At 39.9% G+C, this 288358-nt stretch overlaps 2 protein-coding genes and 1 long non-coding RNA gene across 9 annotated transcripts in view; 2 read left to right on the forward strand and 1 right to left on the reverse strand.

Annotated features, from left to right (window-relative positions):
* Positions 1-24513: 24513 nt before the first annotated feature.
* Positions 24514-134667, forward strand: LOC104675229 (probable C-mannosyltransferase DPY19L1). Of its 2 annotated transcripts, XM_030933080.1 has the most exons (22): positions 24514-25001; positions 43135-43159; positions 43761-43848; positions 47803-47940; positions 50369-50489; positions 51254-51347; positions 71958-72015; positions 86052-86143; positions 90065-90164; positions 92577-92654; positions 101852-101938; positions 104542-104601; positions 105130-105210; positions 110012-110113; positions 112220-112291; positions 114196-114245; positions 117257-117281; positions 117997-118116; positions 119575-119749; positions 120521-120620; positions 125355-125480; positions 131847-134667. In XM_030933080.1, the coding sequence occupies exons 1-22, from the start codon at positions 24704-24706 to the stop codon at positions 132001-132003; spliced, it is 2247 nt and encodes a 748-aa protein (XP_030788940.1). In that variant the 5' UTR covers positions 24514-24703; the 3' UTR covers positions 132004-134667. The 2 variants fall into 2 exon arrangements, with proteins under 2 accessions (XP_030788940.1, XP_030788941.1); XM_030933081.1 differs by lacking the exon at positions 101852-101938.
* A 41307-nt stretch (positions 134668-175974) lies between these two features.
* NPSR1 (neuropeptide S receptor 1) overlaps positions 175975-288358 on the reverse strand; it is a 234901-nt gene continuing 122517 nt past the window's right edge. Inside the window, exons 3-10 of one of the 6 annotated variants that reach the window (XM_030932650.1) lie at positions 271174-271277; positions 243131-243224; positions 227564-227765; positions 220757-220833; positions 210184-210270; positions 206473-206650; positions 205707-205809; positions 205139-205564 (exon numbers count right to left, since the gene is read on the reverse strand). In XM_030932650.1, coding sequence (XP_030788510.1) covers positions 205508-205564; positions 205707-205809; positions 206473-206650; positions 210184-210270; positions 220757-220833; positions 227564-227765; positions 243131-243224; positions 271174-271277 — 902 coding nt within the window. In that variant the 3' untranslated portion in view covers positions 205139-205507. Of the gene's footprint in view, positions 176232-205138; positions 205565-205706; positions 205810-206469; positions 206651-210183; positions 210271-220756; positions 220834-227563; positions 227766-243130; positions 243225-271173; positions 271278-288358 lie in introns of those variants that run through there. The other 5 variants (XM_030932653.1, XM_030932651.1, XM_030932652.1 and 2 more) reach the window with 5 other exon arrangements.
* The window catches only part of LOC115898285, a 137477-nt gene continuing 82098 nt past the window's right edge, over positions 232980-288358 (forward strand). Inside the window, exon 1 of the long non-coding RNA XR_004058006.1 lies at positions 232980-233068. This is a non-coding gene — a long non-coding RNA (uncharacterized LOC115898285). The remainder of the gene's footprint in view (positions 233069-288358) is intronic.

Consider the following 288358-nt stretch of genomic DNA (forward strand, 5'->3'; position numbering starts at 1 on the left):
GCAGGATTTGTCTTGGGAATGTAAGGCTGGTTCAACATTTGAAAGTCAATCAATATAATTAACTATATTAATAGGTTAAGAAGGAAAACCATGATTGCTTCAATAGATACAGAAAACACATTTGAAGTTTTCAATATCTATTCATGATACAAATTCTCAACAAACTAATAATAGAAGGAAATTTTTTTAAACTGATAAAGGACATGTAGAAAAAACTGTATAGTTAATTTCATGCTTAATGGAAAAAGACTGCATTCCCCTAAAATGGGAAACAAGACAAAGATTTTTGCTCTTACCACTTTTTTACAACATTGTTCTGGAAGGCCTAGCCAGTGTAATAAGGCAAGAAAAAGAAATAAAAGGCATACAGATTGGAAAGGAAGAAATAAAACTTTGTTTATGGACAACATGATTATGTAGAAAATTCCAAGGAATCTCTAAGAAAACTCTAGAGCTCATAATCATAATTGACTAAAAAGATCAATATATAAAAATTAATTTTGGCCAGGAATGGTGGCTCACACCTATAATCCCATCACTTTGGGAGGCTGAAGGAGGCGGATCACTTGAGGTCAGGAGTTCAAGACCAGCCTGGCTAACACTGTGAAACCCCATCTCTACTAAAAGTAGAAAAAAATTAGCCAGGCATGCTGGCACATGCCTGTAATCCCAGATACTCAGAGGGCTGAGGCATGAGAATCAGTTGAACCCAGGAGGCAGAGGTTGCAGTGAGTGAGCCAAGACAATGCCACTGCACTCCAGCCTAAGTAACAGAGTGAGACTCCATCTAAAAAAAAAAAAAATGTATTTCTATATATTACCAACAAATAATTTATATAGAAATTTTCCATTATGCCATTTATAATGGCACCATGAAATAAAATACTAAGTGTAAATGTAATATCTGCAGGATCTATATGCTATAAACCCTGATTTAAGAAAAAAATCCCAAAGAAGGGCCAAATAAATGGGAAGATATACTGTGTTTATGGGATATTCATAAGGTGTCAATTCTCCCCAAATTTATCCATAGGTTCAATGCAATTATAATCAAAATCTCCACAAAATTATGTATATATATTGGCAAGCTGATTCTAAAGTATATAGGGAAAAGCAAAAGAACGAGAATAGCAAAACAAATTTGAAAAAGAGCAAAGTTGGAATACTCATACCACTTTAATTCAAGTTAGAGTGATCAAATGTGATATTGGTAAAAGGATGAATACCTAAGTCAATCAAATAAAGTCCAGAAATAGACCTATATAAATATGGTCAACTGAATTTCTAAAAACATACAAAGGTAATTCAGTGGAGAAAGGATGGTCTTTTTAACAAAATTAACTCAAAATGAATCATAGAGCTAAGTATAAAATGTAAAACTATAAACTTTTAAAGAAAAATGTAGGAGAAAATTATTGCATCCCTAAATTAGGCAAAAATTCTTATATATATTAATAACATCAAAAACATAATACTTTCAAGGAAAAAAAATGGTAAATTAGAATTCATTAAAAATTAAGAATTTGCTTTGCAAATGGCATTGTCAAAATAATGCAAAGAAAAGCCACAGACTAGGAAAAAGCCATCTGTGAATTACATATATGACAAAAGACTTGGATCCAGAATATAAAAACAACTCTAAAATGCAACAATAAAAAAAACAAGGAAATTTTTACAAGAATCAAAATTTTGAACATATACTTCAACTAAAATACATACATATGGCAAGTAAGCACATGAAAAGACAGTCAACATCATTAGTCATTAGAGAAATACAAACTGAAACCACTACTTGCCAATTAGGAAGGCTAAAGTTTAAACACAATATGACAGTTCAATGTATTAGTGAGATTCAGGCCACTGGAGCATTTGAACAACAGCTTGGTGGTTTCTTATAAGAAACTTAAATATACCCTTACTCTCTGATCCAGCAATCTCATTTTAAGGTATTTATCCAAAAAAAAAAAATGAAAACTTATGTTCATATAAAACCATTATGCAAATGTAATATAGCAGCTTTATCCATAATCACCCAAAACTGGAAACAACTTAAATGTCCTTTAACTAATGAATGGATACACAATGAATAAGCAAATTCAGCCATAAAAAGGAACAAACTCTTGATACATGCAACATGGAAGATTCTCAAATTCATTATGCTAAATTTAAGAAGCTAGGCTCAAAAAGCTGCATATGGTAATCCATTTACACGCTGCCCTGGAAAAGGCAAAACTACAGGAATGAAGAACAAATCAGTGGTTGCCAAGAGTTTGGAGTGACAGAAGTTGCCCCAAATTGGGGAACAGTTAGAAGGAACACTTTGGGGTCATAAAACTTGATTGGGATCCAAAATCATACAACTATACACTAAAATCAGTGAATATTACCTTATGTAAATTAAAAATTAAGAGATCAAAAGAAAAGCATACATATCAAAAATAGTTTTTTCTAAGCATTTCACATTTGTAACGTGTTTTAAGGACGTTGTATGCTGTCGCATTCCATCCCCGTAACAAATCTATGAAAGAGGTACTTTTATTCCCATGTTAACATGAATAAACCCAGGTTTGGAAAAGTCGAGAAACATACTTACTGTCATACAGTTAACAAGTGACCAAAGAGGGATGTGAAGCCAGATTCCTCTGACTCCAAGGTCTGAGTTCTTCCTCCTGCATAGCAGTCAATTGGCTAGATCCACATAAACAGCATGAACAAACTCACCACTCACACATACATACCCACAGACACACACCACACAGATGGGATACAACTCACAATCACATATATGGAATGAGTGATATGCAAATATAACACTGCATTATTTTTATATTATTCTCATTTTATATAAATCCTACCACGAGGTACAGTCTGTCTCATTCATTCATTCATTCATCCGTCCCTTTATTTATTCCCTCATGTCCTCAGGAAATAGCTTCCTTTGTGGCAGGTGCTATTCCAGACTCTGGAGATATTGCAGTAAACAAAACAGAATAAACTAAAAAACTCTAAAATGCAACAATAAAAAACAAGGAAATTTTGAAAAGGATCAAAGTTTTGAACAGCCCTTTCAACTGAAATATATATGTAGTTAATACACAAAATCGAACAAGTAAATAACAAGTAGGATATTTGGTAGTGACAAGTGCTATAAAGAAACACTAAAGCAAAGTAAGAAGAGTAAGAGGAGGAACTGTTTTAAGAGACAGTGACCAGGGAGGCCTCTCTGCGAAGGGGAATTGAAGCAGAGTATGGATGGAAGTGAGGGAAGGAGCATTGGGAAGGTCTGGGAGAAGGTTTTTCCAAGACACAGGAATAACCAGGAGAAGCCCCTGAGGCAGGAGTCGCTTGGCATGTTTGAGGTCCAGCCAGTGTGCTGCTCAGCTGGGGTGAGCTCACAGGGCTGAGAGTGGGAGGATGCCAGGGAAGTCGTAGAACTTTCCTACTTAGGTGCCTACTTGTAACTGTTCTTCAGTTTTCCCATATAAGTGTATCTCCCTGGCTAATTGCAAATTATTTGCAGGACCACGCTTTCTATTTTTAAATGAATTTCAGTTTGCACCTGGTACCTCACTGGGCATGGAGCTAATGCCAAATAAAAATATGATGGTTGATGAGTGCTGTTCATACACATTTCCCAGTGGTTCCACCCCCAGAAGGCAGCTATGTGATCAATAAATAGAATGCTAGGAGAGTGGGAATTTCCAGCAGTGCTTCATATTGTCACCTTCGAGACCTATGGAGAGTTCTGCTGAGGGCAAGGTTTTGTGGTATAGGGGGTCATCCTGATGAGGTTTTTTGTTTTTTTGTTTTAATGGTGGCTTTTAGCGTAAATTGGCAGGGATTGATCAGGTGCTTCCTCTGGGCTAATGCTCCTTGGGGATCAGAGGATGTGGTGTGCACACTCATCTGAGAAGGTCCAGTAATGGCAAGGCAGTCACCAGGGGACCCATGTCCTCAGAGGACCTGCTCGGAGAAACTGCAGGTTCACTGGGGGAGATTACCAGGACTTTAGACCTCAGGATGAAGAGACACACTCCAGGAGGGGCTGTGGATAGTTACTATGGTGCCCCAGACAGGTGCCAGGGTAGTGCATGGGGAAAGCCCCCCAGGGTCCTGGCCAGCTTAGAGGTAATGGGGAGGAGCATGCTGGGCAGACTGTGTGGGGTCCAGTCATGATCAGCCTAGCTCCTGAGGGGCTTTGCGTGGCACAGGTGTGAGGATAAGAGCAGATTCCGGTAAGGAACAAAGAGACCGTGAGTCTCTAAGAAGCCTGGACTTTTGATTTAGCCAGACTTGGGTTTGAGGCCTCACTCCTGCCCAGGGTAGAGTAAGCTCCTGTCACCACCTCCGCCATTACAGGGGAATCCTAGCAAATCTATGAGAGCTAGAATCTAGACACAATACCTGGCACTTAGTGCTCAACATATACTTGTCCTTGGATAGCCAATGTCAAGTTAAATTTGCCAGAATTGTCACTCTGGGCCAGAAGGAGCTGTGTCCTGGCAATGGTGGCAGGGAGTCACCAGCAGGACCGGGTAGGACCCGTGGACGCCACAGTGGCTAGTGCTGTGAGGAGGATGGAGATGCGGGAGGGCTTACTCCCACAGGTCAGCACCATGGTGGGGCCACTGAGACTGAGACCAATACATGGGGGACTGGGCCTGGCGGTGGCCCCTTTGCACAGGCAGAAGAGCCTCCCGGAAGAGGACTCAATCTGGGCCCGCTATGGGGGCCGGCTGCTTGGAAGGAACGGAATAGACCACCAGAGGAGAACACTTCCCAGGTGGGGCAGTGCCAGGGCAAGACGCTGGACCTGACAACAAAGCCTTCAGTGGTGAAGACAGCAGAGACTCCAAGCTCCCTGTGAAGGAAGTGACTCACCCCGTCCCCAGCCCAGCTCCTTTCCTAAGGAGGAAAGAGGTGAGAATTCCAAAAAGAAAAACTCTGTCAGTAAATTCTAACATGGGAGGTCTCAAGGAGCCCTACTTGGCCCCCGTCCAACAGCCAGTAACTCAAAAAGCTGGCTGCTCAGAGTCCACAGCACAGTCTGTTCTTAGGACAGAAGTGCAGATGGGTGGCACACAGGCCATAACCACCAACATGGAATTGCTGTGCCAGGTGCAACTAGGGCCTCACTCCTGCACCCCATGGAGCTGTGACAGATGGTGGCGGGCATCAGGCTTGCGTGGCACAGAGAGCGGGCTTGTTCTTACATACCCATGAGACACCCTCTGGAAAGTCCCAGAAATACTGGCCTGGAGCTTACAGGTGGAGGAGGTGTGAAGGTCTGCAGGTGCAAATGAGGCCAAGCAGTCAGTGGGATTTAAATTGGTTCTGTTAGCCTGACCTCATTCGTCTCCTCAGTATGGAAGATAAGGCAAGAATAGTGATGATAGTAACGGCCATTTGTTGAGCACCTATTGCAGGCAGGCGCTCTGCTTAATACTCTAAACATATTTTTTTACTCTTTATCCCAATCCTGAAATAAGAACATTTGAGACAGGAGGAAACTGAGGAAACTGAGGCTGATCATTCATGTAAAGGTTGTGGCAACATCTGGGAGAGGTGTGGGAAAGCACAGTAATAGGACCCAAATGTTCACAGCAGAAGCAGTCCCTAGCTTCTGACTTGAAGGGGCCCTTCTCTGACCTGCTCGCTGCTCCCTCTGGACTCAGCAGGAGCCTCCAGCTCCAGGAAGGACATGGGCAAAGCTCTGCTTCTTGACTTGGGCATCTCCTTTTGAGGGAGTGGTGAGTTAGCCAAAGCGGGTATGGAAATGACTGTGAAAATGGAATGGCAGCTGGAAGAAGGTCGTGATCCAGGAAAGGGCATGAGGAGGGCAAACTGCAAAAGCCTGAGGCACTGCAGGGATGGGAATGTTGAATGGTATAATGGCACATCAGGGTTTCCATGACTTTGATGCAAGGGGAAAGTGATTTTCACCTCAGACACAAACTGGAAGTTTTTCTCCCTACCAAAAGGCAGGATGCCAGAGAAACAGACTTTTCCCGCCTGGGTAAGAGTTCGGTGTGTTTCCAGTGCTCCACTCTGACCTAGCAGGGAGCCAGCAGAGACCATCCCACAGTCACCTCATCCAGCAGAGGATTTTCCACGTGCTATGGGCTCTGTTCCTCAGTGACTTTAATAACAGAGGTCCAGCACCTGGGGGGTGCCAGGCTAAAGGAAGTCAGACAAGCTTTTTGTATTGTTTTCATTTTGCTTTTACCCTAGCATTTTCCAGAGCCTTTAACATGCTAAAACGAATTGTCACTCACCAGGAGTGGAGATGCTGCCGGTCCTGAATTTATCTGAAAAATGAAAATCTTTATTTGGAAAATGCTTATTAACATCTTAGCGAATTGGTGTTCTGGGGAAGATGATTTAGGAAAATCTGCTCTATGCATGTCACTGCCTGCTTCATAATTGCTTATTGCTTAATTTGATGCAACTTTTTTTTTAACCAAAAGTTAAATAATAACCCATTTGCAAAGCTTCTTCCTACTCCCAACACACACACCTTCCTCCTTCCTCCTCTTCTCCCTTTCCCTCTCCCTCTCCTTTTCCTACCCTTTACTGTACAAGAATGCCTTGAATAAAGAAAACCTATAAAACAGGAATGTAAATTTGGCAGTGATTATTTAATTGGCCTTTGATTTCATGACAGGCAAAAAAAAGTTGGCCCTCAATTTTTTTTTTGAAATAATGATAATTTAAATCCTAAAGGATTTAAAGGATACTTGGTAAATATTCGTTGGCTTAATTCATGAAACATGTGGAAGTTTTGTGAAAATACATTATCTGTATCCCAGGAATAATAAAAAAAAAATAACCTTTTTCTGGCCTAGAGCGTAATACTTCAGCCCTGGGGACACCACTCACCTAGGATTCTATGTACATGGCGCCCCCTGCAGCAGCCCTGGGCTCATTACAAGTAACACTGATTCTTAGGTGTTTTATGCCTTTTTTTTTTTTTTTTTTTTTTTTTTTTTTTTTTTTTTTTTTTACCAATCTCTTCAGAGGAAGCAGATGAAAATTTAGAATTTTAACAGGGAATGTTTACCTGAGGACAGAAGCTAGATGAAAAGATCAGCTGGCACCCAGAACACACATATTTTTCCTGATAATCCAGCCAAATGTGAATCCAGGGACTGGGTGTAATTCATCAGAACAAAGCAGCACTTGGCAGCAGGTTGTGTGGTACCCACTTGCCTTTGTAATACCGCCATGCTCAATTCCAAACACAGCCTGTCGACTCATCAGAGCAGGACTGGTGAGCAAGCCAAGGCTGGCAGCAGGTTTGGTGCCACCTTTTGGTGCCAGAGCCACCTGCAGACAACATGAAGCAGGGGAATAGCCAGGGTGCCCTGGAGCCAGTTCCTTCCAGAAGCCAGCAGCCCTAGGGCTCCTCTATCCTGCCCACTCCCAGCAAGAAGGAGCTGCCATGAATATGAAGGTGGAAAGAAGAAGCTCAGACCAGGGGAGGGCTTGGGCTGTGTCTTAATTCTTCTCCGGTCCCCAGGGTCCAATACAGTTGTCTGGTTAATACTGCATTAAATGCAGTGAATTGATTCTAGCCCCAGTTCCACTAAGAAATTCCTGAGTGATCTTAGAAAGTTACTTCTCTTGGAGCCTGCAGCATAACAAACCACTCAGAACTTAGGGCTATAAAACAACAACAAGCATTTGTTATTACAATCTTTCACTGCTTTAGGGGCTGATGGGGCTCGCTAGGCAGTTTTTGTTCCTCATGCAGGGTCAGTCAGACAATGACTGGGGCTAGATTTCTCTTGAAGGCCTTTCCATTCATACTCTCTGGTGCCTGGCTTGGGAAGACCTAAATAGCTGGTGGCTGGAAGAGCCGGGACTCCTTAGGCACCTGTCTATTACAGTGTGCTCCCTCCATGTGGACTCTCTGCCAGGGTAGCTGGCCTTCTTACATGAAGTCACCTGTCCCCAGAGACAGGCTGGTGGAAGTCAAGCACCCATTGTGATCCAGCTTCACAAGTCAAGCAACGGCACTTCCACCACATTATATGCATGGAGACAGTCAAAAGTGCTGTCCATGTTCCAGGGCAGGGGATAGGTCTCTCTTCTTGATGAGAATAATGTTAAAGAATTTACACACTTGCTTTGAAACAGAGCCTTGATTTCTCCATATCCTCTAAACGGGGATAATAATACCTCATGGGCCAAATTGTTTTTGGTAGGGGGGATGGAAGGATACTTGGGGCTAATGCAGAGGAACTCATGTGGTGAAAATTAAGGTGCAGTCCAAACATAAGAGATGGACAATTAGAGCTGTCTGGAGTTACAAATTCTTAAACTGGAATATATTATAATCTTTCAGAGGCTGGAAAAGTTTTCTTGTTGGCATTCTTCTCTTCAATAAATAAATCACCTGAGTTGCAAAAATATAACTTTCCCCATAAGATCAACAATAAAGTCATTTTGAATGAGAGAGAAATATAGCCTGTAAGTAATTTTTGCTTTTTCCTAATTTGCTCTTGATCAAAATAAGGTTGCCCACCATTGCTATGCATCTTGTTATACTCACTGCCACAGCCCAATGTCTTGCCAATGTTGCTGTGCATAAATGTTTTCAGTGGAAAGGATTTAAGAACAAAAATGAGTTGTCATTGACCTACTTAACATTAAGTACAATTGACATCTGTACTCTATTTGTATAAATAAGATAGGTTAAAATTTGTTCTGTACCCACTTCCATTGTCATATCAATAACAAGCTATTACACTCATTTATTCATTGGAACTCTCGGTTGCAAAGAATAAAAAATCAAGACTTAAACAACAAAAAAAGGAAATGCAGGGGGCCTCAAGCACTGGGGTGTTGGAATGTGGCTGGAGGGTCTACAACCAACAGCTGGTGGGAAGCAAGGCTCTCCAGGATTCATTCAGTCATCTAATTATTCATTCTTTCTCCCTCCCCCATCCTCGTTTCTCGCTGTGTCTGCTGCACTCTACTCTGCACACTGATTATTTCTATATTTCTACTTCTCAGCCAACATGACAAGCAGAAGTGGCTACTCCATAATCTTCAGTTTTGAGTCTGTCATTCACCAGGCTTGCCCAGGTTAAATTAAAACTCTTAGTTACAGGTCCAAATTCTTGGGAGAGACAATGTTGCCTGGTTGTACAGGGGCCAATATCCATTCAGGGCTACGTCACATAGCATAACTGTGCTGCAGGCTCCTGGGCATAGAAGGGAAAAGAGTGCTGCTGGGGAGGGCCTAAGGGATTCTTGGTGAAATGGAGAGCCACTCCAGAGGGTGGCTGCTACAATGTATTTACACACAAGCTTTCCTGCTCTACTAGACTTGTTTTGTTCATCTCTATCCTCAATGTCAAGTCCAATCCATAGTAGGTAGTCAATGCATGCTAAGCTTTATGAGTGGAAGTTTTTACAGCCACATTTCTTAAAAAGCAAAATCACCTAGAGCTCTGGTGTACTTTGAGAATCTTGTGATAATTAGCACACTAAACGGTGTTCTCTCTTTTAAGTCCATCTTGATAATTTGAAATGTAACCCAAAGGCACATGTTGATGGCTGGAAACAAACTTCTCTAATATAATTATTCCTCTCTAATGAAATATCACAAAATGCATTTTAGGTGGTAATGGAATAGGGAAAAAAGTACATAATGATCAGGGAAAGTATGCAGACACGGTACCTAGATATATAGATATGTCTTTGGCTTACAATTTAATAATGCTAATGTATGTCTTAGTGTCTGTGGACCAGAGATGCAGTAGGCCTCTATGAAAAGTCTATTCATTTGAAATAATAAAGATTTGGGGATAAATTACTGAGAGATGATTGAAAGCCAGAGGAAAATATGCAGTGAAAATCTAGCAATCAGAGCTAGACATTCTCAAAGGGAATCAGAATTTTGTACCAATCTCATTTTATTCAAAGTATCCCATATTTTTTGAGTCGGAAGGGATTTAGGGAAACATGTATTTCATCCCCTCATAGTAACAACCAGTGACTTGGCTAAAGTCACATCCATGTCTTGGAGGGTCAAGGGACCAAAATGCCTAATGGAGGTACACATGTCCTAGACGAGTTGGCTCATTCTTTCCCCTGTGCCTTGCCATTTATTCCTTTAAAGGGGGAAATTCTTAACTTGGAGTGATTTAATCTTATGCAACAAATGCTGTGGCTTCTGGGACTTATGTGGTCTTCACAGGCAGCGGAACGCCCCAGAACTTATCTCTGCAGGCTCACCCACAACACTGATGTGTCTGCTTTGTCACCATCTATTTTTCCTACCCATTTTCCAGGAAGGCTCTAAGCTGGAGCACCTGACACACACTGCCAATGTCTAGTTTCATGCACCTTCCAGCTACCTTCTTCAACTCAGTTACATAAATATCTTTCTGCCCAGGTCTATTTTCTCAGCCAATGGTGGTATCACAGCACACTGGGGTGTTGCAATGGGCTGGGGTGTAAGCCATTTGTTACTAACAACAGAGTTCCAAAGTCTGCTAATGACTTACTTTGTAATATATAAAGAGAATTCAAGTTAATCCCCATAATTTGCCACACTCAATTGCACTGAACTTACTTTCTTAGGATGGGCTGTGATTCTTAGGGTGGGCTCTTTGCATCTTTATTTTCAAGAAAGCAATTTTTAGCTTTTTTTTTTTTTTTTTTCGAGACGGAGTCTCGCTCTGCCACCCAGGCTGGAGTGCAGTGGCCGGATCTCAGCTCACTGCAAGCTCCGCCTCCTGGGTTTACGCCATTCTCCTGCCTCAGCCTCCCGAGTAGCTGGGACTACAGGCGCCCGCCACGTTGCCCGGCTAGTATTTTTTTGTGTTTTAGTAGAGACGGGGTTTCACCGTGTTAGCCAGGATGGTCTCGATCTTCTGACCTCGTGATCCGCCCATCTCGGCCTCCCAAAGTGCTGGGATTACAGGCTTGAGCCACGCGCCCGGCAAATTTTTAGCTTTTAAGGGAAAAAAACTCATGTTGTTGTCTTTTACGAATTGGCCACCTTACAAGACAGTGTAGTGTCAAGGGTTAGGAACAGTGGCCTTACAAGACAGTGTAGTGTCAAGGCTTAGGAACAGGGTTAGGAATTGGCCACCTTGCAAGACAGTGTAGTGTCAAGGGTTAGGAACGGGGTTGGGATTTGGCCACCTTACAAGACAGTGTAGTGTCAAGGGTTAGGAACAGTGGCCTGAGTTCATACCCCAGCTCCATGCCTAACTAGTGATATAACCTTGAGCAAGTTTCCTCAGCCTCTCTGAGTTCTTTCTCCTACAAATTGAGGATAATGAAAGGATGCATCTTGTAGGCTCCTGTGAGAATTAAACAAGGAAGTATATGTGATATCCTTAGACAGTCCCTAGAACTTGGTAAAGGCTAGTTTTGTAGGGCTCTTTTTATTTGCTATTTTAAGGTTTTTCCCTTTTCTGGGGGTTTTCCTTGATGGTGTATCAGTCCTCTTATTTGGGGGCATAAAGAGCAAATGTATCATTACTGCCTTGTATCATGCCCATACACAAATCCATAGGCTGGATAAGCCTGGATTGCTTTTGTTTTCTTGACTCTTAAAATTCCGTGGGCCTCTTTCTTGGCTGACTCCCGAAATGCATCTTGTGCTTGAGTAACTCCAGGAAAAAAGGGGATTTGAAGAGATTTTCTCCAAGACATTTCATGACTCTTCACCAGCTCTCAGTCTTGCACCTTGATTCACATCTCCCTTCCTCCATCCATCATCTTCACGCTTTTTCTGTTTCTCTTCCAGGGAGAAGGGAGATGGGGTGAGTCCTGCTCAGGTTGCCTGGGCTGCAGCCAAGCTGGGGTTGAGCAGAGGAGATAAGTGGGGGTCTGGGAGGCAAAGCTCTGGCATCCCAAGTTAAAGTTTCAAATCATCTTCCAGCCAATACTGTATATCTGCTGGGCCCGGTAGGATAAATTAGCATTCATGAGCTAATCTAACTGTTGTAGATGCTACAAAAGAGGAACTCAAATAGAGATCAGTGCCAGGAACGAAGTCCCACCTTTGATGTGTGAAACCCACTTCCACATTTTGACTTGTGATCAGAGAGACATTCTGCATTACTTGTTACCTCATTATCTTTTCCTTTCATTGTACAGACCCCGGGTAAAGATAAATATATGTTAAAAATCTATCATATCATAAGGAATGAGCAAAGAGGTCATTTCTCTTTTCCCTAAAGCTGTGAGTCTCAGGCTCCTCGCTTGGCAGAATCACCTGAGAAACTTCTAAGAGGTACAGATGCCATCCTTTTCTGATTGCATTCTCCTGGAGTGACATCTGGGCACCAGCATTTCTCAGAGCCTCCCAGGTAACTGTAATGTTGCCAGAGCTGCAGGGATGAGAGGCAGCGGCCTATGGGTATCCACTGAGCAGTGTCATTACTCCTTTTGTCCCCCACGTTCAGGTTCCAAGAAAAGGGTTAGATGGCACCAGCTCTAAATAGTCTAACTCCACAGATCCCAAAATAATAGATCTGTGTAACCTCTTAATAAAGTTTTATAAATAGCACATGTCCAATTGTTACCTATCTTATTCTCTTGGCAGCATTTTTAAGACTTGTTTCCAAGATTCATCTTAAACTACTAAAAAAGAATTATGATGGACCTTCAATAGCTATTCCTCCAAAATATGACTCTAAAAAATGGGGTGGGGGGTGGTGAGCGCTGGGCACAGTGGCTCACGCCTGTAATCCCAGCCCTTTGGGAGGCCGAGGTGGGCAGATCATGAGGTCAGGAGTTCAAGATCAGCCTGGTCAACATAGTGAAACCCTGTTTCTACTAAAAATACAAAAAAAGTTAGACAGGCATGGTGCTGGGCACCTGTAATCCCAGCTACTAGGAAGGCTGAGGCAGGAGAATCGCTTGAACCTGGGAGGCAGAGGTTGCAGTGAGCCGAGATCGCACCACCGCACTCTAGCCAGGGAAACAGAGTAAGACTCTGTCTTAAAAAAAAAAAAAAAAAAAAAAAAAAAAAAAAAAAAAAGAAAAGAAAAGAAAGAAAGATGAAGGATAAACTGTGGAAATATGACTCTTATGTTTTTCGCATGATTTCCACAAATTTGGTTTACTTTTTCTGAATGTGTCCTTCACAAGTGTATAGATTATTAAATATTCCTAAAAGAGGAATATAAGAAAATATTTGTCCTCAAAAAAAAAAAGAAATGGAAAATAGGAGCAAAAAGTTAAAAAAAAATTGAAAAACCTTTGCCAGGTGCAGTGGCTCATGCCTATAATCTCAGTACTCTGGGAGGCTGAGGCAGGAGGATTGCTTGAGCCCAGGATTTTGAGGCCAGCCTGGGCAACATAGTGAGACCCCATATCTATAAAAATACACATACAGGCCGGGCACAGTGGCTCAAGCCTGTAATCCCAGCACTTTGGGAGGCTGAGGCAGGCAGATCATGAGGTCAGGAGATCGAGACCATCCTGGCTAACATGGTGAAACCCCGTCTCCACTAAAAAATACCAAAAATTAGCCAGGCGTGGTGGCAGGTGCCTGTAGTCCCAGATACTTGGGAGGCTGAGGCAGGAGAATGGCATGAACCCGGGAGGCGGAGCTTGCAGTGAGCCGAGATCGAGCCACTGCACTCCAGCCTGGGAGACAGAGCGGGACTCTGTCTCAAAAAATAAATAAATAAGTAAATAAATAAAATAAAAATAAAAAGAACACATATAAAACAACAACAAAAAACAACCCTTAAGTTACTGGGAAATGTGACCTCCAAATACTCAGAACTGACTCCTTTGGAGTAATGACCCTTAAACCACCTTTCAGGCCAGCATTTTGCAAGGTGTGGTCAAGATCCATGTGCATCACAGTCCTCTGGCTAGAAATGAAGACAAAGACCTCACCTGATACTCATTCTCTAGGGACAGGAGCTGATAAAGTACATCTTACGCAAGCTTCCTAGATATTTTACTTGCCTTTATTTTTTATAGCAGCATTGTCATCTTTAAAATAAAATTGTGCCTGGAATCCCAGTAAATAAAGTAGGTGAAGGGATGATGCAGGCATGGAGTTCAACAGGCATGGCCTGTTCTGGGGCTCCAGAGAGGTTTCCCTGAGGCATGAGACCCAGCCATATGAGGGACGGCAAACTTCAGTGCCACCTCTGCCTCCAGCTTCCAATGAGCTGCCCCTCCCTTAGCTTTCCTACTCTCCCTCCATCATGTCTTCATTCCCTGGGCTGCCTTTGTTAAGGTCCTTGGTCCCCTGGCCTCACTATATTCTTTCTCCCTTAATCATTGTATTTGCTCAATGGTTTCTGGAATGCATCCATTTGTCCAAAATAGTCACAGAAGAAAAGAAACTCAGAATACATAAGGTTGGAATGAGGCAAACTAATTTTTTTAACGTTTGCATTTAACACACTGAGCAGTGGAAGTTCAGCGTCCCATCATTTCATTGTATACCCACTTTGGCTGGAGTGGGCTTCAAAGACAGCCAAGCATTTTCTAGCTGTCCAGGATTGCTATGGAGGGCTGAATCTTGTATTACATGGTTGTCTATGTTATGTAAAGTAACTAACATCCGATTCTCCATGCAAGTCTAATTCTCATGAAGAAAATAATATTGCAGATTAGAACTTTGAAGCTGACCCTGAAGGAACTGTGTGTCAGTTCTTACAGTCCTAGTTGTTTTTTTTTTTTTTTTTTCATCCTGAGAGAGGAGGAAAGGAGAACAAACACTAAACCTGCGTGTGAATTGCAGTGCTATGATAAGCATAGATTGTGCAGTTCCAACCAACTCTCAAGGCTGTTTAAGATCAAAGTGTGACTAAACGCTGATCACACAAAGTAAGACACATCATTTGAAACAATCACTGGGGGGTATAATTGTGGCATTCCTTTGGGGCAATCCAGAGGCCCAACTTAACCCTCTCTAACTTCCACACATTGAACAACTGAGTACTGAGAGAGGCTCGGGGTGAAGAAGAGCACTGGCCCTAAAATATCATTAACATCATTACCCTCCCCCGCAAGCCCAGTCACCCCCAACCAGAGGTGGAAACCCTCAAAATGTGGGTGGAAGTCCATGGACCAACCATGGAATTTTGGGCTGTGTGCTTAGTTGATGCCATTTCTTTCTCTGTGCTTAGCTGATGCCACTTCCTCTTTTGTCCACTGCATCCATAAAATAAGTCATTTTGGGTAAGGCCAGAAAGGATGGGAATAAGTTCTTTTTTTTTTTCTTCCATCCTCCAATTCTCTCATTAACTCGGGCCAATGGCAACTGGGAATCACTTACTATGATTCCTCCTGAGACTGCACAGAACACACATGGCATATTCCTCCCAAACCTGCTAGAAACGTAGTATGGTGTACACTGCTCCGCAAGCAAGATGCCAATGCTGGAGCACAATTTCACTGCACTTTATACTTCAGCTCTTGCCAGAGTAGCCTTGACTCCTCCAGACACAATGTTCATAGTGCAGGTGCAAAAATCAGTTGCCGGAATTCATGTCAGTTAGTTTTCTTTTAAGAGCCAAAGACTCCTTACCAGCGACTCCTCCCTAATCTGTTGCCTGCTACAAACTGGATACTGTAGCAACAGGGAGCTTCTTGGCAGGCAAAACTAGGGAGTTCACCCACTCCAGCATTGCTGAGCCGAGTGTGCTTCAGGTCATCTTGCCATGGCAATGAAATGTTTCCAGCTATTTCCTTAAGGTTCATTTCCTAAGAACAAACCATGATTCATGGCACTAGGGGAGGTGAATTGAATGAATGTCTGATTGGTAAGTGAAACAACTAAATCTCTTAGTTTCAAAACATATCTGCAAGATTACTCTAAAGTAACTATAGTTTAGAAATGTACAGTGAATACTTTGAAGGTCTAGACTTACACCAATCTGTTTCCTAATCTTTACGAATGTGTATTAGAGTTCTGTCAATCAAGATTTGATTCACTTACTTATTCAACAAATGTAGTATGCATGTAGTGTGTGCAGCTACTGTCCTAAGCACTGGGGATGCAGTATTACCTTCAAGGAACTTATATCTAATCTATACTTAATATATTCAAAATGGGTGAATCTTTGCTTGACACTATTAATGAGGTCAAGTACAAGCATACATATTTTCCAAAGAGTTAGTTTAACCTTTCAGTTGATCTCATATTTGTCCTGTCACGCTCTAAACATTGTGTTACAGGCGTGCCATACCTTATCCTTCCTGTTAAAGCAGCAGCCTCCCAGTCCCTAGGAGTTCTTCCCCTGTCCACATTCTTGCTGTCATCTCAGCCATCCCCACCACCCTCATGTCACAAATTTACTCCCTCCTATCTACTTGCACAATGTTCCTGAAACCCTGTTTAAAATCCATTAGTGTTTTGCTCAAGAACCTTCACTAGTTTTTTATTTCTAAATAAAACATTTGCCCTTCTTTAAGGCCCTGAATCTCAAGTCATTTAACTTAAACTTGTTTTCTGTGATTTAATTAATTCATTTAATCACATAATCACTAACCAACAAAGATTTAATAGGCACCTATTGTATATCTGGTGGCCCTGAGCCACCAAAGGTATTGGTAGCAGATGCTGCAGTGGTCACCCGGATTCTTCCTTCAGGTCTGAAGTCCTCCCCACTCAGCATGACAGGGGTGTTGGTGGCTGAGGGCTCCCAACTGAGTCCCTCTTTGGTAATTGCTCTTGGCTGAAGGAAGCTGCCTTCCCAAGGTTACTCCCGCTCATTGGAAGTGGTCAGCACTGATAACAGGTTGATGCAAATGTCAAAGGTTTGAGATCCTTACTGCAACTTGCAATGCGTTTGAAGGGGCATCCTGGCTCCAGAGTTCCCTGTTGGATTGGACTGAAGTTCAACTTCTCTCAGCCCAATTCCACTTTCCTCACCCCATTACAGGCTCAAGAAACTTACAGTCTAACAAAGAAATCAGACAAATAAGTGGACAAATAAAACAGTGTGGTAAGGCTCATGTCTGTAATCCCAGCACTTTGGGAGGCCAAGGTGGGTGGATCACCTGAGGTCTGGAGTTCGAGACCAGCCTGGCCAACATGGTGAAACCCTGTCTCTACTAAAAATACAAAAATTAGCTGGGTGTAGTGGCACACACCTGTAATCACAGCTACTTGGGAGGCTGAGGCAAGAGAATTGCTTGAACCCAGGAGGCGGAGGTCGCAGTAAGCCAAGATTGTGCCATCACACTCCAACCTGGGTGACAAGAGTGACACTTTGTCTCAAAACAAAACAAAACTAAAACAGTGTGCTAAGAGATATGACAGGGGAAGGTCTAGGTTACAGGGGGAGAGGAGAGTTCCTACAGGAACTGAGTTCTAAGTGAAATGTGAAGACTGAACCAGAGACATCCAGGAGAACTGGCAGGGCCTGGGCAGAACAGAAGGGTGGCCATCCAAGATAACAATATGTGTGCATGTCCAGGGAAGAGAGGGCATCGGGCACTGAGGAATGGTGAGAGGCACTGGAAAATGGTGAGGGGCACTGGGGAATGGTGAGGGGAACTGGGGAATGGTAAGGGGTACTGGGGAATGGTGAGGGGAACTGGGGAATAGTGAGGGGCACTGAGGAATGGTGAGGGGCACTGGAAAATGGTGAGGGGCACTGGGGAATAGTAAGGGGAACTGGGGAATGGTGAGGGGAACTGGTGAATGGTGAGAGGCACTGGGGAATGGTGAGGGGCACTGGGGAATGGTGAGGGGCACTGAGGAATGGTGAGGGGCAAGGCTGGAGAAGAAGGGGCAGGAAGAGGGTGTGTGGCATAGATCCTGAAGGCCTAGTTAGCCATGTGGACAGATTTGGAAGTGTTGAATGGTTTTCAAAACAAGGAGTGACAGGATTTGATTTGCATATTGGAAACAGCTCTCTGGAAGATTGATGGGCAGCAAGAGAAGAGGCAAAGAGGCCAGTTAGGAGCTGCTCCTGAAGAACATGGGAAAAATGACTGTGGATCATGGCATTGAGCATGGAAAGCAATGAATTGATTTGAGGACCATTAATGAGACAGAATCAGCAGGATGACTCCTGGATAAAGGAAAAGGGGGAATGGTAGTGCCACTTGCTGGAGTAAGGAGACTGGAGGAAAAGCAGGCTTGGGCTTTGGGGTTTGAGGTGACTAAAAGATACCTCATCACAAGGAGGAGTCCCTCTTCTGGACACAGCCAATCTCTCTTCCAGGGGATGGTGCTCCCTCTACTAACTAGCTGCTTGGTCATCTCTCCACTCTTCTGGCTGCCTTTCTACAGCCTTAACCATGCCCAAGTGACATGGCTGTTATCTTCATTAGAACTCCCCACTAAACCAGCATCTCCCCAAGGCAACCACCTGATCTCCCTCCTTCCTTATGCATAGACATCCTTGGCAGAGTCCCTTATACCTGCTATCTCTGCTTCCTCAGAGGCTTCTAGGAGTCCTTGTGCTTTCCTCAGAAGGATTTTCCAGTCACACTCAAGTTCACAGAAGTCTGGCATCTTCATCTAATATTGCACAGAACTGCTCTCACCAAGATGGCTAAAGACCTCCATGTTTCTGGTTCACAAGACACACGAGTCATTATCATGTCAGCTGACCACTTCCTTCCTTTGGTTTCTCTGACCCACATGCTCCTGGGTTTTGTGATCTCTCTGGCTGCTCTTTCCCAGTCTCCCTTAAAGACACCTCTTGTTCACAAACATCAATGTCCTCTAGAGTTCAAAAACTAGGCTCTTTTTACTTCACACACATCCCCTGGGCGATCTCATTACTATCTTTTTGTTGAAGATTTTCAAACCTGTGTCTGCAGGCCAGCTCTCCTCAGCCTCAGACCCATATGCCCACCTGCCCATTCAGTGCTTACACTGGGGTAAGAAGCAGAATCTTTGGTGAGTCTGAGGGTATGTGGGAGCTCCTTCTGATGGTGCCCCGTTTCTCCACCAAGTAGGACGCAAGGCCATGTTTAGGGGTGTGGGAGTTGGTGACAGGGTAGCAGGTTTAAGAGACTAGTAGACATTTGCTGTATCTTCTTGGGAGAATGGAACCAGGAGAATGTAGAAGGCAGTATGTAGGATCCAGTTGCTAATGGAAACTATGAATCCATAGGGTTCCTGCCTTCTAAGTTGTGGGATTTCTCCAGCACTCCAGTAAATAGCATGGGTATGGATCCAAAGTTGGATAGTAACATTCTGCCACGTGGATGAGACAGAAGGACCATGCAAGGAAAGATCCTGGCAGAGGGAGTTGCAGTGACAGGTCCTGGCATGAAGACAGAATACCAAACAGACTTGGAGGCAGTGGAGGATTGGATGTTTGAATTTTAAAATGCAGAGGCAAAGCCAGACTGGGGTGATGATATGGTGCAAGGTGAGACCGTAAGTGTTGGTCAGTGACATGAAGTGGGAGTGCAGGTCCTTGGAGACGAGGATGTCAAGGGGCTGAGAGGCTTAGTGTTGAAGTCATTCCTAGCCTTGGTAGGAGCTGGAAGGACTGGGGCCAATGCTAGTGAGGTTAAGTGGGAGCTGATGGGCAATCTGCACAAGACACCAGTGACAAAGAGGGGAGATAAAATGGAGTTCAGAGGAGCTTTCCAAGAGGGAGAAAGAAGGCTTGGGGAGGGACGGAGTGGAGCTGTGGAAGAATGAACCTGTCATAGGAGAAGGGTCTTCTGGGAAGGGGTGGAAGCTACAGAGAAGAGCTAAGTGTATTAGGAACAGATCACTGACCCCAGGAATCACAAGGCAAGGCTGAGTAGAGAGAACAGCTTAGGAGTGAGAGGATACATTGTGTGATACATCCAGGTGCCCACCCTAGATAATGGAGGTAGGAGACTGACCATATGGTGTCCAAATGAATTGGTCCCAAATCTTCCTGTGTCTGGGGGCAGGTGAGGAGAAGGTTCAGGTCTCTGGCAAGGAGTCAACAGAGACAAGCTGGAGGAAAGCAAGTTCTGGCCCAAAGAGGAGGCCAGAGGTAGAACTTTTGCCTCCCAGTATTCCTAAAGCCACCTTCATTGTAGGGGGAACTAAGTACCTTTGGAGGAGAAGCCTACTCTGGCCCAATTAGATTTGGGGAACTCTGAAAGCTGGGCTCCAGACTGGGGTACTCTAGGTATTTCATGTTCCACGTATTAGTTAACTCATTCATTCACTATTTAATCCATTCACTTATTCCTAAAACATACATTAGTTGTTTCTTCCCTTCCTTCTTCATCTGAAAAGGCTTAAAGTGTTCATTTTAGCACCGACAATGTGCCACGCACTGAGCAAGGGTTTTAGAAATACATAGCTCCCTGATGATAATTCCTTTGCCATGTCCCTTCTATTAAAACAAAATCTAGCCTTCCAGCATGGTCTAGACCAAATTTCACCTACTCCCTGAAAACTAAATCATGTGGCCCATCACCTCTTCTCTTTGGAATTCTTTTAGTACTTATTCTCCGAATCACATATTTTGCTATAAAACTACATTTTTTTCTAGCTTACCCTGCCTGTCCAATGAAACTTAAGCCCTTGGGGATGGGGACTTAGTATATGAATTTTAAGTGTCTCTAATATCTACTAAAGACATAGTAAGCCCTCAACAACAGGAATTACATTCTAAAGAGACATGCCTCTCTGCAAGAGAGGTTCTTGATGATGCACTATAACTAGACCTAATAATGAACTCTGAGTTTCTCAGGAACACTCATTGGAGCATGAACAGTTTAAATTACAAGGTCAGCTCCAGGAAAGACAGAAGATAAAATGTGAAGAGCAATAGAGTAGCAATTTACATTTGTTCTCACCAGACTAAAAGAATACATTATAATATAGTGTCAAGTTAATGCTGGAGCTTTGGAAAGTAGAATGTTACACAGACATATTTTGTTGCACCCATTTTAGGTTTCCAAGAAGTGTGCTGGAATTACGCAGGTTCCTCTCTTGGTATGAGCAACTGCTTAGCGAGACAAATGTCAGATTCTAGAACTTGACCCTAGGACACTTTTCTAATACAGTGATCAAGTGACCTAGTTCAAGGAAATGACAAATAAATGTCATGGATTTCTCATTCAGCTGTCACTCTATGGGTAGGAGAGCAAGTAGGAGGAAAAGGGGAATATTTAGAAGTTCTAAATGGGGCCTTTAAAATGCCAATGTGGAGACATAGGAAAACTGGTTCCCAACATGGTCTTCCTTTGACCAAATTACTTTTTTCATTGCCCATCTGACAATGTTTCCCTGATTCCTATACCTTATTATCACTAAGCTTTATTTCTCCACATCTTGTTTTCTTCTATGATTTTATGTTCTTGCTTTTTATTTTATGTTCATTTCCTCCTTATAATCTCCTCTGTCTCCATCCCCAAAATTTAAAAGATATGTCTTTTTAATTAAACTTTTATTTCAATGCCCGAAGTGTAGCTTGTAGTGAGAAAAGGACTCGGCTTGCACCCCAGGGGCCAGGGCAGCAATTCCTTATAAGTGGTTGCTCTTTCAGGTTCCTGTCCTTAAAAATCTGTCTGCCCTGACCCAGTATTTCTACAGCATCATGCAGGAAGTACCTTTCTGGTGCATCTGGACCTCCTGGAAAAATAAAAAGCACATTAAAGCTGGTAATTTTAATGCTTAATTTCATTATAATCTTAGATCCATTCGTAGGTCATCCATGTACAAAATTTTTTTTTAACATGCAGCTTTCAGTGCTTGCAGCTTTCAGTTTGCCAGAGGTTGTTTTTTAACATCCACCACTATGTGTGGCAGGCACTAGCCTACAGATACAGATAGAAATTAACTGCATTCTCATTCCCTGCTCTTGTGGATCTCGCCATACTAAGGGTAAAATGAAATCTGGCATATAATCTTCCATGACTTTTCTGGTTTCTATTCCTCCACCCTTTCTGTGTGAAATGCCTCCTTTTTGGAAGGGGGCACGAGGAGTTGCCTACTATTTCATCCAGGCCTAAGGACCCATGAGATGGGCAACATCTGTACAGCATCTGTGGAAAGCAGGGAACCATTCAGGCACATCAACTGCCCAGAGAGCTGAGAAGCTTGAAGCCCAGCAGACCTGGCTCAAAGATCACGTGGTTGTTCTTGCTCTCCTGCTCAGGGGGGCATTCTCCCCTTGCTATACCCCAACTTGGAATGTCAACCTTAGGATCTGGGAGGACAGAAGTTTGCCACTCTCCTTAAACGGCATCCACTACTTTGAACACTTATTGAGCAACTACCAACATCCAGACAATTTGAACATTCATTGAGCAACTACTTGAATATATGTAATTGTTAGATGCTTTACATACATTGTCTTTTTTTTTTTTTTTTTTTTTTTTTTTTTACAAACCTGTGAACTAGATGTTTTTGTTGCCTCCATTTTAAGAATGAAGAAATCCAGACTCAAAGAGGTTTAATACCGTGGTCAAGCCTATATGGGTCAATGTAGTGGCTGCAACCTGGATCTAAATTGACCGTGTTTAGAAACAAACAAACAAAACAAAACAAAACAAAAAAACCAAAAAACTAATACCCCACACTGCCCCTCACTGGGATTCTCTGCATGGTTGCCAAGCCAAGAAGAGGAACTGACAAGCACTTGCGGAACTGCATTCATTCACTCACTTATTCATTCAACAAGTGTTTTCCTGGTACAAGGGTACCAGCTTAAGGGAGGCAATTCCTGAATTCAGGGACGATCACATAAAGGAGACACACGACAATCAAATAGTTCAAATGTTGAACCTCTTTTTCCATGCGTCTTTCTAATAATTAAAAAAAAAAAAAGTTATTTGTATTATTATTATTTTCTTTTTTTTAGGTGGAGTCTTGCTCCGTCACCCAGGCTGGAGTGCAGTGGCTGATCTCGGCTCACTGCAACCTCGGCCTCCCCAGTTCAAGCGATTCTTCCGCCTCAGCCTCCCGAGTAGCTGGGACTACAGGCGCCTGCCACCACGCCTGGCTAATTTTTGTATTTTTAGTAGAAACAGAGTTTCACCATCTTGGCCAGGCTGGTCTTGAACTCCTGGCCTCGTGATCCACCCGCCTTGGCCTCCCAAAGTGTTGGGATTACAAGCGTGAGCCACGGCTCCTGGCCAGCTATTCGTATTATCCTTAATAGACATTGAATTAGCTTTCTTTTAACCGAATAAATTCAACATTAATCCCAAAGGTAACACTGGGTTCGGATGACACATTGTTTCAGAATCCAAGCCTTGTACATCCCACTTTCAACCATTTTTTTTAAACCAGTGTATAAAAATAGTTGTTTCTTGCTCCAATAAAGACATTGGAAAATCCAAATTCACAAACTAGACAGGGTATGAGGGAGTATTAATTAGCATGGCAAACACCTTCCCTTTACAAAATAATACACTGTCTCTTAAAAAGGCTAACAGTGAACGAATGCTGGTATTAATAAGGAAATCAAAGGGCAAAGAAACATAAAGAGCAAGAAAGTCACGTGAAGTCCCTGCAATTACAATAGAGATAAGCAGAACGAAGAGCCTTGATTTACAACACTGGGACTTAAAGACAACTTTTTGGAAAAAGCCCACTGGGCACGGAAAGGAAAGGAACCTCCCAGTTGTAATCCATGCAGTTGTAAGACTTTGTGCAAAGAATGCAGGGGTAGAAGGAGAACTGGGATCTACCTGATTTTCTCAATTTTCCCGGGTTTAATTTACTCGTGCATTCTGCTATGTAAAAGAAAGCATATTTTTCGACTAAAATCTCCTATCTTATCAACGCAAAGTTTTCCTGCTCTCTATTAAGTAACAAGGTTACAGCAAGCATAACAAACTCAACGTACTTATTGATGATCTTTCCTGCTCCAGCCAATCCATCCTATCACCTTCAGCCTGGCTCCTAGCCTGGTCTTCAGTTTACACTTGGGTCTCTGCCCTTATCAGCTCCCCATGAGATTCCTGGATGCTATTTTAATACTCTGTTACTATTTTAAATCGGGTCGCGCCCGTTCTTCGTGTCGGTGAGTGAGGGGCTGCGCTTCAAGTTGCGCGACCACACAGTGGGGAGAAAACGGAGACGGTGACTTGATTGCCTTCCGCCCGCTTCACAGCGGCGGGGCCGACCAGGCGCCCAGGGCGCACGCACAGCGCCCCTGAGTGGCCGCTCCGGGCGCCTTCTCCCTGCCCCGCCGCGTCTCGCCCGCGCGGGCTCCACGCGCAGCCTTAATAGGCTCCGAAACTTGGATCAGCGCACCGATCCCTGAGAGGGCTCTTCCTTCGGCCCCATCACTCCCACAATGGAAGGGCAGCCGCCTCCAGAAGGCTGTCCGCGTCCGCGTCCGCGTCTTCGCACCAGCCGAGCCCCGCGCTGGCCCCGAAGAGGTGCGGGTCGCCAGGCGGCAGCGGTGTCGGGCCCCGCCCGCGCCGGAAGTCCGCGCGTGCGCGCTGGCCGGCCTGGAGCGCGCGTCCGGCGCAGAGGGGCGGCGGGGGCGGGGCCGCGGCCGCTCGCAGGGTGTCCCCGCCCCCGCCCCCCGGCGTTCCACGGTCGCCGTGACAACCGGAGCGGCGGCAACGGCGGCGGGCTCGCGAGTCCGGCGCCGCCTCCCGGCGGTACTGCCAGGCAGGCAACAGCCGCCCGGCCTCCGCGATCTCCCCGCCTCCCGGCCCGCGGGGAGGGACGGGCCCGCCCTCCGCCCGCCCGCTGGAGAGTGAGCGGCGCCCAGCCGCCCAGCCAGCCCGCCGTTCTCCGGCCGCCGTCCGGGCGCGCGCAGCAAGCGGGCGCGACTATGCCAAGATGGTCCTGCAGGCGCGGAACAAGCACCGGGAGGCGGCTCCCAAGCCGCCCCAGCCGCCCCGCGTCTCGCAGTCGCCGCTGAAGGGGGCGCCGGACGTCGGCGCCGGGGAGCCCGGGCCCGAGCGCGCGCCGCCGTCCCCAGGGCGCAAGGGCGCCGCGGGCAGGAAGGGGCCCCGCGCCGAGACCGCCGCGCCGCCCGCGGGGGGCGGCCTTGGTGGGCGCCTGGCCGCCCGGCTGCGCTGGGCTCTGGGCCTGCGGCGCGCGGGGCGCGGCCGGACCTGGACCACGCTCCTGTTAGGTGAGCAGCCCGAGCGCGGGCGCCGCCGGGACGCGGAACTTTGAGACGCGGGCCCCCTCCCTTCCCCTTCCTTCCCCTCTCCTCCTGCTTCCGCCGCGCAGAGCCCCGCCGGCCGGACCAGCCAGTTTGCAGCCCTCTCCGACTTTTTCTGTGGGACGTTCTTACCTTCTCCTTCCCACAACTCCCCGGCTCAGCTCTCCTCGCACGCTTCCCACCCGCGCTCTGCCTGGGCTTTAAAAGAATGGCCGGGGGATCAACAGCTGCCCGGCCTGGCCGCGGGCGGCAGGTCTGCGCTAACGAGACTTGGGCGCTGCTGATTGGCACGACCGGCCGCCTTCCCCGTTATCTCGGCCTCTGACCGCCAGGATGGTTTGCTTTGGCTTGGAAACGATTCCGTGGAGCTCAAAGCAAACGCACGTTCCATGTCCTAGAGAGTTGCTTAAACTTATAATTAAATTTTAGCGTGCTTTTTTCTTCTTGGCCGCAAACGCCGCCGGTGGCACTTTATTTGTGATTCCCCTCAACACGTCACTTTCTAGGTTGCTTTGTGTTTGGGGCGCCCGAGCCTTAGCCCTCCCCGCTGGCCTGGGAACCTTTGGTGGGGAGGGCTCTCCTCCCCTCCCTCTGCCATGCACCAAATGGATGATGTGTAATGATGTGCTGAAAAAAATAAAGTTGAAGCATTCATATGTTTCGGACTGACTTCAGATTTCCTTTGTTTCCTGTTTGACATTTCGATAAGGCAAATTATAGCAGTTTGGATAACAGGCCTAATTTTTCTAAGTCAACTAGTGAAGTGATTTAACATGCTTTTTCTGTATGCCTAAGTGGGATTTTGGCTACTGAACTGTTTAATTACTGTTGATTTATCCCTTAGTGTATTTTCAAATTCCCTTAGTGACTCAAAGTTCCCTTAGCCAGGAGTTGGGGTACAGACGTATAAGTCAAGGAATAGGACACAGCAAATTGGCTTCCCCTGAGATCACAGCCACAGCTAAAAGCCACTCAGTCATAAAAAGCCAGTCATCTCTGTGTGTATGTTTTAATGGGTTCAAGAAGGTTGTTCTTAGGGTACTTTTTTTCCATTGCAGATTCAAGCCTGGAAAAACTAAGTTGTTTTTTTTTTTTTTTTTTTTTTTTTTTTCCTCAGTAGCGAGCTTGAAAAGCTGGCTAGTGTGCAGGTTAGAAAAGCTCACCTTGGGGAGGCAGCATGATACAGTGGATGAGGCAGAGTCTTCAGATCTAGTACACAGCGGTTCAGTTTGGTTTAAGTTTTAGGTTCCTTTGTGAGTCTTTCCTTCTCTGCTAGTGGGGGGTTATCACATGGCGAATTTACTCCACAAGGATTTGCCAAGGATTATAACTAAAAGGGGTGGGTGATACATGGGAAGATACTTTGTGTTTAGAGCACTTGACACATTGTAGTTGTTGTAATAAAAGCAAATGTGTGATGCTGATTTGAGATCTGATGACAGAATGGAGTTGCATTTTTGTTGAATGACTAATATAAACATTAACCACTTTGTAGTAAAATATAGAATGGCATTGCTTCTTCAGGGATGTTACAATAACAAATCTTAGAATAATGATATTTATTGCTATTTTCTGCATATTTTCTTTTTTGATTGCATTTCCTTTGAATCTTCTTTGGATGGATGCATGACTTATATTTGAATGACTTATCTTTGAATTTAATAATGCCCATACCTAAATACAGTTTTGTATTAATGTAACAGTATAGCACGTTGCTTGACTGGCCCCTTTGAGCATTGAAAGGAGGTACAGTGAATGTGGTAGACCGTATTCTTGAGTGTACCCTGGACCATGGCCATCAGATGTATGGAAGTTGGATGAACAGATCTAGGTCTAGAGACTTACTGTCCTTGTTAACCCTCTGCATGAGGCCCCAGGGCCCCTTGAGAGATGATTCTGCTGGATGATTGGGCCTGGGTTGCTTCTTTCTCTGGCTCTGTACCCTCATAGACTGATGTCAGACCTGTTTCTTCCCCACGATTATGCCCTGCCACAGCATCAAAAAACCACTCAGATCCTGCAGAGAGGAGCAGAGTTTAGACATTTTGAAAGCTGCCTTATTTCCTGTTTCCTTCCCGCCTCCCAGAATGAGTGAGAGTTGAGCTGACATTATACAGTATTTCAGTATGGGACTTTAAAATAGCTGTTTGGTTTTCCACATTGCATTGCATATTCTTTTGTTGATCAAGACTTCATTTGTAACTGATCAGAAAAAGAACAATTATGACAACTAAATATTAAGCTAGACAGAAATGGATTCGTTTCTATTTAGAAAGTAATTTTGTAACTTGAAGCTCCATGATAGAAACACACATTTTTAAGAGTTAGAAACTGACTGGGGCTTTCCTCCATAGGTTCTAATCACCGATGAGAAACTCACTGCCTACCAACATGGTCTTTCCACTGTTGGGCAGTGTTAAGCATTGTTGAAAAGTCTGTTTTAATAACTATATGTTTTTCTTATTTGAGGGCATTATTTGCTACTTATTTAGTGGTAACATTTGTAAAGAGGGGTTCTTGGCATGTTTATTTTTAGAAGTTTCAACCGGATAGCTTCCTCATGCAGAGGCGGCTGTGACCTAGTAAAACCCTGACAATGTTTCCCAAACTTTTTTGACCACAGCCCACATTGTAACAATACATTTTATATTAAACCTGTTCACACTTCCAAAATGCAACTCAGTACATATATGCATAAGTCTGTATGTCTGTTTATCTATTTATGTATGCCAGTGCTCCGTCAGGAAACAATTGTGCTAGTAAAAGATACACCCATTAGACATGCAAACAAAGCGTGTCTGTGGTGAAAGACTAATGTGAGATATGATTTGCAAAACAGTAAAAAAAGAACCTGAGTATGGAAAAAGTGGATGATAAAAACTATCTTTTCCTCGCTTTGCACCAGTCCTGTTTGACTCATTCCCATTACCTACCTGGTTCCTGTGGTCAATGGCAAGGGTACCCCTGCTATAACCTGGTTCTTTATTGGCAAGGCTTTTCAACCTTAGCATTGTGGCATTTTGGGTGGGATAATTTTTTTGTTGTGGGGGCTGTCCTGTGCACTGCAGGATTTTAGCAGCATCCTTGGCCTCCACCTACTAGATGCCACTAGTACCTCCCCAGTAGTGACAATGAAAATGTCTCCAGATATTGGCCATTATACCCTGGGGGGCAAAATTGCTTCATTTAGGACCACTGCTTTTATTCTCCACAGCTTACGAGAGCCTTGAAGCGCATATGATAGGAAACACTTGTGACTTCTTAGAGGCAGAAGTGGTCAGAAACTGGGTGGACGCAGAGAGTTGAATCTAGCTATTGGGGACTAGATGGGGGGAGCAATGTGGTGTGGTGGAAGCAGCATAGCCATTTCAACACTGGCCTGCATTTGAATCCTGTCTCTACATTCAAGCTGTTCTATACTCCCTTAATATTTCTCACCCTTAGTTGGCTTGTCCTTTAAAATGGGGATAATAAATGCTTTGTCTGATTGTGGTAAAGAATAAATGAGATAATACATGTAAAATAGCACAGTAAGTTCGTTCATAGTCAATCATACCATATCATCGAGTGTCTGCTAAGCCAGATGCTAGTTGGTGGGGCTAAAATGTAGAATGAGACTCTGTCACCCCTACCTTCATGGAACATATATTCTAGAAGGGGGGATGGTAAGTAAATGAAAATAATTGCACATAGTGAGTGCAATGCAGGAAAGAAACAAGCTGAGACAGAAAAAAAAAAGGAAATACCCACTTTAAGTAGGGTCAGGAAAGGCCTCTGGGGAGGTAGCCTTAAAGCTGAGACTGATGGAAAGAAAAGATGTCAGCTGAACAGAAGAAGAGAGAGTATTGTGAATAGCGTGTGCTAAAGGTAGGACAGAGCTTAGCATGTTGAAAGAAGAGAGGGTGGAGGTGCTTCAAAGTGAGATGGGCATGGGCCAGATCTTGAAAAGGAGCTTGGGTTTTATTCTCAGTGCAACAGGAAGCCATTGAGGAATGCTGAACAGGAGGAGAGTGACATGATTAAATTTTTACTTTGAGAAATCTGCTCTTGGGGAAATGTGTGGTTGCATTACAAGGACAAAAGCAGAGAGACCCATGAGGAGGCTGTTCAGGGACCTTGCAAGAGGGTTGCTGGCCTGGATGAAGGCAGTGGCTGTGGAGATGGAGAGAAGTTGGTCAATTTGAGATGTATTTTGGAGGTGAAAATGATAGGACTTATGAATTGGGCTTGGATTGAGGGAAAGGTAAGAGTTATGAATACTTTGTACATTTTTGGCTTCTCTAATTGGGTAAATATGCTGACATTCACCAAGATAGTGAAGACTGAAGACTAGGGGTATGGATGAGGGAATGGGTTTGAAGGAAAAGGTCAAGAATTTCATCTTGGACATGTTACTTTTGGGACATTTGTGAGATGTCCAAGTAGAAATGCCAATCAGTGGTGGGATATGAGAGAAAAGGTCTGAGTGGAGACATACTGTAAGGAGTCATCGCAAATAGGTGGTTTTCACATTCATGGGAATCGAATTCGTATTCCCATTGAACTTCTATTTCCATGCTCATGGGAACAATAGCATCTTATACTGATAGGGAGCTTACTCTTTGCCAGGCTTTGTTCGAAGTGCTTTAGATGAACTCATTTAACTGTTAACTCAGTCCTCACCGTGACTGTATGATTACTGTACTTATTTTACCACATTGGGAGAATCTGAGGCACACAGATATTAAGTAACTTGTCCAAGGTCACCCCTAGAATGTAGAATGGCCGGGACTTGACCCAGGCAATGTGTTTCCTAAGTTCATGCTATATTTCATCTCCTCTAGGGGGACAGTACAGCAAAAGCAATGAAGCCCTAGAGTCCACTTCTGAGAAACCCTAACATTTTGTGCTCAATAAATGTTAGTTTTCTTGTTTCTTCCTTCTCCAGGTAAAAGAAGGAAAAGAGGGTCATACTTAGAGATACAGGAACAAGAAGTAGAAAGAGCATATTAGGGGTGGCATAAGGGCCAAGAAAAGCCAAGGAAGTATGAGGCCCAGGGACACAGGCCATCTTGGTGTGCTTGCTGTCAAACAGACACATAGACCCACTGAGCACCAACTGTGAGAGTGTGTTTATGTTAATTCACAGAGGTCATGCCAGTGGGAATTTGGGATGTTAAAGAATTTCTTTAATGTTTCTAGCCATTTTTTTTCTTTCTAAAATAGACTTCTGGCTAACTCCAAAGAATGTTTATAATCACGTAAACATATTTTATTATTAAACCATACAGTTAGAAGGTTTCTGAATACGTGATGCTCATTAGCATCCAAATAACAAATTTGGTGAGTTTAGTTTATATAAATATAAGCATATGTTATCTATTTGTGATTGATTTTTGGCCAATATGGCATCAATACTGAGAGCACATACAATTTTATGTACATATGGGTATTTGGATGTTGCTAATATATGAACAGTGGCTGCTTTGCATTGTAAATACTTATCCTATTAGGCTGTATTAATTTCTCTTAGTGAGTGTATTAGGTATATTAATGTTTCTTAAAGTTCATGCTAATGAGGCACAGTTGTTCCTTAGTATCCCCGCGGGATTGGTTCAAGGACCTCCCTCTGATACCAAAATCTGCAGATGCTCAAGTCCCTGGTATAAAATGGCATAGTATTTGCCTATAATGTACACACATATTCCTGGATACTTTAAATCATCTCTACATTACTTGGAATACCTAATAGAATGTAAATGTTACGTATATATTTGTTATACTGTATTGTTTAGGGAATAATATCTGTATGTGTTCAGTACAGATGGATGTTTGCCCCCTACTATTTTCAATCTGAGGTTGGTTGAATCCACGGATGTGGAACTGACAGATATGGAGGACTGACTAAATCTACATTGTCATAGAGACCATAAACCTGTGTACATACTTCCAAATGGGGTAGCTTTAGGCTTTATTATTCATATGTTTAATCCTAAATTCCTCTTTTGCTAGTTCTTTTGCCATCAGCTTGTACTTTAGCCAAACCATTGGGACATTACTATTCTAGGGGAAGAGGCTGCTAGTTTTATTTAGTTACTGTTAGAACCATTTAGTTCTATTGGCTACTAGTCATCAAAGCTAGTAAAAATTACATCTAGGTCCAGATGTTGTTTAACTTATAAAGGGCAGTCTTGTTTCACAGGGAAGATCAGTTCTCCATGGAGGACCTTTCGTAGTTCAATCAAGAATCGTTGAATATAAATACACTTAACAAGCGGAATAATTTATTTTCAGAATACATAAATCTACAACTATTGTAGCATGTTTTTGTGCTTTAATACTGCTTTCTATTTTCTCAGCATTCTCACTGTTATTTTTGTCCTGAGGGCTCTTAAATGAATAACTGTTTCTGTTTTTCTGGCATGTTTCTCTATATTTGTAGCTGATTGTCAGGTGTGTTTTTCAGCACGATCACTATCACTTAAAGAATGTTTGGATGGCATTTTGTAATTTTAACTTTATTATAGCAGCAAGTGTTAACATAATAGCGTAGCTGTCACCAAGACCACTTACAGAAGTTCTAGCGTGGTTTATTGTACTGATCATGAACGCGTGTGATTTTATCTACTAGTTTACAGTAGCACTAATTGTAAACACAGTTTCTAAGTCACTTGACCAGTTACTTTTGAAAACTTGTTATTTAGACAAATTATTAGTTTAGGGAGATTATTGTAATTGAGAAGAGTGAGACTTTATCCATAATTTTAATACTAAAATCTGCCCAAAGTGCTACTACTATGGCCTTCGGGCAAATACGTTTCCTATTTCCTAACAGTAATTACTACTTTGTATAATATAGCTTTTCAGTCCTGGAGTTGTCAACAGCAGAATCTTTTTCTGTGGGTTTTCATATTAATCATAAAGTTCTTATGTAATTGTTTTCCACTAAGTTTAAAAAGTTGTTGTTTTTTGAAAATGAGACCTTATTTCTCACTCTTTTCTCATCTTTCATATCCATGGGAATGTTATAAAAATGTAGAACTTAAAGGTTACCTCTTAGAACTTTCCTGGTGAGAAAACTAAAGTAGGGTCAGGTGAATGGCCCAGTATCGTTACTGAGTTCAGCAGGTGAAGTTTGGGATTGAAGTTGAGTTCTCTTGGCTTTGTTAATTACATCTGTGTAAATTGTAGGTTTCAAATCTAAAGTCTAAGGCATCTGTCAAAGGCACATTAGTGGGAGGTTGACCTCATGTGTCCCAAGACCTTATAGCTCTTGGCAAGAGCACTGCTTTGGCTTCTGGTTATTTGGGGGAATCACTCTTTTATATCTTTATGGTCAACCTGTCAGTCTCCAGAGTTTTTTTTACATGATTATTTTTGAATACTATTTAATCTGAATTTTTTTATTGCATTGGTTGGTTTGGCAATGATATAACAAACACAGTAAAATAGTGAAAACTGTCACAGTTTTCTTAGTCACTTAAATTAAAAGATAAACAAGATTTGTGATACCCAAGGGAAGCTTGCAATTTGAGGGGAATGCATGTCTTACCATTGGAATGGGTTATCAGTTAATGAACTTGTTAAATCTCTTGCTGAATATGATGGGCCTGGATGTGTGTTGTTCGTGTGTGTGGTTCTCTTTTTACTCTAGTGGAGAGATGCAGCTTCTACACTTTTTCCATTAGGTTTACTAAAGTTTTACAGCTTCTCTGTGCATGCTCAGAAGCAGATCATATTATGTTGGTTGTGTATCTTATTTAGCTATTTGTTCTTAAAACAATAAAATGCATTTTTTAAATAAGGATAAAGTTACTTTATGAAAATTACTAGTGTAGGTTACTGTTTGATTTTGAAATGTTTGTGTCAGTGTCATTTGAATCAGAGCAACTCCATTTCCAACGGAGGATGGGTAAAATAAGGCTGAGACCCACCAGGCTGCAATACCAGGAGGTTAGGCATCCTGAGTCACAGGATAAGATGGGAGGTCAGCAAAAGGTACAGGTCACAAAGACCCTGCTGATAAAACAGCATGCGGTAAAGAAGCCAGCCAAAACCCACCGAAACCAAGAAGGCCACGAAAGTGACCTCTTGTCCTCACTACTCATTATATGCTAACTATACTACATTAGCATGCTAAAAGACACTCCCACCAGTGCCATGACAGTTTACAAATGCCATGGCAATGTCAGGAAGTTAGGCTATATGATCTAAAAAGGGGAGGAACCCTCAGTTCCAGGAATTGTCCACCCCTTTTCCAGAAAACTCATGAATAATTCACCCCTTGTTTAGCATATAATCAAAAACTATAAGTATAAGGATACTATAAGTATCCTTGGTCCAGTAGCCCAAACTGCTGTTCAGCCTAGGGAGTAGTCATTCTTTATTCCTTTACTGAATGAACTTGCTTTGGACTCCCCCAGAATTCTTTCTTGAGCAAGATCTAAGAACCCTATCTTGGAGTCTGGATCACGACCCTTTTCTGCTAACATCTGTATTCATATTATGTGAGAATAAGACTTTTAAGGGAAATTAGAATTTATTGTCTTCAAAACACTTATGTTGAGCAGTTGTTGTATTAAGTATTGCCTACTTTAATATCTGTACATATATAAATATTTAAAATATGTGAATGTTTACTTAGTGTATTTCTCTGTTTAGAAGCCTAATTATATTCTGCTTTGGGATGGTGATGTATATAATTATATTCTGCTTTGGGATGGTGATATATATATACTTTCCATGCTCTCCTGTTTTCATATACTGTATTCACTTTAAAATAAACGGTTTTGTCCTTGATGCTTTTGTGATTTCTAAGGCATTTCCTCCTGTGTGCAAGTGCATCCTCTTTGTTGAATGTGCTTAACGTTTTCAAGCCTGAACTTGGAGTCAGAGAAACCCAGTTCTCCTCCAGGCCTTGCTGCATCCCAGTCATGTGCCCCTGAGCCTCATGGGAAAATGTGACCCGTATCTGCCTCAAAGGCACCCCCGGATCATTTTTGCTTAATATGTGAAAGGGCTCTCTCAACTGCAACTGACAAACAGATGTTAGACATTTTCATTGTAATTAAGTTTTCTAATTTTTTCTTAACTGTTGGAAAGCACAGTTTTGCTTAATGCAAAATACATGGAGGAGATTCTGATTAACTAAAGTTGTCCTTAAAATGATCATCATGTAGAGCACTGATTTCTAGATCTTACTAGGAGCAGTAGTTTTTTCAAATCATGACTGAATTGTATTTTTATTTATTTTTTGAGATGGAGTTTTGCTCTTGTTGCCCAGGCTGGAGTGCAATGGTGCGATTTTGGCTCACTGCAACCTCTGCCTCCCAAGTTCAAGCGATTCTCTTGCGTCAGCCTCCCAAGTGGCTGGGATTACAGACATGTGCCACCATGCCTGACTAATTTTTTTTTTTTTTTTTTTTTTTTTTTTTTTAAGTAGAGACAGGGTTTCACCATGTTGGCCAGGATGGTTTCGAACCCCTGACATCAGGTGATCCACCCGCCTCGGCCTCCCAAAGTGCTGGGATTACAGGCGTGAGCCATGGAGCCTGGCCTTCATGACTGAATTTTAAAAACAATCTTTCTTCTCACTTTGAAACTCAATATCTATATTAATAGAGTACATTCTTTCTTTTCCTATTCAAAATAGATTTCTTTCCCTATTCAAAATAGAAAACAAATTGAAACTGCCTAACCTACCAAGACTTTGTAGTTTGGGGAGCAGGAAAATAAAAATGAAAACAGAAAATAGCTGTGCAGTCCACCTGAGAGAGTACAGAGTCCAGTGTGTTAGTGATAATAGCTGTAGGTAGCTACTCAAGGTAGCTACTCAAGGTCGTTAAGTGCTAGGGATGGAGACAACCAAAGAGAAACCCCTCTTTTTTTTTTTTTTTTTTTTTTTGAGACAGAGTTTTACTCTTGTTGCCCAGGCTGGAGTGCAATGGTGCAATCTCGGCTCACTGCAACCTCCGCCTCCTGAATTCAAGCTATTCTCCTGCCTCAGCTTCCTGAGTATTGAGTAGCTGGGATTACAGGTGCCCACTACCATGCCCAGCTAAATTTTTTGTATTTTTAGTAGAGACGGGGTTTCATCTTGTTGGCCAGGCGGTCTTGAACTCCTGACCTCAGGTATCCACCTGCCTTGGACTCCCAAAATGCTGGGATTACAGGCATGAGCCACCGTGCCCGACTAACCCCTTACTTTCATACTTGGTGAAAATGAGACTCTGAGAGGCTGAATAACTTGAAAGTCATCTAAAACTTAAGGAGTAGTTCTTCTTAAGAATGACATTCTTACCAGGAAAGTAAAGGAATTTGAATTCTTTCCCTTTCTTAATCAGTATTTTCAGCTATCACGTTTTGCCAACTTCTCCCTCAGCGTATCTTTTGAATTTACTAATATATTTCCCTTTTCCTCATAAAGCCCATTTCATCACTAGTCTCCAGGTCATTTTACTCCTGGATTGTTACTATATTCTTCTCATTGGACCTTCTGACATAATGACACTGCTTCTCAAAATTTGGACTGTATAACATCACCTAAGGATTTGTTAAAAATGTAGATGTCCAAGCCCCAAGTGAGATCTGTTGAATCAGGATCTCTGAGAGTGGGGGCCCAGAAATGCAGGCTTAACATGCTCCTCCTAGGTGGGTGTTCTCTACCTTGGCTGCACAATCACCACCCCCCCACGCCAGACATAGTAATGTGGAAAGCTCCCGGGTGATTCCAGTGTGTTGTCAGTGTTGACACTGCTCTTTAAACTGTCTGTGAATCACCTCAGGCATCTTATTAAAATGTGGATTGGGAGCCTTGTTAAAATGTGGATTGGGAGTCAGGAGGTTTGGAATGGGACCTGAGACTCTGCATTTCCAGCTACTCCCAGGTGATACAATTGCTACTGGTTTCCAGGACACTGGGAGTAGCAAGAAGCTGATTCTCACATTACATTTTGTGAGAAACTACCTAGATTGTGCCCCAGTCATTCTCTGTACCAATGATAATCAACCTTGACTGTATGTGAGAATCACTTGTGACTATAAAAACAAAAAAAATCCTGGAGTGCAGATTTAGGGGCCCTGGATTTTTACTCAGACACCTCTTATCTTTAGTGCCACTGATGATTCTAATGCAATACCAGGGTTTGGACCACTGTGGCTCTCTATTGCTGCATTACGATGTTGTCCCTGAAACTTGCTTGGTTTCTCTGTTGACCAAGGTCAGTGCTTGTCAACCTTCCACATAATAGCATGCAAAGAAAATGGTAATATTTGTGTGGCACAGTGGGGTAAATAGATGGTATCTTCAAAGCCAGGAGGTTACTGGCCCCAGGGACTCTCTGGCTTTCTTATTCTTGGCACTTCCAGGCCTACTAGTTGGGAAAGTCTGGCTCCTGCTGTTCATGGAGTGCTGAAAGCCTGATGGACTGTGTATATAATAAGTGGACCCTTAGTAAATATTAGCACATTATTGTCATCATTATTCATATTCTATATCATCATTATTAGTGACGGGAATTCTTTTATCCAAGTCCAATATCTGACTGTATTGTATTTGTCTTTTCTGGCTGTTTGCCATAAATTCACACCTAAGTTACATCCATGTCTTGAGGCTGCCACCCCCACCCCACCCTATCTTCTTAACCGTCTTAATAAACCATGCCCTAAGGTCATTACTGACCTGCCTTCTCAGGTTTCTTATAGTTCTTAGACTTTGTGCCTTCTGCTTGAGTGCTTAATATGTTCTCTCATTATTTTATGTACCTAAATCTTATCTCTTAAAGATTTTATATTTAAGGGCAAAGATACTGGCTAATGTTTCTTCAATGTTCTTGGTTCTTAGGAAAATGTGTTGTGCATCTAATAGGCATTTAGATAGTTGTTGGCTTTGAAGCTACACAAAGTAGTCCACACAAAAATCTAGGCACTAGAAAGAAGAAGAAACTGAGCTTGTGGGATCTGTGACTGCTTTCTCTTTCTCAAGCTGGATCCTAAAGAATGTCTTTTCATTTGTTCGTTATACAGAAACTGGGCTTTGATTCCAGGTACTATAATTGTGTTGTATATATAAAAATAGATATTTACCTTCATGTAATGGGAATGCTTCAAATAATTTGGATTGTTGAGAAAGTATCTTTGTGTGTTAAATTTCTCTTATATGGTTGTAGGTAATAGTAATTTAACCGTTTAACTCAGCGAGGTGCCAGGCGTGATACTAAGTAGTGTAAAGATAATTACACACACACTCAGCCTTGAGGCCATTGCATTCTAGCAGAGGAAACTGGTGTGTGTGTAACTAGCTATTCAGGTACTGTAATAGTGGTATTATAGCTAGGATAGCTGGACAGGCAGTACAAAATGCCACATTTGAATTCTTTTGATTCTGAAGGACAAATTACAGATTTTTAAGGCAGGAACAAAGGCACAGAATCATTAAAGCACTTGGGGTTTTAGGGGATTGTTGCCCAGTGCATCTGGAATGAAGGGTGTGTGGTGGGATTGACTGGGAATAGGCCAGTGTAGGCTACATGTTGTGTGTAATGGGAAGTCATGGGGCTTTTCAAGCAAGGGGATGTGATGCTTAGAGCTGTATGTTTCGAAATTGACTTCAGCCCCTAGGATGGATTGTACTTGTGGGGCAGGGAAACCAACACTGATGACTTCAGGTTCTGGAAAAAAACTTTGAAACTCAAAACGAACCCTTATAACAGTGAGAAATGGCTAGTAATGTTAGGAAGGGATTGGAAATAGAACTTGTCAAGCTTGATTTGAAAACTTTATCCAGATAGATTTAAGGACTGTCCTTAACTTCTTTTTATGCTATTTTTCACTTGAGGGTTAGTAATGCCAAAAGTCTTTAGCATGCTTTAGGTACAGATGAACCTCAATTTAGGAATAGGTTGAATTTTTAAGTTTTCACTTATTCAACAGGATAATGCATATCATTTTAGACTTAGAATACATTTCTTCAGCCCGGCGCGGTGGCTCACACCTGTAATTCTAGCACCTTGGGAGGCCGAGGCAGGTGGATCACAAGGTCAGGAGATCGAGACCATCCTGTCTAACACCGTGAAACCCCATCTCTACTAAAAAATACAAAAAATTAGCCAGGCATGGTGGCGAGCACCTGTAGTCCCAGCTACTCAGGAGGCTGAGGCAGGAGAATGGTGTGAACCTGGGAGGTGGAGCTTGCAGTGAGCCGAGATCGCGCCACTGCTCTCCAGCCTGGGAGACAGAGCGAGACTCCATCTCAAAAAAAAAAAAAAAAAAAAAAGAATACATTTATTCATATAAATAATTGTTACAAGACAAGGTCATTAAATGCCTAGCATAGGGAAGGAGGCAGCTCTGTCATGGTGGAAGGAGCTCAGGCTGGGAATTAGGACACCCGGGTTCAACCATCTCTAGCCACTTACCAGCTATGTGCTTTGCAGGGAATAGCCTCTTAGAAGCCCACTCTTTCATTTGTAAAATGCTAAAAATACTCACAAAGTTATTGTGAAAATCAAGTATTTTTTTTGTGAAGGTGCTTTGTGAATTTTAAGGCAAATACTATTTATGAAGTACACGTGTAAGAGGAGAAAAAGTAATTTATTTTTTAACTTCTGGATGGGAACGTTGATTTGTGGTCAGGAACACACCTTGGTTGCTGCGGTTGTGGGAGAGCAGACTGCAAGTTACAGAGCAGCACACGGAGAAGCCCACCCTGGCCTCATGGCACCCTCAAACCTTGGGGAGGAGAGAGAGAAAGGACAGTGAGTCTCAAACTTTAGCTTGCCTTAGACTCAACTGGGGAATCTTAAAATTACAGATCCCAGCATTGCTACTTCCCGGTGACCCTCACGACAGTGTCTAGGAAGGGCCCCAGCTTGGGATAATTGGAAGAGGGAGGAGGTAAGAGCAGGCGGGGGCCCGGGTGCTGGTGGGAGATGGAATGAGGTTTGGGGACTTGGAGGATTGTCTGTTCAGTGTCTTCATCCTTTCCTCCCGCTGTGAGAGGGCAGGGAGCTGGCTGCCTATAGACCAGGTATCTAATCTGCACAAAATAAATGGGTGCTCCATTGGTGAAAAAGGATGACACACGTATGTGTGTTTCTATCAAAATATATTCAATTGAGGTTATTAGGACATGATTTTGGATTATTTCATTCCTCCCCTTAATTATATCAAGCTTTATGCATTAATTCAGCAAACACTTGAGCGTGCTCAGCTTTGTGCGAATAAGTACTGTAGTAAAGTTTGGTAAACATTGTTTCTGCCCTCAGGGAGTTACAATCTGTTTTGTTTAAACAAGAGTGTAATTAACAGAAGACGAATAATCTTCAGTAGAGTCCTCTCAAATCCCATAAGACTGAAAATTGATATAATGTGTCATATAGTCTGGTGAAAATTTTCTTTAATCAGAAAGAGTTAATGTAGCATCCTGGAGAGTCTAATTTAACTTTAGATTGTAGGTAATTTCTGTGCTTCCAGCAAAATTATGAACCTTACAAAATTCTCAGCCATACGGATTGCGATTTTTTGAATTAGATTACATAGCAAACCTTCTTTCCTTGAGCACCTTTTTCTTACAGAATAGGTTTGGATTTTTAAAAAATATATTTTATGTTCTGATTTTTTAAAATGCTGTATTTGTCTCGGTTCCTTAGAATGCCAAAAAATGGCATACGTGTTTAAGTGGAAAAAAAGTGGGTTCTCAGTTTTGTTACACTCTCAAAAACGTCGATAATCACTGGAATAAACTTAGATAAAATAATTTAAAATATTATTTTCTGTAGGCAAGAAGGCAAGAAAAGCTCTTAAGGGGTGCCTTCAGAAGTTTTTGTCATTTTCCGTTTTTATTCTTAAATTATATGCTCACAACTCAGTATTTGCTTTACTGGGACTTTCATGTTCAAATGACATATATATGTATAATGTATTTCAATTTTTAAGTAAAATATATCTCCAAATTTTATATAAAATTAATAGCCTCTATAAAATATACTTCCTATGTTAACAGATGAATTGCAGCATTTTTTTCTTTTATATTTAAGATTAAAAAAAAAAAAAAGAAGGAGGGGAGAGTAGGAATACTTTAGGGTAAGTAGACCTAGGCTTTTGTTTTATCTGTTCCATCTTCTTTCTACAACAGCCATGCAGTGCAGGTCAGAGTTCCTGAGTCCAGCCTCCTTTTCTGGGTTTACTTGGTGTGCATTCTTATGCAAGTTACTCAACTACTCTGTGCCTCAACTAGTCTGTATACTGTGGAAATATTTGTACATATGACATAAGGTAGTTGTGAGGATTTATTTGGCTAGTACAAGTAAAGTACTTATAAAGTGTTGGGTGTGTAATAAGCATTCAAGTGTTAGCTCCGTTGTTTTCATCATTATTATTACTAAGTTGAAATGAAAAAAGGAATTCAAAACAATGGGCAGATGATGAATGGACCCTGGAGACTGTGAAAGAATGTCAGGAACTCCAAGTGTTGTCCTTGTGTATTGTCTAAAAGTCACCAGAGACCTCTCTCACCTCCATCCTTATTCTGAGAAAACGAGGTATTTTAAGGACATAGAGGGATGATGACCTTGACAGATCCTAGTTGGCACTCCAGAATTGTGAAGGTCAAAGGCCAACTTAATGGCATAATAGGAAATGCATTACTGTTAAAGTCAGCAGAAGTCAAGAATGCCTCCTTTGGAAGGCAGCTATGCTCACCACTCTACCACCAACACCAAGAGTGCCCCCATTTACCAGAATTGTTTAGTAATATTCTAAAAGTTTTTTGTTTTTGTCAAATAGGAAGAAGAAACTAATAGTAAAATTATAAAACAGGAACAAAATTATTATATTTAAATAGTATTGTTTAAAATGAAGAATTAGGGCCAGGTGTGGTGGCTCACACCTATAATCCCAGCACTTTGGGAGGCCGAGGCAGGCGGATCACCTGTGAGACAAGCCTGGCCAACATGGCGAAACCCTATCTCTGCTGAAAATACAAAAATTAGCCAGACGTGGTGGCATGTACCTGTAATCCTAGCTACTCGGGAGGCTGAGACGGGAGAATCGCTTGAAACCAGGAGGAGGAGGTTGCAGTGAGCCAAGATCACACCGCTGCACTCCAGCCTGGGTGACAGAGCAAGACTCCTCAAAAATAAAATACAATAAAATGGAGAATTGAAGATAAGTTTTAAAAACTATATGAATTAACAGTTTAGTAAATGAACCAAAAATAAATACATTGCAAAATAAATACTCTTCAAAAATAAATACCTTAACAATATCCAGTAATGTATAATAAAAAATATTTTATGAATATTAGCAGAAAAAAATGTTAAACTCACAGGAGAAACTTCATAAGAAATGAATATGTTAACAATACCTGTAGAATTTTTCTCAAGTACTATTGAAAAGCAATTTGAACAATTGAAGGTATATGTTGTATATATATACACATACCTATATATCCAACATATATATACCCACACCACATTTATGGATCTGAAGGCTGTATATTGTAAACATGTAAAATTAATTATTAATTAATTTTGTAAGTGAAAATCCAGTTATAACCTCAGAGGGTTTACCAAAGTATAAGCGTGGCAAGTCTTCAGTATGATAAAGGTTGCATTTACATTCAGTAGGAGAAAAATAATTTATTCAGAAAATGGTAGTTGAATCATTGTGAAAATAAAGACCAAATTTTATTATGTTAGGATGATTTTTTTTTTTCCTTGGAGACAGGGTCTTGTTGTGTCATCCAGGCTAGCGTGCAACCTCAACCTCTTGGGCTCAAGTGATCCTCCCAGCTCAGCCTTCCTGAGTAGCTGGGACGATAGTTGCGTGCTTTGTAAAGACCGGCTCTTGCTGTGTTACCCAGCCTTGATTTAAACTCCTGTCCTCAGCTATTCCCCCTACTTCCTCCAGCCGAGTTGCTGGGATTATAGTCATGAGCCTGGCAGATGAAATTTTTAAAGACAGAAACTAAAAGGAGCAAATGGTAGATTCATTAATAAGAAAAAAATTTAAAATTTAAAAAGATGAATATATCTTATTTTAAAAAGTCAAATGGCAAACTAAGTTAGATATTTGTAACTTCAGTTATCTAGAAGTAACTGCGTTTCCAAGGCAAAATGGATTTTTAAATGAAAAAATATAACTAACTTTAAGAATAAAGCAATAAGATCTGATCTATTTGGTTTTCATTTTTCTTTCCTTCTCTTCCTCCGTCTTCTTCCTCCTACTTCTTCTTTTTCTCTTTCTTTTTTTTTTTGAGAAACAGAGTCTCACTATGTTGCCCAGGCTAGAGCGCGGTGGCTGTTAACAGTCACAGTCATAGCACACTGCCGCGGCCTTGAATTCCGGGGCTCAAGAAATGATGCTGCCTCTGTTTCCCCAGTAATGGATACGACAGGCATGTGCCACTGTACCTGGCTTGGGTTTCATTTCTAAGAGTATTTTCATAGTTTGATTCCTTAGTTAAGAGTTATTGAATCAGAAGCCTGCCATCAGCTGTATCTTGTGATGTAAGAAAATTGAATGGTGTCTTCCAGGTTCATCTTAGTATGTTCTTTCTACTTGGACAGATAGCAAGGTATTGATTCTCATATGAGACTGATTTTATTACTAGCTTGTTATCTCTCTCTTGCCTTTTCTTCTTTTTTTTTCCTTTACTCATTTCATTTTAAATTTGTTTAAAAACACAGGTAAGATTTGTCATAAAATTTCAGGCCTTGCAGCAGTATATCAGAAGTGGTAGTTCCCTTTTTTCTCCCACCCCCAATCCTGTACCCCTAAGCCACCATATTTCTTTATTCTGAGTTATCTTTACCTGTTGATTCCATTCCTCTCTCAGTTCCGTTAGCGATAGGTTCCATCTAATGATTTCTGTCTATTAGCGGATATTAGGCCCTCATATATTTTGTTGAATGAGTGAGTGAATGAAAATGGTGGCTGTATGCTTAATTTCCTTATGAGCCAGTCAATCACAATTTTAAATGTAGCCCTGGGGCTTTTGTTGAAAAGCCAGTATTCTTTTTTACACATTTCAATATTTGAAATGCTTATCTTTGAAATGGCTTTTCTGTAAGATGAACATGTTTATGCTAAAATTCTAATTTAAATTTCTTTTTTCTTACAGCTGCTTTTGCAGCAGTGTTGCACTGGTAAGATTTTTTTCTCCTATGGTATTTTATGCAGATGTTTATAACTTACTAAAGCTATTTCCCATACATTTAAAGGAATAATTTCAGCATGATCAGTATGAATATATATTACATGTAACACAATAGTCTGAAAAACTACTTTAATTGATAAATCAAGGTCAGAATAATATAATTGTTTAATAAAAAAGAGATTCATTATTGAAGAGGCTGTATTTGAGACTCCACTCAATATTAATATGTTCATGGTGAGAGAAAGATTAATTTTTTAATCTTCTAGATAGAAATATGAATTTCATTAGATGTTTCTAAAATGGTAACCCAATGACATTTACAGTTTAATCTATACTTTTATTGTACTTGACTTAAAATATTCTGGTTCATTTTAATTTTAAAATCTAATTTGATTTTTTTATAGAGGGAAATTTTAGTATAAATGCAATACATACTGAGTGGAAAACAAATATAGATACTATTGTATTTGAGTCTTATTACAAAATTATCTGCAAGTTAGTTGATACTTTTATTTTTGCTTTTAGCTTACTTTAAAAAGTAATACTTACAGAGTAAGTTTTAACACTGTTGCTTTGTTTTGTTTTTCCAGGAGCCATATAACACACCTCTTTGAAAATGACCGTCATTTTTCTCACCTCTCAACATTGGAAAGGGAGATGGCTTTTCGCACTGAAATGGTTAGTTTGTTATTTGGCATTTCATCATAGTACTTTAGGAATTTAAAAACATTTCAGATTTTTTATTATGGAAAATTTCAAGATGTTCCAAAGTAGAAAGAGCGGATGCTCCAGCTTCTATAGCTGACCACCACAGCCAGTTTTCCTTCATCTATACCCCCACTCACTATGTCTTTTTTAATTTTAATTTTTATTAAATTTAAAATTAATAAAATTAATTTTTTTTTGAGACAGAGGCTCATTCTGTCGCCTAGGCTGGAGTACAGTGGCGCCATCTCAGCTCACGGCAAGCTGCACCTCCCAGCTTCACGCCATTCTCTCGCCTTAACCTCCCTAGTAGCTGGGACTACAGGCACCTGCCACTGCACCCCACTAATTTTGTTTTTGTATTTTTAGTAGAGATGGGGTTTCATCATGTTAGCCAGGATGGTCTCGATCTCCTGACCTTGTGATCTGCCTGCCTCGGCCTCCCAAAGTGCTGGTATTACAGACGTGAGCCACCGTGGCTGGCCAACTATCTCTTTTTAAAGGAAATCCCAGACATTGTATCATTTCATGCTTTCATACTTTCATAAGTGCATAAGTGTCTCTAAAGATAAGACTTTGTTTTAACTATGGCACAAAACCATGTCACAAGACATAACTGGAAAACATTTAACAATATCCTTAATATCATCACATAGAAATCAGAATTTAAATGCCCTGTTTGGCACTTAAAAAGAAAAAAAAAAGAAAGAAAAACAGTGGATGTATTTGAATAGGATCCAAACAGTGCCTACAGATTGCATGTAGTTGATGTGTATCTTAAGTCTTTTCATATGTGAATTCCTTTACGTGTTTTTGTTTTGTGTTCCTGCCATTTGTTTGTTGAGAAATCCAGGCAATTTGTCCTATACCCACAGTAATCCACATTCTTCAATTATGTTCCTGTATCCCAAGTTTCCCGAGCATTTATGGATCAGAAGATCTGACTTATTTTCTGGTAGGAATACTTCCTAGGTGATGCTGTATACTTCTGTTGTGTCCGGCCAAGAGGCACATCATATCTGGTTGTCTCACTTTCTGTGATGTTGAGATTGATCACTGGCTTCAGGTATTGTGATGCTGACTCCTCCTATAGCCTAGCCATCGGCCTAGGTTGGTTATTTCATTATCCTTCTCAAACTGTGATACCTAGCCTATCATTTTTTTCCCTGCACTTATTAGCTATAATTCTTCTATTAAGAACTTTCACCTTTTGATTTCTCTCTAAGGTATATTTCATAGAGGAAAGACAGGAAAATGCTTTATTCTTTCTTTTCATTTACCAGTTTTCAGAAAAATGAGGAACTTCCCTAGCATCTTCTAGTAGTGATCAATGGAGTACCTTCTTTTGGAGTATCATTATGACATGATGGATTTTAACATATTTTGTAAACTTTCTTGTCTTTAGCTAGTAAAGCCCTTTCAACTCTCCCTGTTTGCCCTTGATGTGACCTCACTAGTATCCATAGGTTCCTTACTTTCAGGTACTATAAGACATTTTCTTCTCAGACCTGGCATCAACCAGTTTTCCAATGAGCCACCATTCCTGTCAGTGGCAGATGCTCATTGCTACTAGATTGGCCATTGTATTTTGGCCTTTTTACTGAACAGAATTAGTCTACAAAAATTTTTTTAAAGAGAAATCATGAATTTGTATTAATTTTTTAAATGGAAAGAAGATTAGTTTTTTTACTTATTTGATATTAATCTTTTTAGTTTGAGAATCTTGGTTTCAAATCATTGATTTGATAGGAATAAAAGTACCAAAGGTATAACTAAAAATGTGATTACTGAAAAGAGTTTAAGATTTTATTGCAGTTCGGTTCTGCACAGGGCAACCCCCAGAACTGGGTATCAGCCCGGGAGGCCATGTGGGTTCTTGGCTTTGGGCAGGAAGGAATTCAAGAATGCGCCAACAGAGTAAAGTGAAAATGAGTTTATCTTAAGAAAGTAAAGGGATGAAAGGGTGGCTACTCCACAGGCAGAGCAGCTGTGAGGGCTGCTGGTTGATTGTTTTTAAGGTTGTTTCTTCATCGTATGCTAAACAAGAGGTGGATTATTCATGAGTTTTCTGAGAACAGGGAGGGGAATTCCTGGAACGAGGGTTCCTCCCTCTTTCAGACCATAGAGGGTAACTTCCAGAGGTTGCTATGGCATATGTAAACTGTCATGCTGCTGGTGGGAGTTTCCTTTAGTATGCTAATGTATTATAATGAGCAATAAGGATGACCAGAGGTCACTTTAGTTGCCATCTTGGTTTTGGCAGGTTTTGGTCGGCTTCTTTACTGCATCCTGTATTATCAGCAGGGTCTTTGTGACCTGTAACTTGTGAAACCAGTCCTGCTGAATTCCTGGGCTCCATTTTAACGTTAGGATATAGCCCACTAGGGATATACAGTAAAATTACAATATCTTACTGTTACTTGAAATCTTCTCCCAAGTTGATAAATAGTTCATTCCTTTCTTTCATTTTTATTTTGATATTCAGGTAGTTTTACGTTTTTGTTTTATAATTAAGTGTATGTTTCCAAAATCAAACCTGTAAAAGACGGAAGGTATAGTTTTCTAGGGCTGTCATAAAGAAGTACAACAAGCCAGGTGGCTTAAAACAGCGGAAATGTATTCTCTCACAGTTCCAGAGACTAGCAGTGGGACGTTAAGGTGTTAATGGGCCTCGTGTCTCCAAAGGCTGGAGGGGAGAGTCCTTCTTTGCCTCTTGTCAGCCTCTGGTGGTTGCTGGCCATCCTTGGAATTCCTTGGCATGCTGATGCCTCACCCCAATCTCTGATCCATCTTCACACGGCCTTTTCCCCTGTGTGCCTGTAGCTTTGAGGTCAAATATTCCTCTTTATTTAGATTTACCAATTCTGTTGGATTTAGAGTCCACCTTAATCCAATATGACTGCATCTTAACTTGATCACGTCTGCAAGAATCCTATTTCCAAATCAGATCATATCCACAGGGTCTGGTGGACATGAAATTTTAGGGGACACTATCCAAATCAGTACACAAGGAAACATAATTTTAAAAATAGTGATATCAGAGCTAATACATCAGAGTATCAACACCATTTTTTTCTTTTTCAATAAATTTCTGGGTATGCATATCACTTTTGTATTTATGAGTCTTAAACCCAGTTTAAACTTTGGCAGCTACCAGGGCAGGTCCAGGCAAAACTGAAGATGCAAATACAAGATGTAGATTTATCTTGTGTTTCTCTGTCTTCCCTCATACTGCCACTTAGACTCCCCGTTAGGCTTCTAGTATTTTCTTGTTTTTTTGTCTCACATATTATTCCACCCTTGCTATCTTTCCAAAGTAGTGTGCCAAGCTAAAAAAGTATCTTTCTTCAAAATAGGACCACTCCCCACCCTCATCCCCAGTCCCACAGAGTTCTTACCTGTGGGTGGCACCTAATTGAAATTCATATGTAGTAATACATCAGTGTATAACCTTCTCAACATATTTGCATTTTTGCATGTAAATCCGGAGGAAAAATGACTGATAGTGTCATTTTGGGAATTAAAATAAGCAGTTAGAGGAACATTTTTGGCTTGAGATTTCTTGGTTCGTGATAAATTTTAATTCCATAATAAACCACTCACTCTATTCATAAGATAGCGTTTTCTAACAGTTATATTGGAATGGGTAATAGGATTTTCTAAGGTGAAGTATGCTGAGTCGTATTATTTTGTAAATGCTGAAACTTTTTGAAGCTATTTTGCATTCAGTTATTTCAACTAAGACATGTTTATGTGAAAATACATAGTTTTTTCACAACTTTAGGATTTATCAGTGATCAAAAACCTGTGAAATTCATTGTATTAATAGCTGTTACTTGCTTAATTGCTTTGTTTTTCAAAAACAGTGTATTTACTTAGAAGAGGCATCATAATTGTTATTTTAACTTGAGCTTATCCTTATTTCAGGGACTATATTATTCCTATTTCAAGACTATTGTGGAAGCACCCTCATTTTTGAATGGAGTATGGATGATTATGAATGATAAACTGACTGAATACCCCCTTGTTATTAATACATTAAAAAGATTCAATCTTTACCCTGAGGTAAGGCACTTTTTCCAGTTGTGATTTTGCACTTTTGTAAAACTTTTTTGTATTAAATGTTGATTTTAAATCTAAGATATTATTCAATATATTAAATTGTATTTAAGTTTTAAAAAGAAAATATGGGCCAGGCGCGGTGGCTCAAGCCTGTAATCCCAGCACTTTGGGAGGCTGAGACGGGTGGATCACGAGGTCAGGAGATCGAGACTATCCTGGCTAACACGGTGAAACCCCGTCTCTACTAAAAAATACAAAAAAACTAGCCGGGCGAGGTGGTGGGTGCCTGTAGTCCCAGCTACATGGGAGGCTGAGGCCGGAGAATGGCATAAACCCGGGAGGCGGAGCTTGCAGTGAGCCCAGATCCGGCCACTGCACTCCAGCCTGGGTGACAGAGCGAGACTCTGTCTCAAAAAAAAAAAAAAACAAAAAAAAAACCAAAAAAGAAAATATGCATTTTGTGGAGGAATATGTAAAAAAGATCATTACTGATTTTGAGGAGAGGGCTTTAATTCTGTGGGGAGCTGTTGTGATTGCATTGTTTAAAAAATACAAAAACTAGATTTGGTGTACTTGTAAGGTTTATACTAAGGGAGCTCTGTTACTTTTACATGTCATTTGTTAAATATTTTCTTCCTTATCCTCATTTAATTGAGTGCACTTTCTTGAGTGGGGGTGGAGGGAAGGCGAGCCCAATCCAGCAAGTGGAGATGACATTTGCTCTCTCCTTTATCCTCCTTGCAAAACTATAAATTTGTTGATGTGGAACTCTAGTTCAATAGAATATATACTTTAATGATTTTGTCAAAAGTCCTTCAAGATAGATATTGAACTATCCACCAGCAATGTTTTTGAAACTATTTGTTTACCTGCATCTTTGTTAATTGGATAGACAAAGAAATTGAAGTCACATGATGTATTTCATTCATTGATTATATATATATTTTAGTGTTCTCTATATATGTATATATAACACACATACATATACATATAATGCCTTTTTACTTTTAAAAATAATTGCCAATTCATGCGTTTTATCTATATTTCTATTAAAATTTTATAAGAGCTCATTTATTATATACTGGATATTAATATAAGCTATATAATGAAACATTTTCCCCAGTTGTTTGCCCTTTAGCTTTGTGTATGATGTCTGTGTATTTTTTTATACAGAAATATATCATGAATCTTTTTTGTCTTTTATACATACATGTAAAAAACTTCATTTTTATAATCATAATTTTTTTATATTTACATTTTTAATTTATCTGGAATTGGTTTTGATGCATAGAGTGGGGTAGGAATCTAACCTTGAATTTTTTTTTTGAAAATGGTATTGTGTGTAACCTAGCACTGATGAGGTGTCCATCCTCTCTCTACTGATTTGAAGTAAGCTTTCTTCTTTATATGCAAAATTATTTTACATACATGCTTGCATGTGTTTCTGAATTTTGTGCTCAGTATTGCTTTAGGTTGAGGTTGTGGAAAGTGGACTTTGAGATGGAGATTTACATGCATGCAGGAAGTAGTTGAGGGAGTGTCCTTAGGGTCAACACCTTAAGGGGGATGAATGAAGCAGGAGGAAGACAAGAGCTTTGATGCAGTCACTGTGAAAGCCTCATCCGGTCCCTGGGCAGCTCTGGATCTGGGATGACCTTGCAGAGTTGTCCTACCTTGAGAGAAGGGCCCCTGACCTTGATATCCTTCCCTATTGACTAGTCAGTCATTGGATGCAGATTGCCCTTGGGTAGGGGTTGTCACCTTGAGTGAATTTACTTTCTTCAGCCACGGGCAGTTCCCGGGGAGGGATGCAGCTTCCAGCTCTCACTTACCAGTCTTCCAACCAGCTGGAGGAATGAGTGCCTCACCCCAGAAGAGGGAATCTGGGGTGGCTTATCACCACCTGTACCATGGTTACATTAATCTGTCTAGCCATTCTTGTGCCAATATCACACTATTTTAATTATTCAAAGTGGTAAGACTTAATATCTGTTAAAACATTCCCTTTAGTTTTCTCGATACATTTTAGACACTAGGAATTTTGAATAGAATTATTTTATGTTTATGAATTAATTTGAGGGAGAATTCATATCTTAAATAATTCAGTCTATTCCAGTAGACCCAGTATCTTTTACTTGTGCAAATCCTCTTTTGTGTCTCTTAGTAGAGTTGTATAGTTTTTGAAAATCATAAATTTAGCACTTTTTTGGGGCCCATATTTTGTCCTTACCCATGGATGAACAATTGAAAACTGACCAGTGAAGAATCTGCCTAGGAGATTCTGAGCCTCGTTTTACTAGATTTAAAGGGAGCCAAGTGGATGGTATAGAAAGGGAAAATATGGTAATTGTCAGAATATCTCAAAAGTATTCTAGTAATGAAAATTGTTTAGTATATTTTCTTAAGATGCCTCCATATTTTTAAAAAATAGGTAATTTTAGCCAGCTGGTACCGGATTTATACCAAAATAATGGACTTGATTGGTATTCAAACCAAGATATGTTGGACAGTTACCAGAGGAGAAGGACTCAGTCCTATTGAAAGCTGTGAAGGTAAGTTTCTTTCTGTGATATTGTCCAGTTATCTGTTGTAACATAATAAACTTATGCAGCATAATAAACTTACACTGTAAACTTAGTGGCATAAACAACACCCATTTTATTATGCAAATGGATTCTGCAGGTCCAGAATTTGGGCAGGCTTTAGCAGGGCTGGTTTATCTCCATGATTTCAGGGACCTCTGCTAGTAAGACGCAAATATCTGGGAAGGCTGGAATTAACTGAGAGGCTGCATTGCTCACATTTTGACTCCTGGGCGTGGAGGACTGTGAGGCTGAGCTCAGCTGGAACTGTCAGCTGGGAGACCTACCTGTGGCCTTTCTGGGTGAATTGGGCTTTTTGATAGCAAGTACCTCAGAGTTGTAGTAAGGCTTTTCCTATAGCAGCTGAAGGCTCCAAGCTAGACACTGCATGGCCTCTTATGACCTAGCCTTGGAAGTCACATAGTGTTGTTCTGCCGTACTCCATTGAAAGAGTCACAAGAACAATGAAACTCAAAAATGGGGGCTATAGACCCCATACCTCCCGAGGAGGCCTATCTGTGAATTTGCAGCCCTGTTTTAAAATCACCATTGCTAATTACCTTGATCTCATCTATGTTCTGCAGTAGTGTTATGTTTTCATGTGGGAACCAGGGCAATTATTGAATATATCTGGCCACCATTTTCAAAATGAACACAATTTAATATAAATTGCTAGACACATAAGGTAATTTGGGTTAATGTGGTTAGAACATATGTTTTGTTTATTTTTAAAGGCTTGGGAGATCCTGCTTGCTTTTATGTTGCTGTAATTTTTATTTTAAATGGACTAATGATGGCATTATTCTTCATATATGGCACATATTTAAGGTAAGATAATATTTTACTGTTTATAAGATACACTAAAATAAAATAGTTGATTACTTAATAGTTAATCATTGATTAATTTATAGTTCAGTTTTATGAAAATATCCTAAAATATCTTATTATCATAAAATCATTCATTATTTGCATGATTTCACCACTGCCATGGCCCATCACACTTAAGATAGTTTTAGAGGTGTAAATAGAGTTGGGAATACTTGATAAATTTAATTATTATTTTTTTTGAGACAGGGTCTCACTCTGTCACCCAGGCTGGAGTGCAGTAGTGTGATCTGTGCTCACTACAACCTCCGCCTTCTGGGTTCAAGCGATCCTCCCACTTCAGCCTCCTGAGTAGCTGGGACTGTAGGTCCACGCCACCAAACTCTGCTAATTTTTTGTATTTTTTGTAGAGACAGAGTTTCACTATGTTGCCCAGACTAGTCTCAACTTCCTGGGCTTCAGTGATCTGCCCATCTCAGCCTCCCAAAGTACTGAGATTACAGGCATGAGCCACAGTGCCTAAATTTTAAATATTCATAGGCATTTGGGCAGAAGCAATATATATTCCATATATGGTTATGAAATATCTAATATATTGTTATGGAACAATATATTCCATTTGCCGTATGTATGTGTATAGGTGTGTGTGCTGAGATGTGTGAAGTCTTACTTCTTACTATAGTTTTGGTGTAAAAAAAAGTCTGTAGACTACTGCTTAAGGTAGCATGAGGGAGCAGCTTTTACCTTAGAGCATTTGGCTCTTTCCAGATGGCTGACTCCATTCTTCTTCCAATGTCAGTGGCTGTAGATTGTTTCAGCTCCTTCCAGTATATATTGTTTACATAATATATAAGGGAAAAGACCACTCATTATCAAATGATATTAATAGCTCTTTACTAATGTTAAAATAGAAGTATCTTCTATGTAATATTTAGAAGTATCTTCTGTACAGTGTTTAATATCTGACCTGATTTATTTTGTAGTTGAGCAGCATTCCTAAAACTAAAAGACTACTTTTTTGAGGCTTTTTATGTTTACTTTTCTTCTTTCTTATTTTTTTGCCAATTTATTATACTGTATATGTTTGAAGTATCTTACCTTGAGATTATCTTTAGAATTTTCTTCCTTGCTGCTTATTGATTCTTTGTAGTACAGAATTATGAGAATTGTATGTGATTTTCAGTTCGGGATAATGAGTTTGAATTTGGTATTATCCCATTATCTCCTTTCCTTTGGAAGTGTGGCATTTTCAGTTTAGTACCTCAAAGATCTGTTGAGTTTCTAGCCCACCGTTTGAGTATCTAGCAGTTACTTGATAAGCATTTGTCAAACGAGGAAGCTGTTAGAAGATCAATGTAAAATATATTTGCATGTAGATTTAAGATACTTTGATGTTAATATTTCTGACTTAGGTCTAAGAAAATTATTTTGTTTAATTGGGGAGACAAAAATAAAAATGCATAATTAAAAGATGATGTGAAAGATTTTGTTTTTGAAACAAGACACAGGGAAGTAAGTTAAACCAAAAGACTATGGTAATGAGAAAAGGGGCTGACTTGAGGGGAAGTGGGCCTGTGTGCTTGCATCCTAATGAGCCAGAGGGAGAGAAACTTGGTGGTGCCTATTCATTTTGCTAAGTACTGCCCATCTGTCTATGGGTAGCTTCATTACATTTGGGAGATTAGATTTTAAACAAGAGAAGTTAAAATATGACACATGGCGTGTTTGCTAAACTGCTAATCTACACTTATGCTACCTTAAAAAAAAAAAAAAAAAAAGGAATCTTGCTATATTGTTGCCCAGGCTGGAGTCCAGTACTTTTCACAGATGTGGTCACAGTGCACTATGGCATCAAACCACTGGCTTCAAGCAATCCTCCTGCCTCAGCCTCCCAAGTAGCTGGAACTACAAGTGCGTGCCACCATGCCTGGCTACTTTTATAATTGGAAGAAGAATTTATAAACCATTGTTAAAGCATTCATATTTTCTTATGCTTGTTATAACTGTTTTTTCAAAGGCAGAAGGCACAACATCTACTGAAGAGAATAGAAGTTTCTGGTTTCAGTTGAGGGGTTTTGGGTGGTTTTGGCCGTGACCTGACCTTTCTCAGTCTTTAACCCCTGTGGTGCCTGGTAGGCAGTTTTCTGTCTACATCGGAGATGCATATTCAGTTGTTCAGTCAACACATGCAATTTATACCAAGTAGTTTCTTAAGACTGTTTGGGCTCTGAGAGCATGGGAGTCCGGCAGGGTGTGTGTGAATGGAAGATAGACAGGAAGGAAGGATAGAGTGCTTAGAACTCCAGAGACAGAAGGAATTTGTTCTGCATGGAGGGGCTACTTCAGTGTGACCTTGTAGAATCAGAGGTATTTGGATAGGTGGAAACAAACCATGAGGATAAAAGCATACCAGGGAGAGGCAAAGGCCAAAATCTAGTGTGTGGAAAGCAGGTAATAAGCAGATCAGTTTTGCTGGGATGCATGTTCTTCAGGGAGTGTTGTGGAGGATTCAGATGGGAACAGTGGTTGTGCTGGATGATGACAGGCCTTGGTAACTGACTGGGTTGAAACCTATTCCAAAGCAAGTGAAGTAAATACAAAAATTGACCAGTATGAAAACACGATTCAAGCTGAAGTATGATCTCATGGAACACTTGACTCCCCAGTCCTCAAAGTCAAGCAGTGAGTACTTCAGCACGGCGTTTGTCAAATTGCAGGGCATCACTTATTAGAGAGTTTTACAATTGATTCAGTGGGTTTAGCCCATTTCATTTTAGATGAAAAAAAAAATACTACGAAGTAGATAATATCATCTCCCACACTAATAAGGATAGATACTATTTAGAGAAACTTCCATTTGCTATATATATATATACACACACACACATGCACACACACACGTGTGTGTGCTGAGTTGTGTAAAGTCTTCTTACTGTACTTTTGGTGTAAAAAAGTCTGTAGACTACTGCTTATAGTGGCTTGAGGGAGCAGCTTTTACCTTAGAGCATTTACGTCTTTCTAGATGACTGTCTCTGGTTCTTCTTCCAATGTCAATGGCTGTAATTTGTTTCAGCTCCACCCACTTGACTGCTTTGTGCTTTAGCTGGCCCCTTCTGTGTTACCCAACTCTTGGACCCCATGGTGGTCTGCACTAGCAGCACATGTTGTTATTTTTCCAGATTTCCTTTTGCTGTTTGTGAGCTTTTTCTTAACCCGGAACCGAGATCTCTTTAGCTCTATTCAAAGGCATCCTAAACTGAAGGTTCTTGCCACAGTTGATCCTGATGTATATTATTTTGAATAGAAACTCTTAACACTTCTTTTCTATCAGAGTTTTTCATTGCATTTTTGTATGTTTTTTGACCTGAAGTACATTTAGAGGTTTCAGATTACTAGTTAGTTCTTAATGTTTTCTTTCTTGATGGTTAGTCACCCTTGTACTTTTATGAGAGGGATAAAGCTGCAGACTTCTTAAAATATGGGTTAAAAATAAAGAGGAGGATATCTAAAGTTGTTTTTAGGTTTAAAAAAATAAATTGTGTTATATACTGAGAAATAAAAGTTGAGATTTGTCTAGCAGATTAGAAATTTGCAGGCAGATTGACTGTGACATTTTAAATTCAGAAGTATATTTGTTTTGAAATAATATACATATACGTTTTTAGAAGCCAGGTAAGCCAGTCCATTTCACCAGAAATGGAAGAAGGAAAAATAGAAAACAGCCAAATGGTGAATGGAGCCAGACTGCCAAGCTCTAACTTGAGGAGATGAAGTGAGATCTGTTTTGCAAACACAGCCTACTCATGGTATAATTCTTTTTCTGGAATTCTCAGTATTTTAGGTTTTTTTTTTAATACTCATTGTTAATTATTTTTTGAAGCTGTATTGATTTATACTTACCATTATTTATTTCATAAGATACCCTGATATTTCTTAGCCACAGACTAACAGTTTCTGAAGGCCAGTTTCTTAAGACCCAGTGTGTGGAAATCTCTGTTCTGCCAGTAAGAAGGAGCATTGGTTGCTGGGCAGTTAGAACTTTCCCCATAGTTTCTTCTGGAGGAAATTTATATATGCTTAAGGTTCTCTTATTTATAAATAGAAAAAACTTTTGTTTTTGGACTCTAAGGCACGTATCAAGCAGGTGATACTAAAGCTTTTATTCTTTGCCGTTTAGTGTGATTTTAGTAATATTTTGGAGTTCAGGGTTAGTTCGGTTATGGTGCATTGTTGAGGAAGAATAGATTGGATAGTATATTAAGCTGTTAAATATGTGTATATGTTTAACAGTTCTCTGGAAAAATGCATATGTATATAAAGTTTATTATAAATTTTACTGCTATGTAAGGATGAGTGCAAACAATAACAGGGTTTCTAAGGAGGAGTTTTTTTCTTTCTCTTTGGAAAACGGTGCCAGAAATACTCTGACTAGCTGAAATAAAAGAGGGAGTACAATACTGGGATACAGAGGCCTGGTGGAATCAGAGAATCATTGAAAAAAGTGCCTTTGTTTAAGGCTTATTCCTTTGTGGGTGTTAGATTTATTCCTACTGGCTGCCAGTTCTTCTTTCCCGTTGCTGTCCTTCAGGCTTGCTTTCTTGGTTCCTTCCCGTCCACCTCAGAATGCATTTATCCCTTACCTTCTCTCTCACATGACAAAATTAAGACAAAACTTTCTTTTTCTTTCTTTTTTTTTTTTTTTTTGAGACGAAGTCTTACTCTGTTGCCCAGGCTGGAGTGCGATGGTGTGATCTCGGCCCACTGCACTTTCCGCCTCCTGGGTTCAAGCAATTCTCTTGTCTGAGCCTCCTGAGTATCTGGGATTACAGGGGCGCACCATCACAGCCAGCTAATTTTTGTATTTTTTTTTTTTTTTTTTAGTAGAGATGGGGTTTTACCATTGTGGTCAGGCTGGTCTCAAACTCCTGACCTCAGGTGATCCACCCACCTTGGCCTCCCAAAATGCAGGCGTGAGCCACCGCGCCCAGCCAACAAAACTTTTTAATTGGACTTTCCTTGGGTCCGCTTGCTATCCCCATCTAGTCTCCCACCCCTTCCTCCTCTCCCCAGCAATGAGGCCCTAGTCCCATTCGCCTCTCCCACTACTCTGCTTGTGCTGTTGCTTACTTAGCAGCCCTGCCTTTGATTGCTTGATTTGTTTTGAATCTTAGGATGGTGAAATGATACATGAAACCACCCAGGGTTTTCACAGACCAGGGCTATGGCTGGCCAGAAAGGACGCTGGTGCTGTCTTTTTGAGCTTCATTTTCTTTGTAGCCTTCTTCCCTGATTACCGCTGCCTCTGTCTTCAGAGTTCCTACTACTCTCCTTAAAACTGGAGCTGAAGGATAGACAAAAATTCCTTTGCCTAAGATAAGCGAAATATGGTCGAATTATAAAAGTACTGTTTATTTTTAGATCATATGTTAGAATCTTTGAGTTCTTTTCCATTCAGTATCCTATGCGAGGTTGCACCAAAAATACCCCATTAGGTTTTTAGACTCTTCAGCCTTTGATTCCTTTCTAGATCAAGCGCCGTCTGAGGAGGTCTTCTGGAGAAAACGGTGGGCAGTGAGTGTGGCTGATGAGTCATCCTGGGGCAAACAGAACAGTGCCCCTGCGGAGTGTCTCATTATTGACTGATAGCTGCCCAGTCACTGCTGCCTACTTGGACTTTCGTTTATTGTACCCCATGCAATACTTTCATTGAAACTTTACTTTTAAATTATCACTTCAGTTTATATTGAGGATCTTATAAGAAAACAGTTGTGTGAAATTTCTTACTTTATTTTATGCATTGCTATCATATGAGTATATTATCTATGACCCAGTAAATACATAACCAGTAAAAAAAATACTTTTTTATGTGTAAAATGTTATGATTATGGAATCGTGTAAAATCTTTATATACATTTTTAAAGATTCGTAAAATGAATACTTATGTACCCATGACACAGATTAAAAAAATAAATAAATTATCAGAGCTTTCATACTCTTAACATTCCTTCTTAATGCAATCTCTTTCCTTCCCTCAACCCTCAGAGGAAATGGCATCCTAACTTTTGGACCAATGTTTTCCTTGTTTTTCTTTATGATTGTGCCACTCATATGCATATCCTTAAATATGGTGTATCTAGTTTTGAAAAACGGAGTATCAGGCACAAACCTAGCCGCTTAAAGGAGAGGACACTATTGCCATTGTTAGATGAAAGTTCCCAGAAGAAGAGAGTTTCTGAGTCATGGTCTTTAGGTTCCCTGAGGGAACTTTCTGAGGCTGTCAGGAGTTCAGCTGAGCTAGGGGAGGGAGCTGAGCTGCCAGGTATTGGAGTGGCTGGTTAAACGGACAAGCCAAAAGTGAGAGTTAAGCCTTTAATCATTTACTGTAATGGTGTAAGTGAGATATGAGGACCAGGATATCTCACCCCCATCACAAGGGAGCAAAAGGCTCCTGCAGTTTATGATTCTTGAGGTGTTGGGGCAAAGGAGAAGGGCTCGGAGCCAAAGAGAGCAGACTCTGAGCCCGAGTGGGGAGCAGCCTCTTTAAGGAGCCCCTCTCCACCAGGCCTCAGCAGAGAATGGGACCAGGAAATAAAGGTGCCTGGGCTAGGAAGGCAAATACAAGAAGAAGTTTATCACTCAGAAGTGGCTGAGTCGTTGACTGCAACTCCCCTGAGAGAATACAGTACACTGGCTCTGCACCAAGCCTGGTGTGTGAAGGGCTTCTTTTCCCTGTGATGCCTGCTAGGCAAAGCCTTGCATATGGCCAGGCCTGAGAAATCCCATATACATTTTCAACCAGGAGCGTGATTCCTGAGGACATCAGTAGGCAAGGTCATGAGCTAGTCCTGGGATAAATGTGGGACTCAGTCGGTAGGGACATCTGGCAGAAATGTAGTGGCCAGGTACTGAATATCCAGCAGAAATATTATGAGGGGAAGAGCTGTTCCCTCTTTCTAAATTCACCACTGTTTACCCTGGCTCTATGGAGCATATCAAAGCAGAACAACTTCTGTGAGTGACATAAGTGTCTTTAACTGATGCCAGCAGTAAAGCATGTGGAGCCAAGATAAAATACAGATGAGAATCTGGTCCAGGCTCACACAAATAAAATGTGGAGATTTTGGGCATGAGTCAGTACTTGGTTCTGGATTGGCCACCTTCCATGATTTGTGTACATCTGTCCTCTTGGCATTTTCCTTTGCCATCCCATTGGGATTTCCTTGACTACTCTCCCCTGTTGGATCTCCTGTGCCCTTATCCTGTTTGTTCCTCTTTCTTGGTTTATTTTCTCACTTTGGTAGACCTCATCTTCTAGTAAGTAGGTCTTGAGAGTAGATAGCTAGGAAGTAAACATTTAGGAAACTTTGCATATTTGAAAATGTCTTTATTTGCTTTCATATTTGGTTCACTGTTTGGCCAAATACTGAACTCTAGACTTGAAAACATTGTTGGTTGCTGGCTGGATGTGGTGGCTCACACCTGTAATCCCAGCACTTTTGGAGGCTGAGGTGGGCAGATCACGAGGTCAGGAAATCGAGACCATCTTGGCTAACACAGTGAAACCCCGTCTCTACTAAAAAATACAAAAAATTAGCGGAGCATGGTGGCGGGCGCCTGTAGTCCCAGCTACTTGGGAGGCTGAGGCAGGAGAATGGCGTGAACCCGGGAGGCAGAGCTTGCAGTGATCAGAGATCGCACCACTGCACTCCAGCCTGGACCACAGAGCGAGACTCCGTCTCAAGAAGAAAAAAAAAAAAGAATGCTGATTGCTTCAGATGGTGCTATTCAGATGTTCCTAAGTTATTCAGATTTCTAAACCTTTGTCTGTGACCTATGCTTCCCCTTCCTCTCTCTGGAAGATTGTAGAGTATCTTCTGTGTCTCTATGGTTCTGAAATTTCAGAGCATTATGTCTCAGTGTAGATCTGCTTTCATGTGTTCTCTGGGACACTTGATGGGTTGTTTCAGTCATGTATTTGATTTCTGGGAATTTTCTTGAATTATTTCTTTACTTATTTTATTCCCTTTGTTTTCTGATTCAGAACTTTTATTGTTTGGATGTTCATAGTTCCCAGTCCTCTAATTTTCTTCCCCCCAACCCATTTTTAATTTATTTGGCTTTGTTCTACATTCTAGAACATTTTATCAGCCTTATTTTTTCCTACCTTCTGCTGAGTTTCTATTTTTCATTATCATGCTTTTAATTTTCAAGAAGTTTTGTTTATTCTATAAACATTCCTTTTTAAAAAATATTATTTTATTTTTGTTTCATGGATTGAATAAATTTTCCCTCTGAGGGTATTAATGATGTTTTTACCCTCCCAGAATAACCTTGGTATCTAGCTTGTGTGTGTGTGTGTGCACTTTTGTTTTTGTTTTTTTTGTTGTTTTTTTTCTTTTATTTTTTATTTTTTTTATTTTTTGAGTCAGAGTCTCACTCTGTTACCAGGCAGGAGTGCAATGGCATGATCTTGGCTCACTGCAACCTCCACCTCTGGGTTCAAGCAATTTTCTGTTGCCTCAGCCTCCCAAGTAGCTGGGACTACAGGCATATGCCACCATGCCTAGCCAGTTTTTGTATTTTTTAGTTGAGAGGGGCTTTCACCATGTTGGCCAGGATTGTCTTGATAAGTTGACCTGGTGATCTGCCCGCCTCAGCCTCCCAAAGTGCCGGGATTCAGGCGTGAGCCATCGCACCTGGCCTCGCTTGTTTTTTTTAAACATCTTCTTTACTTTCCATGTTAGGTGCTTTCCTTAGATGTCTGGCAAACTTAGGCTGTCATGGTTAAGGCTAGAAGACCAAAAAAAGCTATATAGAAGCTCTAAATTGTGGGTGGAATCTGTTAAGGTTGAGTTTTTATATAGTTTGAATAAATGATGTGAGCAGAACTCAGAGTGACTGCCAGTTCTTTGGTTTGCCTTTAGATGTAAAAGAAAATATAAAGTAACAGATGTCTTTTAGGGTTGTAAAAGGGAGGTGTGGTGTTTTATTAGGTTAACTAAAATGGAAGGTTATAGAAGATTTTTAAAGAAGTGATTGAGTAGAGGGGAGAACACCTGAATGGGTTTAAGAGACTGTCTTCTGTGTGAGAATGGAATAAGGTAGTGTTTGCAAAGGACCCAGAGGAATGCTTGCCTTCCAAAATATTTTTTGGTTGAATACATGAATTGATCATAAATAAAATATTGAAAGAAAAACTTAGCTTATGGTTACCATATATGAAAGGCACAATAGAAATATATTATCTATCACATAAGATTTACTAGCATTTACCGATTTAGGAAGTATTTTTCCAGTGGACTCATTCTGAAGCTTTCCCTCTGCAGATTCCAATCTTCCCTGAAGACTGTTTTTGGTTGGAGAAATTCAGTACATGTATAACACTTATGTGTGAGGCTCTAATCTAAACTCTTTGCAGTCAGAAACTCATTTAATCCATATGGTTACCCCATGAAATAGGTAAACCACTTTATAGATGAGGAAACTGAGACACAAGGATATTAAATAACTTTGACAAGGTCACAGATTAACTTTGACAAGGTCATTGGCAGAGTAGGGATTTGAGTACCAACAGTGCCTCCAAAATGTGTCCTCTACTGTCTTTGAGAATACATTTTAAGTGTTCTTTCCACAGCAATTAAATTGTCTGCAGCTTTAGTTAATTTTTGTTTAAAGATTCTGCATAATGAAGAAAAAAGTGTTTATTCCATTTCCAAAGTGAGTGGTATTTATATTTCATAAAAAGTTTTACTTAAAATGTTTTAAAGATACATGACACTAAGAAGGATCTAGACTTTCTGTTCTATTTTCTGTTCGCATGTTCCAGAATATTACTGTTCCGTAATAGTTCATTTCTGAAGGATTCTGAGGTCCCAGGATTTTTCTGTTCTTCAGCTGATACTTCTGTACGCATTGTTTTGGTTTGATAGGTGGAAGTTTACTCTTTCTAGTATTGTCATTTTTTGGGATCCTATTTTGCTCCATTTGTGGCTGTCATACATGTAATTTTATAATTATTCTAATAGTTTCCTCAGTTAATTTTACTTAGAATCATTTATTGAACTAACTACACATTGGAGGGAAAGGTAACATACTGCGTGTTGGGGGGTGGATTCTTAAATGTCCGCTTTTGCGATTACACGTTTCCCCAACTCCTCATCCTCCAGGTAAGATGACTGTAACTCCATACCTTTGCATGGTCTGGTAGTTTGTAGTTGGTAATTTCAGTATGGAAAGTTTCTCTTTTTTTTTGGAAGGTTTTTCTTTAATGGTTTTCAAGCCAAGGTTAAAATATACTGTATTATTTCTTTTGGTGGTGACTACGAACATCTATTTTAATGTTATCTGGAACATTTTTATGATTTGTTCCTTATAAGTATTTTTTGGCAAATATCAAGAGGTCTCCAAATAAGTTAAATTGAACAACTTTCTTTCTATTAATGTGTCCTACAATGGGTATGTTACTTATTAGTATGTTTTTAAACTGAATTTTCACTGCTTTGTATATATATGCATATCTTTTGGCATTATTCAACTTTTTCTAATCAAGTACGTCAGTGGTCCCTTGCCCCATCTGTCTTCCCAACCCCATCGATCCCTTTGTCTGGGGAAAGCCACTTTCAGATCTTTGAAACCTCAGCAATTCTAATATGTAAAACCATGGTCCACAGTTACATTATTATGACTGTAAAAATATTGCTTACTGCTGAATTAAGTAGTATAAATAATTATTTGGTAACTTAAAATTTTTCCTGTGGTTAATTATTGCTAATATTTTGTTTTCCTTGGTGTTCTGTATGCTGATTAGTTCCTCTCCAGATCTGCAATGAACTGTAAACACTTATTTTATACTTTGTCAAATGTATAAAATCCATTATTTCATTTCTTCCACTCCTATCCCCTGGGGCCTCCCTCCTGGAGCTTCTGTCTCTGGTTCCATCCTAGACCTGTCCTTCCCTGGGCTTCCGTATAGCGATTCCCTGGGAGTTTTGTTCACCATCATCCTGAGAATTCCCCTTTCCTGTCTTGCTTTGGATTCATTGTGTTTTGGACCCCAAGTTGGTCTCTTTCTGGTCTGTTTCATCCTTTTGAGGATCATATCCTCAGGTAATTTCCAAGAGAGTCACAGAGATAATTTTAAAATACATTTGTTTGGCATGTTTGAATATTTCCTTTTTATTTTTATACTTAATTACTGGTTTGCCTGGTTGTTGATTTTAATTTTTCCTCAGACTTTTAAAGGCTTTGTTCGACTGTCTTCTAAGATGGAGTGTAGCTTTCAAAAGTCTGGTGCTATTCTACCGTTAGTTCCTTTTGTGTGTGGCTAGTTTTTTTCCTCTGGCAGCTTTTGGGTTCATCTTCCTCTCTGTAGTCCCCTAAAAGGTCATGATGTGGCAGGTATTATTTCATCCTTCTCATCACATACTTTGTGCGCTCGATCTGGGCATTTACTTTCTTCACTTTGGAGGACAACTTTTTTTAGTATTATTTCCGTAGTGACTTTCTTATCTCCATTTTTTTTTTCCTGTTTTCTTGAAAGTTATTGATTGGATATTGGACTTCTTGAAGTCTAATTTTCTCAGGGTCTTTCTCCTTTATTTTATTTTTACATTTTATTGTCATTTCTGTTAGATTTCCAACTTAAAGAATCTTGAGTTTGAAAATTTCTCTGCCTGCTGCATTGTCTTTGTTACCTCTTGGTCCCCCTTCAATTTGTGTTAGTTTCTATTTTTCAAATTGGAAGCTTCCATCCCCACAGCCTGGTGATTCCTAGCTTGACTTTGTATCTAAGGATGAGGAGCTGGTTAGAAGGTTGCAAAGTGGATGGGTCTTAACTGACTAGTGGCTTTTATTACAGCATGATCAGAGTGGAAACTGCTTTGTTTCAGGAGACCCAGGCTCCTTTCATCTTGTTGCTTTTTCATTTACCAACCTCAGCTGCCTCTGCCTGTGGCCGGAGTCCGGGAGGCATGTCTGATTCTTCACCTCAGTGCAGAAGTGACACCCAGTGCCAGTGGCTCCTCCTCCCCCTCACCCCCGCTCATATGCAGACGCTTATGCATGAGGGCTGAGCACACACTCACTGAGACAGGGTCAGTGTTCCGTTTTCCTCACTTCCATCCCCTCTCTGGCAAGGAGGTCGCTTTTTGAAGAGAAAAATGATCTTTTTCATGAACTTCTCTACATTTAATGAGGGCTGCCCAGAGTCCCTGGGTCCCCTCTGATCTGTTCCTGATCTCCTCCCCCTTTTTTAAATATTTACCCTTGTCTCTACCCAGTTCTCCATTGTTTCTGAGCTTTTGTGAGAAAAGCCTGGACGTCCTTTTGTAGACATAAGTAGTCAGCAGAAAATGCCTTTTCTTCCACATAAGGAACCAGCTAGTCAGAGGACAATACCTTCATCTTCCGATTTTCTGTTCTCTGTTATCTTCTTTGGCCTTGGAGGTTCAGAGTTTTTCTTTGATACCTGAGAAATTTTTTTAAGCTGCTTTATTTCTAGATATGTTCCAGAAGCCCTAAGGGCCTGGAAGATTAGTCTGTATGTCAAATTTTAATTTTGCTTGATGTCCCACTTTACATCTGAAGTGAGCAGTCATCATTAACACAGTTAATCTTCCTACCGTCTCTTCCCATGATCCAACCAAGTTACCTATGAAGTGCTCAGTATTCTTAGGCTCTGTAGTAGAATGGAAGAGCGTTTTGTATTAATTTTCCACTCTTCCACTGCCCTCCACCTGTTTTAAGGAAAGGTTGAATTTCTTAAATTTCATGCCAGTTTTGCTTCCATTGTTTTGCATATTTTCTTATTCTTTATTTTCAAAAAATCAAGCATTTACTGCTTATACAGGCTGGATTTTTGGCCAAAAACACATCTGAAATAGACTGTGAATTCTACCTTCTCAAACTTTTCTAGCTACAGTTTTTTTTTTTTTTTTTTTTTTTTTTTTTGAGACAGAGTCTTACTCTGTTTCCCAGGCTGGAGTGCCGTGGCACGATCTCAGCTCACTGCAAGCTCCGCCTCCCGGGTTCATGCGATTCTCCTGCCTCAGACTCCTGAGTAGCTGGGACTACAGGTGCCTGCCACCTCGCCCGGCCATTTTTTTTAATTATTTTTATTTTTTAGTTTTAGTAGAGACGGGGTTTCACTGTGTTAGCCGGGATGATCTCAATCTCCTGACCTTGTGATCCACCCGCCTTGGCCTCCCAAAGTGCTGGGATTACAGGCGTGAGCCACCGTGCCTGGCCTTTTTTTTTTTTTTTTTTTTGAATGTACTATTAACTTGGCCTGCTAACGTATCTTTAATCAAACCCATTTGGTCTAACAGTTGTGTATGAATATTTAAAATATAAGTATTTTTATTTAGTATGCATAAATTGATGAAGGTTATTCGTTGGCAATATTGGCATCTTTTCTCCAAACCCTTCCCCTTTTTATGTGTTCACTGTCTCAGCAAATGACTCTTCTGTCTACTCTAACGCCCAGTCTGACCTCTCGGAGATAGCCATGACTTTCCTCTTTCCTCTGTAATCCAAGTAGTCACAAAATCCTATTATTATTGTCCTGCTTCAGAATATCTCTGGCGTCCTTCCACTTCTCTGCCAGCCCATCACCCTGGGATGACTCTGCATCAGCTCATGGGGCTCTGCTGCCCACTGGTCTTGCTCCCAGGCTGCTCTGCACACTCTTGTCAGTGTGGTCTTATCATTTGAGGAACTCTGATGAGGACAGTGCAGCTGCAGAACACAGTGTGGGTAGGAGGAAGAATAGTGAAAGGAGTCGAGGTGTAAGCAGGGGCCAGATCCTGCGAGGCATTTTTTACATGTTTTGGTGTTTGGGTTTGACCTTGTGGGCAGTGGGATGCCATTGAACGGTTGTGTGGAGGGAGTGGGATTGGGTCCATTCATTGTTAAAGACAACACACTCTGCAGCATAGAGGGAGCAGGCTTTGGGTAGGGAGTGTCGGAGGCTATAGTAGCCCAGGGGAAGAGGATGGGAGCCTGGGCTGGTATGGCGGTGGTGGGATGGAGGGAAATAGACAGACTCTGGGATACTAGGACACAGAATTGTTGGGGAGGCTCCAGGGGAAGCATTCGTTAAGAGGAGAGTGGTATTTCCAGGCAAGAGAAGGAGGAAGCCTCTGGGAAGAGGCTGTGGGTGTCGGATAGGTAGTTGTTCACCATGGAATGAAGGGCCCGGAACACACAGTGGAGAGGTCTGCATAGGAGTTGAGGAGTGTGGTGGTTGGGTCAGAGCAGAGGCTCACCTGAACACATGGCCCTGCCTGGTACTGGGGCCAGTACTGAGAGCAACAATGACATGAGGTGTGGTGTGTTTGGCTCCAAGCTTTCAGAAAAGGAATGCCAGCAGTCTTTTGATTGAATAGTTCTGTTTTCAGATACCCTTTCACTGTCTTTCATGGACACGGCTTGGTACTAGGCACCATGGGTGAATTGAGTTCACAATCTAATAAATAAATAACTTCTGTTAGAACTGGCAGATAGAGAGTTAAAGGCATTAATGACTTGCTTGAAACAGACTGGAAAGGACCAAGCTGAGAACTTTTCTCACCCTTCCTGATTCTTATCCTCATTCCTCATCTTTCTTTCCTATTTCTTTCCTTAGTAACCAGTGAATCTCCCCCCGCCCGCCCCCTGCCACCGTGAGTATAGGGGAAGGTTCTCAGCTCTGAACCAGGCCTGCTTGGCATTTCTTCATTGGGCTAGGAAGGTGCCCAAGCCTTCAATCTCCAACTTAAGATTGGAAATTATCTTAATTTGGTTATTTCCAAATTTTTCTCCATTTTCTCTTTCTTAAGCATTTATACAACAATAAGAAAGCTTACTCGTAAGAGTTATTTAATATAGTTTTGAATTAACTCTGATTGCTTTTTTCTCTTCAAAAGTTTAACTTTGGATGGTTCATCATTTTTGTAAATAGAGATAAAAATCTCAATGATTAATAAAACCTATCAAAACTTAATAATTGATTTAAATCTATACAACTGTAGTAGGTGGGAAAGAAGAGAATTATAAAATTCTTAAATTTTAGAACTGGAAAGTATTTTTAGATCCTTTTTAGCTTTATTTTTCATTATCCCCTCATTTTATGTCTAAGAAAAATCAAGGTTTAGGTGAATGAGATGTATAAGTAAATGCGGTAAATGTTTAGCAAGCTTAGAATGTTTTAAAATTTGCACAATAGGAGCTTTCATATTTTCTGACAGTAATATTGCAGAAGAGACTTTTTTTTTTTAACCACTAGGGAATGCTAAAATATCAACTGATCAACTATAGTGGGAAAAAAAAAATTTAATTTTAGGTATTCTGATTGCTACGTCTTTTCTGTTTAGCAAAATAAAAGGACTTACGTAGTAGCCTCTATGGATTGGGGTGAGAGAGTGGACATCGAGAACACTATTTTAGATTTGTTTCAAGTCACATAATTTCACAGTGATTCTAACTCAGAACATCCTTGGAGATAAACAAATTTTATTCTCCTCCTCTAGCTTTGCAGTTCCCCAAAGTGTACTAGAAAAAATCTGCCTCTTTTGTTAGTTAAGCGAAGCTGAGCCCATATTCATGGAAGATGTTGGACCGTAACCTGTATTTTAGTAATTTGGTGAAAAAGGAATGTTGTCACAGTGGCTCTGCCCTCAGGAAATTGTCCAACCTCAGAGCCTCCCAGGTTATATGGCAACTGAGTGAGGGTATGCGACTTCTTAGGCAAACCTCATCCTGAGATTTCGTCAGGGAATTGGATTTGTGAGTCTTTTGTTCTTTCCCTACCTTTATTCTGCCATTTAGAAAATTAAAGTTATTAAATTTCCATTTTGATTCCTTGTTGTTCCAGGGAATTTTTAAAATGAAATTTTACACTAAATTCCCCGTGTCATTTTTTAAAAAACTTATCTTTCTTGTGTTTTAGGTTGTTTTAGATTCTAATCAGAGAATGAGGTACCTTTACAACTAGATGTTCCAGTGACATAGAAAATGATGTGTAATCTCCGTATAGTCACATTGAGCTTGTTGATTATCTCCTTCAAATCCCTAGTTTGTTTCCTTTAGCTTACTTGACCTGTCAGATTATGAAAGAATTAAAATTCTCCACTGTGATCAGATTTTGTCATGTTCTCTTTGTATTTCTAGAAGTTTTATCTTTTGGTATTTAACTCTTTGTCCAAAAAAATTTTTATTATTTTTTGAGACAGTTTCACTCCGTCATCCAGGTTGGAGTGCCGTGGAGCAATCTCAGCTTATTGTAGCCTCCACCTTTCCGGTTCAAATGATTCTTGACTCTCAGCCTCCTTAGTAGCTGGGACTACAGTTGTGCGCCACCACATAGCTAATGTTTTTTGTTTGTTTGTGTGTTTGTTTGTTTGTATTTTTGTGGAGACAGTGTTTCATCATGTTGGGCAGGCTGGTCTGGAACTCCTGGCCTCAAGTGATCCACCTGCCTTGGCCTCCCAAAGTGCTGAGATTACAGGCATGAGCCACCGTGCCTGGCCCCAAACATTTTATTTAAGGGAATGCACTTAGAATTGAGTAAATGGAAAGAGATATACTGTTTAACTGAATGGCTATCATATAAATGACTGTCCTTCCCAACCCAAATTATATATAAATTTAATGTCATTCTGATCAGAAGCCTGATATTTCTTTCTTGGGTAGGGGAGCAGGGTTGGGAGACTGGTTCAGACGTTGTATGTAAGAATAAGTTGGTAAGATTTACCTAAAAAATCTTAAAAGAGTAGTTGGGGGTGGGGAGCTTTTTAAAATCATGCGTTAAAATTACCATAATGCTACAGTAATAGAAATAGTGTGATACAAAAAAATACAGAATTAAGGCAGTTGGATGAAATAGAACAGAGTCTAGCATTGTAAGAAATTAATATAAGATAAAGGCTGAATTTCATTCACTGGTAAAAGGGATGTTTATTTAATGTTTTTAATATAATTGGCTATTTCAAAGAGAACAAAATTAGGGTGAAAGAGCTAAGTGGAAAATGCAATTAATAATATTAGAAGAAATTTTAGGAGACTATAGTTTTGAGGTATGGAAGACCTTCAGAGATAAGACAGGAAGTGCAGAAGAAATAAAGGAAAATATCAACATATTTAAATAAGTAAAAGTTTAAAAATTCTTTCTGACAGCATACACCACAAATGGATTAGAATACTTCGTCACACATGTGTGTTAACTTAAAATAATCAAAAATATCAGAATCTAAAGAGCATTAATTCAAGCACAAAGTGTGAGGGTGGACCACTCAGGAACACCAACTCCAAAGGAATGAAGTCTGCCTTTGGAAGCAGGGAAGTTTAGGTTTCATTTATATAGGCAGAGACAGAAATTTTTAGCAGAAATACAACATTATTCATACAGGTTGGCACATAGTCACAGCAGTTTGATGGGTTATAGGTGGTATTTCTTTTGGGGAAGGGTACATTTAACTTTTTTTTTTAACAGAGGGTATAATAATGATGGATTTTCTTTTTTTTTTTTTTTTGAGACGGAGTCTTGCTCTGTCGCCCGGGCTGGAGTGCAGTGGCCGGCCGGATCTCAGCTCACTGCAAGCTCGGCCTCCCAGGTTTACACCATTCTCCTGCCTCAGCCTCCCGTGTAGCTGGGACTACAGGTGCCCCCCACCTCGTCCAGCTAGTTTTTTGTATTTTTTTGGTAGAGACGAGGTTTCACCGTGTTAGCCAGGATGGTCTCGATCTCCTGACCTCGTGATCCGCCCGTCTCGGCCTCCCAAAGTGCTGGGATTACAGGCGTGAGCCACCGCGCCCGGCCTAATGATGGATTTTCTATAGTCTGATCTAAGCAAAGTAAAGCAACACAGGGAAAGTTAATCTATAACGGGTTATTAACTACGAAGTCAGGCTCACACTTGTAGTCTCATCTACTCTGGAGGCTAAGCCAGGAGGATTGCTGAATCCCATGAGTTTGAGGTTGCAGTGAGCCATGATTGTGCCACTCTACCCTAGCTTGGGTGACAGAGTGAGACCTGGTCTCTGGGGAAAAAAAAAAAAAAAAAAAAGTAGGAAGTTTTGGTGCCTGACATTGTTTAATTCTCTAGTCATTGTGCTGAACAAGAAAAATGAGAAAGCAAGTTAATCTACAATCTAAGAACGGAAGTTGTAACCATGTGTGACTCACATCACAGTCACATCTGCCTCAAGGCTTAAAGTGGTTGTTTTTTTGGACAGCTTTTAAATGTTATTTTCACATTTGACAGTCAAAGGTTTGATAACCTTAATTTTTAAGTAGGGAAATAGTCTAATAGAAAAATAGACAAGAATGTAAATAAGCAGTTCACGGAAGAGAAGATGCATGTTGCAAAACAAAACACTAAAATGATGCTCCATACAAGTAAGCAGTGCGAAAAGGGTTTTCACCTATCTAAGGACAAAATTTGAAAAGCACATGAGGTGCTGCAGGAGGGGTGGAGAAACGACCTCCAGCGTCCTCTGTGATGACGGTGCGGACTGCTGCAGTGCTTCCGGGCACAGCTCACATTCTTTGACTCACGTGTCTCACAGTTAGGTCCCTCCTGCCGAAACAGATGCACCAGTATTTACATGTACGAGGATGTTTAACCGTTTTTTGTTATAGCCAGAAATTGAAAAATATTTCTATGTCCAGTAATATGGAATGAGCTAAATAAATATATTTGTATTATACAGTATTTGCCATCTATAAAAATAATCCCTCTAAGGTTATTACATATATATTGATTAGGAATAATCTTTATGCTAGAATAATTAGAAAAGGAAAAAATTTCAGATATTAATATGATCACATAGAAAATATATGTTTGGGTAGTTAGAGAGATTTGGAAGAATAGACATGTACTAAAATGTTCTTAGGTGAATAGGATTGGGAGAGGGCAGCAAGAGAAAAATCACGTTTTTCCCTATAAACTTCTATATTTTTTTGTCTTGTTAGAGTAAGTTCAAAACATTAAAATGTATTTATTTGTTTTTTAAACGCTTAACTCTGTCTTAACCTTTCTAATGTCTAATCACTTGTGATGAAGCCTGGGCCTAGCCTGTATGCTTCTCTTTTGAAGAAGATGTGGTGCACCTTTCAAGAGAGAACCCTGGCTTCTACTTCCTGGCCTGTACTGCTTTCTAAGCTCCTCTATCTGATGCTCTTATTTCAGTGATCCATCACTTCAGCCACTTTCTGGCCAATGTCCTCAGTTTCTTTGCTTCTTTATATTTCATTTGTACTTTCTAGGCTGATAATTGGTAGGCAAAAATCACAGTCTTATGATTAGTGACCCTATAGATGTGTGTTCTGCAGCCTCAGTTGTTCCCTTAAGATATCCCAGCAGCACTTGTTTTCCCCAGTTACCACTCTCCTGAAATGTGAGTGGTGTTTCAGACATTTGTCTTTCCTCAAACTTTTAATGCTGCCGTTGTTTCTCTCTAGCAGCAAGTGGCTGTGTCTTCTGCTCTGTGGGGAACATGGAAACTCCACAAAGTACTTGCCACTAAATATGCAGTCTTCCTCCTCTTTTGCCAAGGCAAACAGGCCACCTGTGCTGGGTCGCAGCCCTACCTGTCTCCTTCTGGATACTCCCTACGTGGGTTATCCCTGCTGGCCGTTGCCTCTCTTCCTCTTTTCCTCATTCATACATCACAAGAGTAAATACAGGGCCTTTGATGCCTATACCATCTGGTTCTTTGTTTCCTCTCTGACTTCTCTGTGGTATACCTATACTTAGAGAAAAAGAAGGAAGAATATTTGGGTAGAATAATGAGAAAGCAGCATGAGCTAAAACGAGTAAGAAGACCTCAAGAGTAAAGATGCAGAACATGATGAAATAAACCTAAACCTTATGTCCCCTACCCAGACTTCGGGGACAGTAAGGAACATATTTCACTCTTAGCTGAGCAAATGAAGGTTAATTGTTAGAAATCAGATTATACCATTTTAATTTTTTACCTAGAGTTATAATCCTGATTGTCATACTTTGATATTTGTGTTCTATTCCAATTTTTGAAAACAAATGAAACATAAAACTTGATCTATAAACTGGCATTCTGTATTCTGCAGAAAAGTAGCTTGGGGATGGGATTTGGGAAATATGAAATTAAATCTTTAATGTGTGGAAGTGCCTTGTGAATTTCTAGGAGCTAGTAGGCAGTGTGGGGTTTTCCATCCTCATGACCATGGATCGCTTTCCTTGCACATCTTTCTCACCCTTTTTCCTAATGTATGTCATCTGTCCCAAGGAAAGCAGTTTGAGAAATGTTGAAGGACATAAATAAATATGAGGTACTAAAGAAAATAAACAGAAAAATCAGGTTGCATGATGTACTAAATAATATGACTAGTAAGAATTTTTTATTCCCTTTCAGTTTGCATGCTTTTCTGAGTCTATACATTTTGAAGTTAGCAAATGATTTTTTAAAAATGAAAAAAGATTATTTTGACTAATGAAACTTTGGAGGAAATAAACTATTTTGTAAATAAGCATCGGAGAGTTCTAGTGTGACTAAAATCTTTTATAATACCAGAGGTTATGATCTTATGTGTTTTAAGGTTTTTCTTAGGATTGACCTGAATTTTTGTTATTTGAGTTATGTTTTCTTCTTTTCCAGTGGCAGCCGATTAGGAGGCCTGGTTACAGTGTTGTGCTTCTTTTTCAATCATGGAGAGGTAGGTAATCAAAAACTATTCTCAGAATTACTCCTGGCAATGCAGTTTTCTTCTTTAAATTTAATCTATAATGGCATTCTTTCAATGTTTGATCTTATCATTTTGATTCAAAATTTAAACACTAGCATTCATTTAAGTTAACTTTTCATGACCATTATACTTTTTATGTGATATAAGGCTTAGTAATTTGATGAAATAGTGGGTCTGTATCAACTGTATCAATTCTTTTTTTTTTTTTTTTTTTTGAGACAGGGTTTCTTTTTGTTGCCCAGTCGGGAGTGCAGTGGTAGATCATAGCTCACTGCAGCCTCAAACTCCTGGGGTCAGGTGATCCTCCTGCCTCAGAATCAGCTTCCAGAGTAGCTGGGACTACAGGGGCTCATCACCACACTCTTAAAATTTTTTAAAATTTTTTTATAGAGATGCAATCTTTCTTTGTTGCCCAGCCTGGTCTCTAATTCCTGACCTCAAGCAGTCCTCCTGCCTTGGTCTCCCAAAGTGTTGGGATTACAGGTGTAAGCCACCACACCTACCCTCAAGTATCAATTGTTTGTATAATTTTAAAACTGTGAAAGCTAACGTTTTAGTTATAATAGAAGTAGGTGGTAATCGATATCACTTTCTTTTGTAGGGATAACTTTTTGTTGCAGGAGCTACACAGTATTTTCTTATTTTAATGTATTAACATTTGATACTCTTTTAAGTACTTTTTGCAAAATATTTGAGTGTTTAAGGGCTTTCTAAAGAGAACAGTATTGTAAAAAATACAGACTCTGGATCCAGGTTGCCTGGGTTCAAATCCTGACTGCTATTTAGTGGCTCTGTGACCTGAGCAAGTCATTTAATCTCTCTTTGCCTTAGTTTCCTCTTTGTAAATGAGCATAATGATGTTACCCACCTCGTAGGATTATTGCAGAGACTAAGTAAATTCATATGTGTAAATGCCTAGAACAATGTTTGGCACGTGGTAGCTACTATGTAATTGTTAGCTTGTATTATTACTGTTACTGACTAATTAGCTTAAATTCTAATGTAAATTCAGAGTCACGTTTCTAGGTTAATCATAGTTGTACATGAATTTCTAATACACCTCTGTGTACATTTCTTTCATGATAAATGTTTGTATGAGGGAGAAAAGAATAAAGGTCAGCTTGCTTTGTGTGAAGTGACTTTGTCCTTCCATGCATTTTATACACTCAATGCCTCTGTATTTGAATATGCACATGTTTTAACATGTGCTGTAAGAGTGATCATCTCCAAACATAATGCAGAGTGAATGCTGGACTTCTTTTAGTCAGCGAGTTACTAATGGATACTTAGCTAATATGTTCTTAATATTTAGGATCACAGAAATGTAAAGCTAGAGGATTTGACAACTGGTTGCAACATGACATCAGTTAATTGGTGTATTATGTGTTTCAAAAAAAAAAAAAGTTTTGGCTTTTCCTGACTGTGGATCCTGCATGTTGTGATAGTGTGGGCCATGAAGCGCCTTGAACCACAGATTCTGTGAGAATGACCTAAGAAATGGGGAAATAACCTTTTAATAATGGAAGAAAGAAGCATTGTGTGTTAACAATGAGGTATCAGAGGAAAGAGGTTATTCAAAATTTTGAAACCTAGACCACCAAAAAGACCACTGTATGTAAAGCGCACAGGTCTGTTATGCTACCTTCAGTGTATACCATGGTTTTTAATTCTTGGTCTTATGTTTTCTTATAATTTTGAATCTCATGTGGCTTGAACAACATTCCTTACAAAGTTTTCTTAAATTTTAACAATGGAATTGAGACTATTCAGTTGGCTTTTCAGGCTGATGAATTGTCTTTTTGATACTTTTCAGCTAGTTGGTATAGCTGAAAAGCATGCTTAGACATCACTTTTTTAGGAAAAGGTGAACTGAATATCATTAGAATTAGAATTTCAGTTTTACTGAAATAAGTAGATAATTTTACTTACATGTAAAATTACTTGTGAAAATACAGGTAATGTCATTAAAATTGAGAGCATAAACTGCAGTTTTGGGTAAAATATTGGTGAAAACTCAACATATTTTGGTTTTAGGTAATGAGATTTTCAGAGTCTTATTTTTTTCTGATTTTTAAGCATATACTTTTTCTATGGACAGAAATATTTATTCTGGTAGTACCTATTTATGTATTTAGTGAGCTTTTATAGAGCATTGCTCTCTGGAAATGCTAGTGGGTTACTAATTGGTACCTTACTTTCTTAGGAGAGTTACTTTGATCACATGAGTGATTGGTTTATGTTGCAAAGAATAGTTCTGAATTGTTCTTGCATTTAAGTTCTATTTCCATTATTTAGTTTGCTCTGTACTAGATGCTAAGATAGCATAGGTATACTTTTTTAAAATTTTCTTTTTCCTCCTGTGGTTTTATAAGGGAAACATTTTGCCTGAACAAAGCAGTTATAAAATGTGTAGCATGAATAGCTTAATCGATTATTAAATAAATAATTTAAAACACATTTAAAACCTTCAAATCTGAAACTTGTAAAATGCAATAAAAGGGCTTATATTAATGATCAGTAATGTTGAGGTTTTACAACTATGCAGACATTTTCATTGATTAAGCTTCTTTAGTAAATTTCATTCTGTTGCAACTGAGAATTTTTGCAAAGATAAAAGCTAGCAAATTTGTTTTGCCTTTAAAATGTTTTCTTTTACAGTATGCACACAACATGTGTTGATGGTGCAAGGTTTTGGCCTGCTGATTGGAAAGCACGTGAATGTGTATTAAGAAAAACCTGAATACAGTATTTTTCTCTAATTTTTTGATTGTTAGAAATTCTTTTTTTGTGAAACAGGATTGTTTAGCTTTTTCATAAGATTAAAAAAGTTATTGTGAAGCATGATTGATGCTGTTCCATGTAAAACATGTTCACATATATAAAGATGTACACATATGAAGAGGAAATTCCTTACTTTGTATTTTTAAAAAATAAATACTTTTTTAAAAAGTAATTCAAAGTAAATGAAAGGATTGCCCCTAAAAGTACTTCAAAGTAAATGAACGGATTGCCTCCAAAAGTAATTCAAAGTGAATGAAAGGATTGCTTTGGGGTTCATCTCTAGTTAAACCATTTTTATGGCCTACAACATATTTCTGACCCATATTTCTTAAATATTTTTGCACTGAACTGAGACTAAACTATAAACATACATGTTCCTAATTGCTCATTGACATAGTTATGCCATTTATATAAGATTTGGAAAAGAATTCTTAGAACACTTTGAAAACAATCTCATTAATCCTTATTCTTATATGGTAGATATGTAGTAAATATCCCAATATCATAAAAATGGAAGCACTTAAACATTAAGTGATTAGCTCAAGGTTACCAAGCGGGGAGATGATTTTATTTACTTGTATTTAAAAAAATTATTTCTTTTAACTTACAAATAATTGTAGATATTAAATGGGGTACAATGTGATGTTTTGATTTACGTATACATTGTAGGAAGGGTCAGTCAAGTAAGTTAACATATCTATTCCCTCACCAAGTTAGCATTTTTTAAGGTGAGAATGCTAAAAGTCTCTTAGCAATTTCGAAATATGCAATACATTAACTGTAGTCACCAAGTGGAGCAGTAGATCATTAAAACTTACTCCTCCTGCCCAACTGACACTTCATATCCTTGGATCATATCCCCATTACCCCTCTCTCCCCTGAGCCTCTGGTAACTACTTTTCTGTTCTCTGTTTCTGTGAGAATGACTTTTAGATTCCACGTATAATTGATATCATACAGTATTTTACTTCCTGTGCTTGGTTTATTTCACTTAGCATCTTTCAGTTCCATTCATAGTGTCTCAAATGACATAATTTCCTTCTTTTTTTAAGGTTCTGTCATATTCCATTGTGTATGTATAGCACGTTTTCCTGATTCATTAATCTCTTTATGGAAACTTAGGGTTGCTTGGCTATTGTGAATAATGCTGAAATGAACATGGCAGTGCAGATATCTCTGATGTACTGATTTCAGTTCCTTTGGATATGTACTCTGAAGTGGGATTGCCAATTCTATTTTTAGTGTTTTTGAGGAAACTTACATGGTTTTCTAAAATGACTATGAATTTACATTCCTACCAATAGTGTGCAAGAGTTCCCTTTTTTCCACATCCTCTCCAACACTTATCATTTGTCTTTTTTGATAATAGCCATTCTAACAGGTGTAGGTTGATATCTCATTTTGGTTTTAATTTGAGTTTCCACTGTGATTTGAGAAGCTGAGCATTTTTTTCCTATATCTGCTGGCCATTGGTATCTTTCCTTTTGAGAAATGACTTCAGATTCTTTGCCCATTTTAAAAATGGAGTTGTTTTCTTGCTGTTGAGTTATTTGAGTACCTTATATATTTTGAATATTGGCCCCTTATCAGAAGCATCGTTTGCAGATATTTTCTCCCAGTCCTCGGGTTGACTCTACACTCTGTTCATTATTTCCTTTGTTGTGCAGAAGCATTTTAGTTTGACGCAATCCTATGTGGCTATTTTTGCTTTCCTTGCCGGTGCTTTTGCAGTCTTATCCAAGAAATCATTGCCCAGATCAATACTGCGCATCTTTTTGCAGAGAGAGGATTACAAGTTTCCTGATTCCCCATTAATCTCTCCAAACACAAAACTCTTCGGTAGGGGAGTAGCATTTCAAAGAAGGCATCACTATAATTTATCTTTTACAAATGAAAGGTGCAGAGACCTTTTCTTGCCAATTTGTGGACCTCTTACTTCGTTTTTCTTTCGTTCTTTCTTCCCTTCTTTCCAGAGTTGGTAAGGTTTTGGCCTGCTGTACACCAGGTACTGTTTGGTGCTTGAGATGTATAAGTAAAACAAAGACTCCTATCCTTGTGGACAATCATGTAAACGTGGGATAATCTTCTACCTTAAAGCAGGAGAAGAACTGGCTTATTTGGGCAGTAGCAAGGGGGAGCAGAGAGTGATAGCAGATAAGGTCAGGCAGTTAATAATTGGAGGCAGGATAGAGTGGGGAGCAGATTTCTGTAGGTCATTGTAGGGTCTATTTGGAGTGGATGGAATGCCTCTAGAGGATGATGACTAGTAGAATGACATGATTTAAATTATGTTTTACATGAATTTGGGAAACTGTGTAAGTACAAGATGTATCATTTTATGAAGGCTATTCACTGGTATGTCTATGAATTTGTGAACTTATTATATTAAACTTACAGTAACTTCAAAAGTTCAATAAAAACAGAGTGTGTTAATCTTAGCAGCATATCTGCTGATGTAAATTTGAGAAGCAGTCTACAGTAGAAAAGTGGCCTGCCACATCTTGTATGACCTTGCCGCAGCTGGATTTCTGGTTTTGTCTCACATCACTCTTCAGGCTGTTTTTGATTGTTTTGCTTCAGCCCTATGGGTCCTTCTTTCTCCAGTTCCCGGAAGGGCCTATTCCTTTTCCTTCCTCAGGGCCTTTGCACATGCTGATTCCTATGCTCTGTGTATGCCTCTGCCCCTCATCTTGACCTGTGCCTAATTAACTCCTAGACACCCTTCACAACTGGGCATTTCAGTTTGCATCTCAATGGTGTTCTTAATTTCTTCCTGCAAATCTGGATTTCCATCTGACATAATTTCTCTTTAGTTTTAATAATTTTATTTAGCATTGTGATAAAGATCTCCCAAGAAGTCCCTTAGTTTTTGTCTGTCTAAAAGTGTTATCTTGCCTTCATTTTTTGAAGTATATGTTTGCTGATTAAGAATTATAGGTTGATAGCTTTACCTTTCAGCACTTTAAAGATGCCATTCCATTATCTTCTGGCTTCCACTGTTTTATAAGAAGTCTGCTATAATTCTCACTATTGTTCCTCTGAATATAATGTGTTTTCTCTGTTGTTCAAAGGTTTTCATTATGTATTTGGATTTTATTGCTTTGATGGTGGTAAACCTAGACGTGTTTTGTTCATTGAACACTTTTGTGGATTGGTTTTTATTTTTAATCAGTTTTGGAAAATTTGTAGCCAAGATCTTCTTTTTAAATACTTTATTTTCCCTATTCTTCCTCTCTTCTCCTTTGGGGATTCTAATTACATGTATGTTCAACTTTTAAAAAATACTATCTCACAGATTTTTGACACTGTTCCTTTTTTTCCCATTTTTTTCCTCTCTATTCCTCCCTTTGGGCATTTTCTCTCACCATGTCTAGGAGTTGACGGATGCTTTATTCTGATGCATGCAGTCTGCTATTATCACTATCTGGTAAATTCCATCCCTTCCTTCCTTCCTCCCTCCTTCCCTCCCTCCTTTTCTTCCTTCCCTCTCTCCCTCCCTTTCTTCTTCCCTCTCTTCCTCCTTTCTTGCCTTCCTTCCCTCCTTCCCTACTTCCCTCTCTCCTTCCCTTTCTTCCTTCGTTCCTTCTTAGAATTTCCATTTTTTCCCTAGAGCCTCCATTTTTCTGTTGAAATTTCCTACCTCTTAATCTCACTAATATTTTTCTATACATTTTAAAATCTAATTATTGTAGTTATTTTAAAGTCTGTCTTCTAATGCCAACACCTACATTTTCTGGGAATTTAACTCCATTGACTGTTTTTTTCTCTTAATAATGGGTCATATTTTCCTGCTACTTTGCATGTCTCATAGCTTTTTATTTTATGCAAGACAATTTCTGTAAAAGAATGATAAAGGTTGAACTAGATCATCATTTTTGCTTCAATTTCCCTAAAAAGGTAACATCTTTTATGTCAAGCACCTAGTAAGCGAGACTGAGAATTTGGATCCCATATGAAGCCCTGCCAAGCAAGGCAGTAGTATAGTTTTAATTTGTTTTAGTTTACTTCCAGTTTCAAATGAACTACAGCGATTTCTTTTTTCTTTTCTTTTTTTTTTTAACTTTTTTTTTTATTATACTTTAAGTTCTAGGGCACATGTGCACAACGTGCAGGTTTGTTACATATGTATACTTGTGCCATGTTGGTGTGCTGCACCCATCAACTCGTCAGCACCCATCAACTCGTCATTTACATCAGGTATAACTCCCAATGCAATCCCTCCCCCCATCGCCTCCCCATAATAGGCCCCGGTGTGTGATGTTCCCCTTCCAGAGTCCAAGTGATCTCATTGATCAGTTCCCACCTATGAGTGAGAACATTCGGTGTTTGGTTTTCTGTTCTTGCGATAGTTTGCTGAGAATGATGGTTTCCAGCTGCACCCATGTCCCTACAAAGGACATGAACTCGTTCTTTTTTATGGCTGCATAGTATGCCATGGTGTATATGTGCCACATTTTCTTAATCCAGTCTGTCACTGATGGACATTTGGGTTGATTCCAAGTCTTTGCTATTGTGAATAGTGCTGCAATTAACATACGTGTGCATGTGTCTTTATAGCAGCATGATTTATAATCCTTTGGGTATATACCCAGTAATGGGATGGCTGGGTCATATGGTATTTCTAGTTCTAGATCCTTGAGGAATCACCATACTGTTTTCCACAATGGTTGAACCAGTTTACAATCCCACCTCCTTCTCCAGCTTTCCAGGTGCTCAACTCAGGGGACGATTCCTTGGATCTTACCACTCTTTAAACTGGGAAGGGGTTGGTTTTCAGCTTTTTAGTTAATTTTAATCCATCTGCAGATTCAGCCGTGGCAAGGCCCTGGAACCTAAGTGCTGTGTGAGATTGTGATCTCACTGGGTTCTGACTCTCCCTAACTCCTTTGTCTGCCAGATTCATGTGTGTGTATGTCTATGTGTGTCCCAGGTTGAGGGAGGGGTGGCTGTCACAACAAATACTCATTTTTGTGTTTGTAGCTTTTTCAGATTCTTGTTTATATGGTTAGAAGTTGTTTGGTTCCAGCAAAGACTCTCTGCCTATGGCATATCTGTACCTAAATTATACAGCTGTTCCCAGGTGTGACGGTAGAGCCAACAGCTGTTCTATATCTTCACTTGGGCTATGTCTAGTTCCACTGTAAATCTTGTACTAAAAAGGCAGTACAAGAAAAGTCCATTTTTCTCTACTGTTTTTTCTCCGGCTTTTTATTTTGAACAAATTGAAACTTACAGAAATGCTCTAGATTCACTTTCATTTACCAGTTTTAATATTTTGACACATTTGCTGTCTCTGTTATACAAACACTGACACAGACATTTTTCTAATCCATTTGAAAATGAGCTGCAGATATGATGTCTCACCCCTAAATACTTCAGAATATATTCCCTAAAAGCAAGGCATTCTCCTACATCATCATAATACTGTTGTCATACTTGAGAAATTTAACACTAATAATTATACAATAATATCTTAATACAGCCCATATTCTCATTTTCATAGTTTATTCCCATAAATTCTTTGATGCTTTTATTTTGATTCCAGAATCTGATTAAGGATCGTACATTGCATTTAGTTGTTATTTTACTTAGAAAAGTTTATCTCAAACGGTTTCTCTTTTTTTTCATGGCATTAACATTTTTGAGGAGTCTAATTATTTTGTAGAGGTCTGACAATTTGGATTTGTCTGATTGTTTCCTCATTAATAGATTCAGATTAGAATTTTATTTTATTTTATTTTATTTTATTTTATTTTATTTTATTTTATTTTATTTTATTTTGAGACAGGGTCTCACTCTGTTGCCCAGACTGGAGTGCAGTGGCACAATTTTGGCTCACTGTAGTCTCTGCCTGCCAGGTTCAAGCGATTCTCATGCCTCAGCCTCCCGAGTAGCTGGGATTACAGGTGTGTGCCACCACACCTGGCTACTTTTTATACTTTTATTAGAGACAGGGTTTTGCCATGTTGACCAGGCTGGTCTTGAACTCCAGTAATTAAAATGCAAATATTCCTAAATTTGAAAAACTGAAATCCAAAACACTTCTGGTCCCAGCATTTTGGATAAGAAATACTCAACCCGTGTGTGGTACAAAAATAGACCAAAACTCTAAGAAAGCAACCAGGCTTACTTATTATCAAGATACAGCGCCCTGAGATCCTCAAAGCCTGCTCCAAACTAAGAGTCTTCCTAAATAATAGGACTCCCCTAAGTAGCATCAAACAGAAGATGTTCAAGCCATGTCTCTTAAACCTAGCATTTTTATGGTTCTATGTGGATGGCAGGATTAGCAGGATTCTTAACAACTATAACATTCTCTGAAGAGAGGTAGCATAACCTTCATAGTGCCAGCAGTCTTTTAAGGAAGCACTCATATAGTGTTTAAAGCATTATTATAGTTAATATTAAGCAATATAAAGCAATAGTATAGTCAATTAAGAAAAGCAGCAGTCAGAGGTGGGTAATTTGTTTTAAGCCTAAACATTATAGTAGCAAGTTAGGATTGATCCAGCAAATAGTAACTCTAGTAAAAACTCTTGGAATAAATCTTAAACATGATCTGTTTGATACTAATACTAACCACAATTTATGACTCACTAGTCAGTTGTTCTAGTCAGTTGTTCTTCTATTTATTTTGAAGTTATGAAGATAAATCAATTAGATTATGCTGTATTTCCAATAGTATAAGTTAATAGATTGAAAATAGAGATCGGAAAATTAAGCTATTTTTGAGATTCCTTAGTTATTGATTCTTGAGTGAATGATTAAAAATTATTAAGCAGAAAATAAAAGCCTGTTGTTAATATCTACACAGTATTATGTTGCAATATAATCAGTGTTATGAAATGTGTGCTAAAAATTATATACTAGATGATTGCAGTTTCTGCAACGTAAGATTTTTATTGATTTTCACAGTAAATGAATTTCTTGTACTTAAAGATAACATACATTTGTATAACCCTTTTTTGAAGCAGTTCACATGTATATTTCCTTTAATTCTCAAATTTCAAAATAATGCCTTTAAAAAGCATTGACATTTTAAACTGTCACACTATTTTTATTTTACATTTAAAATTAGAGATAAAGAAAAACTATTTACTTGTTGAAACATAAGGCATGACTAAATCAAATCTCTTCACTATTTTCAAATTATATAGGATCATCTGAAATGGCAATTATGTTTGTACCAGATCTAGTAAAGCACATTGTGTTATTGGAGAAACAATAGAAAGCACTTTCATGGACATTTCATTTCATACACTCAGAATTTTGGAGGGAGAAGACCTTGCCCTTCATTACAATCCTGTAATTGGGTTTTCTTGTCCCTACTTTCAGAGGATGTAATTCAGTTTTGGTGAACTGAGTGACTTCAGCTATTAAATGAAACAGATTTCTTAGAGATGATAATGTCATTGAATGTGGGTAACAAATGTGGGGGAGACGTCTGTATGAAGAAAATTCTCAAATTGCACATTGCATAGTTTGAATACTTGCTTGTTTGAATATTTGTTTTTGTACAGAGACTGATGACTTTACAAATTTTGATCATACAGGCATACTTCAGAGATATGCAGGGTTAGGACCAGACCGGGGCAATAAAGTGAATACCGTAATAAATCAAGTCATACAAACTTTTTGGTTTTCCAGTGCACATAAAAGTTATGTTCACACTGTACTGTAGTCTGTTAAGTGTGAAATAGCATTATGTCTAAAAAACAATGTACATACTGTAATTTAAAAATAAGTTGCTAATCCCAGCACTTTGGGAGGCTGAGGCAGGCAGATCGCCTGAGGTCAGGAGTTCAAGACCAGCCTGGTCAACATGGTGAAACCCTTTCTCTCTTAAAAATACAAAAAAAAATTAGCCGAGTGTGGTGGTGGGTGCCTGTAGTCCCAGCTACTCAGGAGGCTGAGGCGGGAGAATCGCTTGAACCCCGGAGGCGGAGGCTGCAGTGAGCCGAAATTGCACAACTGCACTCCAGCCTGGGCGGCAGAATGAAACTCCATCTCAAAACAAATAAACAAACAAACAAACTGCCAATGATCATCTGAACCTTCAGCAAGTTGTTCAAATGGAGGGTCTTGCCTTGATGTTGATGGCTGCTGACAGAGGTGTTGCTGAGGATTGGGATAGCTGTGGCAATTTCTTAAAATAAGATAACAGTGAAATTAGCTGTATTGATTGATTCCTTCTTTCACGAAAGATTCCTCTGTAGCATGTGATGCTGTTTGATAGCATTGTACCCACAGTAGAACTTTCAAAATTGGAGTCAGTCCTCTCAAACCCTGCCACTGCTTTAGCAACTACATTTATGTCATATTCTAAATCCTTTGTTATAATTTCAACAATGTTTATAGTATCTTCACCAGTAGTAGATCCCATTTCAAGAAACCACTCTTCTTTGCTCATTTAAGAAGCAACTCCTTATCCTTTAAGTTTTATCATGATATTACAGCAGTTCAGTCACATCTTCAGGCTCCACTTCTAGTTATCTTGCCATTTCCACCACATCTGCAGTTACTTCCTCCACTGAAGTCTTGAGCCCATCTAAGTCTCCCATGAGGGTTGAAATAAACTTCTTCCAAAGTCCTATTAATGATGATATTTTGACATCCTCCCATGAATTAGAATGATTTTAATGGTATCTGAAATAGTTAGTCCGTTCCAGATTTAAATTTCATTTTCCCAGGCCCATCAGAGGAATCACTATGGCAACTAGAACCTTATGACACGTATCTCTTACATAATAAGACCTGAAAGTTGAAATGACTCCTTGCTTCATGGGCTGCAGAACAGATGCTGTGTTAGCAGGCATGAAACCAACATTAATCACTTCATCCGTCTCCACCCGAGCACTTGTGTAACCAAGTGCATTGTCAATGAGCAATAATATTTTGAAAAGAATCTTTTTTCTGAGCAGTAGGTCTCAAGAATGGACTTAAAATATCCAGTCAATCATGCTAAAACAGATGTGCTGTCATCTAGGCTTGTTGCTCCATTTGTAGATCACGTGCAGAGTAGATTTACTGTAATTCTTAAAGGTCCTAGGATTTTTAGAATGGTCAATGAATATTGGCTTCAAGTTAGTCACTGGTTGCGTTAAGTCCTAACAAGAGAGTCAGCCTGTCCTTTGATGTTTTGAAGCCAGCCATTGACTCCTCTATGACTAGGAAAGTCCTAGATGACATCTTCTTCCAGTAGGAGGCTTTTTCATCTGCACTGAAAATCTGTTGTTTAGTGCAGACACCTGCCTCAGTTATGTTAGCTAGATCTTCTGGATAACTTGCAACTTGTACATCAGCATTGCTGTTTTACCTTGTACTTTTATCTTATGGAGATGGCTTCTTTCCTGAAACCTCATGGACCAACCTTTGCTAGTTCAGACTTTTCTTCTGCAGCTTCCTCACTTCTCTCAGCCTTCATAGAATTGAAGAGAGTTAGGGTTTTGTTCTGGATTAGGCTTTGACTTAAGGAAATGTGGCTTGTTTGATCTTCCATCCAGAACATTAAAACTGTCTGCATATCAGCAATAAGGTTGTTTCACTTTTAATTTCCTTTAATAATTTTTGTTTTGCATTCCAGACTGTTAGGCATAAGAGGCCTAGCTTTTGGCCTCTCTCAGATTTTGACGTGCCTTCTTCACTAAGTTCAATCCTTTCTAGCCTTTGACTTAAAGTGAGAGATGAACAACTCTTTCTATTAATTGAACACATAGAGGCCCTTGTAGGCTTATTAGTTTTCCTAATTTTAATATTGTTGTGTGTCAGGGAATTTGGAGGCCTGTTGGGAGGGAGAGAGAGGGGAGAGTGGCTGATCGGTGGAGCAGTTAGAACACACACATTTATCCATTAAGTTTGCCATCTTATTGGGCATGGTTCAAGGCACCTAAAGCAATTACAATAGTAATATCAGAGATTACTGATCACAGATCACCATAGCAGATATAGTAATAATGAAAAAGGTTGAAATATTGGGAAAATTACCAAAACGTGACACAGCGACGTGAAGTGACCACATACTATTGGAAAAATGGCACTGATAGACTTGCTTGATGTAGGGTTGCCACAAACCTTCAATCTGTAACAGACGTTATCTGCGAAGCATGGTAAAGGGCAATGAAACGCAGTTTGCCCATGTATCTTACTGTCAATCATATTGAACTCTCCAGTTAATCTAATAAACAGCTTTTAAAAATTGCATTCTGGTAACATTATACATTATCAGCAGACCTTTTCAATCTTTTCAGCATTCCCTTGTGGGAGTAGTTCATTCATAAATAGATATGTATGTCAGTTTCATAAAGGATGGTGAGCTTGGTAGAAAAGAGTAAATTGGCTCAGTCTTTCTATAGCAGTACTAGAAATATTCAGTAGTCTGAGGTAGAGCTAAAATATAGGAAACACTTATTTCTGACATGGTCTTTTTCATTCTGTGGAGTCTCTTAGATACCCCTGCTTGCATTGAAAGACATCATTATTTTAGTGTGACTTAAAATATCAGATTGCTTGTATTTAATTCTATGCTGTTTTTTGTTGATGGAAGGATGAACTTACTAATATGTTTAGTATATATACAGAAAAATGATGTTATTACAACTGTGACAGTACATTGCTTAATTATGTCCAAAGTGAGCTTTTCAGAAAGGTTTATGCTTAACAATTTTAGGACTTTTGTTACTTAATTTGATTCTACCGCCTACTTTTAAATATTTTGCAACCAAGGGGAGCTTAGGCAAAAAAGTAAAACCAAAAATGGAATATTCCTTTGTAGCAGCACTGTGAATGAAAACACTAAAATTGATGACTACAAAGAGTTCTCAAGTACTGGTTATGGACAGTTTTGCTGAAATTCATGGGAAAGAAGACAAACAATAGATAAATAATCAACTCAAAATATTCTAAAATTTGGCAGAACAGTTTCTTGCTGGTACTTTCCTCCTTTTCCTTTTAAGATGTAGTTGCATCTTTTTTGGTATTTTCTTGTTGGCAATTCATGATACTAATGCTTTACATAATCTTAAGCCACGTGTTTCTCTGTCAGTAATATTTTTCACATGCTAGTTTTGCTATTTGTGGAATAAAGTCCAGTAGTTTGTTTTACAACACGCCATTTAAATTATTTGTTAAAAATAATTTTATTTTATTTATAAATAGCAATTTTTCCTTGGAATGTCTGTCTTAGTAAATTCAGCAAGTGTACTATACTACGAATTTTTTTTTTTCAGTGTACCCGTGTAATGTGGACACCACCTCTCCGTGAAAGCTTCTCATATCCGTTTCTTGTTCTTCAAATGTTGCTAGTGACTCATATTCTCAGGTAACTTTGACTTAACCTTATTTCTTTTTGCATTAAATAATTTAAACTAGAATTTCTTAATCTTCCATAATAAAGTCAACATAATAAAATAACCAATATGATCCTGTTATTAGTAAAAATATTTTAAGAGTATAACTTAAAAATAGTACCAAAATCATTTCCTCTATCAGCCTTCTGTTCCTCTTCCTTTTTCTTTGTGGTCCACAGTGACTGCTTGAGAAGGAACACATTTGCTTTCACTTCTCCTGTCATTTCCACTTTCTCAAGTCTTCTTCTGTTACCACTATAACCTCCTGAAAATGAGCAGAAAGAAGGTAAAGGCTGGTCTTGTTGTAGTGTATCCTGTAAGATACAATCCTTTGGGGCAAAAGATAATTCACAGAATTCACAGGTATCTCCCTTTCTGCTGACACGTATTTAATGTAGCTGCCTTGCTCCGGAGGGTAAAAATGAAACCAAGTGGGGGCTATGGATAAATGGAACAAAGCATGATAAAAATCTGAAGATTACTCAGACTGATAACTCCCTTCAGTGATCCTCCGAATTCAGAAGAACTTTGTTGAAGTCTGTTATGCCAAACCCTTTGGGCAGTCTATTTCCCTCTGAATGTTACAGCAAGCATAGAACCATCACATGGCTTTTAGTCTCCTATGTAGTAGTGCCTTTAGACAGACTTTCATAGAACGTGGGATGGGTAATGTTTTTAAAGTCTGTGTAGCTCTAGCTGTCCCCTAAACTCCTCTTTAATAGGGTTTAAAGCTTCTTTAGGACCTTTAAATAAGGTGAACCTCTATGAATTCATAACCTTTAGCTGTGCCCTGTTGGTTCTGAGGCACGTTGAGCAACGGTCCCTTCTCAAACATCTCTGGAAGAAGTGTTGTGCTATAAGAGTCTTTGATTCACCACCACAGATGCTGTTTTTCCACATTCACATTCTTGACCATGGCTTTTTTCTCCAGTATAGTGCAGACAGCAGACTGCCCATCAGTCTCTAGTTCCTTCCTGCTTTTCCACCTCTGCTCCGGTCTTAAATCCAGTGAAGGCAAACCTTTGATTCTTCTTTCACTCACTGATCTGATCTGTCCCTGAGTAGCTGTGTAGATGCTGCTCTGGGGACTGAGCGCTGCTTCCTTTAGTCCATCTGCACCATGGAAGGTAGTGTTAGTTTCCTGTTGCTGTGTAGCCAGTCACCACATACTGGGATCTACTGTCTTGGAGCTCTCTAGCTCCGAAGTTTTACAGTCAGGGTATTGGAGGTGCTACACTCTTCCAGAAGGCGCAAAGTAGGAGGGGAGAGAATCAATTTTCTTGCCTTTTCTAGCTTCTAGAGGCTGCCTGCATTGCTTGGGAGGCTGCCTGCATTTCTTGGGAGACCGCCTGCATTTCTTGGGAGACCGCCTGCATTTCTTGGCTTGTGTGGCTCCTTCATCTTCAAAACCAGCAGTGGTGGATTGGGTCCTTCTTTGTCAGTTCACTCCAACTTTCTCTTCAGCTTCTTTTCCACTTTTGAGTACCCTGTGGTTACACTGGGACCACCTGGATAATCCAGGATATATTCCCTACTGTCAAGCCAGGTGATTAGTCATCTTCATTCTGTCTGCAGCCCTACTTTCCCTTTGCCATGCAACATGACGTGTTCACAGGTTCCAGGGATTAGGGCACAGATAATTTTGGAGGCCATTATTCTGCCTTCCAGGATGGGGCCTCTCCAGTGGCTGCTTCCTGCCTTCAAGAGCTGCCTTCTGTTGGATTCTTCTCTGTTTTTGGCTCTAGGTGCTTCTGTGACAAGCTTTTTATGTTTTCTTTAGTCTCTTATCATTGTCTTTTTCAGCCTTACCCACCTCTTCATACCTGTCTTTACTTTTTGCTGAAAAGTTTTAGAGAAATTTCCTTTCTTTAGAGCCGTCTTCCTTGTCTCTGTTTATATTCTGGTTGACATTTCCCTTCTCATATTCCTGGCCATCTGAAGCTGAATCAGCTGCTGCTTTCACCACTCCTGGTTCAGATCCATCCCATCTTGATCTTCCTCGCCATCTTCATTGGCAGCTTGTCACTTCTGATTGCGATGGCTTTCCTGGTTATGCTCCTTAGTTGGCATGGCTCCCTGCTTGCTTGGTGTGGGTGTGACTGCTTGCTTGGAAGTGTGGGCTTTCATTTTGCTTTCTTGGACACTGCAGTCTTTTTTTCTGAAGCATAGCAACCTTCTCTCTATTGGCCATCTTCATCTTCTGATATTTCATCCTTAGTACTGACATTGTCTCCTTTGGAAGAGCAGCCATTTCCTTTAGTTCTTGGTTTCTACCTGTAGTTGACATATTGTGACATGAGAGGGAGGTGGTGGGTGGTGATGGCTTGGGGGAGCCAAGAAGAAGCTGAGCAGTGTTGATGCAGGCTGCAGTGCTGAGGATACTGTTATAAAACTGGAAAAGAGACTATTCCTTAATGCTAGGAATCATGTATAAGTAAGGTTAGTGGTATATTTTAACAAATTGGTTTTGTCCAGTTTTGCATTTTAAGCATTTTAAGAAATTCAGTTTATATAATCACCTAATACTAGCACAGCTTAGCTTTTTCTTGATTGTTCCTAGCTTTTTTTTTTTTTTTTTTAATTATTCTTGGCAATATTTATGTTTCCATTTCTGTTGTCTTGGGTCAGAGCTATTTTGATCACCAATTGGATTTTCTTTGTTTTCTGTTCATTCCTATCTCCCCATAGTGCATTCTTTACCCAGCTGCCAGATTGGTACTAAATTCTGTTTAGAAATCTTAATGTCTCTTGTTACCCATAAAATGAAAATCAAATTTAGTATTCAAAAGCAGTAGAGAAATGCTTTATTTTAGACAGTGGCTTTCAAACTTTTGGACTATGATCTATGAGAAATAAGTTTTACACTGTGGCTTAGAATACACATACGTGTATGCACACAACTGAAAAGTGTCACAGAATAGAACTGCTCATACGTAGGATATAGTCATATATATTGTTTCACTCTGCTGATCTGCATTTTTAAATGCTAAATTTTATTCCATAAGTTGACTTCATAGCTCATTAAAAGGTTATCTGGAGTTTAAAAGTACTTTTGTTGGATGAAAATAGCAGAGAGGGATGTCCTTTGGGGAAGGAATACTTCCAGAAGTGAAGAAAGGCATTTCATAATGGTGCTCTATGCTCCAGGTAGGTTTGTCTAACCAGGATGTCTTTACTGTATTCAAGCTGCATACACTTCATCACCTCAGTATATTAACATGCACACTCCACTTCTGTGAAGATGGACATGTGTGGGGGCTTTGTGTTGGCTTGCAGATTTAGAGGATAAAATCATCTAAAATCTAAAATCTCCTAAAATCTCCTAAATTACAAGTCAGTACCATAGTGAGATCTCTAAAGATTGCTTCAGAATGGCCCCCATATTTTTCTTCCACTTAACTTTTCTGTGTTCTCCTACCTGCCAGACCCAACTTTTTATGTCACAAGCTTACAAAATCTCTCTCAGCCGCTTAGCTCTTATTCTGCATTCTTGCAGTAGTTGTCTGCGTAATGCTTAGCACTTAGAATATACTGCTATCATCTTTTCATAGGCATCTTCTGCCTTTCTAACTAATGAATCTGTTGAATCAGTATTTTTAAATATTCAGACATGGATTCACCAAAATATAATTTGAAAAAAATGTCCACGAATATACTGACCCAGCCACCCTCCTTCTGTGTTATTGTTAGCAATAATGGGTGTTTACCTTTCAAAGAAAATTGTTGTAATTGAGTATCAGAAGGTATAATTTCTAACCCATTGGTTCATTTTATGCTTAGGTTGTGTTATAACCAGATCATATATATTTAGAGATTCTAATTTGCAGCAGTTTGGAGCCATGCTAGATTATTTTGTGTTTAAACTTACTAATACTTAATTTTATCTTTTCAAGGGCTACAAAACTTTATAAAGGAAGCTTGATTGCACTCTGCATTTCCAATGTGTTTTTCATGCTTCCTTGGCAGTTTGCTCAATTTGTACTTCTTACTCAGGTGAGCTGATTATATTTTAAGCTGTTTTAAGCTTAGCATGTTTGACTGTGTGAACTCATTTGCATAAAATTATAACTGAGATGTTCTATGATTCTGAGTCCTAAAACAGTTGCTAGGAAAAATGTTTTTCTAAAACGTTTTTTAGAAATGTTGAACAAAAGAAAGTTCAGGGTAGAGAAATACATAGAATTATTTATTAATGATTGTTAATTATTTACTTCCTAACATAATGCATGTATTGATCTCAAATTTGTAAGAATGCTTATCTTTGTTATTCAGTATTGTTAATGTGCTTAAAAGAGGACTAGTGCTGTAACTTTTTCTCTTAAGTTATCTATAGTATTTCTCTTACGTAAAATGTTTCTTTTATGAATAGTTGTGTACATCTTAAACGTAGAATAAAGACACATAGGATTATAGGATAAATAGCTAACCAGTTCATCTCTTATAAAATTCTCTCTACCAATCTGGAAATTTATCTATTGTCTTGCCATGTACTCTTGCCCATTATAAATGGAGGTAGCTTGTTGAGAGAGGGAGTAAATTACATACTCATTTTTTTCCCTGCTTACTATTTTGTTGTTGTTTTTGTTGTACCGGTATATTTGTATAAAGCAGTTGAAGAGTTGCTTTTTTTGTTTTTTCTTTCTTTTTGAGATAGAGTCTTGCTATGTCACCCAGGCTGGAGTGTAGTGGCACAATCTTGGCTCACTGCAACCCTCACCTCCCGGGTTCAAGCGATTCTCCTGCCTCAGCCTTCCAAGTAACTGGGACCACAGGTGCCCACCCCCACACCCAGCTAATTATTTGTATTTTTAGTAGAGACGGGGTTTCACCGTTTTAGCTAGGATGGTCTCGATCTCCTGACCTCGTGATCCGCCTGCTTCGGCCTCCCAAAGTGCTGGGACTACAGGCGTTAGCCACTGCGCTTGGCCATCTTTTAATATTTTTTAGAACGTCTTGCTTGGGAAATGAAGTTAGACTTGGATTTGAGTCCTAATTCTATTCAGTAGCCTTTTAACTTGGATAAAATAGTTAACTTTTCTTAGTTTAGGTTTTCTCATTTCTGAAATAGAGATAATAAAAAAAAACCTACTTTATTGGGTTGCAGATAGGACCAGATGAAGTAATGTGTATGATTCTTAACACGGTACCTGGTACTTAGTAGATTTCAGTAAAGTTAGTTGGTTTTATTATTATTTTAAAAAATAGGCTCTATTTGTACTACTTTTTACTTTGATCTTGTCTTGTAGACTCGTTTGTATAACTTAGTTTGATAACATTTTCAATCAGTTTCTGGTTTAAAATTGTCTCTGAGATTCTGTCTTTAAAATTCTACCCTGTAAATGTACCGTGTGTTGCTTAGCCCTTGGGGTGAAAAAGGAGCATTCTCATTGCTTCCTGATAGTGGACACCGCCTGCTTTTTTGTGGAGGTGAAGGTCCCTGTGGGGCTTATGTTGAATAATAACACACACTTCCCCACAGTTGTTATGTCATATCAGGCACCCCAAGAAATACAGTATTCTCCATGGGTAACTCTGAATTAAGGGAAACTTGTTTTTCTCACTAATGGAAAAATTTGTTGTAGATTGCTTTAGAGATAAAAAAAACTTGATGAATGAAACTTAAATTATATGTTTATTTTGCAATCTGTTTATGCTATGCTTTTGTAGTAGGACAGGGAGAATTTAATTTGAGTTGCTTTCTCTATGAGGAAGGGTATAGAGGCATTGTCTGACATATTACCTCTATGTAAGAGATACTGTATCATCATTTAATCAGTTCATCTAAATAATTCCAATACTCTTAGAATTATTGATATATAACATACAATTGTTTTCCAAATGGAAAAGAAAATTAAAAATACCTTTACAGCTAAAGTACTCAATTTGAAATTGATAAATTTGATTATAACTAACTCTTGAATATTTGTATTAATGAAAGAATGCTAATGGAGATACTTGTAAAGAGTAACTATCAAGCAGAAATTAAGGTATTTTTATGCACACATGCATTGCATAATTATTTTTCAGTTTAATGTACCTTCCCCAATTATGTATTAGTTGTCACATTATAATTACATTTTCGTCTTTTTTGATTAGACAAGGCACTTTTTAATTGTACATGTTGACAGTAGGGTTGACCTGAAATTAAAATGAGTATTGTTTTGGACAATTGACAAAGTAGACAATTCACATGATTGAGAGAGCTGTGTATCAGAGAGAAAAATCAACCAATATTTTCTATATTAATATATTGACTATATTTAATAATAAATTGGCAGATAAAAGGAAAACAAAAGAACTCACTGTGTGTAGATATAAATCAGTTGAAACAACAATAAATATATTCTTCATTCTTGTGGCTATTCATTTTATCTTTTTTACTTTTAATTTCTTTTTAAATTTCAGATTGCATCATTATTTGCAGTGTACGTTGTCGGGTACATTGATATGTGTAAATTACGGAAGATCATTTATATACACATGGTAATAATTTTTTATTGTTCTTTTCCATTTAGTTTGCCCTTAAAATAAACTCCTAATTAATATTTGATTTGTTCATGGTTGGAACTAGTTGTAACAATTTCATAACTAAAACAAATGTTCACACATTGTGATATAATCAGCAGACCTTGTTTTGATAGACCACTCACAAAAATTAATTTGGGTCATATTATCTGATTGAAGTTGTGCCCAACTTATGCATTATCAGTAAAAGAAATAATTTATGAAACAGAAACTTGGGACTGATATATTATCCAGGAGTTGCTTGTTAAAAGTAGAAGGGCCCAACATGGTGGCTCACGCCTGTAATCCCAACACTTTTGAGAGGCCAAGGTGGGGTTCACTTGATGCCAGGAGTTTGAAACCAGCCTGGGCAACAGGACCAGACCTCATCTCTACAGAATAAGAAATTTTAGTATGGTGACGCATGCCTGTAGTACTAGCTACTTAGGAAGCTGGTGTGGGAGGATCACATTAGTCCAGAAGGCTGAGACTGCAGTGAGCTATGATCACACCACTGCACTCCAGCCTGGGCAACATAGCAAGACCATATCTTTACAAACAAGAAAAAAAGTTCATTTACTGAGTGTCAACTATCCAGGCATGTGAAACACACCAGCATTCATATTACTACATTCTAACAGCATGGGGGAAAGTGGGAAGACAAAAGATAAATAATAAACATAGTAAATGGGTAAATTATGTAGGATGTTAGACGGTGATAAGGATTTTAGGCGAGGTATGGTGACTGGGGAGGCTGAGGCAAGAGGACATTTGAGCCCAGGAGTTTAATACCAGCCTGGGTGAGACCCCATCTCTATTAAAAAAAAAATACAAAAAAAGATTTTAGAAGAGAGGAAAGATCAGGGTAAGGCAGATCAGGAGCACCAAGATCAGGGGGTAGGAGATGGAAAAATCAAATGAAGTGGTCAGGGCAGGTCTTCTTGAGAAAGGGGAGTAGAACAAAGATTGGAAAAAGGAGAAGGAGTTAGCCGAGTAGACATGAAAGAAACTGATCTCTAGGTTGGTGGAACAGCTAGAACAAAGACCCAAAAGCTGGTTGGTTGATATTCTTGAATGGTTGTCCTTTAAAAACAAACATTTGTCTTCTCTCTCATTAGTTTTTATAATTTTGATGTTTTCTTTTCCTGATAATTTTACAGTTGTCATAATATCCCATTATTTTCGTTTTCTTAATAATTTATACATATAAAAGAACATTTATAATGTGTAAGGAAGTTATAAACACAGTCATAAAATAAACAACCAGGAGCCTATTCTCCAAATGGAAAATAGAACCTTATCGTTACTTTTTATTCTTTTTTTTTTTTTTTTTTTATACTTTTAAGTTCTAGGGTACATGTGCATAATTATCATTACTTTTAAGTCCTGTATGCCCTGAGCTCATCCCCTCACTGCTCCTAGAGGTAACCACTATTCTGACTTTTTGAATTATAATCAATTTGCTTTTCTTTATAACTTTACCATACGTGGATTACTAAATAATATATATTTTTATTATTAAATGTTCACATTCTTTGTTAGGTTTATACAAGTGGCATTTTATAAATACTATTTTTCACTCAGATTTCTGCTACTTATATGTAACTAGAATTCAAATATTTTCACTGCTATATATTTTCCATCATATAAATAAAGTATAATTCATTTGTTCATTTTCTTGTTGAAGGACGTTTAGGTTCTCTCCTCCCCCCCCCCAACTTCTTTTTTTAGTTTTAAATAATGCTGTAGATTCTTCACTTATCTCCTAGGGCACATACGTTGAGAGTATCTCTAGGGTGTTTTACCTAGTAGTAAACTTGTTGGGTGGTAAATTATGTACATATTCGACTTTATAAATACCAAATTGTTTTTCTAACGTTGATTGGACTACTTCCAACAGCAATGTATTATTCCAATAGCAGCTTATGTTATTCTACATCCTTTTTTATTTTATCAGTCTGGTTCATGTAAAATGGTATCTTGTAACCTTAATTTGCATTTGCTCTGATTCATAATGAAGCTGAGCATCTTTTGGTATGTTTATACGCCCTTCATGTTTCTATTGTTGTAAATTCTTATTGAGATCTTTTACCAGTTTGTCTTGCATCCAAAAGAAAATGACATCTATTTTAGTCAGTGCAGTGTAATCCATTATTTTTGTTATTTATGTTGATGCTCAAATTGTTCCACACTTGTCTAACTATTCAAGCTGACTTCTCTTTCCTTTTAACATGTCCTTATCATGCTTTGAGCACTTTTAAAAAGAAATTAATAAATGTTAAGTTTCATGAAATGCTGTTCTACATCTGTTTAGATGATTCTGTGTATTTCCCCCTCTTTAATCTGTTACTCTAATGAATTAACATTAATTAATTTTCCAGCATTAAATAAACTTGTTTTTCTGGGCTAAACACAATTTTTGCATGTCGCTGGATTCAGTTTGCTGTTATTTTGATGGGATTTTTACATCCTTGATCATGAAAGAGTTAGACAGTAATTATACATTTTTTAGACTTGGCTTATTTTTTCCCAAACTATTTAAAATAGTTTTTTATTTTGTAGTGTAAACCAGATTAAATGTTAAGCCTTCAGAGTTGACTGGTCACATAGGCAACTATGGCTGAGGGCCTTGACTCAAAGCTATAGTTATAAAATTACACAACGTAGTTTGTAGTAAAACTTACCTTGGGTAAATGATACATGCTTTGTTATATGACTTACTATTTTCTATCTTCTTCCATTATCATTTTATAAATTCCTAAATTCTTATCGTTATAAAAAAAAAAATATGTAGAATTATTTCCAGAAAATTATGTTTCCATTTTTTATTGTGGTAAAATACATGTAACTTAAAATTTACCACCTTAAGCATTTTTAATGATACAGTTCAGTGATATTAAGTACATTCATATTGTTTTACAGCCATCACCACCATCGATTTTCAGAACATTTTTCATCTTGCAAAGCTGAAACTCTGTACCCATTAAAGTCCTTATTCTTTCATCTTCCCAGCCCCTGGAAACCACCATTCTACTTTCTGCCTTTGTGATTTTGACTACTTTATGTATGTCATGTAAGTGAAATCATACAGTATTTGTCTTTTTGTGACTGGCCTGTTTCAACTAGCCTACTGTCCCCAAGTTTCTTCTATGTTGAAGTATGTCAGAATTTCCTTCCTTATTAAAGCTAAATAATAGTCCATTGTGTGTACACATACACACACACACTAGATTCTGCTTATCCATTCAATCTGTCCATGGATACTTGGATTCCATTTTGTGTACACATACACACACACACACACACACACTCACACACTAGATTTTGCTCATCCATTCAACCTGTCCATGGATCCTTGGATTCCATTGTGTGTATACACACACACACACACACACACACACGATTTTGCTTATCTATTCGGTCTGTCCACGGATATTTGAGTTACTTCTGTGTTTCAGCTGTAGTAAATAATGCTGCTATGAACATGGGTAAACAAATATTTTTTGGGATCTTGTTTTCAATTATTTTGAGTATGTGCCCAGAAGTGGAATTGCTGGATTGATCATATGATAAATCTGTTTTTTTAAGGAACTGACAAACTTTTCCATAGTAGCTATACATTTTACATTCCTTTGAACAGTGCATGAGGTTCTATTTTGTCCCTGTAATCACCAACATTTATTTTCTGCTCTTGTGATGGCAGCCATCCTAATAGGTATAAGGTGATATCTCACTGTGGTTTTTGTTTCTTAATTTAAAATCTTTATTTTTCAGAGAAGCTCTAAGTTCATAGCAATTTTTTTTTTTTTTTTTTTTTTTGAGACAGATCTCGCTCTGTCGCCCAGGCTGGAGTGCAGTGGCACAATCTCGGCTCACTGCAACCTCCCCCTCCCGGGTTCAATCGATTCTCCTGCCTCAGCCTTCCAAGTAGCTGGGATTACAGGCATGCACCACCACACTCGGCTAATTTTTGCATTTTTAATAGAGACGGGGTTTCCCCATGTTGGCCAGGCTAGTCTCGAACTCCTGACCTCATGTGATCTGCCCACCTCAGCCTCCCAAAGTGCTGGGATTAAAGACATGAGCCACTGCACCCAGCCAGGTTTATAGCAAAATTAAGCAGAAAGTACAGACTTCTCATATACCCCCTGCCCCCAACCATGCACGACCTATCCCTCTATTGACATCCTGCACCAGAGTGGTACATTTGTTACAATTGATAAACCTACATCACACATCATAATCACCCAAAGTCTGTAGTTTACATTAGGCCTCACTTTTCTATGGGTAGTTGTTGTGTTTTGTTTTTTGAGACAGGGTCTTGCTCTGTTGCCCGGGCTGGAGTTCAGTGGTGCAAACATGTTTTACCACAGCCTTGACCTCCTGGGCTCAAGGGATCCTTCTGCCTTGGCCTCCCAAAGTGCTAGGATTGCAGATGTGAGCCACCACAATCGGCCTGGGTTTTGACAAATGTATAATGACATCTGTCAACCATGTAGTATCTTGTAGAACAGTTTCACAGCCATAAAGTTTCTCTGTGCTCCACCTGTTCATCCCTCCTTCCCCCTAACCATGACAACCACTGATATTTTTACTGTCTCCATAGTTTTGCCTTTTGTATGGTGTCATGTGTTTGAAACCATACAGTATGTAGCCTTTTCATATTGGCTTCTTTCACTTAGTAAAAAGCAAATAAGTTTCCTCCAAGTCTTTTCATGGCTTGATAGCTCATTTCGATCTTGATTATTATTAACATTATATGGATGTACCACTGTTTATTTTTTCACCTATTGAAGGACATGTTGGTTAACTCCAAGTTTGGGCGATTATGAATAAAGCTGCTGTTAAACATCTGTGTGCAGGTTTTTATATGGATGTTTTAGTTCATTTGAGTAAATACCGAGGAAGGTGATATTTGGATAGTATGGTGAGAGTATGCTTAGTTTTTAGGAAATTGTCAAACTGTCTTCCAAAGTGGCCAAACCATTTTGCATTACCACCAGCAATAAATGAGAGTTCCTGCTGCTCCACATCCTTGTCAGCATTTGATGGTGTCACAGTGGATTTTGGCCATTTTAATAGATGTGTAATGGTATCTCATTGTTTTAATTTGGTTGAACGTCTTTTAATATGCTTTTTTTGGCCATCTGTGTATCTTTTTTGGTGAAGTGTCTATTAAGATCTTTTGCTCGTATTTCCTTGGGTTGTTCATTTTCTTATTGTCAAGTTTTAAGAATTCTTTGTACATTTTAGATAACAGTCCCTTATCAGATGTGTCTTTTGCAAATACCTTCTCTCAGTCATTGTCCTGTCTTTCACAGAGCATACGTTTTTAATTTTAATGAAGTTCAGCTTTTATCAGTCATTTCTTTCATAAATTGTACCTTTGTTGTTTTATGTGAGAAGTCATCACCATACCTAAGGTCATCTAGGTTTCCTCCAATTTTATCTTCTAGGAGCATTATAGTTTTGCAATGTGCATTTAGATCTATTGTCTGTTTTGAGTTAATTTTCGTGAAGAGTGTAAAGTGTAAGTCTAGATTTGTTTTTTTGTATGTGGATCTCTAGTTCCAGCACCTTTTGTGAAAGGGCTATTTTTGCTCCACTGTATTGCCTTTGCTCCTTCGTCAGATATCAGTTGACTATATATGTGAGTCTATTTCTGGGCTCTATATTTTGTTCCCTTGATCTGTTTGTGTCTTCTTTCACCAATACCACACTGTCTTGTTTACAGTCACTTTATAATAAGTCTTGAAGTGGGGTAGTGTCAGTCCTCTGACTTTGCTCTTCTTTGGTATTGAGTTGGCTCTATACTGGGTTTTTTATGTATCCATATAAACTTCAGAATCACTTTATTGATAACTTGCTAGGCTCATTTTTGGGATTGTGTTGAATCTATAGATCAAGTTGGGAAGAACTGACATCTAGACAATATGGAATCTTCCTGTACATGGAAAAATGCTTCATATATTTATAAAGTTCTTTGATTACTTTCATTGAAGTTGTGTAGTTTTTCTCAGATAGATTTTTTATATAATTAAATTTGTATCTAAGTGCCTCATTCCAGGAATGCAGAAATGTGCTGATATTAGAAATTCTATTAATATTATTTATCATTTTAAGAAGTTTAAAAAATCCATAATGTGGCCGGGCACGGTGGCTCAAGCCTGTAATCCCAGCACTTTGGGAGGCCGAGACGGGCGAATCACGAGGTCAGGAGATTGAGACCATCCTGGCTAATACGGTGAAACCCCGTCTCTACTAAAAATACAAAAACTAGCCGGGCGAGGTGGCGGGCGCCTGTAGTCCCAGCTACTTGGGAGGCTGAGGCAGGAGAATGGCGTAAACCCGGGAGGCGGAGCTTGCAGTGAGCTGAGATCTGGCCACTGCACTCCAGTCCGGGCGACAGAGCGAGACTCCGCTTCAAAAAAAAAAAAAAAAAAAAAAAATCCATAATGTAGTAATTGCCTTTGATACTATAAAAGTATTTGATAAAAGTCAACATCTATTTTTGGTGTTTACGACCATAATCAAGTGATGGATATTTCATTGAAATTTAAGATACCCACACCTCAAAATAAAAACTAATATCACATAAAATGATGAAACAATAGAACAATTTCCTATTTCCATTAATGCCAGAAGCGTGATAAATATGCCTACTGCCTCTCTTATTACTTAACATTATTGGAGAAATGTCAGCTAATACAATTGACTAAAAGATAATTCAAAGGAAAATGTAAAAATATCATTGTTTGTAGTTGATATCATTTTGAATACTTGAGAAATCCAAATAAACTACTACTGGAAACAAATCATATTCATTGATGCATATTTAATATAACATTTCTATATACAAACAATCAGAAAATATGAAGATTCTTGATACAACAGCAGCAAAAATAGTATGCTTTAGAATAAACTCAAGAAAGTATGCAGGATCTATATAAAGAAAACTGTACTTGCTAATGCATGTAAAAGAAGATTTAAAGAAATGGAAGGAACATGTATTGCTTTGGGATCTAAAGATTCAATGTTGAACAGATATAACTATAAATAACATACGTTATTGAATAAAGTAATTGTAATAAAAATTTTAGTTTTTGAAGCTTGATAAGCTGATTCTGAAATTCACATGGAAATTGATATAGATGGATCAAAAATAAAACTTCTAGAAGAAAATGTGGATTATTTTATTTTTAGTGCCTTTTTAAATGACAGGTAAATCCAAAGACCTAAAGGAAATGAAAGATAAATTTACTAACATAAAGATTAACCATAATACAAAAAATACCCCAAAGGTCAAAAATGAACTGAGAAAAATATTTACAATATATTTACTTGATAAGGGGCTAGGTTCATATATATACATATACTTTAAGTTCTGGGATACATGTGCAGCAAGTGGAGGTTTGTGACATAGGTAAACACGTGCCATGGTGGTTTGCTGCATCCATCAATCTTTCTACATTAGGTGTTTCTCCTAATGCTATCCCTCCCCTAGGCAACCCCCCCCACCAACAGGCCCCGCTGTGTGATGTTCCCCTCCCTGTGTCCGTGTGTTCTCATTGTTCAACTGACACTTATGAGTGAGGACATGCAGTGTTTGGTGTCCTGTTCCTGTGTTAGTTTGCTGACAGTGATGGTTTCCAGCTTCATCCATGTCCCTGCAAAGGACATGAACTCATCATTTTTTTATAGCTGCATAGTATTCTATGGTGTATGTGTACCACATTTTCTTTATCCAGTCTATCATTGGTGGGCATTTGGGTCTGTTCCAAGTCTTTGCTGTTGTGAACAGTGCTGCAATAAACATATGTGTGCATGTGTCTTTATAGTAGAATGATTTATAATCCTTTGAGTATATACCCAGTAATGAGATTGCTGGGTCAAATGGTATTTCTGGTTCTAGATCCTTGAGGAATTGTCACACTATCTTCCACAATAGTTGAACTAATTTGCACTCCCACCAGCAGTGTAAAAGCGTTCCTATTTCTCCACATCATCTCCAGCATCTGTTGTCTCCTGACTTTTTAATGATCGTCATTCTAACTGGCGTGAGATGGTATCTCATTGTGGTTTTGATTTGCATTTCTCTGATGACCACTTATGATGAGTTTTTTTTTTTCATATGTTTGTTCGCTGCATAAATGTCTTCTTTTGAGAAGTGTGTGTTCAGATCCTTTGCCAACTTTTTGATGGGATTGTTTGTTTTTTTTCTTGTAAATTTGTTTAAGTTCCTTGTAGATTCTGGATATTGGGGCTATGTTCTGCAATATCTGAAGAGAGCTGTTAAGGAAAATAATGAAAGCCCAATAGACAGATAAGCAGTGGGAATAAGCAGTTCACACATACACACAAAACAACATAACCAGCAAATAGAATAAAAGGTGCTGTGTTTCATCTACTATTAAAAGAATGGAAAAGTGAAACAATGAAGTAACATTTTTTCCCTACTGGATTGGCAAATATCTAAAAGAATAATCAAATGCTGCCAGAATATCTATCCATAGGAACTTTCTCCTGCCCAGTTGGTGGGAAAGTGAATTGGCACAATCTTTTCATAAGTCAATTTGTCAATATTTGTATTGAATTTAAAAATGTGTATATCCTTGATCCATCAATTTTCACTTCTAGTAATTTATTTGTAAATGTACTGACATGTACATAAGGTATACACATAAGGATGTCTATCATAGCCGTGTTTGTATTAGGAAGATCCAAACAAAACAAAATAGAAGTGGAAAGCACTTAAGTGTTTAGCAGTATTCAGAGGACTAGTTAAATAAATTAGGGTACATCTATAGAATAGAATGCTTTTTCCAGTTATTAAGCAGAATGTATTATTAGATTGGCTTGCATGCATATGGAAAGCTCTGTGAAACATACTATGAATAAAAGCAAGAAATAGTATAGCTTATGGGGTAAGTGTCTATTTGTGGTTTAACAAAATATATAAACTAGAATTTATACATGTTATCTGGAAGGAGGCACAGGGAACTGTTGATGGTTATCTCTGGGAGTTTGAAGTGTGGTATGGAGAATGGGCTGTTTTAATCTTATAGTCCCTTTTGAACGGTTGGAATTCTGTTTATTATGGGCATGTGCATTTTCACAATAAAAAAGGTTTTTTGTTTTATGTGCACTACTTATATTTTTTTCTTGGATTTTTCCAGATTTCTCTTGCACTTTGCTTTGTTTTGATGTTTGGGAACTCAATGTTATTAACTTCTTATTATGCTTCTTCTTTGGTAATTATTTGGGTAAGTATTAACACTTATATGGCTATTTTTGAAACTAGTGGTTTAGCAATTTTTTCTTCACTGACTTAGGATTCATGAGGGTTTTCTGTAGGAACCATCTTAGGTGTCTTACTGAATATTCTAGATGTGATGGTGTTCAAGTACTCCTAAAACAGGGGGAACAAAAAAAGGAAAAATTAGTAACATTCCAGAAAGGTTTCTATGCTTTCTTCTCCCTTCCTCCTTTCCATTTTTATCCTACTACTGCTCCACTTTTTGAACCCCTTTCCTCTCATTGCAATCTTTGTAACAGCCACCCCTCTACATTCCACTGTGATCAGAAGATCGAGGCCTTGGTTACTTTGTTTTTTGGTTTTTGGGCTTTTTTGGTTTGTTTTTTGCCCCTTGTCTACTTGTATGGACTGTTCAGATGGTTTAAATAAGGTGATGATTCAATTTTATTTTGCTAAATCACTACCAAGAACATCTTTAGATTATGGAGAGATTATTTTACAGAATTAGAACAAATTGATGGAAGGTCATCTAATTCCTTCTGCCACATTTGGCAGGATGACTTTATTTTTTTGTTTGTTTTGTTGTGTGTGTGTGTGTCTGTGTGTGTGTGTGTTTTGACAGAGTTTCGCTCTTGTTGCCTATGCTGGAGTGCAATGGCGCAATCTTGGCTCACTCCGCCTCCTGGGTTCAAGCGATTCTCCTGCCTCAGCCTTCCGAGTGGCTGGGATTACAGGCATATGCCACCATGCTCTGCTAATTTTGTATTTTTAGTAGAGACAGGGTTTCTCCATGTTGGTCAGGCTGGTCTCGAACTCCTGACCTCAGGTGATCTGCCCACCTCGGCCTCCCAAAGTGCTGGGATTAGGTGTGAGCCACTGCGCCCAGCTGGCAGGTTGACTTTGTAAGTCTAAAAGTCTTCTGAAATTTACAGACTGCCTCATTTTTGGTGGGTTTCCATTAAAATGTTTTGCAAACTTATTATTCCTTATGTTTAAAGTGCATGTGCTTTAGTTTCCCACTGACTTTAAAAGCTTATTGCACTGTTGTAATTGGAATATATTCTACTTCTTGAGTAATTAAGTTACTTAGATCATTTGGGGTTTCTTAATTTCTAGAACCCATTACATTTGAAACCTCCGTTTTCATTTATTTTACAAATAATATTTTTTTAAAAACCCATTTCTTGACCGAGTGCAGTGGTTCGTTCCTGTAATCCCAGCACTTTGGGAGTCTGAGGCGGGCGGATCACGAGGTCAGGAGATCGAGACCATCCTGGCTAACAAGGTGAAACCCCATCTCTACTAAAAATACACGAAATTAGCCGGGCGTGGTGGCGGGCGCCTGTAGTCCCAGCTACTTGGGAAGCTGAGGCAGGACAATGGCGTGAACCCAGGAGGCAGAGCTTGCAGTGTGCCGAGATCGCGCCACTGCACTCCAGCATGGGCGACAGAGCAAGACTCTATCTCAAGAAAAAAAAAAACGCATTTCTCAAAAATATGCCTCTTCCCAGTCTGGGCCACCACCCTTTTCAGGTTGTGCCTTGAGTATACTTAGCTACAGAAATTAGCAATTAGCATGATGCTATATTTTCAACAACAACAAGAAAAATCATAACTTTGGGATTAATAAGTATAGTTCTTCACTTCTGTGTACTCTGTTTATTATTAGGAAAGGTGACAAAGTACTCAGTTGTATGTTTTACATATGTACTTTGTCATGTACTGCTATCACCCAGGATAAAGTACATGAATCTTGGTACTATGGACAGGGAAACCATTGAATCGAATATTACATATAAATAAAATCTAATTTAAGTACATTTTGTAGGACATTTCAGTTCTGTATGTCAGGCATGCTGCTAGATGCTTCACACTGAGGTGCATCTTAGGTGTGAATTAAGTATATTTATGTGTATTCCATATATTTTGGTGCATTAAAATAAATGATAACAGGAAATACAGCATGTTTGTGCATATTTAACTGTAAACACATTTGTATATATTTATAATTAATCACTTTGAAACCTGAATTGTATTACATTTTGTATTCTCAGGTATTTAGAAACTTCCAAAAAGATTTAATTTGGTTTCAAGTATTTGTGTCTGGATCTCTAATCATATTTTTGCCATGTTTGAAGTAGTTTTAGCTCCCCAAGGGTAATACAGTTTGGGAGCATTACCACCTGAAAAATACTTCAGAGAAGTATTTAGTTGATCCATTAAAATTTCATTTGTTGTTTACCCTAAGAGTCAGTAATTTTTAGCTAAAGGAAAATCTTATCCCTGTATGACTGCTGTCCAAAATTCTGAAAATATTATATACCTCTTGGCTCAGAGATAAATCAGATATGTCAAATCAGTCATAGACATTTACATATGGTGATTCTTTTTTCAACTTTAAAAAGTCATGCACTCACCTAATTGACTTTGGATAATAGGGCTGTACCTTGAAGTCACTGACTATAGAAATGAGCATGTGGATGGTATGTGGAAAGGCGACCATGTGCTAAATTTTATATACTTGAGAATCTGTATTATTTAGAATTTTTTGGTACTTGAATTATGTCTATAAGTATTAACTGTGTATATTATGTTATTTTCTCTACTCAGGGTATTCTGGCAATGAAACCACATTTCCTGAAAATAAATGTATCTGAACTTAGTTTATGGGTAAGAATAAATCTGTTTTAATGCTTATGTTTTTTCTTCTCTAAAATATATCATTGGTTTTATGTTTTACTTTTAAGAAAATGATCTATGTAATTCAGGGGATCCAACAGTTTCATAGTGTATTAGGGCTCAATTTTAATGTACCAAATTGCCCTTTTTATGAAGCAAGTTAAAGTTAATCCTGGGTATGTAGTTAAAAAATTCCAGTTTTATTTATTACTCATGTTTCATCTGAGAAACAGTGCATGTATGAAAATCTGTTAAAGGGAATTTAACTGCAGTGGTTGTATAAATCTCCTATAAAATATATTAATTTTGATAAGATTGTATGATTATATTTTTGTTTTTAGTTATTGCCCCTTGATTTTGAGCAACACGCTTGATTTTAAATTGAGATGCATTTTTTAGCATTTTGTCTTGTAGACAGCAATATATATTTCATGTATGATTAAAGCATTTATTTTTTTCTTGCTAGCCTGTGTCTATGGAATATGAAGCATCAGAGTTATTTTTGTTTTCTTTTTTTAGGTTATTCAAGGATGTTTTTGGTTATTTGGAACTGTCATACTTAAATACTTGACATCTAAAATTTTTGGTATTGCAGATGACGTAAGTGTATTTTTTGCTTAAACTTGACTTGAATAGCCTAAGAATAAATTGAGTTATTCAAGTATTACTATTAAAATGAAATTCTAGGGTGAAGTCTGTTCACCTATTATTTTATCTATTTAATATAATAGAAAGTTAATGTAATTGTATATAGATTTTCATTCTCCAAAATTGGTTTCTTAAAACAATCTCTTATTGTATTGGTCCTTCTATGACACTAAAATTTTAAAGCAGGAAAACTCTGGAGATTAAAGATCGAATTTTAAGGTCTGTGCAGACATTTTTCTCTAGCTTCTTTTTAACTGGTAAAGACACCATCTTCAGAGCCTTTGCTGGAGATCGTATTACAGTCTCATTCTTTTTTCTCCCCAGTTTTCAAGTCATTACTTGTAAAAGGCTTTTATAAGCCTTTATAGATAATTTAATCCAAGTTAGTCTTATTTAGAGAAGATTTTTGTTTGCTTTTGGTATTGGGTTGAAGGGAAGATAAAATGGAGAAGTCTGTCTTACAAATTTAAGGATTCTCCCTGTCCATAATTGCTTTGCCTATTTTATTTTGGTGTTTTAATCAGCACATCCTAAGTCAGGAGGCTGTCAAAGATTTAATTTAAAAAAGCAGCACAAGAACCAACATGGAAAAAATAAACTACTTTTTTTCCTATAATTGATTTTTATTGGTGATTTTCTTCTTTCTGTACTAGATTAACGTTACGGTTTTGAAACTGGGTTATGTGGAGTCCTAGGACTTCCCAGGACTCTTCCCTGAGAGCTGTCTACTCCCCCATCTCCTAGCCTCTCTTACCCAGGGCACTTTACCCTTAATCTCTTTCATATAGGTTTTCGTAAGAACAAGGGTTGTTTTTTTTGCTTAAAAGATTGAAAGCACGTGGACCATTAAATGGGTGGTCTACAATCTGTGGAAAGATTTTTAAAACTTTAAAACTATAGTTGAAAATGTATTCATTCATTCATTCATTCATTTAGTACCTCCTGTGTGCCTGACAATGGAAAGTATCCTAGAGATACAAAACTGAGTAAGGTATGGTCTAGCAGAAAATTCAGAAAATAAGAACAATTTCTAGCAGTTATAATACAGCGTAATAAAGGCTATGATGAAAAATTAAGTACAGAGTGCTGCAAGAATACACAGGAGGAGCATTAGGGAAGGATCCTGGAAGTCATCTGAGGATGAGAGCTGAAAGGTGGGTGACAGCCAGTATGCAGATCATGAGCAGGAAGACAAGGGAAATAACCCTAGTCCTGCATTTATGGAATCTCTTTACCTCACTGGGGGAAAATGAAGCAGTTAAGGTATTAATTCAGGTTAAAGCAATTATTGTCATTTTCTGTCATAGCCTAAAATTATGCCAGGGCCAAGAAAAAGATGCTGAAAACTATGTTATTTGCAAATTAGAAATAACTTAGTTGTAACTTTAGTCTTTCTAGAAATATGTAACGTTGATCAAGGGCATTGGCTCATAAGTTCTTAACTTTGACATTGGTTAAAGGAAGAGAGTGGCAAGGCTACTACCCAGCCTTTCATTTCCTACTGAGTTTTCTACTTTTACTGACAGTGCCTCGGAGCGTAGGCTTTTAGCTGTCTGCCCCAAATCGGATCAGCCCGCTCCAGTAGTGAAGGTTCTTTTTATGACCAGCCACACTCCGTCCTGCCCCCTTCAAAAGAACTGTTGCACTAACAGTATGGGGGAGATGGGGGTGGTACCGAGGTGGATGGGAGCAACCTAGCTAAAAATGCCACAGACTCCCACTGTTTTTACCCAGAGTTTCTGTTTTTTATGAATGAATGCTTCCCATGTCGTTGCTTCCTTTTGATTAATCTCTAGAATGCGATACGAGTGTTTTTTTTTTTTATAATTTTGTCCAATTTTAAGGTTGTTTTGGAGAATGGGAAATACCAGTTTCTTCACTCTGTGGTATTTGGAAGTCAACACATTTTTTGATATACGAGTGTTGATCTAGCTTATATCCTGGGATAAACCTCACCTGCTCAAATGTAGTATTTCTTTTCTATATTGCTGGATTTGGTTGGCTAATATTTTTAAGGATATTCGTCTGTTATTCATGAGGAATATTCGTTGTAGTTTTCTTTTCTTGTAATGATTTTGTCTGGTTTTGGCTTCAGGGTAATGTCATCTCCTAAAATTATTTGCAAGTGTTCTGTCTCCTGTTTTCAGAGAGATTTTTGTGTAGAATTGGTATTATCTCTTCCTTAAATGTTTGGTAGAATTTGACAGTGAAGCCCTGACGGCCTGGAGCTTTCTTTTTGTGTAGGTTTTTTACTACAAATTCAATTTCATTAGGAAGCTCTCCAGTTCATCTGGAGTGAACTCTGGTAGTTGATGTCCTTAGAGGAATTTTGCCCATTTTATATATGTCATCAAATGGATAATGCTTTTTGAGTTTAGTCAGTTAAAATTCTTATTGGAATTTTTGTGTATACGCATATATGGGAAGTGATCTTTTTGTTCTCTGGTTGGCTTCTCCTTGTTTGGATTTGGAATTAATATTGGTCTCCCATGAAGAGCTGTTGTGGTTTTTGTTTTTTGTTTTTGTTTTTTTTTGGTTTTGTTTTGTTTTCTTTCCTACTTTCTGGCAACTTGGGAAAGTTTTTTTTTGAAAGTTTAATAATTCATCTGTGTTAACCATCTCAATCTAGGGCTTTTTGGGAGGGAAAATACTTGATTTCTCTTTCAGATATTTGAATGCTTTTTGTTCTATTCAAGTTTTCTATTTATTTTTGTTGGTGTTTTATGGTTTTCCAGAAATGTATCCATTTTACTTAGGTTTTACAATTTATTAGCAAATTGTGTAGCCTCCTCTTCTTATGTTAATTATGTTGAGTCCATAGTTATTTCTCCCTTTTTCGTTTTGCTTTTTGTTTGCATCTTTTATTTCCTTCATTGGACTTGCTCTAGAGGTTTGTTGTTTTAATGTTTTTAAAGTTATACCTTTTTAAAGTCCTCTTTGGTTTTGTTGTGTTTCTCTTTGTCACCAATTCCTGTCTTTATTCTTAGATCTTTTTGTTTCCTCTCTTCTGATGCCCAAGGGAAATGCTTAGCTCTGTTGTTTTCACCTCTCTTATTTTCTGATCAATGCTTTTAAAGCTAAAATTTTCTTATAAGTGTGTAGTACTTCTTTATGTATCTTATACATTGGCTATTTGTGATTTTTTTAAAAGTTAAGTTTTATGATATTTAATTTCTAATCAAAAAAATTTTAAAGCAATTTTTAGTTATTTTCTAGTTTTATTGCATTTATAATCAAATATATGTATATATTTGGAATTTATTGTTGCGTGGTATGTGAATATTCAAAAATATTTCACTTGTGTTCAAGGATAATGTGTATTCTCTTTGTGAAGTTTATATTCTCTGTGAGCTAGTTGATTGTATTCACCTTTTATGTTAACGTTTGTCACCTTTTTTATTCAAGGAGGCAGTGTTTAACATTTTCAATGAACACTGTCAACTTTTCTATTTCTTCCTTTAGTTTTTGTCAGTTCTTATTCTGTGTACTTTGCATCTATGTTTTTAACTGCAGATATGTTGGCAATATGTATAATCTTGCTTTTTTGTTGGCAATATGTATAATCTTGCTTTTTTAAATATATATAATATAAATAATATAGTTGTTGTTTCTTTTCATGTATTTTTTGCTTGAATTCAGTTTTGTGAGACATAATTGCTAACAGATTTGTTTTAAACTTACATGGTATATCTTCTTCCATTCTTCTATTTTCAACCTTTCAGCATACTTTTAAGTATTTCTTTTGGTGACAACATAATATTAGATTTTTTCCCCTTAAGTCCAATTTGAGCATCTGCCCCTTAATTAGTGAATTTATGCTCTTTACATATATGCTAATTGTTATAATACTAGGACTTCTTTCATTTTGTTTGGGGATTTGTTTTCTTCTGCTATTTTAGGTGCCGTATATTCTTCCTATTGATTTCTTAAACTTATCAGCATACATTTCTTCTCCCAAGAAGACACAGTATTTTGAAATGCTTCATCACATACCTGCCACCATCTAGTTCCTACTCTTACCCTGTTCCTTCTGCTTCATGTAGATATCATACAGAATTTAGTCATGGTTTGTCCTAGATATAATTTCTCCTCTTTTCTTTGGTCATTGCTTTTGTAGACCATAGGGAACTTGAACATTTGGCAAATGTATTCTGTCTTTGTGCCCTAGTTTTCTTGTTTATAAAGTGAAAATAATTCCACCTTCCTCACATGGCTTTTTGTGGGAGGTAATGTGGCAGTGTGAGTGAGAATGCTTGATAACATGTGAATAATTATGTGAGAGGTGATTATCAGTCAAAAAGTACCTTTTGTTCCAATGCCTGCCCATTTCTACTTCACTCAAGTACTCTTTTCAATCTCCTTTTCAGAATTAGTATTTCCTTTTCTTTACCCCATAGCCCATTGTGCTTTTATGATTAAGAGATGTCTGTATGTGTTCTCAAGCCCAGAGCTGCTGGTAGGCTCCAGCAAGGGAGATACTGTGTAGCCTGTAAACTGGGAAAACCCAAAGGAAAAAGCTTTTGGGATGTTGATGAGTGTGGAAGGTAGGGTGTCATTGGAGCTATCACTTTTCAGCAAAAGAAGGGAACTGTGAAGGTGGAGGGTATAGCATTTCCTTCTTTAACAAAAGCAACCTTGGTATGGAAACAGTAGACTGCGTAATGTAATGAAAACTATTTTCAGATACTATTGAAATTAAAATATATTATTGCAGTGTATGGCTTAATGTAATGGTAACTTTATTTCTTACCAGGCTCATATTGGCAACTTATTAACGTCAAAATTCTTCAGTTATAAGGATTTTGATACTTTATTGTATACTTGTGCAGCGGAGTTTGACTTTATGGAAAAAGAGGTAAGATGTGATTTCTAGTTCTGTTTCCTAAGGTTTTGGTCCATACATTTTTCATAAAGGGTGCTCATCTTTTATCAGACTCTTTATGTGCTGTTATCTCAGTTTGATGGAAAAGGAAAATCTGGCAGCTTAGAGGAAGATTTTTCTATTTACATTAGTGCAGCTCCCTGGAATATATGGCCTTTACTCATTTTGATAATTTAGAAATAACACATTCAGACGAGCAGTGGTTTTCTAGGTGAGTAAATACAGAGGCATTTCAAGTTGCCATTTTTCTGTGATAGCATTAATTTAGTCAAGCTCTCAAACTCTTACATTTCCACTCATTTTGTGGTTATTTAAATAGATATTTGTTTTGAAACATCAAGTCCAGGCTTTTCATTCCAACAGCATTTTTCTTTCTAAAACTGTATTCAGAGATTTAGAAGGAAAGCAGAGAGTAGTTTTGTGAGACAGAAGCCTGCAATTTTGCTTGATGTTCTTGAACAAGCAACTCTCATTCCTTGTGTTATAGTTTACTAGTTTCTAGTAGCATGCCATAAACAGATATTGTGAAGACAAAATGAGGTAATACATAGGAAGGTACTTTGATATTTTAAATATATAAATATTTAAATAAATAAAATATTAATTTGCAATACTTTATGAGCTGGTTTAGTTCAACAGACATGTATATATGTGCATTTTTAACACCATCAATGTGTACTGATTAATTACATTATCTGTGTCACTCCTTCAGAGTGGTGTGTGTGTATATGAAACTGGCCAACAATACTCTATTGACATGTTAGTTTCCCTCATGATCCCACTGTGTTAGCCCAGTGTCCAGAGTTCCAGACCAGTGGATGCCAGGGCACCACACAGGAAACTTTTATCTACCAGCCGTTGGGAGTTGAGTGTGTTCTGCAGAGGTACTCTTTACTCCAGTGGCCTGTCAGTCTTCATTTATTGTGTTCCGGCAAATGGTTTTGACACACAATGACTGACAAAGATATATGAGTTTTAGTGTTAAACCTGCTGAAACAAACAAACGAAGCATATGTTGCAAGACATTGAAATGCATGTTCATAGGGGATCAAGACTCCTTCAAATATTAGAGAGTTAGAATGTGGTGGAAGTTCTTTAACGTTACTGAGAACATCATACATACTGCTACAACCTGAGAGTATTAAACATAAGTTATGTGATGAAAGAAATAATTTATTGAGGCATAGTATGGTTTCAGCTAATTTGAAGAAAATAGCAAAGCTGTTTCCACATGCCATTCCGCATCACTGTATGTATCTGAATTCATCGGGACGGTGCTGTAGAGACAGAGTAGTGTCAGTTCAGGGAACATATGTTCCAATTATAGTACACCCATACAGTGTATTGTGTGGTACACCCATACAATACCCATAACGTGCTATTTCCTAACATGATATCATACTGACATGGAAAGATGCTTAAGATATATAATGGAGTGAATAAAATGATATAGTCTTATTAAGCCATAATTAACACACATAAAAGTAAAGTGTAAAAGAGCAAAATTTTAACAGTGTTTTTTTTTTGGGTGGAGAGATAACTGAGAGGTGCACAGGATCACAATGTGTAGGGCTTTGTTATTAAACTTATTTCTATTTTTTTCTGCTACTAAAGAAAATGTAAAAGTCTTTTGTTCCCCTCAAACGTCGATCATTATTTTGTTTATGCATGAGAGAAAGAGAATGTGTGTGCGCGTGTGTTTCAAGGATAATATTTTTATCCCCCACAAAATATACAGGAAAAGCTTATTCCATTTAAAGGAGCTTTACGTACCTTAGATGACTATTAAGTTGGTCTCTCTAGTTAGATAAGTAGCATGCAAAAAGTGAACAGTAATCTCTTCAGTAACATGTCACATTTACAGGGGTTTAGGTACCGTATTTTTAGTGTTCCATCTCAGCATGTTGGGGCCGTTCATTTCTGTGGAAATGCACCTTCATTTTTATGATGGCAGGCAGTGGGTAGATTGGTGAATGTTCATATTTCTCTACTTTCAGAAATTTACCTATTTCATTATTTGAAATGAAATTTTGTTTGGTTAAAATATTTCTTTCAACAAAACATCTCTTTGAATTTCAGACTCCACTGAGATACACAAAGACATTATTGCTTCCGGTTGTTCTTGTAGTGTTTATTGCTATTGTTAGAAAGGTATGTCTATCACTTAAGAGCTCTTTCTTATAATAGAGTATTTTGTTGTTTTTACATAGTACTTGCATATACTTGGCCACATATTAATATGATACAATGTTTTGTATGGGCTTACTATAACATGTTCTATGTTTTTTTAATGATAGTTTTTGATAGACATTTATATATCTTCAAAATATTCTATCTGCTAGCATAAAACAGACATCAGAAAAGGATGGCTCAAGTTTAGATAGTCATGTATTTTGGAAGACATGATCAGAGACCATATTGACCCAGATACAACTTGTGTGTGTAAATTATTACTGGCTTCTACCTTTAATGTAATATTTCCCTAAAATATTTAATATATACCTTTCTAAGTGATTTGTGCAGTGTGCAGTAACTCCTGTGTTTATTATTAATCAGAAAGAAAAATACGGAGTATTTGCAATGTGTTGACGAACTAGATAAAATGTTTAGGTCCCCAACTTGGCTTTGATAATAAAATTCTAAGCCCAGATATAAATAAGGTCAAAGGAAGTGTGATTTTCCCTTTCTTTTTTTCTTTCAAGAATTGTGCTCTCTGTAACCAAATGTGTCTTAAGAGAATGAGTAGAAATTAATCTGTGATGGAAAAAGAAATGACAGACCTTAAAAGTTTCCTGATCTGTAGCCAGTGATTTCTGTGTTAACACAATTTCATTTATTTGTAGACTATTCTGTATGATAACAATTGTTCATATTATGTATTTGTACTCTGCTTTGTATGGAACATTTTCACATGAGTATTTAAATTGGTTATTCGACAGCCCTGTCGGGTAGACAAATGTTATCCCCATTTTAACATACGGAACTGAAAGATGAAAGATGTTGTTAGGAGCCTCACATCATGTCCACTTAAAATCTAGGGAAGAGTGAGACTCGGGCTCTGCACCTTCCCTGTCATAGGGCTACATCTGGTATTCAGCTGTGTACTCCAACAGCACTTTTCATCTCTAATCAGTTAATAGTTCCTGCTGTGTGCCAGGCTTTGTGTGTGCTTTGCACTTTTATACACTTTATGTGGATGTGCACCTACTGGGTACTCAAAACATACTAAGCATTGGCCATCCAGAACATATGCAAAAGACAGGATCCTGAGTGGTGAAAGATGATGAAAACCATTAGCTAGGCTGTTTCGTTTAAAGAAGAAAAGATTCAGATGGAAAGCGGATAATTATTTTGAAATGTGTTAAAAGCCTGCCCCTTGAAAATAAGGTTACACACAATCTGGCTCCTTAGGATCATGGCCAATTCCAGGCAGTAGGACTTTTGACCAGAACTGATCTCGACTGATAAGGAAAGTGTTATAGATTCAAGCAGCAGCTGAGTAGTTCTTCTAAGGGCTGGATTACAACCTGTCAGCAGTGTTTTAGAGAATATTTTACTGGAGATAGGATTTTAGATTAGATGACCTCCCGTTATTGCTAAGTATGAAAGCACAGTGACTGTGTTTTGAATGCTTCTAGCGGTGATTATCAACCTTTGAGCCAACTCTCCAGTTTTCTGTGTGTACTGTTAAGGAGAGGTGTTGCCAACAACGTTGGCATGGTGGAAGTAGCACTGAATGTGAATTTGAAGCCAGAAGATCTGGTTTCAAGACTGCAGTGCTTCTTAGTAGTTGTCTGCCTACAGGGCAATCGTTGAATCCATCTGAGCTTGTTGCTCATTTACAAAATGAGGATGATATCATCTACCCAACAGGGCTATTGAATATTAGCTTTGATCAGATACTACACAAATATAAGATTATGTTGTTGTGATTATTATTTTCTGAGTTCTCTCTTATCTCTATACTTATATTTTCATTAGAAGTTTTACAGTTGAGTTAAAATATTGTTTTTCCCAACACAGCCTTTTTAAAGTGTTTCAAAATCTGTTTACAGGTTCTTAGTGATATGTGGGGTGTCTTAGCTAAACAACAGACACATGCAAGGTAAATATGCTATTAAGAATTTTATTACCTCCTCTGTTCATTTATTAAATAGATATTTACAGTGTATTAATTTTATACTTACATGTTGTGTACCTAATATTTGATAATATATATTTTTTTGTGGTCCATTCCCTTCTTGGCATTTCTTCTTATTTCCTATCTGTGTAGAACACAGCACATCACTTATTCATCCTTCAGATGTCATCCAGTACAATCTGACAGTAGCCCTGCACATAATCTACACTCGAAGGACACAGTTTTGTACTTCAGTTCAGCAGGGAAAGTAAATTATTATGTGAGTGATTTTAGGGCCAGTGGACTGCCTTTTGGGAAATGAGCAGGGAAATATAAAACTGGATTCATACTTCTCACTTTTCACAGAAAATAAATTTCAGATGAAGCAGAGAATTAGGTATAGGAAAAAAATAAAACCCCAAAATTAACCAAGAGAGCATGTTTATAATCTGAGAGTTAGAGAGGCCGATAGCATGCTTGGTATTTTCCTCCATCACACCCTTTATTTTACTCTCTTACCATTTATAACCCTTTGTACTTAAATGTTGATGTGTGACCTGTGTCTCCTGAAGGGAGCGATCATTTTTGTTCAACAGTTTATATACAGTGCCTGCAAGATAGTAAAAAATAGTAGTTGAATGAGTATTTACATATGACTAATGAACACGAAAAGGTAGTCTTGATCCTGTGGTAAAGACATTCAGGTTAAAGTGAAGACCTTTTCACTTCTCGTATTTCTAAAAATTAATAGTATATCCAATGCTTGCCAGAGTGGGAGGTGGTGGATGGGAGGGAAGTTTGGCAGTACACAGTAAAACATATAGTGGGCCTGTCCTCCAGCCCTGCAGTTCCACCAGTGCAAGTCTACCCTCTAGAGATGCTCACAGAAATACAGAGATGATGGGGAGAAATGCCTTTGATAGTACTGTGTGTAATGTGAGAAATGGAAACATCCAAAATATCTCCTATGATCCAATCATAGAGTGGAATGTTAGGCCATCTTTATGGAAATAGGTCCAGTATACATACATTATTGAATTTTTAAAATTGCCAGTGTGTGTGTGTGTGTGTGTGTGTGTGTGTATAGGATAATTATACTTCTGTTTAAAATTTGGAGATTTTTGTGTGTTTGTGCATAGAAGTGATCTAGAAAGATAAATCCTGTAATTATTAAGAGTGTGGGATTGGAGGGTGGAGTGAAGGTAGTTTTAACTCTGCTTTTATTCTTTTGTGGGATTTTTGGAGGACAAGGATTGTTCAATGTATGTATCTATGTGTGTGTGTGTGTGTGTGTGTGTGTGTGTGTATATTTTTTTTTTTGAGACAGATCCTCGCTGTGTTGCACCGGCTGGAGGAGTGCAGTGGCACAATCTCGGCTCACCGCAACCTCCGCCTCCCGGGTTCAGGCGATTCATCTGCCTCAGCCTCCTGAATAGCTAGGTGACCACCACCATGCCTGGCTAATTTTTGTATTTTTAGTAGAGTAGAGACGGGATTTCACCATATTGGCCAGGCTGGTCTTGAACTCCTGACCTCGTGACCTGCCTGTCTTAGCTTCCCAAAGTTCTGGGATTATAGGGATGACCCTATATTTTATAATTTGAATATACACACCCTTATTCCCTCACCTCCAAGTCTCTGCCAACATAATGATAAATTATTGCACATACTCCTGAGAGAATCCTTGTTCTCATTTAGAAACAATTTGCTGTAACTATGCCCTTGTTTATACCTGTAACATTTGAGTTGAGGACTCAGGGGGAAAGAAAAGGTTCTGGTGTACAATGCCAAAGTTTTTCTTCATTTGAGGTGCAATTATGTTTGAAGAGCTGAGGAAGAAGCTACGAAGTTTCAGCTCTAGTATGCAACTCTGGAAGAGGAAGGTAGAACTTTTCACAGAAACAAAGCTCTCCCTTCAGGAATAATGACTTGCCTATAGAAATAATTACAGGGAACCATTGAGTTTCATGGGGTTTTCCGTTCAAATAGGATCAGAGCTCTTTTTTGGAAGAGGAGTGGCGTGTTGACATTTTATTTTGCATAACTACGAAAGCCCGTGTACAAAGGGGAAGAGTAGGACATAAATTTTAACTATGAAAGACGTGAATGCCAATATTCTCTTGACTCAAAGATCCAGGAAGTAAAGTGGGATAGAGGCAGCATGATGTAGTAAAAAGTATATTGGTTCTGAAGTCAGTCAGAATATAGTCCTGGCTGCTACTTAGTAGCTCTGTGACTTCCTTTCCTTGGCTGTAAATTGGGGTAATAAATGGTTGTAGGATTAGAGTGAATGGAATGTGCTAAGCATATTAACATTGTAAGTACTCAACAAATGGTAACTGATAGTTTTAACTTGGTGTGAAAAAAGAATAAAGAAAGAACTGTTTCATCTCCTTCACTACCCCCTTATGTGTCCTGAGTTTGCCAATATATCAGTCTTTTTGAGGCCAGATTCTCAAATTAGATTATATGCTACCTGGATTAACAGTTTATTGAATGTTGAGCTCTAAGTGCCAGGTCTTACTCTGGGTCTTGGGAACATATCAGTGCTTAAGAAAGAGAAGGTGTGTGTTGTCAACTCACACATTCCCGTCTCTGACCCAGACTTCTCCCTTGAACTCAGATTTACACATATAATCACTTACTTGTCATCTGTGCTTGGTTGCCTAGTGAAAATCTCGAAGATTTTTTTCATTCCGTGCTTTGCTGGGGTATCACTAGTGAGGGAGCTGGGACAGCACCGTGTGCCTTTGTTGTCCTGATAAATACCCATCTAGTCAAATAGGATATAACACAACATGGTCCTTCCTCATTAACTTTCTTAGAAGAGTATAGCACTAGTTTTGGCATGGGACTTTTAGTTATTTTGATTTGCCTCTATGTGTCCTGAGAGAATGTTACAGAAGTTGTAAAACTCCTGTTTACAAGATGAAAATGCAAATATATGAAGTGCTTCAATAATGAGTTGATAGCAATATACTTTTTTTCTGTTCCAGAAAACACCAGTTTGATCATGGAGAGGTAAAGACTTAATATCACTATAATTTTACTTATCTTAAAGTTGCATGCATTTGGACTTTCCTTTCTAGTTCCAGTTTCTAACTTTGTTGGCAGTTGTCAGCAATCATCTTGAAAATAACCTGGTATGTGTTTTTTGTGAGAATGCTACATGCAGATTCACTGAGCATTCATTTGTTAAAATTAACTAGGAAACTCATTTGTTCTGCTCTGACAGTTGATTTCTGGAGCCCATTTAGACATACATATGAGATGTCTGTTGCACAATTGGAAATCACTTTCCTCTCTGCTCACCTTGCTGGAGGCCTTAGAGATGTGGTTGGTTACTGCTCCCATCTCCTGGTGGTCCAGTCTGGTTTTAAGGGCAGTTCCAAAATGGAGCCCTCAAATCTTGAGGCAGCAGTCATTTCTTTTACCACTGTCTTTTCTTGGTCTGATGGTAGCATCAAGGTAGATTCAAAAATGTGGGCTTTATTAACTACAGGTTTGACTCAGAGAATCACAGACGCACTTGCCTTAATGACTTTATAATTTTAGCCTTCCACTAAAATGGAACAGTTTGAAAGTGAACTTTAAGAATTGATTTAGAAATTTCAGAAACCTAAGTAGTAGTCCTTTTTGTTACTAAGGAGAACATACCCTTTCTACATATTGCCAGCTTAGTATTCTTAAACTTCACTAACAGTAGGAGTAAAAAATATTTTCTTCTTTCTTTCAGCTGGTTTATCATGCATTGCAATTGTTAGCATATACAGCCCTTGGTATTTTAATTATGAGACTAAAACTCTTCTTGACACCACACATGTGTGTTATGGCATCACTGATCTGCTCAAGACAGGTAACATGTTATGTTGGAGTATAGCTACTATAATAATTTTAGCCTTTATTATTGAGTGGCCCTAAAATAATGAATTACAAAGTCTTTTAAGTGATTATAGTTAAAGCTCTTCATGGTTTTGTACTTATCTTTCTTAAAGGGTAAGGGCCAAAGCTGATCATTTTCTATCTTTAGAAAGACTTTAAAATAGTTGTTGGTGTACAACAAACACTGATTTAGTACAGACTGAGTTCATGGGTGATTACTGCAGGTGCTGATAGAAAGCAGAGCTTAATTGTACAAATAGTAACTTTTTTTTTTTTTGTTTTGGCATTCATATCGCAAAGAATTCTAACAATTTCACGTTATAAGTGCTTGAAAATTATATGGTTTTTTTTGTATCAAACTTAAACTTTTTTTTTTTCATTTGGTACACATTTGTATGTACATTCTTGACTTGTGCTTTTTAAAATCTAGTTTAAGCCTTCCTTGGTGGTTTGCTGCTAATTTTTCCTGGATAACTGCCTCCTTGATCTGTATTCATAGATTTATGCTTCTTCATAGTGTCACCTTTCCATCAGTCAACCAGCCTACGTACAACAGCAGCACCTCCCTTAAACGTAGCAGATAGTCACTAAGCACCTACACTGTGCACTCTAGGGATGGAGGATAGAGTAGTGGACAGAAAAGTCAAAAGCCAGTGTTTATAAGCCCTCAAAAAACTTGAAATCTAGCTCTGTAGACATGTAGAGAAAGATCAAGAGAACAAAGTGTTGTTATGGAGTGTGGACTATTTAAATGTGGAAAAAAGTAGCCAGCCTCGAGGTTCCCAAGCAGAATGTTGATTATGTTAGAAAGGCACTACTTTCCTCCTTTCTGACCCCTTTAGGCTGGCACAGGAGAAGAGGTTGGTTGGAAGCCTTTAATCTTGAGTCTTTATCCCACAGCATGACTGATGATATAGGTTGGTGCAAAAGTAATTGCAGGTTTTGTCAAAATAGCAAAACACGCAATTACTTTTGCAGCAACCTAATAGAAAGTGTCACTAGGGCAGGTTTTGCAAATGTGGGGTTCCTGCTGGTCACACAGGACCTTGCATTCAGAAGGACCCTGAACTTGGTTGAATGTTTGCTGCTGCTGTTTTGAACGTCTTAATAATTTTTTAACAAGAGACCCCACATTTTTGTTTTGCACTGGGCCTTGTAAATTGCGTCGGTGGTTGTGGCTTTACTTGAATCTGGGAGTAGAGAAAGCAGGTTGAGAAAAGAGCTTCCTACATTGTGTTCCACTTATATGAGGCTGATGGTAGAATTCTTTTGATCCCAAAGATTATTATTTTGGGGCTTTTTCTTTAGGATAATTAATCCTTTTTTTGGGACTCTAGCAGAGGCCACATTCTTCTCTGGGAAGAGGTTTTGCATAACAGATGCATACTACTTTATACTAACAATTACCAATGTATTCTTACTTTGGTTTCAGCTATTTGGATGGCTCTTTTGCAAAGTACATCCTGGTGCTGTTGTTTTTGCTATATTAGCAGCAATGTCAATACAAGGTTCAGCAAATCTGCAAACCCAGTGGAATATTGTAGGAGAGTTCAGCAATTTGCCACAAGAAGAACTTATAGAGTGGATCAAATATAGTACTAAACCAGGTAAAATAAAATTAAAAAAAAGCCATATTTTTTAGCTGTTTTTCCCACAATTTTGTATACCACTGCAAACTCTTAAACCCTAGTTACTTCCACTGATCTTACTCTTTCTAAGCAATGTTGCGTTTAGAATATCTAAAACAAAGGAAATATCAATCCTGTTTAAATGGTTTTCTGGGGAAATGTTATACATATGTTCTTAGTAATTTATTGTGCCATTTTTTATAGATTTTAATTTTTTCAAAATTTATTCACAGTCATAAATGCCACATTTAAAATAATTTTTACTGTGCTTATTTTCTTAATGAATTTTTAATATTAGTCCTTCACATTCCTTCTTGAAATAAACTCCTAGAATGTGATATTTTACTCACGTGTGGAAAGGGAGTCTTTGTTGCATCTGAGTGTCAAATTTTTGAATGCTAAATCATCTTCTAGAATTTCTTGTTACTATAAAGCTTTCCTAGTCCATTTGATACTTCTTTTCTAGATTCAGGAAAGATTTCTAAGATTTTTTTCTTGAAAGAAAGAAAGAAATCTTTAATAATGAGATGATGAAGCTCTATTTTGCAAGGAAAATAGTTTACACAGACCTGGCTGCCAACTGCTCCTTTATCAGCCATCTGACTTCATTCTAGTTCTGCCATTGAATCTTGAAGTCATGAACCTGCTGGGCCTCCACTCTGTTACCTGTGAAATAATTGATTTAAACTTGAAGGAGACCCCTTCTCACCTTACTGAGTGTGTTCCTGAGACCTTCCTCTTGCTTTCCAGATGCAGTGTTTGCGGGTGCCATGCCCACGATGGCAAGTGTTAAGCTCTCTGCGCTTCGGCCCATTGTGAATCATCCACATTATGAAGACGCAGGCTTGAGGTCAGTGCACAGTCTTGCATCATCAAAACAAGCCTTCCATGCAAAGGGACAGTGAGTGGAGGACGCCAGCAAAGGAATGAGGAATGTTCCAAAAGGATATGATGAACTGAGGCTTATCGAGTCGGGGAGCAGAAGGCTGAAATAAGACTGCTAAGCTCTAAACAAATCCGTTAAGGCTTCACAGGGCAGGAAAGCGACAAAATTGGGGGCCATCCTCTCTACCAGGCAGAAAAAAGAAGTCATACGATAGCACTTTCCCGCAGGTTAACAGGGCTCTAAAATGTCTAAGTTCTTTTCATCCTGTAACTCCCTGAAGAGTTTAGCTTAGGGTGTTTATTAAGGTTTTCTCATAGGTGATTTTTCTTGAGTTTGGAGAAATGATTTGAAATAGAATCCCATTCAAAGAGGAGTTTATTCTGGTTTTCACCAGTATAGACTGTTAGAATGATCTTGGGTGTTTTCTTTTTTTTTAGATTTTTTTGAGACTTTAGAAAATATCTTTTTTTTAATTTAATTTTTCATGCAGTTTCTAAGGCAGGTGAAGCTATTCATTTTCTAAGTAATTAGGTGAATTTTTTTTTAGTAGCTCAGTTATTCTTTTTTTTTGTTACGATTGTACTTTAAGTTCTAGGATACATGTGCATAACGTGCAGGTTTGTTACGTATATATACTTGTGCCATGTTGGTGTGCTGCACCCATCAACTCATCATTTACATCAGGTATAACTCCCAGTGCAATCCCTCCCCCCTCCCCCCTCCCCATGATAGGCCCCGGTGTGTGATGTTCCCCTTCCCGAGTCCAAGTGATCTCATTGTTCAGTTCCCACCTATGAGTGAGAACATGCGGTGTTTGGTTTTCTGTTCTTGCGATAGTTTGCTGAGAATGATGGTTTCCAGCTGCATCCATGTCCCTACAAAGGACACAAACTCATCCTTTTTCATGGCTGCATAGTGTTCCATGGTGTACATGTACCACATTTTCTTAATCCAGTCTGTCACTGATGGACATTTGGGTTGATTCTAAGTCTTTGCTATTGTGAATAGTGCCACAATAAACATACGTGTTCATGTGTCTTTATAGCAGCATGATTTATAATCCTTTGGGTATATACCCAGTAGTGGGATGGCTGGGTCATATGGTACTTCTAGTTCTAGATCCTTGAGGAATCGCCATACTGTTTTCCATAATGGTTGAACTAGTTTACAGTCCCACCAACAGTGTAAAAGTGTTCCTATTTCTCCACATCCTCTCCAGCACCTGTTGTTTCCTGACTTTTGAATGATTGCCATTCTAACTGGTGTGAGATGGTATCTCATTGTGGTTTTGATTTGCATTTCTCTGATGGCCAGTGATGATGAGCATTTTTTCATGTGTCTGTTGGCTGTATGAATGTCTTCTTTTGAGAAATGTCTGTTCATATCCTTTGCCCACTTTTTGATGGGGTTGTTTTTTTTTTTTCTTGTAAATTTGTTTGACTTCTTTGTAGGTTCTGAATATTAGCCCTTTGTCAGATGAGTAGATTGCAAAAATTTTCTCCCGTTCTGTAGGTTGCCTGTTCACTCTGATGGTAGTTTCTTTTGCTGTGCAGAAGCTCTTTAGTTTAATTAGATCCCATTTGTCAATTTTGGCATTTGTGGCCGTTGCTTTTGGTGTTTTAGACATGAAGTCCTTGCCCATGCCTATGTCCTGAATGGTATTACCTAGGTTTTCTTCTTTGTTGTAATGGCCTTCTTTGTCTCTGTTGATCTTTGATGGTTTAAAGTCTGTTTTATCAGAGACTAGGATTGCAACACCTGCCTTTTTTTGTTCTCCATTTGTTTGGTAGCTCTTCCTCCATCCCTTTATTTTGAGCCTATGTATGTCTCTGCATGTGAGATGGGTCTCCTGAATACAGCAAACTGATGGGTCCTGACTCTTTATCCAGTTTGCCAGTCTGTGTCTTTTAATTGGACCATTTAGTCCATTTACATTTAAAGTTAATATTGTTATGTGTGAACTTGATTCTGCCATTATGATATTAACTGGTTATTTTGCTCGTTATTTGATGCAGTTTCTTCCTAGCCTCGATGGTCTTTACATTTTGGCATGTTTTTGCAATGGCTGGTACCGGTTGTTCCTTTCCATGTTTAGTGCTTCCTTTAGGGTCTCTTGTAAGGCAGGCCTGGTGGTGACAAAATCTCTAAGCATTTGCTTATCTGTAAAGGATTTTATTTCTCCTTCACTTATGAAACTTAGTTTGGCTGGATATGAAATTCTGGGTTTAAAATTCTTTTCTTTAAGAATGTTGAATATTGGCCCCCACTCTCTTGTGGCTTGTAGAGTTTCTGCCAAGAGATCTGCTGTTAGTCTGATGGGCTTCCCTTTGTGGGTAACCCGACCTTTCTCTCTGGCTGCCCTTTAAGATTTTTTCCTTCATTTCAACTTTGGTGAATCTGGCAATTATGTGTCTTGGAGTTGCTCTTCTCGAGGAGTATCTTTGTGGCATTCTCTGTATTTCCTGAATTTGAATGTTGGCCTGCCCTACTAGGTTGGGGAAGTTCTCCTGGATGATATCCTGAAGAGTGTTTTCCAACTTGGTTCCATTTTCCCCCTCACTTTCAGGCACTCCAATCAGACATAGATTTGATCTTTTTACATAATCCCATACTTCTTGCAGGCTTTGTTCATTACTTTTTCTTCTTTTTTCTTTAGATTTCTCTTCTTGCTTCATTTCATTCATTTGATCCTCAATCGCTGATACTCTTTCTTCCAGTTGATCGAGTCAGTTACTGAAGCTTGTGTATTTGTCACGTATTTCTCGTGTCGTGGTTTTCATCTCTGTCAGTTCGTTTATGGCTTTCTCTGCATTAATTATTCTAGTTATGAATTCTTCCACTCTTTTTTCAAGACTTTTAGTTTCTTTGCGCTGGGTACGTAATTCCTCCTTTAGCTCTGACAAGTTTGATGGTCTGAAGCCTTCTTCTGTCATCTCGTCAAAGTCATTCTCTGTCCAGCTTTGATCCGTTGCTGGTGATGAGCTGTGTTCCTTTGCAGGGGGGATGCGCTCTGATTTTTTGAATTTCCAGCTTTTCTGCCCTGCTTTTTCCCCATCTTTGTGGTTTTATCTGCCTCCGGTCTTTGATGATGGTGACGTACTGATGGGGTTTTGGTGTGGGTGTCCTTCCTGTTTGTTAGTTTTCCTTCCAGCAGTCAGGACCCTCCGCTGTAGGTCTGTTGGAGATTGCTTGAGGTCCACTCCAGACCCTGTTTGCCTGGGTGTCAGCAGCAGAGGCTGCAGAAGATAGAATATTGCTGAACAGTGAGTGTACCTGTCTGATTCTTGCTTTGGAAGCTTCTTCTAGGGGGTGTACTCCACCGTGTGAGGTGTGGGGTGTCAGTCTGCCCCTAGTGGGGGATGTCTCCCAGTGAGGCTACTCAGGGGTCAGGGACCCACTTGAGCAGGCAGTCCATCCATTCTCAGATCTCAACCTCCGTGTTGGGAGATCCACTGCTCTCTTCAAAGCTGTCAGACAGAGTCGTTTTCGTCTGCAGAGGTTTCTACTGCTTTATTGTTGTTGTTGTTGTTGTTGTTGTTGTTGTTGTTGTTGTTTAGCTGTGCCCTATCCCCAGAGGTGGAGTCTACAGAGACAGGCAGGGCTCCTTGAGCTGCTGTGAGCTCCACCCAGTTCGAGCTTCCCAGCAGCTTTGTTTACCTACTTAAGCCTCAGCAATGGCGGGCGCCCCTCCCCCAGCCTCGCTGCTGCCTTGCGGTTAGATCGCAGACTGCTGTGTTAGCAATGAGGGAGGCTCCATGGGCGGGCATGGCACCCTCCCGGCCAGGTGTGGGATATAATCTCCTGGTGTGCCCGTTTGCTAAGACCCTTGGTACAGCGCAGTATTGGGGTGGGAGTTACCCGATTTTCCAGGTGTTGTGTGTCTCAGTTCCCCTGGCTAGGAAAAGGGATTCCCTTCTCCCTTGCGCTTCCCAGGTGAGGCAATGCCTCACCCTGCTTCAGCTCTCGCTGGTCAGGCTGCAGCAGCTGACCAGCACCGATTGTCCGGCACTCCTTAGTGAGATGAACCCAGTACCTCAGTTGAAAATGCAGAAATCACCTGTCTTCTGTGTCGCTCGCGCTGGGAGCTGGAGACTGGAGCTGTTCCTATTTGGCCATCTTGCTCCACCCTCCTGATTAGGTGAATCTTATTAGCATCTTCTTTTGCATGACAATAGCATGTACATTTACAAATAAGCTTTTTCATTGAAAAATCAATCTCATCAAGCTAATTTACAGACCAATTTTGTTAAATAAGTTTAGTTTTTCTTAAATCTAGAAATAAAATGAAGAAGTATTTAATGTGAATTACTGTTGATGTCGAAGTTGGTACTGTTGCAGCTTCAGAGTAGTCCTGTAGCTGTGTTTGCTGTAGTTCATCCGTGTTCACACACAGGGTACCACACTCTTACATATGATGGAGTAGTGAAGAATTTAAGACAAATAAATAGGTGAACAAACACAAAGATGACCAAGTTTGGAAATGTAGGGGTGCGTTAAAGGTGACCCTCATCTCCCACGACTTGTCCTCCTTCTGCTTTTGACCTCACTGATGTCCCTTAGCCAGAACTTCCATGGGGAATTTCCTCCTGACTGGATTCCTCTTCATCGTCATCTAGTCTAATTCAGTGCTTTCTTCCAAATGTGTTGATTATATCGTTTTAATCTTGAAAATTTTGTGCCCAATTATTTTTTTTAAAGAGCCAGAACGAAAATAGTATACTCAATGTATAGTCGGAAAGCAGCTGAAGAAGTGAAGCAAGAACTGATGAAGTTAAAAGTGAACTATTACATTCTAGAAGAGTCATGGTGTGTAAGAAGATCTAAGTGAGTATCAACACAGTTAACATTTTATAATCAGAAGACACGAAGGTTAATTCAAGCACATGGCAAATACTTTGCTCGTAACAGGGGTGTGTATATAACATAAAGTATACGTGGAAAAACTTTTTTTTTTTTTTAAACAGGCTCTCATTCTGTCACCCAGGCTGAAGTGCAGTGGCATAATCTGGGCTCACTGCAGCCTCCACCTAATTTTTGTGTTTTTAGTGGAGATGGGGTTTTGCCATGTTGGCCAGGCTGGTCTCAAACTCCTGGCCTCAAGTGCTACTCATGCCTTGGCCTCCCAAAGTGCTGGGACTACAGGTTTGAGCCACCATGCCTGGCCTGAAAAAACTTTTTAGATAATGATTTGGAGACTTTGTTTTTTAGTCTTTATAAATATCTTTTTTAAAAAATAATGATTTGTATGTGTATGCTACCTTAAAGAGATTTTTATTGGCACTAGTTGATAATCTCCCAAATTGTTCATATTTGCTTTTGATGTTTAAAAAAAAAATTCTATTTAAAGTTGGATGTATTTTATTTCAAAAGACTTCCAGGGTCTGAAACCAAGTAATAGGGAGTCTCTTTTGGTGAAGTCAGGCAGCCGAGCACCAGGGGCCTCATTATCCGTACCAGGTCTCTGTGCTACACCATGTCCTGTCGATGGATGGGATACCCTGTCAGCATCAACTCAGAATGAAACTTTTCTTTCCCGGCGTTTTACATCTTATTTGAATGGGAAAAGAACTTTACTGTGACCCACATTCTCTTGGGTTTATAGTTTTTAAAAGTTTCTATTTCCACAGAGATGTTTACTAAGCTGAGTATAGCTCCAAGTGACAGTAAGATCTTCAAAGCAGATGTGAGTCTAAAGCTATCTAGAAATGTGGCATGTAAGTGACTGGACAGCAGGTGACAATAGCCTGCTTTTAAAGTGCCAAAACATTCACTTCATGAAGAGCACAGTACAGGAAGAATTTTATCAGAAATAAACACTATTTTGTGGAATAATAATGTTTTTAAAATTCTTACTACTCTGTAACTAAACAAAAGTGTTCAAGAGATTGTTATATTTGTGGCTTGATCATACTCGCCCACCATATATTTCAGTGACACATATGGTATTAAGACAACATTGTTAAATACTGAGTCGTGAGTGAAAAATAGTTCTGTGACATAGTATTTACAGCTTTGCTCACAAGGAAACTAAAATAATTGTTGATTATAGAATGATTATCCTATGAATGTGTGCTCCATGGTTTGAATTCAGTCAGGATTTACAGAAAATGTTACTTTGTAATAATTTAGAAAATGGTTTAATCGTTTGTGAATATATATGAAATTCACATACTCACCTTTAACATTGTTATATAAATTTAGGACAGAAAAGTTCTAAGCATCTTATGTCGATCTTATCAGGAAATTATATGAAATGAATGGTAGGCTGACATTTGCAATAGGAAGAACTCAGTTCTTAGCATAGCTTTCTACCAGAATTGGGATCTTCTTTATTTCTGTGGGTTTCACTCTCTTGAAACAACTGTAAGTTGCTGGAACATAAAAATAATTTTCATAACCTTTTTTCTCCAAGCTAACAATGAGCCTTGATGCGAGAGTTCATTTTTCCCTAGACCACCACGTAGAGCCTGAATATGTGAAAGTTGCAGAGGCTTTGTGCTGTAGAGTGTCGGGAGAGCTCCCTGGATTTGCATAGCTCTAACAGTGTCATGTTTGGGTCCATGCTGTTTGCAGAGTAGGCAGAGCACTGTTTTACCCACACAAGAAGGGATACGAAGGCAAATTCAGGAAGTATGGCAATGAACTTTGCATACTAAACAAAACAGCAGACATTGAACTGACTTCAGGTCACTTGTGAGCACTCAGACTGAGAGGTGGGGTGCAGAAGAGGGGGTGCTGGATTTCCCCATCTGGACCTTGACTTACCATTTATTGTGTCTGTCACAGCAGGAGTTGAGTGGGAGGAAGTTATGAAAGTGACTCTCTCATCTATTTTCCCACTCATCAAAACAACACTCTCCATCTAGTACAAGATCTAAGCCAGGCTGATGATGCACTGGCAGGAAACCTCGGACAGGGCCACTCTGCTTCAACCTTGACACAAAACAGAAGCTGTGCTTTCTGTCCCGACAGGGAAGCAAATGGGGAGTTCAGATAGGAGGGGAAAGTGAAGAATGACTAATATTTACCTAGTGTTTACATTTAGAGTAGGAAGTTTCTTGACAAAGCTTTCTGCCAGGTTTGGGACCTTCCTTATCTCCTTGGCCTTCACTCTCCATTTCAGTTGTGATCAGCCTGAAACCCCTGTAGACTGCTGGGACATGAAAGTCTGCCGGAATGGGGGAAGCAGATGGGGAACTCAGATAGGGGAGGAAGGGAAAGAGGGATCAATATTCATCTAGTGCTTAATCTGTGCCTGGCAGTTGGTGAGCACTATGTTTAAATGATCCCATTTACAAGTGGCTTAATTGTATAGCTTGATTATTCCTTAAATATTTGACACTGTGTTTATATTTAAACACTGAAATATATTTGCATGCAAGTTGTAGATTAGTTTTTAATTAACTACAGTTCTCTGTTTTCTTTTACTCCAATAATAGAGTTGACATAAAATACATGTATTTAGAAGGAAATTATTCACATTTTCACTAATGCTATTTGCAGATGGCTGGCCTGGGGAAACTTTGGGAAACTCAGATGAGGACTAAATAGTGTTGCACAAGGCACCCAGAGCTCCTCAAGACAGCTGTTTGCCCTCTCTTTTTCCTAAAAGCTGTTGAACTCAGGAAAACTGTGGGTCGTTCTCTAGTTTCTGTGTGTCTCACTCTCTGCCACCATGGGCCCTCAGTGTTGTAACAGTTCAGCCTTGACGTGTATGAGAAAAAAGGTAGAAAACCCATGTCCAGCCATATGATCATAGGTGTTCCATGTCAGCAGAAACCAGTGTCAGCAAGGGGGTGCAAAAAGTGTGCACTTGAACCCTCTTCATGGGAACTCTCATTGGCAAAACATTTCTAGGGGACAGTTTGATGAAGGGAAGGTAAGAAAACATTGTGCAGTCCTTTGGCAGAGTGATAATGCCGCTTCTGGAGCAGGGGTCCCCAAGCCCCCGGCCATGGACCAGTACTGGTCTGTGGCCTGTTAGGAACCCAGCCCCACAGCAGGAGGTGAGTGGAGAGTGAGGGAGCATTACAGCCTGAGCTCTGGCTCCTGTCAGATCAGTGGCAGCATTCGATTCTCATAGGAGCACAAACCCTATTGAGAACTGCACATGCGAGGGATCTAGGGCACATGCTCCTTACGAGAATCTAATGCCTGATGGTCTGAGGTAAAACAGTTTCATCCTAAAATCAGCCCCCTGACCCTCCAGTCCATGGAAAAATTGTCTTGCACCAAACCAGTCCCTGGTGCCAAAAAGGTTGGGGACCACTGCTCTAGAGGTTTAGCTTGTAGAAGGGAGCTCGGTACAAGACTGCTTATAGCTGCATTGCTTTATAATGGCAAGATGGGAGACAAAGTATCTGTCTCTAAAGAACTGGTTAATACATATGAGAACTAGAAGCTTTTCAAAACAATAGAGTAGGTCTTTATGCACTGAGATGGAAAAATGGTGCCACATTTTATTGTTCAGTATAGATAGAGTCCCAGAATAATTCCATTTTTATAAAAACAACTCAAGAGCATCTGTCAGGGTTTTCCAGAGGGACAGAACTAATAGGATAGATGTGGCTGAGTGCAGTGGCTCACACCTGTAATCCCAGCACTTTGGGAGGCCGAGGTGGGCGGATCACGAGGTCAGGAGATCAAGACCATCTTGGCTAACACAGTGAAACCCCATCTCTACCAAAAATACAAAAAATTAGCCGGCATGGTGGCGGGCACCTGTAGTCCCAGCTACTCGGGAGGCTGAGGCAGGAGAATGGCGTGAACCCGGGAGGCGGAGCTTGCAGTGAGTCGAGATTGTGCCAAAGCACTCCAGCCCGGGCGACAGAGCGAGACCCTGTCTCAAAAAATAAATAAATAAATAAATAAATAAATAAACAAACAAACAGATGTATATATGAAAGGGAGTTGATGAAGGAGTACTGACCCACATGATCACAAGGTGAGACCCCACAATAGGCCATCTGCAAGCTGAGGAACAAGGAAGCCAGTCAGAGTCCCAAAACCTCAAAAGTAGGAGAGCTGACAGTGCAGCCTTCAATCTGTGGCTGAAGGCCCAAGGTCCCCTGGCAAACCACTGGTGTAGACCCAAGAGTCCAAAAACGGAAGAACTTGGAGTCCGGCGTTCAAGGGCAGGAAGCATCCAGCCAGGAGAAAGATGGAGGCCGGAAGACTCAGCCAGTCTAGTCCTTCCACATTCTTTTGCCTGCTTTTATTCTAGCTTGCTGGCAGCTGATTAGATGGTACGCACACAGATTGAGGGTGGGTCGCCCTCTCCCAGTCCACTGACTCAAATGTTAATCTCCCTTGGCAACACCCTCACAGACACACCCAGGAACAATACTTTGCATCCTTCAATCCAATCAAGTTGATACTCAATACTGACCATCATGGTATCTATGTATATAATGATATCCGTGTCTATATATGTGTCTGACATTGGATAACAAAAGATCCAGTAGACACCAAATATTGTATGTTCTCACTTGTAAGTGGGAACTAAGCTACCAGGATGTGAAGCATAAGAATGCCATGGACTGTGGGGACTCGGGGGAAGCAAGGGGTGGGGTGAGGGATAAAAGACTACACATTGGGTACACTTGACACTGCTCTGGTGATGGGTGCACCAAAATCTCAGTAACTGCCGCTGAAGAACTTATCCATGTCACCAAAAACCACCTGTTTCCCAAAAGCTATTGAAAAAAAATTTTTTTTTTTTTTTTAAAAAGGTCCAGCAGAATATATGCTGGATTATTTATAGAAGTCACCTCTGAGAAATGCTATTGGAGATGATGGTGACTTTCATTTTTTAAAATATATATAGGTCTATATTTTGATACTTTTATAATGACTTATAAATTAAAGATGTTATTTAAAGAGGGAAAATGATGTACATCCCTGCTGCAGTGTTTGCCTCATGGTGGAAAGTGAGGGAGGGACTGCTACTAAACCTAAGAAGGACTTGTTGGGAATTTTTTTTCTCTTATTTAAAAATAAAAATAAAAAGGGAAGCAATTATGACAAAACTTGAGGAAGCAATTATGACAAAATTGACAAAATTTGTCAGTTGTCTGTAATTTTCCAATATGTTTTTCTGTTTTCTAAAATTCCTCAAAAGGTAGAAAACAGTATCCAACAATTATATCTATAAAACTGTTATTGATTTAAAATAAATGATACTGTTATTTTGAAGAACTTATTTAGACAAATGTCATATGATGCCAATTTTACTTATTCTGTTCTTTATAAAGATGTATTGCTTTTGAGATTTAATTATGTGTTTAAGATGTATGCTCAACACTACCAGAATTTCTTTAAATTGATTCATTCTAGAATATCGACTGTCCAGTTTAAGATGGTTTGACCTACTGATTTTTTGACTTTGTGACAGTGTTAAGGCCGTATGCATTCAGTAGAAAGCATACTTCAAATACCCATACAACCATCTGTTTTTCAGTCTCAGTACAGCATTCAGTAAATTACATGAGATATTCAACATTTCATCATAAAATAGCATTTGCATTAGATGATTTCGTCCAGCTGTTAGCTAATGCAAGTGTTCCTAGCATGTTTCAGGTGGCTCGGCTCAGCTGTGATGTTGGATAGATTAGGTGTATTAAATGCATTTCAACTTACGATAGGTGTATTGGAACATACCCCATTCTAAGTTGAGGAGCATCTGTACAATGAATGCAGCTTCCCTGTGAACTAAGCATATTTGTTCATTATAATTTTTTAAATCCATGTTACACGTTTTTCTGTGTGCTGGACATGACGCTAGATACCTGATCTCTCATAATCCTCACAACAAACCTATGTCATGAGTGTTTATTTCCTCATTTTACAAATGTGAAAACTAAGACCAAGGGAAGCCACCTGCCCAGAACCACACTCTTGGTAAGTAGCTGCGGCAGAGTTTAACTGAGGTGTCTCTTTCCCCAACACCTGGATATATGTATCTGCAGGTCTGTTTCTTTCCTTACAGTCACCTTTGCTGCATTCACCTTGTCCTAAAGTGAGTCATGGCAGCCTATAAAAACTTAAAATAGCTATATGACAGGATTGTTTAAAAACTAAAGTAATTTAAGTGGAGAAAAGGAAATGAGGTCAGGAATATAAGAAGTGCCCTGCTTTATCTGCAGTTATATAATGCACATTGATTTTTAATGTGTACATTCATTTTTCTAGGCCTGGTTGCAGTATGCCTGAAATTTGGGATGTAGAAGATCCTGCCAATGCTGGGAAAACTCCCTTATGTAACCTCTTGGTGAAGGATTCCAAACCTCACTTCACCACTGTATTCCAGAACAGTGTTTACAAAGTCCTAGAAGTTGTAAAAGAATGACTGCTACATGAACTGCTGCCTATGGAGAACTACATCAGTAATGGTTTAATGTTTTGCTAAGTCATGTGTTGTTCATATCCCAAAAACTTTTGTAGGTAACTGTTTTCAAATAGAAAACGTTTTATTTGGTCAATTTGAATGTCATTCTAATTATAAAAATGACTTTTACCTTTATCAATTGGTTACTGTTTCAGTGCACCCTTTAAAATTTGCTATGCAAATGAGTATATGCTTGTACTTGACTTTGATATTTGTGCTAAGGTGAGCAAAGCTACCTGTATAAAGAAAACACAATGGGTTGTGACAAGGGTGACATGAAAATACAGGACAATTCTGACTATGTAGGGGCTGATTTTATAGTGTAAGAACTTTTAATGCTTCTTTTTTCTGCCTCTCGCTGTTGTCTTTTGGACATTTCAGTGATTATTGTAAGTTCTTTGGTCACGTCAGCCCCTGTCATCAGCTTGAGTTACAGTAGATGGGGCAGACATGGAACGTTTGCTGTGTAGAACTGTCTGTCTGTTTTCCTTCCTTGTGCTCTTTTTGTTCTCTGTTCTCTTGTTAATGAAGCTTTTCCTGCCCATTATTAATCCAAACTCTTGGACCTTGTGGTTAGGAAATTCCCTTAACTTCCAGCCATGTGGCATTACCATGTCTCTCTCTCTCTCTCTCTCTTGCTCTCTCTCTTCTCCTGCTCCCCACATTTTCCATCAAATAAGTACTGTTTACTCATTTAGTTGCTTATCGAGTACTTATTCTTGGTTTTAAAAAAATTAATGGTAACTGTATTTTTCTCATTTTTTAGCATTATTCAAATGTTTATATTTTAATACCTTTAAACCACTTTAAAATTTTTCACGTTTAATTATAGTTTTAGGAAAAACTATTTTGAACAACCCCAAATATAGTGCATCTAGAAACTAATGTATATTTGAGTAGACATCATTTATAGTGGAACAGTAGACTGTAGTACATGGTAATTTTTCTTTTACTAGTATGATACAATAGAACATGACTAATTTTGCTGTCAAAAACATAAAGAATAATGATAAATGGAGTTTTTATATTTTACTTTTAAGATTGCCTGTCTTTAATAAGACAAAGCCTTAAGCATTATGTTATAATTTTGGTTCTAAAAACCATTATTTCAGTATGCAGAATGAGTATATTTTGTCCTCCTCTTTAGTTTTTTTCTTCCTATTTATTTTTATTTTGAAAAATTTCTACACCGTCTTTGAATTCCTTGTATGAATTTTTGTTTCTTAGAAGTTAATTTGTGTGAAATGAGATTCTTCAAAACAATGAAACCTCATAGCTCGTGAGAAAAGGTTTTAGGCTTTTAAATTCTAAGCAAACTGTGACTATGGCTGACTACACATTTAATTATCCAGCTTCTCTTTCTTAACCACAGGCAGATTCACCTCATTGTGGATTGTCCTTGAGACCTTAGTCCTCAGGGATGGTTTCTGGTGCCCACTCCTGGAAGCCGCTGTTCCCTTTCTACCTTCTTACCAGAGCCCAAGGGCAGGCCTGGTCTCTGGAAAGCAACAGCTTGCCAACCTCAGTCAGCTGCAAAGCCCTCAGAGAAGCACCGCCCCCAACCCTGCCCCAGAGCCCAGAGTTGCCGCTCCCAGGGATGCTCCTTCCCTGGGAGTGTCCCAGGAGAGGGACTCTGGCAGTGTTCTTCAGATTTGTGGCCACTGTTTCTCATTTGCTGGTTGACTGTTTTTATTTCTTAGGCTTTTGCTAGTTTTAGAAAATAGGGAAGCAGCCCATGATTTGTGAATTAAAAGCAATATTTGAGCGATGATGCACAACAGTCCAGGAAAAGGGGCAGTGGACACTTGAGGCTGAGGATGGGAGTCGACATGGGCGGGGAGAGGGAGGTGCGCTCTGCTTATCTGTGATTGTTGCTCACCTGAGTGTGGCTGATTGTGTACATCCAGCAGTTACAACTTTTAAAAATTTTACAGTTATTTTATATTTTTCTCACCCCCAGTAATTTCCTTCCAAATAAGTTCACATGTAATAAGTAGAAATACTGTATAGGAAAAAAGCATTAAAAATACTATTATAACTGCTTCATTTGCTGGGAACCATTAAAAGTAGTGTAAATTAGCTTTTTCCACAAGGATCCTTTGTAGCAGTGTTTATGAATGTAACTCCCAGAAAAATGTGGCTATATATTAGGGGAGCCAGTTTGGAGCAGAGGCCTGAAGGTCCCTGCTATGCAGCCGTGGCCACAGCTCACAGCACCAGTGCTGTGGAGCACCCGCACCTTTGATGGCAATGCAGAGTGGTAGCAGGCTCCATAGGCGTGACCAAACAGTATTAAAGCTCAGCGTTTTGCATACTTTTAGCATTTAAAAATATTTTTACTTTAGTGTGAGGAAAGTAAGGATGGGCAAAGAGGTGATCAAAATAGCTATAGCTATGACATTTTAGAAAACAAAGTTGGGGCCGTATTTCTTTAAAAAGATAAGCCTCTAAAAATGCTTGGCTGAAAAAGTATAGTGTTAAAATAGGCAGTGACATTAATGAGAAAATGAAAGTATGTATCAGGAATAAAGTGATATTGCATAGGAGTATTGTATTTTTATGAATTTTATGCCAGTTGTTTACATGTACTATATATGTTAAATAAAAAAAATCATTAAAAATGAAGGAAGTGTTTTTCTTGATTGTTATTTTCATTTCCACCTTGATTGTGATCAACTTCGGCCTCATTTTGTAGTCAAACAGCCATGAACTGGTTTGAGTCAGATGGCAGTCCTGAGAAGAGAGGGGGAGGGATCATTGGTCTTGTTGTTGGTAGTGGTAGGTACTGAGATTACCCAAACTTTTCCTGTGTTTATGGTAGAGTCACTTACATTCCTTTATCCTTTTCATTAAGGGACACAGTAATTCAAACTATATATTGGAAATAATTAAAGAGTTGCTAAAAGCTGCTTTAATGTATTTTAAAAATACATTGGTATCAACATTTTCTAAATTGTAGTTCAGTGTTTTTACTTAATACAAATATCAACTTCTTGGCTCATTCTCTATGTAGGTAAGACATTTCAGCTCTGTTCATTCCTGTGTAATTAATTTCTTAACACAATGACACCTTGATTCTGACATATTTGGGGAATGAGGTGTTCTAATACAGTGGTTCTCAAAATTAGCAGGCATCAGCAGCACCTGGAAGGCCTGTACATTGCTGGGCCCCATCACAGGGGTTTCTGATTCAGTTGGCCTATGGTGGGGCCCCAGAACTTGGATTTCTTAACAGTTCTCAAGTGGTGTCGATGCTGTTCGTCCAGGGACCATACTTGAGAGCCTCTGCTCTAATGGATGGGAACAGACTGGCTGGATGACTGGCCTCCAGGGGGCGCTCCATTTCTGACAGCACATCCCCAGAGCAGGTTGATGGACAATCTACCAGGAGCTGAATTTTACCACGTGCCTTCTTTGCCTGTTAGGGGGCGCTGCTTCAATGAAACTTGCAAGGAGCAAAGAACAGATTAGATAATTTTTAATCGGAACACTAATATGAGTTATAGATTATCTACATATTTTGAAGCTGCAAACTGCCCCTTGTTTCTTTTCAGTTCAGAGATGAAAAGGGAGTGAAAATCCTTGATATAGAACTTCCTTTTGTAGGATTACTTTGTCTAGAAGACAATAGATAAATTCAGTGATGTGTGGGGATTGCAAAAATTCATCTTCCACTTTATTTTGTTTTGGCACCAGAAATCCGAATCTTCTTCCTTTATTAGAGGTCAGCCAATAATCAGCGCTAGGTCACAGATCGCTTGCTTCTCTCTTCTCCCTCCTTTTTCTCCTGCTCCCAACTAGAAGTTTCTAATGTGAATCAATAAAATTGTCCTCAATGCAGAAAAAGAGGAGCTACTTTTAAACTTCATTACATTCCTGAATTGGTCTTTATTTCACAGCATTGTGTCAGGACAAATACATTTTACATTAGAAGTTGAAAAGGATATTAAGGTATAAAAAGGTCTTGAAAACTTCCCTTTTACATTTCCTCCCATGAGAGAGATTGTAAAATTCTGAATGAATGTATAAGAGTTGAAGACTCGATTCGATTGTAGTGTAATTAAGAGACAGTTTTCTTTTTTTTGCAAAGAGATTAGGATAACATTGATACTGGCTCCACTTCCAAAGCAAGGTTTTCTATAGTTTTCTATACTCAATTATCTTTAACCCAAAACTCTAAGTATGCACAGTGTCATCAAAATGACTTTCAAATAAATGGTAGCACTACCTGGTATTCTGTTTCATGGGCATGTTCTTTTTAATGCAGCATAATACCATTTCGTTGATTTTTTAAGTACCTGGTGGGCTTTTTTCCTGTAGGCAAATTTAGTATCTTGGCAGGGGGAGTTGACTTTAGCAAACTTCAGCTCGTGTGGTTGTTATGCTGATTACACTGACACCCTTAGTCCTTAGGCATTTCTGAAAAATAGAAATGAAAATAAGAAATGACCATTGCTAAGTAGATTTGGCATCATGTCATGAAAACTGGGACAGAAAGATGCCTGCAGGCCACCTCTGGCTCTGCCCCCTGCTGCTGATATCCTGCTCTTTGGCCAGGCTCCTCAGGTCTTTACTCTGGTATCCGCTTAGTGACCAGACTTCAGGTTCAGAGGCCTCCCTCTTGCTCTGGAAAATTCTCTTCCCAGAAGAGTACCATTTGGTAATTCCTCGAGCCCTTCACATGGGTAACAAATTTGACTTTTTTGAACAAAGACTTCTATGGCAGTAATTCTCAAACTTCTCTGCACATTGGAATTACTTGGGGAGCTTCAAAAAATCCTGAAGCCTTTTTCCCACCCCTAGAGATGTGTGGCCTGAGATTTGGAATTTGTTTAAATCCCCAGTGATTCTAGTGCCCTAGGGCTAACATTTTAGAACTTGCCCTCCCTACTTCACCTCTGAATAACATCTCCACCCAAAGTAGGAATGGTAAGCAAATGTCTGTCATGTACACTTTATTAATCATGATTATTAATTTCTACATTATTTCTAATGGCACCTAGTGTTGACTCGTTCTTTTCTTTTTCCTTTTTTTTTTTTTTTTTTGAGTCGGAGTCTCGCCCTGCTGCCCCGGCTGGAGTGCAGTGGCGCCATCTCAGCTCACTGCAAGCTCCGCCTCCCGGGTTCACGCCATTTTCCTGCCTCAGCCTCCCGAGTAGCTGGGACTACAGGCGCCCACCACCACTCCCGGCTCATTTTTTTGTATTTTTAGTAGAGACGGGGTTTCACCGTGTTAGCCAGGATGGTCTCGATCTCCTCACCTCGTGATCCGTCCCCCTCGGCCACCCAAAGTGCTGGGATTACAGGCTTGAGCCACCGTGCCCGGCCAAGTAGACTCTTTAGGAAAGAATTCTGTCTTAAGTTATGGATGCCTGCCAATGGCAGGGAGAAGGGGGAGAGTGGCGGTGCAGGTGCCATGTATTTATAAACCCTGATTAGAATGTGAAGAAGAAATGGAAATAGAGCAGCAAAAAGAAAAAGAGTAAAAATCACTTTGAAAATTTAATGTGTGAGGAATCATTTGTCTTCTCTGCATATGCTTTTTGCCCCTCCTGGAATACGCTTTTCTTAGTATATATTTCAGATGCAACTCAAATGTCACCTCCTCTGTGAAGCCTTCCTGACTGCCTGCCATTGGTTGAGTGCATTGCCTCCCACTGCCCACATGCCCATAACCCCACTGCACACATTTATCAACATGACTTTCCCCCCACTCTGTTCTGTTCTTCATAAAAAGAACATATCTTACTCCATTCTGAATCCACGGTGCCTCCTAGCACAGTTCCTGGAAATTAGTACTGCTTAATGATTTTTTGAAATAAACCATGCTTTATTCAACAATGCAGTACATTCCCAGATGGCAATAAAAGTTATTTTTAGGACTAAAAGACAGTTTATGTTTTCCAGTTATGGAGAAGAAGTAACAAGGAAATGCAGGACATCCTCAGATGAGATAAATATGATAGGGGAAAATACCCTTCTCAAACAGCTAAACAATAATTAACCTCATACCATATCCTTGGTAGGTACTTTCAGACATGGCTAGTGACCGTATGAATTTATTGGAAGGCAATATGATAAAAATAGATACATAGGTCCGGGGGTGGGACTCATTGAACTGATTTCAGTGTGTGGCTCAGGATACTATGGTGATGAGCCATTGACACGTTTGCTGCTGAACAGGGAGCAAGGAACTCTGGTAATTTGATTAAAAGTCTGGGAAGAGGAATTTCCCAAAGGATGGGAAGAGACTGCTGTGTTATTATTGGTTGTAGATATTAGGCAAAACAGATGACAACAGTTGCACAATTAATATTGTCATAATAGAGACAACCACACTGGAATCCATAATCCATCCTTTACAAACTTAGTGAAATAGGTCATGTTTCTGGAACATCAGTTTCTTGTCTTTTAAAAGAATATGGCTTTTAGATAGTAATTAGAAACAAGAGTAATAGACAAATGAACAATCGCAGCAGAAAATTTTAATATACCTCTCCTTAGAAATTGAGATAATAAGCAAACAAAAAGATCAGTAAGGAAATGCATGATTTGAGTAATAAAAGCAATTTGACTTAACAGTCATATGTAGAACTGCACCCAACAAGTGAAGAATATACATTCTATTCAGGTATATGGGACATTTCCAAGAGTTGACAGTAGAACATGAGCTCCTGGCCAGGCACAGTGGCTCATGCCTGTAATCCTAGCACTTTGGGAGGCAGAGGCAGGCAGAGCTCTTGAGCCCAGGAGTATGAGACCAACCTGGGCAACATGGCAAAACCCTATCTCTACAAAAAATTAGCCAGAGTGGTATGCACCTGTATTCTCAGCTACTTGGGAAGATGAGGTGAGAGGATCACTTGAGCCCAGGAGGTTGAGGCTGCAATGAGCCGTAATTTGTATCACTGAACTTCAGCCTGGGCGACAGAGCGAGACCCCTGCCTCCAAAAAGACAAAAACTTGAACATGAGCTCCAAGAAAGCATGACTTTTTGGCCTATTTTGTTAACAGATGTAACCTAAGCATCTAGAACAGTACCTGACACATGTGGGTGCCCAATATTTGTTAAAGGAAATTATTGATCATACCTAGAGCCAAATGGCAATTCTTGGGGGTGGGGGGGAAACAACCTTAAAGATTGAAAATCCTTTCATTGGAAATCAACACAAATGAAAGTTTTAAATATTAATTCATAATTTACGATGAAAATTTGAGAAAAAATAAAACAAGCTACAAATTGCATGTGGAATATGACTAAAGCAGTTCTAGAGATACTTTTTTTTTTTTTTTTTTTTTTTGGCTGTTAGTCTGAAATGCATTCATTAAGCTGAAAATCAATAAATATCTATATCAGGAATATAAGTAACAGAATAGTTCCCCCACCCCAATTTGAAGGGAATAATGAGCGGAAATTGATGAAACAGAAAACAAGTGGCTCAACAAAGTCAAAGTTGGTGTATTAGTGCTTTTTCACACTGCTGATAAAGACATACTTGAGACTGCGCAATTTACAAAATAGGCTTAATGGACTTACGTTCCACATGGCTGGGGAGGCCTCACAATCATGGCCGAAGGCAAGGAGGAGCAAGTCACATCTTACATGAATGTCAGCAGACAGAGAGCTTGTGCAGGGAAACTCCCCCTTATAAAGCCATCAGATCTCATGAGATTTATTCACTATCACGAGAACAGCATGGAAAAGACCTGCCTCCATGATTCAGGTACTGCCCAGCAGGGTCCCTCTCACAACATGTGGGAATTCAAGATGAGATTTGGGTGGGGACACAGCCAAACCATATCAGTTGGTTATTTGAAACCTTAATCAGGAGATAAGAGAAAAGGTATAAAAGATAAGGTATGGCAAATTTCAGAAGCTGCAGAGGGTAAATAGATAATGGGGATATTATAAACAAACTTTGTCAATACATTTGGACACTTTGATAAAATGTCTAAATTCCTAGAAAAAATAGAACTGATCCAAGAAGAAATAGAAATTAGAAATAACAGTCATCCCCTGGAAAGAAGTTGGATTAACAACTTTTTAAAATCTTCCCTTGAAGAAAACAATATATACAGTTTTATAAGCTTTTCCTACTGAACATTCAAGATACTGATTATTCTGGTCTTACACAAACATCCAAAGAATAGCAAATAAACTCAGTTCTTTAGGTGACTGCAACATTAATACCAAGAGCACAGTAGGGTCAATGCAATAAAGGAAAATTGCATGTCTATTGCAATCATTAATAAAACTGTAAACAAGAACCTAGTAATAAATTTAACAAGATATAAAAATATCAGTTCTCAAATTTATCTAAAGTTTTAATCCAAATTTCAGTAAGACGTATTATGGAGCTTGACAATGTAAAATTTTTGCAGGTAAAGAATAATCAAGATAAGTGAGAAGAACATGAGATAAGGGCATTTTTCCTATAAGATGTCAAGATTTATTACAAGATCTGTAGAAGTATTGGCACACTCATATTTTAAAGATTGACTAATAGAACAGAATAGATGGCTTGGGAGCAAGTTGCATACATTTAATAAATGAGGCTGTGATAATTGATTATCCGTATCAAAAACAATGGTATTGAGCCCCTACTTCACATTATACACAAAAATAAAAGTCCCCAGGTGAATCAAATATCTAAACATGACAAGCAATATTGTAAAACTTAGAAGACAATATAGGATAATTTCTTTACCTTCTCAAGGAGATTTCCTTAAAGAAGGACTTCCTGAGACCCCCCCCCCCAAAAAAACACTCCCTATAAAAGATCAATAAATTCACTGTTATGGTAAATAACTTCTGGTCACTACAAGATATCAAAAAGAGAATGAGGTAAGTCATGACGTGTTCAAGATATTTGCAACTTGAGTACCTGACAGAAGATTAGAGAATAGAGAACTGCAAACAGTAAGAAAATGCAAAGAACCCTTTAGAAAAACTCCAAAGGCATGGACATTTCACCAAAAAAGAAATACAAACAGCTCATTAAAAAAACCTTAACCTGTTCATAATTAGGGAAATGCAGAATGAAACAATATTTATAACATAACATTGGCAAAATTTTTAAGTATTGAGAAATGTGGAATATCACGAACTCTCCTTTACTCCCAGTGGAGGGTAACTACTATGGAAATAAATGGCATTACCTAATAAACACAACCCAGCATCTCCACTCCTTAGATACATACCCCAGAAAAATTCCTATATGTATGCACCAGGAGACATGTTTAGGATGTTCACAGCTGCATTGTTCAAAAAAGCAGAAAACTCAGAAATCACTTGAATGTGTGCCTGGAGTAAATAGTAGAAAGGATAAAGACATTGAGTATAATCATCCAGTATGATCCTATTGAATATGTAAAATGGTAAAATAGCAATAGGCAACAACATGGATGACTGAGGAAGATGTTCTTAAGCAAAAATATGTACGTATAATTTGCAGAAGAATACATGTGATGTGAGTTTGTTTATAGTATCTTATTTATGAGACTAGCAGTGACTACATGGGATAATAAAACCACAGACTATTAGATGAAAGTGTTTGCCGACAAAATTGAAGCCAGTATCTTCTTTTTTATAAATGAAGAAACTGAGGCTCTGGGAGGGGAAGAGATTTTCCCAAGCTCACACTAATATTTAGTAGTAGAGTTGAAATTTAAAAATTGGTCCATGGGTCCTAACCAAGACACCCCAATCACCATGGGCTTGGGGATATACTGAATCTGCTCTGACACTTAGCTGCTTGAGCCAGCACAAGTCAATTACGTTCTTGAAGTCACATTGCCTCCTGAGTGAAATGTGTACAAGAAATAACGAGCATCTCATATGGCTGTTAGGATATTTGCATTGAAGAACTGTATGCAAAAGTTTATAGTCCAAATGTAATGAATCCTGGTTCTTTACATCCTACCCATGATAGCAGCAGAAGAGGAGTAGGCTGAAATGGTATGGTGTCATCAGCCAAACACACACCCAGGCAGGAAAGCACCATACTCCAATGACAGATAAAGAACCCAGGACTTCTCTGGGTGTGCTTACACACAGGAGGGCATACAGGTATTTCTAGTTAAGTGTGTTATGCCCCTTGACTTTTGCTTTTGATACTCATGCTGAATTTATTTCTATTTATTTCTGGTTCCAGATGACTAGACTTCCATGTTTCCTCCAGACACAGAGCTTTCATTATCACCCAAAGATCCCTGTGGGAACCAAAAGAATCTAACTGAACCAAGATTTCTGCCAGAATCAATTTCCTGAAGCCAGGAGGCTTTATCATTCACAGTCTGTGCAAAGGATTTTTTTTTTTTTTTTTTTAAAGAAAAACAGACTCCTTTATTGATTTCTCCTTTTACCCTGCCTCTCCTTGCCCCTTATTTTGCCCTGACTTTGGGATCTCACCCTGCATGGAAAGGGATTGGCGGGCATATTCCTACTTTTGGGGACACTATGTGACACCATCTGTCAGCTCTGACTCAGGACCTTTTGCTTGGCCCTAAGCAGAGGTGTGGGAGGCTGGGGCTCTCTGATGCCCACACAGGGTCATTGGGAGGTTGGCCGAAGGATACCAAGCAGATTGCTGTTCTCAAATATGATTCCCTTGCCTATCCAGGTGTCTATAAACCCATCATTAGAAAGACAGTCTTTAAGACTCACTTCTAGTACTTTCTGAAAAAGAAAGCAAATTCCCCTGAAGGCATAACACACTAAGCCCCTCTCAATCAGCAGTGGAGAGAGGCTGGGCCAATGGAAAGGTCAAAGTTATGAGCCAGGTGCACCCGGCTTTAATTCTAGCTTGGCCATTTACTACCTGAAATCCTGAACTTCTGCGAGCCTCAGTTTCCTCGTCGGAAAGTACGGAATCAATACTACCTAGCTTGCAGGGTTGTTGTGAGAGGCAGGGACAAGAAACCCAATGCAATGCCCAGCACTCACATCAAAGGGATCCTATACACAGACACCATAATTGTCAACATCTTTGTGGAAAGTCTGCCTTCTTAAGGAGGCTGGATGGAGAAGGCACAGCGTTCTTCTTAATAGACATCCACTTTGATGTAGGTCTAATGTTAGGGAGTGATGTCAGGACTCTGGACACACTGTGTTCTGAAGCAGCAAACAGGCAGCAAAAAGACAGCTGAGCCCATGGGACAGGAGCAGCCTCTGTCCTGGCCAAGAACTGTCACTCAGCTCTCCACAAGTCAGGGGCACCGTCCCAACTGGGATGACTTCTGGGCAAGGCAAGGCCTCGACGGGTCCCCAGAGGAACAAGTGGCACACATGAAACTCGGGTCGGACCGGAGGGCATCTTAAGACAGGGAAGGGGGGTGATGTGAAAGGAAAGGGTTAATAGGTAGAGCCTTCAATAAGATGTGGCATGCCTTCACTGGAGAAGCCAGGAGGATTTCTGACTACCATCTCACAGGAAGAGAATGTAGACCAAGGACCATGAGGGGAACTTTGTAGGATTATGGAAACTTCATCATTTCCTTCTGATGTATTTCTGTGCTTTGCTGAAGGGTTCAGTGATTTGCCCAAAGTTATTTGAATCACCCCATAAGGGGCAGAAGCATGCCTCAAACCTCTGGTGGAGCTTTCGTCTCTTGGGGAGACCTAGGCTTCATTTGAAGAACTGCCATTTAGGCTGCTTGACTGGAGAAGAACAAGACAGTACTCAGCTGAACAGCTTGCTGAGGAATGTGGGCTGGGAGAGGAGCTCGGAAAAATGCGTGGCAACCTGACGTCACTATGAGGGTCAAGAGGTGAGCAGGGCAGCGGGGCTGAAGCGCTCAGAAGAGAGCAGCCCAGAGTCAAACTCCTCAGACTGGGAACCAGGGGAGACTAAAAATCAGGGAACAATGGGAAACTGGCCAGAGCCAGAGTTCCAGGCCACCCTGGGAAGGCAAAGAAGCCCTAGAGCAGCGGAATCCAATAGACCTTTCTGCAGCAATGGCACATTCTACAGCTGTGCTGTCGGTAAGCTGGGCACGAGCCACAAGTGCTTATCAAGCACTTGAAATGTGGCTAGTGTGATCGAGAAATACTTTTAATTTTATTTAAATTCAATTCATTTAAATTTAAGTTTAAATAGCCACATGTGGCTAGTGGCTACCATATTGGGCAGTACAGCCCTAAAGAGCCAGGCTGTTTAAATTTTGCATGAGCTGAGGACCTTGAACTGATTATATTTGATAGAGTAAGGGTGGACAGCTCCTGAGACTCAAGTTCAGGCAGGGAGGTCTGAGACCAATTGAGATGGATGTTTGTGCTGGAAATTCTAAGAACTGACCCACATTATTCGGAGAAAGAAGCCATTGTTCCCTCCCATGCCTCCCTGCTTCAGCCTTTGCCTTCACTGAAGACTTGGCACTTGGCATCTCTCACTCATTGGTCAGGTGACAGGTGTTACCTGCCCAGTAACTAGTCCTTATCCGCTCTTCCTTCCGCTCAGCTGGGAATCCTTCTCTGTGCTCCCCTAGTGCCTGCAATACCTCACTTGTAGTCCCCTCTTTACTTATCTGCTTGACTAGCTTCACCCTGCACATAGTAGGTCCTCAGTGAGAGTTCACTTAGGGCTGACAGGGGTCACATGACAGAGAATCACATTCTTGCTGTATGACTCAGGCAAATTAATTACCTTTGAGCTAGCTGGGGAATATTCTTCATGACAGAACTAGTAGCACTTCATTTCACATCTGTGTTCCAATTTACCATACTCAGATTGAGCGCCTGCTGCATGTCAGGCACCAGGCATTACAGAATGAGTAAGTCACACTCCCTGCCATCAAGGAGATCCACAGTTAAGTTCAAGGACATACAAGTTTTATCAAAAGCAGACTGGTTAAGAGCACGTGTCTTGGAGTGGGTCGGAGCAGGGTAGGCAGCCTGGCTTTGCCATGCTCTAGAGGCAAAGGCAAGTGATCTTAGGTGATGAATTCACTTTCTCAAGTTCTGTTTCTGTGTCTGTAAAAGAGCATCATGATTCTGTACGGCTCAGGTTGAGGTTTAAATGAGAGCTTATTTTTCTTACCAAGTTACTGCCAGCTCTCAGTGCTTAATCTTCCATTTAATACAACAATAAAAACAGCTGGGGATCCTGACACAGGTGCACGGCTTGCTCTTGCTGGCCTTTGACCACAGCAGCAGCATCTTTCCTATGGCTGTTCTCTCCTCCTCAGCCTGCACTGCAGGCAGCCTGTTTTCCTTTAAGCCCTCCAAACACTGCCAACTCAAGACGCAGCATGTCACAGACTTGCACTGAGGTTTGGGACAAGTGGAAGGGCTGGGTCACACTTACTGCCATCATGTTGTCATTTCTGCCATCATGTTGTCATTTCTGCTTCTTCCCCAGCCCCTGCCCACTGCCCTTCTGTGGGGCACTGTCCTTTGCTCCCTGTCACTCTCATTCCTCCAGTGCTCAAGAGACCCCACCCCCACTTCCAGTCACTTGGGAGCCACTTCTGGCCAAATCCTAGATTCCTCTTCATCATGCAGGACAATTTATTTCCTTTTTGTCTTACTTTCTTATCTAGGTTATCTGTTCCTAGGAGGGTTTCTGTCCATAATCAAATGCGTCAATTCAGTTGTTTTTCCCAGCCAGAAAATCAGAACTCTTTTTAAAGATTGATTCACTGACCATCAAGCTTAAATAGCAGGCAGCTTCAAAAAATAACATTTCCTCACCCCCTTCCCTTTCCTTAATCCCAAAGCCAGGCGCAGATGAGCAAATCTGTGGGCTGGGTGGGTCTGATTACTAACCGTTTTAATACCGCAAACACCTGAGGTTTTCTTTCTGTGCATTTCCTCTCAGGTGCCATCCGGAATCATTTCTTACTGTTCCTCTTTGCTTTTTATCGATAATAGAAATAATTCACCCACACATATGGAGATGAAATAGTCTTCTGGAGGGGAGAGGGGAGAAAGTGAATCTTCTGTCAAAATAGTCTGGGCCCCACATCTGCCCCTTTCACTCAGCCTTTGCTTATAGTGGGCCTGGCTGGGTGGGGTAGCCGGGGGAGCTCTGCTCAGCACAGCGTCTGTCACTCCCAGCACAGCCAGGGATGTCTTCAGAGCTTGAGCAGGGAAGTGACTAAGTGATGACAGAGAAATAGCTGCCAGTTCCAAGTAGAACTGCCACCTCTGAGAAGGCACAGCATTGTCTTTTCAGATGGCATTTTCACAATGAGCTAGCTACAGAGCCTGAGGACCCGACTGGATTCCTGTCCAAATGCCCAGGCATCCACTAATTCACAGAGTTGTAGAGTTTTACGCTAGGAAGAAACAATCAAACTTGATAGTGAAAGGCAAAGTTGTAGGCCATGAGCTTCATTTGGAGAGAGAGAAAATTCCTAAGGGAAATTTCAAGAATACCAAGATTTCTGGGTGAATGCTGAGGAAAGAAGAGTAGTCTTATTTTAGAGACTTCAGTATTAGCTGCTGCTCTGACACTAACATCCTGCGTGATCGTGGACAAATTCCTTACTTCTCTGGGCTTAAGTTTTGTCTCTTATAAAGTGAGGACATAGGATGGGATTAATAATTTTCAAATTGTGTTCCAAAGATCTTGTAGACAATATGTTGGGAAAATCCTGGGATCTATAACATAGAATAGTTCGGTAATGACTTTCTCAGAAACTTTAATGTGCTAATATGCACCTGACTTTCCAGGACAAAGTTAACGTGCAAGTTTTCATAAGCAACTAAAAAGATTCTAATGGAAAAGATGACATCCAAGCCACTGTGTCCTTATTGACACAAATGATGCTTGTTTTGGACATCTGGCTACACAGTTCAGGAAGGCGGGGAGAAGCTAAAGGAGGTGGAAGGAGGAACAGCATAAGTCTCAAAGAAGTAGAAAGTGAGTTCCGTGAGAAGAGAAAAATCAATAGTAAAAGGATGTTAAATGAGAAGGAAAGATGAGTAAAAGGAGTTGGACTGATCTCCATTTATATATAGGACTTTAATGAAGAATTGGAGATCATGGAGGATAGGGTGAGAAAGAGTGACTTAAAATTTAAATATTTAATAATAAGAAAAAAATCCATATTTGTTCACGTTATTACCATTCCCAGTGCTCTTCATTCCTACGTGTAAATACAGATTTCCATTTGGTATCATTTTCATCCTTTAACATTTCTTAGAGTGTGCGTCTATTGGTAATGAAGTCTTTCAGCTATCGAATGACTGAAAATGTCTTTATTTTGCCCTTGCTTTGGGATATATTTTTACTGGGCATAAACTCTAAGTTTACAGTTTTTTTTTTTTCCTTCAGTGCTTTAAAGATATTGCTCCACTATCCTTCTACTTCCACTGTTTTCAAGGAGAAATCTGCTGTAATTCTCGTCTTGGTTTCTCTGTGTTTAATACATTGTTATTCTCTGGATGCTTTCAGGATTTGCCCCTTTTCACTGGTTTTAAACAATCTGATCGCATGTGTCTTGGTATAGTTTTCTTTATGTTTCATTGAACTTCTTTGTTCCATAGATACACAGTTTTCATCAAACTTGGAAATTTTTTGGTTATTATTTCTTAAAAGATATTTTCTGTCCACACTTCTCTCTCCATTGCCTCTTGGAGGCTCCAGCTACATAGGTATTATGCTTTTATAATTGCCCTGCAGCTCACTGATGCTTCTTTCATTTTGGGGGGAACAGGAGGAGGGATTCTTTTTACTTTCATTGTTTCAAATATTTTCTATTGCTATGCCTTTCAGTTTAGTAATCTCTACTTTAGAAATTTCTAATCTGCTGTGGATGCCATCCAGAGTATTTTTTTAATCTAAGACATGATCATTTTCATTTCCTCAAATTTCATTTGGATCTTTTAAAAATATCTTCTATGTCTCTACTCAACTCTGTGAACACACTGGAGTAGAGTTACAACAAACGCGTTAATGTCCTTTTCTGCCTGCTCCATCATCAGTGTCAGTTTCCAGTGATTGACTATTCTCATTCTGGGTCATATTTTTTTAGCTTATTTGCATTGCACATTCAATAACCTTTGATTAAATGTCAGACATTGTGAATTGTACCCTGCTTGGTGCTGATTATTTTTATATCTCTATAAATATCTTTGAACTTTATTCTGGGATGCAGTCAAGTTGCTCTGAAACAGTTTGATCCTTTTGGGTCTTGATTTTGTCATTGTTTAAGTGGGTCCAGAGCAGTGCTTAGTCTAGGGCTATGTATTCCCTATCACTGAGGCATGACTTTCCTGAGTACTCCACCAATCTACCATGAATTATGTTTTTTTCCAGTCTGGCTGGTTAGAACAGGCACTATTCACTATCCTGTGTGTGCCCTGGACAGTGTTCTCTGATCCTTACAGGTGGTTCTCCCTCAGCCTCAGGTCATTTCCTTAAAAACATATGCTAATCTGTGCTCTGCTAAATACTTGAAAAGGAACCTCCACAGATCACTCTCTGTGCAGTTCTTGCCTTTTTGGTACTCTGTCTTGCAAACTCTACCTCTCTTCATCTTTCTAGACCCTCAGCTATGTTTCCTGACTTCGAGGAATCTGTCAAGTTCTATCCAGGCTTTTCTTTCTGATGCTGTAGCCTGTAAACTCTCTTAAAAAGGTATTATGGGACAATGACAGGGCTCACCTCATTAGCTAGTCATCTCAGGAATCACTCTATTTGTTGCCTAATATCTAGTAACTTGAAAACATTTGTTTCATATATTTTGTCTGTTTTTCTTGGTTATTTCAGTAAGAACATATATCCAGTTCCTGTTACTCTATATCTGATGGAAACAGAAATTCTTAACTTTATGTTTTAGCAGAAAGTTTAAGTTAAATGTAATTTTGTTTTTGCTACCACTTATTATAAAAACAAAAATCATTGAATTGAGAGATCCAGGAATATTGTAGGGTCCTCATGTTTGGAGATCTTAACAAAGGGGACAGATGGCATTAGTTAAGGGGGATTATTTATTAAGAATTCCTTCTGATGTATGTGACAGAAAATGAATTAAAACCTTCAGCAAACACACACACACACAAGCACATACACACACACATACACACATACACACACAATTTTTTGGCTTAATACAACTCCTGGGAAGTCCAAGGAGTTGGGCCAAGCAGATCTATCACTCAAAGTCTGAATGACTTTCCAAACACACTTGTTCTGTTGACTTGTGAGTCAAGATAAAGAGAACAATCCTCGGCTGGGCGCGGTGGCTCAAGCCTGTAATCCCAGCACTTTGGGAGGCCGAGACGGGCGGATCACGAGGTCAGGAGATCGAGACCATCCTGGCTAACACGGTGAAACCCCGTCTCTACTAAAAAATACAAAAAACTAGCCAGGCAAGGTGGCGGGCGCCTGTAGTCCCAGCTACTCGGGAGGCTGAGGCAGGAGAATGGCGTGAACCCGGGAGGCAGAGCTTGCAGTGAGCTGAGATCTGGCCAGTGCACTCCAGCTTGGGTGACAGAGCGAGACTCCGTCTCAAAAAAAAAAAAAAAAAAAAAAAAAAGAGAGAACAATCCTCTTCTCAATAGAAATAGTCTGATTATCCCTGTTTGAGTCATGTGAACACTTCTGGATTAATTGGTTTCCAGAGAAATAAATATTTAAGTTGCTCTGAGAGTTTAGTTTAATTTGGATTTTCTTCTCTAGCCTCTCTGAATTCCCTGACTCCCTACCTATCTCCATGATTGACAGTCTCATTAGAATCTCATGCAGTTGGGGAGGGACCCTGGCTCGTCAAAAATTTACCTGTGAAACAACAGGGAGCTATATCAGATGGTCTGGCAAGATTTCCACCTACTCTAAAAATTTATAGTTCTAAGGATCAAAATGTTATTAAAAGAGTTTGAAAAATATCAACTATAGGGCTTCAAACAATGCATTATAAATTCATTCTCAAGAATCATTTCTTAAATCTTCATTGTTTTTCTATTTTTTAAAGTAATACATGCTTATTATTAAAATTTTGGACAACTGGCCGGGCGTGGTGGCTCAAGCCTGTAATCCCAGCACTTTGGGAGACCGAGACGGGCGGATCATGAGGTCAGGAGATTGAGACCATCCTGGCTAACACGGTGAAACCCCGTCTCTACTAAAAAAAAATACAAAAAATTAGCCGGGCGTGGTGGCGGGCGCCTGTAGTCCCAGCTACTTGGGAGGCTGAGGCAGGAGAATGGCGTGAACCCGGGAGGTGGAACTTGCAGTGAGCTGTGATCCGGCCACCGCACTCCAGCCTGGGTGACAGAGCAAGACTCCGTCTCAAAAAAAATAAAAAAATAAAATAAAATAAAATAAAATTTTGGACAATTGAGAAAATCTCACTACTCAAAGAAGAACCCAATAGCATTTCAGTGTATGTCTGAATTAATAAATAACTTGATTTATTTGAATTAAAAGAAAGAAGACCTTAATAAAGACTGTGAGCTGTCTTCATTTTACATGCTTATAGGTGGAGTTGAACACGAAATCCTGGCATTTATGCCCCCAGTAAAAATGAGCAGATTTTTCCATTAATTCTGGCATATGTGCACTTGTGAAGGTCTTATGCCTCTAATTACTTGCTAGTGTCTGCTCTGCCCTGTGTACTACTCAGTAAGATGCACATCATTCAGGTCCAGTCATTGCTACTGTATTCTGTTGCATCCAAGCTTTACTATAATTTGCTTTTTATCTTGATATATTTCGGAAGAATCTTACGTATAGGCAGGAGTGGTGAGGTATGTGTTGAATGAAACCCATGGTTAATTTTGTGTTGATTCTACTCATCCATTCCTGCATTCATCCTTCATTTACTCATGTATTCAATTACCTTTTATGGAATTCATACTATGTTCCAGGGACTTACAGGGTAGTTGAGAAGTAAATGTGAACAAAAGAGACATACTTTATTTCTGCTAATAGCTTGACATTTAGTGGAAGATATGGAAAAAATAAACAAGTCAATGAAATAATTACAAGTCAATGAAATAATTACAAACTTCCATAAGTACTATGAAGGAAACCGAGTGTTGACACTTACAGAATTTAGACAAGGCAAGGTTCTTCTTTGCTTTAAACCTTCCACAGCTCCCCATGGACTATGCAATGCAGTTCCAAGTCCTTAGCATGGCATTCAAGGCTCTTTAAAACATCTCATCTTGCCTGATGTTCCTGGCCACTGATGCTCTCAATACTCCAGGCACGACTAATTACTGGCCACTCCCTGTACATGTGTATTGTGCCAAGAGCTCAGATATTGAACTGTCAGTGATAGGAGTGGTTCTAAGCATGGTGGTGACACAATTTCATCCAATGTACACTGGATGGTAATTCTGCAGAGTGTGTAAGAGGGCCTGGTCAGGGAGAGACATGAGAACCTGTTAGGACACATCAATAGGGGTTCAGCAAGAGGATGGCATGGCCCGAAATGTTAGTGGGAAGGATAGATCTGTGAGATACTGAAGTGATCCATTCTTTAAGACTGGGTCATGGATTGGCTGTGAGGGCGAGGAGAAGGGGATAGCAAATGACTTCCAGCTCCTAGCCTTGAATAGGTTGGTGAGCTGCAGACTGAGGCAGTAAAAGTGGCAGAAAAGTGGTCTTAAGATAGTAATACTCCTTTAATCAATATATAAATTCTTCCAGAGAAAAGTAAGAAATAGTTTTTTCCTTTGGGACTGGTTAGAATCTTACAAGAAAAGTATCCAGACTTCTTGACAGTGGTGCTTGCACATCAAAGGGCATGGCAAGAGGATTATGTTACGAGCCTCTCATCTGGGGGTTCACAATTGTGACCTGCAGGCTGCAACTTGCTTGTAGACAAAGATAATTTTTCTTGCATTTTTAAACCGGGAAGTTCTCCACAGAATTCCTACTTCTCATATTAAAAAAAAATAAGATGATTTGCTAGTATTCTGACATGACAATGACTGGCTAAAATTGAGGGGTGACCTTCTCCTTCTGAAGGCATCTGCACCTTTGGTTCACCACAAGCCTCACCACTCTCTAATGTCTATCTCAGCTTCAGACTGAGTCCTCAGTGACTGCCATGTTGCAGGGCCCCTGTGCAACAATCTCAGGGACATGGAAGTCTGAGACCACAGAGCACATGGGTGATCACGGCTGTAAACACACAATCAATCTTCCCCAATTGCCAAGGAGGCTTGAATTTCCTCCAAGGTGCTCCACCAGCTGCCTTTCCCCTGGTAGTGCTCCCAGGCCATAGCTGCTCTCCCCAACCAGTGCATGCTGGTGTCTTGGTTGGATTGAACCCAACAACCCACCCTGTACCAAGGAGTCCTGCAGGTTAACTGCAGCCTATCAACTATTTAAGCACTATTAACACTAATATTTTCAATAATATTAACAGGAACAAGTATAAACCACTTATTATATTCTAGGCACTCGTCCAAGGGCTTTGCATGTATACAGGACTCCTTCAATGAATCTGGGGTAGACACAATTATTCCCATTTTATAGATGTGGAAACGCACAGAGAAGTACCTTATGCAAAGTTACATGGTGTGTGATTAGCAAGAAAGAGGATGCTAGATTATACCCTTGGCAGTACTGCTCTTGAAGAATCTCTTGACCTGTACTATTGTTTTTAAATACAATACTGTCATTTTTAAATAAAAATTATTCCTGTTTTGTTTTACTTATTTTTCAAGTTTAGTGATGCATACTTGAAATCTTCCAGTGGTCACATCAACCTGAAATCACTGATTAATTCTAAATGGTCTGCCATATGGCGCTTTCCTGTTCTGTGTCTTTGTGCACACGTTTCTCTCACATAAATTATGGCTCTCTCCTCCTCCTCCCATGCAAGTCCTGAGTCACATGTCCTCTGTTCTGGGCAGCTTCTGGTAGCAATTTGCATATGCCTTTTATAGGTGGCATGGCCACGTTTTCTGAGACAGTATTGATTTTAAATATTTGGCCCCATTGTTATACTTTCTCACACCTTGGAGCCAGATTGTGGATCCTTGATTCAGAATATGTCACTATGACATATTTATAGTCCTTTCGATCTCTATCGAAGTTTTACAAAATAATGTACAAGTCTCCCCTATGAGACAGTGAAGTCTTTCAGAGTAGAAGTCATGTTTTTCTCATTGCACACTGCAGCATGGAGCCCAGCTTGGGACTTACACATAATACAAATGGTATGAAGAATATTGCACGAAGTGGACAAAAGAAAAAAAAAGGAGGAAATCTTGTACCTTTCTAGATCTCAGTTCTATGTCCTTTTCTTTACTTAATAGCACATTCAGTTTCCTTTTTCTCTATCCCTTCAAACCAGCTTTGTTGAAATGATGGAAACTCACTTTGAGGCTGATGACAGCTTTGTGTGTTACCACCCTAGGCACTTAAGTTTCAGCCAGCATCAAAGGCCTCAACCAGAAGCACCCATATATAAAAGGGCAGTGACCAGAATCCCAAGTGGGTGAGGGAAAGTGTGTAGTAAATGCATAACCATGCTGAGTTTAGAGCAGCGGTTCTGAGCCAGGGGTGATTTTTTCCATCCCTCCTCTCCCACTCCCATCCCCTGGGCAATGTCTGGAGACATTTTTGGTTGTTACAACTTGGGAAGGGGAAGATCTACTGGTAGTTAGTGGGTAGCAGTGAGGGATCCTACTGCATATCCTACAATTCACAGAATAGGCCCACGACAAAATATTTCCCAGACAAAAATGGAAATATTGCTGAAGCTGAGAAACCCAGGTTGAGAGAGTAGATCGGTTTCCTGTGTGCTGCTTCCAGTGCTGCTGTCACGGTGTTCCACAAAACACAGTGGCTTAAAACAATACAAGTTTGTTATCTTACAGTTCTGAAGGGCAGTATCTGAAATAGGTCTCTCTGGGCTAAAATCAAGGTAACAGCAGGCTGCATTCCTTCTGGAGGTTCTGAGGAGAATCTATTCCCTACCTTTCTTTGCTTCCAGAGACCACCACATTCCTTGGTTTGTGGCTTCAGTCCTCCATCTTCAAAGCCAGCAACGTTTGCCAAGTCCATCTTAGGTTGGTGTCTTTCAGGGTCTCCCTCATATACCTCCTTCTTCCACTTACTAGGACCTTTGAGATTACATTGGGTCTACCCAGGTAAGCCGGGATAATTTATTTGTTTTCAGGTTACTTGATTAACTGCCTTCATCCTATTTGCATCCATAATTTCCTTTTTGCCGTGTAACCAGCATGTTCACAGTGTCTGAGTATTAGGATGTGGACATTTTGGGAGGCCACTACTTTGCCTACCATAGAGGATCTTCCCTGGTTAGGCAAGTAATGGCCATAGCTCAATCCTAAATCAAATGTATTTACTGACTTTATCAAGCCAGTAAATCAAGCCAGTAAATACATTCCTCAAGCCAGTAAATACATTTGATTTACAATTGAATTGTGGCCAGTACTTTACTTGACCCATGTTCAAGTCATTTCAATAATGCCCAAATACTATAATGTGATTTCACCATAATGAAGTGTGGACCGTTCAAACTGTGTAATTGATTTCATTTCCTTTCAGTTAGAGTTACTCACTGACCAAGGCCTGCCACATGACCTCCGATGGCACTGTGTTCTGAGCTGTTAACAGCTCTGGGCTCAGCCATGCCTGCCTCTCACTGTGATTACCAAGTGAGAGGCTTATACACAAGGATTAATAGCCAAATGGAAATCAATATGCCTATTCATTAAGTGCCAGATGCAATGACTTCCAATGCAGAGATAGGAGAGCCCAGAGACACTTCTCTCTCCTTCCCTGAAAGTTTAAGACGCTGGCCTAAATCTGCCCCTCAGTTACAGGCAGAGTAGAGGTGGAGAGAAAGAGCCCTGAATAGCCTCCCCTGAGAAGGAGGCTCAACCAGATGTGCTTACCACGGGGAGCAGGGGCACGCATGAGTGAGTGCACAGAAACATGGACCAGGCCCAGTAACCCGGACCACTAATAAAATATGGCCAGGCGGATGCCCTGGGCTCTGACCAATCAATGATGACTAGACAGTGCTCCCTTAACCCAACTTAGACAATTAGGTGAAAAAAAGACTGGCTGACATGAATGTAGGTAGCCCCAGATTACACTCTTAGGAGGCATGCAGTAATTTGGCAACCTTGGGCAAAAAAGGATCATCCACATAACCTCTGCCTGAGACAACTGCCTTCTACAGCCTGCTGGAGCCTGGACTGCGGCTCCCCACTGCCATCCTAAAACCTGGTCTTCCAGCCCACTTTAAGCAGGGTAGGTGCCTACAAACTAATATTCCCTGGAACATACAATGGTCTTTATATATATTATATTATATTATATATTTGTGATATATAATTATATATTATATATCTAGATAATATATATTATATCTATATATTATATATAATAGATATATAAATATCTATATGTTTATATCTATATAATATATTATAATTTATATATAATTGGGTGCACAGTAGGAACACAGCTATTAGGTTGGTGCGAAAGTAATTGAGGTCTTTGCCATTACTTTTCATGGCAAAAACCACAATTACTTTTGCACCAACCTAATACAATTGCAGGCCTGCTCCAACTCTTGACAGGAAGACCCTAGTGCTGCCTTGGCACGGAATGGAGACTGTGGTGCTGTTGTCCTTGACCTTGGGGTGTCACATGAGCCCAGATAAATATTCTCCTTTAGAAATGGCAGTATGATTTATTTGAAAGAAAGTGTATAATGAACATATGCTTCAAATGAAAGAATCACGATGATACTGTCAGGGCTCAGCCTGTTAGGCTAATGCTCTGTGGGGAGGTAGCTTGGAAATTGCTTTTAGGATGAGAATGGGCCACACGGAGTAAAGAAAGTGTGCCTGCTGGCAGCCAGAGGTCTCCTGTCTCTTCGCCTTCAATGTGCATGTGCCTAGGATGCTGGCTACAGTTGGCAGGGCTGTTGTTAGTGAACGTTGTTGCTGGATGCTGACCTCAAGGACTGTCTGGGCCTGGAGAGTGGGCTACGGCCCCAAACCTCTCCGAATTCCTGTCGTATGGTGCTCTATGGTGAGCCTGTTCCTCTCACTTTGATGATGTAAGAACCTAAATCACTCAGTCCCTCAGACAGCGTCCCCAGAGGTGCATTGGCTGCAGCCTCCACAGGGCCACCAGGGCAAATTGTTCCATTTGCTTTCTTGTTTTCCTCTGGATCAGTTCCAAATCTTTACCCCCTCCCCATCCCCACCTCACTCTGTCCCCTTCTCAACACAGACTGTACTTAAAAAAAAAAAAACCTGTCTGGGCATGGTGGCTGATGCCTGTAATCCCAGCACCTCGGAAAGCTAGCTTTGAACCTAGGAGTTTGAGACCAGCCTGGGTAATAGGATGAAACCTGGTCTCAAACCATAGAAAAAATTAGCTGGGCATGGTGGTTCACACCTGGAGTCCCAGCTACTTGGGAGGATGAGGTGGGAAGATCACCTGAGCCTGGGAGGTTGAAGCTTCGGTGAGCTGTGATTGCACCACTGCACTCCAGCCCGGGCAATAGAGTGAGACCCTGTCTCAAAAAATAAAATCCCAACACAAAAAAACCCTTGAGAAATGATCTCCCTCAGCTTTCTTTACGAATTAATCTGCCTCGAAATCATCCTATCCCTTCCTCTTGGTGCAGAAACTAAAATACATCCCAGTTTAAGATCTGTGCTCCCCAGGGGACTTGATCCCCTCTTCTTCCTCCCTTGCCCCAACACTTTATTCTGACACTCATATGTCATCAAAATCTGCCAGGAATCTCCGTTAAGTTGTAGACTGCTGAAGTCTCCTCTGCCCTTGACTGTGGTCCATCTCTCTCTGGTGACATCCCCTTTCTCCTTCATTCTCTGCCATGCAGCTTTTAGAAGTTGTTTACCTTCTCATCTGCCACTCAGCCTGAACCAGAGCCACTTGCCCTCTGCTCCCTCAACTGCCAACACCACCAGTGATCACATCTACTGTCTTTAAACCGTGGATTTTCATGCTGTGTCTTCCCAGGTTCCTGCCCTTTTTACAACTTTGACCACGCTCATCTTCTTGACTCTATGTTACAGCTTCCAAGACACCCTACACTTCCAGTGCTGCCCTTTCAGCTTTCCCTGTCACTTTCCCGTCTCTTGCCTGGGCTCCTCTGCCCACCATATTCATGATGTTGCTCAGGGTTCTCCCCTTGACACTTGCTTTTCACAGTCTTTGCCTACTCTCTGTGATCTTAATGGCCTCCATGCTGTTGACTCCCAAACATTTATCTTGTGTATTGCATCTCCCTGAGCTTTAGATTTATATATTCAACTGTCTGCTGAACACATTGTTATATTCCATAAGCTTCCTCAAATCAAAAACTGAATTCATAACTCCCTTTATTCCCCAAACTGGCTTTTATTCCTCATTTTTGCTGCAAAATCACCATCCACCTAAGTTTCTCCTGCTCTGTTGTCCCCTCAACATCCAGTCAGTCACTAGATCTTGCCACTTTTGTCTCTTGTATATTTCTGGCAACTGTCACTTCTCTCACACCCTATTTCTGTGGTCTTAGTTAGGCTCAGGATCCATGGCCTCTCACTGGGGCCATGACAGTGACTTCTCACTTAGGGTCCTGTGCGACTGGCTCCTGCAGTCTTCTCCAGACTCCAAGTCTATAGCTCAGATCTTGCCTTCTGTGCCCCAGTGGCTTTAAGGGGACTGTCTTTACTCTCCCCACTTTTAAGGCTGGCAATTCCCTCCACACACCTTGTTTCAGTGCCTATTCATTTGCTAACTGGGTTCCTTATGTTGATGTATTAGTTTGCTAATGCTGCTGTAACAAAATACCACAAACTGATTGGCTTAAAACAATAGATGTGTATTCCCAAACAGTTCTGGAGAGTAAGAATCTGAAATCAAGGTGTCAGCAGAGCTGTGAGTCCGTTCTTGCACTGCTATAAAGAAATACCTTAAACTGGGTAATTTATAAAGAAGAGGTTTAATTGCTCATGGTTCCATTGACTGTTCAGGAAGCATAGTGGCTTCTGCTTTTGCGGAGGCCTCAGGAAACTTAACAATCATGGAGGAAGGTGAAGGGGAAGCAGGCACACCTTACATGGCCAGAGCAGGAGCAAGAGAGAGAAGTGGGAGGTACTACACACTTTTAAACAATGAGATCTTGTGATAACTTACTCACTATACCATAACAAAGGGGATAGCTCTAAATCATTAATGAGAACTCCACCTCCATGATCCAATCACCTCCCGCCAGACTCCACCTCCAACACTGGGAATTGCAATTAGACTTGTGATTTGGACTCGGTCACATATCTAGACCATATGATTCCACCCTGCCCTCTCCCAAATTTTATGTCCTTCTCGAATTTCAAAATATAATCATGCCTTTCCAACAGTCCCCTGAAGTCTTAACTTATTCCAATGTTAACTCAAAAGTCCAAGTCCAAAGTGTCATCTGAGACAAGGCTAGTCCTTTCCATCTATGATCCTGTACAATAAAAAACAAATTAGTTACTCCCAAGATATAATGGGGGTACAGGCATTGGGTAAATACTCCCCTGGGGGTACAGGCATTGAGTAAATACTCCCAAAAGGGAGAAGGTGGTCAAAATAAAAGGGCTACAGGCCCTATGCAAGTCCAAAACCCAGCAGGGCTGTCATGAAACCTCAAAGTTCCAAAATAATCTCCTTTGATCCCACGTCTCACATTCAGGGCACACTGGTGCAAGGAATGGGCTCCCAAAACCTTGGGCAGCTCCAACCCTGTGGCGTTGCAGGGTTCAGCCTCTGTGGCTGCTCTCAAGGGCTGATGTTGAGTGTCTGCAGCTTTTCCAGGTAGAGTGTGCAACCTGCTGGTGAATCTATCATTCTGGGATCTGAAGGATGATGGCCCTCTGTTCACAGCTCCACTAGGTAGTGCCCCACTACCCAACCCCACATTTCCTGTCTGCACTGCCCTAGTAGAGGTTCTCCATGAGGCTCTGCCCCTGGAGCAGGCTTCTGCCTGGACATCCAGGCTTTTCCATACATCCTCTGAAATCCAGGCAGAGGTTTCCACACCTCAATTCTTGCACTGTGTGCACCTGCAGGCTTAACACTATGTGAAAGCTTCTAAGGCTTATGGCTTGCACCCTCTGGAGTGGCCACCTGAACTATAAATTGGTCCCTTTGAGCAACAGCTGGAGCTGGACTGGCTGGGATGCAGAGAGCAGTGTCTGGAGGCTGTGTTGGGCAGTGGGGTCCTGGGTCTGGACCAAAAAGCCATTCAGTCCTCCTAGGCCTCTGGACCTATGATGGGAGGGGCTGCCACAATGTTCTCTGAAGTGCCTTCAAAGCCTTCTCCTCATTGTCCTATCAGCACTTGGCTCCTCTTATGCAAATTTCTGCATCCAGCTTAAATTCATTCCCAGAAAAGAGGTTCTTCTTTTCTACCACATGGCCAGGCTGAAAATTTTCCAAAGTTTTACACTCTGCTTCCCCTTTAAGTATAAGTTGCAGTTTCAGGTCATTTCTTTGTTCATGCATGTGCACATAGGCTGTTTGAAGCAGTTAGGTCACATCTTGAACACTTTGTTGGTTAGAGATTTTTCTGCCAGATACCCTAAATCATCACTCTCAAGTTCAAGGTCCCACAGATCCTTAGCTCTTCGCTAACATGTAAGTCACATTTTCTCCAGTTGCCAATATATTCCTCACCTCTGAGACCTGGGCCTCATTGTCCACATCACTATGAGTATTTTGGTCACAGCCATTCAGTAAGTCTCTAGGAAGTTCAAACTTTCCCTCATCTTTCTGTCCTCCTCTGAGCCCTCCATACTCTTCTAACCTCTGCTCATTACCCGATTCCAAGGTTGATTCCACATTTTCAGGTATCTTTATAGCAATGCACCACTCCAAGTACCAATTTTCTGTATTAGTCTGTTTTTGCGTTGCTATAAAGAAATACCCAAGACTGGGTAATTTATAAAGAAAAGAGGTTTAATGGCTTACAGTTTTGCAGGCTGTACAGGAAGCATAGTGGCTTCTACTTCTGGTGAGGCCTCGGAAGACTTATAATCATGGCAGAAGGCAAAGGAAAAGCAGACATGTCTTCATGGCCAGAGCAGAAGCAAGAGAGAGAGTCAGGAGGTGACACACACTTTAAAAAAAAAAACAGATCATGGGCACTCTCCTACTATAAAACCAGTACTAATGAGGGATGGTACTAAAGCACTCATGAGAACTCTGCCCCTGTGATCCAATCATCTCCCACCAGGCCCTACCTCCAACACTGGGAATTACAATCTGACATGATTTTGGGTGGGGACATAGAGCCAAACCAAATCAATGGCCATGCTCATGCTCCAGTTTGTGGTTGCAGGCAATGCTTGGTGTTCCCTGGTGTGCAGCTACATAACTCTAATTTCTGCCTCCATCATCATGCAGCATTCTCGCTGTATTTCTGTGTCTTCACGTGGCATTCTTCTCTCTGTGTGAGTCTCTGTGACTCTTCCTTTCTTATAAGGACACCAGTCATATTAGATTAAGGTGCACCCAAATGACTTTATCATTCTCAGGTACCAGGGTTAGGATTTCGGCATATCTTTTTGGAGACACAATTCAACACCTAACAGTTGGGAATATCTTTCTTACATTTATTTGCACGCCAAGTTCTTTGTTAAGATTCAGATCTCCTCTCAGGTTTTCTTTCCTGCAGAAAGAATTCCCAAGATGCCTTGCTCCCATTTCCATCTTGGTGGCACCATCATATCACATTGAAGTTATTTTTATATGCCTTCTCCCCTGTTGGACTTCTAGCCCCTCAAGGCCAAGGATATTCATATATGCCTAGGGCAAAGTCTGGTGTCTAACAGATGATATTCAAAGCAGAATTTAGATTTTGTGTGTGTGTACTTTAAATCTATTTTTTCTTTCTTGTGAGTTCTTGTTGCAAAAAGAAAATTCATGTTTTCCAAATCATGCCTGAGGGCACCCAAAAAAGATCCATTGGCATGTAGAAATAATACATTAGAATATCTATTTACATATTTTATATCTTCCTTTAAAAGCTTTTTGTCAAATGTGAGTTATAATGTTTATATTATATTTGTACATAGTACAGATATAAAATATAGAAATATTAATAAGTAATCAATAACATTAGTAAATACAAATACTGGCACATGCTAGCATATATCTCTATGTTTCCCTTTTAAACGACAACAATTACTAATTTAAAGTGGCTTCACCAAGGTAGGCCAAAAAATCACATTTGCAAAAACACTCAGTACTCTGGCTCATATTCAAATGACCCATCCTCTTCTCTGACCCATCAGAGCTTCAACTCCTGTTGTACTGAGCCTTTGGTTTTAAAAAATTAACATTTTCCACTCCAGCCTGGGCTATAGAGAGAGACCTCAGCTCAAAAAACTGATAATGTTTAAGAATGCATGAGACTTAACACCTCCAGGGATGCTTTCATAAAATTTTTATTGTTTAAAATATCAAACATTTACACAAATAGGAGATTAGTAAAATAAACCACTGCATGCCCACCACCCAGCTTCAGCAGTGAACACCTAGACAATCCTGTTTCGGTCACTCCCTACTCCCACCCCTGCATCAGTTACCCCTCCTCCCACACTAGGATTTTTCAAAAAGCTTTATTGAAGTATGATGTACATACACATGTATACATATACACAGGCACAGAAAAGCATATGCTATAAAATTAAAGCTCAGTGAATTTTCATAACCAAAAACCATTTGTGTAAATGCAAACCCCAGATGCCCACCTCGTCCTATCTACTGGCCACTGTCTCCACCCTCCATCCCATTCTCCTCACCTCAACAGCATGGGTTTGTGATTTTCTTCTTGCTTTTGTACTTTATGTAAATGAAATCATACTTATCCTGTATTATTTGAAGCTAATCCCACAATAATATCATTGTATTCATCAATATTTCAATATGTGTCTCCAAAAGATAAGAACTTTTAAAAAATGACCACAATACTGTTACAGAATTAGATTTCTACCCTCTGTATTTCCCTATTCAATCTTGGCTGCCACAATCAGGCAGACAGAAAGTGTAAGGTCCCTTTTATCTTGCATCTGCAGGGGAAACCTTAGCAGCAGATAGTAATTATTCTAGTCTGTCAAATAGATGCAAATATAATTGAATTTTTAAAGACATGTGTTGTTAATACCAACATATTACTATCTCTGGGAATGAGTGGAGGAGATCATTGTGAGGGTCATTTACAGCCGGCAGTGTAGGTTGGGGCATGGGACAGGTTGTTTACTGTGCCATGTTCTCCTCTGCCCCTTCGTGAGGTTTCAGACACACCAGATTCAACAATGACAGGGCTGGGAATGAAATGTCTCCACTCACACCTTTGCTGGTTGCTGATGTTTATTCTGTAGTGTGTTTCTCCTAAGGCAGTTACAGAAAGTCCTCTTTGGGGAATTGGAAGAGCTGGAACTGGGGAAAACTGATCCTGGTTATGACTTCAGGTGAGGATAAATCTGCTTGTCCTGCTGTCCTTGATGACTGACTGCACTGTAGAGGAAGAATGTATCTTTTGAGCATTCATGTCAAGGATCCTTGACTGGAGAAATCCCTCTACAGCTGCAACCAGGGCATCTTGTAGAATGTATGGGTAAAGCAGAGATCTGCTGAGGTCCTTCACTTGTCAGAGGCATAAGTGCCCTTGACTCAAACGCTCCAGCACCCTGCCTCTGGAAGCTTCCAGAGCCGTTGCCCTAATGTTGGTTCTATTCTAAGTCCACGAATGGAGCCTCTTGTTCCAGTCATGTCAGCCTGTGGAACTCAGTTCTGCCAGATTTTCACAGAAAATGCAATCACACTAGCATTGTGTGAGCTGTTGGCTTAAGGCTGAGAGTGCAAGTCAGAGGCTACACCACCTCCCAGACAGCCTCCTCCAGCTCCGGCATTCTTCCCCCACCAGAGAGAACCTAGGGGCTCATTTCCTCAGGAGCAAACACATTCCTCCCTTCCCCAGAGTGAGTCATCCCGCTGTCTTCCTTTCCAAATCCCCTGCTACAAACTCTCAGCCAGTTTTCAGACCAACTTGTCAATGATTCATATTCAAATATTACAGAAGTCATAATAAGGGGTCAATAAATATTTCCAGAATGAAACTCTCCCTGCAGGTTGGCTATTAAAAGAGGAAAGAAACTAACATTAGCTGGGTGCTGTTATATGCCGATTATGATGCTATAGTCTCTCACAAATAATATCTCACTTAATTCTCACAACAACCTTGTGAAAAAGGCCGTATTATCCCTAGTTGGAAAGATAAGGAAACTGGCCAGGTGCAGTGGCTCATGCTTGTAATCCCGGCATGTTGGGAGGCCGAGTTTGGGGGCAGATCACCTGACGTCAGGAGTTCGAGACCAGCCTGGCCAACACGGTGAAATCCCTTCTCTACTAAAAATACAAAAAATTAGCCAGATATGGTAGCGCACGCCTGTAATTCCAGCTACTCAGGAGGCTGAGGCATGAGAATCACTTGAGCCCAGGTGGTGGAGGTTGCAGTGAACTGAGGTTCTGCCATTGCACTCCAACCTGGGAGGCAGAGCATGACCATCTGAAAATAAATAAATAAAAGGAAACTGATACTTAGAGGGATGAAGTGATTTGCTGGAGGTCATCCAGTTAGTAACTGAGGACAAGCGCTCAAGTCTCTGTTCTCACAGTCTTACACAGTAGTTGTATCACTGTGGATAACTTTGACCAGCCCAAGATGCTTGGGATGCTTCCACAACATCCCCTCTGAGTGGGGGTCCAGTCTTGACTTCTGTGTCTATGAGGGTAGGGCACTCACCTATTTGAGAAGCCCCATTTCACTTGTGAAGAGGTCTGTAACTAAAAACATCTGACTTATATTGAGCTGAGTTATAACTCTTTGAAATACGATCACTTAGTACCTACTCCTTCTCAAAAGATAACAAACACAAAATAAGATCGCACAGGGCGCGGTGGCTCACGTCTGTAATCCCGGTACTTTGGGAGGCCGAGGCGGGAGGATCATAAGATCAAGAGATAGAGACCATCCTGGCCAACATGGTGAAACCCTGTCTCTACTAAAAATACAAAAATTAGCTGGCCGTGGGGGCAAACACCTGTAGTCCCAGCTACTTGGGAGTCTGAGGCAGGAGAATTGCTTGAACCTAGGAGGTGGGGTTGCAGTGAGCCGAGATCGTGCCTCTGCACTCCAGCCTGGCGACAGAAAAAGATTTCGTCTCAAATAAATAAATACATAAATACATAAATAAGATTACTTTTTAATATGTGAGAGGAGTCTTGTGTTCTCAAGACCAATATGGCAAGTATTCCAACCCTACTAACACTCCTGAAACTTTTATAAGCATACCACTTATGAGCAGATGAGGATTGCTGATCAATCAAATAATTCAATGATAACCAAAAGATGGGAGTTCTTCATTAGATATCAAAGTAGACAAGTGGTATTTGTTTGACTCAACATTCTTTGCTTTAGGAAATCACCTCTTTCCATGTGGGCTTGAGGGATCTGTCAATCATATTGCCTCACCCTCTTGGCAGATACGGGATGCCACTCAACTTAGATGGCCTCAGAATAGTCCCTTCTCAGGCACTGGGCTGGGTGCTAAAAGCTGGGGTATCTTATGGCTCAGGCCAGTCTCATTTTCTTTCTTTACCTACTCTCAGTCCTTAGGTGATGTCCAGTCCCACGGCTCTAAATATTATCTAAATGTTAGTAACTTGCATTATATATATATATACTGTTCAGTATTTCTCCATGGCTGTCTAACAGGCATCTTACATTTAACATGTTTGAAACTTAGCTCTCTGACCTGGCTTGTTGGCTTACACCTGTAATCCCAGAATTTTGGAAGGCTGAGGTGGGAGGATTGCTTGAGATCAGGAATTTGAGACAAGCCTGAGCAACATGGTGAAGTCCTGTCTCTGCAAAACCTACACCACTGGGTGTGGTGGTGCACACCTGTAGTCCCCCTGTTTGGGAGGCTGAGGTGGGAGAATTGCTTGAGCCCTGGAGGTCTAGGCTGCAGTGAGCTGTGATGGTGCCACTGCACTCCAGCCTGAGTGATAGAGTGAGACTCTTTCTCAAAAAAAATAAGTAAATAAATAAAACTGAGCTCTCTATATCCACCTCACTCAATGTATGCCTCTCATAATTTACCACATTTTGATGAGCGGCAACTCCATTTCATCACTTGGAAAAACTCCCAGAAATCACCTTGAAGTCTTCGCCTTCTACACACAATCTATGAGCAAATTCCACCTCTAGCTTCAAAATATGCTCCAAATCATACCTCTGTAAATTTATTGAAATACTGTGATTTTGCTGGAAACCATGATGACAATTGCATCCATAGCATCAGATAGGAATCTGATTCCCCAACCCTCCCTTGTTCTCTGAGGAAGAGAAAAGCAGCCCCTGAGAACTGGGATCTGCCTGGCACTCACACACAGAGCACCCACATCAGACAAAGCCCCTCTTTGACTATGATGGATTAAGACAAAAACAAAAACATTGTCCAAATGCAACAGTGACCAAACATCTTCCTAGCCTGGTTAATATGAATGATTGCTGCTTCTTTACCAGTCAAATTTTCAGCCTCACTCTCTTCTTCCCACCTTCAAGATAAGAATGATTAAGATACATAGTTATGGATTAGCCTGATGGCACCCAAAGCCCCCACTTCCTTATTCCCCACTCTCAAATCACTTGACAGAACCCTAAACCCTGCAGTAAGTCACACCCATTTTTTAAAACTGAGACATTCCACACTTCTCCTTATTGCAACAAATCAATAAAACTAAACTACAGACTGGTGGCCTTTGGCTGGAGGACACTCATACCCCTACAATTTAATCTCTGCACAACATCATATAGAAACTTCTAAAGCATCAGAACACATCACTGTCCTGCTGAACACCTTTCCATCGCATCCTGCCTTACTTAGGGCAAAGTACAAAGTCCTTATTACAGTCTATAAGGCTCTAAATGATAGCGAACCCCAAACCCCAAACCTCATCTTATACTACTCCCTTCTTTGTGCTTGATTTTTTAGAAGCAATGGTTTTCTTGCAGTTTCCTAAGCATGATGAACAACTTCCAATCTCGAGGGCCTCCATACTTGCTGTTTCCTAAATCTAGATTACTCTTTCTCCAGATGTGGATATTCACAGAACTTACTTTCTCACTTCCTTCAGGTTTTGGCTTAAATATCAATATTACATTTCAGAGAGGCTGTCTCTGCCATCCTATCTGGAAAGCACCTCTCACAATGACACCTTATTGCCTTACCATACTTTTTTCTTCTTTATCACATACGTCATCACATGACATGTTACATTTCAAAATCTTAAGCTTCAAGAGGCAGAAGAGTGATTGTTGTCACTGCTGTACCCCCAGCACTAGAGCAGTATATGCCACACACATTAAATGTAGGTTTATTGAATAAATGAATTAATAAATAAATCTGAAGGTGGGCACATGGACTAAGCTAGGCCGATAAGAATCCTTCCATGAGATACCTTCCAGGGGCACTGGGAATAGAAAGCCCTTCTTCTTTTGTCCATCACAATTCAAGGGGCTAAATTTGAGACTGCCAGTGGCCTTCTTGTCTACCAGGGGTGGAGTGGGGAAAGTGCCGCTGAGAGTGAAGCCAACATTCTGAGGGAACAAGGTGGAAGGAGGGCACAAGACAGCCCTGATAACATCGATTGAGCCCCTGTATTCAGCTGGGTTTAAGGCAGTTCTACTACAGACTGTCCAATTATTTGGATCAATAAATGCTATTTTATTGCCTAAGTAAATTTTTTTTTTTTTTTTTAGCAGAGTCTCACTTTGTCACTCAGGCTGGAGTGCAGTGGCATGATCGCATCTCACTGCAGTCTCAGGTGATTCTCATGCCTCAGCCTCCTGAGTAGCTGGGTTCACAGGTGTGCGCCATCATGCCTGACTAAATTTTATGTTTTTAGGAGAGGTGGAGTTTTGCCACGTTGGCCAGGTTGGTCTTGAACTCCTGGCCTCAGGTAATCTGCCCACCTCAGCCCCCCAAACTTCTGGGATTACAAGCACGAGCCACCATGCACAGCTATTGCCTAAGTGAATTTAAGTCACTTGAAGCAGAAGGAGTTCTAATTAATACAGACACTTTCCTAAGGTATGACTTGCGGGTTTGACTATGATATTCCAGGTACATCCAAATGACAGCACAGGGCAGAACAACATGCCTTTATCTCTGTTTTTTAGACTTCACACTTCTGTGATCACAGCCTGGATGGTGTTTGTCTGTTGGCCAGCATGTCACAATGTTGGTGCCTATTGAGCTTATTCTACAGAGGTACCTTGTTTCCTGAAAAAAAAGAACTCCGCCTTTACATTTTGTGGAGGCTAGATGTTTTTTCTTTATTGCTTAGGTGACTATTTCTGTGAAAGAATGTCAGTGATATCACCTGCAAGACTGGTTCTACATTCAACAGAGGAAGAGTATCAGTATGCTGGACCTTTGTCTGAGAGAACAAATTCAGATTGACTTCTATGCAGGTCTTAGAAAATGCCCAATGGAGGGGAAATGTCAGTGTGAGGTCCTTGAATGGATATGTAGTTCATCCACTTCTCCATGCACACTATCATCCCATTCATTTACAGAAGCATCATTTCAGAATTGTCTTAATTATTTGCCTGAGGCTTTCATCAAACAAAGATCATTGCAAGATACAGTCATTATTGCATTATCTCTGCAAGACACAGTAAAAATATTATTGCACTCACCATCTATTGCATTTCCTGGTGTTAACTAAGTAAACTCTCACAGGAGAAATGACATTTAAAATTAATACAAGAAAACACTTGGCTTCTCCTGAAGAAATGGAGTGCTTTCTCCTTGTGGTATTAAGAATAAAGTAACTGATTCTGCTCACCTTTCACATTGTCTCCTGGGAAGTTCAAGGTCAGTCCTCTTTTTTTGTTTGTTTGTTTGTTGAAGCTTAACTATAGACATTCGCTTGGCTCTGAGGAGGATGTCTGTACATTTCATTAACTTTTTGCTTTGACTCTAATCTCCTAATTTTAATAGTATTTTCCCCAAATCCTGTCTTTATTTTTTCTTTTTTAAATCATAATTTCATTGAGTGTGTTCTTGTCAGTATGACCTAATTTTGTGCATGTGTTTATAACAAAGTCCTGTGGGCTGGGTCCAGAGTCCTAACACAGCCTTAATCATGAGGAACTAGATAATAGCTCTTGGACAAATTAAATGATCTCCCGAGATCTCATTTTCCTCACCTGAAAAATGAGGTCATTGGGTTCTTTTAGCCCTAATCTCCTCCTTAATTGGATAGAGACCCAGAGCATTGATGGATTTCATTTTCTTCATAGATGTACACACGGGCATCACCAGACTGTCCCTCATTCCTGCAGTGATGTAGCTCTCAGCCAGGAGACTCACATTTGCTTTAGAGTTTTGCTCAGTTTTTAGTGGAATGCATCTCTTACCATCTGCATTAGTCTTCTCAGGCTTCTGTAACAAATTTTCACAAACTAATTGGCTTAGCCAACAAAAATTTATTCTCTCAATCTGAAGGTCAGAAGTCTGAAATCAGTATCACAAGACTGAAGTCAAGGTGCCAATAAGACTGAGATCCCTCTGCAGGCTTTGGGGAGAATCTGTCCCTTGCCCCTTCCAGCTTCTAGTGGCAGCCAGTATTCCTTCATTTATGGCTACTTCACTCCAGTCTCTGTGGCCACATTGCCTTCTCCTCTTCTCCATGTGCTCTCTTATAAGGACACTTGTGATTGCATTTATGACCCACCTTCATAATCTAGGATAATCTCATGTCAAGATCCTTCATGTAGTCACATCTAGAAAGACTCTTTGTCCTTACAACACTTACAAGTTCTAGTGGTTAGAACCTCATATTTTTGAGCTGACTTCACCATTTTATACCAGCCTTGTCAATGCCATGAGCAAGGAGAGGAGATAAGTGGTTGCAGTGGCATTTCAGCCTCCGAATCATAGCTGTGACCTTTGTAAAATCAATCATAGAGATGGATGTCAATGGGGATGGCTCCAACATTTTTAAATGCATTGAACTTTTTCAGACAAAGAAGATAGAGACCAGGTCTATGGATCTAGGGTCTAAGCTTCTTGTTAAGTACACAATGAAACCCTCAATGCCCCAGCACCCTGCTAGAGACAGGAAACAGATGACCTGTTCAAAGATCTTTTGTTCTTTTTTCTTCTAGGTCATTATTCTGAGTGAGGGTGGTATGGGAGGGAAAAACTGCAGAAGCAACTGAAAACCTTCCACAGGCAATGTTTTACTGGAAATGTAAAGTTCTCAGATCCATGTCCTACCAGCTCCCAAGGTTTTTGGCTTTTGGCTTTCTGCTGTCTCACTCTCTCTCTTCCTTTTTCCGTGCATACATGGCTGATAGGTAAGATTGTTAATAAACTGTTTTGATTTAAATACATTAATTCAAAGTCCCACTCTCAAAACTCATTATGTGTTTTTTCCCTGTATGGAACTGGCAAGTCACTACACCTTTCTAGACTTCAGTTTGCTCACTTGTAACTTGAAGGGGATGAGTAGTGAGGGGACAGGCAGGAAGGGATGTGCAGTGTGATGAAGACTGCATCATGTAGTAGAACAGCCCACGCTTCAGAGCCAGGCAGACCGGAAATAGAAACTTGGCTCTGACACTCTGCTAGTAGGGTGCTCTGAGCAAGTTGCTTTTCTCTCTGAGTCGCAGGCTCCTCATCTGTAAAATGGGGATACGAATTGGTAAGAGGATTCATGGAGGTAAAATGTCTTATATAGAGCCTACACATAGGCATTCTCTGTTATTTATATCTAAATCTAGAACTATCAAGGATATAGCTAGCTAGCTAGCTATAGGAAAATTATGTGTATATATATATATATACATAATAAGATGCCTATAGGTAATATCTATCTATCTATCTATCTATCTATCTATCTAGCCATCTGATATAGTTTGGCTGTGTCCCCACCCAAATCTCAACTTGAATTGTATCTCCCAGAATTCCCACATGTTGTGGGAGGGACCTAGGAAGAGGTCACTGAATCATGGGAGCAAGTCTTTCTCATGCTATTCTCATGATAGAATACATTTCACGAGCTCAGATAGAGTTCTCGGGGGTTTCTGCTTTTGCTTCTTCATCATTTTCTCTTGCTGCCACCATGTAAGAAGTGCCTTCACCTCCCGCCATGATTCTGAGGCCTCCCCAGCCATGTGGAACTGTAAGTCCAGTTAAACTTCTTTGTCTTCCAGTTTTGAGTATGTCTTTACCAGCAGTGTGAAAATGGACTAACACAGTAAATTGGTACCAGGAGTGGGGTGTTGCTGAAAAGATACCTGAAAATGTGGAAGCAACTTTGGAACCAGGTAACAGGCAGAGGTTGGAACAGTTTGGGGGGCTCAGAAGGAGGCAGGAGAATGTGGGAAAGTTTGGAACTTCCTAGAGACTTGTTGAATGGCTTTGCCCAAAATGCCGATAGTGATATGGACAATAAGGTCCAGGCTGAGGTGGTCTCAGATGGAGATGAGAAACTTGTTAGGAACTGGAGTAAAGGTGACTCTTGTTATGTTTTAGCAAAGAGACTGGTGGCATTTTGCCTCTTCCCTAGAGATTTGTGGAACTTTGAACTTAAGAAAGATGATTTACAGTATCTGACAGAAGAAATTTCTAAGCAGCAAAGCATTCAAGAGGTAACTTGGGTGTTGTTAAAAACATCCAGTTTTATAAAGGAAGCAGAGCATAAAAGTTTGGGAAATTTGCAGCCTGACTATCTGATAGAAAATAAAAACTCATTTTCTGGGGACAAATTCAAGCCAGCTGCTGAAATGTGCATAAGTAGCAAGGATCCTAGTGTTAATCCCCAAGATCATGGGGAAAGTATCTCCAGGCCATGGCAGAGACCTTCACAGCAGCCCCTCCTATCACAGGCCTGGAGGCACAGAAGGAAAAAGTGGTTTTGTGGGCCAGGCCCAAGGTCCCTGTGCTTTGTGTAGCTTAGGGACTTGGTACCCTGTGTCCCAGCTGCTCCAGATGTGGTTGAAAGGGGCCAATTATAGCTTAGGCCATGATTTCAGAGGGTGGAGGTCCGAAGGCTTGGCAGCTTCCATGTAGTGTTGAGCCCGCAAGTGCACGGAATTCAAGAATTGAGGTTTGGGAACCTCTGCTTAAATTTCAGAAGATGTATGGAAACACCTGGATGTCCAGGCAAAGGTTTGCTGCAGAGGTGGGGCCCTCGTGGAGAACCTCTGCTAGGGCAGTGTGGAAGGAAAATGTGGGGTCAGAGCCCCTACACAGAGTACCTACTGAGACACAGCCTAGTGGAGCTGTGAGAAGACAGCCACCATCCTCCAGACTCCAAAATGGTAGATCCACTGACAGCTTGCACCACATGCCTAGCAAAGCCACAGACACTCAATGCCAGCCTATGAAAGTAGCAGAAGGGGAGCTGTACCCTGCAAAGCCACAGGGGCAGAGCTGCCCAGGACCATGAGAACCCACCTCTTGCATCATTGTGACCTGGATGTGAGACCTGGAGTCAAGTGATCATTTTGGAGCTTTAAAATTTGACTACCCTGCTGGATTTCAGACTTGCATGGGTCCTGTAGCCCCTTTGTTTTGGTCATTTTTCTCCCATTGGAACAGCTGTATTTACCTGTACCCTGTACCCCCATTGTATCTAGGAAGTAACTAGTTTGCTTTTGATTTTACAAGCTTATAGGCAGAGGGACTTGCCTTGTCTCAGGTGAGACTTTGGACTGTGGACTTTTGGGTTAATGCTGAAATAAGACTTTGGAGGGCTGTTGGGAAGGCACAATTGGTTTTGAAATGTGAGGACATGAGATTTGGAGGGGTCAAAGGCATAATAATATGGTTTGGCTGTGTCCCCACCCAAATCTCAACTTGAATTATGTCTCCCAGAAATCCCACGTGTTGTGGGAGGGACCTAGTGGGAAGTAATGGAATCACGGGAGCCAGTCTTCCCCATGCTATTCTCGTGATAGTGAACGAGTCTAACAAGATATGATGGGTTTATCAGGGGTTTCCACTTTTGCTTCTTCCTCATTTTCTCTTGCTACTGCCATGTAATAAGTGCCTTTTGCCCCTCGCCATGATTCTGAGGCCTCCCCAGACATGTGGAATTGTAAGTCCAATTAAACCTCTTTTTCCTCCCAGTCTCATGTATGTGTTTATCAGCAGCATGAAAACGCACTGACACACCATTTATCCATCCATCCATCTATCCATCCATTCATCCTTGCATCCATCCGTCCATCCATTCATCCATCCATCATCGGTATCTCAAATTCATACCTTGATTCAGACACTGACGAGCTGCTGAGAACATGACAGAGATCAGTACAAGAAACTTTGCTACCTCCTAGAACTCTCACCCTGAAGTGCTTAAAAAAACTTTTCATTTTAGAGAAGTTCTAGATTTATGAAAAAAATTGTGAAGATAGCACACAGCTTTCCCACATGTCCCACACCTGGTTCCCCTTTTGTTAACATCTTACTTTAGTATGGTATATTTGTCACAATTAATGAACCAATTTTTGATTCACTATTATTGACTAAAGTTCATAGTTTTTAAAAGATTTACTTAGTTTTTTCCTAATGTCCTTTTTCTATTCCAGGATCCCATCAGGATATCACCTTATAAATATAAGGTGTTGTTGAAACCCTAACTCCAGTACTTCAGAATGTGACCTGATTTGGAAATGGAAATAAAGTGGATATAATTAGTTAATATGAGGTCATACTGGGGTAGGATGCATTCTTAACGCACTGGTTTCCTTATAGGAAGAGGGTAATTTGGACACAGACAGAGATGGAAGACAGAGATGGAAGCAGAGATTAGAGTGATGCTGTGTGAGCCAAGGAACACCTGGGGCTATCAGGGGTGGGGGAGGCACGGGAGGATCCTCCCCTAGAGACTTCAGAGGGAGCTTGGCCCTGCCAACACCTTGATTTCAGACATCTACCCTTCAGAACTGTGAGGTAATAAATTTCTGTTGTTTTAAACTACCCCGTTTGTGGCAATTTGTTATGGCAGCCTGATGAATTGATTGCAGCTGCTATGTTTCCTGAGGCTGCTCTTGGCTTGGGCAGTTTCTTAGGCCTTCCTTCTTTTTGCTGACCTTGACTGCATTTTCCTTTAGAGATGTGGAAGGGGTAGCAACTGAGAAGGGCACAAGCAGGGCTTCTGGGATGAAGGTAGGTTTATCTGGACAGCGGTTACAAGGATGTGCCCTCTTTGTCATAATTCATCCAAGTGTATACTTAGGATTTGTGCCCAGTTTTGTATGTGTTCTATAGTTCAATAGAAAGTTTACTTCAAAAGGTATTTGTTCATCTAGGTAGAAGACATTGGCAACTTCATTTCTGCCAGTCAAGGAAAATGACTAAGGCAATCTCGATCATTTTAGGAGGTTTATCTGCCAAAGTTAAGGACACACACTCAGGAGACAGGTCTATGCCTTTCTCCCAAGAAAATTTTGAGGGTTTCAAATTTAAACGGGAAAAGGTGGGATATTGAAAAATACACAGTTTTCATGTGGGAGGGGTGTAGGGGGAAGGAGTCATTCGTGCTTTTGTCTGGCTCAGTGAATCTGCATTTTTACATAAGGTAACATAGACAATAGGGCAGAGGCAACAATCAGGTGTGCATTTGTCTCAGGTGGGCCGAGGGATGACTTAGAGTTCTGTCTTTGTCCCCCGCACCTGTGAAGATAAGCAATCGCCTTACATTGCAAAGAAATTTCCCTGTGGGAACAATTTGCAGGAGGTATGTAGTTTTTCATTTTTGTAGTCATCTTATTTAAGAACTAAAATGGGAGGCAGGTTTGTGTGATCCAGTTCCCAGCTTGAGTTTTCCCTTTGGCTTAGTGGGTTTGGGGTTCCAAGATTTATTTTCCTTTCACACTTTGAAGAGGTTGTAGATCAATTGTGATTCTAAAAGTAAAATTTATTTTTCTGTATCAGTTGCATTTGTCTTCAAGACAGAGAAATCTCAACTCAAGCTGGTTTAAAAAAGGACTTTATTATCTCAGGTACCAGGAACTTGTGAGATAGGCACACCTCAGCGGCAGCTGATTTGTTGGCTTGGTGATGGCAGCAAAGACCCGGGTCTTACTCTCTCGGCACTGGCTGTGTCCTCAGGCTGGAATGTGATGGCTGCAGCCATTCCAGACATCACATCCAGACCCTTAATATTCAGTGTTGCTTCCTGTGAGTCTCCCTCAAGAGCCAGGGACCTTCCCAGCAGTTTCTCCCTCTCAAAAAAGTCTTCTCCTCATGCTGCCTCCGGTCAGAAGTGAAGCAGAGAATGAAGAATCTCAGTATTGGTAACAAATATTGTCTCAATGACTGAAGGGGAGAAAAAAGCAAACACCTCCTCTAACCATCTGGCCCCAACCCTGAGTCTTCAGAGCAGGCCCACACTGTCACTCCATCCTGAGGAGGATGGGTGGCGAAGGGGTCTGTGGGAGCTGGACGATGGTAGTGATCAAGAAATCCATTGAGTAGATACTGTTATCATCCCTACTAGATGAGAGGAAACTGGGCTTAGTGAAGGACAGTAACCTGCCTGAGTGTTCAGTGCCAGACTCAGATTTTGAATCCAGTTCTTTCTGACTCCAGAACCTTGTTCTTCACCAGTGTGAAACACTCACACTGGACTCACACTACATCTTCTCCCCTCCTGCCCCAGGGAGAGCAACAGCAGACTCAGCCCTGGCATGACGGGTCTCTGGCTTGAGAGGGCTCTGGGGTCCCCAGTGAGAGCCCTGGCACCAGGTACAGGGCCACCTGCAGCACAGGGGAGCCTCCGCACAGCAGCCTCTCCTCACCACCATGTTGATATCAATCTCAGTTTCCTTGCTTAGCTCTTTCATTTCCTGCTGACTAGAGCCCTATCCTGAATGCATGCCCAGCCCCCCAGCCCTGATCTCCTCCTTAACTCCTGTGGAAAAAAAAAGTCAATATATTAATTTAATCAAGTGAGATGAGTGTTCATTTACAAAACCAACCATGCAATCTGCTAGTCAGAATGAAGAGTGTATTGAAACAAACACATACGAACACTCTCCAGAAGAAACGAAGGGGACAGCATGCCTTTCCGGGAGGCATTGTGTTTCCAGGAAACCCACACACGGAGTCTGAGCTAAGCCACTCTGGGAGTCCAAATATGTCATAATCTGCTCCCCAGCACTCACAAAATCACATTTTCATTATGAACAGAATACGTGTTTATTATAGAAAGTCAATTGAGAAAGGAATAAAGAAGAAAAACCTCTATCATCCTACAACTCAGATATATGCCCATGCGTGAGTGTGTGTGTGTTCACAGAATCGGAGCATATATTTACAAAATCGGACACACACTCTTAGCTACCTTTTGTGAAGTCATTTTTAATATTTGGATAGTTGTATTGTTTTTATTGTTTTGTGTAGATCAATATTTTCCAAATTTGGCTGTGCTTCACGATTGTCTGGGGAGCTGAAACATTATTGCAAACTCTTGGGCTCTTTTCTACATGTTATTGCATCAGAATTTCTAGGTTTAGAAGTCTGACTTCTTTGGGGGGCACAGTGGCTCACACTTGTAATCCCAGCACCTTGGGAGGCTGAGGCAGGTGGATCAGTTGAGGTCAGGATTTCGGGACCAGCCTGGCCAACATGATGAAACCCTGTCTCTACTAAAAATACCAAAAATTAACCAGGCATGGTGGCAGGGGCCTGTAATCCCAGCTACTGGGGAGGCAGAGGCAGAATTGCTTGAACCCAGGAGGTGGAGGTTGCAGTGAGCCAAGGTCGCACCATTGAACTCCAGCCTGGGTAACAAGAGTGAAACTCTGTCTCAAAAAAACAAAACAAAACAAAACAAAAAAAGAAAAACAAAACAAACAAACCAAAAAAAAAAACATTAAAGAAAAGAAAAAGAAGAAGTCTGCCTTCTTATAGCCCTCCCTGGTGATTCTGAAACAGCCCATCCTGCTGTGACCCATTTTTGGAACCAACGGTGTCCGTGTGCCCTGGTAAGCAGTGAGAAGTGGCAACAGGCACAAGGCCACCTGCAGCACAAGGTGAGAGCTGTCATCTTGGAAGAGCCCAGGAAGGTACAACAGGCCAAGTACCCTTCCAGTTCTCTCTTTGAGGGCAGAGCGTTAGGGCAACCTCCTGGAGCTGATGGGGAGGGATGATCCTGGGAAAGAAGAAAGGCTTATTGAAATGTATAGGGACCTGGGTCTTCCTATTTGCATAAAAGAAAGGAATGTGTGACCTCATTGTGGTCATTTCTCATAAGATATAGTCTACCTCCCACTCGGTTCTTCACTTTCTACTCAATACCACCACAAATAGCCTTTTATTTTGGGTGACAGCTCTGCTTCATTCATCTTCTTCAACTCTTTCCTAAGGGCTGGGCCCTGCTGCCTCTTCTGGGTGTCTGTTTTGAAGTGACAACTGGCATTGTGGCCACTCCAGCAGAATGTGGACAGCATCTTTGAGCACCTGACTCAAAGCCTCCCTGGAGGCTTTAGAATTACTCTAGTGACTCTGCAGCCATTTCAATTTTATAATTCTAATGGGTACCAACATCTCCTCCCACATCTGTCACCAACCCTACCCTGACAGCCACCCCTGAGCCAACTGACCCCTCTGCCTCTGGTCTCCCTCAACTCCTCGAGTGGGTGGACCAGTCCCCATCAGGCATGTGCAGTCTGCTACCTGGGCACTCACTATTGCTCCATCCAGCTTTTCTGAGGTTGTGCCTCTGACCCTAACCTCCATCCCCTTCCCAGACCCCCAAATAGTGCAGTGACACTTGTCCCAACACCCAGGGCCTGGCTGCCACACTCTCTCTAGAAGCCCATGTCTTGTCTTCCACTGCCCTCTCCTCAAGACTGGAACCCAGGAGTGGGCCACCCTCTTTGTGTCAGGTTTGGGATAAGGGACCCTAAGGGCCACCAGTCTGATCTCAGCTTGGCTCTGTGCTCTTGCCACCCCCACACCCCCATGCATCCAAGTCCCACCACCTGTGGGAACATTACCTTCCTGGCCCCACCCATGAGAATTGTGGCTCACCAGTGCTCAGTCGCTCCACTGTCCATGCTGAGACCCAGATCCTTTTGGCTAGCAGAATCATTGTCATCTTGGTGGCCCCATCTTGTGGTTCATGAACTAAATGTAGACCTTCTAACTTCCCAACTCCTTCAGAGCAGTGGGTACGGGTGTCTACTGTCCAGGAGTGGGGGGCAGGCCCAGGTTGTGTGTCTGTCTGGGGGACTCATAGGCTCTGCCATGTGACCTGCAGCCCTGACTTTCCCAGGCCTGATTCCCCAGTGACTCCTGCCACCCACTGACCCTCACTGCGGGAGTCCTGCAGTGGAGCCCCCGGCATTCCAAGTCTTTTTCTGCTGTCAGAGCATTTCTCTCTAACCTTGCTCAGTGAATGCTGGATTCAGATCTTATTCAATGGTCTCAGACAGAGGCTGAGTAGGAAAGTGGTCCCATAGCGGTCATGACTCAAGAGATATCAGCCTAGGTCCTTCTCAGACCTCCTGATACCATTTCCATGATTAGAGAGTCTTTCTTTTGCAAGAGAAGCCATTGACTCTTTTGAAGTCCCCACTTAAATACAAATATTAGGCTGTATTAAAAGTAATGGCGAAAACCACAATACTTTTCACACCAACCTCTAATATTTTGAGAGGAATCATGCCTTAAGCCTTTCTCAAGGGGTGGCATGGGCAGGACTGAGGCGGTGCTGTATGTACTAGTTGACAGGCAAAAGGAAGCAATTTCTAGTTCTTTCTGAACTAGAATTCACAGTTAATGTGTCAAGAACTGTGCTAAGCACTTTCCTATGCTTTATTTCAGTGAATTTCATTGGCATATCATCACATACGGCTAATATCAGCATCTGCATGTTGCAGACTAGGAAAATGAGATCCAGAAACCATAAGCAAAATGCCTGAGTCACATCGCCAGTATGTGGGGTAAGGGTTTTGAATTGGAACTTCCTGACATCCTGCCCCATGATGTGGGACAGCCGTGATATCTCCCCGCTCTTTTCTTTCTCTCCTCTCTTCCAAGCTGTAGTACAACATTTACAAATTCTGCTGTCTGCATCCTTCCCTGATCTGCTTGTGGTCTATGGCTGTCACCTCCTGTCCCACCTGTCTTTTGCCCCTTCACCTCTCCCTGCCCCATCATCCCTCCCAGTCCCTGGCAAAGTTTGCTTAGCTTTACACCCTTTTCCTTGAGGAGAGACAAATAGGCCTTGCATTGTGCCAAGGAACCACAGTGTTTCTGAGGAGGGTGGTGGGGCTCAGGAGGGGCTACAGGAACAGTGACCATTACAATAGGGCTTTTAGGGCTGGACTAAGCATGGTGCACACACAATGCCTTGACTTTTGTCTCTTAATCATTTCCTGGTCCATTTGGCTGGTTCCTGCCATTGAAATCCTGTAATAAAGAGTAATTGTGCTTCTTTCCCAAATAGAATTGGGTCTGTCATTCCAAATGCAGATAGGAGCCCCGCCTTTTAGTCAGCATGTACAGTGCCACTGTCCCCGCAGCTCCTCATTCTCTCCTAACAATAGCAGCCAGGTGCTGCCAAGAGCATGACTCCGCACAGCTGGAGACCTCCAGGAGGCCCTGGGGCTTGACACTTTCTCAGGGAGCACTTGATTCCTTGCCTCATACTTGGGGATCTCTAGGCCAATCCGGGGCGGAGGGTGGACTGATGATGGAGCCCCAGGGCCAGAGACCTTACTGATCTGCCTGCATTTGCAGCCTTCCATCTCATTCCTTGAATCAGACCCTTGAAGTAGGGCGCTGGAAGCAGCTAAGCTCTCTGGAAGATGTTACCCCTTAAAACAAGGCTTCTTAACCTTCGATATGTGGGAATCATCTGGGGGTCTTGTTAAAATGCAAGTCTGGATTCAGCATGAGAGTCTGTATTTTTAATAAGCTTCCAAGAAAGACCAATGTTGCTCCAGAGGCCCTGTTTTTACTAGCACGGGCTCAGGAACTTGCTCAGTATGGTCACTTTGACCTTTAATTACTTATGTGTGGGACTAGGGCCTGAATTTCATTGTCAGGAAGAGTTCCATGCATTCATTCATTAATTCATTCATCCTATAAATATGCAAAGAGTGCCTACTATTGTTTTGGAGTGATAATGCCACAGGGATGAAGATCGAATATACCTGATTGTAACTGTCAGTGGTGGAAGCAGGCAATTAAGCTGACAACTAGGTCTAGTGCATCAGGTGAGATAAGTGAAGTGATAGAGGAAAGACTTCCCAGGAGCAGGATCCTTGAAAAATACATCTGTTGCTGAAACAAGTGGAGGTAGTGGGAGCCAGGAGAACAGAGGAAAAGGGAGAGCCAACGGTCTGCTGAGCCTTGATGGAGCAGTAAGTCCAGAAAGGGGAAAGGGAAACGACATGGCCTGCTGGGGTCCTGTAACTTGGTGCTGCACATGGAACCTGGGTTTTCCTGTGAGTTGCTTGTGCAAGGAGAGTTTGCCTGGCTCTGCTCAGTTTAAATTCTTCTCTCATTACTCCCTTCCTCCCTCATTCACTATTCCTAGGGTCCTCAGAGGATGTTACCTAGAAGCTCCGTAAATCCAACCCTTTCAGCTTTCAGTGGTTTTAAGCAATAAGACAAGACGGTCCCATGGTTTCACTGAGGTTTCATTGAACATCCCATGAAACAATCCATTTATGACTATTGTGGCCCTTGCACAATTCCAGGGGTACGACCTGGGGACAACATAAATGACACCCCTACTGCCAAATTATCCCTCCTTTTTTTTTAACCGGTGCCCATTTTCATCAGGTCTCTACCCAGGAATCTGAACTCCTTGGAGCAACCTGATGGTGTGGCGAATCTTAGGGTAATGTGAACTCAAATATGACAACACTATGTTTAAAAATATTAAGTAATTTAATTCTTACAAGAAGATCCTGACAGACAGTATTATTGTTTCTACTTTACATTTGAGCAAAGGGAGGCACACACAGATAGATAAGCACTGCAACTTTCCTGGCATCACTGGGCTGGTGGTGGCCAGCGTGCCAGGGTTCCCCTTAGCGGACAGGGTGAGGACAGTCCTCTAGTTCCAAGAGCACTGGGCTGGGGTGGGAAGCTAGATTCCAGTCTCAACTCTCTGCTTGTTGGGAAATTTACTCATTTCTCTGGACCTCAATCTTCTCTTTAAATAGAAGACTGTGTATCTTTAGGGCTCTTGCCAGCTGTAACTCACTGTGGCCCTTACAGGTATGAGTTGTTATAACTTTAGTTATCAATGATCAATTCAGTTAGGGGTTGAAAATAGAGCCCCTTTGCTGCACTCAGGGGATGTTGAATGATGAGGAGCCTGCTTTGTTCTCCACTGCTTCCCGCTGCCTTGTCTTCCTGCCTCCCACCTAGGCTGTTTCTGAAGGCTGTTCCTGGCTTGCCTCACCTAGTCCAGCCGTCTTGGCGTTCATCTCTGTTATGGTTTGGATGTTTGTCCCCTCCAAATCTCATGTTGAAATGTAACCCCCAATGCTGGAGGTGGGGGCCTGGTGGGAGGTGGCTTAGCCCTATCTACTTGGTGAAGAGGGAGTTCTTGCTCTGGTAGTTCATGTGAGATCTGGTGGTTTTTTTTTTTTTTTTTTTTTTTTTTTTTATTATACTTTAAGTTCTAGGGTACATGTGCATAACGTGCAGGTTTGTTACATATGTATACTTATGCCATGTTGGTGTACTGCACCCACCAACTCGTCAGCACCCATCAATTCATCATTTATATCATTATATCATGTATAACTCCCCAATGCAATCCCTCCCTCCTCCCCCCTCCCCATGATAGGCCCCAGTGTGTGATGATCCCCTTCCCGAGTCCAAGTGATCTCATTGTTCAGTTCCCACCTATGAGTGAGAACATGCGGTGTTTGGTTTTCTGTTCTTGTGATAGTTTACTAAGAATGATGGTTTCCAGCTGCATCCATGTCCCTACAAGGGACGCAAACTCATCCTTTTTTATGGCTGCATAGTATTCCATGGTGTATATGTGCCACATTTTCTTAATCCAGTCTGTCACAGATGGACATTTGGGTTGATTCCAAGTCTTTGCTATTGTGAATAGTGGTTTAAAATCTGGTGGTTTAAAAGAGTGTGGTACCTCCATCTCTCTCTTGCTCCTGCTCTGACCATGTGACACATTGGCTGCCCCTTCACCTTTCACCATGGTGTAAGCTCCCTGAGGCCTCCCCAGAAACAGGTGCCAGCACCATGCTTCATGTAAAGCCTGCAGAATCATGAGCCAATTAAACTCTTTTTCTCTATAAATTAGCCAGCCTCGGGTACATTTTTATAACAATGCAAGAATGGCATAACACAAAATTAGTACTGAGGAGTGAGGCATTGCTATAAAGGTACCTAAAAATGTGGATCCAGCATTGGAAGTGGGTAATGGGCAGAGATTGGAAGAATTTGGAGGTTTCAGAAGAAGACAGGAAGATGAAAGAAAGTTTGCAACTTGTAGACTGGTTAAATGGTTGTGACCAAAATGCTGATGGAGATATTGAAGTCCAGACTGATGAGGTCTCAGACGGAAATGATGTTATTAGGAACTGGAGTAAAGTCACCCATGTTATGCTTTAGTAAAGAGCCTGGCTGCATTTTGTCCAGGTCCTAAGGCTCTGTGGAAGTTTCAACTTAAGAGTGATGACCTAGGGTATCTGGCAGTAGAAATGTCTAAGCAGCAAAGTGTTCAAGAAGTGGCCTAGTTGCTTCAAACAGCCAATGTTTATATGTGCAAGCAAATAAATGACCTGAAACTGGAAATTACGTTTAGAAGGGAAGCACAGCATAACAATTTGGAAAATTTTCATGTTGGCTGATATGGTTAGGCTGTGTCCTCACCCGAATCTCATCTTGAATTCCCATGTGTTGTAAGAGAGACCCAGTGTGAGATAATTGAATCATGGGGGGAAGTCTGTCCTGCGCTGTTCTTGGGATAGTGAATAAGTCTCATGAGACCTGATCATTTTCTAAAGAGGAGTTCTCTCTCTCTTTGCCTGCTACCATCCATGTAAGACATAATTTGCTCCTCCTTGCCTTCCACCATGATTGTGAGGCCTCCCCAGCCTTGTGGAACTGAAAGTCCATTAAATCCTTTTTCCTGAATAGATCACCCAGTCTTGGGTATGTCTCTATCAGCAGCATGAAAACGGACTAATAAACAGGCCATGTAGCAGGAAAGAAAATCATTTTCAGGAGAGAAGTTCAAGCAGGCTGTGGAGCAACCACTTGCTAGGGAGATTAGCCTGACCTAAAGGGAGCCAACTGTTAATGTCTAAGACAATGGGAAAAAGGCCTTGAAGTCACTTCAGAAGTCTTGGGGCAGTCCCTTCCATCATAGGCCCAGAGGCCTAGGAAAAAAGTGGCTTGGGGACCAGGCCCAGGGCCTTGCTTCACTGTGCTGCCACACTGCTCCCTGCATCCTGGCCACTCTGGCTTCAGCCATGACTCAAAGGGGCAAAGGTACAGCTTGCACTGCAGCTCTAGAGGGAGCAAGTCATGCCTCAGCAGTTGTCACATGATGTTAAGTCTTCAGATGCTCAGAATGTAAGCATGAATAAGGCTTCTTAGATTTCAGAGGATTATGGAAGAGCTTGGTGTCCAGAAAGAAGCCTGTTGCAGGGTGGAGCCCCAACAGACAGACTCCACTAGGGCAATGGCAGGGGGAAATGTGGGATTGGAGCCTCTACACAGAGTTACCACTGGGACACTGCCTAGTGGAGCTATGGGAAGGGGGCCACTGCCTTCCAGACCCCAACATGGTAGATGGGCAGCTTGCAAACTCTGCCTGGAAAATCTACAAGCACTCCACTCCAACCCTTGAGAACAGCCATGTGTGCTGCACCCTGCAAAGCCACAGGGGTGGGTCTGTCCAAGGTCTTGGGGCCCACCCCTTATACCAGGGTGTGGGACATGAAGTCAAAGGAGATTATTTTGGAGCTTTAAAATGTAATGACTGTCCTGCTTTGTTTTAGACTTGTGTGGTGCCTATTGCCCCTTTCTTTTGGTGAATTTCTTTCTTTTGGAATGGGAATGTTTACCCAGTGCTTGTACCACCATTGTATCTTGGAAGCAAATAACTTGTCTTTGATTTTACAGACTGATGGTGGAAGGAGAATGAGTCTCTGATGAGACTTAGGACTTTGGACTTGATGCTGGAAAGACTTAGGACTTTGGGGAACTACTGGAAAGGTATGATTTTATTTTATAATGTGAGAGGGACATGATATTTGGGGACCAGAGATGAAATGATATGGCTTAGATGTCTGTTCCCTCCACATTTCAAGTTGAAATGTAATCCCCACTGTTGGAGATAGGGCCTAGTGGGAAATGTTTTTTCTGGGAGTGGATCCCACCTGACTGTCTTAGCCCCATCCCCTGATGATGAGTGAGTTCTTGCTCTGATAGTTTGTATGAGATCTGGTTGTTTAAAAGAGTGTTGTGCCTTCTCCCTCTCTCTCTTGCCATGTGACATGCTGGCTCCCTGTCACCTTCTGCCATTATTGTAAGATTTGTGAGGCCTCAGCAGAAGCAAATGCTAGCTCATGCTTCCTGTAATGCCTGCAGAACCATGAACCAATTAAATCTCTTTTATCTGTAAGTTTCCCAGCCCCAGATACTTCTTTATATCAATGCAAGAATGGTCTAATATAATCTCACTTGCCACCTCCACTACTAAGCCATTCACAACCTCTGCTTTCAGAGATCTATCTGTTCATCTACCCATCCATCCATCCATCCATCCATCCATCCATCCATCCATCCATCCATCTTACCCACTTCTTCCTGATTAAGCTGTCAAATTAGGCCACCCTGTTTTTTCATGTCTAGATGAGATGAATTTAAAGCCCTAGTCCAAGGATTCTGAAGTAACTAGAGCTTCGCAAGATTTTCATAAATTCCCAGGGGGCTTATTAATTGTGGTCACTTCTGGCTCCAGCCTCCTTATTCTGAGCAAATTCAGTCTAGGGATCACCATGTTTGTTGCTGGTGTCTTCTCTTCCCTGTTCTGCACCCCATTAACTCAGTTATAGAACTCAGCCATTTTTCTTAACATTCACCAGTGCAACCATTTACATAAGGCATTCACATTGTGAATATATCTTTTAGGTATGGAATAATTTTAGCTCAGAAAAGGAAATCTCAGTGTTACATATTACTGTACCCAAATATCCCATGGTCATTTCCACAATTTGGGCTCATCTCACCTCATACTTGATTCCTTTCCTAAAATGAAATCTGATGACAGCTGTTGAAATAAGATACATGTTTTTTCCTGGCTCCAAATATATTCAACAGGAATTTATTTTAGAGTGGTCCAGAAACTGAGCCAGGCACTATACCAGGGGCTGGGGATGTTGATGAGTCACGTCTGACTCATCCCTGGCTCCAAGAAATCTACAGTACAGTGGGGTGACAGTCACATGACTAGGTAAGTGCAGAAGGTGTTCTGGGTGTGTGCATGGTACAGAGGCAGCTCAGAGGGAGGAGGAGTCTGCTCTCCCTCTTGGGTCCAACTGCTTTGATATTTGAATTAAGTCTTAAAGGTATGTATTCATCAGGCAGATGACAAGAAGAAGAGATTTCTAGGCACAGAGAGCAGCATGGACTAAGGTACAAAAGTATGCTGGTAAATGTTCACATACCTGTTCTTGAAAAATAAAAAGCCTAGTGTCTGCTTATTTGTAGTGACTTCTGATTTCCACAGTGTAAATATTCCCACCCGGGTTGATTTCAGGCTACCAAAGCAATATCACTGAATGCAATGTTGGGAAGAGATGTGCACCCTTGGTCTCCATGAGCTGGTAAAAGCCCATGCCCACACCACTGAATGCAGAAGAGCTGAACACAGAGGGTGCTAAATTTTGCCCATAGAATGTAACTTCCTAAAGTCAGGGACTTTTGGTCTTTGGTTTACTGTTCCCTATCACTCTTAACAGTAGTCTGGGATGGAACTGGCACTTGATAAATATTTGTTAAATGAATGAATGAATGGATGGAGGCTGTTTTAAGGCCTATAATGTGAGTAGACTTTCGTCCCAAAGGTATAGGAAGTTGGGGAACATTGCTAGAGGTAGGAAGCGACCTGATGAGTTTGGAGATTTACACAGATTGTTGTGAAAGCAGTGGGGAAGTGGAGGAGTGCAGTGAGGTGAGACTGGTGACAGTCAGAAGACTACTGCAATAATCCTAGCAGTAGTTCATTATGTCTGATAGGAGAGGGTGTGTGGGAATGGAGAAAAGGTAAAGATTTTAAACAGGATCTGATGTCATCAAATTTGCATTTTAGATTAATCACTTTGCAGTACTATGAATGACTGGGCCCTTGTTTTTCCCCCTAGAATTGTTCTGTTGTTTCACTTGAATTGTTTCATTGTCTAATCCACGCTTCCCTGGTTTTTGCTTCCACTTGGTTATGCAGGACACTTTCTCCCCATGGTTTCCAAAGGCTGTCATTAATGAAAAGTCCTGTCTGCTACCATACTGTGGCAGCCCTTTCATGGAGTAGACAGACCTTCTTCCTGCCAGTGTTGTGGGACTCATTTCCCCAGAACCTTGACCTTAAATGCTAAATAGAGTGGTGCATATGGCATCTTTCCTTTATCAATGATAGAAACAGTAGGTGCAATGAGAGGCAGCAAGGGGCAGGTCCTCAGGAGCAGTTGGTCTCCTCTCCCACCAAAGTCCTGTCTTCTGCAAGCAGGCTTGTTGCAAGTAGGCAGTTTGTTGCTCTGGGCCACCCCCATTCAGGTCTTTGGAGATTTGAGGGTCAGCAGCACCTCTTTCTCCATCTGTATTATATTTTGTCAGAGGGGGTAGAGTAGTCCTAATGCCTCACAGATTTCTAGTGACCCTGCCTGCCTGCCCCCAGGGTTTAAATGGGAGTCCATGGAAACTGACTCAGGGGGCAAACACAAGTGACCAAGACCAAAATACTGTGAGAGCTGCCCCTCTTATTTTGAGGAGAAGGTTTGTCTTACTGGGCCAATCTCATGCACCCAGCTCCTTCTTCCCTTAGTGGGAGGTTTCTCTCTTCTGCCGAGAGCAAGCTCACTCATCCCCCCATTTCTGCTGGACAAGTGTAGCCATTGCTGTGCCCAGTGGTGCATCCTGCTGAGGGTCATGCTAGATGTTGAGTGCAGCTGTGTGTCCAGATCTCATTCCCTTTCGTTGACTTTGGGGCTTACTTTTTGCAGATTACCCCTCAACCTTTCTTGGTCAGGAATGCTGAAATTCCCAACTTTGATTTTCTCCTTGTTTGGGTTAGAGTTACTTAGGTCAGGTTAAGGGAGCAACTAATAGGCCAGACGGAAGTAACAGAGGGCTGTGTGGTGCAGAGTGGGGCTGCCACCTGGTCCCTCCCTCCCCAGGGCTGACTTTCTAGTGAAGGGGGAGCAGAGGTTTTAGGCCCTTGCTAACTCTCACTTTTGGCTATTGCTGAGAGGACCTACATCCCCACATTCCCGGGGCTTTGAAACCTGCTGACTTCTTGCTCTTTAATAAAGAAAATTCACCAGGGGTTTATTTAGTAACAGTCCACTATCCCACTGTGCCTGCAGATTATTTGGCAATTTGGCTAGTTGCACTGTCAATCTTAGAATCCTCTCATTTGATTTCCTCCCTAATGTCACGCTTTTGGGGAGACTCAGATACTTCAATATAGTATAGCTTTCCATGTTATAAATTTTAAAGACTGAAAGTTTGTAATAAAACTGGCTGGACTTTTCCATTTAGGGTAGGCACACTTCATTACTTTATTGATTCTACAGATTTTGAAGTGTTCCCTTTTCCAAAGGTGAGCTTGGAACTGAGTGCCAAACTGTTTCAGACTTATCCTGAAAGACTGGGAGTACAATGCCACAGACACCACTGAGCAGGGGAGGCACTTGCTTTATAATTTCATAAGAGAGATTGCTTCTTAAGGAAGCTATAGTTCTATTCATGTCCCCAGTGACCCATTATTTATTTCTAGAGCAAAAATCAGTCATCCCTGTTGCTCCTGGGGTGATATGGGAAATCTTCAGGAAGAAAGATGACACTGCTTCACAGCTATGACAGTTGTGAGTCACGGGGACTTGGATGTGTTTCCTATTGGCCCTCTGATGTTGCTGGCCAGTGGGCATTGCCCCAGGCCTGCCTTCCTTGGGCTGAGGAGTTGGCCTGGCCGATTGCCTGTTCCCTCCAGCTGCTGGCTTCTGGGCTCCAAATAGCCTGAAGCCTTTACTGAAGATAGAAACAGGAGGTGCAATGAGAGGCAGCAAGTACCAGGACTTGTGAGGCATCAACTGGGATATCCTATCTCACATGGCACACCACATCTACCATGCTTTCCCCCTGCCACTTTGCCATCCTCTCCAGGGCTTGGCTTGCGAATAAGCCTTCTCACCATCCCTCCTCCCATCTGCTCTGTTTTGGAGGTTCAGTCCACAAAGCCTTTGGCTCCTAAAACTCTGTCAGGACAGTCAGTCCCTTTCTTAGAGACATTCATTGGCTTTGATGATTAGGGTTCTGGGTTCCAATGTTACTGCAGCCCATGTTTGTGGATACTTGTACTCAGAGCCTCTTTCACCTTTGCTTAGAAGGGTCTTATTCAGGCCTCAACGTCCCACAGTGGAAGGGCTCAGTCTTGCTCCTGGGTGGAAAGATGACACTGAGGCCTGACTTTAGTTCTCCCATCCCCAGAAGAAGAGAAAGTCAAAACCTTTTCTTTTTTCTTTTCTTTTTTTCTTTTTTCTTTTTTTTTTTTTTTTTTACCAGCACCATGATTTCCTTGAAGATCTCCCATATGGTCTAAAGAATTTTTCAATTTGGCAGGGGTTTTGCTGCAGGAAACTTTTTTTCTAACCGTAACCTCCAAACCTCATAGTAACCTGAAGAATATCCCAATAATTCACCTAGCTTACTCTCCTTTCTCTCTAAAGTGCAAATCTTGCAAAACTATCTAGTGCTTATTCATACCCTTTTCCCAAAGTTTGTAGCTCAAGGCATCTGCTATTTCAGGTAGGAAGAGGAGAAGCCCATATGATCACGGTTTTCTGGATCACTTGTCACAGTCTAATTATGCAGTTGTGCAAATGAGTTGTTTCCATCAGGCAAGGCACAGTGACCTTGACCACCCAAGTCAGGTCAAGGAAAAAGGGGCTTATTATAAACATAGACATCAAAAGAAAGCACTGAACAATGGACAGGTTCCAAGATATCTCTGTGAATAGTTTCCTCCAGGCTGTGCGTTCTGCCTCCTGTCCCTCCGCTATCCTCTCATCATTTGCATGTCTCTCTACAACTGTGCCATTGTCCTTTCTCCATGAGCTGATTTCCTCTGTTTACTTATGAGTCCTGCTGTCTTATGGTTTTGAAATGGTTCATTGTGACTTATCTCATTTGAATTCTACAACATGAACTTTGGGTTTCAATTCCCATTAACTGGCTTATCTTTCAGCCATAGTGTGCCGACCAATCCATGGGCATCCACCTCTGCCTCATCTGTTTTGGTTGGCAGGTGGAGACCACGTGGGACCAAACGTTGGCCCAAGTATCCAGGGCTATGCAAGGCATTGTCCCTCAGTAGGGACTACAAGTATGGCAAGCGCATTGAAATGGATTCATCCCAGCGTTCGTTTTGTTATGATGAAAACTGGAGCTTTTCTCTCTCCTTTTAAAATAAGACAGGGAAGGAAGGTGGGTCTTAAGGCAGGTAGACTCTAGGCATTGCTGTGGGAGCAAACTTCCCTTAGGAAGAGCCTGGTGATTTGTGAGGAAATGCCCTCATTTTTAAAAAGAAGAATGCAGCTGGGCGTGGTGGCTCATGCCTGTAATCCCAGCACTTTGGGAGGCCGAGGCAGGTGGATCACGAGGTCAGGAGATCGAGATCATTCTGGCTAACACGGCAAAATCCCCTGTCTCTACTAAAAATACCAAAAAAAAAAAAAAAAAAAAAAAAATTAGCCAGGCGCGGTGGCGGGCGCCTGTAGTCCCAGCTACTCAGGAGGCTGAGGCAGGAGAATGGCGTGAACCCAGGAGGCGGAGCTTGCAGTGAGCTGAGATCACACCACCACACTCCAGACTGGGGGACAGAGTGAGAGTGAGACTCCATCTCAAAATAAATAAATAAATAAAAATAAAAAAGAAGGCATCCAGGATCCTTATTATGTCTGCTGAGAATGACCCTTCATGGACTCTGCAATCTGAAGCAGGTGGGGAGAGAGGTCAGGAAGGGCTGTTTCTCCTTTAACTCTCACCAAGCTTGCCCAAAGGGGACCATATGACTGGCATTTATGGTCTAGTCAGAAGAGAGAAATGTAGTGCCCCTCTGTCTTACACCTGCTAAGGATGCTAAGAGCAGGTGTGTCTTGAGAAATAGTATATAGAATCTGGATGGGGAACAAAGGGAAATATTTCTAGAGATCAAGAAAAGAGCTGCACAAAAAGAAAACACATTTTCGGTGGGGAGCTGTTTCCTTCCATGTAGCGGTGTGATTATTTTAGCCTCTGGAAAGAAGCTCCCTCACTCCTACCAGGGAAGAAAGAGGGGCTTAAGCTGCTTGGATTGAATGTGGAAAGATCCTACTGAGAATGCTCAGCTCAGCCTGGCCCTCTTTTTCGTGGTGGGAGCTGTCCATAGGGTCAGAAGTTTCTTATGTGTCTCTGGATCACCTGAGCAGTTCACTTCCTGCCATAGGAAACCTGTCCTGCATCAGGGCTTCCAGGGATTTTCTGGGTGTATCAGGCAGGATAGGCTAACCAGTGAAACAAACAACTTCCAAACATTCTGTAGCTGAACAAAAATAAATGTTTGTTTCTCACTTATGTCACTGTTCAATGAGGACTGGTGGTAAAGAAACAGGCTCTATTCCATGCAGTAATGCTGAGACCTAGTGTTCTTCCATCTGGTGGCTTTGCCCTCTTCTAAGCCCTGAGAGTCCTCTTCATTTAGCTTGCAAATGAGAGGAGGGTGTGAAAGCATGAAACACACTTGGGAAATTTTTATGGACCGTGTTAGGAGAGTGCATAGAAATTTTTCCACATTCCATTGGGCAAAATTCAATCACATGAACAGAGTTAACCATAAGGGAGGCTGAGAAAGATATAGCATATATGTGCCCAGAAGAGGGGACAAACACAGACGTGGGTGAACAGTAGCTGTTTATGCCATAGTGGGGAAGACCAGTTCTAGAGTTCACTGTTAGCAGGCTTTCTTGCCTGTAGGCACAAACCACATTTGTTAGTAATATGGGTGTTGTTTTAGTCTCTTCTCTGTTCTCCTTGTTTTATTTTATAATCTGTTTAAGATGTTCATGAGGAAAAAAGAAGTTATATTTGGATATCTCAACTCCAACATTTTGTGCATGGCCTAGGAACATTGAGAAATATAACAAAGCAGTCGAATAAGAAATTGGGATATATTTTGGACATTAATTTTCTTTGAACATTTAATTACAAGGTGAAGAGAATATGATTTTGGACTTTAACTCCTTTGGGGTTTAATATCTTTAATTTTAATTTCAGAAAATCATGATGAGAAGGATTTTGTATTCTAAGGTGGAACATCTTGTAATTGGTATTTTATTGGTGGAGTATCTTTTTTTTTCTTATTATACTTTAAGTTCTGGGATACATGTGCAGAATGTGCAGGTTTGTTACATAGGTATACACTTGTTATGGTGGTTTGCTGCACCCATCAACATGTCATCTACATTAGGTATTTCCCCTAATGCTATCCCTCCCCAGCCCTCCACCTGCTGACAGACCCCAGTGTGTGAGGTTCCCCTCCCTGTGTCCATATGTTCTCATTGTTCAACTGGCACTTATGAGTGAGGACATGTGATGTTTGATTTTCTGTTCCTGTGTTAGTTTGCTGAGAATAATGGTTTCCAGCTTCATCTATGTCCCTGCAAAGGACATGAACTCATTCTTTTTTATGGTTGCATAGTATTCCATGGTGTATATGTGCCACATTTTCTTGATCCAGTCTATCATTGATGGGCATTTGGGTTGGTTCCAAGTCTTTGCTATTGTGAACAGTGCTGCAATAAACATATGTGTGCACGTGTCTTTATAGTAGAATGATTCATAATCCTTTGGATATATACCCAGCAATGGGATTGGAGGGTCATATGGTACTTCTAGATCCTTGAGGAATCACCACACCGTCTTCCACAATGGTTGAACTAACTTACACTCCCACCAAAGTGTAAAAGCGTTCCTATTTCTCTAAATTCTCTCCAGCATTTGTTGTTTCCTGGCTTTTTAATGATTGCCATTCTAACTGGCATGAGATGGTATCTCATTGTGGTTTTGATTTGCACGTCTCTAACGACCACTGATGATGACCTTTTTTCATATGTTCGTTGGCCACATAAATGTCTTCTTTTAAGAAGTGTCTGTTCACATCCTTCTCCCACTTTTGATGGGTTGTTTGTTTTATTCTTGTAAATTTGTTTAAGTTCTTCATAGATTCTGGATATTAGCTCTTTGTCAGATGGATAGATTGCAAACATTTTCTCCCATTCCATAGGTTGCCTGCTCACTCTGATGTTAGTTTCTTTTGCTGTGCAGAAGCTCTTTAGTTTAATTAGATCCCATTTGTCAATTCTGGCTTTTGTTGCTATTGCTTTTGGTGTTTTAGTCATGAAGTCTTTGCCCATGCCTATGTCCTAATGGTATTGCCTAGGTTTTCTTCTAGGGTTTTTATGGTTTTAGGTCTTACATTGAAGTCTTTAATCCATCTTGAGTTAATTTTTGTATAAGCTGTAAGGAATGGGTCCACTTTCAGTTTTCTGCATATGGCTAGCCTCTTTCCCCAACACAGTATATTAAATAGGGAATCCTTTTCCCATTGGTTGTTTTTGTCAGGTTTGTCAAAGATCAGATGGTTGTAGGTGTGTGGCATTATTTCTGAGGCCTCTATTCTGTTCCATAGGTCTATATATCTGTTTTGGTACACAGTAACATGCTGTTTTGGTTACTGTAGCCTTGTAGTATAGTTTGAAGTCAGACAGCGTGATGCCTCCTTGCTGGAATATCTTCATGTTGTCATTGAATTTCACGGTAGAACATATAATGGTCCATATTCAGAGTGACCATATAATTTATCACTCAAACTAGATAGTTTTGAGAGAGAAAGGGGGCTATATTAATAATTTTGTTGAGATAACAGGCAAAAACATGGACTGTCTTGGGTGCATTGGTGTGTATGGTCACCCCAGTTATGTTGGACAATGCAGAAGGGCATACTTCAGAAAGACAAATGGAATAAGGAATGGATTCACAGTCTTGTAGAAATTTAATTAGTAAATTTTCTGACCCACATCAGAGCTCCCTGGGGATGAATTTTAACTTGTCCAGTGATGTTCCCAAAAGTACCTACAGAGAAGCTGTATGAGTTAGGATCCACCCAGGCAAGGAAAGGCAAGGAAAAAGAAAGAAAGGTATTTCAGATAGAGAGACTCAATGCAGGGAACTGATCCCATGGCTATTGGAGGACTGAAAGAGCAGGAAGGAGGAGTAACATAGAAGGGCTAACTGCAGAAAGCTGCTAATATTCCTAAGACTGGAGGAACAAAAAGTAAAGGGTAGATTTATCCTAAGAGTTCAGAGGAGGCCCCAGGGCTGATGCTGGGACTCAGGGTGAGCGCCATGCAACTGAGGACAAATAGTGTCTGGATGCTGCTCATAACTGAGAAGATGGCAAGGCTGGGACTTGGAGGAAGAACTGTCCACTGCCACCCCTGACCTCCCTCCCTGAAATTATGTTCTTGCTTGCTCCCAGTCTCCTGCCTATTTCCTTTTGGCAGACAGGAAGTCAATGATTGAGGTAGTCTGAGAAATTCGGTTTGCAAAGTACTCACCCCACCATCAAGAGAAGGGAGTAGAAGGGTGGCTTTGGAGCTGATAAACAATAGGGAAATAAAGGGCACAGGTGCAATGGTTGGCACTGGGGGAGTGCTTGTTGAAGAGGGAGCAGAATGCTCTTGCTGGAACTTCTGATCTCTGAGGATCACCACAGGCTTAAACTTAGTATGGGCTTAGGCGTTAAGTGCAAATGAGTTAATAACAAACAGTTAGGGATATCAGGGTGGGTTCTTCTTTTCCATTCCTGATGTCTTCTTTCACTGTGGAGATGTCACATTCCCAGTTCCTATTTGCCCTTCAATCACTCTGATGAAAAGGAATGGCTGAACCATGCATCATGAATTTGCAGAGAATAAATCAAACATGTTCAGCTCTGCCTTCCCCTTCTCTTGGGAGTAGACTGCTTACAGGAAGCTGATGTTCTCCTCTGTCCCTCCATGTGTAAACATTACCTGTGCATTCATTGAGTTAATATTTATTGGTATCTACTCAATTTTGGGTGTGGTTCTGTCCTTGGGAATACACCATTGAATAAAACAAAGATCTTTGTCTCATGGGAAATATCAACAATAAACAATAAACATAGCCAATAAGCACATTGTACAGTATGTTAAAAAGCAATACATACTACTACTAAAGAAAAATGCCGGATGGTCGGGCATCCGGATTGCTGGGCTGGCAGCTGCGTATTAAATGATGTAGTCTGGGTGGGCCTCTCTTAGAAAGTACTATGTGGGCAAAGATCTGAGGAAAGCAAGGATTTTGGACAAGCAGATATCTGGGGGAAACATATTCTCAGAGGGGGAAGTGCTCAAGTTCATGGGGAAGTGGCTCAGAAGCTCATTCTGACAAATGTGAGTACTGTTTGTTGCTCAAACTCAGAACCCTGGCAAATGCCATCGACTTTGAGGTGAAATTTGACTATTCTCTTCCTCAATTCAAGCGATCACCTGTCCTCAGTGTGAGTAGGGCATCAGGCTCTTGTCCCCGCAGAGGGGAGTTTAATCACCAGGTGAACCTGCTGAGGTGTTTGTTGCCTAGAATGAAGCCTCAATCAGCATTAGCTATAAGTTAGCGCTTTCACCAGCTCTGCAAATGGATGCAAATGATCCCTTAGCTTGCCTGCCTCATCTGGCTCAGCTTTGCGTTCAAGAGAACAGTGTTATAGCAAAGGCTGTCTATTGGCATAGAAAGGAGCACACTGTTTTTCTTTGAAGAAGCAGTCTTCAGTCTCCAAAGCATGGTCCAGAACTAGGATGGGGGTGGGGAGATTGGGGAAGGAGGGGCCAACTCTGAGAATCTTGGGGGTCTGTGAGGTCAAAACTCATTTTATAACAGTACTAAAATGTTACTTGCCTTTTTCATTTTTGTTCTGTCATGTGTACAGTGGAATTTTCCAGAGGTTACATGGCATGTTATAATGCAACAGATTAAGTACAGAGGCAGATTAAAATCTTTTTTTCTAACATTTTTTTCTAACTACATATTTGTGAGGACTGATTTTTCTTATATATTTCTATCAAAACAGCATAGTGCAACAGATTGAATGCAGAAGATATGAAAATCTGTCTTCTATTAAGTCAAACAAAGAGATTTGCATAAAGTTAAAACAATGTCACTTTTCTCACTAAATTTTGTTGAAAATCGTTATTTTCATATAAAAGATATTTATGTTAATATAGTGAGTTTATTATTTGTAAATGATTTATAAACAAATATTTTTTCAGTTTTAATTTTTAACACAATTGGATTGTAAATATCCATGTAAATATCAATGCATACAATACACATAAGCAATCATAAAGGAATTGTTTGGTCTTTGTGAGGCCAAAATATTTAAGAATGGCTGCTCTAGAGTGCTTTCATAAGGTATCACATCAGCATGTTGGTGTAGCCCTCAAAACACCTCCGCAGAGGTGTCCTTCCTTGTTCTAAGACATCACATCAACACATGGCCATATTTCTCAACTTGGCTCTCATTTGGGCATTTATATGCACGCATAACTACATTAAAGTATATCTTCATGTGAAAAAAATGCATTTAATCTCTAGTGGAAAGAGGAAGCATTAGAGATGTCTTGAGTTTACCAGTAGATATCTAGATGGTTAGAAGTGGTAAAGTTGGACTCTTAGGAGATAACATTCGTGTTCCGGTTGGACCAAGGGAAACCACTTAGATGTAAGCAAAGGAGGCCTACACAGTTCCTGGTCATGAGGTACTTGAGCTCTGACCTCCTGGGATGCTCCTAAGTACGAGCCCATTGATGAGCTGCACCAGAGCCACCTGGATGAATCACCTGGGTGAGTTGCTGTAAATACAGATGTCCATGTTCTACCCAGAACCCAGTAAGTCAGAATCTCTGGGGTTGGGGGTTCAGAAATCTGGATAAAAAATAAATTCCTTGAGTGATTCATGATACAGCCAGGTTTGAGAACATTGGATCGGCCTACTTAAAGTCTGTCAGATAGTTATGATGATGATCGAGTTACACTGTTTGCCCCAAATAGCTCTTCCAGTTGCCTACCATGGGCCCAAAGTACCAAGCTTTGGTGATTAGTTCTTTGGGGTTAGGGCAGCAGTATCTCCAGTGTTTCCTATATAGAGGATGAATCCTTTCCTGAGGAATGCTGTGTTCAGCTGTGTTCTGGGGCTAACATCACCACATAGTGAGGTATCATACACTTGAGATCTCCACCCTGGGGGACAAGGAAGGACAGAAAGAATGAGGACAAGCAGGAGGAGACTCTTTGGATGAATATTGAAGTGGGAAACCAGGAGCAAAAGCTTAAGGATTCCAGGTCCCCTCTGCAGGCAAGAAGAGAACAGAAGATGGATATTGATTTCTTCTGAACTGACTCACAAAGCTCTGTGGAGGAGCCAAGTCATTTCTGCAGACTTTGAAAAATATTGGCATCAATATTCCTGCTGTCACTGGATGCTAATGATAGATGATGGCTCTGAACACAGAGAAGGATCTTTCAGCCGTCTCTGCTGTTTTCTGTATGTAACTGAGACCCAGTTGATCACCTCCGTTTCTAGTCTGGCTCCCTTCTCTGCACTGCTTCCAAAATAAAGTGAACACCCTTGAACCTGCCACCTAGAGCAAAAAAGAGACTCTGACATCCCCTCTCTGTACATCTTCTCCCTCTCCCTGCAAATACATTTCAGTCTGGACTCTTATAAAAAGTGATTTCCTGCTTTGCTTTAGAGTTTTATCACTGATAGGGTTTGGCTCTGTGTCCCCACCCAAATCTCATCTTGTAGCTCCCATAATTCCCACGTGTTGTGGAAAGGACCCAGTGGGAGATGACTGAATCATGGGGACGGGTCTTTCCTGTGCTGTTCTCATGATAGTGAATGGGTCTCACAAGATCTGATGGTTTTAAAAATGGGAGTTTCTCTGCACAAGCTTGCTCTTTGCCTGCTGCCATCCACGTAAGATGTGACTTGCTCCTCCTTGCCTTCTGCCATGATTGTGGAAACTCCCCAGCCATGTGGAACTGTAAGTCCAATAAACCTCTTTCTTTTGTAAATTGCCCAGTCTTTGGTATGTCTTTATCAGCAGTGTGAAAAACAGACTAATACAATTACCTGTGTGTGCACTGCCAAATATGAACATTTAATTTTGGCTAGTTTTGAATTTCATGTAAATGAGATCATATGGTATCTTTGGTGTCTCTGTCTTTGACCTTTATATTATGTTTTTAAAGGCTATGCAGTTTCTTCATTTTTTTGTTGCTGTAAAGTATTCCATTGTGTGAAATATACCATAATTTATTTATCTATTCTACTGCTAATGAGCATTTGTTTTGCCTCCAATTTGAGGCTCTTGTAATTAGTGCTATTATGAATATTTTTTCATATCTATTATGGTGCACATAATTCACACTTCTGAAGTGTGTGTACTCAGTGTGGAATTTCAAAGTCATGGGAAACACAAATCCTCAGTTTTACTAGTTTAAGGCATGTAACTTTCCAGAGTAGTTGTACTAATTATTCTCCAGTCCATATCAGATAAGCATTTCTGATGCTCTACGTCGTCACCAACATTTGATATTGTCAAAGGTTTTAAGTTATGCCAATATGCATGCTCATATATCATTGTGATTTAATGTACTTTTCCTTGCTTTTTAATGAGATTAAGCACCTTTTCATATGTTTGTTGTCCATATTTGAATAACCTCTTTTCTGAAGTTAATTCTTGCTCACTTTTCTATGTCTTCTATTGTCTTTTAAAATCTTTTTCTTACTGATTTGCAGTAGTTTTTATGCATTACAAATACTAGATATTGGTCAGTTATATATTTTGCAAACGTCATTTTCCATTCTACAGCTTGTCTTTTCACATTTTTCATATTCTTTGATGAACAGAAATTTCTAGTTTTAGGTAATTAAATATATCAATATTTTCCTTCATGAGTACAGTGTTTTGTGTTCTGTTTAAGAGCTCTTTCCCTCCCCTGAAATCTTTAAAGCTATTCCCTCATATTATTTTTTCAATGTTGTATTGTCTTGTGAATTTAGATCTATAATCCACCTGGAACCAATTTTACATATAATCCAGTAGGTCTTCATTTAAATTTTCTCCCACATAAATGTCTAGTTTTTTATATAATTGAAAAGAACACCCTTTCCTTACTGCTTTGCAATGTTACCTCTGAAACAAATCAAGTTTACCTATATATGGGCATTTTTCCCTGAACTCCTTTTCTATTCCATTTGCTAAGTTGTCTACTTTAGCGCCCATACCACAGCTTTCATTATTATTCTTTCATGATAAGTTTGATATGTGGCTGTCCCATTTTTTTCCTTTTGAGTCAACAGTGTCACGACTATTCTTGGCCCTCTGCATTTCTGTATAAATTTTAGAGACAGCTTCTCAAGTTTGACCAAATTCCTCTTGAGGCTTTGGCATTCTACTGAATCTTCAGAGATCAATTTGAAAATTGGAAACTGAATAGCCTAAGAAGGCTATTCAGTTTCCAAACAATAGTCATGATATAGTTCTGCATTTCATTAGTTTTTAGAATATATCTCAGTAGTATAATAATTTCTCCATAGAGATTTATATACCTTTTATAAATTTACTCCTACAAACTTCATTTTTTAAGGCTATTGTAAATAACAAATGCAGGAGCTCATGGAACTTTACCCCAAAATATGGCTTCATGGTATTGTAATGAGTATTTTGAATTAAAGGCCCTTAGAGATCAGCAGATGCTAAAAGAGATCCCCCCCCCCCCCATCTACATAAAGACTGGTTCTTTTACCAGAGAAACTGTTCTCTTACCAGGGAGAACAATAGTTTCTCCTCTCCCTCCTCCTCCCTCTCAATCCTGAAGTTTCCTTATCTGCCTAATTCTAGACTTACCAAAGAAGAAAACAGTGACTTCAGGTCCCTTCTCTGAGTTTTCACTAACTGAACCCATATCACAAGAAGGAAGACTAAAGTCTATGAACAAACCTGGACAGCCTTTTGTCACAAGCAAAAGTCTGCTCTGTGAGTCCAATAGACTCTGTTCTGGACCATTGTTTTCTTCAAGCCCAGCAAACTCCTAAAAATCATTTATTATTCCCCTGAAATCATCCACACTTCCCCATCTCTCTTTCCCCTAAGAAGAAGGCTCTACAAGCATCTGTACCCATTGAAGTACTGGTCAATTACTCTGATTTTCTCTGAATACATAGGAGTAATTAATTTGTATGCTTTTCATCTTATTTATCTGCCTTTTTATGACTTGATTTTTCAGTGAAGCCTCCTAGGGCAAAAATGAAGCTTTCCCTTCATTGCTACAAAACTTTAAAAATTAAATTTTTTATTTTGCTGCCAAATGGAAATATTGGTTTTTGTATCCTGCAGCCTTATTAAACTTTTTGATTTATTCAAATAATTTATCTGTATATTATTTTGAATATTCAGCTATATATTTATACTATAATGTCAGTTTTTATTATTCATTTGGAATCCATATACCTTTTATCTTGTTTTTTCTTTTTTTTCTTGTTTTATTGCATTGGCTAGGATCTCTTACAATGTTGAATAGAAGTGATGATGCTGGCATTCTTCACTCATTCTTTATTTCAAAAGGAACATCTTCAAAGCTTCACCATTAAGTACAGGTTTCCTGTAGCTTTCTTGCAGATAAACTTTAAGGTTTAAGAAATTCTCTTCTATCCCAAGTTTGTGAAAATCTTTTATCATAATTGGAGGTCAAAAAAATTTATCAAACATTTTTTTCTGCATCCATAGAGTTAATAAATTGTTTTATCCTATAATCTATTAATGTAATGAGTTGAGTGATTTTCTAATAGTAAGCCAACATTGTATTCCTGGAATGAAACCAGTTTTGTCATATATGCTAGCCTTGTTATGTTTTGTTGCACTTGATTGGTAATTTTTGTTTTTGGAATTTTTGTGTGTATTTTTATGGCAAAATTGACTTGCAATTTTTTTCTTGTAATGTCTTTCTAGCGTTTGGTATTGAGGTTTCTTTAGCCTCACAAATAATCTGAAAAGTCACACTTTTTCTATTTTACTGAAGACTATAAAATTGGTGTTGCTTTGTCCTTCAATTTTGGTAGAGCTCACCAATGAAGACATTCTCTTTCTTTAGCAGTTATGCTACTATCCTGATTTTGTTTCTTCTTGGGCCAATTACATGTTTTCCCATTTATGTATATTTTCAATTTGTTTTGACATAAACTTGATCGTAATATCCTTTTATTATCTTTTGATTGACTCCAGGATATATAGTGATGTCCTTTAAAAAAATGTTTATTTGTGCCTTCTCTCTTTTTCTTCCTTTGATCAGTCTCATCAGAGGTTTATTAATTTAATTTTTTTCAAGAACAAAATTTGATCTTTGTTGAGACTTTTTATTATGTTTGTTTCTAACTTCATTAATTTTACTCCTATTCTTATTATCTTATTCTTTCTACTTCCCTTGAGTTTAATTTGGTAAATTTTTCTAACTTCATAAGATAGATAATTTGTTTATTGATTTTTCATCCTTCTCTTTTTTCTTTAAGTATTGTTTTACTTGTATCCCATACATTTAATACATAATACTTTCATTAGCATTCACTACAGTTGTTTTCTAGTTTTCATAAACTTTCCTCTTTGGCAATAAGTTATTCAGAAGTGTATTTCCTCATTTCCAAACCTATCAGAATTTTCTGGTTAACCTCTTACTCTTGAGTTCTAGCATAATTACAGCGTGATCAGAAAAACTAGACTATGTGAATTCAATTTCGTGGAAATGTTGAAGCTTGTTTTATGGCCTGGTGTGTGGTCAACTTTGGTAACTGCTTCATGTGTGTTTGAAAAAAATGTCTATTCAGGGGTGGTAAAGCAAAGTGCTCTACCTGTGTTATTCATGTTGTTGGAACTATTCAGATCATTCCTGATTTTTGTCTGCTTTAATTACTGGCATTAAGTGTGATAAAATTCCCTATTATGGTTGTGAATTTTTCTACTTATTTTATAGTTCTGACAACTTTTAAAAGTGTATATTTTGAGGCCATGTTGTTAAATGCATGAAAATTTAGAATTATTACTTCATCTTATTAAACTAAAATATTTATCGTTACGAAGTGTCCCTGTTTAATTCTACTAATACTTTTGGCCTTAAAGTGCATTTAGTCTTTATTAATATAGCCTTACCAGCTTTCTTTTAGCTACAGTTTCCATGGAATACCTGGATCCATTCTTTGATTTTCAAACTTTCTGTATCCTTATGTTTTAGGCATGTCTTTTGTAAACAACAGACAGTTATTTAGTTTTAAATAAATCAGTCTGACAGTCTTTGATGATTAACTGGGGCATTTAATCTCTTTGCACTTACAATTACTAGTAAGTTTGGGTAAAAAAAATTCACCATCTTCCTATGTGTTTTCTGTTTATCCCAGCTATTTTGTGTACCTGTTTCTCTCTTTTCTGCTTTCTTTCAAATTATTTGAGTAACTTGTCACTCAGCTTTCCTTCTTTTTTAGTCTGAAAGATATATATTTTTGCATTTCTATTATTTTGGTGATGACCCTGAAATTGCAACATGCATTCTTGGCACATCAATGACTAATCTTAATCCACATTTTGCATGCAAGATAATTTAAGGAACTTGAAACTATTTAACTACGTTTAGTTGCCTCTCAATTTCTATGCTATGCTGTTGTTGTGTATAAGAATTTTTATTTTTATTTTTATTTTTATTTTTATTTTTATTTTTATTTTTTTTCAGGCGGAGTTTCCCTCTGGTTGCCCAGGCCAGAGTGCAATGGTGTGATCTTGGCTCACTGCAACCTCCTCCTCCTGGATTTAAGTGGTTCTCCTGCCTCAGCCTCCCAAGTAGCTGAGATTACAGGCGGCCCGCCACCAGACCTGGCTAATTTTCATTTTTTTAGTAGAGACGGTGTTTCACCATGTTGGCCAGACTGATCTCAAACTCCTGACCTTAGGTGATCTGCCCTCCTTGGCCTCCCAAGTGCTGGGATTACAGGCATGAGCCACCATGCCCAGCTGTGTAAAAATATTAATATTGAGTCACCTCCTTGGAACAGCTTTGGAGTCTGAGCAATCTGAAAACCATGAGACCAGATGATATAAGACTCCATCCACTTTAACATTCTGTAAGCCTGGAATTGCACTTTTAAAATGTTAACTGGACCAACCTGTTGTGGATAATGTATTCTTAAAATGCAATTGCAGAGAAATGAGGCATGAGTTTTTCATGTTTCCAAAAACACAGAGATTGGCACCTAAACAGTTACAACCATCTCCCTTCAATTAAATTCAATTGGAAAGCTTCAGGGAACACTAGTTGATCTGCATATAAGATGAGGTATGTTCAAATGATGATGAAAAAATTGGAGTTGCCAGCAGGTCTGTAGCTCACCTAAGATAATTCTAGAAGAGCAGAGTCACTTTATTTCCTGCTAAAGACATTTTTGTTTTCCTTTTTTCTCTCAGACTCAGGCTTGTGGCCTTTTCTGACTGACACTGTGAATGCAGTTGGAAGAGGCAAGGTCATTTCTGTATATGAGTATACAGAATTTTCCAAATGAAGCTAGGAAGTTTAAGCTGTGTGTTGGGCTGATTTAAAAGGGACACTTTTTTTCTCCTGATTATCCACAAATGAAAGTCATTAAAAAGGTGTTATGATTTTCTGGGGAAAAAGGTGGGAGATGTTCCTTAGTGAAAGTAAACTTCAACTTAATTATGTTCCACATGCACCCTGCAAGTAGAGAAGTTTTTACCATTCATATTTAATTTAGTTCAGTAAAGTGGAGACACTTATTTTCTATAGTATGGCTGAATATAGTAAGCACACCTACTCCGGCTCTCCTAAATTTTCTCCTGTCCCTGATGCCATGCAATAATGTAACCATAGACTTTTCCACATCTTGGTGCAGGAAGTAAGCACCTTTATTTTAGGTATCCTGCTGGCTTCTCTGATTCCACATGGGCATCAAAGGCTACAAACAGTAACGTCACAGCACTAAGCTTCTAATTTTCTCCAAGAGCTCAAACTGCATTTCTCAGTTGGGAAATGATATTTCTCTGCATTCATAGTGATAGATAGGGAAGTCACACCTCTAAAGGGCAAATGACTCAGCATTAAGTCACTGAGTCATTGGTCCCCTGGGGAAAGAATTCCAGAAGCTCTCACTGTCTGGACACAATCTCAGAGCCTGTGTCTGGGAAGAACCACCAAGATCCTCTGCTCCAGCCTGATTTTGTCCCCATCTTGCAGATGAGGCCGTTGATGCCCAGAGGTGTGAAATGATTTGTTCAAGGTCATAAGACTATTAATTACCAGTATTTTCTTTCTTTTTCTTTTTTCTTTCTTTTTTTTGATGGAGTCTCGTTCTGTCACCCAGGTTGGAGTGCAGTGGCATGATCTCGGCTCACTGCAAGCTCCGCCTCCCAGGTTCACGCCATTCTCCTGCCTCAGCCTCCCAAGTAGCTGGGACTACAGGCACCCGCCACCATGCCTGGCTAATTTTTTTTTTTTGCATTTTTAGTAGAGACGGGGTTTCACCCTGTGTTAGCCAGGATGGTCTCCATCTCCTGACCTCGTGATCTGCCTACCTCAGCCTCCCAAAGTGCTGGGATTAGAGGCGTGAGCCACTGCACCCGGCCAATTACCAGTTACATCATGTTTCCCCAAGCTCAGCAAATACATCTGGAAATGACAACTCCAGAATCCATACCAATATAAAGCAAGTTTCATTTAAATGGTAGATTATCCTGCAGCAACCTGTACACTTATCTTACGGATCTCCAGTCTTCTCAGGAAATGAGACAGACAGCATCACAACAACTACAAAATCATGTTCACAGTTTCTACAGATCACACGCCCCTCACTCCACTCTCTCCTTCACTTTGAGACTCTACTGATGGATGAGGTAGGCATGTAATGTATTTTGCAGACCAGACTTGACAAAGATTGAAAGCTTCTGTCAAGAGAACCTGGTCCTCCTGTTTTGCCATGTAGGACATCTGCCAGATTTTGCTCTGTTAATTGGCTGCGGTGCAGGCAGCTATTTTAGCAACAGTTCCGTGGGTCTTCTGTGGCACATCTTGATTTAAAGTGAAATGTTGAAAAGCATTTCTCAGCTGCTCAAAGCTTCCACGGTTGCTCAAGTTTAGCTGATTGGACAGAGAGGGAGACAGCCTTCAAAACTGTTGGGTAGAAATAAAACTATTCAGGCTCCTCAAATTCAGAGAATAAATCTCAGAGAGATAGCAAGTGAGGAGTCTGATTTCCTCCTAAAGACGTACTTTCCTTAAGGTCAGATCAAATTGAAAAGAGAGTTTATGGAAAAAAAAAAAAAAAAAAGCCCATATGACCTTAAAGACACAGACTTGGAGTTGGCACCATAATGAGGAATGGAATGCTATTAAAATATACTGAACAATTTAATGACTCCACTAGCAGTATGCCAAAAAAAAAAGAAAAAAGAAAAAAAACCAATTTAAGCTCTGAATAATTCTGGGAAGGAGGATTTTGCCAAGGAGATTTTAATGTCAAGAATATATGTGAAGCTAAAATAAGGTGCTCACGTGCATCCCAGAGCCGTGGGTGGGATGTATATATGATCAAATGAAATTATTTCACTTCCACTTGTGGAAAAATCTGATAGGAGAAATTGACTAGAAAACATTTAGTCATATTTCACTTGGATTATGCTCATAAGTACCAAACTCCAGACCTGTCAAAATAAGCCCCACTAGCACTTCCCGGCCGAGGTGCTAGACAAAGGCTGCGACAGGCAAGAACGATAAAGAGCTTAGAGAAACATTAAGCCTGGAAAAGCCACAGGAACCTAGCTCCTAACCAAAGAGAGGGTTCAGGGATTTAAAAACAGGAAGACTTGTCCTTGAGGTGTGAGGAATGGAGCCCAGAGTGACCCAAGTGTTAAATACAGAGTGAGAGGTCTTAGAAAACCTCAAGGGCATGGTGGCTTATGCCTGTAATTCCAGCACTTTGGGAGGCTGAGGCGGGCACATCACGAGGTCAGGAGATCAAGACTATCCTGGCTAACATGGTGAAAACCCATCTCTACTAAAAATACAAATAATTAGCCAGGCATGGTGGCGGGCGCCTATGGTCCCAGCTACTTGGGAGGCTGAGGCAGGGGAATGGGGTGAACCCGGGAGGTGGAGTTTGCAGTGAGCCAAGATCATGCTACTGTATTGCAGCCTGGGTGACAGAGCAAGACAAAAAAAAAAAAAAAAAAAAAAAAAAAACAAAGAAAGAAAGAAAGAAAGAAGCCTCAAGGACATGTGTGTTCTAGGGACCAGCTCTCAGAGGCTGGAAGTCAGGGGCTCATGGCTTTTTAGCACAACTTATTTCCTATCAGAAGCAGTATCCCTTCATTTCACCTTGTTCTGGAGGGCCAACAGTGTGCCCTTCCACAAATCATTTGTTGATGGAATAGGAGATGCACTTGGCTGCTGCCAGCACACCCATCTGCAAACCGAGGCTATCTGCAGAAGAGGTGCAAAGCACCAATGCCTGGAAATGAATTTGTTGGCATTTCAAGGACAAACACTTTCTTGACTATAAACACTGAACCTCCAATCCAAAACTGGGGAAAAAGTCTAGGCTTAATTAAGTCTTTTATTTTCTTCTTTGTAATGAGAATATTCATGTATAACCCAGCTACCTTTGTCCCCTCTGCTTGCCTGTCTACTCACTGGCTCCAAGCCAGGACCTTGGGCTACTGATGCCTGTGTTCACCGGGTTCAGGTGCTGGCCAGTGGGAAGGAGGGCTGGGAATGGTCGGGAAGGAAGGTGTTTCCTTCCTGGCTGGCATGAGTAACTGGGGAGTTTGTGTTGGCCAATACTTAATGCAGTGCAGGCACTCATTAGAACATTTGTCTTGTGCATCTCCCAGGTGATGACGAGGGTGGGATGAAGTTGGCTCCGGTTTTATGCACATGCCCAAGCAGGTGACAGGGACCTGGGAGAGTTGATGGTGCTCAGCCTAGCACTGGCACTGTCCTAGGGTCTAGATGAATTCTGGCTTGGACAGAATCTGCATCTCATGCCTCTCGGTTCTCTCTCGGAACGTCATTCTGGAATCCTGTGATCTTCGCTCCCTGGAGAAAGTCAAAATAAAGCAGGGAGGGAAATAATTTGACCTAATGAAAAGGGAAGTAGACATGTTAAGACACAATAGTTATAAAAACTGTATTAAAGATCAGACAACCGTGCCAGGCACTTTACATGTAATACCCTGACCTTCCTTCTCCATGACTCACAGTTCTCCTTCTCACTGGTCAGCACCAGAGCCCAGAAGACAGAGACATCACAGGCCAATAGGTAGACACTGCTATTAGCCCCATTTTACAGATGAAGAAGCTGAGGTTTATAGACGTTAAATAACTTGCCCAAGGTCATACATCACTACGTACGAATAAGCAATGGCAAGATACAAACTTCAACGACTGGCATTAAGCCCAAGACTTAAATTGTTCTCCTCTTGTATCTCCTATGGAATTCTCCACCTACCCTCTGTGGCTTATGCAGGAAAACAACTGAAAAACAGCAGAAAAACAGAAGAATCACAATAACTGTGGGAGGGATTTAATTTCAGCTCTGCTAATTATTCATACAACCTCAATGATGTCATTAACCATGTAAGACTCACTTTGTTTATCTCTAAAATTATAATAAGGCTCCATGTCCTGTTATTGCCATAGAACTGTATTGAAGCCATTCATGTGAAGATGCTTTGAACAAAAGCAAGGTCTTCTAGATGTGTCATGATTACGCTGTTTTCTATACGAAGTGTTGTGGTATAGGAAAAAGCACATCAGCTGTGGCCTGGGCCAGGGTTTAAATCAGCCATGTTAGTGGAATCTTTCTGACTCTCAAACCTCTCATCTATAAAAGGGGGATTCTGTAACCTGCTGGAGAGTTTAGACATGAGAAACCCATGTGTTGACGGAATCCCAGTGCAATGACCATCAGTGTGTCTGACCCATACAAGAGCTCCCCTTACCCGCAGGGGAAAGAAATGGAGCTGCTGAAGACACAGTAGATGAGGGGGTTGACGGCACTATTCAATGCTGGCAGGTTCTGAATGATCACAGAGGCATAGAAACGCTCCTGGGTGTCTGGAAGGAGGTTGAAATTGTCCAAAATGTCAAAGAGGAAGTATGGACTCCAACAGCAGATGAAGGCTGGGGGAGAAGAGAGCCATTAGCACCACAGCAAGTAACAGTTGAGGGGTCTCTTTTGGTTGGTCCTGACTGGACTTTTACCTGGGACGTTCTTTGGGACCTGGAATTTCTCAGAAATATTGGGGTTGAATGCTGTTTAGAGCATTGATATCACATTCACTTAAACACATACACACATACATATGGACACATCTTACAGACATGTTCCTAAAACTGAGCAAAGGTCGTAGAGCTTCTCTGTCCATAAAGAAGGGTTAAATTTCTACTGCTGTGGATTCTTTATAGAAACCCCAGGAACAGGTGACTATGGCCATACCATCTCATCCAACAACACAGGGATCAGGAAAAAATAGCAAAATACTTTGAAGACTCTCTAGGAAAAGACAGAACAGGAAGCATTTTGACCACATAGTGACTAATGGTTTTAGGTTATGTCAGGGAGAAGGGGTGATCACAATATTTTCTAAGTACATACCAGTTTAATGACAGTGTTCTCAATTTTCTCTTTCCCCTCTAAGTTGGCCTCTCCAGAAAACACCCACACTATACCCTTCTCTAAATCCATTGGCATGTATGAGACCCCAATTTGTTTGGCTCCAAATTCTCAAAAGAAATGGATAAAAGGTGGGGATTCAGAGTGTGATGGCTAGTTTTGAGACTACTTAACTGGGCTGTGGAGTGCTCAGATGTTTGGTTAAACACTATTCTGGATACGTATGAAGACATTTCTGGATGAGTGTAACATTTGAACTGGTAGAGTAAGAAAAGCAGATTGCCCTTCTCTGTTCATGGGCCGTGTCCAAACTGTTGAAGGCCTTAGTCATAGAAAAACGTTAAGTAAAAGAAGATTCACTCTGTTTGCCTGTCTTCAAGCTAGGAAATTGGTCTTCTGCCTTCACACTTGGAATCAAACTGAAATGTACATCATCCACTCTCCTGATTTTCAGACCTTTGGACTCAGACTTGGACTGGCACCTACACCGTTGGTTTTCCTGGGTCTCCAGCTTCCAATTGCACAGCTTGGGAATTCTCAGCCTCAGTAATTACCTGGGCCAATCCCTTCTAATAAACCTCTCTCTCTCATTATCCTCTGGAGAGCACAGACTACGACACAGAGCTAAACACTCATGAGTTGACTGGAAATACATACATCTCTCATCTTCTTGCCATAACTTCTCTACTCTCCTTCTCCCACTTTCTCCTCCATATACTTTTTTCTCAGAGTAGAAGTTTGGCTTCCTTAGCTGTCTGCATGCAGGGACAAGCTTTCCGCCATAACTCTGTAATGCGGATTCTGTAACTTGTTGGGGAATTTTAGAATGATAAACTAACTCATGGTTCCCCTCTCGACCCCAGACCTTGGCAATGTATTAAAGTGGAGCAATTCAAACACAAAACCCATTAAGTGTTCTGGATCCTGGTTAATTAACCCAAACACTGGCCCTGAACAGTATCTGGGACACTAAGGGGGGCAAATGGCCTTGTGAGCTTGTGTGTCTTCATGTGTGTATATGTGGGGTTGGAGGATTCTGGTTGTCACAGGGATACCAGTTCTCTGGCATGGTACAGACAGCCCAGCCAGGGAAGATTTGTATCTACTTTGAATGCCCATTCATGTAGAAGAGAAACTTCTGTATAGTTATCCCAGTCTAGAAACCTGACTTTGTTTTACACATAAACACAGATTAAGTAAATATTGAAATTTGTAGATTCTGTTGTACAATTCTGTTAATAAATACAATTCTGTTGTAAATGGAGGAAACATTACTTTGTTTAATTCAAAATATTACAAGGATTTTTTATTTTTGGCAGCTCAGAAAATCAAGTCACTGACAGCAATACTGCTTACATTTTTTTATGTCTCCATGAAAATACACCTGTACTGGTTTTCATTGTAGCTGTTATTATGTCAAGGTGTAGGTGTGACTACTCCATTATTCTTCTAGTGTAGCTGTGCTTACGTTTTTACACGTTAAAATTGGTATAAATTTTAATTAATTAACAAAAATAGTATTGTTTTATTTTAGATTATTTTCTTATTCCTCCTTTATATTATTTTTTGGCAATATATTAACGTTTTAATTATCATGGTAGGTAGTATAAGTAGGCATTTTATTTCAAGATGGGAAAGGGACATTACAAAGTGTTTGCTATAGAAAGGGCCCTTTTGGTCTGATAGGGCTGTCAACATTTGCTGACCCTCTAGTAGGTGTCTCTGGTTGCTGACTGAAGGGATCCCGCAGGGCCTTGGTGTATGGCTGCTGATGACAAAGGGCTATGTTGGCTCTGGGACACACTTGTAAACATAACATTTTCCAACTCAACATCCAGGGAACGTGCATCTGTCGTTCTGACTATCTGAGAAGACAGAGGAGTCTTTGATCTACTTCAGAAGCCTCTGACAAAGTTTTTGAGCCCCGGTGGGTTGTATATGTTTTATCCCAGTTCCGCCTGCAATGCTGTTTTGTGCCTACGTCCTGCTGGCTGAGTCATGCTGTGTGTGGTCTGTTTGGCATTTTGCAGTTGCATTTTAGAAGGGTAAGAAGACTGTTCTGGTGCTTTGACATGTAGCTAATGGGAGATCTATGCTTCCTCGGAGCTTCCAAGAGCTGCCAGAGGGGCAAGGAGGGGATATGTAAGCTAAATAAAAAAGAAAATAGTACAAATCCCTTTCCTTCTTGCATATTTTCATTCATTCATTCATTCATTCATTCAACAAATGTTAATTGAGCAGTGTGTAGGGGACCCTATTTTAGGTCTTGGTGATAATATAAGTAACACAAAAGCCAAAGTCATTGCCCTCACAGATTCACTACTCCAACAGGGGAGACAGACTATAAGAAAATCAGTCTATGTCCTATAGTGCCAGGCAGAACCAAGAACAAAAGTAAGACAGAGTAGACTAGAAAAAGGATATTTAAAAGACTTGTCAAGGAGCCCTCAGGGAGGTGGCATTGTTGGGGAACAAATGAGGTTAGGAAGTAAGTCAGATCACCACCGGGGAGCAGAGTATTTCAGACAGGAAATAGTGCAAGGTGACTTTATGAGTCTTAAGAGTAGAGAGAAAGGAAAAGGAAAGGGCAGAAGACAGGAGGGTGGAAGGGCAGGTAAGGTGCCATAAGGGAGAAATTTGTAGTGAACCTAACGTTAAATATTCAGAAAAGGTGGAAAGCCACTTCCATCTTCTTTTTGCTTGCGAACTCCAACCCTGGGGAAGATAGTGTCTTCAAGGAAGTGACTGAGTTAGCAGGTGATGTGAGCATCCATTTCAGCTAGTTCCTAATCAGATTTTCTCCAAATTATTCAACCCATAGCCTTGGCAGGCAGCTGTATTCATAAGGAGAGCAATTAGGAATCAAATGTGAGCCCTTGAAGGAACCATGAATGGGCTGATGAATTTCACACATTCCTTTCCAATCAGACCAATGTGGAAGTGCCCGTTGGCAAATTCCTTTCTGCCACCAGGTCCCAGGAGCAAGCTTGCTTTTGGGATGTTCATACCACTTTACAGCTCAAGGAGGGACATAGCTTACCAAGAATGATGACGATGCTATACTTGATAGCCTTGATTTTTGCCTTCGAGATAAGTCCTCGGTTGTAGCTGCTGCACAGTTTCCCATCTGTAGATACAAGAGGGGGATAGTAAGATGAAGTGTTCAAGATGTGACAGTTTCTGTTTCTGCCAATAGGAACATTAAAAGTTAGACTCCAGTTTTCACTTATATCCTGTGCATTTATGCCCAGATGGCCCTCCTTGAAAATTTTTAGATTAAAGATGGTTCTGGGCTGGTTTCTGGAGAATGCTCAGTTTATATCTTAATATTACATGCAAATGGTATGGAATGCTCAGACTCTCTCAAGAGACTTGGTCCGATGGTCTGAACAGCTGTAGCTGAAATTCGACCATGTGACCATGCAGGAGTTGAGGTCTTCCCTGAGGAGCGCTACTCTCTGAGCCCTGGCTATGCTGAGACACCCATGCAGCCACTTTAGCAACCTAGGCAAAGTTATTTTCTAAAATGATTGCCCCAGACAAATACATTTGTAAAAAAAGAAACAAAAACAAAAACAAAACACAAAAAACACTCTCAAGAAAAGCTCAAGACAGGGGTGTCAGAACTCTCCAAAACAGGAGCGTGGATATACACTTTTTTTGTATGTGGCTGTTGTCTGATGGTGAACACTGAGGGGTGAATGTAAGGATCTACTAGAATACAAGCTTGATGAGGACAGGGGCTTTGTTTTTTGCACTCCTGTAGCCTATACACATATTCAGTGACTAACACAAATATGTTGAATGAATCAATAACCACCTCTCACTAGTCAAGCAGTGGCAAAACAAAGTGATAGGATAGGCTGGGCAGGATCTAGTACAATAGGCCTTAGTTAAAGGAGTGATTACCTATACATTTGGGGATAAAAATGTCAGATGTGCTGTCCCTTTCCTCATGGAAGAGTTTTTACTGTCAGGGCTTCCACCAGCCCATATGCCACCTTTGTGAAATTTCGGAAAAGGGGCCCTTTCTCTGATAAGCACAGGCCTGCCTAGGGCACACACTCAGTGAGGGAAATATAAAGAGGATGCCAGCCACACACACCTCTCAGCCAGGAGCCACCCAATGAGGCTCAGTGGGCACAACCCTAGTGGTGGCCCTGGTCAGAGGCCCACTCAGGGCGTCCAAAAAGTCACATGGAGTAGGGCAGTTGTGGACTAGAAAGACAAACTGCTGTGCTCCTTTGTCTTCACTGCACTGCCTAGCTCTCATGTTCAAAATTTATTTTAATGCCCATGGAAATCAGTCAGATGTTTACCTTTGCAATATTCATTCAATCCCACCACCAATCTGATCTAGCCCAACCCCCCAAGTATAGCACGTCTGCTAAGAGATAAGGACTGACTAGAAGGGCTGAAATATAGTATGTGTTCTCTAAGAATTTTCAATCCAGCATGAAAGATCACACACTCTCCATAAAACTGGTTGAGATGAGCGAGATGCTGCTATGGTTTGAATGACTCTGCCAAAACTCATGTGTAAATTTAATTGTCATTGTAACAGTATTGGGAGGTGGAGCCTTTGAGAGGTGATTAGGCCACTAGGGCTTGGCCCTCATGAATGAATTTTTGCTATTATTGTGGAAGAGGGCTTCTGATGGGATGGACAAGTTGCTTGACTTTCTCTCTGTCTTGGGTGCTCACTTTCGCCCTCTGTCTTCTGCCATGGGATGACCTTTGCCAGTTGCAAGTGCCCTGCTCTTGGATTTCCCAGCCTCTAGAACCATAAGCCAAATCAATCTCTTTTAAAATAAATTTCCCAGTCTGTGGTATTCTGTTATAGCAGCAGAAAATGGACCAAGAGAGATAGAAACCAACTGTGGACAGAGGAGAGACCCATCCTTCCACCACTGTGCTGGGGAGGCTGTGTGGGAGTTGCAGAGAGCATCAGGTGAACTCAAATGACATAAGAAGGAGTCCAAGACAAAGGCGGGATGTGGCGTGGGATCAGGAGAGGTGGGAGGCAGAGAGTGAATATCCTCAGCCAAGACATGGAACAAGAAAACGTAGGATGCGTTTTAACCACAGTGAGTCATATTGCTTGGCTGTAACCTACAAATACGTGGGGTTTGAGAGTGGAGAAGAGAACTGAAGGCAAGCTGCGGAGGCCTTGAATGTCTTTCTGAGGAGCTTGGGCTGAACTCCTGAGGCAGCTGCAGGCCACTGAAGTTTCTGAGTGGTTTTGCAGTGTGAATATTTACTCATTGCAGAGGACAAATGATTTTCAAGAGTAACAGGAATAGGGGCTCTTTAGGTACAAAGAAAAAATGCTAATTATAATTAATTCATATTTCTTAAAGCATACCCTGTAAGGCCACTCCTAAATACCATTAGGGTCTTCAGATTCTTCTGTGCATTTCATGGCACCACAAAACCTCAGCCTTGTAAGAAAGCAAATGCTTCAGAACATTTAGAGCAGTGATTCTCTGCTGGGGTGATCTTGCTTTACAAGGAACTTTTGGCAATGTCTGAACACATTTTTAATCATCACGATTATGTGTGAATGTGTGCTACTGGCATCTAGTGGGCAGAGACCAGGAATGTTGCTAAACATCCTTCAATGCACAGGGCAGCCCCCACAACAAAGAATTATCCAGTCCAAAATGCCAAAGGTGTCAAAGGCGAGAAACCTTGATTTCCAGGATGGGATCTTGGGAGGGACACAGACTTTAAGATCAGACTGGAATGGATCCTCCATCTCTACCAATTACTAAAACTGTGTAACCTTAGGCAAATTGTCTAAAGTTCCCGGCTTCAGTTCTCCCATTTAAAACTTGAGGTGTAGAACACCTAATTCAGAGTTACTTTGAAGATTAACATAAAATAATATATTCAAGGAACCAAGCCCCATGATGGGATGTCAGATGTCTTATCAGTTGAGATGAATGCAGTTTTATTAGTATTTCAGGTGGAAGGTGAGCCATCTTTATGGAAGTGAATAGAAGGTATTACTACATTTGATTGTCTATTATACAAGGTTGTTATCTGTGTAAGAATTATGTATAGCAGAAAATGATCCAGGTGAGATTATACCCATGGGGGGCAAGTAAAGAAGACAGCAGACCAAATTATATTCTTTCAAAGCATCCCCACTGGCTGTTCCTAGGCAACAGCTGGCCCCTAAACAGTATGGGTCTGAAGACTAAGTTGGTCTTTCAGAAAAGTTTTCGAGAATGACATTTGTGCTCTGAAATCCCTTTAAAATGGAAACCCGCAGTGCTTTCCACAGGGCAACTGGGTGACAATATAATCAACTACCTGCCCAGAGATCAGAGAAAAGCATCTTTAATCTGACCATTCCAGGACATGCAAAGCCTCTAGCTTCTAAAGATGGCCCTTCAGAGAGAGCTGAGCTACAAAATGCCAGTAATTCTCCTTTATTGGGAGATAAAAGGATTATTTCTACTCAGGCCTTGGCGCTGAGCTGCAGTGAAAAACAGTTAAATTCAGCTGTCACTGTGCATTAATAACTTGGGTAGCCTGAAGGTGGCAGGTCCATTCGATTTGGGACTGGAAGAAGCACGCTGATGTGGACTGTTTTAGTTCCAGAGTACATCCCTAATGGGGGCACATGCTGCAGATTTAGTCTCCAAATGGCCATTTCTGGCTCCTCACCTTCCCAAGACCACAGGCCTCTTACAGAGCCACTGGGAACCCATTATGCAGGCTGAGCACCTGAAGTGGGAGCAGTTGGCACCTTGGGATTTCAAATGGAAGCAGAATTGTTTCCTGGGATGTGATGGGGGGAGTTCATCTGTGAACTTATAGTGAGTGCAGGTGATTTGTTTAGAAACAAGGAAGTCTAACTGGAAATGTTTTAAAATAAATATGCTTCCTATATTAGAAACTTTGTGTATGTTAGGTTGATTTTTAAAAACTTCAAAGTTTTTTTTAGCAGTTTTTCCTGATTTCTAAAATTTTTAAAACTTGAAATTCATTTTGAACAGTAACATTCTCTTTACTAATACAGCTTGAATACCCCCCTGAAATCATCAGTTCAGTATTTTAAGCACATTAGGTCTCATCTGCTTAGCTGCAGGACTGCAGTCTGTTTCTTCCCAGGGGGTTTTTGTCCCTCTAGTTTTTCTGAGAGACCCAAGGAGGTGTCTCAATGTTCCAGGATCCACCCGGGCCACCGCCTGTGCCTCTCTCATGACACTATCTGGATCCTGCTTTCTAAGCTCATGCAGCTGCCCTGGGTTGCCCCAAGTCACTTCACCCAGACCTCTTTGCCAAGGACTGCCTCTTGAGGGGCTCCGGCTGGGCACCAGATGCTTCCACAGCCACAGTCACTTCAAAGCAACGTTGTGAGTCCTCTTCATTATTGCTCTTGACCCTGGGCAGTTGCTTTGCTCTTCTGCTCCACCTCTCAGGGCCTCAGTTCTGTCCCTGGGCTGTAGGTTATTCAGCACCACTGCCCTTCCCTGGGATATCTGCTCTCCAAGTTCTTCTGCCAGGAAGCAAGGGAATGGCCTCTCTCCTCTGTGCTATGCTATTCCAGGGACCTGTAGCACTCACTTTAACTTCCAAGAGTTTCAGCTTCTTTAGCCCCCCACACAGCGTTTTCCTCCCTAGATGCTGACAAGTGGTTAGAGTGGTTAGGTGGGAATGTTCTTCTGTGACCCAGAACTTACATTTCCCTTTGACCTTAAGACACTCATTGTGCCTGACTCCATATTCTCCAGAATGTTTTCACACTCAGGAATCTTATCGTCCCTTTCTAGTCATCTGAGGTACTCCCTCTCTCCCCATTAGCTAGACATGCCTGCATATATCTGAACCTTCAAGTAGGAAAGCATTTTGAGTTCCTTTTCAGGTTTTTAGCCCAGAGCCAACCATAAATTATAGCTAGATATGAGATTTCACTAACCCACCAGATAGCCCTTTCTGTACCTCAGCACCTCAGCTCAGGCAGAAGCAGGAACCCTGACAGTCTAAAATAATTATGCAAAGACAGATGAGCTATTCACCAAACCCATTCCTGTTTCCCCAGGGCACACAACTAGACTACAATTCCCAGCTTGCCTTCCAGCAGTGTGTAGTCATGTGACTAAGATCTGCCTAAGGGATACTGGGAAGAGTCAATGTCTACCATCCCCAAACCTGGCTCAGATACCTCTCCTGAGCAGTCCTCCACTCTGTCTCTTCCCCCGCCCCTGCCTGCTGGAGGGAGGTGCTGAGGGGTACCTTAGCAGCCCTCTGATAAGTGTGGCAGAATCTCCACCTGCTTGAATTTCTGAACGACTGTGTGGAACAATGCCTTTCCCTCTGGTCTTTATTGCCAACTGGATTTTAATTAAGACATAAACTTCTATGTGGGTAAGGCTACTGATATTTTGGGTTACACAGCTGCTAGTGTTTCTCTTACTAAAGTAGAGATTGGTACCTCATATGCAGTGCTGTCTTAATGAAAACCTGAAACATGTGGCATTGGATTCATGGGCAGGCAGCAGGTGGCAAGGAAACTGAGGTTTCCATTTGTCTATTGTGCCAATACCGCACTCTGACTTTATAATGCTTTCAATATTTGGTAAACCAAACTTTCTCTACCTTATTTTGCATCTCTAGGAATGTCTAGGCTACTCATGGCTCTTGAATTTTCCACGTCTATTTTAAAATAGGCTTGTGAAACTCAATAAAATGTTTCAATTCAATTTTGTTTGGAACTTTATTAACTTGTAGATCAGTTGGGGAGATTCAACGTCTTTATGATATTAAACTTTACTATCCATGAACATGTCATAATCATCATTTATTTGTATCTTCATGTTTTTCTGGCACATCTTTTATTAAATGTAGTTAATTGTAGAGAAGTCATTTTATTCACAGTTACTGATGAAGAAGCTGATATGGACAGCAGTTAATGGGCTTCTCTTAAATTTTTTAAGATAGAAAGTGAATAGGACTCTAACCCAATTCCTAATCTGTAGCTTTTTTCCTTCACTCTAGTGTGCCTCATTTAATTAAAAACATGGAATTTGAATATAGCATGGATCATATCTGCCAAGCCATGATAGCTAGACATAGTTATAATGAGAAATTTGTCTGTTCCATGGGTATACCTGCCCAATCTCCTGCTCCCATGCAGTAGTAAATGTTCTAGTTTGCACAAGTAAATCCTCCCGGACATCAATAATATGCTCATTTATGAAAGATAAAGATAACACACAGGATTGGAAACCCTGTCTCCTCCACATCTTGCCCTCCACACTTGTTTATGGGAAAGTCTTTAGATAATTTATGATACAGTTCTTTTTCTTTTCCTTTCTGTCAGCGTTTGACTGGGAGAAAATAGACATATTTGTCAGCAAGAAGAGTGGTTCTCGCACTAAGGATGGCTTGAGTTTTTCAGCCAGTGTTTACAAAGTGAGCTTCTGTTCACACTAATCATGGCTAATGTCCCTCGTTGATGAGCAATAATCCTGGCATGCAGACCCAGCTGGAGATCCCATTTACCTGCCAACTCCAGAGCTGCTTGGCTGTAATGACAGATGGGAAATCAACTGCGTTCCATTTATGAATAAGATATAGAGAGCATATAAGCTTTTGAGAATACCAGCTGCCCTCATTCCAGGATGAGGTCACTAACAGTAACTAAAAAATAGATATAATGGAGATATAAAACTATATTAAAGAACAAAAAGTGGCGGCAGCCATTTCCACCTTTGGGAGGGAGTAATGGCACACTCTGTATCAGTGGGAAACAGGGCTCTAAGTGGCTTTGTATGGTTTCAAGGACCGGAAGTCAGGGGAGCCCAAGAGTGCAAGGACTGGCATATGCAGTAGCAGGAGACCTGGGAACTTTGGAGAGAACCAGGAACTTAGCCTCCCTGGGGGGAGGCATGCTGAGGAAGGTGGTGAGCAAGGGCGGTGCTGCTGTGGAGGGAACAGGAGAGCTGTAGGAGGTGAGACAGTGAGAGTGAGTGCTCAGAGGGACAAGCAGGGAGGAGCATGTCAGACCCACAGAATTGGCAGAAATCACATGACAGGGGTTTATACCAATCTGATTTGTCTGAAAGTACAGGAGGGCCTCGGCTACCTCCACAAAATTGGTCTCCACACTGCCAGTCTTTACTCAGCCTTTAGATTTTAAATATATCAAAACAAAACCTTCAGGAGATGAGGTAGGAATAGCTCTCTGAAGGCACAGCTCTAGAGGGAGTGTCCTGGAAGGGAAGCCGCACACAAGACCTTGAGTTTTTGTTTTTAATTTTTAAAAAGTCTTGTCTTTATGTGTGCACTCAATAAGTGTGTCTTTGAATACCAGTTGTGTCACATGCTACCCGTGAAAACAAGCAAACTGTTTAAGCTTTAAGCCTGTCTTCTGTCTGTGAGAGACAGTAACACCACCTTGAAGAACTGTGGATTAACTCATTTCCTGTTTAGACAAAAAAAAAAAAAGCACAGCTCACTGCCGGTGCAGTATTCTCGAATGGGAAATGGGTTAAATGGGAAATGGGCAATGGGCCATGGGTGAAATGGAGCAAACAGGAAACGAGTTAAAGGGAAGAACACAAGGAAAAGACCTAGCAGTGGCTGACAGGAGCTGCTCCGTCTGTCCCTCTGTCTTCTCTGTTTGTGTTGAGAGATGAATGGACGATGGCTTTGAGTGGGCCTTAGAGGGTCTAAGCATGACGTTTATACAGAGACATGCATGGCAAATATGTTTGTGGGTGCTGAGTTGATGGTTTTAAAAAATGAATATACATATATACATCTAGGATAATATTGGCTGTTTACTCAGGCTAAAGGGCCACAGGGCTATTGTTTCAATTATATGATTTAGGTAATTGTAGAAAATTTTTACGTATGGCTAAGTGAAAAATAGAAGAAAATAAAAATTAACTAAAATTCGACCACTCAGAGATAATTTCAATAACATTGATAACATGTAGCTTCTTGATATTTTCCATTTCCCTCTCTCTCTAGCTATCATCTATCTATACATGCACATATATATTCTGCTAAGTAAAAATATGTGCACATATCTATAAAAGAGATACCATACTGCTTTCTTTTTCTTAATGTACTATATTGGAGAAATATTTCTATGGCAATAAGTACACTCTATATAATAATTTTTAGAGCTGCAGTATTTAATTGTATGGCTATATAATTATTACACTCAGTTCCCTCATTGTAGGGTATTCAGATCTTTTCAGTTATTCATGATTATAAACAATATTTCTTATATTTGTTTCCTTTCTCTTTCTTTCTCCCCTTCTCGCCTCTCTTCCTCTCCCTATCTTTCCTTTCCTTTCTTTTCCTTCCTTCCTTCCTTCCTTCCTTCCTTCCTTCCTTCCTTCCTTCCTTCCTTCCTTCCTTTCTTCCTTTCTTCCTTCCTTCCTTCCTTCCTTCCTTCCTTCCTTCCTTCCTTCCTTCCTTCCTTCCTCTTCTTTCTTTTCTTTCCTCACTCTTTCTTTCTCCCTCATTCTATCTTTTGTTCTTCGTTTTATAAGGAGTGTATTTCCTTGTAGCATATGATGTAACAATCTAATATATGATTATTTCCATATGGGCAGTTGTCTCAACATTAGTAATTAAACAGTTTCTATTTCTCTATCAGTTTAAAATACTTCATCACATTCTAAATTCCTGAGGTTTCCTTTAGCATTTCTGTTCTGTTGGGATTCCCTGTCCATATAATTCTCTTTCAATGATTATAGTATTATAATTGTAGTACTTATGACATTTATTTGATATTTGATAGAGGAAGGATGCCTTCATCCAATTTTTTTCAGACAAATATTCTAACTTTTAACCAAAGCCAATTGCACTCAATAGAATGAATTCACTTGTGTTTATTCTTTCTATTGCTTTTGGTCTTCCAGAAAAACCAGGATGTGGAGACTGCACCAGTGGAAGGGAAGCACTAGGATCTGCATGGGGGCTGGAATTAGCCCCAAGCTGAATGACTGGGTCTTCGTGGGTTGAAAATTTCCAAGCAGCCTAAACACATCTCTTGGTTACACTGGTCAGTGAGCGTGAAGGTCAGCCACCTATGACTCTGTGTCTCACTGGACCAGATTGTCAAACCTGGTTGAACATCAAAAATACCTGAAGAGCTTTTCCGAAATAATGATGTCCATGCCCCACTCCAGATGGAGTGAATCAGAATCTGTCAGGGAATGGTGTCTGGGTTTTGGTGTATTTTAAAAGCTCCCCAGGCAATTCTACTGTGTAGCCAGGGCCAAGACCCAAGGCCCTAGACTGTGAGTTGCCTGTAGTCAGGAACCATGCTATTAATTTGTCATTCCCAGTCCCTTGTACCACTCCTGACATGCAGAAGAACACAGAGGAACTGAACTGAATTCAGGTGAAGAACCCAGACTTACATATCTCTACTCATTCTTCTAGGGAAAAAGACACAGGTTATCAGTGCCCGATAAAACTTGTGCATCCTCTTGGTGGCCTCACAGTCTTATTGGAAACAGTAGCTTTAAGAGGGAGAAAACAAGCTCTGTCTTGGTCCAACGAAAGTTTAACTAACAGTCTGAAAAGAGGAGGGCTTAGGGAGAATCCAGTCTATCCCCTTATTTTAACATCTTGGAGCCCAGGGATTATGTAACTTTGCCAGGTGGCACAGCTCTTTGTGGCACATCTGGAACAGAAAGCAGCTCTTCTTATTCCAGATATTTGTGGTACAGCTTGTTGTCCTTGTGTGAGTGCATATAGTTGTGAGTATGCATTGTTAGTGTGTGTGAGACTGAGTGTGTGAAGGTGTGTGTATTTGTGTATATGAGCCTACGTTTTGTGTATGTGTGTGCACAAGGAATGGGAGGGATGTGTAACCTGAGCGGATCCAGTCTCCTTCTGCAGAGCTATGACATTACAACAAACAGAAAACTAGAAGCCCTTTCTTCTTTTGGTCCCTTGGTTTGCTGTGTTTTCTCCAGATTGACCTTGGTCAGGTCCAGTAATGTTTTCCTGGGAAGCAGGACAGGCTTCCAGGGCTCAGAGTCTACTGCATACGAGGGGCTCTGCAGTCAGGTTTACTGAGAAGGAACTTGGGGGAAAGTTGTAGTAGGTGGTCTTAGGCTTGATCTGGTTTGAATTGGTGTGTCAGGGCAGCTGGGAAAGAATGAACCACTGTGCCTTTACTGGCTTAGGGTCCAGGATTGTTCTATGGACAAATGGCAGCTTTATGTATCTGAAAATTCAAGTCAATCAGAAAAGCCTATCCTCATCTTTGCTGAAGGTGTGATGTCCTCCTTGGACAGTCTCTCTTTTCATATCTTGTGTCCTCCAAGGTGCTTCTTTGCTAGAACTGAGGCTGGGGTAACCCTTGGATCCTAGCTCAAAGGCTAACTCTCTGCTGGCATAGCTTGGCCAGGCCCAAAGTGCCCCCTTCCTTCTCCTAAATTTCAGGGAGGTCACATGGGGGACAACAGAGCCTGCCTGTGATAGCCTTTGGTGGGTCTGGTCTGTCGGCTGGGTCCTGATATGATCCTGTATGCTCGTGTATCAAGGGATCCCCAGCTCACATTTGCTAGAGGAAAACCTCTGGAGAAGCACATTAGCTAAGAATTGGGCCATGCAGAGTAGAGACTTACCTGAGCAGTTGGAAATCACTGTTTCGTAGGTTTTGCTTTTAATCCAGATAGTTCGGATCACAATGCCATACATGACGCTGCAGAAAGAACCAAAGGTAGTATTAAAGTGGCTGGTGGATCTCTACTGTGAGGACACAGAGAAGACCACTCCCACCTCCCCGAGTGCAAGGTGCAAAGGGAGGAATCTTTTCACCATGCCTGTCCCTCTATACTTGCTGTTTATAGAATCACAACTGAAAGTGCCCATTAGAATCCATTGCATGGAGTCACTTCTGTCTTAAGTGAGGAGGCTAAGACCTGGTAAAGTTATGCAGTTTCCTCAAGGTAACCCAAATGGTTTGAAGGAGAGCTGTGATTAGAATCCAAAAACAGGCCTTAGAGTCGGAAAAGACTTGGGTCTCCTCTACTACTTGTCTGCTGTACAATCCTGACTTTAGTGACATCTTTTAAGTGACATCTATGATCCCTGACTCCAGCATTCATGGCTTTGTGTGATCTTCATCCCTTTAGTGTGGGAAGAGCAGGTGACTTGCCTCTAATCAATGAGTGTGGCAAAGGGGATGGGACTGATTACACAGAGTGTAGTGCCTGTCTTGTTGGTGTCTCTCCCCATTGCTGGCTTTGAAGAAGCAAGGTGCCATGAACCCCACAGCTGCAAGAAAATGAATTCCGCTAAGGACCTGAGGGAGCCTGGAAAAGAGCCTTTCCCAGTCCAGCCTCTGATGACCCCCTGCCCTGGATAAACAACTTGATGACTGCCTTGCCTGAGCAGGGGACACGGTTAAGCCATGGCCAGATTCTTGACCCACAGAAACTGTGAGATGATAAATGTGTCTTGCTTTAAGTCATTAGGTTTGTGGTAATTTGTAAAGGAGTAATAGATAACTACTACACTGAGCCTCAGCTGAGGTTCTACAAGATGGTGTTAACAATACAGACCTCTTGAACTTTTTGAGTATCAGATGTGACAATATTTAAAGTGCCAAGTACAGTGCTGGAAAATTAGTGGAGATTAATTTCCTTTCTCCTCTTTCTTGCCTATTTTTTTACACTATATCACACCAATTCTTACATGATTTAATCTGTGCCTAACAGGAAAACAAAGTGTTAATGATTCAAAAGTGTCAAGAAGTTTTGTATCCTGGGTACTCTTTGATAAATATAAAAACTACTCTTCTTTAATATTACTTGATATTTTGACTACATTAAGCACCTTGGCAAAAAACTCTGGGACACAGCAATGCTTTATTTTAAAACTGCATATCTTCCCTCTTGAGAATAATTAGTTTAAAAAAAAAAATCAAAGCTTCAGTTTGCAGTAGCTGACAAAGCACTAATTGCTTTTAATGATCTTTAGAATATAACTTAATTAATGGCAATGTTAAAATCTCTGCTGCTTATTGCCTTTCCCCATTCTTGCTCAGTGAACCCTTCAGAGTGCTCCAGGAAAGCTCAGGGACTTTTTGGAACATCTCCATTCTTTCTCGCATAATTGCCCAGGGACTTTTTTTTTTTTTTTTTTTTTTTTTTTTTGCAATTTGTATGCCTGCAGTAAAGAAAAAATGAGAAAAATGTTATTAGTGAGTTCAACTCTAAGTTGAATATTTGCTAGAACAGGGAAACTTCTTCCCCAGAAAGTGAAATACTGTACAAGGTAAGGTTACACTCACCATGGAAAGTTAATGGTTATGTCAATTGCAACCCCAGTATACAATTGACCAATAATCCAAATATTTATGACTGTCAACCATGTACACAGAAGAAAGATTAAGAAATGTCTCATGCTTTAGGGATTTAGGCCTAAGTCACCCCCTCTTTTTACTTAGGGCCAATCAGATGAGTGAGAACCAGTACCAACTTTTCAGTTAGCATGGCAAACACCTAATAACTGGGTATTATTGCCAAACCAGGCTACTTCTTGGAGCATACCAATCAAGCATCAAAGAGACATCTGCATTGCTGTTTGTCACCACCAGTGTTTTGCTCTGTCACCCAGACTGGAGTGCAGTGTCACGATTGTAGCTCACTGCAGCCTTGACCTCCCACCTCAGCCACCTGAATAGCTGGAACTACCAGTGTGTGCCACCCTGCCCAGATAATTTTTGTATATTTTCTAGAGACAGGGTTTCACCATGTTGCCAGGCTAGTCTTGAACTCCTGGGCCCGAGAGATCCATCTGCCTAGGCCTCCCAGAGTGCTGAAATTACAGGTGTGAGTCACCACACTTGGCTTTGTCTCTTTTCCTTTAGCTGATCAATCGGATGGTGGATAAGTTTTATGGATTGTCTCAGCAAAATGACTCCATAATCTGTACCTTCCTCTCCATCCAGGTTTTCAGCATTAGTGGAGACCCTTACAATCTCTCTTTATTCATTTTGATGACCACTTTTATTGTGGGCCCTGTGATCCTCTTTGACCCTGGACCTCATGCCATGGACAGTGCTGGCCAGATCCCTGGGGCCCTTTTACCCACCACGGCCGTATATTCTATCTGCAGGGCTGCACCAACCTGGCAAGAGGCTTTCCCACAGTGTGATCCCCTTTCCTAAGCAAAATAAATGAATTTTTCTCACATATGACAAGTCAATGATCCATGACTAATGTGCTTTTTTTCACTTATTTTTTTGCAGTTGTCGGTCATGAATCTCTTCTGCTTCTACCTTTATCTTACAGAGATGAAAATGATAAGAGAATGAGAAATCAATTAGGTAGGAAGAAAATAAGCACAGCTAAAGTAAAGCAATTACACTGGAGCTAATAACCTCCCCAGCAACAATTAGACAGTTATGTCAAGTGAATTTCAAAACAACTCCTGTTGTTTTGACCCAGAAAAACAACATATTGCCTTTGCTGTCAGTCACTATGGTTTCAACTCCTGGGAGCCTGATTTAGTGGATGATGGAAGAGCTACATCTTTATTCATACACAGCTCTCATGAGAGTTTGCCACCAACAATACAACTACCTCTCTCTCTCTCTCTTTCCCTCTCTCCCTTTCTTCCCCCCTCCTCTTTCTTTTCTCCCTTTTTTCTTTCCTCTCACATATATTTATGGAGGAGCTATCATAGTCAAAAACTGATCTAGGCATTAGATAGCCAGAAATTTCTATATTAGCAGCATGTGTACACGTGTATTTGTGTTTGTGTGTGTGTGTGTGTATGTGCGTGAGAGACAGAGAGAGAGAGAGAATGAGAGAGGGAGAGAAAGAGTAGAGAGAGTGACATGACACATCTGTTGTTTGCTGCAATTTATTGCATTATTCATTCAATCTAATATTCACCAACTGTTTCATGCGTGCTGGATGTGAAGTTCAGAAATGAAGAGGCCACACTTCCTGCACTCATGAGATACAGTCACACTACCATGAAGTCTAGATGATGACATGGACAAAGTGAGGTTGGAGGTTAAGGAGTGAGGACCTGAGGTGCCTCTTGGTCCGGGGTTGGCAAGGGAAGCTCTACCGTGGAGTTGGTATTGGAGATGAGACAAGAAGGATGTGAACTAGTTGGCAGAAACAAGGCAAGGTGAGCTTGGCAGAGTGTTCAGGCATGGGAGTGATGCACATGGGTCAGAGGGGTGTTTGTTCCATAGCTGGAGTTGGGAGTACAGGTGAGGTATCAGCAGCTCACCGTGAAGCAGGCAGGGAATCTTTGAAAAAGACAAGTGGATCTTGTCCTAGCAGATACTGAATGCATACGAAGGTGGGCAATAAGTAAACCAATGAGGGATTTGTGGCAGAAAAGCTGCTAAGTTGGTTATTTGTGCTTTTTCTTTTTTTCTTAATTATGTTAATCACTACTATTAATAATTGAAAACAAAATAAAACCATACTCAATATAGAGGCAAATGACAAATTAGGAGAAATATTTGCAACATCTGCAAAAAGAAAAAGGTTATTGTATATATAATATTTCTAAAGATAGAGAATAGAGAAAATGAAAACATTTAAACAAGAAAAGTAGCATTACTATCAATGACAAAATCCGCAGTTACTTTTGCACCAACCTAATAAGTATTTAAAAAAATGACAATCAGCATATAAAATATACTTAATCTTATTTGTAATGAAAGAAATGCAAAATAAAACAACTAAAGTATTTTTTTCTATCAATTTGGTAAATGTAGCATATGTAGCATGCGTGAAGGACAATGAGGCATGGTGAACAACATGAGTAAACACTTTTCTTGAGCTGTTTTCTTTGTCTATTTAAGCTTGAAACAAAGAATTTAACCTTGCTCACAGCATGGAGCCCGGGGGCCAGAATATAGGCAATAAAGAAAGAATAAGAGTTGAACCTTATCTCTGAGATGAAATTGTAGCACCTATGCCAGGTACTCTTTGGAAACAAGTTCCTCACGAAATTCCCCCCAGGGCCTAGTCTTGTTTGAGAAGACAGTTGTTGCTGAAGGAGGCGAGGATGTTGGTCCCCCAGAGAGAAGTTCTTTCTTCACCAGGGGGAGCTACGAAAGAGGGAAGGTGATGAAAGAGAAGCCTCTTGTCAGGTAGGAAATGCTTCAGAGAAGCTCAAGGATGGCTGGAGGTCATGGCTGAGTTTTCATGACTCTCACGGCTGGAAGCAAGGAGCTAGGATCAGGACTTACAGAGGCCTTAGTTTGGTGAGAGCTGAGGGAAACCAGTTTTTGAAATCATTTCCTTCAATCAGCAAACACATTGTATTTTGCCCTTTCAAGGACACGAAAAAAAAAACACACCGGCTATCCTGTAGGCAAGTTCAAGGAGAAGTCCTGGTGGAAAAAGCAGCCCAAATAACGCGGAAATCATAGATGCAGGACAACCTGAGCTGCATGGTCCACGTGCTGCAGCATCCGCTCTGCTGAGCAGGGACTTTGACTGGAGCTCATTTCTTGAACTGATGGGAAATCAATCAGCAGTGAAGCCAGGACATGCACTGCCACTGAAATCGATGCCTCAGTTGCTCAGGGTGACACAAGCCGCTTCCTTCCAAATGCTCTCTGACCGCTCTGGCTCACTTGCCTATTACTTACCTTGGGTGGTTGTCTAAATAATCTTATCTCCTTCAAACTTCCTCTCAAGCTCAGCTTGATGGAGTGGAGGGCAATAAGTCAAAATAAAGTGTAGGTGTTAAGTGGTCCATTCAGCAGAGGTGACTGGACAACACACCATCTCGGAAAGGCTGCTGGGTTGGCTATTGAGGTCACTCTGTGCTTGCCCATCTCAATCTCTGATGCGGGGGTAGGGGCAAGGCAATCACTTCTTTTAGTCTTAATTCTACTCTTATGAAAAATTCAGGGGTTTGACCATATGATGGATAACATTTCTCTCAGCTATAGTATTTTATGAGACTAAAGATGAATAGTGAGCAAGAAAAGGTGACTCCCACCATATCAGAAAACACTGGAAAAGCCACCAGCTTAGTAATTAAAGAAATGCATATTAAAACAATGAAATACTTTTTAAACTCTTAGGTTGGCAAAGATTTAGTAAGGAAATAGTGCTACCTTCCATTGGATCACGGGAGCAAAAAACAAGAGCCCTTGTATGGTGTTCCCCAGAATATACCTTTTCTACGAGTGATTTAGCTAACAGGCCAAGAAACAATACAACTTTTCTCAAGGGCAGCTTGTGACTATGCATCAAAAGTTTTAAAATGTGCATCATCTTTGATCTATACCTTTGATCTAGTAACTCCACAAGAATGAGTTATGAGGAGATAACCAGAGACTCATGTACAGTTTTAAGTACAAAGATTTTTATCACAGCTGTCTTTACACTATCAAAAACAAAGGCTGATCTTCCTTTGCTTATAATGTGTTATATGACACACTATGGCTGGCTGAGAGGTACTCAAAAGGCGCAGGATCATCGTGGCCCAAGAATACAGACAATGTGCCAGGTCTCTCCCTGTAGTCTCCCACCCCATCCACACATGCAGAGCCCATTTCAGAGGGTGATCCTGCCACATGGCCAAGTGAGACCCTACCTTGACCAGGTTGTTATGCTAATCTCTGTTAAAAGACCATCTACAGCTCACCACTGGCTGCAGAATAAAGGACACTCTATTACTTTTTTGCCAAGGTCATTCACAACTGAGCCTCCCCCAGCCACTGGAAGGAGCTCACTGCCAACTTCTGTCCCATTGGCACTGTCTACCTGTCCACTCTGCCCCTACACTCACTCCAATTTCTGGTCATCAGAGTCTGCTTCCTCCCCACTTCTCCCTTATCCTATCTGGATCATTTCCTCCTTCAATGGTGGCTTTCAAAATATATTCCCTGGCATTATGCGACTCCACTGCATACACAATTTAGCATATTAGTGCATACTGAGTTTTGTGTTCAGTTTGTTTCAAGTATATCTGTCTTTTCATTTACAAAATCCCTACAAGTTGTAATTTGCCTTATATTTGGAAGGTTGCAAGATATAAAAGAAATAATATGGTATGAAATCAGAAAAACCTGGATATCAATCCTATTTGATGTTGAGTAAGTTACTTAACCACTCTGAGCTTGAGTTTCATTATTCATTAAATTGGGACAATGGTAATTGTTTCACAGTGTTGTACTGTGGCTAATGTGATAATTGTTAGCTGTTTGGTGCAATGCCTGCCCTATATACCCAGTAATTGCTAATTCCCTTCTCCTTACTCTACTTTGAAGAAATTGGGCTTACCCTATAGTAACTACACATAAAATCTTGTGGCCTGGCCAGCTCCCCCTAGGGCACTAGAAAAGATGGGTCTGTAGCGGAGGAGAGCAGCAGCTGGCAAAGCAGGAAAGCCCCCCGCCCAACCACCCCCTGTGTGGTCCTGGCCTGACAGCTTCTTACCTGATGATTGTCAGAGGGATGAAGTACACCAGGAAGGCCACAATGGTCATGTACGGGGTCCAGTAGGAGTCGTCAGGCCACAGGGCCCAGCATTGCACTTCACCGTTGGAGAGTGTCCTCTTCCCAAATATGATCAGGGTGGGAATGGAGAACAGGAAAGACAGGCTCCAGGCAATCACAATGAGGACCCTGGCTTGCTTTTCTGCCCAAAGAGAAGAGAGGGATGTCTGCGTATGTAGCAACCATTCTGGGGAGCACAATGGAGTCTGCTATAGAAAAGGATCACTGTGGGGCAGCCACCCTGGACCTCACAGAACCTCCCAGAGCCTCAGTTTCCTCATATGTAAACAGGGAGACAGTACCTCCATACAGAGTCAATGTGAAGATTACAAAGGGAAGCTTGAACAGAAGCTAGCACATTGCCTGGCCTAAGGTTGGTGCTTCTTCTTTCCTGATTTCCCCGTCTGACTTGAGATGTTGACGCATCCATTCCTGCAGTATTAGGGAACTCAGTTTGTACCATGTACATTTGGTAAGTCGCAGTGCAAATGCTGAGTTGTGTCTACCCATATGCAGTCACTCTTTTATTACGAGGCAGGGCTACAGCCTTAGGTCCGCGTGGCATCCTTTCACTGTACCCAGCACTGCAAAGCACTGGGACAGTTTTTGAGAGTTATTTGCCAAATGGGAAGGAACCTTCTTTTTTTTTTTTTTTTTTTTTTTTTTTTTTTTTTTTTTGGTAGGAACATGGGTGGACTTATAAGGCAGAGAAAGAACACTGAACTTTGTTCTGGATAGTAGGGTGCATTCAAAACCAGCCCAGAAACCTGGTAGCTATATCTGCACACTGGATTTCAGTTGCAATATTCTGACCTTGGCTAAACCATGCAGTCTCAGCCTCATCTTTTCTTTAAATTGGTATAAAAGATACCTGCTCTGGCCACCTCAGCAGGCTACGATGGGGCTGGAGAGAGACAATTAATATATAAGCAAGCACCTTTAAGACACACCTGTTGTTATGATGTGATGCTTTCTGTCAAGCTGTTGTTGAAGCTCTCGTCTTAATCCCTCACCTAGCTGGGCTTTCTGTGCTCACTGGCTCTGGGACCTTCTTCCAGAAACAGGAGGCCACCTTGCTCCCCTACTTTCAACTTGGAAAGCAGGCATGTGTCTTTGGGTGGGGTTGGAATGTAGAGTCAGGTGGTGTTGTCGAACAGTGTGTTGGCTGTGGTCGAGGAGCTATAAGTGAGAAAAATCTAGAGGAAACTAGGGACTCTATTAAAATCCAAACCTGAAATATTTAGGAGAATAATATCTAGGGTTCTGTTCTTGCTGAATTATACGCACTGAAAAGAGATACTAGATTCATGTAGAAAAGAGTTGTCATGGCCCACTGAGCAAGCAGGAGTCTTGGGGTAGAATTATAATAGCAATCTGATTAAGGTCTTTCTTGTTCCTTACATGCAAACGGTAATCCACTGGGGATGGGGGAGAGGTTTTCCTGCCTGAGTTTGGAAACTCAAGCCCCTTGATGTTAGTGATGACTCATAGGTGATGGACACATTAAGTGGTAAACGCTGGTCAATTTAGTTAATTACATAAAAATTAGTAATTAAAATCCTAGACAACAATAAAAAACCCAAATTCTCAAGAGGATTTCAAGTATTTTCTCCCTAGGTGGGCTTGCTTCAAGTGGGAAGTCCAGCAGAGGTACCAGCCCTTCTGCTTTCTATCCTCATCTGCTATTCCTTGTCCTCCCCCAGGTCGCTATCCACATTGAGGTCTCTCCAGAGCTGGGGTACAGGGAACCAGGGAGGAGGAAGAGGACACAGTTCTCGCTTGACTGCTGCTGTCATCAGAGGGCTTTGTGCTCTCTGTGTCTGGCTGCATCCAAAGCTGATTCTTGGTCCCCTGAGGAACTTTTCTGGGTCCTTTGGCAATTCTCCTGTGGGGTCTTGCTGGTGGCCACTTGCTTGACTTGGGCAGTGACGTTCCACCCTCCCTGGTGACCTCCAGGGAGGCCTCTCTCTCTGGCCGAAATGTCTGGGGCAGGATCTTTTTTAACACAGCCTCAGGCAAACTTCACGATGCAGGTTCTACATCAGCCCCCTGGGCTAGGAACACAGCGCCAACCAGCCTCTCTTCAACGGTCTCAAGTGTGATGTAGTCATCGGTCCCCAATGCTCTCAAATACAGGGAACATGTCAAGCTCTGTGAGTCATCATGTGAAGCCCTCTCACTGGACTTAATTTATGTAGACATCGAGTCACCTGTGATTAGGACAGTATGAAAGGTGAAAGAGAGACTGAGAACAGTGTCGACATCTTCACTGGATGAGGGCCTTGGCCATATGGGCACAGGCATGGGGAAGGCATTGTAGAAGGTAGTCTAGACTGATAGCACGAGCATCAGAGAAACAGAGCAGGCATGTATGTGCAATATTGAAGGAGAAATGGCCTAGAGGTGGTCTAGAAAGGTAGGAAAATGTCTTCACCGCCACCACGCCATAAGGTATCTAAAAAGGAAGGTTGAGGAGGACCCTTCTGAGATGTCTTAGGGGAATCAGCCACCTCAGGAGACAGGAGGTGGGAGCAGCCTCCCATTAGGAGGTTGATGGTATAGGGGAGCTGGTCCCTAAAGGAGTAGAGAAACACCGGGGGTGGAGAGAAGCAGTGGGAGTTCAGATTAGGAAAGAAGCAGGGTGGGATGAAGTGGGCAGGAGGTAGAACTGGAGGGGGTTCTTCTTGATGGTGGGGGTGTGAAGCCTGATGGGTTTCTATAGTCCTGGGTGACATTAGTAGCTGCCCCCTGTGCTCTTGTTCTTTCAGTGGTTAGAATTCTAATGTCGTCTTCTTCTATAGGTCCCAGGACACTTTTAAGGGCAACATGTGACTCCTGAGCCCCACCCAGTTTCCACTTGATGGGTAAACAGTGCATTCACTTTTGAGAGGGATGCACAGGGAAACAGATTAAGACAGTATAGCATCATAATTTAGAATCAACTCTACCAAGGTCTCCAAAGATGTTTCCCCAAAGGCCCAGCAGGGTACAGGCTTGGAGCTGTTTTTCTCATACCGGTGCTGGGCTGCACTGGGAAAGCCCCACTCTCTTAGGCTGTGATGCAGCTGCCACAGCAGGGAGACTGATGGCTTTCCAGGCAGCTGAGCCCATTTGCCATGAAGAGTGACTTCTCAGGGCTGAAGGATCCAGAATCGAACAGATGAAATGCAGGTTTGCATATGAGGTAGACTGTCTCGTGTTTCTCACCCCCGGGAAGTCAGACTCCCTCTTCCATGTGCTCTTGTCCATTTCTGCACGTCTCTGCTGCTTAGCCTTCTTCTTTTCCATGTAACTAATTTACCTTTTTATAAAATCGTGTAAGTTACACATATTGATTACAGAAACACTAGCAAATAAAAATAAGCGAAAAGGAAAAAAATCCATAGTGGCACCCACCAGAAAGGTCAAGTTTAAATTCTGATAATGCATGCATATATAATACACAGATTACACATTTAAAAATGAGATCACAATACAGATGCTACCTTGTAACCTAATATTTTTCCTCTGAAAAGCCTGTTATGACCATCTTTTCCTGTGAAGAAATATGAATCTGTACAAGTGGCATTTTTTTTCAGGTAGTAAGATCCTTTCTTCAAATACAGTTTTAGAACCCAGTATAGAAAATTATAGAAAGCTCAGGTAGCTTCGGTTGAAACTGAGACAGTCAGCAACTCCCAGATCTGCCCTGGAGCAGGCCAGCAAAATGAGCCCTCTGGGAGTCAGTGTGGAAAGCACAATTGGAAAAGTACTGATAAATAATATTTTTTCTGAAGGTTATACCATACTCCAATTTTATCAGTAGCCTATTATTATCTAAGTTGTTTTCCATTTTTTTGTTATAAATAATTTATATTCATCTATTTTTCCCAGTTCTAGTTATTCCTTAGGATAAACTCTTAGAAACAGAAGATTTATTAACTTTGGACAAATATTGTTACATTTCCCTCAAAAGTGCCTACTGTTTATGGCTGTCACTATAACAACAAAAGTACCCATTTCCTTATACTCTCTTAATACTTAGATAATTCTTCCTTTTAATCTTGTTATGTGGTTGATAAAAGTTTGTATCCAAATGTTCAATCTTGCAATTCTTTAATTAGTGGTCAGAAGAACATTTTTACATATTTTCTTTTCATTTATTTTTTATTTTTTATTTATTTTTTTGACCAAGTCTCACTCTGTTGCCCAGGCTAGAGGGCTAGAGTGCAGTGGCACGTTCTCCACTCACTGCAACCTCTGCCTCCCAGGTTCAAGCAATTCTTGTGCCTCAGCCTCCTGAGTAACTGGGATTACAGGTGCGTGCCACCAAGCCCAGCTAATCTTTGTATTTTTTAGTAGAGACAGGGTTTCACTATGTTGGCCAGGCTGGTCTCAAACTCCTGACCTCAAGTGATCCACCCGCCTCGGCCTCCCAAAATGCTGGGATTACCAGCGTGGGCCACAGCACCTCATCTCATTTATGTTTCTTTGTTTCCTGATAGTCTGTTCATGCCCTTTGCCCATTTACTCAATTAGAATGTTTTCATTTCTTTGCCAGACTTCTTTATAAAAAGGATATTTTTCTTTGCCTATTATATAAAAATAGTTTCCATTTATAATTTTGCTTTTTAAGTTTATTTATGAATATTTATTATGTATATAAATAATTTAAATTTTTATGTAGTAAAAAACTATATTTTCCTTGTTGTTTCTGCTTTTGATATGATTCCTGGAAAGGCCTTTCCTTCACTGAAATTATGAAGGTGTTACCCAAATATTCTTTTACTCTTTTTATGTTTAAAGTGTTAATTTTTTCAATCCAACTAAAATGTACTTTGTTATTAGCTATGGCGGGTGGTGATCTAATATTTTTAAAAAAGGCCAGACAGCTATTTCAACATATAGTATAATGACTAATTCATTTTTTGCCAACTGATTTGAAATTTTGTATGATTTACATGTGTTATTCTGGTTCCAGTATTATATCGTTTTAATTATCAAAATTTTGTATTATGTTTTAATATAACACTGCATATTTCTCTTCATTATTTTGATATTTTTCTAATTATTCTCATATTCATTTTTGGTGAAGAGCTTTAAAATTGTCAACTTTTCTGGAGTTGCTGGCTAAGAAAAACACTGCTTCAGTAAATAGCAGTAAAAAATAAATAAAACATATAGCCTCCCCTCGGTTAAGCGGCCATTGCCTTGTGCCTGCACAGCTACATTTGACTCCCTCCTGGCTTCTCCCTGCTCCGTGACTCTCCCAGAGAGCCCAACGACTCTCCGGGAAATCTCTTCTTTCTACGGCTTTCTCTCAGCTGAGCCGCATGCGAATCCCAAACCCCGCCTCTCAGCTGCCTTTAAATTCTGACAAGCTGCGGCACTAAAATGACTTCCGCGTTGGGTTTCCTGGAACCTCTCGTTCCCCGTTCTCACCAGCTGCCTTCACCCTATAAACTTGTGAGTACCAGTTCATCCTCTACAAGGCCAGGGAGTTCTCCCAGGGGCTGAATTATACATTATACACTTGGCTTCCGTGTTTCATCTGCTCCCTCGTGTGCTGGAAATTCTTAGACGTTTCTGGTATTTGGATGGCTTCTTTCTTTGACTCTCATTTCAGATGCAGGTCTCCCCCTGCTTTTACATTTCTTCAGCGACTTTCCTTGGGACTGGGCAGGGGAAGGGAGCTGGCTAATGTGTTTCTAGGCTTTCATCTTATCCAGAAGCTATCGATAATGAGGAGTTTCCAAGCACCTAATGTTGAGCCTCTCTTAATTTTGTAGTGAGGAAATAAGTTGTTTTACATCTTTAGAAAAAAACTATAATATTAATTGCTGCCTTTCTGATAATTTAGGACACTGTTCGTAATATTACACAGTGTCTCCCAGAACTAGACATATTTCCCATGAGCAGTTAATTTTTTAACCTAGTGAATATGGTGACACACGTAATCCATCATGTTACCCTCTTGGCTATGAGTCTCAAGTCTGTACCTCTAACAAGTTTCCTGGGACTTCCCTCATGCAATTTCCTATACTTATTTTTCCTTCACTTCTATTTCTTCATCTTAAAATACTTTGGCGTCGATGTCCTTTTGTCCACCACATTCAATCCTTTCTGAAGTCGGCTAGGCATAAATAAATAGATGGATAAATAAATGTATCATGGGCCAGGCGCAGTGTCTCACGCCTTGTAATCCCAGCACTTTGGAAGGCCAAGTTGGATTGCTTGAGCCCAGGAGTTTGAGACCAACCTGGCCAACATGGTGAAACCCCATCTCTACTAAAAATACAAAAATTAGGGAGGCATGGTGGTGTGCACCTGTAATCCCAGCTACTTGGGAGGCTGAGGCACAAGAATCACTTGAACCTGGGAGGCAGAAGTTGCAATGAGCTGAGATCACACTACTGCACTCCAGCCTGGGAGACAGAATGAGACTGTCTTGAAAAAAAAAAAAAAAAAAGTGTATCACAAATCCATGAATGTAAACCAAAAATAAAGTTATAAGGTCCCCCAACTATCTGAATGGATTTCCTCTTCAGTCAAGGCTCTTTTAAGATTTAACCTGAGAGGCTGTTCCAGGCCATGATGGGAAGTGGGCAGTGGGACAGGTCTCATTATACCTCTCCAGCATTAACATCAACACAGACTTTAAGTCTGATGAGAAATGTTTTACAACCTAGTCTCCCTGAAGAGGAAAGCTGAAAGTTTCCTCTGCAAATAAGAAGTTTGGTCTCCACAGTTCTTTATCTTAACTCAGACATTCCTTTCTATTGATCCCAGGTCTTTAGATAAACTCAACTAATTGTCAACTGGAAAAAATTTAAATCTACCTATAATCTGGAAGCTTCGCCCACCACCCCTCCACCCCACCCTACCCAACCCTGCCATTTTGGACCAACCCTAAGTATTTCTTAAATGTGTTTGATTGAAGTCTCATGTCTCCCTAAAATGTATAAAACCAAGCTGCACCCTGACCACCTTGGGCACATATTCTCATGACCTCCTGAGGGCTTTGTCCATCGTCACTGATATTTCATTCAGAATAAACCTCTACAAATATTTTACAGTTTGATGCTTCATTGACACATCTTGCATACCTATGTCATGAAATGTCTCTCCTGTCTCCCCTGCCTCATCCATTTCCTGCCTCCCCTATCATAATAACTAGGGCTGCACAGTGCCCAGAAAACTTGGTTCAGGTCTCAACCCTTCACAAAACAGACACACTAAATTATCAAGAAGAAATCCAGGAAACAAGTATATTTTCTATTTTTAAAATTAACTTCTAAACCACTTTATTGATGTATAATTGACATATAAAAAGGTATACATATTCAATGCATACCACTTGATGTGTCTGGAGATATGTATACATTCCTGTAACCATCATTACAAGCAATGCTATAAATGTATCCATCACCTCCAAAGGCTTCTTCCTGTCCTGCTTTAGTCTTGTTTTGTTTAGTTTTTCTCCTTTTGTGGCAAGAGCACCTAACATAAAGTTTACCTTGTTAGCAAATTCTTTTTTTAAATTATTATTATACTTTAAGTTCTAGGGTACTTGTGCACAACCTGCAGGTTGGATACATAGGTATACATGTGCCATGTTGGTTTGCTGCACCCATCAACTTGTCATTTACATTAGGTATTTCTGCTAATGCTATCCCTCCCCCAGCCCCCACTCCCCAACAGGCCCCGGTGTCTGATGTTCCCTGCGCTGTGTCCAAGTGTTCTCATTGTTCAATTCCCACCTATGAGTGAGAACATGCGGTGTTTGGTTTTCTCTCTTTGTGATAGTTTGCTGAGAATGATAGTTTCCAGCTTAATCCATGTCCCTGCAAAGGACACGAACTCACCTTTTTTTTTTTTTTTTTAATTAAAAAACGTTTTTATTTAATCTAATACAGTAGGTTCATAATATTATCATTTCAAAATATAAACCCTATAAAATTATTAAGATATTATACATACTTTTTTAAAATTTATTTTTATTTTTTATTATACTTTAAGTTCTAGGGTACATGTGCATAACGTGCACGTTTGTTACATATGTATACTTGTGCCATGTTGGTGTGCTGCACCCATCAACTCGTCAGCACCCATCAATTCATCATTTATATAATGTATAACTCCCAATGCAATCCCTCCCCCCTCCCCCCTCCCCATGATAGGCCCCAGTGTGTAATGTTCCCCTTCCCGAGTCCAAGTGATCTCATTGTTCAGTTCCCACCTATGAGTGAGAACATGCGGTGTTTGGTTTTCTGTTCTTGTGATAGTTTGCTAAGATTGATGGTTTCCAGCTGCATCCATGTCCCTACAAAGGATGCAAACTCATCCTTTTTTATGGCTGCATAGTATTCCATGGTGTATATGTGCCACATTTTCTTAATTCAGTCTGTCACAGATGGACATTTGGGTTGATTCCAAGTCTTTGCTATTGTGAATAGTGCCGCAATAAACATACGTGTGCATGTGTCTTTGTAGTAGAATAATTTATAATCCTTTGGGTATATACCCAGTAGTGGGATGGCTGGGTCATATGGTACATCTAGTTCTAGATCCTTGAGGAATTGCCATACTGTTTTCCATAATGGTTGAACTAGTTTACAATCCCACCAACAGTGTAAAAGTGTTCCTATTTCTCCACATCCTCTCCAACAATTGTTGTTTCCTGACTTTTTAATGATTGCCGTTCTAACTGGTGTGAGATGGTATCTCATTGTGGTTTTGATTTGCATTTCTCTGATGGCGAGCGATGATGAGCATTTTTTCATGTGTCTGTTGGCTGTATGAATGTCTTCTTTTGAGAAATGTCTGTTCATATCCTTTGCCCACTTTTTGATGGGGTTGTTTGTTTTTTTCTTGTATATTTGTTTGAGTTCTTTGTAGATTCTGGATATTAGCCCTTTGTCAGATGAGTAGGTTGCAAAAATTTTCTCCCATTCTGTAGGTTGCCTGTTCACTCTGATGGTAGTTTCTTTTGCTGTGCAGAAGCTCTTTAGTTTAATTAGATCCCATTTGTCAATTTTGGCTTTTGTTGCCGTTGCTTTTGGTGTTTTAGACATGAAGTCCTTGCCCATGCCTATGTCCTCAATGGTACTACGTAGATTTTCTTCTAGGATTTTTATGGTATTAGGTCTAACATTTAAGTCTCTAATCCACCTTGAATTAATCTTCGTATAAGGAGTAAGGAAAGGATCCAGTTTCAGCTTTCTACTTATGGCTAACCAATTTTCCCAGCATCATTTATTAAATAGGGAATCCTTTCCCCATTTCTTGTTTCTCTCAGGTTTGTCAAAGATCAGATGGCTGTAGATGTGTGGTATTATTTCTGAGGACCCTGTTCTGTTCCATTGGTCTATATCTCTGTTTTGGTACCAATACCATGCTGTTTTGGTTACTGTAGCCTTGTAGTATAGTTTGAAGTCAGGTAGCATGACGCCTCCAGCTTTGTCCTTTTGACTTAGGATTGTCTTGGCAATGCGGGCTCTTTTTTGGTTCCATATGAACTTTAAAGCAGTTTTTTCCAATTCTGTGAAGAAACTCATTGGTAGCTAGATGGGGATGGCATTGAATCTATAAATAACCTTGGGCAGTATGGCCATTTTCGCGATATTGATTCTTCCTATCCATGAGGATGGTATGTTCTTCCATTTCTTTATGTCCTCTTTTATTTCACTGAGCAGTGGTTTGTAGTTCTCCTTGAAGAGGTCCTTTACATCCCTTGTAAGTTGGATTCCTAGGTATTTTATTCTCTTTGAAGCAATTGTGAATGGAAGTTCATTCATGATTTGGCTCTCTGTTTGTCTGTTACTGGTGTATAAGAATGCTTGTGATTTTTGCACACTGATTTTGTATCCTGAGACTTTGCTGAAGTTGCTTATCAGCTTAAGGAGATTTTGGGCTGAGACAATGGGGTTTCCTAAATATACAATTATGTCATCTGCAAACAGGGACAATCTGACTTCTTCTTTTCATAACTGAATCCCTTGATTTCTTTCTCTTGCCTGATTGCCCTAGCCAGAACTTCCAACACTATGTTGAATAGGAGTGGTGAGAGAGGGCATCCCTGTCTTGTGCCAGTGGGATCGGTGGGATCGGTGGTGATATCCACGTTGTCATTTTTTATTGCGTCTGTTTGATTATTCTCTCTTCTTTATTAGTCTTGCTGGCGGTCTATCAATGTTGTTGATCTTTTAAGAAAACCATCTCCTGGATTCATTGAGTTTTTGAAGGGTTTTTTGTATCTCTGTCTCCTTCATTTCTTCTCTAATCTTAGTTATTTCTTGCCTTCTGCTAGCTTTTAAATGTGTTTGCTCTTGCTTCTCTAGTTCTTTTAATTGTGATGTTAGGGTGTCGATTTTAGAACTTCCCTGCTTTCTCTTATGGGCATCTATTTCTATAAATTTTCCTCTACACACTGCTTTAAATGTGTCCCAGAGATTCTGGTATGTTGTATCTTTGTTCTTATTGGTTTCAAAGAACATCTTTATTTCTGCCTTCATTTCATTATTTACCCAGTAGTCATTCAGGAGTGGGTTATTCAGTTTCCAAGTAGTTGTGTGGTTTTCAGTGAGTTTCTTAATCCTGAGTTCTAATTTATTGCACTGCTGTCTAAGAGACAGGTTGTTGTGATTGCTGTTCTTTTTCATTTGCTTAGGAGTGCTTTACTTCCAATTATGCAGTCAATTTTAGAATAAGCATGATGTGGTGCTGAAAAGAATGTATATTCTGTTGATTTGGGGTGGAGATTTCTGTAGATATCTATTAAGTCTGATTGGTGCAGAGCTGAGTTCAAGTCCTGAATATCCTTGTGAACCTTCTGTCTCATCGATCTTTCTAATATTGACGGTGGGGTGTTAAAGTCTCCCATTATTCTTGTGTTGGAGTCTAAGTCTTTTTGTAGGTCTCTAAGAACTTGCTTTGTGAACCTGGGTGCTCCTGTATTGGGTGCATGTATATTTAGGTTAGTTAGCTCTTCTTGTTGAATTGATCCTTTTACCATTAAGAAACGGCCTTCTTTGTCTCTTTTGATCTTTGTTGGTTTAAAGTCTGTTTCATCAGAGACTAGGATTGCAACACCTGCTTTTTTTTTGCTTTCCATTTTCATGGTAGATCCTCCTACATCCCTTTATTTTGAGCCTATGTGTATCTCTGCACATGAGATGGGTCTCCTGAATACAGCACACTGATGGGTCTTGACTCTTTATCCACTTTGCCAGTCTGTGTCTTTTAATTGTAGCATTTAGCACATTTACATTTAAGGCTAATATTGTTATGTGTGAATTTGATCCTGTCATTATGATGTTAGCTGGTTATTTTGCCCATTAATTGATGCAGTTTCTTCTAAGCACCAATGGTCTTCACAAATTGGCATGTTTTTGCAGTGGTTGGTACTGGTTGTTCCTTTCCATGTTTAGTGCTTCCTTCAGGAGCTCTTGTAAGGCAGGCCTGGTGGTGACAAAATCTCTCAGCATTTGTTTGTCTGTAAAGGATTTTATTTCTCCTTCACTTATGAAACTTAGTTTGGCTGGATATGAAATTCTGGGTTGAAAATTCTTTTCTTTAAGAATGTTGAATGTTGGCCCCCACTCTCTTCTGGCTTGTAGGGTTTCTGCCAAGAGATCTGCTGTTAGTCTGATGGGCTTCCCTTTGTGGGTAACCTGACCTTTCTCTCTGGCTGCCCTTACCATTTTTTCCTTCATTTTAACCTTGGTGAATCTGACAATTATGTGTCTTGGGGTTGCTATTCTTGAGGATTATCTTTGTGGTGTTCTCTGTATTTCCTGAATTTGAATGTTGGCCTTGTTTGCTATGTTGGGGAAGTTCTCCTGGATGGTATCCTGAAGAGTGTTTTCCAACTTTGTTCCATTCTCCTGATCACTTTCAGGTACACCTATCAGACATAGATTTAGTCTTCACATAGCCCCATATTTCTTGGAGGCTTTGTTTGTTTCTTTTTTCTCTTTTCTCTCTAACCTTGTCTTCTCACTTTATTTCATTAATTTGATCTTCAGTCACTGACAACCTTTCTTCCACTTGATTGAATCAGCTATTGAAGCTTGTGTATGCATCACAAAGTTCTCGTGCCATGGTTTTCAGCTCCATCAGGTCATTGAAGGTCTTCTCTACACTGTTTATTCAGTTAGCCATTTGTCTAACCTTTTTTGAAGGTTTTTAGCTTCCTTGTGATGGGTTTGAACATGCTCCTTTAGCTCGGAGAAGTTTGTTATTACCGACCTTCTGAAGCCTACTTCTGTCAACTCGTCAAAGTCATTCTCAGTCCAGCTTTGTTCCATTGCTGGTGAGGAGCTGCAATCCTTTGGAGGAGAAGAGGCCCTCTGGTTTTCAGGATTTTCAGCTTTTCTATTCTGGTTTCTTCCCATCTTTGTGGTTTTGTCTACCTTTGGTCTTTGATGTTGGTGACCTACAGAGGGGGTTTTGGTGTAGATGTCCTTTTGGTTGATGTTGGTGCTATTCCTTTCTGTTTGTTCGCTTTCCTTCTAACAGTCGGGTCCCTCAGCTGCAGGTCTGTCAGCGTTTGCTGGAGGTCCACTCCAGACCCTGTTTGCCTGGGTATCACCAGCAGAGGCTGTGAACAGCAAATATTGCAGAACAGCAAATATTGGTGCCTGATCCTTCCTCTGGAAGCTTTGTCCCAAAGGGGCACCTGCCTATATGAGGTGTCTGTTGGCCCCTACTGGGAGGTGTTTCCCAGTTAGTCTACACAGGTGTTAGGGACCCACTTGAGGAGGCAGTCTGTCCATTCTCAGAACTCAAACAATGTGCTGGAAGAACCACTGCGCTCTTCAGAGCTGTCAGACGGAGACGTTTAAGTCTGCAGAAGCTGTCTGCTGCCTTTTGTTCAGCTATGTCCTGCCCACAGAGGTGGAGCCTATAGAGGTAGTAGGCCTTGCTGAACTGTGGTGGGCTCCACCCAGTTTGAGCTTCCTGGCTGCTTTGTTTACCTACTCATACCTCAGCAATGGTGGACACCCCTCCCTCAGCCAGGCTGCTGCCTCGCAGTTCGATCTCAGACTGCTGTGTTAGGAGTGAGCAAGGAATCCATGGGCATGGGACCTACTGAGCCAGGCATGGGAGAGAATCTCCTTGTCTGCCAGTAGCTAAGTCCTTGGGAAAAGTGCAGTATTTAGCAGGAGCGTCTTGTTTTTCCAGGTGCAGTCTGTCCCGGCTTCCCTTGGCTAGGAAAGGGAAACCCCCCTACCACTTGTGCTTCCCAGATGAGGTGATGGCCTGCCCTGCTTTGGCTCACCCTCTGTGGGCTGCACCCACTGTCCAACCAGTCCCAGTGAGAATAACCAGGCACCTCAGTTGGAAATGCAGAAATCACCTGTCTTCTGCATCGATCATGCTGGGAGCTGCAGACTGGAGCTGTTCCTATTCGACTATCTTGGAACAGATCCCTAGCAAATCCTTAAGTATACAATTTAGTATTGTTACTCATATGTCTTATGCTGTACAGTAGGCATAACAAGCATGATCAAAATAAATTAATTTTAATTGCACACAACACATTGATCTTCATGTAAAAATTACTGCCTTGCATATAAGTTCCTGTGGTGGTCACACCACTGGTCTAACTCCCATAACTAGAAGTGAGGTCAGATGGCAAGTTTGGTGTGCATTTTTGCAAATAATTGTTTATTTTTCCTAGAGTTTTCTTTTGTGTGTTCTCTCTTTCTGCTCCTCTCTATCTTTCGGTATACAGTATCTAGCATTGTTTTGAGTTTTTGACTTAAAGTTATTCTGTGTGGATTTTTGTGCATGTTGTTTTTGTCACTCAGCATACAATGTGGTTATGTTCATGTTGATGTGTATTACTGTCCATGACTCTACCACTTCCACATTGAGAGGCAGGCTATATAGCATTTGAGGGCGCTGGAGCTAGACCCAAACTGTATGGATTCAAATCCTGCTCCTGCACTTACTAGCTGTGACCTTGGGCAAATTATTTTCACTCTTGGAACAAAAATTGCCTTACCTGTAAAATGCAGATAATAATAGAGCCCACCTCACAGAGATATTATGAATATTAAAATATTTAGTATGTATAAATCAGTTAGAATCATGAATGACATCTAGTATGCAATCAATAAACATAAGCTACTGAAACTTCTTCCATAGACTAGTTAACCATTCCTCCACTGAGGCACACCAAGGTTAGCAATGAATTCCTGCTATTATAGGCAATGCCATGATATATGTCACATATATATATACATGCACACGTGTGGGTGTTTCTCTAGAGCAGATACCAGGAAGTCATATCAAAGGGCTGCACATTTTATATTTCAATAAGATGTGTTTACTTATACCCCTGTCAATAGTAAATGAAATTACCCTGTTCACCCTAATTCTTGTAGATCCTTGTTGACGTTAATTATATTTATCCTAAAATTCTGCTACTTCTATTAAATTTGCTTCCCTAGATGCAGATTGTGTGGAATGAGATTTTAAATGTATTATCTGTTTTCTACAGTTTGGATTTTGTCGTTTTTTAAATAATATTTGAGTGCACCTCATTTTTGTGGTCAAGATTTTTTGTTAGGTTCTTTATCAGTTTTCAAAGTTATCTGGAGGAAGGGAGGACAGGTTGCTAAACACTCGCTTTGTATTTGCTTTCAGGGTGTACAGAGGAGAGTTGTCTCTGATTGTGGGCAGAGCAGTAGGCAGCTAGTCTTATGAATATGTACCCACCCTTCCTCTAGGGCATTACTGCTCCCCAGGGCCCCACTCTGCCAGGGAAACTTGCTGTGATTAATTAAAATCCAGGGAAACTTGCTGTGATTAATCCTCTGTGTTGTACTTCAAAAATCACCTTGTCAGATGCCTCAGTTCCTCTCCTGCACTCCATATTTATGCAGTCTGTTCAGGAAGTGCTCTTAAGGCCTCCCATCCCACTTCAGCATCTCCTGGGAGTTTTGTGGGCTGTGTGGTCTCAGCCTTCCCCCTGACCCATCTGCTTCCTTTTCTTAGGGATCCCTCACCATTTTTGGATCAAGGAGAGTTTCCTTTTTTGTTGTTGTTTTTTTACCAATACGATGATCAATTAAAAATGTCTTTCTGATTATTTCTATGGTTTTGGATAAGGAGGACAAGGTGTTTGTTTCTGGAAAATGAGAAGTTAGTGTGGGAGAGTTTGTTTCTTTGGACAGGTATGCATGTCAACACTGCTCTAGAGGAAAAAGACGGAAGCAACAGCATCAAGGTAAATGGTCACAAAGTGGGTCAGTCACCCACCTTCCTTAGTGGCTCTGGGCTGTCCATGGGAACCGTCAGCATTTTTTCAGGCATCTAAGTTTTCTTTTATACATCTTTTTGGACAATCAGACCCATGAAATGAGGAAAATGGTGGAAGAAGAAAATGAAGAGAGGAGAAGAAAGAGAAGGAAAGAGGAGGAAGATCACTATTACTAAGAGTAAAATATTAGTGAAAACAATCCTACCCTCACACAAGGACAATTCTTTATGAAAGAGCGCCTGGTCAAGCCAGCTTACCTCCTTGAAGGAACTTCATGGGGTAGACGATGGCATGGTATCTGTCTATGCTGAGGGACACCAGGACGTAGGTAGAGGCGTAGAGCAGCACAACCTAAAGACAGAAATGAGAGGAAGCTCATGACTTCAAAGAGGTGAGGAAATGCACATAATGGAAAGAATAGCACCTTGTGTCATTTAGAAACCTGAGAGGTGAACCAAAGAAGGAGTGAGTGTTGGGTTAGGAAGGGAAATAACTCTCTTATATGGACAAGCGAAAGGGAAATACTGGGTGGAAGAGGGCAGTTTCCCAGCAAAAACCCCACCTTCAAGCCTGGAAACCAGTGGTCCTAAATAAGAACAGGTATTCCTGTTTTTGTGCCCCAAAAGTTGCCTTTTGGCCAGCCACATGCCCCTTATCCTGTACCCATATAAACCCCAAATCCCAGACTCCAGGAGGAGATGAGCAGATGAATGGCAGAATGCCATGACAGAGAAGGAGAGAAGAGGAGGGTCTGAACACCAAGAGGAGTTCAGCTGGGGACAATCAGAGAGGAGATTGGCCCTGGATAGCCAAACTCCAGGGTAAGATCATCTTCCCACTCCATCCCCCTTCCAGCTCCCCATCCATCCCACTGAGAACCACCTCCACCACTCACTAAAACTCCTGCATTCATCCTTCAAATCTGTATGTGACCTGACTCTTCCTGGACTATGGACAAGGACCTGAGTACCAAGAGGGTACTGAGCTGGTTACCACTTAAGCCATCTGCAGGCGGCAGAGTTAAAACAGCACTATAATACTGCAGCTTCAAGAGTCATAGGCACCCACCCCAGACACTACTGTGGGGCTGGAGTTCAAAACACTTGCCCTGGCTCCTGCACCTACCCTTCTGTGTGCTTCCCCTCCTATAAGGAGTTTGAGCTTGAGGCGGCCGAGCAGAGAGCCATACCCTTGTCCCATGTCCTGTGATGGATGGACCAGGGAACTCTCTCTTTTCACCTCCACACCAGGAGGCAGATTTTGGTCCTTGGTGCTAGAATTTGTACTGCTGGCCATGATGAGTGAGAATGCTTCCAGTTCTTTCTTGCTCACTTATTCCCTTGGCCTCTTGGAAACTCCATATTTCAGGATCAGCCCTTGACATTTGCATGATACATTTGTTTGTAATTGACTTTTAAAGCTAAACTAATTTTTTTCTGCCACAATTGACATTCCAGAATAATTAGAAACAAAAGTTCCATTGCCTTTTATCAGTGGGAGTTGAGAGATGATAGAAGGGTTCCGGTTTTAGGGAGCCTATGTGTGGTATTGAATCATTTATCATCAACAGCACTGACACCATCAGAAAGCTCCCCTTTTTCATCCACTTCATTAGGCTTTGGGTCTCCTCTTCCTTCCCACTGTCTCTTTTATTAACTTTATCCACACCTTTTAATTATCTGTGTACAATCTTTTTTGCATAATTAGAAAAGAAAATTGGGATTTAAGAAGTTAATTTCTCTTATGTGAAGAGCACATTTAGAATGTGATTAAATGCAATATATTTGAAGGGATGATCAAGGTGGACATTTTTCAGGTAACTTGGAGCCTCATTTCTACCAAGAGTTTGGCTGTATCTCTGCTTTGTAACATTAAGATCAAATCCAGAGGGAGGAGGAGAGTAACTTGTAGACTGAAGTCTAATGGAGAGCATTTACTTCACTTTCTTCTTGGCAATTACCTTTGTTCTGAATTCATGCGTTTTTGTTCTTTCTCTGGATCAGACAAATAACAATTAAGTACATTGTTGTTCTTTATTGTTTGTTATTTCCACAACGCATCTGAGCATTAATGTTGTGAAAGGCACCATAGGGAGGAGGTTCTGAGGAATGATTAGAAATTCAAGGCTTATAAGAAAGAATGAGATAATGTGCTTTGCAGGGACATGGATGGACATGGATGGACATGGATGGCGGGGGTTCAGCAGGAACAGAAAACAAAATACTGCATATTCTCACTTATAAGTGGAAGCTAAATGATGAGAACACATGATACATAGAGAGGAAAAACACACACTGGGGCCTATAGGAGGGTGTAGGGTGGGGGGAGGGAGAGGATCAGGAAAAATGACTAATGAGTATGAAGCTTAATACCTGGATGATGAAATAATCTGTACAACAAACCCTCATGACACAAGTTTACCTGTGTAACAAACCTACACATGCACCCCTGAACTTAAAATAAAAGTTAGAAAAAAGGTTAAAAAAAAAGAAATTGAAGGCTCCCCTGAAAACTATAAGAAAAAATTATTTATTGGAAAAAAGTGATAAATAGAGAAAGAGAAAAATGAATGACTAGGTTTAAGAAAAAAAAATCGATCATCTACTTAGACAAAACTGGGGTTTCTACCTGTGATCCATGAATTTAGAATTATTAAGGCTGGCTACAAACAGAAGAGGAGGTGGCATCAGAGAAGGATGAAAAAGAAAGCACACAATGGCAGAACCCTGTGGGGTGGAACATCATGGTGAGAAGGTTATAAAGATCTTGGGGCTCTGCGGCTGTCTTGAGGGAGGTGACAGGCACAGTTCAGAATCTGGAGCAAAAGGAAAAGCCACACACAAGAGTGTCCAGAAGAGCAGTCAATGTTGATAAAAAGATGCCGACTTTGAGATACAATCAAAAGGGTATTAATTTCAGAGATTAACCATCTTCAGGCATTTAAGGCAGGGTAAAAAAAATTGAAGCTTACCTAAAAGAAATGCATCTTAAATTATCATGCCTCTTTCCCACAAAACTTAATGCCAGAAAATAGTAAAACAACATGTTCAGAGTTTTGAAAAAAATTATGATCCAAGAACTTTGTAAATATAATTTCTGTGCCAAGGCACAGAACAATTTTCTCAGATATATAAGAAGGAAGAAAATATAACATTATATACTCTTCCTGGCATACTTCAGCTAATTGAGAATTGAATCAAAAATAAAAATTCAAGAAGAGGAAAGAGCATAGAATAATAACAACTATGGTAAGCAATGAAGTTAGAAACACATGAAATGCTTACAAAATAGTTATAAATATGATTATGAAACATTTTAGGAAAAACTTAAGGGAGTTGAGTGAGGGACAGAGTACAAAAGACATCATGTTCAATTTTGTTATGTATTTTGGGTATCTCTTTTGTTTTTTACCTTGATAGAGATATATTAAAGCTAAAAATTAAAGATAAGCTATGATAGAGTGAAATAAAAATGAAGAAATTTTAATTAGCTTCCTATGGTGGCTATAACAAATTACTACAAACTTGATGGCTTAAAACAACATAAATTTATTCTTGCACAGCTCTGGAGACCAGAAGTCCAAAATCAGTTCTACTGGGCAAAAATAAAAGTTTGGCAAGGCCATGATTCCTCCAGAGACTCTAGGGGAGAATCTGTCCCTTGCCTCTTCTGGCTTCAGGTGACTGCCAACAGTCTTTGGCTTGTGACCATATCAGCCCAAGCTCTGCCTTTTCCTCTTCTGTCTGTGTGTCACACACCCTTCTGCCTCCCTCTTATGATTGCATTTGCGACTCACTGGGATAAACCAGAATAATCTCCCGGTTTTAAGATCTTTAACTTAATTACATTTGCAAAGTTCCCTTTTCTTATATAAGGTAACATCACAGGTTCCAGGGATTAGGATATGGATTTTGTAGGGGGTGGGGAGGACTTTTTCCAAGCCTATCACAAATGATAATCAAATAAAAAGAAAAAACAAGTAAATAGCAAAAAACAAACAAACAAAAACCCCTTAATATAGAAAGACTAAACTGAGGAAGCTGAAATAGCACCAAACCAAAACACTATCTGTCACAATACATGTGAATGACTTAAGCTCTTTCATTAAGAAAATAACTTGTTTTAAAACTTCCCGGCCGGGCGCGGTGGCTCAAGCCTGTAATCCCAGCACTTTGGGAGGCCGAGACGGGCGGATCATGAGGTCAGGAGATCGAGACCATCCTGGCTAACATGGTGAAACCCCGTCTCGACTAAAAAATACAAAAAACTAGCCGGGCGAGGTGGCGGGCGCCTGTAGTCCCAGCTACTCGGGAGGCTGAGGCAGGAGAATGGCTTGAACCCGGGAGGCGGAGCTTGCAGTGAGCTGAGATCTGGCCACTGCACTCCAGCCTGGGTGACAGAGCGAGACTCCGCCTCAAGAAAAAAAAAAAAAAAAAAAAAAAAAAAACTTCCTTAAGATCCAATTCTATACTGTTTAAAAGAGAAAAATTTAAAACTACATCACTTAGATATCTAAGTGTGGAAATAGAGGGATGGCCAAAGGTATATCAAGCAAGTAAAAATTAAAGAAGGCGTTCATTACAACACTGCTATTAGACAAATTAAATTCAAAGCAAACAGCATTTCATGTGATAAAGGATTGTTTATATTGATAAAAGATACAACACATGATGGCAATAGAATATTCACAAACTTATATGTAACAAGTAACATAACACTAAATATATAATGAAACTGTTCAAAGTTTTACAGAAGAATAAACAAAAATATAGAGAGAGAAAAAATAGACTTCATAACATAAGAATAATATACATCGCTGTAAAATATCTGGACATTTCAAAAATTGGCAATATACTAAACTACCAAGAAAACAAACCCTCTCAATAGCTCTAAAAGTAGGACTTACGCAAATCACATATTTAAAACAATGAGCAATGAAGCAGAAATTAGTAACATGCTTAAAAAAAAAAAAAAAAAACCACTTGGAAATTTAAACACCCTCATAATTAACTCGAGTCAAGAAGGAAATCAAAGTACAATTATAGTCAATTCATAAATGTCAACAATGAAAACTCTACACACCAACAACATATGGGATACCATTCGGAGAACAGATGGCAGCTCGAGGACATATGTCTGAATTCTCACTACCCCACCCCTTAATTCTGACAGAAATGACCTAGGAAATATAAAACTAAAGAAAATCTTGCACAGAGAAGTGAGACTTAAATGCTGGAAACAGAGAAATTTTACTTAGAAAAATGCCAGATTGGATTTATATAAAGGAGGATCCCTGGACTGACTTTAAGAAAATAGACTTATTTTTCAGAACAATTTTATATTTACAAAAAATTGCAAAAAACACAGAGTTTCCCTATGACTACCTCCCATCTATATACTTTTCCTTGTCATTAACATCTTGTAGTTCATTTGTTAAAACTGATGAACCAATATGGATATATTATTAACTAAAGTCCATTGTTTATATTAAGGTTCACTCTGTGTTGGACAGTTCTATGGGTTTTGACAATTGCATAATATTATGTATCCACCATTATGTATCAGAAGAGTTTCACTGTCCTAAAAATCCATTCAGTTTCATTATATATTTAGTGTTATGTTACTTGTTACATATAAGTTTGTGAATATTCTATTGCCATCCTGTGTTGTATCTTTTATCTATTCATTTCTTTCCTCCTCCAAATCTCTGGCAACACTGGTTTCTTACTCTTCTATAGTCGTGCCTTTTTGAGAATGTAATACAGTTGAATCGTTTAGTATGTAGCTTTTTCAGACTGGCTTCTTTCACTTAGCAATGGGCTTTTAAGATTCCTCCATGTCTTTTCATGGCTGGATAGCGCATTTTGTTATATCACTGAATAATATCTCATTTGATGGATGTACCACAGTTTATCCATTCAGCTTTGAGGAACATCTTGTTTGCTTCCAGTTTTTGATGATTATGAATAAAACTGCTATAAACATTCTTGTGTGGACATAAGTTGTCAACTCAATTGAGTAAATACCTAGCCTTACAATTACTGGTTTGTATGGTAAGACCATGTTTAGTTCTGTGAGAAACTGCTAAATTATCTTCCAAAGTGACTGTACCATTTTGAATTCCCAGGAGCAATGAATGAAAGTTACTATTAATATTCATCCTCATCTTCCATTGGTATTTTCAGTTTTTTGAATTTTAGTGATTATCTAATAGATGTGTAGTGTTATCTCGTTCTTTTAATTTGCAATTCCATAATGGCATATGATTTTGAACTTCTTTCTCTATATTTACTTGCCATCTTCTTGGTGAAGTGTTTATTCAGATCTTTTGCCCATTTTTAAAATCAGTTGTTTGTTTTCTTATTGTTGAGTTTTAAGAGTTCTTTGTACATATTTGGATACAAATCCTTTATGAAATATATATTCTGCAGATATTTTCTCCCATTCTGAGGGTTGGCTTTTCATTCTCTTAAACAGTGTCCTTTGCAAAATTTAAAATTTTCATAACGTCCAACATTTCAATCATTTTTCATGGATTATGTTCCTGGTATTGTATCTAAAAATTCATTGACAAATGCTAGTTCCCTTAAATCTTCTCCTATGTTATCTTCTAGTAGTTTTATATAATAGTATTGAGCATTATATTATATCTATAATCTAAACTGAGTTGGTTTTTGTGAAAGGCATAAGGTCTATGTGAAGTTCTTTTTTTTTTTTTTCATGTGGATATTCAGCTACTCTTTCAAGTAAGACAACCATTCTTGAAAAGTCTGTCTCTCAATGCCTTTGTTCCTTCGTCAAAGACTAGTTGACTATCTTTTTGTATGTCTATTTCTGGGCTCTCTGTTCTGTTTCATTGAGCTACTTGTCAATTCTTTTACCAATACCATGCTGTATTGATTATGGAGCTTTATAGTAAGTCTTAAAATCAGGTAGTGTTGGTTGTTCAAATTTGCTCTTTTTCTTTATTATTGCATTGGTTTTTATGTGTCTTTTGCCTTTCCATATGATTTTAGAGTTTGTCTATATCCATAAAATATCTTGTTGGGACTTTGATTGGAATTGTATTGAATTTATAGATTATGTTGGGCAGAATAAACATCTTAACAATATTAAGTCTTCCTATTCATGAACATGGAACATCTCTTCATTTATTTAGATATTTGCTTTTTTCCATCAGTTTTGTAGTCTTCTTCAATAGATCTTGTATATACTTTGTTAGATTTACACCTAAGTTTTATTTTTTGGTGTTCATATAAATGGTATTGTGTTTTTAATTTCAATCTCAACTTGGTAATTGCGGGAAAAAACAACTGACTTTTGTATGTCAACCTTCTATTCTGCAATGTTGCCATTTTTGCCTACTAGGTCAAGAAGTTTCTTCTTTTTTTTTTTTTTCTATTCTTTCAGATTTTGACATAGACAATTACGAATTTATTAACAAAGACTTTTATTTCACCTTTTCCAATGTATAAACTTTTTATTTCCTTTTCTTGTCCTGTTAAATTATCTAAGACATCTAGTTCAGTGTTGAATGAGAGTGGCGAGAGAGGACATCTTAAGCTTTTTCCCAGTCTTAGGACAAAAGCACCTAATTTCTCTCCATTAAATATGAGGTTAACTATACGGTTTTTGTAGATGCTGTTAATCAAGTTGAGGCAGTTTCTCTCTATTTCCAATTTGCTCAGTTTTTATTATAAATGGATGTTTAATTTTGTTAAATGCTTTTCCTGTGTCCATTGATGGAAAAATCACATAATTTTCCTTCTTTATCTTGTTTGTGTGATAGATTACATTAATTGATTTTTAAATATTTAACCAGATTTTCATGCCTGGAATAAATCTCGCTTGGCCATGGACTATAATTCTTTCTATACATGATTATACCTTTAAACAAAAATTTAAGTTGCTAATATTTGTTGAGAATTTTTGCATTTATGTTCATGAGGGATATTGTTCTGTAGCTTTCCTTTCTTTTAATGTCATTGGTTTTAGAATTAGGGCAATTTTGGCCTCATGGAACAAGTCAGCAAGTATATGAGTTAGGAACGGTTCGCTTTTCGTCTGTTTTCTAGAGAAGACTGCAGATAATTATTATCATTTTTTTCTTAAATTATTGAAAGAATTCAGTAATGAACCCATCTGGGCCTGGTGTTTTCTTTTGTGGAAGATTATTAATTATTAATTCAGTTTCTTTAGTATGTATAGACCTATTAAAATTATTTCTCTTTATGTGAGTTTTGGCAGATTGTGCTTTTCAAGGAATAGGATCATTTCATCTAAGCTATCAAATTTGTGGGCATAGAGTTGTTTATAATATTTATTTATCATTCTTTTAATGTCCACAGAATCAGTAGTGATGACCCCTCTTTCATTTCTGATGTTAGTAATTCATGGCTTCCCTCTTGTTTTCTTGATTTTCCTGGCTAGAAATTTATCAATTTTATTATCTTTTAAAAGAGACAACTTTTGGTTTCATTGATTTTCAGTACTGAATTCCTGTTTTAAATTTAATAATTATTTTTTTCTGATTTTAATTAATTTTTAAATTGAAAAACAAAATAGTATACGTTTATGGAGTATAACATGATGTGTTAATATATGTATACATGTGGAATGGCTCAGTTAAGCTAATTAACATATTCATTACCTCACAAAATTATTCTGCAGAGAAAATTTAAAATCTACTTCAGGCTGGGTGCAGTGGCTCACGCCTGTAATGCCAGCACTTTGGGAGGCTGAGGCAGGCATATCACAAGGTCAGGAGATCGAGACCATCCTGGCTAACACGATGAAACCCCGTCTCTACTGAAAATACAAAAAACTAGCCGGGCGCAGTGGCGGGTGCCTGTAGTCCCAGCTACTCAGGAGGCTGAGGCAGGAGAATGGCGGGAACCCGGGAGGCGGAGCTTGCAGTGAGCTGAGATGGCGCCACTGCACTCCAGCCTGGGCGACAGAGCAAGACTCCATCTCAAAAAAAAAAAAAAAAAAAAAAAAAAAAAAAAAAAAACTACTTCGCTTTAATAATTTATGCTCTCATTTTTATCATTTCTTTTATTCTGCTTGCTTTAGGCTTACATTTCTTTCTCTAGTTTCCTAAGGCATAAGATTAGATTATTAATATCACATATTTTTTCTTTTCTAATACATCCATTCAGTGTTACAAATTTCCCTTAAAGAACTGCTTTCACTGCATCCTACAAATTATGATGTTATGTTTTCATTTATTTGAAAATATTTCTTGAGATATCTTCTTCAATTCACGTGTTACTTAGAAGTGTGTTGTTCAATCTCCAAACAGTTTGAAAATTTTCAGCTATCCTTCTGTTACTGATTTTTAGTTCTATTTTGTATGGTCTGAGAGCATACTTTGTGTAATTTCTATTTTTTTTACATTGTTAAAATGTGTTTTATGGCCCATATGCAGTTTTGCTTGATGGAAATCCCATATAAGTTTGACAAGAAGGTATATTCTGCTATTACTGGATGAAGTATTCTATACATGCCAATTAGATCCATTCAATTAATAGTTCAGTTCATTTTAACTGACGGTTGTTTAGCTGAATTGTATTTCTCTTTGCATTCACCCCACCCCTCTCCCTTTTTTTTTTTTTTTTTTTTTGAGACAGAGTCTTACTCTGTCACCCAGGCTGGAGTGCAGTGGTGTGATCTCGGATCACTGCAACCTTCACCTTCCGGGTTCAAGCAGTTCTCCTGCCTCAGCCTCCCAAATAGCTGGGATTACAGGTGCGTGCCACCACGTCTGGCCTATTTTTGTATTTTTAGTAGACACAGGGTTTCACCATGTTGGCCAGGCTGGTCACGAACTTCAGACCTCAAGTGATCCGCCTGACTCGGCCTCCCAAAATTCTGGGATTACAAGCATGGGCCACAACACCTGGGCTGCATCTCTTTTAATATTGTCATTCAGTTCACTTATCCATAAGTATGATTACCAATGCATTATTGCAATTTTTGTGTTGAGCAGCTGTTTACAGATCAATGAAGAGTAAGAAAAATAGCTTTTGTTTTTCCTTCATTTATTCCTTCTCGATTGCTCTTCCTTTCTTTATATTGATTTGTGTTTGTTATTTTATCATTTTCCCCTTTATCTGAAGAACTTCTTTTAGCATTTTTTGTAAGAAAAGTTTACTTATGAGAAATTTCCTGTTTTTGTATGTCTGAGAAAGTTTTTATTTCTTCTTCACTTTTGAAGAATAATTTCACTTGATAGAAAATTCTAGGTCGGGGGGATTTTTATTCTTTTCGCACTTTAAATATTTTATTATACTATCTTCTTACTTGCCTGATTTCTGATAAGTCAGAGGAAATTCTTACTATTGTTTATGTATAGGTAAGTTTCCCCCTCAACTTCTGTCAGGATTTTATCTATCTTTGTTTTTGGTTTTCTGCAGTTTGAATATGATATGCCTAGAGGTACATTTTTTGTGACATTTATTTTGCTTTGGTGTTCTCTGAGCTTCCTGGATCTGTGGATTGGTGTTTGCCATTAAGTTTGAAAATTTTTCATCTGTTATTGCTTCAAATACTTCTGCTCTTTTCTTTTTTGGTATTTCTGTTATGTGTGTCTGCTATACTTTGTGTAATTGTCCCACAGTTCCTGGGAATTCTATTACATTTCTAAAAGTACATTTTATTAGAACACTTTTAGGTTAATAACGTAATTGAGCAGAAGGCACAGATTTCCCATAAACCCCCTTTGTGTATGCCCCCCATACACACCATCACACTTCCACGCAAGAGTGGTATGTTTGTTATAGTGGATGAACCTACATTGATACATCATTATCACCCAAAGTTCATAGTTTACATTAGGATTCACTCTTGGTGTTATACATCGTATTCTGATAAATGTATAGACATGTGTCCACTGTTATAGTATCGTACAGAGTAGTTCTCCTGCCCCTTGTTCCCCCTGTGTGCTCTGCCTCCCTCTCCCCAACCCCTGGCAACCACTAATGTTTTCACTTTCTCCAGAGTTTTGCCTTTTCCAGAATGTCATAAAGTTGGAATCTACAGTATGTAGCTTCTCAGACTGTCACTTTTACTTACTAATATGCATTTAAGGTTCTTCCATGTCTTTGCATGAGGCACGTAAACTTTAAAGAAGCTTAACAGCTCATTTCTTTTTAGCACCGAACAGTATTTCGTTGTATGGTTGTACCACAGCTTATTTCTCCATTTACCTACCAAAGGACATCTTGGTTGCTTCCAAGTTTGGAAAACATGAATAAACATGCTATAAACGTTTGTTTGCAGGTTTTTGTGGGAATGTATGTTTTCAACTTATTTGGGCAAATACCAAGGAGCACAATTGTTGGAATGCATGGTAAGACTATAATTTTGGAATAAACCGCTAAACAGTCGCTGAAGTGGCTGTGCTATTTTGTATTCCCACTAGCAATGAGTGAAAGTTCCTGTTGCTTCACATTCTCAATAGCATTTTGTGTTGCTAATGTTTTAGGTTTTGATTGTTACAATAAATGTGCAGTGCTATATCATTGTTGTTTGAGTTTGCAATTCCCTAATAACAAAGATGTTCACAAGTACATGAGCATCTTTTCATTTTACTTATTTGACTTTTGTACAATTTTTTGGTGAGTTGTCTGTTCTTTTGTCCATTTTAAAACCAGATTGTTCATTTGCCTATTGTTGTGCTTTAACAGCTCTTCTGTATATTTTGAATAACAATCTTTTATCACATATGCATTTTGCAAGTGTGTTCTCTTTAGTCTGTGGTTTGCTTCTCATTTGCCTTTTGCAGAGCAGAAATTTTTAATTTTAATTTTAGTAAATTACAGCTTATCAGTTCTTTTTTTCATGGATTATGCCTTTGGTGTTGTATCTAAAATGTCATCACCATACTCAAGGTCATGTAGGTTTTTCTTTTGTGTTCGTTTTTGTCATAGATACAAGATCTGTGTTTAGATTTATTATTATGCGTGTGGATATCTTCTTCTTTCAGCACCATTTGTTAAAATTATGACGTTTTGGCCGGGCGCGTTGGCTCAAGCCTGTAATCCCAGCACTTTGGGAGGCCGAGACGGGCGGATCACGAGGTCAGGAGATCGAGACCATCCTGGCTAACATGGTGAAACCCCGTCTCTACTAAAAAATACAAAAAACTAGCCGGGTGAGGTGGCGGGCGCCTGTAGTCCCAGCTACTCGGGAGGCTGAGGCAGGAGAATGGTGTAAACCCGGGAGGCGGAGCTTGCAGTGAGCTGAGATCCGGCCACTGCACTCCAGCCTGGGCGACAGAGCGAGACTCTGTCTCAAAAAAAAAAAAAAAAAAAAAAAAAAATTATGACCTTTTCTCCGTTGTATTTTCCTTTTTTGTAAATATCAGTAGACTATATTTATGCCCGTCTATTTCTGGGCTTGCTATTCTGTTGCATTGACCTGTTGGTTCTTTCACTAATGACACACTGTCTTAATTACTGTAGCTTTATAGTAAATATTGACTTTGGGAAGTATCAGTCCTTCAAATTTGTTCTTCACCTTCAATATTATGCTGACCATTCTGCATCTTTTGTCTTTCATGTAAAGTTTAGAATCAGTTTGTTGATATCCACAGAATAACTTGCTGGGTTACTGACTGGGACTGTGTTGAATCTATAGAGTAAGTTGAGAAGATCTGACACCTTAACAATATTGAATCTTCCTATGTATACATGGAATAACTCTTCATTTAGTTTTTCTTCAATTACTTTCATTCAAGTTTTGTAGTTTTCCTTGTGTAGATCTTGTGCATATTTTATTAAATTTATACCTAATTGTTTCATTTTGGTGGGTGCTAATGCAGTAATATTGTTTTTAATATCAAATTATACTTGTTTATTGCTGTTATATAGGAAAGCAATGAACTTTTGTATATTAACATATTCTGTAATCTTGCTTTAATTGCCTATTAGTTCTGGGAGAGTTTTTTGGTCAACTATTTTGGATTTTCTACATAGACAATCATGTTATCTGCAACATTTTATTTCTCTCCTCCAGTTAGTATATCTTTTATTTCCTTTATTGTCTCATTGCACTAGCTAGGACTTACTGTACAATGTTGAAAAGGAATGTGAGAGGGAAATCCTTGTTTTGTTCCTGATCTTAGGAAGAAAGCTCATAGTTTCTCACTATTAAATATGATGTCACATGAAGGCTCTTTAGTAGATGTTATTTTTCAAGTTGAGGAAGTTACTTTCTATTCCTAGTTTACTGATTTTTTTTTTTTAAATCATGAATATCTGTTGTATTTTGTTAAACACTTTTTAAAAATCTGTTGATATAATCTTGTGACTTTTCTTCTTTAGCCTTTGATATAATGGGTTACATTAACTGATATCCAATGTTGAACTAGTCTTACTTTTTTGGGATAAGCCTTACTTGTTTGTGGTGTATAATTCTTTTTTCTTTTTTTAAGAAATAGGGTCTCACTCTGTCACCCAGGCTGGAGTGCAGTGGCACAATCATAGCTCACTGTAGCCTCTAACCCCTGGGCTCCTTCTGCCTCAATCTCTCAAGTAGCTGTGAGTACAGGTATGCACCACCATGCTTGGCTAATTTTTGTATTTATTGTGGTTACAGGGTCTCGCTATGTTGCCCAGGCTTATCTCATAATTATTTCTGTACAATTATTTTTATAAATTGGTGGATTAACTTGCTAATATTTGTTGAGAAATTTTGCATCTATATTCATCAGATATATTGATGTGTGTTTTTTTCTTGCAATATTTTTGTCTGGTTTTGGTATTAGTATAATGCTGACCTAAGACAATGAATTAGAAAATATTGCCTCTGCTTCTATATTCTCGATACAATTGTAGAGATTTTGTGTAGTTTTTTTTTCCTAAATGTTTGGTAGAATACTCCAGTGAACCCACCTGGGTTTGATGCTTTCTGTTTTGGAAGTTTATTCAATAATTAATTCTTTTAATACAATTAACAGTGTTTAGATTGCCTGTTTCTCCCTGTATGAGTTATAGTAGACTATATCTTTCAAGGAATTGGTCCATCTTAACTAGGTTATAAAATCCGTGAGCATAAGATTGTTCATAATACTCCTTTCTTAACTTTTCTAAAATCTTATTTTATTTTTAATTGAGCCATAATAATTGTACATATTTATGTGGTACAATATGATGTTTTGATACATGTGTATATTATGTAATGCTCAAATCAGGGTAGTTAGAATATCCATCATCTTAAACATTTATCATTTCTGTGTGGTGAGAACATTTAAAATACTCTCTTCTAGTTATTTTGAAATATATAATACACTATTGTTATTTATATTCACCCTGATGTGCAATAAAACACTAGAACCTATTCCTCTATTTAACTTTTACATTGTACTCGTTGACCAGTGTTCTCCCATACCCTCTTTCGCTTACCCTCACCAGCTTCTGGTAACCACCATTCTACTCTCAGCTTGTATGAGATCAACTTTTTAAGATTCTGCATATAAGTGAAATCATGCAGTAGTGTTCTTTCTGTGCTTAGCTTATTTCACTTAACACAATGTTTTCCAGGTTCATCTATGCTGTCACAGATGAAACACTTTCTTTTTTTATGAATGAATAGTATTGCATATTATGTATATACCACAATTTTTAAATTCATTCATCCATTGATAGACACAGGTTGCTGCCATATCTTGGCTGTTACGAATAGTGCTGCAATAAACACAGGACAGCAGATGTCTCTTTGACATACTGATTTCATTACTTTTGGGTTTATACCCATTAGTGGGATTGCTGGATCATATGGCAGTTCAATTTTTAATTTTTCCAGGAACTACCATGCTGTTTTTATAGTGACTTTCTAGTTTACATTCCCATGAACAATATCTAAGGGTTTCCTTTCTCCACATCCTTTCCAATACTTGTTATCATTTGTCTTTCTGCAGTAGACATTCTAACTAGAGTGAGGTGGCATCTTACTGTGGTTTTGTTTTGTATTTCCCTGATGACTAGGGATGTTAAGCATATTTTCATATACATGTTGCCCATTTGTATGTCTTCTTTTGTATATATATATTTTGAGAAATGTCTATTCAGGTCATTTGCTCATTTTTTTGGATTGGGTTTATTTTTTATTTTTTGCTATTGAGTTGTTTGAGTTTCTCATATATTCTGGATATTAACTCCTCATCAGATGCTTAGTTTGCCAATATATTCTCCCATTCTATAAACTGTATCTTTACTCAGTTGATAGTTCTTTTGCTGTGCAGAAGATTTGTAGTTTCCTGCAATCTCATGTGTATATTTTTGCTTTTGTTGCCTGTGCTTTATTTTTCCTAGATGGGGTCTCACTATGCTGCCCAGGCTGGTCTTGAACTCCTGATCTCAAGCAATCCTCTCACTTGAGCCTCCCATGTAGCTAGAACTACTAGCCCATGCCAATATGCCTGGTTATTTATTTTTATTTTTACTTTTTGTAGAGACGGGGTCTTGCTATGTTTCCCAAACTGGTCTCAAACTCCTGGTCTCAAGTAATCCTTCTGCTTTGACTTCCCAAGGTGTTGGTATTAAAAGCATGAGCCACTGCACACAGCCTATGTTTTTGTTTGTTTGTTTGTTTTGAGACAGGGTCTCTCTCTGTTGCCCAAGCTGGAGTGTAATGGTACTGTCATGGCTCACTGTAGCCTTGACAAGCCCTGGGTTCAAGCAATCCTACCACCTCAGCCTCCTGAGTAACTGGGACTATAGACACACACTCACCATGCCTAGCTAATATATATACACACACACATATGTACACACACACATACATGTGTGTATGTACACACATACACATATATATGTATTTTTTTTTTTTTTTTTTTTTGTAGAGATAGGGTTTTGCCATGTTTCCCTGGCTGGTCTTGAACACCTGGGCTCAAGCCATTCACCAGCCTCAACCTCCCAAAGTACTAGGATTACATGTGTGAGCCACCATGCCTGGTACATTTTTTTTTTTTTTTGGGATGGAGTCTCCCTCTGTCACCCAGGCTGGAGTGCAGTGGCACGATCTCGGCTTACTGCAAGCTTCACCTCCTGGGTTCACGCCATTCTCCTGCCTCAGCCTCCCGAGTAGCTGGAACTACAGGCGCCCACCACCGCGCCCTGCTAATTTTTTGTATTTTTAGTAGAGACGGGGTTTCACCATGGTCTCGATCTCCTGACCTCGTGATCTGCCTGCCTGGGCCTCCCAAACTGCTGGGATTACAGGCGTGAGCCACCGTGCCCAGCCACCTGGTACTGTTGTTTAAATTGAGTTCTAGATGTTTCTAACATATTTTGGATATTAACTCTTTATCATATGTATGGTTTGTAAATATTTACTCCCATTCCGTAGGTCACCTTTCATTTGATTCATTGTTTTCCTTATTGCACCGGAGATATTTAGTTTAATGTTGCCCCACTTGTCTATTTGTGGTTTTGTTTCTTGAGTTTTTGGTGTCTTACCCAAAAAAAATCACTGCCAAGAGAAATGTCAAAGAACATTTCCCCTGTTTTTAATCTAGAAATTTTATAGTTTAAGGTCTTACATATAAGTCTTTAATCCATTCTGAGTTTATTTTTATCTGTATTATATAAGTTAAGGGTTACATTTCACTCTTTTCATGTAGATGTCCAGTTTTCCAACACCTTGTTGAGGAGACCATCCTGTCCCCATTGTTTGTTTTTGGCACCACTGTTGAAGATCAGTGGACCACACATACATGGATTTATTTCTGGCTTCTTTATTCTGTTTCATCCGTCTGTATGTCTGTCTTCATGCCAGTGCAACACTGTTTTGTGTACTGTAGCTTCATAATATATTTTGTAAGCAGGAAGTGGGATGCTTTGAGCTTTGTTCTTTCTCAAATTGACAATTCTGGGACTTTTGTGATTTAATTTGAATTTTTGAATTTTTTTCAATTTCTGTCAAACATGTTGGGATTTTGATAGGGAATGCATTGAATCTGTAGATAGCTTTGATTTATAGACACTTTAAAAGTATTAAGTCTGTATATTTATGAAAACAGGATGCTTTTCCAATTTTTGTCTTGTTTAATTTCTTTCATCAATGTATTTAATTTTTTATGTATAAGTCTATCACCTCCTTAGTTAACTTCATTTCTAGGTATTTTATTCTTTTTGGAGTTACTGTAAATAGATTCTAATTTTTTTGGATAGTTCATTGTTAGTGTATAGCAACATTACTGGCTTTGTATGTTTATTTTGTATCCTGCAATTATAGCAAATTCATTTGTTAGTTTTCATGGTTTTTTGGTGGTGTTTAGTGTTTTGTGTGTGTGTGTGTGTGTGTATATGTATATATATATATATAAAATATTATATATATATATATGTATGTAAGATCAGGTCATCTTCAAATAGAAAGATTAAGTTTGTCCTTTCTGATGTGAATGCCTTTCTTTTTCTTTTCTTTTTTTTTCTTACCTTACTTCTCTGGCTAGAACTTCCAGTACTATGTTGGATAGAAGTTGCGATAGTGAGCATTCTTATCTTGTTCCTGATCTTAGAAGAAAAACTTTTAGTTTATCCCTGTTGACTGTGATATTAGCAGTGGACTTGTCATACATGGTCTTTATTTGTTGAAGTACTTCTCTTCTGTACCTAATTTGTTGAGCATTTTTACTACAAAAAGATGTTGAATTTTGACATGATCTTTTTCTGCATCTATTGAGATGATCATATGCCTTTTATCCTTCATTTTGTTAATATAGTATGTCACATTTATTAATTTGTGTATGTTAAACTATCGTTGCATTCCAGGAATAAATTACACTTAATTATGGTGAATAATACTTTAAATGTGCTATTGAAGTATGTTCATTAGTATTTTGTTGAGGATTTTTAAACCTATGTTCATCAGGGTTATTGCCCTGTAATTTTCTCATAGTATCTTGTCTGAGTTTGTTATCAGAGTAATGCTGACCTCATAAAATGAGTATGAGAGTAAACACTTGTTTTCACTTTTTTGGGGAAAGACTTTGAGAAAGATTGTTATTAGTTCTTCTCTAAGTGTTTGGTAGAATTTTGCAGTGAAGCCATCTGATCCTGGTCTTTTCTTGGAATGGAAATATTTTATTACTGATTAAACGTCCTTAGTATTGGTTTTTTCAGATTTTCTATTCCTTCGATACTCAAAGTCTTGGTAGTTTTTGTGTGTCTGGGAACTTACCCATTTCTTCTAGGTTATCTATTTTTTTTTTTTTTTTTTTTTTTTTTTGCTCACTGCAAACTCCGCCTCCTGGGTTCAAGTGATTCTCCTGCCTCAGCCTCCCGAGTAGTTGGGATTACAGGTGCCCGCCACCACGCCCAGCTAATTTTTGTGTCTTTAGTAGAGACGAGGTTTCTCCATGTTGGTCAGGCTGGTGTCGAACTCCTGACCTCAGGTGATCTGCCTGCCTCGGCCTCCCAAAGTGCTGGCATTACAGGCATGAGCCACTAGGCCTGGCTGACATTTAATTTTTCATATCACCTCTTACGATGCTTTTTGTTTCTGTGGTATCAGTTGTAATGTCTCTGCTTTCATTTCTAATTTTGAGTTTTCTTCTTCTTCCTAGTTATTCTAGCTAAAGGTTTGAAACTAACTCTTCATTGATCTTTTCTTTGTTTTTCTAGTCTCCATTTGTTTTCTTTCTTCTCTATTTGTTATTCTTTATGCGCTTTTACTAAAGGACTTACTTCATTCTTCTTCTAGTTACTTAAGTAGTAACATTAGGTTATTTATTTTAAATCTTTTGTTTGATGTAGGTATTTATTGTTATAAACTCCCCGCTTAGATCTGCTTTTGTTGCATCCCATAAGCTTCATTAGGATGTGTTTTCATTTTCATTTATCTTAAGATATTTAAAAATTTTGCTTTTAATTTCTTCTTTGACCCATTGATTGTTTAGGAGTATGTTGTTTAATTTTCATGTTTGTAACATTTTTGAAATTCCTTTTATTATTGATTACTAGTTTCATATCACTGTTTTTGAAAAAAAGTAATTTATATATTTCTTTTTTTTTTTTTTTTTTTTTTTTTTTTTTTTGAGACAGAGTCTCGCTCTGTCGCCCAGGCTGGAGTGCAGTGGCCGGATCTCAGCTCACTGCAAGCTCCGCCTCCCAGGTTCACGCCATTCTCCTGCCTCAGCCTCCCGAGTAGTTGGGACTACAGGCGCCCGCCACCTTGCCCGGCTAGTTTTTTTGTATTTTTTTAGTAGAGGCGAGGTTTCACCGTGTTAGCCAGGATGGTCTCGAGCTCCTGACCTCGTGATCCGCCCGTCTCGGCCTCCCAAAGTGCTGGGATTACAGGCTTGAGCCACCGCGCCCGGCCTAGTAATTTATATATTTCAATCTTAATTTTGTTGTGACTTGTTTTGTGGTTTACTCTATGATTATCCTGCAGAATGTTCCTTGGGTGCTTCAAAAGATTATATATTCTGCTGCCACTAGGTGAAATGTTCCATATGTGTCTATTAGGTCCATTTGGTCTGAAGTGTAGTTTAAGTCCAATGGTTCTTTACTGATTATCTGTCTAGATAATCTGTCTATTATTAAAAGTGGGATTTTGAAGACGTATGATTTTATTGCTGTCTATTTCTCTCTTCAGGTCCATTAATATTTGCTTTATATATTTAGGTGATCCAATGTAGGGTCCATATATATTTACAATTGTTATTCTTCCTGATGAAACAATCCCTTTACTGTTATACAATGACCTTATTTGCCTCATTTTACAATTTTTTACTTAAAATCTATTCTATGTGATGTAAGTGTAGCAATCCCTCATCTATTTTGGTTTCCACTTGCATGAAATATCTTTTTCCATCTGTTTACTTTCAATTATATGTGCCCTAAATTGCCATTTTGATAATTGTATTCTGGCTATCATGTATTTTTTTTTTTTTTCTGTCTTCTACTCTTTCTGCTTTGTGCATTTTTTCCCTTTCTTCTATTTTTTCTGTCTTCTTCTGTGATTGATGCTTTTCTCTAGTGGTATGCTTTGATTCCTTACTTTTTAATTTTTGTGTATCTACTGCAGGTTTTGCTTTGTGGTTACCTTGAGACTTACAAAGGAACGTCTTATACTTATAACCAGTGATTTTAAAATGATTATAACTTAACTTTGATTACATACAAAAACTCTACACTTTTACTCTACCACCCCCATTTTAGTTTTTTATGTCACAATTAAAATTTTTTTATATAGTATATCGCTTAACACACTGCAAATAAGCCTCATTTTGTCATGATTTACTTTATTTTTCTTCACAGAGAGTGCATTTTTTATAAATTGAAGGTCTGTGGCAACCCTGTGTTGAGCAAGTCTGTCATTTTTCAAACAGTATGTGTTTACTTCATGTCTGTGTCATATTTTGGTTATTTCAAACTTTTTCATTACTATTGTTATTATTATTATTAGGTCCATTAAGGCTGTCTGTGATCAGTGATGTTTGATGATACTATTGTAATTGTTTTGTGGTGCTGTAAACCGCATCTGTGTAAGGTGACAAACTTAACTGATAAATGTTGCGTGCATACTGACAGCTCCACCAACTGGTTGTTCCTCCAGCTGTCTCCCTCTCCTCAGATGTTCCTATTCTCTGAGACCCAGTAATATTGAAATTAGGCCAATAAATAGCCCTGAAATTGTCTTTAGGTATTCAAGTGATAGGAAGAGTCACACATCTCTCACTTTAAATCAAAAGCTAGAAATGACTTAGCTTAGGGAGAAAAAGCATGTCAGAAACCAAGATAGGCCAAAAGCTTAGTTTGGGGCTGGTTAGCCAAGTTGTGAATGTAAAGGAAAATTTCTTGAAGAAAAGTAAAATGACTACTTCAGTGAACACACAAATTATAAGAAAATGAAACAAACTCGCTGCTGATATGGAGACAGTTTTAGTGGTCTGAATATATGATCAAACTAGTTGCAACATTAAGCCAAAGCCTAATACAGAGCAAGATCTTAAAACTCTCTTCACCTCTATGAAGGCTGAGAGAGTTGTGAAAGCTGCAGCAGAAAAGTTTGAAGCTAGCATAGTTTGTTTCATGAGGTTTCAGGATAGAAGTTGTCTCTGTAACATAAACATGCAAGGTAAAGCACCAAGTGATAATATAGAAGTTGCACTAAGTTATCCAGAATATCGAGGTTAGATAACTGATGAAGGTGGCTACACTAAACGATAGTTTTTCAGTGGAAACAAACATTCAAATACTAGAAGAAGATGCCATCTAGGGCTTCTACAGCTAGAGAGGAGAAGTCAGTGCCTGGCTTCAAAGCTTCAAAGGACATGATGATATTCTTTTTAGTGGCTAATGCAGCTGGTGACTTTGAGTTGAAGCCAATGCTCATTGATCATTCTAAAGATCCTAGGGCCCTTAACAATTAGACTAATCTACTGTGCCTGTGCTCTATAAACAAAACAACAAAGCCTAAAGGGCAGCACATTTGTTCACAGCATGGTTTACTGAATATTTTAAGCTCCCTGTTGATATCTACTGCTCAGAAAAAAGGATTCCTTTCCAAATATCACTGCTCATTGACAATGCACATTGCTACCCAAGAGCTTGGATGAAGACGAACAAAAAAATTAAACTTGTCTTCATTTCTGCTAACACAATATCCATTTTGCATCCCGTAGATCAAGGAGTAATTTTGACTTTCCAGTCTTATTATTTAAGAATTTAGGAAACACATTTTGTAAGGACATAGCTACCATATTCCTCTGCTGGATCAGGACAAAGGAAATTAAAAACCTTCCAGAAGGGCTCACTACTTAGATGTCATTAAGAACATTCATGATTTATGGGAGAAGGTGAATGTATCAACATTTACAGGAGTTTAGAATGTTGATGCCAACTCTCATGAATGACTTTGATGGGTTCAAGTTTTCACTGGAGAAAGGTACTGCAAATGTGGTGGAAATAGCAAGAGAAATAGAATTAGAAGTGGAGTGTGTAGATGTGACTGAATTGCTTCCTTCTCTTAATAAAACTTGACTGGATGAGGAGTTGCTTATTATGAATGAGCAAAGAAAGTGATTTCTTGAGATGGAATCTACTCTTGATGATAATGCTGTGAACATTGCTGAAATGATAACAAATAGTTTAAACTAGTACATAAATATATTTGATAAAAACAGTGGCAAGTTTTGAGAGAATTGACTCCAGTTTTAAAAGAAGTTCTACTCTGGGTAAAATGCTATAAAACAGTATTGCATGCTACAGATAATTTTTTGTGTGTAAGGAAAAGTCAGTTGATGCAACAAACTTCATTGTTGTCTGATTTTAAGAAATTGCCACAGCCACCTCAACCTTTGGCAACCACAACTCTAATGAGTCAGCAGTCATCAACATCAAAGCAAGACCTTCCAGCAGTAAAAAGGCCAATATTTGACGAAGGCTCAGATGATTGTTAACTTTTTATTTTAGAAATTAAGTATTTTTAAATTAACATATATACTTCTTAGACATATTATTGCACATTTAATAGGCTACAGTAAAATGTAAACATAACTTTTATATGTACTGGGAAACAAAAATATTATATGATTAGCTTTATTGTGATATTTGCTTTATTTAGGCATTCTGGAATTGAATCCACAATGTTTCTGAGGTATACCTATATTGTAGCGATTGTTAGTTTTAATAGTTTTGTCTTTTAGCCTTTATCCTAATGATGTCACTGATTTACACACCACCATTACAGATTAGAGTATTGTAAAGGTACTTACTTTTCACAGTGAGTGATAGAGTTTTATACGTTTTCATGTCACTAATTAGCTTGCTCTTTTTTTTCCTTTAGCTTGCTCTTTTTTTTTTTCTTTTCCTTTCACTTGAAGAATTCCGTGTAGAATTTTTGGAAAATAGGTTTGGTGGTGATGAACTCCTTCAGCTTTTGTTTGTTTGGGGAAATCTTTCTCTCTACTTGATTCCTAAAGGACAGTTTTGTTGGGTAAATATTTTTGGTTGGCAGTTTGTTTTTCCTTCCTTACATATGTTCTTCTGTTCTCTCCTGTTCTGCAAGGTTTCTGCTGAGAAATTTTCTGCTAGCCTTGTTATAACTGTCTTATATGTGATTTGCTTCTTCTCTCTTGCTGTTGTCAGGATTTTCTCTATGTTTTTGATTTTTGACAGTTTGATTATACTATGTCTTGGCATAGTCTTATTTTCATTGAATCTGATTGGAAACTTTTGAACTTCTGGTACCTGGATATTTATATCTTTCCCCAGATTTGCTAACTATTCTGCCATTATTTCTTTAAACAATCTCTCTTTTTTTCCCTCTCTCATCTCCTTCTATAACTCCTATAACTTGTATGATATAGTTTGGCTATGTCCCTACCCAAATCTCATCTTGAATTTTAGTTCTCATAATCCCTACATGTCATGGGAGAGATTCAGTGGGAGATAATTAAATCATGGAGGTGGTTTCCTCCAAGGTATTCTCATGATAGTAAGTTCTCATGATATCTGATGGTTTTATAAGGGGCTTCCCCGTTTGCTCAGTTCTCATTTTCTTTCTCCTGCCGCCTTGTGAAGAAGGACATGTTCGCTTTCCCTTCCACCATGATTGTAAGTTTCCTGAGGCCTCCCCAACCCTGTATAACTGTGAGTCAACTAAAGCTCTTTCGTTTATAAATTACCGAGTCTTGGATACATTCTTATAGCAGCATGAGAAGGGACTAATGCATTGCACATTTTCTCTTTTGATGCTGCCTCATAAATCTCTTATGTTTTCTTTATCTTTTCTCATTCTTTTTTCTTTCTTCTTCTTTAGTTGTATATTTTCAAATAACTTGTTTTTCAGTTCACAGTTTATTTGTCTACTTGATAATTTCTGCTGTTGATGCTGTCTAGTGCATTTATTATTTCATTTATTATGTTTTTTAGCTCCAGAATTTCTATTTGATTAAAACAATAATTTCAATCTCTCTCTTTAATTCTTTGTTTTGGTTGTACTGTTTTACTGATTTCATTGAATTACTTCTCTGTACTTTAAGTTCCCTAAGCTTTCCTAAAACAATTATTTTGATTTTTTAGGTCAGGCATTGCATATATCTCTATTTCATTGGGGCCAGTTACTGTAAAATTACTGTGTTCTTTTGATGTTGTTATGTCTTTTTTTATGTTTATTTTTGCCTTATGTTGATGTGTGTGTGTTTAGTAAAGCAGTCAAATGCACACATATCAACATAAGGCAAAAATAAACATTAACAAAACCAAAAAGAATCACCTTTCAGATTTTGTGAGCTAGTGCACTATGGAAAGACCATACGCTATAGGGGAGGGTTTGTTGGGTGGTGTAGCATCAGTGATGGTGTAGGTTTGTAGTCTCTGTGTAGCTTTTTCAGCTCAGGTCAGAGTTGATAAAGATCATAAGGATCCTCAGTGGCCAAAGCAGTGGCTATTGGCAGTGATCCTCAGTGACCAAAGCAGTGAATATTGGCAGTAGCAGCAAGAATTGATTGGGTCTTCAGTGGTGATGGCTGCTAAGGTTCTTCTGATCTTTCCTCCCACTAGGGAAGCTGGCACTGAGAAGATTTCTCTTGGTACTAGATCTGGCTTGTAGGGCCTCTCATAGTGGCAGTACCACCAGTGTCTGATGGGTGACATTCATGGAGTAGCCATGGAACTGAGGTCTGATGCATGGGCTCACATGGAGAGACTGTGGCTCTGGGATTAGAGTGGTAATGACACTGGTGCTCAAAGGGCAGATTCCCCTTCTGCTGCATGGTATAGTATGTGAGGCACGGGTGCACCTGCAAAGTAGTGTGGGAGCTAGAACACAGTCTTTCAGTGGCTTCAGGGTTGGGGCAAGGCATAGCTCTCTATGGATGAGCTGTTGCCTAGGGCACAGTTGTCCCTGCTGTAATGTTGGTAATAGTATACATAAGCATTAGTCAAGGAGACAAGGATGAGAGTACAGGTATGCACAGAATTATAATGGCTCTGAGGCCTGGGTGGGGATAGCTCTCTATGGTGGTAAAGTCAGTGTCTGAAGTGTGGACACATGCAGGCAGAGTTTAACATTGGGGCTTGGAGTGTTAACTAGCTTACTATGGAGCTGGCTGTGGTGTTAAACACATGGGTGGGCCCAGTGTAGTCAGAGTGTCAGTCTGGAGTGTGGGCATTCCCAGGGTGGCCATGGCTCCAGGGCTGAAGCTTACACATGGTTGGGAGAGGTGGTGACCCCATTCCCAAAGTAGCTCAACAGCAACTCCTTCTTGGGGTATAGAAGGGAAGTATAGCCACATCTCCCCTTCTGGGGTTCTCTTGCAGGAATGACTGTTGGTTACTCAGTGGGAAAAGATCCTAGAGTCTCCTGTGGAGCAGGCCACTAGAGACAATGTTGGTCCTTTCTGTGTCTAATACTGATAGCTTCCACTTTTCTTCTTTGTTCCTAGCCAAATCATGGCTAGGAATAAAGAAGAAAGGTTGTTGTTGCAAATTCTTTAATGGGCCCTTGAGTCCTCTCTGGGCTATTTTAGTTTGTGAATAGCTGTTTATACTTGAATGCTTTGGAGGGATGAAGGTGAATATCTCCTACTCCACGATCTTGGTGATAGCTCCTAAAAAGAGATTTTCTTAAATTTCAGAAACTATTAATTCCCCCATTCATTGCAGAGGAGGTCTGTGTGAATGTTGGAGCATGATTTTGACACTTAGCCAGGCAACTGACAATTCTGTTTTTGCCCTCACTTCCTGCTTGCACAAAGCCTCAAGGTCATTCACAGGTGACAGCTCAGTGCATTCTCTATTTCTTCCTTAGGATGAGCACAGTCCTGGGCATATACCTGGTCTTCTAGATTTTTGGGAATATGTCAGATTTTCAAATCCCCTATGGATAGCTCATTACTCAGCTTATGTTTTAAAGCTTTGGTTAGTCTAGGGTTTTCCCTGACTATTATCCAATACCTTAGTCATAAGCAAAGTTAATCAATTGCCTGTAACTGTTTTGACAAATGCCCAGAGGAAAAAGGTTTTTCACAGTGGGTGAGTTCTGATTTAAGTAAAATAAAGACAGCCTTGCAAGTGGAGTCTTTCAGAGAACTGCCAGACATGTCAAATAATGGCAGTTTCTTGGGAATTTGAAAGGGCTCTATCCCGGTTTTGCTTTCTACAGTGGCTGCCAGACAATTTGTTTTCACTATGAATGGGTGCTGTTACTTTTTCAGGCTATTACAGAGTTGGATACTGGGGGATGAGAATAATGCAAGCCAAAGCACCACAGAGCTCATTTTTTCTCACTGAGATTCAGCCATTTTCCTGAATAAATGCTCCCTGGGTAATTGCAAGTCTTTGGTTAATTTCCAGAGTCCTACAAATTTGATTCTGATAATTTTTGCCAATTTTCACGCTTTCTTTACAGAAGAGAGAATTATCAGAATTTCGTTCTCTATCACTTTCCCTATGTCAAAAGATACATTTTATATATAGTATTATCTTAACACTTATATTATAGATACAGTTAGAAAAAATGTTACTGACATGAATATTTCTAAATCAAGAAGACATTTTAAAGTTATTAATTAGGAGAAACTACAGGCTATCAAATGCTTTGGAAAAATATGAAGATAGTGTGGTTGCCAACCTCCAACATGTCGAAAATAATCCTTGCTTCCTAGTTTTGTGGTTCTTCTTTCCGCATACTGAATCTGAGTTGATTTGTACAACCAAAATAATCATATGAAAGTGATGGTCTATGACCTTTGAGTCTAGTTCATAAAATACATTGCCACTTCCACTTTGGTCACTTGAATAGGTTATTCTTGGAAAAACCAGCTACTATGTTGTGAGGACACTAAAACATACCTATAGAGAGGCCCGTGTGGAGAACTGAGTATTCCACTGAAACCAACACTAATTTACCACCTATGTGAGTGACCCATCTTGTCCAGTCCCAGCCAAGCATTCTGTGACTACAGTATCACAAAGCATCTGACTGAACCTTTTGATAAGCCTTTATCCAGATCTGCCTAGCCAAGCTGTTCCTGAATTCTTGACTAATAGAAACTGTGAGATAATAAATATTTATTGTTTTAAGCCACTAAGTTTTGTCATAATTTGTGTCTCAGCAATTGATTACTAATATAAGTAATTGAAAGCATTTATTTACAAGGAAGCAAATATCCTCAGAAAGAAATTGAAATATGTTTTTAAAAATTTCCCCTGAGAAATTACTAGCCGTGCATAATAGTAAAGTCTCTTTCAGACATACCAAACTTTCAAGGTTATATTCAGAGCACAAAAGAAGATTGTAACTCTTAACTATTCCATGTTCATTTTCTGAATATGGAATAACTTCATTACCAAGACCTGAAAATAATAAAACCAATGAAAAGAATTATAATTTTACTTATAAATACAGATACAAAGATCCTAAAAGACTCTACTAACAAATGGAATCTAGAATCTAGCAGGATAAAGCTTTCTAGAAATGCATTATATATACATAAAGCTATGATAATTTAGACCTGAAGTACTAGCATCAGAATAAAAATATATTAATAAAAAATAATTTTCAGAACTCAGAAACAGCACCTCAAACCTAATACCAGTTATAAAATAATCCATTCTTTCCATACTTAGTTGAAGTGTCTAAATCTGTATTATAAACATCTAATGCATATTAACAATATGAGTATGGATGTATGTAAATATGTATATATGTAATATTTTAAATCAAATATACATGTGATACATAAATGTGGCTTACAATGAAGCAGATTGACATTCCAAGCATGGATATCTTTAATCTAAAAATAGATCTTAGGAAAAATTAAAAAAAAATCTTTCAGTTATAAAATCATTCCAAAAGGAAAACAGGAAATTTGAGAGGAAGAAATTCAAATGCCAATAGATACTTTAAAAAGTATAATTTAGGCAGTAATTCAATAAGTAATAGTTATTTTCTAACAAATTCCCTTTGTTTTACAAAAAAGAACAGTAGCCAGTGTTGAGTTCATTTGAGAAGTAAAAGGTAAATATAATTAACAAACTTTTTTGGAAATTATCCACAATATGCCAAAATCCTTAATATTGACCCAGACATTTTTAGTTAACATTTGAAATATGAATGCTTTACATCCTTATCATTGCTCATTTGTGTTTTCTTTATGTAGATAGTATTTTTAGCAAAGGAAATACATTAAAAATCTTTCACATTTTCATTGTCCTTCCACCTAGGAGAAAGCGGGCAGTTTGATACATAGGAATGCAGGGTTTTATATTATTTTCCTTATAATAAATCTAAGAGCTAACTTTGGTATCAGTTTGTCTCATCACATTTGGAAGGTGTTACATACCTGTAAATAGCGGACCACTCGGCAAACCAGATCAGGTGCCATGAAGTCTCCAGTGAATCGCCAGATAATATCTGTCAAGATGTTGACTAGTCCTGTGAAAGAATCTAACAAAAACATACAAGTGCTTACATGCAGGGTTTTTTTTTGTTGTTGTTGTTTTGTTTTTTGTTTGTTTTTCAAATTTTCAGGTAAGCCACAATAGAAATGAAATCTTGGAGAGGTTCACTTTTTTTTCTCCTTCCTGATTTATCAGATGGCCACTGAGGAAAAGTAAAGCAAAGCAGGAGTTCTTTGACTTATATTATTGCAGCTTCTTACCACTTAAATGTAACCACCTAGGAAGAATTTCAATAATGACTGAAGAGGAATCACACTAATCATAACAAACCTTTTAAGTCATAGAGCAGAAGTTTTCAGGGTAGTAGGTTTGTACTAAAGACAGCACTGTGTGAGAATCAAGAGGACAAAATTGAGAAAAGCAAAATTGTTATCTTTGGAGAATACTTCAAGATTCCTCTTACTACACCCATTGTTTTGCAAATTGGACCTCTTGTTTCTCCTTACACCCAGTCTCAGTCCCCCTGCTCCCAGGTTTCTTTGCTTTCTTCTCCTTTCCACTTTCAACATCTGCCCTTGGAAAACAGCAAGTGTATCATCTGTCAACTTAATTCATGTACTTGGTTGAATTACAGAGGAACTAAGGCCAAGATCAGGACATTTGTCCTCTTGTGGGCAGGTCATCTGTACTCAATTCTATAGTTACAGATTGTACAAACTGTGTAGATGTTTATAGCAGAAATGGCAAAATAGGCTATATGTCTAAATCTGCCCCTCACCCCTCCATGACAGACATCACTAATTTATCATATAATTCGGAATCTTTCTCAAAAGAGTGCTGCAGGCAAGATTGCAGAATAGAAGACTCCACTGATCATTCCCTCTTCCACCCTCAGCAAGGACACCAATTTAGCAACCATCTACACACACAAAAAAGTAGCTTTGTAAGAACCAAAAATCAGGTGATCACTCATAGTACTTGGTTTTAACTTCATATTGCTGAAAGAGGCACCGAAGAAGTAGAAAATAAACAATTTTAAATCTCTGACGCCACCCCTCTCCCATTCCCCAGCAATGGCGGCAGGGTATGGAGAGCTTTCCTAGGTGCTAGAGGAGGAAAGCACAGCAATTGTGAGGCACTGAACTTAGTGCTGTCCTATTACAGCATAAAAGAAAACAGGACCAAACTCAGCTGATGCCCCCCGCATGGAGGGAGCATTTATATCAGCTCTAGCCAAAAGGAAATCACCAATCCTAGTGGTCAGAACCTGAGTTCCTACAGGCCTTACCACTGCAAGCTCAAGTACTCTGGGGCTCTAAATACACTCACTGGAAAGTCAGTCTAGACCACAAGGAGTACAACTTTCAAGCAAGTTCTAGTGCTGAACTGAGCCCAGAGCACAGTCACAACAGGAGAGGGCACTGGTCAGCTTTGAGAGGCCCCCTTTCCAGGCCCTAGCTCCTGGGTGGCATTTCTAGACATGCCCTAGGCCAGAAGGGAAACTACTGCCCTGAAGGGAAGGACATAGTCCTGGTAGCATTCATCACCTGCCAGCTAAAGAGTCCTTGGGCTCAGAATAGCCATCAGGAATACCCAGGTACATTGAAGACTTTGAGTGAGACTCTGAGACTTGCCAGTCAAAAGTCATCAAGTGGCTCAATGGATTTAAAAAAAAAAGATCCAATGATCTGTTGCTTACAAGAAACACACTTCACCATAAAGACAAGACACACATAGGTGGAAAATAAAGGGATGGGAAAAGATATTCCATGTCAATGGAAACCACAAAAGAGCAGGGCTAGCTATACCTATATAATGCAAATTAGATTTCAAGACAAAAACTATAGGAAGAGATAAAGAAGGTTACTATATAGTGATAAAGGGGTCAAAGCAGCAAGAGGATTTAACAATTGTAAATATATATGCACCCAACACTGGAGCACCCAGACATATAAATTAAATATTGTTAGAGCTAAAGAGAGAGAGAGACCCCAATACAATAATAGCTGGAGACTTCAACATCACAATTTCACCATTGGACAGATCTACTGGACAGAAAATTGGTAAAGAAATATGAGAGTTAATCTGCACTATATAGTTATGTACAGAACATTTCATCCAACAGCTGCAGAATACACATTCTTTTCCTCAGCACAGGTTCATTCTTGAGAGCAGACTATATGTTAAATCACTAAAAAGCCTGAAAACATTAAAACAAAATAAAAATAATATGAAGCATCATCTCTGACCATAATGGAATAAAACTAGAAATCAATAACAAGAGGAATTTTGGAAACTATACAAATACACGGAAATCAAGCCATATGCTCCTGGATGACTAGTGGATCAATGAAGACGTTAAGAAGAAAATTTAAAAAATTCTTGAAACAAATGATAATAGAAACACAACATGCCAAAATCTATGGGGTACAGCAAGAGCACAAAGAGGGAATTTTAGAGCTATCAGTGCCTACATTGAAAAAGAAGATAAACTTTAAATAATAAACCTAATGATGCATCTTAAAGAACTAGAAAAGGAAGAGCAAAACAAACTCAAAATTAGTAGAAGAAAATAAATAAGTATCAGAGCAGAAATAAATGAAATTGAAATGAAGAAAACAATACAAAATATCAATGAAACAAAAAGTTGGATTTTTGAAACGTCATGCAAAATCAACAAACCTTTAGCCAGACTAATTAAAAAGAAAGAAGACTCAAACAAATAAAATTAGAGATAATAAAGGAGACATTGCAACTGATAGCAGAAATTCAAAGGATCATTAGTAGCCTCTTTGAGCAACTATATGCCAATAAATTGGAAAATATAGAAGAAAGGAACAAATTCCTGGAAGCATACAATGTACCAAGATAAAACTATAACCAATAACAAATAATAAGATCTTTTTTTTTTTTTTCTTTTGGAGACAGAGTCTTGTTCTGTTGCCCAAGCTGGAGTTCAGTGGTGTGATCTTGGCTCACTGCAAGCTCCGCCTCCTGGGTTCATGCCATTCTCCTGCCTCAGCTTCCTGAGTAGCTGGGACTACAGGTGCCCACCACCATGCCCAGCTAATTTTTTTATTTGTATTTTTAGTAGAGATAGGGTTTCACCATGTTAGCCAGGATGGTCTCGATCTCCTGACCTTGTGATCTGCCTGCTTCAGCCTCCCAAAGTGCTGGGATTACAGGTGTGAGCCACCATGCCCGGCCACAAATAACAATATCTTATAATAAAATGTCTTCCAATAAAGAAAAGATCAGGAACTGATGATGACTCTGCTGAATTATACCAAACATTTAATGAAGAACTAATACTAATCTTACTCAAACTATTCTGAAAAATAGAGGAGGAGGGAATACTTCCAAATTCATTCTACAAGGCCAATATTATCCTGATACCAAAACCAGACAGAGACACATTCAAAAAAATCAGAGTTTGTATTCACATGAAACAGACAATAATGTTCATTTTCTGCTTTGCCCAGGGCTGTGTTACCTCTTCAAACATTTGTCATAATAAGGTCTGAAGAGACATGGACCATCTGAACATTCTGTAGAATATCACATTGATCCATTTACATTGAAGACGTCACTAAGAGTCAACAAGAGCTGTCTAATACATTAGAGGCCTTGGTAGGACACACACACTCTGGAGGGTGGGAGATAAACCCTGTGAAAATTCAGGAACATACCACATTGGTAAAGTTTTTAGTGGTTCAGTAGTGAAAGGCTGCTAGAACACTACTGCAACCACTGGATTTTCAAGTAAAAGTTAAATTGCTGTATCTTACATTCTCAATCTCAATAAATAGAGCAAGATACTTAGTAGGCCTGTGTTTTGGAGGCAACACATTTCACATCTAGGAATATTTTTCCATCTCATATACTGAACTACATAGAAGTCCTACAGCTTTGAGTGGGCCTGGAGCAAGAAAGGGCTCTGCAGCATGTAAGACTGCGGTATAAGCAACCCTACTACTTGGGGCATATGATCTGGCTGACCCTATGGTGCTGAATATGTTAGTGGGGAAAGATACAATTTGGAGTTGATGTATGCCCAAGTGAAAGAATTAGAATGCAGGCCCCTAAAGCTCTGAAGCAATGCCATCCATTTTCGGTATAAAGTTATACACCTTTTGAGAAACTGTTCCTAGAATGTTGCTGAGCGTTGGTCAAGATGGAGTGGTTGATAATGGGGCACCAAATGTATTTGGAATGGACCATTATGAGGTAGATTATTGCCAATGCACTAAGTCATACACTCAGATGTGTTCCACAGCCTTCCACTGGAAAATGGAAATGACACATCTGGGATCAAACCCATATGGGACTAGATTGGCATGAGGAGGCTGCATGAGCAAGTAGCACAGATGCCTCCATGTCACCCACCAGGGTTGTACTAGTGCCCTTGTGCAGCTCACACTTATGGCTATATGGGTGTTCTCTATGACTAGCTGAAAGGGAGGTAAAAGGCCAATTCTGGTTGACAATGAGTTAGTTCACTATGTAGCTGTAAAGCAAAAATAGATGGTCGCTGAAGTAGAGATGCATTATAAGGTAGCCTTGGAAGACAGTGGAGAAGGAAGGCCTTCCCAATGAACGAAGCTTCAAGCAATGACTATGGTTATCTATTGTGAGTGGAAGAAAAATTGGCCTAAGGTGTGAATATATGTATAGGTTTCTGCACAGTAGCCAATAGTCTAGCTGTATGGACAGGGACCTGAATGAAAGGGACTTGGAGATTGGAAACAAGAGTCTGAGACAGAGGCATATGGTTGGGACTATGGGAGTGGACACAATGTGTGAAGATTTTTGTGTCATGCATTTAACACTAATTGGAAAGCATCAAGTACACAAGAAGCACTGAAAAAAACAAATAGACAAGATAACTTGTCCAGTTGACATTATCCAGGCTTTGTCATTGGATTAAGTACTGTCACGATGGGCACATGAATAGAGTGGCCACAGTGGCAGAGAGCAAGACTACTCATTAGCCAATACAATGGACTACCAATTTTCCTAGAAAATCTAGCTACTGCTGATTTTGAACATCCGACTTGCTAACAAGAGAGACCAATGAGGAGCCCTCAATAGGTTACTGGGTCTTCAGAAGATCGATTGGTTGATTTGTGGCAAGTTGACTACAATGGGTCCCCTCTGTCCAGCAGCAGCCAGCTGTCCATCCTTCCAATGATGCACTTATTCTGGGTATAAGCTTTCCTTTCCTGATCTCTGAGTCATAGTCAACACAACTAACTATTATCTGAGGGTTTTTAGATTACCGAACAAGAATAGAAATCCACACCACATAGTATCTGATCGGGGGACCCACTTAATAGTGAAGGGGGTGTAGGACTGGCTCATGATCCTAGAACTTACTGTTTGTATTACATACTACACCAAACAGAAGTAGCTGTACTTTTAGAGCCCTAGAATGAACTACTAAAGGAACATATGAAGTGCCAGCTGAAAGGTAATGCTCTGAAAGGTTAGGGTCCCATCCTTTACAGTGCAGCATATGTGTTAAATCAGAGCCCACTTCATGGTGTTGGGTCCCTAACAGGAAGTACACATAGGTCTTAGAATCAAGGGGTAGAGGAAGAAATGGCCTCAGTTAACATCACTCCCATTGACCCACTGAAGGGCTTTGCGCTTCTTCATCTGCACCTCTGTGCTCTTCAAGTTGGAGGTCCTGGTCACCAAAAGAAGTGTACTTCTGCCAGGGAACGTAGCAAAGGTCCCATTGAACTAAAAGCTATGGCTTCCACCAGGGCCCTTTGGACTCTTTGTGTCTAGGGACTAGCAGACAAGAAGAGGAGTCACCATCTTGCAAGAGTGATTGGTAGTGACTAGAAGATGGAGGTAGAGCTATGTTTACACAATGAGAAAGGCAGGCATCTGGGAGAACACAGTCAGTTTACTTGTAATTGTCAAGTTGTGATTGATGGCAGAAAATTAGTGGATGGGGCCAGGGATATTAAGCATCTTCAGCAGGCCCTCAGCACAGGGTTGTTCAGATTATTTATGCTCTAGGGTGTCCTGCCCCTGCTGTTGTGGAAGGGTGAACGGGAGCTGAAATTGAGTCTTCATTATTGTCATGCAGACATACATCCTGGTTACACAAAGACAAAGCAAGTATTGATTCTTTTCTGTACCACCCATGGCTGTACCCTAGTATGAAATTATTCAGCTCAGAATTCCAATCATGCCTCTGTTGAGAAACACCATTAGGGTTTACGAGAGATTTGTTGTTTCTGTGCAATTCTAGTCAGATAGAGAACTGGACAGAACTCTGCTCAGAAATAGAGTATGCACTTGGCTGGGTTCAGGCTCTTAGAAAATCAAACAGCTGAACAACAAAAGAAACTGCAACTTTGGGGATTAATCTAGGATACTCATAATTTCATTTCCAATAGTTTATTTTTATTGCTTTGTTTCTGCTAAAGAGCAATAGTAAAAATGGAAAGTCACACTGTCATTTGGTTAACTGCTTTTTGAATATTGGAAAATGAGGTTTATTAACGTTAGAACAGAAGGAGCTCAGGGTATGGCATGCAGCAAGTGCTGAGCACATGCTTGAATGAATTGCCATTGTGGTTTGAAAAGGCTTTAAGGAAAACAAAGCAAAATAAAACTTTTTATTTTGAAATAATTAGAGACTCACAAGAAGTTACAAGAAACAATACAGAAGGTTTCATGTGCCTACCATACAGCATCCCTCAATGGTGGCGTCTTATATAACTCTAGGTTGACTTCATGGTTTAAAAGAGAATTACTACCTTTAGCCTGTCTTCTCCAGAACACACAACATGATTGTGAGGGGTTATTAAGCAGTTATTATATCCTTTGCAAGGCTCTAGTTAGAATCATTAACTTAATCTCACAACACACTGAGATAAAATCACCATTTTATAGATGAACGAAATAAGAGAGGTTAGAACATTTTAAGATTTCGGAGAAAGTTAGAGGTGAAGCTAGGCTTTAACCCATACTAGAGAAGTCAGTGTTTGACTGCCTTCAATACGGCCTTTTATTGTTTTCGTTTATTTCTTTTTAGATTGATGGTTGTGTCTTTTCTCCTTTATTCCATAATGTGCAGACATGAGTCCCTGTCTTCTTCTCGTCCCTTCATTCTCTACTTTGGTTGCCCTTTTTCTCTTTTGGCCCCTTCTATGTATGGGGCTATTCCACCCACAGAGGTTGCTTTTACTCCTTTAGAAAACTAGGGAGATAAATCTCCCCTTTGCGCATCTTGTTTTGGGGGGAAGTGGGACAGGGTATTGCTGTTACTCAGGCTGGAATGCAGCAGTGTGATCATGGCTTACGGCAGCCTCAACCTCCCAGGATCAAGTGATGCTCTTGCCTCAGCCTCCTGAGTAGTTGGGAACAGTACATGACACCACACTTAGCTAACTTTTACTTTTTAAAAATTTCCATAGAGACAGGATCTCACTATGTTGCCCAGGCTGGTCTTGAACTCCCTGGCTCAAGTGATCCACTCACCTCAACCTCTCAAAGTGCAGGGATACAGGTGTGAGCCATTGCATGTCACCCTTTCTGCAGCTTCTCTGTTAACAGAGTAAAGTCTGAGTCCCACAGCTTAGAATAAAAGCTTCCACGATTTGGCCTTGCACGCCGCTAGTTTGAATGTGTGCCCAAGAATTCATGTGTTGGAAACTTAATTCCCAATGTGACAGTGGGGCCTAATGGGAAGCATTTAGGTTGAGCCCTCATGAATAGATTAATGCCATTGTAAAAAGTGAATGGGCTCATCCTCTTTCTCTCTTTGGCCTTCTGCCACGTGAGGATCTAGGCAGCATGCAAGGCACCCTCTTGGAAGAAGAGAATGACCTCACCAGACACTGAACTTTCTGGCACCTGGACCTTAGACTTCCCAGCCTCCAGAACTGTGTCCTAATAAATTTCTGTTTATAAATTATACACTCTGTGGCATTCCATCATAGCAGCACAAAACAAACTAGGACAACTACCTCTTGTCAGGTCCCCATGTGGCATTTCAATGTTGAACACCCTATTGATCATACGTTTGTGCTTCTAGATAGGCCTTCCCTCTGCTTGGAATAGCCTCCCTCCATTTTCCAGCCTATTGAATTCCTATTTTTCTTTCAACACCTAGCTAATATGCCCCATGCTCCAGAAACTTTCCTTGACTGTTCACATGGTATAGTTCACCATACAAGGTTATGTGACCCTCCTAGTCTTTCACCTGTCTGTATTTGCTTTTTATTTTTCTATAGTTAACAACAAAAAACATTGGCAAGCACATGGGATCTATAATCCAAAGTGTCAAAAGCTTGGAGAGGAAAAATCCTATGACTGTTCTAATCTATAAGAGAAGTTCTTACTGAGGTCAGACATGAGCAGTCGAGAGCTGTGGGTTGTGATTGATCAAATAAGAATATCATGAAGATTTTCCTGGCACAAATGGACTGGATGAATGAACGGAATGGACTTGCGAGTTACTTGGATATTGTTTTGGCTCACTGATTCCTTAATTTTGAAAAACGGAAAGATTATTTTGTTTCTCTAGACCTAAGTGGTTATGTAAATAACAATAATCTAGTCTGTTAGAATCTATTTTTCCCCTGGAGTTCAATCTTAAGTAAGCCTATTTCTGAAAGTAGACTATCGGTGGAACTCTGCCACCGCATTTGTTAGTTGCTATTAAGCAAATGATGTTCAATGCTGATCAGTGAAAAGCTATTTAGTTACTTAAGTAATTGAGTACATTGCAAATAAACTGCGCCTAAATGATAATTAACAAGACCTTGGGAACAAAGGGTACACTTTAAAGGCTTAATCACCTCCGTGTATTACACTTGCTTTTCAAAATTTGTCCTGTGAAAGATCTTAGGAAATTGTAATACTCAGAAAAACCAAAGTAGAATCACAACAGGCTTTATTGTCCTTTGAGGGTTTCTTGTAAACATGAATGGGGTTCCCAGTTGGAGCACAAATGCAGGTGGACAGGGAAGAAGTCAAGAACGAGGCAATAGCTGAACTTTTCAGCGAGGATTGGAATGCAGGTGAGAAAGGAATGCAGAATATTGATTCTAGGCACAGATGACATTATGAATAAAGTTATGGAGATGAGAAACTACTCGGCTTGTGTATATTAAACGTCAGTTTGTTGTTGCTGAAGCCTAAATGGGAGCTAAAAAGTTGCAAAATTGGGTCTGCAGAAACAAGAAAAATCCAGACTTTTAGGGTCTCACATGCCAATTAAAAGAGGTTGTATTGCTCGGGGGCGGAGCAAGATGGCCGAATAGGAACAGCTCCAGTCTCCAACTCCCAGCGCGAGCAACACAGAAGACCGGTGATTTCTGCATTTTCAACTGAGGTACTGGGGTCATCTCACTAGGGAGTGCTGGACAATCGGTGATGGTCAGCTGCTGCAGCCTGACCAGCGAGAGCTGAAGCAGGGCGAGGCATCGCCTCACCTGGGGAGCGCAAGGGGGAAGGGAATCCCTTTTCCTAGCCAGGGGAACTGAGACACACAACACCTGGAAAATTGGGTAACTCCCACCCCAATACCACGCTTTTAGCAAACGGGCACACCAGAAGAATATATCCCTCACCTGGCCGGGAGGGTCCCACGCCCACGGAGCCTCCCTCATTGTTAACACAGCAGTCTGTGGCGATCTAACCGCAAGGCAGCAGTGAGGCTGGGGGAGGGGCGCCCGCCATTGCTGAGGCTTAAGTAGGTAAACAAAGACACTGGGAAGCTCGAACTGGGTGGAGCTCACAGCAGCTCAAGGAAACCTGCCTGTCTCTGGGGGCAGGGCTCAGCTAAAAAACAACAGGGGAAGCAGCAGAGGCCTGAGCAGACGCGAACGACTCTGTCTGACAGCTTTGAAGAGAGCAGTGGATCTCCCAACACGGAGGTTGAGATCTGAGAACGGACAGACTGCCTGATCAAGTGGGTCTCTGACCCCTGAATAGCCTAACTGGGAGACATCCCCCACTAGGGGCAGTCTGACACCCCACACCTCACAGGGTGGAGTACACCCCTGAGAGGAAGCTTCCAAAGTAAGAATCAGACAGGTACACTTGCTGTTCAGCAATATTCTATCTTCTGCAACCTCTGCTGCTGATACCCAGGAAAACAGGGTCTGGAGTGGACCTCAAGCAATCTCCAACAGACCTATAGCTGAGGGTCCCGACTGTCAGAAGGAAAACTATCAAACAGGAAGGACACCTATACCAAAACCCCATCAGTACGTCACCATCATCAAAGACCAGAGACAGATAAAACCACAAAGATGGGGAAAAAGCAGGGCAGAAAAGCTGGAAATTCAAAAAATAAGAGCGCATCTCCCCCTGCAAAGGAGTGCAGCCCATCACCAGCAACGGATCGAAGCTGGTCAGAGAATGACTTTGACGAGATGAGAGAAGAAGGCTTCAGTCCGTCAAACTTCTCAGAGCTAAAGGAGGAATTACGTACCCAGCACAAAGAAACTAAAAATCTTGAAAAAAGAGTGGAAGAATTGACAGCTAGACTAGTTAATGCAGAGAAGGTCATAAACGAAATGACAGAGATGAAAACCATGACACGAGAAATATGTGACAAATGCACAAGCTTCAGTAACCGACTCGATTAACTGGAAGAAAGAGTATCAGCGATTGAGGATCAAATGAATGAAATGAAGCAAGAAGAGAAACCAAAAGAAAAAAGAAGAAAAAGAAATTAACAAAGCCTACAAGAAGTATGGGATTATGTAAAAAGACCAAATCTACGTCTGATTGGGGTGCCTGAAAGTGAGGGGGAAAATGGATCCAAGTTGGAAAACTCTTCAGGATATCATCCAGGAGAACTTCCCCAACCTAGTAGGGCAGGCCAGCATTCAAATTCAGGAAATACAGAGAATGCCACAAAGATACTCCTCGAGAGGAGCAACTCCAAGACACATAATTGCCAGATTCACCAAAGTTGAAATGAAGGAAAAAATCTTAAGGGCAGCCAGAGAGAAAGGTCGGGTTACCCACAAAGGGAAGCCCATCAGACTAACAGCAGATCTCTCGGCAGAAACTCTACAAGCCAGAAGAGAGTGGGGGCCAATATTCAACGTTCTTAAAGAAAAGAATTTTAAACCCAGAATTTCATATCCAGCCAAACTAAGTTTCATAAGTGAAGGAGAAATAAAATCCTTTACAGATAAGCAAATGCTTAGAGATTTTGTCACCACCAGGCCTGCCTTACAAGAGACCCTAAAGGAAGCCCTAAACATGGAAAGGAACAACCGGTACCAGCCATTGCAAAAACATGCCAAAATGTAAAGACCATCGAGGCTAGGAAGAAACTGCATCAACTAACGAACAAAATAACCAGTTAATATCATAATGGCAGGATCAAGTTCACACATAACCATATTAACCTTAAATGTAAATGGACTAAATGCTCCAATTAAAAGACACAGACTGGCAAACTGGATAAAGAGTCAAGACCCATCATTCTGCTGTATTCAGGAGACCCATTTCACATGCAGAGATATACATAGGCTCAAAATAAAGGGATGGAGGAAGATCTACCAAGCAAATGGAGAACAAAAAAAGCAGGGGTTGCAATCCTAGTCTCTGATAAAACAGACTTTAAACCATCAAAGATCAAAAGAGACAAAGAAGGCCATTACATAATGGTAAAGGGATCGATTCAACAGGAAGAGCTAACTATCCTAAATATATATGCACCCAATACAGGAGCACCCAGATTCATAAAGCAAGTCCCTAGAGACTTACAAAGAGACTTAGACTCCCATACAATAATAATGGGAGACTTCAACACTCCACTGTCAACATTAGACAGATCAACGAGACAGAAAGTTAACAAGGATATCCAGGAATTGAACCCATCTCTGCACCAAGCGGACCTAATAGACATCTATAGAACTCTCCACCCCAAATCAACAGAATATACATTCTTCTCAGCACCACATCGCACTTATTCCAAAATTGACCACATAATTGGAAGTAAAACACTCCTCAGCAAATGTAAAAGAACAGAAATTACAACAAACTGTCTCTCAGACCACAGTGCAATCAAACTAGAACTCAGTACTAAGAAACTCAATCAAAACCGCTCAACTACATGGAAACTGAACAACTTGCTCCTGAATGACTACTGGGTACATAATGAAATGAAGGCAGAAATAAAGATGTTCTTTGAAACCAATGAGAACAAAGATACAACATACCAGAATCTCTGGGACACATTTAAAGCAGTGTGTAGAGGGAAATTTATAGCACTAAATGCCCACAAGAGAAAGCAGGAAAGATCTAAAATTGACACTCTAACATCACAATTAAAAGAACTAGAGAGGCAAGAGCAAACACATTCAAAAGCTAGCAGAAGGCAGGAAATAACTAAGATCAGAGCAGAACTGAAGGAGATAGAGACACAAAAAACCCTCCAAAAAATCAATGAATCCAGGAGTTGCTTTTTGAAAAGATCAACAAAATTGACAGACCGCTAGCAAGACTAATAAAGAAGAAAAGAGAGAGGAATCAAATAGATGCAATAAAAAATGATAAAGGGGATATCACCACTGACCCCACAGAAATAGAAACTACCATCAGAGAATACTATAAACACCTCTACGCAAATCAACTAGAAAATCTAGAAGAAATGGATAATTTCCTGGACACTTACACTCTCCCAAGACTAAACCAGGAAGAAGTTGAATCCCTGAATAGACCAATAGCAGGCTCTGAAATTGAGGCAACAATTAATAGCCTACCCACCAAAAAAAGTCCAGGACCAGATGGATTCACAGCTGAATTCTACCAGAGGTACAAGGAGGGGCTGGTACCATTCCTTCTGAAACTATTCCAATCAATAGAAAAAGAGGGAATCCTCCCTAACTGATTTTATGAGGCCAACATCATCCTGATACCAAAGCCTGGCAGAGACACAACAAAAAAAGAGAATTTTAGACCAATATCCCTGATGAACATCGATGCAAAAATCCTCAATAAAATACTGGCAAACCGGATTCAGCAGCACATCAAAAAGCTTATCCACCATGATCAAGTGGGCTTCATCCCTGGGATGCAAGGCTGGTTCAACATTCGCAAATCAATAAACATAATCCAGCATATAAACAGAACCAAAGTCAAGAACCACATGATTATCTCAATAGATGCAGAAAAGGCTTTTGACAAAATTCAACAGCCCTTCATGCTAAAAACGCTCAATAAATTCGGTATTGATGGAATGTACCTCAAAATAATAAGAGCTATTTATGACAAACCCACAGCTAATATCATACTGAATGGGCAAAAACTGGAAAAATTCCCTTTGAAAACTGGTACAAGACAGGGATGCCCTCTCTCACCACTCCTATTCAACATAGTGTTGGAAGTTTTGGCTAGGGCAATCAGGCAAGAGAAAGAAATCAAGGGTATTCAGTTAGGAAAAGAAGAAGTCAAATTGTCCCTGTTTGCAGATGACATGATTGTATATTTAGAAAACCCCATCGTCTCAGCCCAAAATCTCCTTAAGCTGATAAGCAACTTCATCAAAGTCTCAGGATACAAAATTAATGTGCAAAAATCACAAGCATTCTTATACACCAGTAACAGACAAGCAGAGAGCCAAATCAGGAATGAACTTCCATTCACAATTGCTTCAAAGAGAATAAAATACCTAGGAATCCAACTTACAAGGGATGTAAAGGACCTCTTCAAGGAGAACCAGAAACCACTGCTCAGTGAAATCAAAGAGGACACAAACAAATGGAAGAACATACCATGCTCATGGATAGGAAGAATCAATATCGTGAAAATGGCCATACTGCCCAAGGTTATTTATAGATTCAATGCCATCCCCATCAAGCTACCAATGAGTTTCTTCACAGAATTGGAAAAAACTGCTTTAAAGTTCATATGGAACCAAAAAAGAGCCCGCATTGCCAAGAAAATCCTAAGTCAAAAGGACAAAGCTGGAGGCGTCATGCTACCTGACTTCAAACTATACTACAAGGCTACAGTAACCAAAACAGCATGGTACTGGTATCAAAACAGAGATATAGACCAATGGAACAGAACAGAGTCCTCAGAAATAATACCACACATCTACAGCCATATGATCTTTGACAAACCTGAGAGAAACAAGAAATGGGGAAAGGATTCCCTATTTAATAAATGATGCTGGGAAAATTGGCTAGCCATAAGTAGAAAGCTGAAACTGGATCCTTTCCTTACTCCTTATACGAAGATTAATTCAAGATGGATTAGAGACTTAAATGTTAGACCTAATACCATAAAAACCCTAGAAGAAAATCTAGGTAGTACCATTCAGGACATAGGCATGGGCAAGGACTTCATGTCTAAAACACCAAAAGCAACGGCAGCAAAAGCAAAAATTGACAAACCGGATCTAATTAAACTAAAGAGCTTCTGCACAGCAAAAGAAACTACCATCAGAGTGAACAGGCAACCTACAGAATGGGAGAAAATTTTTGCAATCTACTCATCTGACAAAGGGCTAATATCCAGAATCTACAAAGAACCCAAACACATTTACAAGAAAAAAACAAACAACCCCATCAAAAATGGGCAAAGGATATGAACAGACATTTCTCAAAAGAAGACATTCATACAGCCAACAGACACATGAAAAAATGCTCATCATCACTTGCCATCAGAGAAATGCAAATCAAAACCACAATGAGATACCATCTCACACCAGTTAGAATGGCAATCATTAAAAAAATCAGGAAACAACAGTTGTTGGAGAGGATGTGGAGAAATAGGAACACTTTTACACTGTTGGTGGGATTGTAAACTAGTTCAACCATTATGTAAAACAGTATGGCGATTCCTCAAGGATCTAGAACTAGATGTACCATATGACCCAGCCATCCCACTACTGGGTATATACCCAAAGGATTATAAATTATTCTACTACAAAGACACATGCACACGTATGTTTATTGTGGCACTATTCACAATAGCAAAGACTTGGAATCAACCCAAATGTCCATCTGTGACAGACTGAATTAAGAAAATGTGGCACATATACACCATGGAATACTATGCAGCCATAAAAAAGGATGAGTTTGCGTCCTTTGTAGGGACATGGATGCAGCTGGAAACCATCATTCTTAGCAAACTGTCACAAGAACAGAAAACCAAACACCGCATGTTCTCACTCATAGGTGGGAACTGAACAATGAGATCACTTGGACTCGGGAAGGGGAACATCACACACCGGGGCCTATCATGGGGAGGGGGGAGGGGGGAGGGCTTGCATTGGGGAGTTATACATGATATAAATGATGAATTGATGGGTGCTGACGAGTTGATGGGTGCAGCACACCAACATGGCCCAAGTATACATATGTAACAAACCTGCACGTTATGCACATGTACCCTAGAACTTAAAGTATAATAATAATAAAAAAAAAAAGAGGTTGTATTTTTTTATTTTTATTTTTTTTGAGACGGAGTCTGGCTCTGTCGCCCAGGCTGGAGTGCAGTGGCCGGATCTCAGCTCACTGCAAGCTCCGCCTCCCAGGTTTACGCCGTTTTCCTGCCTCCGCCTCCCGAGTAGCTGGGACTACAGGCGCCCGCCTTGTCGCCCAGGTAGTTTTTTGTATTCTTTAGTAGAGACGGGGTTTCACCGTATTAGCCAGGATGGTCTCGATCTTCTGACCTTGTGATCCGCCCGTCTCGGCCTCCCAAAGTGCTGGGATTACAGGCTTGAGCCACCGCGCCCGGCCAGTTGTATTTTTTTTTATACTGTGAGAGTTGTTGAATGTTTATGTCTTCACACATGTACTATAAATAGATTTCTTTAGTTACTGCAGGGAGGATCAATTTGTTAGGTCCAATACAGGAATTACCATTTAATTAGGAAACTATGCAGAAGTTCAAGGAAGAAATGTATGTTAAATAACTGTAGGAATGTGGAGAGCATGTACATTGTAAATCCTAGGTCAACATGAAAAGAAACAGAAAAAGAAGCATAGTTAATAAGCCAATAGTGGAGACAAAATGAAATCATAAAAAAGCTCAAGTAATCCAGGCTGAAATAGAATGAAAAAAGGAAGAAAAATATAGATGGAACAAATAAAAGCAACAAACTAGTGGTAGATTTCAATCCAAACACATCAATAATAACATTACATGTAAATTGCCTGAAACACCAATTAAAATCCAAACTCATTAACTTTTCATGTTAATGATCCTGTCCTCCTCTCCCCTCAGACTCACTTGATGGCGCCACTATCTGCTAGGGACACCCAAACCAGGAACCTGTGATACACGGTGGACTCTTCCCTCTACCTCACGTTCAGAACCTCTCAATACTCAGTCACCAAATCCTCCTTATTTTACCTTGTTAAGTAGATCTCAAATGTGAATCCTCTCTGTGTTCTTACTATTATTTGGCATGCTGTAGGTACTGATGATTTCTTTCTTGAACTTCTGCAGTCTCCTAACTAACCTAAATGGTAATTCCAGTGCTGGGCCTGCCAAACTGATCTTCCCTGCAGCAAGTAAAGACTGAGTACTAGATGTTTTATATAATATTACACAAATTCTTACATATTGTGAAGACTTAGATATTCAAATTCCTCATAAACTTTGTGCTATTGCTATCAGACGTTTACATTTTACATGGGTTATAAATCTCACTGCTACAATTTTGCTTCAAGTAGTCAATTACATTTTAGAGTCACTTAAAATTAAGAAAAATGTGTTTTTTAATATTAATCTTTATTTTTACTATTTTCAGAGTTCTTCATATCTCTGTGTAGATAAAATTTCTGGTCTAGTTTCACATTCCTTCTGTCAGAAGAACTTTCTTTAATGTTTCTTGAAGTATAGGTCTGCTGGTAAGGAATTCTCCCATTACAAAAATTTTGAGTAGTCTTTATTTTACCTTCATTTTAAACAGGTATTTTTGCTAGATATAGAATTCTGGGTGGTAGTTTTCCCCCCGGCTGGCTTTGAAGATATGTTTTATCTTCTGACTTTAATTACTTCAGACAAGAAGTCACCTATAATTCTTGTCTTTACCTCTTTATATTAATTTTTTAAATGACAGAATAGTTGTACATATTCATGGGGCTACATGGTGATGTCTCACTACATATAGTTATCAGATCA

The sequence above is a fragment of the Rhinopithecus roxellana genome, chromosome 6 (assembly GCF_007565055.1).
Source record: "Rhinopithecus roxellana isolate Shanxi Qingling chromosome 6, ASM756505v1, whole genome shotgun sequence".
NCBI classification, from domain to species: domain Eukaryota; kingdom Metazoa; phylum Chordata; class Mammalia; order Primates; family Cercopithecidae; genus Rhinopithecus; species Rhinopithecus roxellana.

Bases quoted from the DNA above. Each gene is read 5' to 3' on its own strand.
- LOC104675229 (XM_030933080.1), top strand. From the start codon at position 24,704: ATGGTCCTGCAGGCGCGGAACAAGCACCGGGAGGCGGCTCCCAAGCCG. The intron at 110,114-112,219 runs GTAAGATGTGAT...TTTGAATTTCAG, and splicing joins TTGACTTTATGGAAAAAGAG to ACTCCACTGAGATACACAAA. The intron at 117,282-117,996 runs GTAAAGACTTAA...TCTTTCTTTCAG, and splicing joins ACCAGTTTGATCATGGAGAG to CTGGTTTATCATGCATTGCA.